The 288,358-nt window shown below is 43.3% G+C and overlaps 2 protein-coding genes and 1 long non-coding RNA gene across 8 annotated transcripts; 2 read left to right on the top strand and 1 right to left on the bottom strand.

The window, feature by feature from the left end:
• Positions 1-110,842: 110,842 nt before the first annotated feature.
• Positions 110,843-217,306, top strand: CUL1 (cullin 1). 3 transcript variants are annotated; one of them, XM_067041936.1, is made up of 22 exons: positions 110,843-111,125; positions 149,496-149,797; positions 173,206-173,380; positions 175,513-175,680; positions 179,234-179,284; positions 179,541-179,631; positions 180,323-180,486; positions 186,774-186,936; positions 187,833-187,963; positions 201,183-201,290; positions 201,370-201,476; positions 203,781-203,829; positions 204,606-204,737; positions 205,995-206,112; positions 207,298-207,374; positions 207,869-208,000; positions 210,436-210,528; positions 214,608-214,655; positions 214,735-214,817; positions 215,352-215,457; positions 215,971-216,084; positions 216,787-217,306. In XM_067041936.1, the coding sequence occupies exons 2-22, from the start codon at positions 149,658-149,660 to the stop codon at positions 216,865-216,867; spliced, it is 2,331 nt and encodes a 776-aa protein (XP_066898037.1). In that variant the 5' UTR covers positions 110,843-111,125; positions 149,496-149,657; the 3' UTR covers positions 216,868-217,306. The 3 variants fall into 3 exon arrangements, with proteins under 3 accessions (XP_066898037.1, XP_058930257.1, XP_058930256.1); XM_059074274.2 differs by having other exon boundaries at positions 111,109-111,333; XM_059074273.2 differs by lacking the exon at positions 110,843-111,125 and adding an exon at positions 111,395-111,600.
• Positions 217,307-217,617: 311 nt separating this feature from the next.
• LOC136794819 (uncharacterized) lies at positions 217,618-224,002 on the top strand. Its single transcript, XR_010842039.1, has 6 exons — positions 217,618-218,010; positions 218,109-218,323; positions 218,422-218,488; positions 219,332-219,416; positions 220,485-220,614; positions 222,035-224,002. It is a non-coding gene; the product is annotated as an uncharacterized lncRNA (long non-coding RNA).
• EZH2 (enhancer of zeste 2 polycomb repressive complex 2 subunit) lies at positions 221,833-260,982 on the bottom strand. Of its 4 annotated transcripts, none has more exons than XM_067041934.1 (20): positions 260,863-260,951; positions 260,146-260,274; positions 252,247-252,425; positions 248,752-248,868; positions 244,661-244,781; positions 242,883-243,023; positions 241,841-241,943; positions 241,137-241,300; positions 232,719-232,810; positions 230,857-231,097; positions 230,116-230,285; positions 229,502-229,596; positions 228,535-228,575; positions 227,994-228,119; positions 227,041-227,219; positions 224,993-225,088; positions 224,302-224,383; positions 223,341-223,421; positions 223,138-223,222; positions 221,833-222,156 (listed from the first exon to the last, which is right to left on the bottom strand). In XM_067041934.1, the coding sequence occupies exons 2-20, from the start codon at positions 260,213-260,215 to the stop codon at positions 222,096-222,098; spliced, it is 2,244 nt and encodes a 747-aa protein (XP_066898035.1). In that variant the 5' UTR covers positions 260,216-260,274; positions 260,863-260,951; the 3' UTR covers positions 221,833-222,095. The 4 variants fall into 4 exon arrangements, with proteins under 4 accessions (XP_066898035.1, XP_066898036.1, XP_058930261.1 ...); XM_067041935.1 differs by having other exon boundaries at positions 252,247-252,383; XM_059074278.2 differs by lacking the exon at positions 252,247-252,425 and having other exon boundaries at positions 260,863-260,982.
• Between the last annotated feature and the right edge of the window lie 27,376 nt (positions 260,983-288,358).

Raw genomic sequence — 288,358 nt, 5'->3', positions numbered from 1 at the left:
GTGGCTTCTCTTGTTGCGGAGCACGGGCTCTAGGCGCGCAGGCTTCAGTAGTTGTGGCTCGCGGGCTCTAGAGCCTGGGCTCAGTAGTTGTGGCTTGCGGGCTCTACAGCGCGGGCTCAGTAGTTGTGGCTCGCGGGCTCAGTAGTTGTGGCTCGCGGGCTTAGTTGCTCGGGTGCATGTGGCATCTTCCCGAACCCATGTGCGCTGCATTGGCAGGCGGATTCTTAGCCACTGCGCCACCGGGGATGTCCCTAAATAGTGTCTTTAAAGCACCTTCCACACAATTGTCCCATGAGGAGGAGGAGCTGTGTGGTCGTGGGCAGGTCACTGGGCCTCCCAGAGCCTCGGAATCTCCTGTGGGGCAGAGGTGAAGCTGGATGCTTTCCCCAAGGCCCTCCTCTCTCACCGCTCCCCCTCTCGGCCTGTCCTCAGTGAGGCCTTCCCTGACCAAACTATTTAAACTCTAACTCCCTGCGTCTCTGCCCCCACCGTCCCAGCGTTCCCTTCTCCCTTCCCTGATTGATTTTTCTCAACAGCTCTGCACACCAGACGTAATATTTGACTCTGTCATTCGTTTCCTGTCTGTGTCAGCATGTAGAATGCAAGCGCTGTGAGGGAAGGATCACAGGCTGTCGTGGTCACAGCTGTATCCCCAGGATCTAGGACAGTACCCGGCATATGGCGGGCACTCTACAAAAATGTGTTAATGAACAAATGGTACAGACAGTTGCTAGAGATGTAAGTGAGGGCACATTTGCAAAGTTCAGTGCCATGTCCGGCACACAGCAGGTGCTCAGTGAATGATAGTGTTATTACTGTGTGTCCTTGGGGAAGCGACTCCATCTCTCGAAACCTTAGTCACCGTAGTTCTAAGTGGTCCTAATAACCAGGTCACAGGTTTGCTACAGGGATTCAGTTAAAAGACACAGCTCCATGCCTGGCACAAGTCCATCTATCCAGGCTCTCACAGCAGAGTCTAGGCTGTAGGAGGTGGCAGGCCTTGGTTTGACCATGAAAAGAAATAACGCAAGAAAACTGTATGAGGAGCTCATGAAGCAGTTCCTGGGTCTGCAAATTACCGCAAACATGGTGACTTAAAAGCAACAGAAATTCATTCCCTCTCCGTTCTGGAACCGAGAAGTCTGAAAGCAAGGTGTTGGCAGGGCCACATTTCCCACAGGAGATCTAGGGGAGAATCCTGCCTTGCCCCTTCCAGTGTCTCATGGCGCCTTGCATCTCTTGACCTGTGACAGCATCACCCCAGTGTCTGCCCTCACCTTCACATGACCACCTCTTCTCTCAGTGCATCCCTTCTCTTTGTGTCTCTTATGACACTTCTCACTGGATATTAAGCACACCCCGCCCGCCCGCCCCAGAACCAAGGATCATCTCATCTCAGGATCCTGTACTTCATTACATCTGCAAAGACCCTATTTTCCAATAAGGTCACACTCACAGCTCCAGGGTTTGGACTCGGACGTGTATTTGGGGGGCTACTATTCAACCTGCTATACATATTCATGAATACCTGTTACTTGCAAAAATCTGGGAAACAAAGCATTGGAAAGCTTGAGGCCTCTACGCCTGCTATTCGTGATGTCTCAGAGACAGAGTCACAGACAGCGGCTTCAGGACCCACCCCCACCAAGGCCTTTGGACTACAAAGTGGCCTGAATTCCAAAGGAATCTTTGGGATCACGTGTGTTTTCCCAAAGAAACAATGTCATAAATGGAGGTTAAGCCCTCAGACAAAAGCTTCTATGATTTGTAACTCAGGGGGAGTCGCATACAGTTGAATTTCAAAATTGTATTAAATATCATCACAATTCTAATAATTAAAGATTTAAAATGGCAAAATTAAATAGGAAATAATTTTGAATCTTAAATAGTCCACATTTACTTAGAGGAGGATGAGGAGGTAGTTTGAATTTTTAATGTTGATCCTAAGGGGCTTTGAGGAGTGAGGTCATGATTCTTTGTCTAATTTAATTACCTATTTTATGAGTTTTCTTTTCCTAATGTTGCTGTGTACTGAGTGGTACTCTTACACCTTGACTATGAATCAAGTTGGCAGAAGGAAGAAACAAGGGTAGATTTTCCTGATACAACTCATTAACTACCTTCTTCAAAACAATTATCTATAGATGTTCTTAACTTTATGTACACACAATAATATCACTTGATCATAACAACAGTTTTGTTTCTTCTTTTATGATTCTTACATGTTTTATTTCTTTTTCCTCTTTTACTGGTCTTGATAGGCCCTCCAGTACAATGTTGAACAGAAGTGACAATAGCGAATATCCTTATTTTGATTCTCTTTTTAAAGGAGGTACTTTTAATATTATGCCAGTAATGTTAATAATATTTAATTATTACAAATATTACTAACATTCATAATTAGTAATGTTAGTAATAATTAGTAATATTAGTAATTAGTAATATTAGGTTTACTGTAGAGTATTTTGGTCACTACCCTTTATAAAATAAAGAAGTTTGCTTAGAAGCCAAGAAGGCTAAGAATTTTTTGGTTTTGTTTTCCAATCATAAGATGTTGAACTTTTAAAACTTTTTCAGACAGTTATAAATTCACATACGGTTTTAAGATATAATAGAAGTTCTGTAAACCCTTCACTGCCTTTCCCTCAATAGCAACATCTTGCATAACTGTAGTACAACATCACAACCAGGAAACTGACATTGGTACAATCCAGTGATCTTGACTCACCATCTTTCTTTATGAGGCCAGCATAACTCTCATATGAAAACTTGACAAAGAAATTATAAGACAGGAGAAATATAGGCCAATATCCCTTATGAACATAGATGCAAAAATCTGCATATCATTTGATCCAGCAATTCTACTTGAAGGGGTTTATCCTAAGGAAGCCCTCTTAGAGCTGTACAAAGATTTAGATACAAGGATACTCATCATGGTATTGTTATTTTTGTTATTTGTTTGAACTATTTTTTCTTGTCTAATTAATTCTTTTTAAAATTTATTTTATTCAAGTATAGTTGATTTACAATGTGTTAACTTCTGCTGTACAGCAAAGTGATTCAGTTCTACATATATATACATTCTTTTTTGTACTGTTTTTTCCATTATGGTTTATCACAGGATATTGAATATAGTTCCCTGTGCTATACAGTAGGACCCCCTTGTTGTTTATCCATTCTATATGTAATAGTTTGCATCTGCTAATCCCAAACTCCCAAACCATCCCTCCCCATCCCTCCTTCCCCTTGGCAACCACAAGTCTGTTCTCTATGTCTATGAGTCTGTTTCATTGATAAATTCATTTGTGTCATATTTTAGATTCCACATATAAGTGATATAATATGGTATTTGTCTTTCTCTTTCTGACTTACTTCACTTAGTATGATAATCTCTAGGTCCATCCATTTTGCTGCAGATGGCATTATTTCATTCTCTTTTTATGGCTGAGTAGTATTCTATTGTATATTTGTACCACATCTTTATCCATTCATCTGTTGATGGACATTTAGGTTGTTTCCATGTCTTGGCTATTGTGAATAGTGCTGCTATGAATATAGGGGAGCATATATCTTTTTGAATTATAGTTTTGTCTGGATATATGCCCAGGAGTGGGATTGCTGGATCTCATGGCAACTCTATTTTTAGCCTTTTGAGGAACCTCCATACTGTTTTCCATAGGGCTGCACCAACTTACATTCCTACCAACATTGTAGAAGGGTTCCCTTTTCTCCACACCCTCTCCAGCATTTGTTATTTGTAGACTTTTTGCTGTTGGCCATTCTGACCCGTGTGAGGTGATACCTAATTGTAGTTTTAATTTTTATTTCTCTAATAATTAGAAATATTGAGCATCTTTTCATGCGCCTGTTGGCCATCTATATGTCTTCTTTGGAGAAATGTCTATTTAGGTCTTGTGCCCATTTTTCAATTGGGTTGTTTGTTTTTTGGTTGTTGAGTTGTATGAGCTGTTTGTATATTTTGGAAATTAAGCCCCTGTTGGTTGATCATTTGCAAATATTTCCTTCCATTCTGTAGGCTGACTTTTATTTATGGTTTCCTTTGCTGTACAAAAGCTTGTAAGTTTGATTAGGTCCCACTTTTTAAAATTTTGCTTTTATTTCTTTTATCCTGGGAAACTGACCTAAGAAAACATTGGTACGATTTATGTTAGAGAATATTTTGCCTATGCTCTCTTCTAGGAGTTTTATGGTATCATGTCTTATGTTTAAGTCTTTGAGCTATTTCGAGTGTATTTTTGTGTAAGGTGTGAGGGAGTGTTCTAACTTCATTGATTTACATGCAGCTGTCCAGCTTTCCCAGCACCACTTGCTAAAGAGACTGTTTTTTCTCCGTTGTGTATTCTTTCCTCTTTTATCAAAGATAAAATGACTGTAGGTGTGTGGGTTTATTTCTGGGCTCTCTATTCTGTTCCATTGATCCATATGTCTGTTTTTATGCCAGTACCAGGCTGTTTTGATTACTGTAGCTTTGTAGTATTGTCTGAAGTCTGAGAGGGTTATGCCGCCTGTTTTCTTCTTTTTCCTCAGGATTGCTTTGACAATCTGGGTCTTTTGTGGTTTCATACAAATTTTAGGATTATTTGTTCTAGTTCTGTGAAAAATGTCATGGGTATTTTGATAGGGATTCCATTAAATCTGTAGATTACTTTGGGTAGTATGGCTATTTTAACAATATTAATTCTTCCAATCCAAGTGCATAGGATATCTTTCCATTTCTTTGAATCATCTTTAATTTCCTTTATTAATGTTTTATAGTTCTCAGCATGTAAGTCTTTCACCTCTTTGGTCAGGTTTATTCCTAAGTATTTTATTTTATTTTATGTGATTTTTTTTCCCACACCACGTGGCTTGCAGGATCTTAGTTCCTGGACAGTGGGTTGAACCCAGGCCCTTGGCTGTGAGAGCTTGGAGTCCTAACCACTGGACCACCAGGGAAGTCCCTGATGTGATTTTAAAAGATTTTTTTTTTACATTCCCTTTCTGATATTTCATTGTTAGTGTAAAGAAATGCAACCAATTTCTGTATGTTAATCTTGTATCCTGCTACCTTGCTGAATTCATTTATCAGTTCTAGTAGTTTTTGTGTGGAATCTTTAGCGTTTTCTACATATAGTATCCTGTCATCTGCATATAATGACAATTTTACCACTTCCCTTCCTATTTGGATACCTTTTATTTCTTTTTCTTGTCTGATTGCTAAGACTTCCAATACTATGTTGAATAAAAGTGGTGAGAGTGAACATCTTTGTCTTGTTTCAGATTTTAAGGAGAAGGCTTTCAGCTTTGCACCGTTGAGTATTATATTGGCTGTAGGTTTGTCATAAATAGCGTTTATTATGTTGAGATATGTTTCCTTTATACCCATTTTGGTAAGAGTTTTTATCATGAATGGATGTGAACTTTTTTAATTAAACTTTTTTATTTTGAAATAATTGTAGGTTCACATGCAGTTGTAAGAAATAATGAGAGATCCCTTTACCCAGTTTCCCACAAAAGGAACATCTTGCAAAAAAACCCTGGCAGAACATCACAACCAGGAAATTGACATTGATACAGACAAAGTAGTTTTGGACATCCAGGTTGAAAAAGGATCCAGAAAATATGGAGAATTTTTTTCACTCAAAACTACTTTCTGTTCTGCATTAATGCTAGGTTAAGGAGCATCTCACCCTTAAAAGTTAGGAGGGAACAAAGGGTAAAGTTTTAACCTACTCTTTGATTGTATCAGCTCTGGAAAGTATTTCTTTTTGTTTTTTCAGCTTTGGGACATGCTATTTAAATATGCTTTATTACACATCATCAGTTTCTTTTTTTGACAAAGAGCTAAATTCCATCACCTATTCATTACACCACTCTTGCCTTTTAGACGAGCTGATGATATCTTAGCTCAGTGTTACAAAGAATAACATCTCAGTCCTAGAGTGATAGATTCAGGCTTTGCATTATGCAGAATATGTCTTTCAGATTCACCACCTGGGCTGACAACTTGAACCAAGAGGAACAGAATGTACTGATATGAGTATGTCATGCTTGAAGGACAGTTCTTCTCTTAGCCCTCATTTAAAAACCCACATAAGCATCTTCCCCCTTGAGAGACAGTAGACTTGAACATGGAAAAGCAGCAGTTGTCATCTGTGCCCATCTCTTCTCCCAGTTTGCTGAAAAGATATACACCGAGTAGCATACGTGGTCACATTGATTATACAGTCATATTTTTAAAAATTCCTTCCTTCAGTGCCCAAGACGAGAGGCCTATTTCTGACCTCCAGCTGTTTTCTATGGGGTGTCACTTCAGTACAGTCTTCCAACAGCACTGCCCCGATGGCATTGTCTAGTCTGTATCATTTGTTATTGAGAAAATAGTCAATAACACAGTTTTTAAAACCTCTTCTTCCACAGCATGAGTTTTCAATGATAAGCAGAACAAAGTATCATCATATTTTCTGTTCTACATCTTTTTCAAGAGCTGACTCATACATTATATGCAGCAAATTTGTCCAACAATAAAGCAAAACTCCTTCTGTACTTTCTCATATTTTATGCCACGTAAGTTTTGTGACATCCTACAGAGTCACCCAATACAGGACTTTAGCCAATAGCTGGTTCTGCTTTCTCCCTGCACAGTACTTCATGACATTCATTTTTGTGGCTGGTTCAACCAGCTCTTCCTTGATAGTGAGATTAACGATATCTAGCTATAAAGAGTGTGACTTTGAATGAAATCTATGCATTTTGGTCTCATCTCCACTTTTAGTGTAAAATTCATTTATTTCAAGTTGGAAGGCATTATGTGACCTTTAGGGGATGAAAATAAAAACTTGGTCTATCAGGTGGTCACTGTGTTTCATTAGAAAATGATATGAACAAATTAATATCTTTACACTGCCATCAGAAAAGTTTTGAAAGAAAATAAACTGGGAAGAGATTGCAAATGGTCCAATAAAATTAAGGGTTTTGATTTTTTTTTTTTTTTGTATTTCCCGTCTGCAATTCTTCTTAGGCTGATTTTGAGAATCATCGCACTCACAGGTACAGTTTTCCCAATTCACGCAGATCTGCATTCTGTATTTGCACGTTCACAATTCACATTTGTGTTGTTATTCTGAGTTATAATATTTACCTTGTTACTTAAATCCATTTTGAATTGTTGATCCATTTTTGTGCAGGGAGAATATGATGTAACCTAATAGTAATTTTGAAAAATACCAATTTAACAAATAACTATAAATTACATGGAAATATATTACAGACAAGCTGCCCCTGTTCAGTAATGCTGACATGAGCTAGCCAACAGATTCTTTGCACTGACAAGCTCTGCCCATAAATCCAGTCCATCCTCTGTGAAAAGACCAGGTTGTCATGAGAATTTTTATATTTTTATGATATAACAGATGTATTTTTTATTGAAGTGTAGTTGATTTACAATATTGTGTTAGTTTCAGGTGTATAGCTGAGTGATTCAGTTATATATATGTATATTTTTTGGATTATTTTCCATTATAGGTTATTACATGATATTGAATATAATTTTCTGTGCTATGCAGTAGGTCCTTGTTGTTTATCTATTTTATGTATAGTAGTTTGTTAATCCCATACTCCCCAGCCTTCCCCTTTGGTAACCAGACGTTTGTTTTCTATGTCTGTGTGTCTGTTACTGTTTTATATAGAGATTCATTTGTATTATTTTTTAGATTCCACATATGAGTGATATCATATTTGTCTTTTTCTGTCTGAGTTACTTCACTAAGTATAATATTCTCAATGCATCCATGGTTTTTTTTTGCGGTACGCGGGCCTCTCACTGTTGTGGCCTCTCCCGTTGCGGAGCACAGGCTCCGGACGCGCAGGCTCAGCGGCCACGGCTCACGGGCCCAGCCGCTCCGCGGCACGTGGGATCTTCCTGGACCGGGGCACGAACCCGCATCCCCTGCATCGGCAGGCGGACTCTCAACCACTGCGCCACCAGGGAAGCCCAAGAGGGTGTTTTAAAGATGCAGAGCGTGTTTCTGGCTGTTACAGGATGGAGTCGGGGTTGGGGGCTCGGTCCTGACTCCGTAGCAGTAGGTCACTGAGGGGTCCACACGCATCCAGAGGGCAGGGGCAAGGGAGAGAAGAGTTTGGACTTGAGGGGCACGCGCCAAAGTGCAGGACCTAGAACAAGGAGCAGCTCTGCTCTGCGCAGACCAGAGCATCCGTGGAAAACTGTGTGCAGCTTGGGTACCCAGCTTCCAAGAGGGGTGGAAGCAACTCGGAGCACTTTTTCAGGAGCGAAACCAGGAGGGTGGAATGAAGTGACATAAATTCATGTGGTGAAAGCCGAAGTGACTGAAAATGGGGGGCTTGAGGAGGGCAGCACGGAAGGCATTCGATTTGTTCTGTCTGCCTGCCAGGGAATAAGAGATAAGCAAGTTCAGAGGGATTTCTCATTTCATATAAGGAAGAACTGTGTGTTTCCTTTTAATATTGGTGTTTATAATTATGAAAGCAATGAATGTTTATTGTAGGAAATTTGGAAGTACAATAAGTTTAATAATAAAAAAGAATCATCCTGCCATTTTCCACCATCCTATCACCCAGAGGTCTAGTATTTCCTTCCAATGTGTTTTTCTGCACACGTGTGCACACGCACATATATGTACATATGTGATGTGTGTATTGCAAAGTTGGGATCATATGGTATATGTAGACATATACCCTGCTTTATTCACTTAGACAATATGTAATAAATATTTTTTATAACCTTAAATGTTCTTTAAAAATATCTTTTTAAATGGCTGCAAAATATTCCTTCTTATTAACGTGCCCATGTTCTATTATTGTTTTTAGGTTCTCCTTAGTACAGATAATTCTAGGATGAATATCCTTATTGGAGCATCACTGACAATATCCTTAAGACAAATTACTAGGAATAAAAATATTCCATCAAAGGATTAAACATTTTTAAGATTTTGCACACCAGTTGCCTTATTGAAAGGTCACACACCTTCAAGGGGAGAATGGTCCCACGTTACCTCATCTTCATCAGCCCTGGATGTTACTTTTTAAAAATTGATTTATCAGTTTTCTGGGACAGAATGGCATCTTGCTGTTTTAATTGGAATTTCTTTTTATTACTAATGAGGTTGGAGATGCTTTCATAAGGTTATTGACCACTGTATTTTTGGTAACCATTTGTTGTAACTTATTCAAGTTTTTATTCATTCTCCTACTGGAGCGTTTACTTATTATCAGTTTACATGAGCTTATTATACAATTGGGACTTAAGTCCTGCGTCATTTATGTTGGAAATGTTTTCCCTACTTCATTTACATTTAATATTGCTTAAGGTGCTTTTTGAGATACAGGAGTTTTTCATTTTAATGTAATCAAGTCCACTGGTCTTTCTCCTTATGGTAAAAAGCATATGTGCTTAGAACAGTCTTCCTCTTATCCAGATCTGATCAATATTTACACATATATTCTTCTGGCTCTTTAATAGTTTCATCATTTAGATTTACCTCTTTATGAAATTTGTTTTGGTATAGGGTTTAAGGTAGAGAGCCAGCTTAAATTTTTTAGTAAATATTTAATTATCTCACCACCTTTGTCGTTTTCTTTATATAGGTCCTGCATGTTTATGAAGACTGTTTCCACGTGTTTCATATTTTTGCTGCTATTGCAGGTAGGATTTTTTATTATATTTACTAATTGGCTTTTGTTAGAATATACGAAGCTATCATTTTTCAGATGTTAATTTTTTAATAAGCAACTTCACTAAACCTCCTAATGTTGAATTGTATATTCATTGTCTTGGATTTTCTAGATATAAAATTGTATCAGTTACAAATGATGAAAAGTTTTGTGTCCTCCTTTCTAATAATTATGAAATAGCTTTTTCCTGTTTTATGCGTTCACTAAAACGCTATTGCTGTACTAAATAACAGTTATAACAGGCCGTCTCATCTAGGATGTAAGAATGTCCTAGAAACTGTTCCAGTATCGGATGGTTGAGTTAGATGCCTTTAACAAGCATTATAAAGCATCTGTCATCTACTCGCTACAAGAGAATTAAATAGAACCTTCTCTCCCCTTCATGGCCTGAGTGTAGTGGGGGACACAGCCATACGAGAAAATAATTATAGCAATGTAAAATGTGGTACGTGAGTGCTTTAAATAGAGTTATCCACAAACATGGAAAAAAGAGATGAGTGTTTAGCTCTCCTCGTATGAGGATGGCATTCCAAGCATAGGGAACAGTATATAAAGGCCAGGTCATAATAGACCATGTTCACATTTAACTACAAATGCTTGCGAATGACTGGAAAACAACCTTGATGTTCCCTTGGAATCATGAGATTATATTATCCACTGTTAAGTTACACAAACGCACATAGGGTGTCACATTTCCAATTTCTCATTAAGCCTCTAGTCTCAGACTCTTTACTCTGCTAGTATGCATTGTGAATCTCTAATTATAAAATATTTACTTATAATATATCAGCTACTTGTCTTTAAGAGGAGTCAGAGGTAGCTAACAGAACCATAGAGCTATAAAAAGATAAAGTAAAACTTTCAAACCAAAACCACGTTCAAAGAGGCCAACACAAATATGTCCGTCAGCTGGCTATGTATGCCCCAAAGTGTATTTTATGGAAGTAGGATGGTGCCTGCCAGTGGCTGTGGGGAGGGGGAAATGGGTAGTTATTATTTAATGGGACGTCTAGGAAGATGAAAAAATGTTCTGGAGTTGGATGGCGGTGGTAGTTGCAGAGCAGTGTGAATGGACTTAATGCCACTGGACTGTACACTTAAAACATGGTTAAAAAGGTAAATTTTATGTTATATATATTTTACCACAATAAAAAGTATACATTTTATAGAACACTAATTCTAAGAAATGTTAATAGATGTTATACGGGGGCAAAAAATACTTCTCAAATAAACTGGGGAGGAGGGGGAAATGGGTTAGAGTATCACAGGTTTCTTTTCTACAGACTCCTCTGGGCCTTTAGAACATTACATGTATTATGAACACTGGTATCCAGTATTTCCCAATTATATTTAGGCACAGGGTACCTGGTGGGGCTCCTCTTCATGGAACGCACTCAAAGCAATGCTGAGGTAGGACATAGAATATCGACTGTGATTAATTGTTAAACCTACTGTCATTTTTTTCTGGATGATTAAAACAAAAAAGAAAAATAGTCAGTTGTAGCTCACAAAAGGAAAAAATAGGGCTTCCCTGGTGGCGCAGGGGTTGAGAGTCCGCCTGCCGATGCAGGGGACGCGGGTTCGTGCCCAGGTCCGGGAAGATCCCACGTGCTGCAGAGTGGCTGGGCCCCTGAGCCATGGCCGCTGAGCCTGCGTGTCCGGAGCCTGTGCTCCGCGACGGGAGAGGCCACAACAGTGAGAGGCCCGCATATCACACACACACACAAAAAAAAAAAAAAAGAAAGAAAGAAAAGGAAAAAATAGTGTTCTTTTTTCTTGTGCTAAATTCTTAAGTGATTCTGTGAATCTACGAAAACACAAAGATTTTATATATATATATATATATATATCTTCAAGAGTTTTACGAAGGTGCAGAAGTGGTCTTCCTATAGCTCTTTCTAATAATATTAACCCTCAATAAATGTTAAAACTAAAATATGAACCTATAACTTAGTAAAAGGTATCTAAGTTGATGTGGCATTTGAATATCTACAGGAGAACTTTGCAGAAGTTTCTGTTTAACTTATAAATTACAGAATGGTGCTTTAAAAAATGAACCTTAAATTCCTGGCAATAAAACACGTGGTCATAGTGCTAATAAATTGACCTCTCCTGTGATGTTTCCAGAAAGCCAGAGCCTTCGTATTTTGGACTTATGTCATTCATGTACTTTCCTTCATAGTTTTCAGCTGTTACTTCTTTGCAGTAAGGAACATAAAGACAATATTATGATGTTTTTTGTTACAATTTCTTCCAATACTGGGAGGACCACAGTCCAATATTTAAGCTGACTTTAAATATTCTCCTGCCGGAGACACATCCAGAGGCAATTTTTAATTGCCTCTGACAAACTTTGCCCATTATGACTTCCCAAAATTCTCTGACAAATTAGCTTGGAAACTCCCACTCTAAAACAATCGTTCTTGTTTCTGAGCCTTTGCAACAGACCAGGCTGGCCAATTGTGTCATAATGTATTGCTGTAATTAAGCATTTTGACAGGAAAGAGACTTGTTTACGTTTCTAGCCAATGTGCCCTGCTAGTTTTCACTCACACCCTGAGCTGAAGACTGAAACTGAACAGAGAAGCATGAAAGAAGCAGAAAAATCTATGGGACAATAAACTATACATTTCTGCCAGATCCCAGAGCCTGAAGCTTCAGTGTTGACCCTGCCTGTACTTGCTCTTGACATCAAATGTACGGATCCAGAAAGCAATGAACTAGCATTGTTTTACCAGACAGCCATGTTGGAAATTCTCCTGCATTTACAGTCTCGGTGAACAGCATAACCATCCATCTGGTCAACCAAGCTGGATACCTTGGCGCAACCTTAATTTCACCCTCTTTTTTTTTTTTTTTTTTTTTTTACCATCCATATTCAGTCCATCACATGTGATCTCATCCCATCTTAGAAGAGTGTCCGGACAAAATCTGTCTCTCTCCATCTCCGTGATCACTGACAATACTTTAGGCCCTCATTTTTCCTGGACTATTACAGTATTTTCTTGATTTGGGTTAGATCCTTTTGCCTGACTTGAGCCTGACTCTAACTCAACTTTTAATTGACTGCCTAAGTTATTTTTCTAAATCATCTATCTGATGATCCTACTTTTCCTAAAATACTCCACTGACCCTAATCACCTGCAACAATAGTTCCCAAAATGAAGTCCAGAATTTTAATAGGTATTACCTGAGGTAAGGATTTTATATGGCCAACTAACTTTGGGAATGCCAAGTTAAAAGATATGTTGACTCTTCTTTACTATAAAACTTCTTCCCAGAGCTTTAAAAGTGCTATAGGGCATTGTGAAGCTACAAGATGCAAGAATCTGGCGCGTGGGGCTTCCCGAACATGTCAATTCTGGAACTCTTTAAAGAATATCTTGTAGGAGTATGGTTCTATGGAGCACACTTCAGAAGACACTCACCTAAAGGATATATCTTCACTCCTTAGTATGTCATAAAGACCTTTAAGATCTGGCCCCAATCTTCCCTTTCTGGCCAAGAGGGCATGAATTAGGGTATAAATCACTAGTGATTGACCTCTCTCCCCTGTCCATCCCATTTTCAAACATGGTAATGGGGACCCTTTCTCATAAGCTCCTGTCTTCCAGGTGGAGGAGTGATTAGCAAGTGACTGCCTTCCGGTGAAATGAAAATGGTGTCAGCCTTCCATAGGAAAGCAACGTGACACTTACATTTGGGAAGCGTTAGAAAGTGGAAAACCTGAGCTTGCCAAACTGCTCTCTGAAGTGAGAGGGCAGCCACAGGGCAGCTGCTAACAGTGTGGACACCGGGTCCCCGGACTCAAATAAGCCACGAGGAACAAGAGGCTATTTTTGTTGTAGCGAGTCCAGAAAACCGGCCATGACTGGTATTTCTCTGAAGCTGTTTCAGCCTTTACTGCAAGCTGTCTTCTCCTCGGCTGCACGGTCGTCCTCTCCGCACTGCACTGGACTTCCCCCAGATGTGCAGACATCTTAGCACGGCTGATTCCAAGTGATCTTCACATCTGTCTTTGACATCCTGCCTGTGAGCACCTGAGCGAGGGGCAGCTCCACAGCTCACGCCTCAGTGGAGGAGAAGCAGGGTGTAGAGCAGCTCTAATTGTATCAGTCTCCATCCAGAACCTTCCATGGCTCTCAGTTGTCCAACCAAGATGACTCTTAGCCTGGCAGCAGGGATCTCCGTGAGGGCCCCATCCCCCCAACAATCCCTCCAATTTTCAGGCAGCACAGTGATTAAGAGGGACACTAGAGCCTGACTCTCTGTTTCAAACGCTGCCCCCAACACTTGTTACTAAATAACCTTAATCTCACGGAGATTTCCATGGTTTCCATGTCTGTAAATGGGAGAGGATGGTAGTGATAGATACTGTCCTGCTCCGTGAGGGTTTTGAAGACTGAGATAAAGCATATCAAATGTTTAACACAGAGCTCTTTCATCACATAGCAAGGATTCAGTAAATCAGGGGTTGGCAAACGCTGGCCAGTGGGCCAAATCCAGCCCACCGCCTGTTTTTGTGAATATTATTGGAACACACCCACACCCACGTGGTCTACGACCGTGTTTGTAGTACAACAGCAGAGTCGAGTAGTTGCGGTAGAGAACGTGCTGCCCACACGGCCTAAAGTACGAGTACGTGGCCCTTTACAGAAAAATTTTTGAACCCCTGAAATAAATGCTAACTTATTTAGTTTTATTCCACTCAAACGGCTCGCGTTCCTTGGATGAACCCTGTAATTTCCTCCTCTGGCCTTTGCTCAGGCAGCCCCTTCACGTAGAAAGCACTTTCCACCCACCTGGATCCATAAATCACCGCACACAATGCCTGACTCTAGCAATGCTCAATAACTGTTTCTTCCCTCTCTTCCCAGCTCTGAAATATGATGATTCTAAGGTTCTCCCGATTCTGTTACAACTGAAATCGATACCTTCTTTGCAACAATTTCTGTAATACTTCATTCATGCAAACTTACGACACTTTTCAGACATAGCTTTATGTGTCCCTGTTTCTTTATTTTTTTAAAAGAACCCCAACAAATATCTGTTGAACAAATGGCAGTCATACTACATCATAAAATAAGTCTCCACGCTCTTGGACACACTGTCCTTCACCCCTCAGGACCCAGCTCAAGCATCATCTTCTGCAGGAAGCCATCCCTGAGCCCACGGTTTGGAAAGGTGCGTCGATGCAATCCAGCACCACAAAGACCCAGTCTGATCAGAAATACACTCGGAGTCCAGAGCAGACCCTGAAGAAACTGTGCAGACATTTCTTTATTAGTCCCCTTGGATATCCACTCCCCCGGTGCTAAGTCCAGCTCACGTGGACCCCACACACCATTTGGTGTCCCTTCTCCCCCCACCCCTTCTCTTTTTTTTTTTTAAATTGTGAAATAATATCATAGAGCAATTATATATACACATACATGTATAGTTTAAATAATATATAGTTTAACATGTAGTTAAAATAATAATAAAGCAAACAGCTCTGCGGCCACTACCCAGCTTAGACAACGGAACTTTGTCAGTGACTTCAACACCCTCTGTGAGCCCGTCTCTGTCACCTACCCCCTCTCCACTTCCACCACGCAGGGCACCATCCTGATTTTCATATTACTTAGGTTCCAACTATTTTTTCAGTTCTAACCCATACATGCATGTCTCCGAACAATATATCATTCCCTGTTGCCTGTCCTTCAACTTACAATGAGATCTTGCTGGATGCATTCTTCTGTGACTTGCTTTTTTGTTTGTTTTCTAAATTTACTAATATTGATACATGGAACTGTAGTTTCTTCATTTGCATCGTGACATAGCGCTGTGTCGTATGAGTATAGTAAAACTGATTTATCCAATCTGCTGTTGATGGAAATATTGGTTGTTTTGAATTTTTATTATTATAAATAATGATACTAGATGTACTGCTGCACACTTCATCCCTTGAAGTGTAATTGCCGGGTTGCAGAAATCGCTAACTAATGCTGACTTGTTTTCTGGTGCAGTTGTGCCAATTTACACTCCTAACTGTGTTGTAGGAGAGTTCCCCTTGCCTCACGGCCTCACCAGCACTTGGTTTTGGTTTACTGTATTTTTTGCCAATGAAGTGGGTGTAAATTGATCTCTTGCGGTGGCTTTAAGACTTGCATTTCCCTGCTTCCTAATGAGGGTGACATTTTCCATAAGTTTATCGGTCGTTTATGTTTTCCCTTCTGTGAAATGCTCACTTGTGTCCTTCGCCCATCTTTCTTGGGTCTTTCTCTTAGTGACTTTTTTCATTGACATTCTATTATCTTCTTATTACCGATTTGTAGATGTTTTTATACTCTAGACGCTCACCTTTTATCTGTTATATGTGTTGCAAAGAACTTCTCTGGAACTCCTAGAGGGTCCCTATTTGGGGCTGAGCTGCCGGGGGATCCGCCCCGCAGAGATTCGTGCCCCTAGAGCCAAAGCCAGTGACTCCGCTCCGTGTCAGCTGCTGGTGAACTGAGGATGCTCCCGTCAGGTGAATGGCCAGTACGGGTCACAGAAGACCCCTGACAATTCCATCCACGATCCTGATCTTCAAGAACTAGAATTTTAGGGCTCCAGACAGTTTTCAGGATCTGTTAGCCTAACTGCATCCTCTGAGTCACATGCAAGTGTCTAGTTTTCCCTTCTTCAGTAACAGTTCTCAGCCTCCCAGGTGTGAGTTGTTTCCAAAACTGCCTGCCCCGGCTCTGCTCCAGAGTCAGTCGGTCCAGGGGTGCTGGGGAGCCCGGTGACCGTTTCCGTGCTGGTCAGAGTCCAGAAGCTCTCAGCTCAGCAACAGCCTTTGACTGATCGTGAACGGCCTGCCAGCAAGGTCTCGGCTGAGCCCTCCCGCACCCGGCCAGGCTCTCTCAACGCCCAGCCAGACAAAGAAACAGCTTAGAATCGTCCTGCTTCTCCGGGAGGAAGCAAGCCAGCCTCGCAATGTGCAATGAGGCCCCCCCCAGCTCCCTCGAGGCTGTCTTCTAATGGGCAGCAAGGGAGAACAGGGCAAGTTTCCTTGCCCCGCAAAAGAGGCTTCATCAAAATGCAGCAAAATAGAGGCCATCAACAGCTGAGTGGTGTGCAGGAAACAGAGGACTTGGAAATGGCCCTTTGTCAAGATATTTCCCTCCTTGAAAGAGAAAGACATGAAAATAAATAGTCTTAAGGTTGTGTTCTTCAAAAGGCAAATATGTAAAATTTATAAACTTCACGCTTGATTTTCAATAAGTTTTCCAGATCTGAGAAAGTTCCCCAAATTAAAAACCAAAAATTGATTCTGTTGGCACATTTGAAAACATGCTTCTTCTCTGGTTCAGCTATTTTAAAAGTCTACAGGTGAAGAATCTGGGCCTTTGGTACTCCAAAGGGGAGGCTCCCTTTCTGGAGAGGCATTTGTTATGTCTCTACTAGAGCTGACTTCAGTTACCTAAGTTAATTCCCACAGCTCCAAGGAAATAAATCTCTGAGCCCCACAAAAATGTATTTCAGTTATTGATTTAAACTTCCTTTCTTGGGAAAAATAGAAAAAAAGCGTCAGAGGCGACTTTATTTTTTTGAATCATCTAAACAGAAGGGTTTTTTGCCAATAAAATAACACGAAATGAGGAAGAAGGGGAGACAGTGTCTAGAAACTTAAGTAAACTCACCCTTCTATAGAGTTCATGAAACAGAACTTCTTGAAAAGAAATAATATTCTTTCAATAGCAGCAAAAACTAGAGCATAGGAACAAATAAAGTCTGAGTTAAATGCATGAGAATATATTTGCCCCCTTATTTCCTGCTTATCTGTACCAAAGACTTAAAGTGATACTGACATGTTAGAAAACCATCAGAACAATTAAGTTCCAAAGCAACAAATGTGAAGCTAAAAGAAGAGGCTGCATAGTTAATCCTCATTTTTCATCAGAGAAAACCAGAAAATGAAATGGGTACAAACCAAATGGAGCCTGAAAGAATGAGCATATAAAAGCTTTTCTGGCAGGTTAAGTTGTTAAACACATCATTTCAGGGATTCATAAGTCCTGGGAGGAGAAGAGAGAGCAAGAAAAAGGGAGGGAGGGAGGGAAACCACATCCTCTAGTTTCTAGACCAGACCTATTTCATACTAATGATTATTGATTACCTGAAAAATCATCTAAAGCTCAGCCAGTGCTGACAATGACATTTTCCGTCATGGTGGAAACAAAACCGTAATGTGCTTTTAGGTTTGTACCTGGCAAGCTACTTTTAGAAAAATTACTTACATTGCCGATATAATGATGACGATTTATTCTCCACTGTTTTCTTTTAAAATAATCAAAACCAGCTAAAAGTACAGATGTAAAATATTTCTCTGGCTGCTGTGCCATTTTGATGGAAGATGACAGATTAAAATTCTTAACAAATACACCCACTGTGGAATGCTAAACTACACTTTCGGGCAATTTTTCAGAGCAATGGATTCAATTTATTCTTGTCACCATAGCAACAAAAGGACTCACTCTATTATTTTCATCATAGCATTCCCAATTATTTTCTGTCACAGTTTAGGCCATAAACAAAACTAGAAAGAATGGTGTTGGCCACAAAACAAACCATAAACCCATAATTTCCTCCCAGGGGTAAAGGTTGCTCCCGGGTAGCTAATATTCTTTGGCCATTAAGAATCCCATACTAAAGTCTCCAGAGCTTTGAGAGGGAAAAAGGAAAAAAAGGGTTTGCTTAAAAACTTGTCCCTTTACCCCTTTTGAGTTGGGGGAAACAGAGGAGGAGACATTTTACCAATTATGTAAACTAAGAAATTTTAAATCTATTTAATTTTCAAAGAGCTTTTTTTTTTTTTTGGAAATAAAAACATAAATAAATGGGACCTAATGAAACCTAAAAGCTTTTGCACAGCAAAGGAAACCATAAATAAGACGAAAAGACAACCCTCAGAATGGGAGAAAATATTTGCAAATGAAGCAACTGACAAAGGACTAATCTCCAAAATATACAAGCAGCTCATGTAGCTCAATATCAAAAAAGCAAACAACCCAATCCAAAAATGGGCAGAGATCTAAATAGACATTTCTCCAAAGAAGACATACAGAACTACCATGTGACCCAGCAATCCCACTACTGGGCATATACCCTGAGAAAACCATAATTCAAAAGGAGAGCTTTTTTTGAGGAGTGAAAGTAGGTAACTTTAAAGCTCAATGATTATGACCCCCAGTGATGAAGCAACACTCTATTCTGTGCCTCTAAGTTGTCAAACGCAATATATTGGGGGTAAAATAACATGGCAGCAGTATATCCCCAAGATCAGAGCATCAGACATGATCCGCACAAGATCCAGGAAGAGGAACAAAATAACTGAGCAGCACTGGATTTTAGCAAAACATCAAACATTTGACCCCAAAGGAGAATGTACTTGCTGAGCAGCCAAAGGTAAATAAACTCCTCCTACAGAAATGAATGCAAATGGTTTTTCAATACATGTAACCAGCAAGCTCAGGACTTACAAATTTGTATATAAAATAATGCCACAGTTTTATTCCTACCCACTGGATTCCAGGAACCAAGCCACCTTCAGTCTCTGTCCCCTTCACACTCCTGCCACCTCCCAGATTATCTCAAGATGCAGCCTGGACCCAGCCCAGAGACCTGACCTCCTATTCTCCCTCCTCAGCCTCCTCATCAAGTCACTGATACATTTTCCTTCCTTAGTTTTGGCTTTTCCAGGATGTTCTATAGATGGTATCATATGGCCCTTTGGGTCTGGCTTTTTTTCTTCAGCTAAATGCATTTGAGATTCTTTCATGTTGTTGCATGAAAACAGCAATTTTATTTGTATTTAATAATGGGAGAGTCAGAAGGATAAAAAATATATATAAAATACAAGAAGGAATATTTCAAGAAATAATGAGTAGAGAAACCTGGTGGAACCACCTTAACCAAGTGATCAAACTTATCACCAGTAACGGAACAAACCAACATCACACATATATCCCCAGCTTCAACTGAAAGATAAGCTATGTTAGTTATTTTTAGGAGCCTGGGCACTTCCTAATTAACTGCCTGGGCTTGATTTCTGGGTCTGCCACACACACATTGTGTGTGATTTAACACAACATTGTAAATCAACTACACTTCAATTTAAAAAGAAAATTTTAATTTTAAAACAAAGCAACCATTTTAAAAAAGAAAATACACACAAAAAGAATTGTGATTTTCCAACCTATGAAATATAATTTGTTATTGCATTTATCACTGTAGTTATTAAGATGATAATCATGAAAAAACTGTGTGTGTTTTTGTTTTGTTAAGATGATAATCATGAAAAAACTATATGTTTTTGTTTTGTTTTTCTTTGTTTTTCGTGTGTGTGTGGTTTTTTTGTTTTGTTTTGCGGTACACAGGCCTCTCACTGTTGTGGCCTCTCCCGTTGCAGAGCACAGGCTCCGGACGCGCAGGCCCAGCGGCCATGGCTCACGGGCCCATCCGCTCCGTGGCACGTGGGATCTTCCCGGACGGGGCCATGAACCTGTGTCCCCCGCATCGGCAGGCGGACTCTCAACCACTGCGCCACCAGGGAAGCCCCTTTGATTTCCTTTTTGAGAGCTTAACTAATTGCCCAAGTTTTTTTGAGACGAGTATGCCCAAGTGTCCTAGTCTGTTCAGATTGCTATAACAGCATACCATAAATTGGATAGCTTATAAACAACAGAAATTTACTTTTCACAGTTCTGGAGGTTGGAAGTCCAAGATCAAGGTGCCAGCAGATTCAGTGTCTGGTGAGAATCCATTTCCTGGTTCATAGATGACCACCTTGTCACTGTGTCCTCACTTGGCAGAAAAGGAGAGCTTGCTGGGTCTGTTTTACAAGGGCACTAATCCCTTTCATGAGGGCTCCACCCTCATGACCTAATTACCTCCCAAAGGCCCCACCTCCCAGTACCCTTCATATTGGGGACTAGGTTTCAACATATGAATTTTGGGTGGACATAAACTTTCAGTCTACAGCACCAAGTTAGTGTGAGAAAAATGTCTCATAAAGGCCACTATATAGACTACACCACTCACATGTTTACACATTTAAAGTAAGGGCTGTGTTAGTGTTAGTTGCTGATACTATTGTTATCACCTGGTTCACATATGTAAAAACCAGAGGCAGAGGAAAATGTGCCAAGGTCACATGCTTACTTGCTGACAGAACTGACTGCACACCTCAGACCATCTTGCTCTGAATCTTTTTCTTCTCATGAATCTGACTCAGACCTCTCCTCTTAGCTCCTTTCTGAGGCTGTTTTCTTCCTGGCTTAGGAGATATTTCTTATGATTTTGATGATTGCCAACAAATTGAACAATGCTCCCTTTTGATGGACTTTGTGTTCTAAATTGTGAAGCTTTTTCTGAGGTCATAATTCCATTCACTCATACTTCTTATGAAATAAAATCAGTAGCCCAAAATTAACAGAAGGAAATTTTGCTTTACCAATAATAAACAACAATTATTTTAGAGAAAACTGTAAAGAAATATAAATACTTAAGTATATTCAGGTACCTTCTTAAAAATCTTTAACTATTACTAATCACAGATTAACCACAGATTATTATCACTCTGTGATTATTATTATTTTCCCTTACAGTTTTTAAGATAAGCCTTTATCTCTTAATTACTGGTGCTTCATGGTTTGAAAAATCTGAGTCTTGAAAATAGTTTCTAGAAGGCTTTCTTCAATTATATTTTTAATTAAGTATTTTTGTCATCAACACAATATTTTGTCATTGTATATGGGAAAGTAGGAAGAAGATTTAAATCATCCATTGCTGTTGACTTTGACGATCAGACATTCCCACTCAGGATGTGTACTTAGTTCTTGACTACTTCCTAGTTGGCTGCATTTTTCTGCAGGAGAGAAACTGGATTTCAGCTCCCCAAATCTGGCTTTCTTCTCCATGCAGCTTGGATTTCAGTTCCTCAAATCTGGCTTTCTTCTCCATGCAGCTTGGCTTATGCGGGAAAAGTCACAATGTACAATGCACGTCAGGACTGCCCTTTCTTATACAAAGGCATCAAAACTAATTTTCAAAAACTTAAAAACATGATTCATGCACAATTAGAGAATGGATGCATGACCAAGACTTATTCTGTTCTTAATGAGAGAACCAGCTGGATGGCAAAGTTTGGTTCAAGGAACATTTGAGGAAGTGACTATTTACAGGCATTGAAAAAAAAGAATGTCAGAATAAAAGTTCTGGGTTAGGGGCTTTCCTGGTGGCGCAGTGGTTGAGAGTCCGCCTGCCGATGCAGGGGACACGGATTCGTGCCCCGGTCCGGGAAGATCCCACATGCCGCGGAGCTGCTGGGCCCGTGAGCCATGGCCGCTGAGCCTGCGCATTGGGAGCCTGTGCTCCGCAATGAGAGAGGCCACAACAGTGAGAGGCCCGCGTACCAAAAAAAAAAAAAAAAAAAAAGTTCTGGGTTATACACAACTGGTTAATGTCCTACAAAGCAATAAAGTAATAACCTTTCAGTTATCTTTTCTAATACACTGAAATTACTTGCATGTTTTCCAGACAAATATATCAACATAACATGTAATTTTGTAGACTCTGGCCCTTTAATCATGAATAGATACCAAGACAAACAAGTACATTGCCTTAAATATTTAAATAATCCTCACCTAGACCTGTTAAACAATGCTCCAAGATGACATTGAAAGAACATGCTCCCCTCTTTTTGTCTTATTTCCAAGTTTTGAATACAAAATTAGTTTTTAAAAAATCTTTTAATAATTTCTGAATATATTTAAATATTCTAAAATAGCCAACAAATAGACTTTTTGACAGTAACTTACACAGTAAGTTTTTCTACATAGTGAAATCTTGCTGGTGCCTGGGAGAAGTCTTTATGGTAGGGTTGCCGGTTTAGCAAAGAAAAATACCAGACACTCAGTTAAATTGAATTTCAGATAAACACACAAAAAATCTTTAATGTAAGCATAATAAACACAAATGATGGATAATTTTTAGTATAAATAGGTCGCAAATATAGCATGGCTGCACATTATCGTTTCTGTGGGCCCTTCCAGTTCTAATATTCTATGAAAGCATCCCCTTAACAACAAATCTTGAATATAACAGACTCTTTTTCTAAATGCACTTTGAATCCATTCATATTTTCAGCATATCATGTTCTACAAATGCACGGTGTGTTTGAATACTGAACTCCACTTGGTGTGCTACAAAATGAGCAATTTGAAATGTCACAGAGAATCCCAGGGTTAGGTGATCCAGGAAGACAGTGAGATAGCTTTGTAGCCGTACAATACCTGGGGGTTGGCTGTTGGTGAGACAAACATAATCACAAATACTCACTTTGTTCATGACCTTCCTGAGGCAAGAACTTGAATAACCCCCTATTGTTTATACTGACCTAATTCAAAGTTCTTTGCAGCTTACCTCATGGTACTTACTGACAACTGGTCTCCAGCTGCTATTTGGCTTTCGTTGTTTCACCTCCTAATTCTACACAGTAGTGGGAAGAGTCCCTGATCCTTTTTGAGGAAATAAATTTTACTTCGATCTTTTTTTTCAGGCATAACTGGGCACCTAGTCCATTTTACCCTTTCACTCCTTAATAAGTGACCAAAACGATGGTAAACATTTTTTCCTATGCTAAAAAATAGAAGTTGAATATGTGACCCATTCTGCAAAATAAAAGCATATCTCAGAAACTAACCCATTAAGAGCAGTGAATTTTTACACTCTCATCTCACCTATAGAACCTTCTAAAGTTGAGCCAATGAGAATACAAGCTCAGTAGTCAGAGGAGCAGAAATACACACGTGACTTGTTCACCCCAGTGACTGACTATAGCTACGTCAAGATGCAAATCTGAGCTGCTGACCTGTTCACCAGCTATCCCAGGGCTGTCTCAGATTCTGGAAAAATGCAAACTGTAGAGACTGTCATTCCAGCATTGGGTGGAGTAAGAAATGGTGCATCATCTAGAATTCAGGGTCCTTATTCATTTCCCACATCTGGTGGTATATCCTAATTAATTCAACCATCAGGATTTGTCTTTCCTCAGACTCTCACAAAGTGAATTACTAAGGGGTATATTTCAGCAGAGGGAAAGGGATTCAAGACAGAGGGTCTGAAATGAAAGAAGAAATGAAGAACAAAGAAAGAGATAAACCTGCAGATTAACGTACATGAATATTGACTAAATAACTATGTAAATGAGTAATAACAATGACTAGTGAAGTTTTAAAAAGAACAGAAATACATGGCAATGTGTAAGTCAAGAAAATTAATGAACTTAAAGTGTTCTATATTGCTCACATTGTCCAAAACCAGGGTAAAAATACTGATTAATTTAGAATGTGATAAAATAAGTATGCAAGTAAAAATTTCTTAGGTAGCTAGTAAAAGAATAGAAATAGAAATAACAACTTCAAAGCTAGAATTAAGAAATAATTACTGTTGAAAAAACACTGTGTAATTCCAAAATAAAGCAAGAAAAAAAGGAATAAAGAAGAGAAAAAGAGGGCTTCCCTGGTGGCGCAGTGGTTGAGAATCCGCCTGCCGATGCAGGAGACACGGGTTCGTGCCCTGGTCCGGGAAGATCCCACATGCCGCGGAGCAACTAAGCCCGTGAGCCATGGCCGCCAGGCCTGCGCGTCCGAAGCCTGTGCTCCGCAATGGGAGAGGCCACAACAGTGAGAGGCCCGCATACCGCAAAAAAAAAAAAAAAAAAAAAAAAAAGAAGAGAAAAAGAAACAAAAAGCAAGACAAATGGAAAGCACAGAATAAAATGATATATTTAAACCTAAATATATCAGTAATTACATTAAATGGAAATAGATTAAATTCTCCAGATAAAAGAAAAATATTGTCAAACTGGACTTAAAAAATTAAATCCAACCCTATGCTGTTTATAAATGACACATCCAATAGGTAATAACACAGAAAACTTGAAAGTAAAAAGATTTTTAAAATATACCATGCAAATGCTAATGAAAAGAAAGATGGTGTCACTATAAACACAAAATAGATTAAGGCCAAAAGCAATACTGTAGAAAAAAGAGCCACATCATAACGACAAAAGATTCAACTCACTAAGAAGATAAAATAATTGAACTTATGTGCATCTATGATATAGCCGCAAAATATATAAGGCAAATATTGCAGAGCTATAAGGAGTAACAGAATGGGCTGCAACTAGCGTGACAGATCTTATTACACTTTTCTGAGTTATTAATACGGCAAAAGCAGAAAAAAGTCAGTAAGGATTTAAAAGATTTGAGCAACACGATTAAGAAACAACTAATGGCACATACAGAACATCACACCCAATTATGCATAATATGCGTTCTTTCCAAGAATACATGGAACATTTACAAAAATTGACCATATGTTTCATCATTAAGCACACCTCAATACGTTTTAATAATATGAATAAAATTTAGCAGGTTCGGGCTTCCCTGGTGGCGCAGTGGTTGAGAATCCGCCTGCCGATGCAGGGGACACGGGTTCGTGCCCTGGTCCGGGAAGATCCCACATGCCGCGGAGCAACTAAGCCCGTGAGCCATGGCCGCTAGGCCTGTGCGTCCGGAGCCTGTGCTCCGCAACGGGAGAGGCCACAACAGTGAGAGGCCCGCATACCGCAAAAAAAAAAAAAAAAAAAAAAAAAAAAAAAAAAAAAAAAAAAAATTTAGCAGGTTCAACGACCATAACTTAATCCTACTAAGAATCAAATATGAAAGATAACCAGGAAAATACGTATGTGTCTGTAAATTGAGAAACACATGTCTAAAATAATCAATGAGTGGAGGAATCATAGTGGGAAGGTGAAAGTAGTTCAAATTATGCAATAATGAAAATATCATATATCAAAACTTGTGTGATAAAGCCGAAGTAATTCTTAGAAATCTATACAGCCTTAAGTGCAGATACTCAAAATAAAAATAGCTAAACACTAATGCCTGACACATTTACCTCAGTACATTAGAAAAAGAATAGCAAAATGAGCCCAATGAATTAGAAGGGGGAAAAAGCAGAAATTAATGAAAAATTTAAAAAACAAACAGTAGAGGGTATCAGTAAGCCCAAAAGTGATTCTTCATAAAGACTAATAAAAGTAACCCATGTTGCACTGTTGGTGGGAATGTAAATTGATACAGTCACTATGGAGAACAGTATGGAGATTCCTTAAAAAGCTAAAAATGGAACTACCATATGACCTAGCAATCCCACTACTGGGCATATACTCTGAGAAAACCATAATTCAAAAAGAGGCATGTACCACAATGTTCACTGCAGCACTATTTACAATAGCCAGGACATGGAAGCAACCTAAGTGTCCATGGACAGATGAATGGATAAAGAAGATGTAGCACATATATACAATGGAATGTTACCCAGGCATAAAAAGAAACGAAATTGAGTTATTTGTAGCAAGGTGGATGGACCTAGAGTCTGTCATACAGAGTGAAGTCAGAAAGAGAAAAACAAATACCGTATGCTAACACATATATATGGAATCTAAAAAAAATGGTTCTGATGAACCTAGGGGCAGGACAGGAATAAAGACACAGACGTAGAGAATGGACTTGAGGACATGGGGAGGGGGAAGTGTAAGGTGGGACGAAGTGAGAGAGTAACATGGACATATATACACTACCAAACGTAAAATAGCTAGTGGGAAGCAGCTGCATCGCACAGGGAGATCAGCTCAGTGCTTTGCGACCACCTAGAGGGGTGGGATAAGGAGGGTGGGAGGAGACGCAAGACGGAGGGGATATGTGGATATATGTATGCATATAGCTGATTCACTTTGTTATACAGCAGAAACTAACACAACACTGTAAAGCAATTATACTCCAATAAAGATGTTTTTTTAAAAAAAGTAACGAATGAAGGAAAAAAAAAGTCCCAATAACCAAAATCAGGAATGAAAAAGGTTGCTGAAGATGCTTAAAAAGGAAGAAGGTAAAGACAAAACAGAGAAGAGATGCTATTATGAACATTTTATGCCAGTAAACTTTTCCAGAAATTAACATTTCCAGAAAAAAATATCATTTATCAAAACTCATTCACAAAGAAATTAAAATCTTAAAATATACCAACAGATGGTACTGGGGCAATTGGACCTCTGTTATAAAATCAAGTGCATTTATACACACAAATCAATTCCAAAGAAATTAAAGACCCAAATATGCATAGAAAAACTATAAAGCTTTAAAAATATAATAGAGAAGACTATCTTCGTGACTGCTAGGGGAAGTTAAGCCAGAAAACGAGAGCAAACACAAAACCAAAGCAAATGGGAAGATGTCTTCATCACATACACGTGTCTGAACCAGGAAGACAAGTCAAAGTTTGGAGAACAGCAGCCAGTTTAACCAGCATCCCAGGCACTGCAAAAGAGCATAAGAACATTTCTGAAAATGAAGTCGTGGTAGCTTCATATTATTGCTTTTTTATATTCACAAGGTCTGTTAAATAAATTTGGGAACTTCCTTCAGATTCCTTTCACTCCCTCTTGTGCATTCTCTATTTTGGGCTTCTCTTGGTGGAAGATTACTGTTTCACACTTAGCTTTTAGTTCTTTTTTCATTCTAGCCCACTCTGATTACTATCTATTTAACTCCTTTCTATCGGAAGTCTAGAAAATAAACTTCCTTAAAATAAGACCTATGTTTATTAAATTTTTAAAGCGTAATATATGCTCATAGAAATATTTTTTGAACTGAGAATTGGTTGCTGAAATATTTCAAATATAGCTTAATATATCTGATTACATTATGATTATGTAGTTATAATTTATGATTGTGTCTTTTGTTTACTGGGTCTATTTTTCCAATATTTATGAATGACTACATAAAAAAAAATTGAACACATACAACATGTGCGGTTTTGTGTGAAAAAAAGAACTCTTTACACACTTTACTTCAAGATTGATCTACTGAGGAAAAAATTTGAGTGTTTGAATTTGGGGGCGGGGGTTAATTATTGAATAATGTAACTATCAAATAATTTAATTAAAGTGATATTTGTACTTTCAGTGTTCCTTCTCTGTAGTTCATTCCCCTTTGCCTCCCCAGAGAAAGAGGTGGCTGTAAGAATATTCATATCCAGCTCCCACTTTGTAATAAAATCAAAGACCTGAGAAAATAGAGTAGTTCTTCCTTAAACTATGAGAAACTGTCATCATGATCAGACAGCAAAACTAATTTACCAACGATAAGCATTTAAGCACTAAATTCTTGTCCACAACCTATGTGTCTCTTAAAGTACTAAGTGTTTTATTCTGTGTTTCATACAGTTAGGAAAATGCAGACAAAATTTCTACTACCTGTCATTGTAATAAAATAAATACCACCTCTTTCCATTTTCTGAATTCTATCCTCATTTTCTTCTGCAAGACTGAACACTGCACTTCAAAAAACAGACACCTAAAGTATATTCAACTAGACTGTATTTATCCCATCTTTTAGTTTCAAGGTGAAATTTCAAATTTTAAAATTGTAGTTACCTCAGATGATTACCAAAATGGGGGCATGATGATATTCTGCATTTATTATTATTGATGCACCTTTTTATAGATTCATTTTTATGTGGAACTACTTATTTTGTACGCATTGTTGAGCATAATTGTAATTAGTTGTCTAGTCTGGTAAATGAGTATCTGTGATAATTTATGAGTGTTTCTCATTTTTAGCTCGGAGTTGACATTTTGATATTGACTTGAGAATTTTACATACCCTGCTGGATACATTTGATAACTCACATTTACAATGAAGAATATGGCTACAGATATTTATAAACATAAAGGTAAGCCTTGTGTTTATTCATTCAATATTTATTTTCTTCAAAATCTAGTGAGCGTCTACTGCCCAAAAAGGACTCTCCAGCCTGGAAAGGAATTCCTGAAAATATTTTGTTCTCCTCAAGTTAAATTTATTAAAGTTGTGAGTTAGAAACCTGACTTCTTTGAAAGCTTTAAGCTCAATTTATCAATCTTGCTATTTTATTTCTAAATCTAACACATTTTGTGTAAAAAATAACAATCATTTCGATTTGTTCCCTTATTAGTATTTCAGTGAACGCAACTGACCAAATCCTCCTTAAGCATTTCACCTTACTTGGAAAAATTAAATTCCTTGAGACATTTCAAACTCTAATTATAAATGTAATGCATCTGGTTCTCTCAAATACGTCAAACACCTAAGAAAACGTCTTAGGTTGGGTTCACCTGTAGCACACTCTGAGACAAGAATTCATGTAAAAGTGTTTTATTAGGAAACAAAAATTGGTAGGGGAATGAAGAATTAGGTAGAGAAAGAAGAAGGCCACGTAAGGGTGCCGACCACCGGGTACAGGGGCTTTGACTCAGACCCACACAGGAGCTCTGGAGGACACACTTGAGAGTTGTCCGAATTAGTGGAGTATTTATGTGGAGTATTTATGCCAGCTGCACCCAGAGGAATGGAAATTCTCAGCCACCCCAGCTTTGGCAGCCTGAGAACTGCCCTCCGACAGAGATGCGGGTCCTGACCGTTGAGAGGGAAAGTCCATTAGGATCAAGATGGTAGCGGGATCCGAGGGCACCTGGGTGGACCTCCGCCCACCCCTCGCGCCGCTCAGATCCATGCGTGCCTCTCACTAGTGGAGGGTTAGTGCACCCACTAATGCTTCGGGTCGGGGCCGGTCACCATTTCTGGAAGAAAAGACTTTCAAGAGAAGGGTGAATGGAGCAAGTGACTGCTGGCTGGCCCTCAGGCCGTAGCTGATGACTTGTCTCTCGACTCCTCTACTCTCTGATATTCCCCTCATGCTAAGCCACTCTTTGTCCTTTGGGGTGCCCGAGACCATCCTCTCTGAGGAGCCTGAACCCCTGGTGACCAAGCCCTTGTCACACCACAGCTGCTAGGATCGCCTAGTCACAGTTAGAAATCTAGAACACGAAGAGATGCCCTAGCGGGTTCCAGACAGACTCACCTCTGCCCCCAGTATGTAGCAATGAGCACGCAGACCGATAACCTGAACGTATGTTAACCCCTTCATGCCTGCTCCACTGGCAGGAAGAGACCAAACTGACCTGACCAGGTGGCACTCCTAGCTTCAGGTAGAGTGGAAATGTAATTGCATCCCCTGGGGAAAGTGTCACAAAAGCCAACCCATCAGATGCAACGTTGCAAGTACAGGAAGCACAAATTCCCCAAGTGGGTCACTGAGAGTGACGTCGAGAAGGACGGCTCTTACTTCCGTCCCTTGGTTCCCAGGCTTACGATGCTGCCTTCCAGGGACAGCGTGCGCATAATAGCTGTTTGTCCCAAGGTATATCTAATACTTCATCTTGAAGCTCTCCAACCACACGCGGTGTCCTCTCAAAGCAGATGCCTTAGCTGTGTTTTAAGAGGACAATCGAATGTTCTTTTGGGTCGGGAGCTGGACCTGGTTCGTGGATGAGTTAGCTGACGATGGACTGCTGCTGCCCTACACCCCAACTCAGGAGTGACATTGAAAATTAGCGGCAAGGGACTTCCCTGGCGGTCCAGTGGTTAGGACTCCACGCTTCCACTGAGGGGGGCACAGGTTCGATCCCTGGTCGGGGACCTAAGATCCCCCCATGCCGCACAGTGCAGCCAAAAGAATTTTTTTAAAAAAGAAAGAAAGAAAATTAGTGGTGAGGGGAAATCCTCCCAGTGGACAGGGCTTTCCTTCTGGGGGGAGAGAAAAGTGCCCTGAGAGGAGGGTGACTGTCCAAGGACTCGGCTGGATGGTCAGGACCGTGGAAGGACCAAGACTGGATGTCTGGGGACAAGAGGTTGGAGAAAGAGGCTTGTGACCCGGTGGAGTAAACCAGAGGGGCCCTTGTGTCCACTGTTGCACCGCCTTAGCTGTAAAGTAGGCCCCTTGGTGCGGGACAGTGTTTCACAGTAAATTAGGCATTGTGTGCGCCCTCAAATAGTAGTGTTGACTGAGTCACCGTAGGCAGGAAGTGTAAAGCCATACCTGGTAGAGATGCCAGTCCTGGTCACAGAAAAATCACTGCCACATATTTCCAGGGTGGAGAGCACCCGATGTAATCCACTCACCACCAAGTGGCTGGTTGGTCTCAAGGGGCTGTACGTACTTGCAGCCCGGTATTAGGCTCTGCGGCTACCAGGCAGAGCAGCAGCTACATTCGCCTCGGTGAGAGAGGATCTAATTCTGTGCTGGGCACACACACAGCCTCCATCTCTGCCACCAAAGCTATTCCATCCTTCAGTCCACTGTGTGAACCCTGGGGCCAAGGTCTGAGGCTGGCTGACAGCTACAAGATGTCATATTGTTTACCTGGCTGTTTGCGCCTTCTCTGTGGTGCACGGTCTCTGGTGGGTGTCGGCGTACAAGATCTCTCCCGGAGGTCCACCCACATGCCTCTTCCCCAAGCCTCTTTGCAGATAAACTTCTTCCAGGGCCCCGACAAACCAGACATGCTTCAGCCACTACTCAGGAATCCATGTATACCCTTACCTGTCTTTGCTCATGAAGCGAAGGCTCTTTGTGGAGAGGATTTCCACTTCCCACTCATTTCAGGGCCACTTCTTAGTGCGGTTTCACCGGGGCAAGAGTCCACCCCCCACCCCAAGTTATTAAGACAACCTTCCATGAACCAGGCCCAGATTGTTTCCTCCATCAGTTGGTCATGGGGAGCCCCATATGGGGCCATAGGTATAGACTTGGGAGAAGAATGGACTCAAGAGTGGTAAGTGACACGGTCTGGACCACATTTTGTGTAATTTACTTGTGCTACCTGGACACGCTCAGGCTCGGTCCTGGGTACCACTTTCACTTCATCATCGGCTGCTGTTGTGCTCATTCAACTTGATAACTTGGTGGGTCTGGCAGCACCCCAGCACCCAATTCACAGTAGGCAGCTCGGATCACATATCAGTTGATATCTCATTGTCAGACGCTCAGTGCCCGACAGCATAAGAGGAGATTTTTCCAATGGTGTATAGTTTTCTTCGGCAGGGGGCATGGCATCGCTTCAGTATCCCAGGGGTCTACGCTAAGACTCACTGGGGCTTTACCTGCGCCAGTGTCTTCATCAAGCATCACAGGATCTGCCAAGCCATATGGCTCCAGTAGCATGGCCACGTGTTCCACAGCGTGGACCACTGCACAGCCCTCTCTTGCTCTGGAACCCACTCAGATCTGACAGCTTGACGGCAGCCCTCCAATATGCAGGTCCTGGCTGTTGGAGTGAAAATCAAGGGGACCCACGTGCCTGAAAATGGTAAAGAGATCTGAGAGGAGGTCTCAGGGTGCAGCACTGACAGCGTCTCGCACCGAAGGCAAAAGCTCCTTAAGCTCTTAAGTAATTTTTGTAATTCTCACAAATCATAACTATAAATTTAGCAGATCAAATTTTCTTAAAAGTTTCAATCATCTTAAAATCAGAGAATACTCGGGGCTTCCCTGGTGGCGCAGTGGTTGAGAATCTGCCTGCCAACGCAGGGGACACGGGTTTGAGCCCTGGTCCAGGAAGGTCTCACATACCGTGGAGCAACTAAGCCCGTGCGCCACAACTACTGAGCCTGCGCTCTAGAGCCCGCACGCCTAGAGTCCGTGCTCCACAACTACTGAAGCCCGCGCACCTAGAGCCCGAGAAGCCACCGCAATGAGAAGCCCGTGCACCACAAAGAAGCGCAGCCCCCGCTCGCCACAACTAGAGAAAGCCCGTGCACAGCAACAAAGATCCAATGCAACCAAAAATAAATAATAAACAAATAAATAAATTTTAAAAATTTGTTTTAAAAATACATAAAAATCAGAATACTCAAAAAATTCAGACTGTTACCATGCTTGTATACACGTATCTTTAAAATGTGAAGATTTTCTTCATCTTTCTAATTTTTTATTGAATATAGTTTATTTACAATATTGTGTTAGTTTCAGGTGTACAGCAAAGTGATTCAGTTATATTTTCAGGTTATGTTCCACTATAGGTTATTACAGGATATTGAATGTAGTTCCCTGTGTTATACAGTAAATCTTTGTTGCTTATCTATTTTTTTTTTTTTTTTTTTTTTTGGTTTTTGGTTTTTGTGGTACGCGGGCCTCTCACTGCTGTGGCCTCTCCCGTTGCGGAGCACAGGCTCCGGACGCACAGGCCCAGCGGCCATGGCTCACGGGCCCAGCCGCTCCGCGGCACGTGGGATCTTCCCGGACCGGGGCACGAACCCGGGTCCCCCGCATCGGCAGGCGGACTCTCAACCACTGCACCACCAGGGAAGCCCTCTATTTTATATATAGTAGTTTGTATCTGTTAATCCCAAAGTCCTACTTTATCCCTCCCACCGCTTTTCCCCTTTGTTAACCCTAAGTTTGTTTTCTATGTCTGTGAGTCTGTTTCTGTTATGTATATAGATTCATTTGTATCATTTTTTTAGATTCCACATATAAGCGATATCATACGGTGTTTGTCTTTCTCTTTCTGACTTCACTTAGTATGGTCATCTCCAGGTCCATCCATGTGGCTGCAAATGGCATTATTTCATTCTTTGTATGGCTGAGTAATATTCCATTATATATATGTATATGTGTGTGTGTACGTATGTGTATATATGTATATACACACACACCACATCTTCTCTAGTTGTTTTTTTTTCATACCTTCCCAGAGGACTGATAATTTTGAGCAGCTATGGTAACTGGTTGAAAACTCAGGACCAAAGAAGCTGCAGACCATTAGGGGCGTAGCTCATAAGAGTGCCTAACGAAATACACCAGAAACTACGGCCACGGAACCCACTAAAGGGCGTCATGTACTTGCCGGGTCAACAGAGTTTTCTAAATTCGCTCTTCAGCTGGGTTTTATGCAGTCACATAAGTTTCAATTGCTTGAAACTCTATTCCTTTCCCCAAATGACCCGTTTGCTAAGATAACAGGGACTTTCTAAAATCCTTTGGGTTTCACTTCATCTTGTTGATAAAACCTTATTGTGTAACCTCCTGCATGAAGTCCTCGTGTGTGCTAAGAAGATTTGAACTTACTCCCTATTCTAACCTTTTTCTCTTTTATTCTTTTTATGCATCTCACTGGCCACCGTTTTTTGAGTTTGCTAATACAGAGAAATAAGAAATATAAATTTAATTCTGCTGTTATGCCTCATACCATCTGAAGGAGCACATGTATTACACAGACTCTCGTACCTGGAACACAGCCGGTCACAATCCCCCTGGAGAAGCGTACAAAATATAACATTTACAGTTCCTGTTAGGAAGACTTCAAGGATGTAAAAAGCCTACCTCCCTTGGATAGGCAGCTGCAAGCCCCCACCACCTATCTTCCATCCTCTTTTTCTCCCTAGGGTACCATGTCCTCTTGCTGAAATCCCTGGGGCCTAGGCTGGTAAATGCCATCTTCACTTTATGCAGAAATCTTCACCTTGGCCTTGACATGCTGCCTCCTGTGCTCCAGGCCAGCAAGGTTCATTCATCTGGATCCCCTATCTTTCAAAAGGAAACTTAAAAAATATTTTTTTTTATTGTGGTACACGGGCCTCTCACTGTTGTGGCCTCTCCCGTTGCGGAGCACAGGCTCCAGATGCACAGGCTCATTGGCCATGGCTCACGGGCCCAGCCGCTCCGTGGCACGTGGGATCTTCCCGGACCGGGGCACGAACCCATGTCCCCTGCACCGGCAGGAAGATTCTCAACCACTGCGCCACCAGGGAAGGCCAAAAGGAAACATTTTTAAAACAATGTTCAATGCAATTTTTATGCAGGGAAGAAATGATGCTTTGACCAAAGATGGGAAGAGATAAAGAGTGTAAAAGACTAAGAAGCCCCCATGTCTTTACCCAAATCTGTCCCTCTAGCAGGGACCTCATCACTCCCAAAGCATCCTGACTCATACTGCTGTGACGTAGAGGCTCGCCAGGACCTTCTGCCTTTCACCCATGACCATTCCGAGGTGGTCACGTTTCACAAGGTAAGAGTAAGAAATGAAAATGAAGAGCTGTAGCTCCCACATGGCTGGATCTCAACTCTAAGTATTTTAACTGATCTAGCCCTCTTAGGTAGTTTGAATCTATGGAGTGTTCCTACAGTATTTTTTGGATTCAGGACCTGTCTCCAATCTGAAACCCCAGGGGAAACTTGGGACTTTTATTTACCCGTCTCTCCCCAGCCAACAGTGTTTTATCCCTAGCAAAATGTAAAACACTTAGCTGTGTACTCCAAACGTGGCCTGGCCTCACTGCCTGGATATGTACAATGGGAATGAGATAACGTGAGTTTTTAATGCCTAAGTTATTATAATGCCTAAGTTGTTATAACACCTAGGGCCTTGTACTAGGTTTCTGTTCCCAGGTATTTCTAAGCATCTACAGAGAATAATGACGTGTTCCACGAACCTGTCCAGTTTGAAGCTTGCTGGCTTCACCCGTGATCTGGCTCTGGAGCACTGTTGTCTACTTCCTTCCCTGGGGATCATTTCCTGTCAAATCTGTATCCACTTCCTTAAGCTGTTACTGTTCTCCCATAGTGCACTTTACTCCAAGCCCAGGCATCCACCCCTCCTGAATTTCCCACGGCGATAGCTGAGACACGACTTGGACATTTAACAAGATATCTTTAGGAGCAAATGTCAGAAACCCTAATTAAAACTGACAAGCCAGAAAGGGAGTTATCGCTTACCATAACTGAAAAAGTTCAGGCATATTTTTAGTTTGGGTATGGCTGGATTTAGAGACTCAAAGAATGTCCTTAGGAATCAAAATCCCTTTCTTGGCTCTGTTTTGCTCTGTGTACTTTAACCTCCACACGGAGGCTCCCAGCAGTTCCAGGATTGTTCCTCCCAGTTATAAGAGTAAGACTCTTTCTCAATAGTCCTGGTGAGTCCAAGGGCTGGTTCTGATTGGCCCAGCCTAGGTCATATGCTCATCCATGAGCCAATCACTATGGCCAGGGGTGTCCAGTACTTTCATTGGTTGGGTCTGTGTCACATGCACACCCACAAAGCCATGGGATAGGCCAGCCCTGTCTGAAACCCAAGGAATACGTGAGGAATCCAATTGCCTGAAGGAAATGGAAGGTGCTATTAACAGAATATTGGAAAGGCAAAAACAACAGACGACCTCTACCTTTGAGGATAATAGAAAGGAACTGCAATACAGAAATCCTTTAAAACTGTGTCTACAAATGGCTTCTTTCAGAATGTAGAGGCCCTCAAGGATGCAAGAAAGACGGAGTGCAGCAGCTGCCTAGCTGCTCCTTGGAGGGCCCCCCCTCAGAGCCCCAAGGCAGCTGTTGTCAGCCCCCAGGAGGTCCCCGAGGCCAAACCCAGAATAGAAACAGAGCTGCCTGGGGCAGTCTGATCCACTGAGGGCTTTTACCCTAATGCTGCAGAACCAGCGCACCTTTCCACAATGCTGCTGCCCTCCTACAGCCATCAATTCCATAAGGAAAGGGTCAAAAATACCCCTTGAGGCTTGGGGTTATATTGGGGGGTTTCTAAATCAGGGGTCTGTGTCTCAGGGACTGCTGAAAACTTGCTTCTGAAATCATTTCTAGACTCTTTGACTCCATCAGTAGAAACATAGTGACGAAAAACATTTCTATAGTAAACTTTCACACAAGACAAAGATCAAAGGTGTATATAATCAGTGAGAAAAGGAAGCGTTTCAAGTGATAAAAAGTAAAAGTTGTTCCTAAATGTATTTTGGTCTTGATTTTACTTGAAATAGCTCAGCTGTGATACTCTGACTTCGTCTCTGCAGATTCTGAAACAGCAAAGCCCTGGAAAGTACCAGAGACGCTTCACAGTCGCGGCTCTTCATCACCGTCTGTGCCACGCCTGGGCGCTCTCCCGGCTGCCCCGTCCCTGCTCCGTGAAGGTTGAGGTTTGCAGGAGTCCTGGGAGTTCTCAGCACTGTGCTTATTATTTGGATTGGAACACCAGGTGGACTCTGGCACCTGCTTATGCGGAGAACTGTAAGTACCCGCCAACGGGAACAATGGCGTCTCTCTTTCACAGCGCGCCATACCAGACAATGGCGGTTTCTCTGTGAAAATAACTGCTTTTATTTATTTTTTTTAATAACTGCTTTTAATAAATGTATTATTAACTATTACTAATGTAGGCAAAAAAAAAAAAAAAAATTTAGAGTAAAGGTGCCAGAGAGTCATTAACTTGTTGACAGATAACACATAACAACAGCCTGGTTTTCCCTCTTCTCCTTTAAAGGGAAAACTCATCCTCTCCCTTTAATAAGCAAAACTTCGTAATTTGAAAGAGTCCTGGATTTTCCAATAATAGCATTCCTTAAAATGAAAGTGCAGTTTCGCCTTTCTTCGCGTATAAAGCTTTCAAAACTTTCTGAGAGAAAAAGCCTTGACTTCCCTTCTCAGAGCCTCCGACGAGCTGCCTAGTCGTCGCTGCTCCTTCGGCTTTTTGCCCCGTGAAGCATCTTGTTTTCTGCGGGAAGAGTTACTCCCAACCCTGGCCCCGCCCACCTCCAGTTCCACGCATGCTCACGGCTCTGGGACCGGGGAGCCCAGGCTTCGCAGCGCATAAGGTCGTTGACTGCCCAGTCCCTACCAGGAAGGACTGCTGAGATCTGATGAGTTCTTGGGATTGAGGGTGCACCTCTCACTGGCACATCAGTCATGATTCAGATATTTAAATTCCACAAGTGGAATCAATGGGTGGTGAGGGCATTGTGGCTTACAGGAGAGCTGGGCCCTCTGTCACATCACGGAAATTTCCAGGCATTGACAGGGCAGGATCTCTTTGTGGATTTCAGGATGAAGTCCTCCAACAGGACTTCGTGACTGAACCAGGTTTTGAGTTCTTTATAATGTCCCCAGATGGGGCCCGGCTGATGAGACTGCATGTCACAGCAATTAGAAGATCATCTAAGTATACACACCGTCCAGAGAGCGAGGGCCAGAGCCCACTTACGGCAATGGAAGAGACATCCAGATATCCGTTCTACCAGAAGAGATTCTGATTTTCCCCTAAAGGGTCGCCACTCCCCTCTCAGTTACGGCATGAGGAAATCTTAATGTCGATGGATGTACTAATCACAGAAGTGTACAGATATTCCCTGAATCCAACTTGGGTCATTAAAACAACAATTAGCCTCGCACGTTGGCTCTGTTCATGCCTGGGATGACCGCTGTCTCACTCCTCAGCCCAAATCCAGGAGAAGGAACTCTATCCAGGAGGAACTTTTGCCACCCTGGGAATTCTCTGATTTACTTTCATCTAGGTCCATGGGCCTTGACCAAACGTTAGGTGTGCTCAACTTAAGGTGATTACCTTTTTAGTAGTAGTTTAAGAAAGAATACTCTGAGGTTTGTCCGTTTCTCTGTTGGCCAAAGAAGCAAAACAGCAAAATTGAAGTCGGCGTTGAGAGTTGCAGGTCCAAGCATCCACGCAAAATTCTTGGAACTCCAGCACTACCAGCCCTGCTGCATATCATCATTATTCTCCCCACCCATGGAAGTATTTGCAGAAAAAAAATTCCCCCCCCACCCTCCCTCAAGGTAGTGTTGAGCCCATTAAACTTTCTCCCAGCAGTATACCAAGTAATCTAAGGGTTTCTGGCAGAAAAAAAAAAAACAAACAAACACAACTCCTGCTTCTTTTCGTTTCCCCAGATGGCCCCAGGGCACATATGCTAATCAAAAGCCAGGAACAGCCCTAGGTAACCCCAAATTCCCCAAGGTGCACCTATAAACTCCTTTTCATAGCAACGCTGTCTTCTAAACGGGGCTGCATCTTTCGGGGCATCTCTTGTCATGCTAACCTGCTTGGCACTGCCCAGAAATTCTAACATTTCCACCATTTTAACTGATCCTAAGGGATTAAATCACAATGCATGATCTTGCTGCCGACAAACAGCATTTCAACCAGTAACTTCTGAACAAAGATATTCGGTCAATGGGCTGAGCCCATCCCTGGTGATTTATGAAACTATCAGTCTAGGTGGAGATTCTTCCATTAATTCCCCATAATTATAAGAGGTAAAATCATTCAGTTAACTAACAACTCCAATCTGTAAATCTTATAATATTTCTGCATTTGCGATATGGTTCTACACTGAAAACATAACTCACCTAATCTAAAAAAGATTTTTCAGAAAAACGGTTTCCCCAATATTTTCTTCTTGCCTCTGGGTTTAGTAAACTCCCAATCATGTCTTCTTTCAAAAAATTTTTTTTTTCTCATTGTGATCTGAGACATGAATTCTGATTTTAGGGGTTTTAGATAATTTCCTCTAGGTATTAATCAGTTCTAGCCATATGGTGAGGGCGAAGTGATTCATTATTACTATACAATGAATGCCCTTAATTACATTTTCAATAGTAATATTAGTCCTGTTTCTCTGAGTTCCTAGGAGCTGCAGGCAACGTGGTCTGAATTACATGGAGGACGAGCTCCAGCTGACTTTCTGCAAACTCGCATTAGGATTCTCATCGGAGAGGACGCAGCAGGTGGGGAGAACGAGCGAGCGAGGAGGGGCTGTCCATTATATCGCGAGAACGGCCCCGCTTTCACCTCCAGTTTGCTGCGGGCATTTTATACTCAGCTGTGACCTCACCCGTGGTCATGCCACCTGGCGGTCAGGAGCGAGGGGCCCGTCCTACTTCTGAACCCTCCAGCTGCCTCTGGGGAAAGGTATGACTCGATTTCAGTTATTGGTGGGGAATTGCCTCCTTGAGAGCATCCGGGAAGGTCGTTACTTTTCCAAACTACGAGCGGGAGGTCACAAGCCTCGGCCTTTGGAGTTCTGCCGGGCATTTCCAGGCCCTCGTTGCGAATGTGAAGAGCTCTTGCCCAGGGGTGGGAAAGGCACTGACGGGGTCTCCGCCTGGGCGAGAGGGCAGTCGCTGTCAGGGTCCAGTCCAGGGAGGAGTAAAGGTCAGTGTAATGTTGCCGCCGGGAGATGGAAGGTGAGTTTGTGATTCTACGATGATCCACGGCCGCTTCCGTCAACAGTGTCCTCTCTCGCGAATCCACTGATTTTCTCATCCCGCAGAGGCGGGTGGTGTCTATTGTGTGTCTGGGCACTCGGGTAAAGGACATTTAAGAGAGAGACTGGTTCGCTACCATAAGGGGGCCGGGAATCTCCTTCGGGAAAACAGCCCTCACGAAGCAGCCCCCTGAGTAGTCTTTTGTTTAACCCCTGAGTCATGCTGACTTGAAATTTTCTAGCATGAAAGTCGTGTGTTTCTGCCCACTAAGGTAGGAGGAGTAGTCGTGTTCTGTGCACTTCTTTGCTGGGGAGACTGGGCTTGACTCCCAGGTGGGGTCCTGCCCTGGAGAGACATCGGTAGGAAGCCTCCATCTTGGTGGCCCTTTGGCGCCGCACCGAGCACCGTCCTTGGGAACGTCTTGCACCTGTTCCCAATCTCGCTGCCTGGGTTCTTTCTTTAGTCCCTCTCGGGAAAGACCCGGACCTTTGACTCGTTGCTTGCCTTTGACCTCTGACACCTCGTCACCCTCAGCCTTTGCTGCATCTGACTCCCCAGACCTCTCCCTCTTGCTCCGTGTGCGTTTTTGGTAGAAGGATGTGCCCCCTCTTTGGATTCGACTCGATCTTAGGTGTCCAGGTCCACTGGGACCACAGGCTTTCTCCTGTAGCTCCCTGACACCCATCTGCTCTCTTCTCGTTCTCTGGGTACAGGCTCCTTCCGAGTGCCCACACTCTGATTGCGGGATAGATAGGGCCCCAAACTGGCACATGCCTCAGGCTGTCTTCTGGGCCAGTCGTTAGAAGGCAGAACGGGGCTTAAAGACGTTTCCCTGGGAACAGCTGCATGAACCGAAGGGTCGGCAGGCGGGTATAGGCTCAGCTGCAGTGGCCGTGATGTGTCTCCTCCCAAATCAGGGGGAGCCTATTTAGCATCAGAAGGCAAAAAAAAAAGAAAAAAAAAAGGAAGATGAAAACGCCTCCAAGCCAGGGTTATCTTGATGTGAACCAATGAAAGTAGTCTTTGAACTATGAGTATGAATAATCATTAAATGACATATATGTGTTTGAAAGAAGATGAGAAAAGATTATCACTGCCCAATCCCGTCTTTTGAAGGAGGCTACAGGTGGCAGGGTGGAGCCTATGGGGTAGAACTGATTTAAATCACCAGAACAGACATTCACGTCTTCACAAGGAGGGGGCTTGTCTCTAGTTGTCTCTGGATGGCACTGTGCGTTCCATGTGATTTTTCTAAAGTTCAGAATATTCTGCATTTTTAAAGGAAGAGAATATAAATATATTTATATATTATAAATCTATATTTATAAGCATACGTATAAGTAAATATATATATACATACATATAAATATGTGTAATAAATATATATTTATATACATATAAGTATATATGAATATATGTAAATATAATATATATGTTGTTTTATAGTAAGATTCTTTAATATATTTTATTTAAAATGTTCATTTAAAGTCAAGATAACTCAAAGTGCTTTTCCTCCAACTTGGCGTCTGTTACTTTTGGAGAAGACTGTGCGTGAAGCCAACGTCAGGGGCGGAGCCTACTTGGAGGAGAAATAAGGGAAAATCCAAGCTGGGACTGAATGGAAAGGGACAGAGCCAGGGGAGGTGTCCATTGGAAAGGAAGTAGGAGGAAAGACTGTGCCAGCTTCCCGACAAGGGTGTGTTGAGATGATGCTTAAGTCAAAGCAGCACAGTCGTGGCTAGATTTGCTCTGCAGAAGGTGGGTACGAATTTGTAGGGAGACATGCTTATAATCCATCCTCGCAGATTAGGGAAAATGTGATGGAATTGTTTGGGTCAGATATATCCTTGGAGATTAAGATTTGGTGCGATCGCCGTGGATCCTTTGTCTTCTGTTCAAAAAATGGATGACATCTGTGTCAACGCTGTGGTTCAGGAACCTCGTTGGCAAGTGCAGCCTGTGTGTGTCACCACTCCGTGCATGTGCGACCACAGGGCAGACCGGGGCGCATCCCGGTGCAGACCTGCTTGGCCCTGGGAGTCAGTGGGGACTGTAGCACGAGGCCGTCAGGAAATCCCAGTCCCATAACGATGAGTACCAGTTTTCCAAACTTGGGAGTCTGTGAACATTCGCCAGGTCACGTGTGTCTGGTTGGTTGGCTGGTTGGCTGGTTGGTCGATTGGTTGGGTTTTTTTTAACCCACAGCCTTCCTGATTACTTTGCATTAGCCTTAAAGCTGATTAGACTTGGTATCATGCAGTGATGCTTGGGCTTAATCAGGTCGTGACCTTTGAAATTTCATCTTATCACAAATTACTGAGAATACTGGCAAGAATTCACAACTGCAAAATTACAGTAGGTCAGGTGCAACTTGAAATGTTTTCTCAAATAAATTTTACATTAACATTAAATATTCCAGAGTTGCAAATCTCTATTCTGTGGTCAGTGTAACTGGGTTTGAAAAAAGAATTCACCTCTTCACAGGAATGTGCATTTTTTTAATATATTTTTTTTAATTAACAAACTTTATTTGTTAGAGCAGTTTTAGGTTCACAGCAAACCTGAGCAGAAAGTGTAGAGTCCCCCCACCGCACACACACAGCCTCCTTTACTGTCAACATCCCCACCAGAGAAGCAACGTTTGTTACAATCTGTGAACCTACATTGAAACATCATTATCACCCAGAGTCCACAGTTTGCGTTAGGGTTCACTCTTGAGTTGTACATTCTGTGGTTTGGACAAATGTATATCGTGACACGTTACCATCATAACAACACGGAATAGTTTCACTGCCCAAAAATCCTCGGTGCTCTGCGTATCACACCAACCACTGGCAACTGCTGACCTTTTTACTGTCTCCATAGTTTTGCCTTTTCCAGGATGTCAGATAGTTGGAATTACACAGTATGTATAGCCTTTTCAGATTGACTTTTTTCACTTCGTAATAGTCATTTAAGTTTCCTTGTCTTTTTTATTTATTTATTTATTTATTTATTTATCTTTGGCTGTGTTGGGTCTTCGTTTCCGTGCAAGGGCTTTCTCCAGTTGTGGCAAGCGGGGGCCACTCACTGTCGTGGCCTCTCTTGTTGCAGAGCACAAGCTCCAGATGCGCAGGCTCAGTAGTTGTGGCATGTGGGCTCAGTAGTTGTGGCATGTGGGCTCAGTAGTTGTGGCTCGCGGGCTCTAGAGCGCAGGCTCGGCAGTTGTGTCGCACGGGCTTAGTTGCTCCGTGGCATGTGGGATCTTCCCGGACCAGGGCACGAACCCGTGTCCCCTGCATTGGCAGGCAGATTCTCAACCACTGCGCCACCAGGGAAGCCCCCTCCTTGTCTTTTCTTGTCTTGATAGCTCATTTCTTTTCAGTGCTGAGTAATATCCCATTGTCCCATGTACCACAGTACCTACTGAAGGACTTTCTTGGTTGCTTCCAAGTTTTGGCAATTATGCCCATGGGAGGAGGTGAGTTCAGGGTCTTCCTACTCTGCCATCTTGGCCACCCGCCTCTAGAAGTTTTTGTGGGTTTTTTTGTTTTATTTTTCTTCCTCTGGAAGTTTTGGCAGTTGTGAATAAATCTGCTATGAACATCTGTATGCAGGTTTTTGTGTGGACATAATTTTTCCATTCCTTTGGATAAATACCAAAGAGCTTAATTGCTGGATTATGTGATGATAATAAAATAATTTTTTTTCAAAGAATGTTTAACCAAAATTAAAACTAAAATCTTTCCTAAATGTATTTTAAAATATTTCAGACAGGGAATTAATTCCCTGGCAGTCCAGTGATTAGGACTCTGTGCTCTCACTGCCGAGGGCCCAGGTTCAATCCCTGGCTGGAGAACTAAGATCCCACGTGGCACAGCCAAAAAACTAAATAAATAAAAATTTTTAAAAATTAAAACAAATAGTTCAGACAAAAAGCCATAAAATAACAAACAAGAGCGTTCATACCCACTACCCAGCAGGCTTACCTTGTCCTTCCCAATCTCCTTTCCTCCCCAAGAAATAGCCATCATCCTGAATTTGTTGTTAATCCTTCCCTGGAATTTCCTATACTTTTACTGCTTATATATGTATTCCTGAGCAACAGATGGTATGTTCTGCATGCTTTGAACTTTATGTAAGTGGTATTATGCTTGTATTCTTTCACAACCCGTCTTCCTCCTTTCCCTCCAAGTCTCACCAGTACTAGGCCTATAAAACTCATTCATATTGAAATGCTTAATTCTGATTCAATGACTTTCATTGCTATGCTGTGTTCCAAACACACCACAATCGGGTTTTCTGTCGTCTTGTTGATGAACATTAAGGTTGCTCCCACATTTTTCCTATTACGAACAATGCTGTTATAAACATTCTGGTACATGTCTCTTGGGCACATAGGCAAGAATTTCTCTGGGGCAGTGCTGCTCAAAATATGGTCCTAGAACTGGTAGGTCAATGCCTTGCTTCCTTCATCAAGAAAGTTTCTCTGTAAAACAAATTGGAGCTACAGTAAATAGTGTGCTTGGTGATAAAGTTGATTTTTGTCATCCTGGTACAAGCTTTTCTTTCTTCTGCTATTCTCTAAATAGCACTGCTCTTGGGTATATATCTAGGAATGGAATTATTGGCTCAGCTGTTGAACGGTCTACTTTCTAAATAATGGCATACTGCTCCCCAGAGCTTAACACCTAACATGAGAGTATGAATTCCCATAAATCTAAAATACTGAAATACCGGTCTGCCTCAAACACTGCAGGGCCTGGGGCAAAAATGCAAATGGAAAACCACATACCATATGTCTAAATATTTAAAGTTATAAGTCAGGCTAACAAACTTAAATATGTTCTGTCATCCTATCATGACTGTACCTCTGTAGCAACCTAGAAGATCAAGTTCAAATTTAGAATTCTCAAACTCCTTGAGGTTCACTTTGCAGTACGGGTAGCTGAGGAGAGCTGTCCCCTGGCCCCTGACCTGCAGCCCACCCCTCCTCCCTTCCTATCCCCTGCCCTGTCTTGCACCTCAAAGGTCCTCCTATGCACGTGTATGGACGCCCAGCTACACATCCAAACTGCATCTACACTGTCACAAACAGCCATCCCTTGTCCACTTGGGGAGACCAGGCCTGTGTGCAGTAAAGAGCCTACCCAGTTTCTGGCAGTGAACCCAGACTTGCTTGGACAGAGAATTCCGCACCTGCTCCTTGATCTGGTGGAGGGGACAGGCGCCAATGGGCACACCCTCTTGGCTCTGGGTACCCCTGGCCATATGGGGAGGGAGGGCCAGAGGAGGGTCAGATTTGGGCCCGCTAAGGCAGGCCTAGGGCAGGAACCCCTCTTGCCAGGATAAGAGGGCAGTACTGGGAATTTATTACTTTCAGTGAGGTTTTCAAATTTTTAGGGTTTTGTTGTTCATAATATTCATTAAGAAAACAATTTCTCATATGCTTATGTTCCTTTTTTAAAGGAACATTTCCTTTTGTAAATTCTTTATTCTATTTTCATCTTCTTTTGTGTTTTCTTGCTTGCTGTTGCCAGAATTGGGTCTCATTAATCTTTTCAAAGGACTAGTTTGGGACTTTGTTAATCTCCCTTGTGTTGCTGTTTTCCCCATTTCTTTGACTTCTTTAAGGTCACTTTTTGGGTTCACTTTATTTAACCTTCCTTATTGCCCGAAAAATTATTTTGAGCTAAAAAATTTCCTCTTAATTCTGTTTTGACAGTTTCCCACAAATTTTGTCAAGTAGTGTTTTCATTATTGCTAATTCTACATATTTCTTTTTTTTTTCTTTCTTTTTTTTTTTTTTTGCGGTACGCGGGCCTCTCACTGTTGTGGCCTCTCCCGTTGCGGAGCACAGGCTCCGGACGCGCAGGCCCAGCGGCCATGGCTCACGGGCCCAGCCGCTCCGCGGCACGTGGGATCCTCCCGCACCGGGGCACGAACCCGCGTCCCCTGCATCGGCAGGCGTATTCTCAACCACTGCGCCACTTGGGAAGCCCTCTACGTATTTCTTACTTTTTATAACATCCAAATCCTTTTCAAGTCCATGATTTTTTAGCAGCATGTTATTTATTTTCCAAATAGGTGGGCTTCTTTAAGCAATCCACTTGTTACTACTTTTTAATTTTATTGCAATATGGTTAGAAAACATCAAGTTTCATATTTATCCTTTGAAATGTATCATGACATCCTTTATGGTTTATCATATGACCTAGACAAATTCCTAAAAAAAAGTTAAGTTCCCAAAATTGGCTTAAGAAGAAGTAGAAAGCCTGAAGAGTTCTCTAAAGGTTAAATAAATTGAATCCATTGTTAAACATTTTTATCTCTTAAAATACCAAGTCAAGATGCTGCCATGTTGCCTAACTCCATACCCAGATGATTTTATATGTAAATTCTGCAAAAGTTTCAAGGAACAAAAAAATTCCATTTTACATAAACTCCTCTGGAGAGTAGAAAGAGAGAACTCATTCTTTGAACCCTAATAACCTTGATGCCAAAAGCAAACAAGAACAGTACAAGAAATAAAAATTATTGGCAAGTCTTCTTTTAAAATATAGATGTAAACATTCTAAACAAAATATTACCAAAACAAGCCCCAAATGTATTTTTTTTCTTTTGGCTGCGCTGGGTCTTGATTGCTGCACGCAGGCTTCCTCTAGTTGCAGCGAGCAGGGGCTACTCTTTGTTGTGGTGCACAGGCTTCTCATTGGGGTGGCTTCTCTTCTTGCCGAGCACAGGCTCTAGGTGTGTGGGCTCAGTGGTTGTGGTGCACGGGCTCTAGAGCACAGGCTCAATAGTTGTGGCGCACGGGCTTAGTTGCTCCACGACATGTGGGATCTTCCCGGACCAGGGCTCGAACCCATGTCCCCTGCATTGGCAGGCAGATTCTTAACCACTGCGCCACCAGGGAAGTCCCCAAAGATGTATTTTAAAAAAATAATACATCCTGACTAAGTTGGGTTTGGTCCTGGAACGATAGGGTGGTTTAACATTAGAAAATCTATATTTTTCTCTCTTTGGAATGTTATTTGACTAAGAGATTAAAATCATATGATTTTCTCAGTTGATGTAGAAAAGGGTTTATAAAATTCAACACTCTTGGGCTTCCCTGGTGGCACAGTGGTTGAGAGTCCGCCTGCCGAGGCAGGGGACACGGGTTCGTGTCCCGGTCCGGGAAGATCCCACAAGCCGCGGAGCGGCTGGGCCTGTGAGCCATGGCTGCTGAGCCTGCCATCCGGAGCCTGTGCTCCACAACAGTGAGAGGCCCGCGTACCGCAAAAAATAAATAAATAAATCAACACTCTTTCACCATTAAATTCCCTTTTAAAATGAGAAGATAGAAATTCCTTTGATATACTGTATCTGCAAAACAGTTTCAGCAACCATTATATTTAATGGCAAAGAACCCTAATAATTGACAATAAGACAAGGATGCCTGCTATCAACACTTCTATTTACAGTTGTGCAGAAGATTCAGCCGATGCAGTAAGACCCGAAAGGGAAGTAAGAGTTACAAGAGGTTAAAAAGGAAAGAACAGGGCTTCCCTGGGGGCGCAGTGGTTGAGAGTCCGCCTGCCGATGCAGGGGAACACAGGTTCGTGCCCCGGTCTGGGAGGATCCCACATGCCGCGGAGCGGCTGGGCCGTGAGCCGTGGCCGCTGAGCCTGCGCGTCCGGAGCCTGTGCTCCGCAACGGGAGGAGCAGCAACAGTGAGAGGCCTGCATTCCGCAAAAAAAAAAAAAAAAAAAGGAAAGAACAAAACTGTCCTGACCCACTAATATGCTTGTCTACCTGAAAATTCTAAAATAATCTAAACCATTGTATTAATTCCAACATTTAGCAAGGCTGTGGGATATAAAATAAATACGTGAACTCAATTACAAGTCTATTTACCAGCTATGGTTAGAAAAGAAAAAAATTTTAAGGAGTCATCCCTTCCAGATTCCTATAGGATGATAGCTACTCCCTAAATATGAAATTCTCCATACATTCTTCAAAAGGCATAAAGATCAATAAAAGAGTTAATCCTAAGAGTGCTCATCATAAGGAGAAAATTATTTTTCTTTTTTCTGTTTTCTTTCTTTTTGTTTTATCTATTGGGTTGGTCAGCAAATTAGTTCAGATTTTTGTAAGATGCTATAGAAAAACCTGAACGAACTTTTTCGCCAACCCAGTATATGAGAAGATGGATGTTAGGTAAACCTAATGTGCTAATCATTTCACAAAATATGTAAATCAAACCATCATGCTGTATACCTTCAACTGATACAGTGATGTATGTCAGTTAATAAAACTGGGAGGGAAATGTGGAGTCAAAAATAAATACAATAAAAAGGTCAACAAGAAGAGCAAGTGAAATGGTCCAAAAAGGCACGTCTACATCATAACTAGAACACTACAAACGTCAATTTACACGTCAGGGAGGAAATACACATACAGAACCAGCAGACCAGCTGGTTAACCAGGGTGCTGGTTAAAAGTACCCTTCCTGGACTTCCCTGGTGGCGCAGTGGTTGAGAGCCTGCCTGCCGATGCAGGGGACACGGGTTTGTGCCCCAGTCCGGGAAGATCCCACATGCCGCGGAGCGGCTGGGCCCGTGAGCCATAGCCTCTGGGCCTGTGCATCCGGAGCCTGTGCTCCGCAACGGGAGAGGCCACAGCAGTGAGAGGCCCTCATACCACAAAAGAAAAAAAAAAAGGTACCCTTCCCCCAAAGATTCTGGGTCATTCAGGCTGGTGTGGAGCCTCATAATACATACTTTAGTTATCGAACAAAGTTTGTGTGCCTGATGCAGTGAGGCCAAATAAGCCAAAACGTTGGAGTTTGGAGCAGAGAAAGGTTTATTGCAGGGTCAAGCAAGGAGAACAGGTGGCTTGTGTTCAAAAGCCCTAAACTCCCCAATGATTTGGCCGGGGGGAGTTTTTATAGGCAAAATTTGGTGTGAGGGCTGCAGGGTGTGTGACTTTCTTCTGATTGGTTGGTAGTGAGGTAACAGGGTGGTGCTCCAGGAATCTTGTGCTCAGCCTGAAGTTACCATCCTCTGCCTTAGTTCTGCAGAACTCCAAGATATAGTTATGTATGTCCCTTGAGGAGGAGCCAGGACCCTGCCCCAAGGCTGCACTATTGTTTCTTGACTACTCTTCCCTTGTTTCTGCATCCCCTCCCGTTCCTGATTAGCAACTGTTTGAACCTGCCCTTTGGAACTCAGGGAAGGTCAAGGAGGCTGAATGAAGCCTATTTCCTACAAACAAGAAATGGGGGACATGGAAATATTGAAACCAAGCAGGACCCTGTGGGGCTCCCGGGTACAAATCCTTTCCCCTTGCCTACTGAATGTCTCCAGTAATCACTCTACCTGGACTTAAAGTTACACAAGCGTGGGTTTTGACTTTTCATCTAAATTGCAAGGAAAGGCAAAATAAATCTCACTGTGAAGTTGACCTGTCAGTTTACAACATAAGTAGCCCCCAATCCTGCCTATTATGAAGCATCAAGTCCTGCTAGGAGTCCTGGGTAGAAAGCCCCTGGGGTAAGCAAGGCTTTGCTTTTGCAAATGCTGTTGTTGATCTATCCTGGGTTCAGAGCTTAAGGGCTTAAGGCTCATTCTTACCTTGAAGAAGCAAAGAGTTTTTTGTGTTCATGGAAAAGAAAATACCTTTAACATTTTGGAGAAACTTAAAAAAAAAAAAATCCAGGTCCAATGTAATAGGCAAGAGACAGCACATTAAGGGGATCCTAGGACGAATACAGAACAAACTCCCAGCCTCCAGAGCACCAGCTACTATGAAATGATATATGATGTTCAGGCTTGACAGGGTCTCTCTGGTATAAACCATTCTTACATTCCTGGGTACAGAGCAAGTCTAAACATTCAGAGGGCCATTCAATTATATTTTGGCTCCTGTAATAGAAGGATTGACGAGGAAAACAATGGCAGAGTGTATATTCCTGCTTTCAGATACAGAGTAACAGAAAACCCAGCTCAGAGGTCTTTCCAAACAAGGAGACATATTTAATCACAGAAGGAGAAGTTGAAGATAGAGCAGGCTTCAGGTTACCCTTGATGTCAGCAAGGGCCCAGTTCTTTTCAGATCCCTGCCTTGCACTCTACACTGACATCATCTCAAAGCTGGTTCTTCTGGTTGTAAATTGGCTCACAGCAGTGACTGGAGCTTCTCTCTCAAGAGGAGCAAGGGCTTTCCTGGACAGCACAAGCAACTTCCCTTCAAGGCTCTGTAGCCAGAACTTGGTCACGTGTCCCTCCCTAAACTAATTCCTGGCAAGAGGGAATGCAGTATCCTTAAATTATCTAGCCCTGGTGGTGGTTGTGGGGAGACTTGAACAAAATCAGGGCTGTGTTAGAGGAAGAAGGGAGAAATGCTGAGTTGGCCACCAACAGTGTCCCCACCTTGAGGCAGAGTCTTTGCTGAGCAGGACCGTGAAGTGGCCGCATTAGAAACAGAAGGACGTCAAGGACTCTTCCACCTAGCAGACTTCAAGAGACCTAGATAATTCCTCATCCTCAGTCTGTTCATTCATCAAATATTAGCTGAGGTGCTGTGTATGTGCAGAGGTGCAGAGGTGCAAAGGTGCATGAAAATGGTTCTGCCCCAACAGCTCATTGATCAGTGAAAGCCATAGGACGTGTCTCTAAGTAACAATGAAAGTTAGAACCACTGTTTGGACAGTTCAGCCTCCTTCAGGGACTTCCAAGGAGGGAGATCACATCTGAGAAAATTGAGGAACAGCAGCAAAAAGGAGGTGGCTTCTTGTGAGAGGTCAAACTTTATACCTGCAAAGGTGTGGGGGACACATGTGCCTGGGTGAATGAGGGAAAACAGGGGAAGAAAGTTAAAAGGCACGATGAGGGAATGACCTGCCCCCTTTTTTTTTTCTTCTTTTAGTGTAAATTGCTCCCTCACCAAAGAGGGAAAATGCCCAACTCGCCATCCCAGTGACTGAAGGGACATTCTCCTTCAGACCCACTCTCCACCCTCCACTCTTCTCCTTCTTGTTCTGTGACCCCGAGACTGGCTTTTAGGGACCATGTCCACCAAGTCCCCTTGCTCCTGGCTTTTACTTGGGTTTGCCTAAGAAGGCACAGGCAGGAGATTACGGAGTTGGAGGACAGAGAGCTGAGGTACTGTTCCTGCAGCTTCCTCCTTGCCTCACTGTAGGTCAGCAGCGGCTGCATCCCTTCACTAAAAGTCATGGCTTCCCTTGAGCACCCCTTCCCTATAACTCGTTTCCAGTAACTCCCTGTTCACCAAGTTGTGACGGCAGCTTCCCAGCATTACTAGCCCCGGGTGCTTCACCATCATTTGTTGGTTTCCCTTAGCCCTGTCGACAAAGTCCCTTCGTTAACCTCTCCCCAGGATCCCACCTGCTTCCTGCCGGGACCATGACCAACTGAAGTTAGCCAGTGACTTTTAAAAATCTCCTTTGTCTGCTGTTTTCTCACTTCTTGGTTCTAAGTGTCTTATTTCCTCATCTTCGACATGTCTCATTACTAATAAATTTCCCATCAGACCTATAAGTTGTGATTAATTCTTTTACCTCTACCCTGAGGAACTAGTTTATCTTTTAAAATGTTGGAACTGCACAAGTGACAAAAGAAAAAACAGATAAATATTGGATTTCCTCGAAGTTAAAATATTCTGCGCTGCAAAGAGAATCATCAAGAGAGTGAAAAGACAACCCACAGAATGGGAGAAAATATTTGTGAATTATATACCTAATAAGAGACTTGGATCTAGAATATGTAAAGAATTCTTACAACTCCCTAAGAAAAGATAGTAACCCAATTTTAAATTGGGCAAAGCATATGAATAGACATCTCTCTGAAAGACAGACACAAATAGCTAAGAAGCACATGAAGAAATACTCAGATCATTAGCCTTTGGGATCTGCAAATCAGAGCCACAGTGAGATACCACTTTATACCCACTAGGATGGTGGTAACAAAAGAGACAGATAACAGCAAGGGTTGGGGAGGATGTGGAGAAACTTGAACCCTCACGCACTGCTGGGGGAATGCAGAATGGCGCCAGCTACCTTGATACTTCCTCAGAACATTAGACACAGAGTTACCATATGACCCAGAAATTCCACTTCCTGGTGTATAGTCAAGAGAAATGAAAATAGTGTCCACACAAAAAGTTGCACATGAATGTTCATAGCAGCATTATTCATAATAGTCAAAAAGCGGAAACAACCCAAATGTCCACCAAATAATAAATGAATGGACAAAATCTGATATGTCCATATGATGGACTATTATTGAACATAAAAAGGAATGGAGTGCTGGTACATGCTGCAACATGGATGAACCTTGAAAACTTTACGTTAAGTAAAAGAATTCAGTCCCAAAAGGTCACATACTGTATGATTTCATTTATGTGAAATGTCCAGAATAGGCAAATCCATAGAGATAAAATGTAGATTAGTGGTTGTCTAGGGCGACTTGGGAGGAGAGAGGGAGTGACTGCTGATGAGGACAGGGCTTCTTTTAGGGGAGATGAAAAAGTTCTAAAATTGACTGTGGTGCTAGCTGCACGTGTCTGTGAATATAACGTATTCTGTCCACCAATTACCCAGCTCTTCTAAGTGTCTCTTGGAAGCGTGGGAAGAAAGCGAATAATTCATACCTGAACATAAATTCTGAAGGGTCTTAGAACTTACAAGCTTAAGAAAACCCTCATGGATGCTCTGAAACTTTCCCCAAAATTAAAACTTGGAGGGCTTGCTTCTTTCTGGCATGCCTGATATTTTATAATTCTCGAATATCCAGCATGAACTTGATCACAAGCTTTTTTTTTCTTTATTTTTTTTTCCTGAAGTATAATTGATTCACAGTGTTGTTTTAATTGCTGCTGTACCGCAAAGTGACTCAGTTATACACAGATACACATTCTTTTTTATATTCTTTTCCATTATAGTTTATCCCAGCATATTGAATATAGTTCCCTGTGCTATACAGTAGGACCTCGCCGCTTATACATGCTATATGTAATAGTTTGCATCTGCTAATCCCAAACTCCTAATCCAACCCTCCCCCATCCCCGTCCCCCTTGGCAAACCACAAGTCTGTTCTCTATGTCTGTGAGTCCGTTTCTGTTTCATAGTTTCCTTTGGATCACAAGCTTTTTTGCCAGAGTGTTTTATGTTAGGATAAAAGAAAATACCTTTTACCAACCTCCCAGAGCACCTCATTAACGCGCTTCCCTTCTTCTCCGTTATATTTATGACAACTAATGTTATTAAAAGAGTGTATGGCAACTTTAACAAAAGATTAGCTCCGTAATGGGGATTATATATCTAAACTTGTTTATGCAAATGCCGTTCCTCAGCTAACTTTGTGCTGTAGAAAGAGGACACTACAGGAAGCCAGGGGCCTCGTTCAGTGACCCTGGGGAAATCGCTCAGCACATATAGCTGCCTCCATCAAATTAGAGCTTCCAACTAGAATATCTCTGGGGAACTCCGACTCAGAAGGATAATCTATCGACTTGAGCATTCATATCATCTACCTTAACTTAAAAATTTAAAATACTAGTAGTGGTAATAAAGCAATGAGATTGCTCTAAAATCATTGTTGCCTACATCACTCTAAATCTTTGAGATGAAAGGTATCCATGAAATCTTTTTATGGGAAATTCTAGAGTTCTAAGCAAATAGGCTGAATGTTAATGAACATTTAGATGAAGTAAGTGAAATTGATTTTCTTTGCTTCTAATGGGAGCTGGTAGAGATGGTGTTTTAAACTGTGTTGTTGATGTTCAGGGAAAAAGCTAAATCAGTCTGAGACGACCTGAGTCCTTGTAACCCACACGCAGTTAAATGGATATGAAGTATGTGAGCTGCAGATCCCTGCTGAGGCCTCAACCGTTCGTAGGAATTTTGCAAAATTGAAGAGTCACATCTCTAAATGAGTGTGGACTGTGGAATATCCTCTTGCAGGAAGAAAGAGTAATAGCTGGAATTAGGGAAATTAACAGTTGATGAAAATTTGGCAGCCTGAAGTCTGACTTGGAACAATAGCAGAGAAGCCGAGAATTCTCTAGAGATTCCACAGGAATCAGTGGGTGTGCACCGGTGTGAGGCTCAGGAGAGCACCACAGAATGACAAGGGACCGGGCGTTAAGGGAGAGGAGGTCCCACAGGACCAGGGCAGGGATGTCTCCCTGACCGTCGTTTGCTAAGTGTGCTCCCCCGCACGCGGTAAAGCCAGTCTACTGACACCGGGGTGTGGTGAAGGAAAGCGCAGCGTTTATTGTAAGGCGCCAGACAAGGAGGCCGGGGCAGCTAACGCTCAAAAACCCAGAACTCCCCGATGGGTTTCAGGGAGGCATTTTTAAAGGCCAGGTGAAGGAGGTGAGTGTCAGGGTGTGTGATCAACTTGTGCACGATTCTCTAACCGGTTGATGGTGAGGTAACGGGGCAGTGTCACCGGGGTTCGCGTTATCAGTCCTTAGATGCCAGTAGGTCTGGGGCTGCGTACCTGCTCGTGGTCAGCACGCCGTTAACTGCTTCCATTTGGTGTGGTGGGTTTTCTTGGGGTTTTTTGTTTGTTTGTTTTTAAAAACATTTATTTTATTTATTTATTTTTGGCTGCATTGGGTCTCCGTTGCTGTGCGCGGGCTTTCTCTAGTTGCGGCAAGCAGGGGCTACTCTTCGTTGTGGCGCACAGGCTTCTCATTGTGGTGGCTTCTCTTGTTGCAGAGCACGGGCTCTAGTTGCACGGGCTTCAGTAGTTGTGACTCGCAGGCTGTAGAGAGCAGGCTCAGTAGTTGTGGCGCACGGGCTTAGTTGCTCCACGGCATGTGGGATCTTCCCAGACCAGGGCTTGAACCCGTGTCCCCTGCATTGGCCACTTAACCACTGCACCACCAGGGAACCCCTGGTATGGTGGTTTTACCTTCTGTAAAACACCTCAGGAAATGTGTACTAGATACTGTTATATAGGTACTTCAGGGAGGAACTAAAGATTCTGTGACCGCCACATGGCTGATTGACCATTTAAATTCTTACCAGTTCTCCTGGCCCAACTGCTGTTTTTGTCACCACATGTTCACATCCTTTCAGTCATGAATTCTTGAGCCAGGTTTTTGTGACTCAGGGGAGGCCTGGGAGGTTTTCTACAAACAAGAGGCAGGCAAAGGACAAGGGGGGACGGGTCTGTCCCAGGAAGGTCCCATAGGGTCCTCCTTGGTTATAATAGGAGCCGAGGGTTTACACCTGACCCACACTGTAATTCACTTGCATATAGTTCACAATACCTGGTATGTCTATGCTAACTGTTCAGTGAAACACACTATGTAGCCATCCTGCCGTGATGAGAGCCATGGGATCATTTAAGGTTGGGGGTTTAGATTTATTAGAGTTTTAGGATGGCCTAAACTAGATTAAAGCAAAACGAGAGGCAAGAAGAGACTTTTCTAGAAATTTGTTCACAGTCAAAAGAAAAAAAAAAAAGATATTATCACGGACCAGGGCTGGGGCAATAGTGAGGGGAAAATGGACAAAGTCAAGGACCTTGAAGATGTTCAGTAGGAGTTGCTTGGTGACCCCAATGGGATATGGGGGTGAGAGCAGAAGAATCTAGGATATCTCTAAGATATTGTGAGGATGTTGATACCCTTAACCAAAGAGGAAAATAAAGGTGCAGGACCAGTTTTCCGGAGGGAGAAAGTTAATTCCATGTTGAACCTGTTGATGAACAAGATGCTTTGGTCTGTGGGTTTCTCCCACTCAATTCGTGTCACGTTATGATATACGACTTCAGCCATTGTTCTGAACAAAGATATCCTGATATTTAACCTGCGAACTGTGGCTGTCACTGTTCTGCACCCCAGCTGTTCCGCGATTGCTCGTCAATATTAGACCACGTGGGCCTTTATATCTTAAAATGAAATGTGTCCTTTTGAGGTTCTTTGTACTCAAAGGAAAACTCACTTCAGTCATACAGCAGACACGTGCCGACCACCTGTTATATTTCAAGGTATGATCCAGGAGATGTGGAGATCACACACCTGAATCCGACAGAGCCCTGCCCTCAAAGAGGTAACAAGCTGATAGACGTTTGGGTAAACTCCTTGAGACTCTTGGGGAAAGGCAGCTTTTCTAACTATGCACCACCTCCCTCATTTACTCAGTGGCCCGTCAGCTACAAAGTAGGCCAAACGCGCACAGTGTGTTTGGTGACATTAATGAACATTGTGCTTCTCGGGTCCTGGCGTTGCAGAGCCGGATTACTCTTCCGAGCCTGCTGCTACGCGCCCCGAGGGCGGAAAGGAGGGCCAGGCAGCGCTGTGCTCAGGCAGAGCCAGCCGCATCGAGCCCAGCCTAAGAAACAGATGAAGAGAGGGTTGGGAGAAGAGACTGACTCAGCAGCAGCAGCCCAGCTTCGCCGCCGTTTGGGGGTTCGCTCGTCCGAGCTGCAGACCACCCATGGGTGAAGCGGCGCCCAAAAGGAGAGCAGACTGCGCCGCGGACACCACCGTTGCTCCCATTTGCGTAAAACAGGGAAGGGTGGATATATCTGTGCGCGCGTAGAAAATGCACGGGGGGGATGCGCAGGAGACGCTTAACCCCTGGGAACCAGAGATTATCCCTGAGCAGAGAGGCTGCCGTCAGAGTGGGAGAGAGACTTCCTTTCCCTGGATCCCCTTTGGTTCTGTTTGAATTCTTAACCTGATTAAGTGTCACTTCTTCAATGAAAAAGAAAATGAACCAGCATTCAAAAAATTGTTTAATGAGTAAATTCATAGAATTGCCATAGGGGTCCAGCAATTCCACTCCGAGGATCTACCTGGAAGAGTTGAAAGCAAGGACTCAAATACTTGTACGCACGTGTTCACAGCAGCACTCGTCCCAAGAGCTGAAAAGTGAAAACGGCCCAAATGCCCATCAACAGAGAAACGATAAACAAAGTGCGGTCTATCCATCCAATGGAATGTTACTCAGACGTGAAGAGGAAGGAACTCTGGCACACACTGCAGTGCAGATGCACCTCGAAAGCATTGTATGAATCCATCTACGGGAAGTATGCAGAAGAGGTAAATCCTTAGAGACAGAAGCAGATTGGTGGTTGCCGGCGGCTGGGGAGGAGGACAGCGGAGCAACTGCTGAATGGGTACGGGTTGCCTTTTGGGGGTGACGAAGATGTTTTGGAACTAGAGGCGGTGGCTGTGCGTGTACTGAATGCTGCCGAATTGGTCCTTTAAAAATGGGGTGACGTGAATGTCACCTCAGTATAAAGATAAATTTTTTTTAAAATAAAGGAAAGTGGGAAGGAGGAGGGGGTAGCGGGAAGGTCACAGATCACCCAGGCGACAGCAACGGGAACGTCGGTGGGTACAGGGTAGGGAGCCGGAAACACTAGCTTGCCAGCCGCCGGCCCTGTGCACCCTTTAAAAATAGTTCGTTGGAAATAGAGCATCAAGAGGTTAAATCCAAATTCAAAATAATGATCACAGGGCTTCCCCACAGCCCCATCACACTAAGAGCCAATTGCATGGTCTTGACAGTACGTTCCTTGGAAACACTGAATGAACAGACCCTTTCCCCAGCGCCCCTTTTGCTCCTGGGAGCGCACTGCCTCCTCATGAAATTCTTGCTGTCAAACTGGGCACACGTCCAGCTTGGAAAAGAGAAGCTCTCAACTGTGGTCGAAAATGCCAGGGACCTGCCCCTTTGAGGTCCTGCTGTCAGCCAGGTGGGATGTCTCAACAGGAGCAGTGGCCTGCATGTCCCCTCCAAGTCCTGGCATTGTCACTCAGGTGTCCTGCTGCCATGTCCACTTCACCTCATGGCTTGTGTGCTCCTTTCTGATGCAGCCCCTTTGAACTGACCTGTAGTGACCCCGTGGTGACCCTCCACTGACTTGGGCCTGGGGTCCTTTCTCATAAATATCCTATGAGAAGCCCAGGTCCATCCTCTACCTGGCCTTTGACCCCAGATAAATGAGATGTCACATAGGTTTCTCCAGTGTCACCTAAAAAACATTTGGAAACCATTATATTGGGCATAAAGGAGGGGAAAATCCTTACCGGGGTGAAACGGAGAAGTCTGACCACAGCTTTACTCTGTAATAGTATAATTAGGCAGGCCAGGCTGCCCTAACCGAGTACCGCAGACGGGGTGGCTTTAAACAGCAGAAACTCATCTTCACACATTTCTAGAGGCTGGAGGCTGAGATCCAGGTGTCAGCAGGCTTAGTTTCTTCTGAGGAGGGGACTAGAGCATTAGCGAGGAAAAGGCACGCTTCTCCCATTTAACCACGTGTAAATGCAGATTTGTTTAGAGTCCCTGCTAGCACCTGTTTTCCCTACGAAGTAGGGGGCCAAGGCATCTTTGCAAAAGGGGAGAGTGGTGAGGCCGGAGGCTTCAGGGGGTCGTCTACAGGAATATTATGGGAGCACTGAGGGCACCTCCTCCTGTCTTCAACGGCATTCTCTCCTGATGGATGTTTATCTGAGCTCTGAAAACCAGCGCCTTTTTGTTGAAGAGACCCATCCTCTCGGGGAGCCCCGGGCCTTGGACGCCTACCAATTCTACTCCTTCTGCGTTATGGACTCGAGAGCCCTTGTCCATTCGGTCTTCTGGAGCATCGGGAGGCAGGTGCATCCACCTCCTTGAACCCCTTCCTGACTCTCCTGCATCCTCCAAACCGACTCCAGAGGCAGCTCCTAGTCTACCCCCTGAGCCCAGTGAAAGCTTCTGTTTCTCAGAAGCCTGCCGTTAATGACTTTCCCGAGTCTGAATGCATACTAGGTATCTGGTGATGGGTCTATAGGAGTTTATTGTACTATTCTGGAAATTCTCTGTAGGTTTGCAGTTTTCCAAATTAAAACATAGTACACGAATCATCTAAGAATCTGCCCAGATCCTTTTCCAAACCGAATCAGCTTGGGGTCCTGTTCCCCCCTCCATCCCCTCTTGAAGAGCACTGACACTTCTCAAGGAGAGGGTGACTCTCCTCGGAACTGTCAGTGGCCCCACAGGAACAAAGCCAAGCTGACTGAGTCCTAGAACCTCCTGCACAGAAACACACAAGACGATACCAGGGAAGAGCAGGCCACGTGAGGATGGCGTGGGCTCACCAGCTGTCCGTCGTGTTGCCCTTTACTCAAGCTGTCCATCTACTGGCCGTTGCCCCTGAATGCCCCGCTGCTGCCCGTGCCGTATAACTGGCTCCTACTCTAGCAGAACGCATCAGCTGGCGCTTCTGGGTTGGGGTAGTGAAGCACCAATTTAGCTTTCAGTTTGGCGTTGCCCAGTCTCCCCGTCCTAGTTCTCGCTTCTGTTGTGCAGGCTGTGGTCCAGTCTGCTAGGTCTCACTCACCTTCCTGCTGACGTCTTGTCTTGCCTCCTCGGGACTTGACCTTTGACTCCAGGAGAGTTCCTGGCTCCTGACTGGCTCTGAGATTTTTGACCTGCAGTCCCTCTTGATTAACCCTCAAATGTGAACCTGCCCGATGTCAACCACTCCCTTGAACAGCGTACAAACCCCTGATGTTACTTAAACCACTGACCGCAACACAGGGTCCTCTCAGCAGCCTCTGAGTTGTCTGCATCCAGCCTCCCTCCAGTTTTTCTAGACTTGGCATTCACAGATCGTCCAGCCCTGGAGAGCCCACTGAAGCTCTCGTGTATGCTTACAATATGCACTACTAGGCTTTTGAACAAACACAGCACTCACAGATTGGGTTCTGAATCACTCCCCTTGACCTTTGACTTGCATCTGATTGTGCTTACATCTTTTGCAGCTGCTACTTCTTCCATTTTTGTCCTCACCCCAATGATTAGACTTAGTGGTTTCTATTATTTCCCTAGTGATGATCTCCAAGCTTCACGACTGTGATTCTGGTTCCCAACTTGGCCAAACACCTACTCTGGATTTAACTTATTCCTGGGACCCTGTTTGGTAGAGGGAGAAAAAGAGGAGAGAAAAGAGAGGGGAAAAAAGAAAGGAAGGAAGGGAGGAAGGAAGGAAAAGATAAAAAAAAAAAAGAAATAAAGAGTGAAAACTTAGGAGCAGTTTTTCGTAACTTTGGATTAGGGGGAAGCCTTTTAACTATGACACAAAATCCAGACATTATTAAATAAAATATTTATAAATTCATCATAAAAAACATTTTAACATAAAAAATTAACAAAGTCAAAACACAAACAAGAAATGGAGGAAAAAACATTTACTACTCTATCACAGACTAAGGTCTAAGCTTACTAATATAGAAAGAGTTACTACAAAATAATTTTTTAAAGTCAACAACTCAGTAAAAGAATTGGAAAAGTGTAGGAATGCAACCAAGCAGGACGCTATGGGTCCTTCCTGGGACAGACCCCTCCCTCGTATCCTCTGCTGTAGCATCTCTCTGAAGTACCTAGATGACAGTATCTGATGCACATTTCCTGAGTTGTTTTACGGATGCTAAAACCACCACCAAATAGAAGAAATTAACTCCTTGATGACCATGAGTGTGTAGCCCCCAGACCTACTGGTGCCTAAGGATTGATAACGTGAACCCCTGAGACAACACCCTGTTACCTCACCGTCAACCAATCAGAGAATTGTGCACGAGCTGATCGCATACCCTGCGACTCCCCTCCCTCACCTGGCCTTTAAAAATGCTTTGCTGAAACCCATTGGGGAGTTCGGGCTTTTTGAGCGTTAGCTGCCCTGGACTTCTTGCTTGGCGTCTGCAATAAATGCTGCACTTTCCTTCACCACAACCTTGGGTCAACAGATTGCACTCGGGCGAAAAGATCCAAGTTTGGCTAGGTAACAGGAATGGACAGTTTACAAAAAGCAAAATACAATGGCTTTAAAACATATCAAACATATTCAGCCTTACTGAAGATACAAATGCCATTCAAAACTACACTGAAACATCACTTTCATGTGTCAGTTTGGCAAAGATCAAAGAGTTTGGTAACACACTTTGTTACTAAGGCCATCAGGAAATAGGCCGTCTCCTACCTTTCTGGTGGAAAAGTAAATTGGTAATACCCCTATGGAGGGCAATTTAGTGGTATCTATCAAAATTTAAAATATATGTACATTTTATTCAAGAAATTCCATTTCTAAGAATTTATTTTATGAATATTCTCACATTAGTGTGAAATGATTAGGAATAAGGTTATATATTCCAGTACTGTTTGTCTTAGAATATTAAAATTTTATTAAAGATTTAATTAAAATAATAAAGTTTTTAAGTAATTTAATAAAATATTTTAAAAGACTTAAAAATTGAAGTATAGCTGATTTGCAATGTTGTGTTAATTTCTGCTATACAGGAAAGTGATTCTGTTATACATATATATATACATTATTTTTTATATTCTTTTCCATTATGGTTTATCACAGGATATTGAATATAGTTCCCTGTGCTCTACAGTAGGACCTTGCTGTTCATCCATTCTATATATAATAGTTTTCATCTCTAATCCCAAACTCCCAGTCCATCCCTTCACCACTCCCCCTCCCCATTGGCAACCACAAGTCTATTCTCTATATCTGTGAGTCTGTTTCATAGATAAGTTCATTTGTGTCATAGTTTCGGTTCCATGTATAAGTGATATCATATGGTATTTGTCTTACTCTTTCTGACTTGCTTCACTTAGTATGATAATTTCTAGGTCCATCCGTGTTGCTGCAGATGGCATTATTTTATTCTTTTTTATGGCCGCGTAGTATTCCACCGTATATATGTACCACATCTTCTTTCTCCATTCATCTGTTGATGGACATTTAGGTTGCTTCCATGTCTTGGCTATTGTGAATAGTGCTGCAGTGAACACAGGGGTGCATGTACCATTTTGAGTTATAGTTTTGTCTGGATGTATGACCAGGAGTGAAATTGCTGGATCATATGGCAACTCTATTTTTAGTTTTTTGAGGAGCCCCCATACTATTTTCCAAAGTGGCTGCACCAACTTACACTAATAAAATATTTTGAAAGACTTTTTTTTTACCTTATTGTGGTAAGAACACTTGACATGAGATCTACCCAAATAACAAATTTTTAAGTGCACAATACATTACTGTTGAGTATAGGAAGACACTGTGTTTTAAATAACAGGTGAAATAAATCCTTAGAAAGACTCAGGAAAAAGAATGAAGAGTCAAACCTCCAAATTTGGTGATTTTGTAACTCTGGCCCTGCATCTGGGTCTGCACATTTTTTAAATGCATCCCTGGAAAAAGCCTGGGGGTTATCTGCATTGAGACGCTCCATCTCCAAAACCTGCATCCTTTGAAAAACAAGCTCGCTCTGGTGCATGCACAGCTCTCTGGTTTTTACTACTCCTGTGGAGCTGTTGGTTTACTGACAGATGGTGTAGCAGTGAACATACAGCCACATGGGAAAGAAGTAAAATCAATGAAAAAGAAGAACAAAACTCTCTCTCCAAAGAGATTTCCTTTTTACACTAATAAATGTGATTCAGGATTTTTAAATAAAAACCACATAAAACAAAATATTTACAACAGGTGTGCTACATATGAGGGTTTTAGGAAAATAGCAAACCTGGCCATGGCTAGAATGAAAAACGTTTTAAAGGCTTTTTGTAGAAGCTGGTCTTCTCCATCTTCATAGCGATGAAGGAAAAAGACAACACATTTTTAACAGCTTTCGTCTTCCTAAATAGCTTTTTTTTTTGTATGCAATTAATTAGAAAGCTTTATTTAAATGGAAATTGAGTGGATCTGTGTGGAGAGGTAAATCGATACCCATCAGATTAAAGATAAGGAAAAGAAATGGAGTGACCTATATATTCAGAACATTTTAAAAGAATGATCGTTTGTCTTTTATGCTCAGTTCTAGAGACATTGGCTGGAAGTTGGCAAAATAACCACTGGGAAACTGTAAAACTGCCTGTCTGAAATCTGTTCTCTTTTGTGGTTATTTGGGCCAGGCCAACAGCCCTGCTACTCCCATCAGCAGGCTGTAAGCCACAAACCTGCACAGCCCATCACAGGCTGAGGGCACCACACATGCTCCAGCAGGTAACTTCTTCACCTGGTCTGGATCCAATGGGAGCACAGTTGTGGACTGATTGGGTGTGACAGTTCCTATAATGTTTCACCTAGAGACTGGAAAAAACATCTGGTATTTGAAAAGAGCCACTTTATTTTAAAAGTTGTGAACAAGCATGAAGAGGCTTTCATGTGTAGTTAGCTGATTTCATTTTGCAAAATGCATTCTCTGTAGGGTTCTTTTTAACAAACAACTATGGAAAATACCATTGTTACCAAACCAAACGTAGGCTGCTAACCTGCGTGCAGTAACGTAGGCTGCTAACCTGCGTGCAGTAAAGCCCATCTACTGACACTGGGTTGTCGTGAACAAAAGTGCAGCATTTATTGCAGGCACCAATACAAGGAGAACGGGTGGCTCATGCTCTAAAACCCCAAACTCCCTGATGGGTTTCAGCAAAACATTTTTAAAGGCCAGGTGAGGGAGGGCATTCCAGGGTATGTGATCAGCTCGTGCACAATTCTCTGATTGGTTGATGGTGAGGTAACAGGGGAGTGTCACAGGGGTTCACATTATCAATCCTTAGGCACCAGCAGGTCTGGGGGCCGTGGGCTCATGGTCATCAGGTAGTTAATTTCTCCTATTTGGTGGTGGTTTTAGCATCTGTAAAACAACTTGGGAAATGTGCATCAGATACTATTACCTAGGTACTTCAGAGAGGAGCTACAGCAGAAGATATAGTGTCTTCCGTATCTTCTATATAGAAGGTCTATAGAGAAGACCTTCCCAGTCTATCCTGGGAGGGCCCTATAGGGTCTGCTCGGTCATACCATGTTAATAAGAAGCTAGAAATGAGCTTTAATAGTTGTAAAATAGCCATTTTCCAAACATCTAAAGGCAGGGTTGCTATAATTCCTGAAAATATTTTTATCAAGTATTTGTTAAAATATTGTGGAGTCACACACCGAAAGAGCATATATAGTCAACAGAATGAAGCATGGAAGTACCGTTCAGCAGACGAGGTCTAAATTTTTCCAAACTGTAAAATTTTCCCGTCTTGGTACAGGAAGTTGGAAAAGAAACTAAAGATAAAGCAGAGTTTTACTTTAATTACTGACAGGGAACCAGGGTTTTATTTTTTTCTTACTTCTGGAATATTCCATTCTGTATTGGCAAAACATATTTCATAACAAAAGCAGAAACAGAAGAGACCTACCACAAAAACAAGCCTACATTAAGTTCAAACGCTCCCCTCTGACTCACTAGGTGCCTGTTTGTTCCCTCCATAATGCAAGCTTTATTTCAGGTAAACCACTCAGCTCCATCACACTCCTTGCAGAAGGGCCGGGTTCCTTCCAGCTGTCGGTGTCAGGCAGGAGAAACAAGGCCAGAGGCAGGTTGAGCCGAGGTCAGGTCCTTGGAGATGCCAAAGCCTGGTACCGAGGAGCAGAAGTGGGGATGGGTGGAGGTCAGAACATGAGTCAATAGCCAGAGACACCAAGTTCAAACAAGGACAAGCCAAACCCAGCATCTTGGGGGCAAATCGAAGGACAAATCAAACAGGGATAGTTGACTAGGCAAGTTAAAGGAGACTAAGGAACATATACAATAGGGAAGGCTAGATCAGCACAGACATTTTGTTTAGTGTCGGGACCTCTTCTCTACAAGCAGGCTTCTGCCGGTCTTAAAGGAGCACATAATATTTTCTACCCGTCTGAAAATATTAGGGAAGGAAACAAAGGCAATGAATAGAAGATGGAGTCTTGGTTATGCACAGGCAGACACACCAGCACCACCACAATCCCCAAAAGGAAGATTTACAGATTTACGAGAAATACACAAGCTAAAGATTTATGAGAAATACACAAGCTAAAGGCAAGAGAAATACACAAGCTAAGTCACTGTTGTTAGAACAGTAAGTTACATACAAGCGGGCTGTAGATCCCTTGAAATACAAAGTAAGACAGATGTAATATTCATCCCATAATCTATTCGTTAAAATATTTATTGAGAACCTACAGCCAGGCACTAGGCTGAAAGCTGGGGATAAAAAGTTAAACAAAATACAGTCTGTGCTCCCAAGGAATTCAAGAAAGAGACAGACAAAGAAATAAGCAATTCCAATACAGTGTGATGGATACTTTGCAAGAGGAAAGTATGGAGTGTTAAAATAAGATAGAAGGACGATGGAAAGTTTCCAAAGGAGATGAAATCTAGACCGAGGACTGAAGGAGTGATGTGAGAGCATTTCTCTCCTTACTGAGTATTGTGTTTAATTACTCCCAGGCCCACAGAAAATTTAGAGACAACTCAAAAGAAGGCAAACAAATGAAGGCCCACAAAGTATGACCCATCTACAAGGAGTGACTGTCAAAAGTATGATTCTCAAAATGCTGAAAACACACATGTAGAGAGCTTATGTCGAAGTTTTATTGAGCTCATTCATGAAGGAACCATCAGAATGACAAAATGATTCCAAGGCGGAGTCAAGAAACGGATATACATGTAGTCTATTAAAGAAAACAAGACTAGAATAAAATTATCAAATTAGACACAAAACTCGGTACCTACAGGGCAATAAATGTCATCTTTTGGGTTATTTTCTCTGGTAAGCAGACATTGTTTGCATTGCTCTTAGACAAAAATTATTTTTAACTTATTCGTTTTTTTACATATTAACTTCTAATTTTTGTTGTAAAATGCCTGGGTCCTATTCATTAGTAAATAGCTAAATAAAGTTATATTTGCCTAGAGTCAGATAATCCTGAGATTGGTTTGTTAAGTGATGCTCTGGCATAAAAATAAAAATCACACAACCATGTTTTGGAGAACCTTTTTTTTTTGCAGTACGCGGGCCTCTCACTGTCGTGGCCTCTCCCGTTGCGGAGCACAGGCTCCGGACGCGCAGGCGCAGCGGCCATGGCTCACGGGCCCGGCAGCTCCGCGGCACGTGGGATCTTCCTGGACCGGGGCACGAACCCGTGTCCCCTGCATCGGCAGGCGGACTCTCAACCGCTGCGCCACCAGGGAAGCCCCGGAGAACCGTTTTTATAGTAACTCCCCCACGCAAAATTTTAGTCTCTGAAATTTGCCAAATAAGAAGATACCCCACAAGGAGAATTGTGACGGTCCTCCATCACCATGAATAATGAAACTAAAGTTCACAGTAAAATCGATTTTTTTTTAAACCTGGTCCTAAGGCATAAAGTCGATGACAACCTCCTACATTCCCAGCGCTCTTCTTACGTTTGTTTTCTCATTGAATCACTTCACCAGTCCCACGTGGTAGGTTTTACTATATTTAATATCTATAGTTGAGGAAACAAAGGAGCACAGAAATTAAATAACTTGCCCAAAGTATAAATTAGGAAAGCTCCTTGGGAGGGCATTTGGCAGTATCAATCCGAATTTTAAATATATGTGCATATCTTTTGACCCAGTTAATTCTCCTTTACAATCTCTCCTAAAGACATGTTTGCTATTCAGTATAGCAATGTTTATATTAGCAAAGAAGCATGAAAGAAGTAAGGGGAGGGAGGGAGAGAAGGGGAAAAGGAAAACAAATCTATGAGTCATCAAAGAGAAATGGTTAAATAAATTAGGAAATATCCATATTTGGGGATAGTAAGCAACCTTAAAAATGAATGGGATAAACCCATTCCTTTTTTTTTATTGAAGTACAGTTGATTTACAATATTGTGTTACTTTCAGGTGTACAACAAAGTGATTCTGTGTTTTATATATATATATATATATATATTTTTTTTTAAGATCTCTTTTTATTTATTTATTTATTTTTGGCTGTGTTGGGTCTTCGTTGCTGCGCACAGGCTTTCTCTAGTTGTGGCGAGCAGGGGCTACTCTTCGTTGCAGTGTGCGGGCTTCTCATTGCGGTGGCTTCTCTTGTTGAGGAGAACAGGCTCTAGGCACGTGGGCTTCAGTAGTTGTGGCTCACGGGCTTCAGTAGTTGTGGCGCACGGGCTCTAGAGCACAGGGTCAGTAGTTGTGGTGCATGGGCTTAGTTGCTCTGCAGCATGTGGGATCTTCCTGGACCAGGGCTTGAACCCGTGTCCCCTGCATTGGCAGGCGGATTCTTAACCACTGCACCACCAGGGAAACCCTATATATATTTTTTAAGATTCTTTTCCATTACAGGTTATTATAAGATACTGAATATAATTCCCTGTGCTATACAGTAAATCCTTGTTGCTTATTTATTTTATATATAGTGGTATGTATTTGTTAATCCCATACTCCTAATATATCCCTCTCCCACCTTTCTCTTTGGTAACCTTAAGTTTGCTTTCTATGTCTGTGTGTCTGTTTCTGTTTTGTAAACAAATTCATTTGTATTATTTTTTAGACTCCACATATAAGTGATATCGTATGATATTTGACTTTCTCTATCAGTCTTATTTCAGTTGGTATATTCGCTAGATCCATCCATGTTGCTGCAAATCACAGTATTTCATTCCTTTTATGGATGAGTAATATTCCATTGTATATATGTGCCTAGCTTCTTTATCCGTTCATCTGTTGATGGACACTTAGGTTGCTTCCATGTCTTGGTTATTGTAAATTGTGCTGCTGTGAACATTAGGGTGCAACGTATCTTTGTGAATTAGAGTTTTCATCTTCTGCAGATATATTCCCACAAGTGGGATTGCTGGATCATATGGTGACTTTATTTTTAGTTTTTTAAGGAACCTCTATACTGTTCTCCATAGTGGCTGCACCAATCTACATTCCCACCAAGAGTGTAGGAGGGTTCCCTTTTCTCCACACCCTCTCCAGCATTTGTTATTTGTAGACTTTTTGCTGTTGGCCATTCTGACCCATGTGAGGTGATACCTCATTGTAGTTTTGATTTGCATTTCTCTAATGATTTGAGATGTTGAGCATCTTCTCATGCTCCTGTTGGCCCTCTGTATGTCTTCTTCGGAGAAATGTCTATTTAAGTTTTCTGCCCATGTTTTTGATCGGGTTGTTTGGTTTTTTTGATATTGAGTTGTATGAGCTGTTTGTGTATTTTGGAACTTAATCCCTTGTTGGTCGCATCTTTGAAAATAGGTTGTCTTTTCATTTTGTTTATGGTGAGGTAACCCCATTCTTACCTCCAATATGTATTATTCAGTGAAAAAAGCAATTTGCAGAACAGTGCACTCATGTAAAGTAAAATGTGTTTATAAGAGGCTGGACAGGACCTACATCATACATGCTGATGGTGGTCACCTCTGACGGGGAGTAGAGTGGGGGAAGTGGGGGAAGATACCAGTGGGAAGAGGGAGATTTTTCCATTTCATTCTACACTTATACATTCCTAGAATCCTTTATAATGGAGATTGATTAGTTACACATTTTCAAAACAATAATAAATGGTCAGGGTTCAAGAAGGATAATTTGCTGGAGTTTTTTACAATTTGAACTCAGGTTGGCTGACTTCAAAGCTGTAGGCTTTGTCAATTATTATTCATTCAGCTGATCACCTATGACTGCATCTACTCAGGGATGTTATTGAGGACTTGTCCACCACGTCAGTCAGGGAGAAAATTCCTTTAGAGTAAGGGTTGGGACCTGCTTTCCTTCTCCCAAGATACTGGTGTCATTTGTTTTCTTCCAGAACAGTGAGAATTCTGTAACAGAACATGACTGCTTTTTATGTGATCACCAAGGAACTCAGCATCAAATCCAGCACCTAAATCCCATATTCTACCTTCGAGGTGGACACTCAGTTTCAGGCACAGATTAGAAGTTAGTAAAATTGGGATACAGATCCGCATCAAAATGTGGCCGCTGAGTCCGACTCCCCAGCCCAGGGTACATCTCCTTCAGCTGTCTCAGGAAAAAGTCAGAATTCATCCTAACAGGTGGATTATCAAACTTTAGTGTGCCTCAGCATCACCTGGGGTTACTCATTAAAAATACAGATTCCCGGGCTTCCCTGGTGGCGCAGCGGTTGAGAGTCCGCCTGCCGAGGCAGGAGACGCGGGTTCGTGCCCCGGTCCGGGAAGACCCCACGTGCCGCGGAGCGGCTGGGCCCGTGAGCCGTGGCCGCTGCGCCTGCGTGTCCGGAGCCTGTGCTCCGCAACGGGAGAGGCCACAGCGGTGAGAAGCCCGCGTACCGCAAAAAAAAAAAAAAAAAAAACAGATTCCCAAACCTCATTTTTACAAAAAGACTTATATACAGAGATGTTCATAATAACCCCCAAAATGGAAACAACCTAAATGTCCATCAACAGATGAACAAACAAACCAATGTATTTATAGAATGGAGTACTGCATTAAACAGGAATAATAAACAATAGAAAGGAGCAAACTGCAGATACTCCGGACAGCTTTGTCACTAAGCCAACTCTTATGTGAAGGTCAAGGAACCAGTGTAAGTGCTGCATATGCATGGGCCCCACCCACCAAGGCTGAGTTAGCTACTGCCACGGCTGGATGTCCAAACTGCCAGCCCCAGTGTGGCACTAGCCTTTGGAGAGACCAACCACTTAGGGGACCCCTTCCAACCTGGGAAAGACAGAAATTCGTCTTGCCTGGGATCACACGTGTGGATGTTCCTCTCCAGCCCTCAGTGCCTCAGGGTAGCACTACTGTTCAAGGATATAGAGGGTCTGATACACTGAAATAAAATACCTCCTCACAGAATGGAACCAAGGAACCCACTTTACAGTAAAGGAGAGGAAAATGACCATGAGATCCAGTGAGACCGTCACACCACCAAGAAGCCACTGGCCTAGTGAAGCAGTGGAACGGCCTCTTAGAGATGGGGCCGGGGCGCCAGCCTGCATGTTGTGTTACATGCCCTAAATCAACAGCCATTATAACGTTGCTGTGTTCTCAATAGGTAGAACACACGGTTCTAGGAACTAAGGGGGTATGTGTGTGGCGCTCAGATGACTGACTGGGACGTGTCTTCATTCTCCGTGTTGGGTTTTAAAGGTTCAGACAAGTACAGTTGACACAGCCTGGGAAGAGCAGGGTAACCAGAGACTTGCATTTTTCTGGGATGAGGGTCAGAGTCACTTAACTGGACCTACAACGGCAGAGTGCCAACCCAGTGGGGAGAGAAATCTAGCGCGGATAGAGGAGGAGAGACGACGAGCGTCAGCTACAGCCTTGAGATCATCTGTAACATCAGGGGCTGTAGCTCAGCCTTCTGTCTCTTCCCTTATAAGCTCCTCAGGAAGCAAACCCAACCAGAATTCTAGAAGAGCTGTCCCCAGAAAGGACAGACGTGCTATAAGAAGTAAATGGAGCTGGACGGCTCAAGGGGTGGACCGGAATGGGTTCTGTGGCCTTCACTCAGTTCCCCCTTCAGAACCAGTGCTGCTGGAAAGACCAGCTGCTGAAGGCTTACAGCTGTGTCCTTCACTGGGCCTCGCTCTCAGCCACAGGCGGCCCTCTCTTCCTGGGTTGCAGCCCGTGTCAGCAACGTGACCGACTCATAGCCGTCAGTCTTTTAAAAACTGAAAACTTCTCTTTAAAAAAAATAATAATAATGAATTAAAGGAGCCCCTTTTCAAATCGATTTCTGGATAGACATTCTCGGGGTTTAGCAAGGAAGTGGGCTAACTAAGGATGGTGGAGTGTAGCAGGGGAAGTGGTTATCTCTGAACCCAAGCTTGACTTGAAAGGCCACGGGGGCAGGTGTTTCCAGCTTTTTTAGATTCTCTCAATCCACCTGTGCAGCTGCACACCCTCCACCCCAGTGCGGGAGCCTTGCTAGTTTGGGTTCTCAAAACAAGACGCTCTGCCCTCTTCCCCTTCCTCCCCTCATACCCAGATCCTGGCTCTGCGGGGTTTTGATCCTGACCCCATCTATCTGATCTTCCTCCTTATCTTAAATCTTACAATTTCTTCAGTCTGCAAAGTTAGAATCTCTGTTTGCTTGCTCTGTCTTCTGAAGGCTTTCTTCTGAGGAGTTAAATGTCACGTGGCTCCTAGGTATACCTGGCGTGAGGAGTCCACCCTCTCTTTGGTTTTAGATGACAAGGATAAGGGTAGGGCATAGCTTCCAGCTGTGGCTGGGCCTCTTTTCAAAGCACATGTGTGGTCCAGGTCCCACATGTGCCTGCCCCTGGGTCTTAAAGTCAACAGTGCCCTTTACCGTGTCTGAAGAGGAGGACCCACTGCATTAGAACTGTTTAAATGCCTTTTTTTCTTTTTTCTGTAAATGACTCTTAAGATTCAATCTACTGGCATAACATAGGAAACTGAAGAGCCACAACCTCAGAGAGATAATTATTTAAAAGCTAGAGCTCATGCCATCTCTAGTGTATGTTATGATTCCCTTATCTTTGAGTGAAGTAACTTAATTAGTAACTCAATGAGCTTAATTGGTGTATTAGAAACAAAAAAATAATCAGTAATATGATTGCTTAGAGCTTGAATTGAAAGCCTGGCTCTGCTCCTTTGAGCTATAATTAATTTGTGTTTGTTGTGAAATATGAGTACGTTTTGAGTGCATCAAAATACATGAGGGATCTGAAGGTGCGTAACTGCACTTGTAGTCAGGTGTGCCAGGGGGTGCTATGGCCCAAGATTTACATTTTACTCTTAAATCTTCTGGTTTGGGGTAAAGCAGTTTTACATCAGATTAGCCCAGAAAGTTTTTGTTGGTTTTTTTCCAAACATAAAATGTTGTCTTTTAAGGGCTTTCTCTTTTCTTTGCACACATCCCATTTTTTTTCTATCTTCTAGTCACGATTGTCCCATCTTTTCCCTCTCTTTCATTCTACATTATCTCTTTTATAAAAAATTAGGTTTATGTCCCTCTTATTTTAGTAGTTTGTCCCTTCATTTAACCTTTCTGTAAATCCAGTACCCAGGGCTGAAACTTTACCTCTTTGAAATAACATATATGCTAATTATATGCTAATTATCAACAGGCAGAGACTGCTCAAAAGAGAACACATGCTGAAAATGGTATCAGTCAACACGCCCAGGGAACGCAGCTTCTGACCCAAAAGTTGAAATATGTGTTCTGATAAGTATACGAGTATATTTGAGAGCAGCCAGATAAAGTTTTTGGAATTGAGACTGTACGATAAAATTCAGGTCGCACAGTCTGTATAGTATGAAGAGGATCTCAAATGACCAGCCTCATGTGCTCATAGAGGCTGACATGGTGTCGCCTCACTTCTTGGACCTGCATCTCCTCACTCTGGATTATATGATGAAAATGAGTGCATCACATCCACAACGCCTGTGTTAAATTGCAAATTTTACCTGGGCAAGAAAGGACCTCTTTTGGTTTCTTCATTGGTTCACTGGCATAACTTAGCCTACAACGCCATCTCAAAAGGTACACTGAGCTTCTCTGGCGCACGGAACGTATATATATTAATGGGGGAACAGAGAAGATGGGGGCATCCAGCAGGAGAGGAAAAAGCTAAGCCAGGTGGGGTCTAACCCCAAAACCATGAGTAAGGAAAGAAACCTAACTACGGGATGCGACTGTCCTGGTCCCAGGGAACGCGTCACTGTTTTCCTGGCCAAGAAGCAGGAAAGAAGTTTATTTTTCTCTTTTTCCTTCTCCATCTCTACCCTAACATCCACATCTTCTCCCCTCCTTTTCTCTTGGCTCTCTGCCCTATTTGTGGCTTCGAAAAAGAGGTCATCGATTCACAGAACAGTAGATCGGGAAATGCGACTTCAGAGTCACCTCTTCCAACCCCTTGAATAAAGGATCGATGAGCCCGGAGCCCAGAAAGGTAGTGACTTGCTGTGCTAAGTAGTGGCAGGGGCGTATCTTGAATGTAGCCCAAGAATAAGGGCTTTTTCATCAACGTTATGCCGCCTCCCTCTGGAAGAATTTTTAGGACAATGAAAAAATGGTAATGAAATACTCTACCCTATCAGGAGAGACAAGAGGCGAGAGAACAAGAGGAGAGAGACAAGAGGTAGAAGAAGGTAATCAGGAGAATAGGAAGAAGGAAGTGGAGAAAAGGAGAGAAAATCAGATGGACAGAAGGGTAGAGATATGGGATGTGCTGAGCTATAGTGATTTCACCACCTAGTGGTAAACTAAACCATTTAAAATTATGCTGGGGATTCTATTCCTATTTACCCCAGAGAAATGAAAGCATGTCCATTAAAAAGACTTGCATAAGAATGTCCATAGCAGATTTATATATAATATTCAAAAGCTGCAAACAGACCAGATGTCCATTAATAGGAGAAGGAATAAACAAACTATGATAGAGGCATTCAATGGGATGCTGATATTCACATGAACAAGGATGAATCTTGCAGGTATTATACAGAGCAGAGGAAACTAGACCCCAAAGAATGTGTACTCTATGATTCCACTTATATGAAGCTCTAGAACAGACAAAACTAATCAATAGTGGAAAAAAATCAGCACAGTAATTGCCTGCCAGGGAGGGTGGGAAAATGACAGGGGTGGGGTTTAATAGGAAGAGGCATGAGAAACTTTTTGATGTGATATACTGCTCTGTGTGTTGCTAAGGGATTGGGTTACATGGGTGTATTTATTTGTCAAAACTCATGGAAAAATATACTTAAGCTCTGTGCATTCTATCTCAAGAGGGGAAAAAACATAATAAATACTAAAGTCTAGTTAATGATATGCAAGCTCAAGTGTTTAGGGGGAAGGGATATGGCAATTTACTTGGAAATGCATGAAAAAGTAAGATGGACTGATGGATGGAGAGACGAAAGATATGTGATAAAGCAAGTGTATAGCAAAATGTTCATTATGCAGTCTAACTCTTTTTTTTTTTTCTGCATTGGGTCTTCATTGCTGAATGCGGGCTTCCTCTAGCTGCGGCGAGTGGGGGCTACTCTTCATTGCGGTGCACGGGCTCCTCATTGCGGTGGCTTCTCTTGCTGTGGAGCATGGGCTATAGGCACACGGACTTCAGTAGTTCCAGCATACAGGCTCAGTAGTTGTGGCACGCGGGCCCTAGAGCACACGGGCTTCAGTAGTTGTGGCACATGGGCTCAGTAGTTGTGGCACACGGGCTCAATAGTTGCGGCTCGCGGGCTCTAGAACGCGGGTTCAGAAATTGTGACTCGTGGGATTAGTTGCTCCGCGTCATGTGGGATCTTCTCAGACCAGAGACTGAACCTGTATCACTGCACTGGCAGGCGGATTCTTAACCGCTGCACTACCACGGAAGACCCCATTGTGCAGTCTAGGTGATGGGTGTATGGGTGTTCACAGTAAAGTTCTTGCAACTTTTCTGTATGTCTGAAATTTTTCATTAAAAAATGGTGAGGAAGGGCTTCCCTGGTGGCGCAGTGGTTGAGAGTCCGCCTGCCGATGCAGGGGACGCGGGTTCGTGCCCCGGTCCAGGAAAATCCCACATGCCGCGGAGCGGCTGGGCCCGTGAGCCGTGGCCGCTGAGCCTGCGCGTCCGGGGCCTGCGCTCCGCAATGGGAGAGGCCACAACAGTGAGAGGCCCGTGTACCGCAAAAAAAAAAAAAAAAAAAAAAATGGTGAGGAAAACTCACTTAAAGACATAGTACATTAAAGAATAAAAACGATTAAAATGCTGCACATGAGGATTTTTAACTGGATTTTCCCTAAACACAGGTGTGTGCAGGGGCAGTGAAGAGAGAAACAATGTTCCTTGATAAGTATTTCCGGGAGAAGTTTTGAGCTAGTGAGCTAAACATTTTTTAACTTTCTCTCCAGCCTTTTGGCACTCCTTTCTTCCTGCCTATATTTTCTGTCTTTCTCATATTCCCCGCCACTCCTGGTCAGGTTTGTGACTGATACAACCTTATTATTTATCGTTTGTTACAACCCTGGGTCATTCACTTTTCAAGCAATCCAAGTGTCACCATCCAACTCTGCTCCAGCCAGATCCTGAGTCCTCAGAGCTGGTGTAAGAACAGGACCCACTGTGCAGATCTGCACCTGAGCTGGGCAGTGCTGGGTTCCAGTGGGCAGAATCATCTCACTGTGTGGAGCCCTGGGACATAGGATCTTCAGTGCTATGACCAAGACAAGCTGGTCACTCTGGCCCTGGCAGTTGCCAACTCACACTCACAAGAGTTCAAGTTTATTTTCTAAAACTATGATAGTGAATTCAATAGATTTTACATTCTACTTAGTACATAATTGTCTTTATTTGTAAATATCTGGTAATGTTTAAATCAAATTCCACAGATAAAATGCTCTGAAACACTGTGTCTCAACAAAAATTGGCTGAAAACCCACATATATTTATTATATAGTTCATGGGAACTACGTATGTATAAATGAAGCAAAAATCATTTGGGCTGACCTCCAGCCTGTGACCTTCACTGATGGGAGGTCCCAGGCACTCACCAGGATACCTCAGGGTGTGGACCAAGACACTCCCCTTGGATTGTTACACTGTCTTTCTGAATGTCTCCGATGAGAAAGGAACTGCACCTTTCCTTTGATTGGTATTTTTCTTTTTCACTGTGAATTAAGGTAGTGATACTGATCTGTACAAACCAAATACAAAAGCATTCTCTTGTCTTTACAAACTCAGATAGCTACCTACGTGTATTGTAAATACTTAATAGTCACCTGGATGACAAAATTCAGTGTAAGTAGATAATGGATCTTACCATTAAATTCCCATTTAAACCATAACCCTGCCATCTAAGGAAAAAGAATCACTAATTCCACAATAATATAGGGCAATTTTTCTGTAGATTATGGTAACAAGTATTGCTCATTTTAAAATATATGGTCTCCTGACTTTAAATAACAGAAGTGAAATAAATACTTTGAAGTAATTTGTAGGGGCTACTATACTTCCCAAGCCCGGATGACACAAATGTTTTTTTTCCAGTAGAAATTCCAGTAAAATTCTCATGTGTAGAGGATGTAAGGCAAGTCCCCAAATACTTGAATGTCTGGCATGCCCAAGACATTCCCCTGCCCTGACTCATTTTACACAGAACAATAGAGTCATGATGTAAATGAGAATCGCAAACACTTTGCTTGTAGTTCTCCTAAGGAACCTGCCACATCTGATTTCTCACTCATCACACCCTAAGCATGTGATATTCCTTTGTGCCCAAGTTTTGCACATGCTGTGCCCTCTGCCTAGAAAGCCTGTCCACCCTTAATCTGTTTTGCAAATCCTCAGTCATCCTTACAGAAAACATGAATGTCACCTCCTCTCTGAAGCCTACCCTGGCTCATACAAACAGAATTAGGTCATTCTCCTCTGTTCCTCTATACTTTCTTGATCATACTGCTATTATAACACGTACACAACACTGTAATTATTTGTTTATATCTCTCTCTACAGTAAACTCTGTGTCCACAAACATGTCCTATTTAATATTTTGTCCCCGATAATAATGTGGTACAAGGAACCACAGTTGGGAGATGGTTGGGAGACTGTAGGAACCAATGATACTATGATTCCACAATTATAAACTTTAAGAGCATGGGCACAGCTTATTCTTACTCATTTCTTACATCGTCTGAGGTAGAACTCATTTTCTTGCACATAGTAGGCAAAAAAAAAAAAAAAAAGAGTTGAAGGAAAGAGATGTCGTAGCATTAACTATGACTGCAAAATTGGCAAAATCTTTTTTTCAACTTCTCCTACACTATTTTAATCCAAATTATATAGTATTTTCACACCAAAAACAAAGAAAGGTCATCACTAAAAAATTTTCCAGATTTGTATAAAAGATAAGAGGAGACTAAACTCCAGACCACTGACAGCTTTAGAAGTCCCACACTCTGTCCCGTCATATTAGAGGTACACAGATTTTCAGGACCACAGAAGCCATTTTCCCACCAACATCTCTGGAGAATGTGAGCTGGAGGTAAAGGCTGTTTATTTATATCATCTCTTCTCCACATCTTGACCTCTTTTTTTTCTTTTTTTTTTTTTTTCCTATCCCCAAGGTGTAGAGCCAAGGTCATAAACTGGCAGTCCACCCACAAACCTGTTTTGCTCACATGGTATTTTTGTGTTTTTAAGTTAGCTGCCAGCATGAAAATTCACATTACCAGCCTCTCTTGGAAAATCCCATCTGGACGATTCTTTTTTTTTTTTTTTTTTAATTTTTTTTAACATCTTTATTGGAGTATAATTGCTTTACAATGGTGTGTTAGTTTCTGCTGTATAACAAAGTGAATCAGTTATACATATACATATGTTCCCATATCTCTTCCCTCTTGCATCTCCCTCCCTCCCACCCCTCTAGGTGGTCACAAAGCACAGAGGTGATCTCCCTGTGCTATGCGGCAGCTTCCCACTAGCTATCTAATTTACATTTGATAGTGTATATATGTCCCTGCCACTCTCTCACTTCGTCACAGCTTACCCTTCCCCCTCCCCATGTCCTCAAGTCTATTCTCTACGTCTGCATCGTTATTCCTGTCCTGCCCCTAGGTTCTTCTGGACGATTCTTGACCTCTCATTCCCACGTGGCAGTGATCAACTGTGCTGAGTAATAGGGGTCCCCATTAATGGGAACCTTCCAGAAGCATCAGAGCATGTGTCTCCTGGTGTAGAGGAAACCGCAGGCCAACACCATACAGCAAACCTAGGGTTGAATACCAACCCAGAGTCAAGGCTTTGCTTGGTCATCCTTGTTCCTCTCCCAGACCCCATGCAGAACTTGTACAAGCCATGGCCCTCCTGGGGCCCCAATTTCCTCATAAACCACCTGAGGGTACATCCCACTGGACTTTAAGATTATAACGGCTACTAAATTCCATTTTCCCTTAAGCTTATTTGAATTAGATTTTCTGTCACTCATCATCAGGAGTCCTCTTTTATGACCCATTCTCCCAGTGAACAGGTTAGAAAGATCTAAGACATCTTTAACTCTCCGTTTTCCTCTCTAACATTCGATTCATGACCAAACCTAGTGAATCCCATTTCCATAATAGTCACCATACCCCTCATCTCTTCATGCTCCAAGCTAATATCCTCATCTGCCTTTTGAAAGGCTATTGCAATAGCCTTCTAACTGGTGTCCCAGCCTGCAGACTCTACCCACTCCGCTCACTTATATACCACTGTTAGACCTATTTTCCTGCAGAATAAGTCTCATTATGTAATTTCCCTCTTTACAGTTTCCATGGGTACCCATTGCTTCCAAAATAAGAAACAAAAATCCTGTATTCGTTTGGTAGGGCTGCCATGACAAAGTACTACAGACTGAGTGGCTTAAACCAAAGAAATTTATTTTCTCACATTTCTGGAGCTTGGAAATACAAGATCAGAGTGCCTGCAGGGTCGGTTTCTTCTGTGGCCTCTTTTCTTGTCTTGTAAATGGCCATCTTCTCCCTGTATTTTGATATGGTCCTCTCTCTGTGGATGTCTGTGTCCTAATCTCCTCTTCTTACTTCCTGAGGTAAGATTGTATTGCTATAAATTTTCCTCTTAGAACTGCTTTTGCTGCTTCCCATAGGTTTTGGATCGTCATTTTTCTTTTTCATTTGTCTCTAGGTATTTTTTTGATTTCCTCAGTGATCCATTGGTTGTTTAGTAACATATGTTTAGCCTCCACATGTTTGTGTTTTTTTCTTGTAGTTGATTTCTAATGTCAGTGTTGTGGTCAGAAAAGACGCTTGATATGAATTGAATTTTCTTAAATTTACCGAGGCTTCCTTTGTGGTCCAGCATGTGATCTATCCTGGAGAATGTTCCATGTGCACTTGAAAAGAATGTGTATTCTGCTGCTTTCAGATGGAATACTCTATAAATATCAATTAAGGCCATCTGGTCTAATGTGTCATTTAAGACCTGTGTTTCCTTACTGATTTTCTGTCTGGATGATCTGTCCATTGATGTAAGTGGGGTATTAAAGTTCCCCACTAGTATTATTGTTACTGGTGATTTCTCTTTTTATGGCTGTTAGCATTTGCCTTATATATTGAGGTGCTCCTCTTCTTACAAGGACACCAGTCATATTGGATTAGGGCCCACCCTAGTGACCTCATGTTAACTTAATTACCTCTTTAAAAATTCTATCCCCAAACACAGTCACATTCTGAGCTATTGAGAACTAGGTCTTCAATATATGGATTTTGGGGGGGACACAATTCAGCCCATAATAATTCCTCATTCAGATTTCTTTATATGGCTCCAGATCAACATTTTTAACACTATGAACCTTGTTTCCTACCCCTATTCAGGTACTAAGCTCTACAAAACTGTTCTTAGTCCCTGAGAGAGTCTCAAATTTCCTGTCTCTGGGCCATTGCTCATTCTACCCCACCTCTTATCTCTGTCCATCAGAACCCTTCCTGTCCTCCCAAGTCATGTACAACTGCCATCTCTTCTAAGTGTTCCTGTTTTCTGACAGGGAGGCGGTCTCTCACTCCTCTTGAGCAAGCACCAGTTGTTTAGTCCACATCCGTACATTCCTTTACCTCCCCCTTGTCTTAGGAGTACAGCTTCTCTCCCACTCATTAGGTCTGGCAAAGCTTCCAAGTAGAGAACCCCTGGCAACAGGTGTGGTCATGTGACCCAAGCTCAACCAATCAGATTCTACCTCCCATAGGATTTTCTCCCCAGTGGAAACACACAGACAGAAGGTAGTTGGAGCTGAGTCACTTGATCATGGCATACTCAATAGTTCTTGAGTTCCTCCTGTTGCATTCACCACTTCAACCCCAGTTCCTGTCATTCTCAAAGCATCTATTGAGCTCTTTTTTTCTATGCAGTGAGGTACCCAGAATCCTTCTAATAAAACCATTATTTTTCTCTCTTAAGTTAGCCAGTGTTCATTTCTTTCATGTTCAACCAAACATCCCTATTGATATAGTTGAATCCCTAGAGCACAAAGCTTATACATCTCATAATACACCCTATTTCTGCCTTGCATGATATAGCTTCCATGTTTTCCCCCACATTTCTTTCCCCTTTTCTCTTCTCCACATTCAAGCAGATAATCCATTCTGTGTTCATTGACTTAAAGGGATGTGAGAAAGCAGAAAAGGGAGAGAAAAAGAAGTTTCTCAGTGTAACAGAAATGGCTGACAGCAAAGACAAAAGGTTTGAAAGCAAACATTACCTGTCATAGTAGGATTCCCCACCCCGCCTACCCCGTCTTCCCAGATCAGAGGGTTCACCCTCAGGGCTGGAAGTAAAAAGGAAAGATAGAAGGGGGAGCAAATGAGGAGAATCAAAATGTCATTTGGTTCTAGAGAGAAGGGGCACTTTGTCCTGTGTCCCACATAGATCCTTGGGGACACATAGTAAGACCCCCATAAAGAAAATGAATGAATGGTGTGTGTCTTAAGTCTATTGAGGCGCTATAACGAAATGTCATAGACTGGGTGGCTTATAAACAATAGAAATTTATTGCTGACAGTTCTGGAAGCTGGTATGTCCAAGTTTAAAGTGCTGATAGGTTTAACATCTGGTGAGAGCCCAACCTCCTGTGTCCTCACGTGGCAGAAGGGGCAAGGGACCTCTCAGGGGTCTCTTTTATAAGGGCAATAATCCCGTTCATGAGGGCTCTTCCCTCATGACCTAATCACCTCCCAAAGGCCCTACCTCCTAATACCATCACCTCGGGGGTTAGGATTTCAACATATGAAATTGAGGGGGGGCACAAACAGTCAGACCGTAGCAGTGTGTTTAAGCATGCTGGGAGGAGGCGCACTGATTACCGTGCAACCCAGAAAGACCTAGAGGTGGAAGAGAGAATCAAATGTCCTGAAGGGACCACGCAGAGCAATTGAGTATGTCCCTGTGGCTGCCTGCATGAACTGATAACACAGAACCACGGGGCTTGTGGTGGTTTTTATCTGCTGACAAATGACATTTAGGACCATAACAGCACTCCCTCCTGGTGCCTTAGGATTATGTAAACCCTGAGCATTAGTTGTGACCCAAAAAATGGTGGGACTCCCACTGAGTTTATTCCAACTTGGTAAAAAGTAGGCTCAAAACAGAAATTAAGTTAAGGAGAAATATAGAAAGAAATTGTCCTTTCTTCCCTGGGCTAAATGCAAAGATTTATACCCCTGACACACTTTTTTCTGTACCAGTCTGATCCTTCCTGCTAGACTCTAACAGAACAAGCACTGCAGCTCTCTTACCTTTGTATCCCCTGCAACTGCTGTCTCAGTAACTTACCCAAAGTAGATGCTCAATAAGTATGTTTTTAAGCTGAATAGAACTGAATCAAGTACAGGTTCGGAAGTGTACAGCAGGGTTGAATTGCCAATGGCAACAAGACAGTTATTCTTGATTTATGGGAAGGGCCCTGAACGTTTTTCATATTTTCATGAGAAAATGAAAGCGTTGCATCAGTGGTCTGGAAACATCGATGGAATTTGCTTCTCTGGCACAGAGAAGGTTGTTTGACCCCAGTGATTAGAAGGAGTTGGCGGGGTCTCTCACTCATGGTCAAAGAGTACTTGCATTTTTGCAAAATTGAACCACAGAATTTTAGAACTGGAAGGGATATGAACCGAGTGAGCCAACACCCTCTCTTTTAAGTGGAGAAAAAACTGAAGCCCAGAGATATGTGGCATTTGACCCAAAGTAACAGAGTCAACGTGAGAGCCAGAGCAGGAATCCGCCCCCTCCTTCTCCCCATTTCCCATCCAGCTGAGACTCCATAACCTGCCCCTTCACCCAGGCTCTTGCAGACCCTCAACTCTCGTGCTCCAGTGTCTCCGTAGTTCACTCTCCCCAACTCCCTGGAAACACCTCAACTGGGATCAAGCCAAGGTTCTCGAGCTCTTTGTATACCTGGGCTGCCAAGCTCTGCTTGAGAACATCAGACAACCTCACAGGTTGGGGCCACCATAAATTCATGACTGCCAGACCCTATCGGGCCCTAAGTGCTGCCAGCAACCTGTGAGTCCTTCCCTGACCCCCTCTCACAGTCTCCACTCTAGTTATTTCGCAATGTTTGGACTCTCCTCAAACTTCTGACCCCACTACATCTCCCCTTTACACTCAATCCTACCGAAATGAATTCCTCTACTGGGAAAGCCCTTGATCCCTGTATGGTTAGGTCATTTAAGATGGCTGTTCTTGGGCTTCCCTGGTGGCGCAGCGGTTGAGAGTCCGCCTGCCGATGCAGGGGACGCGGGTTCGTGCCCCGGTCCGGGAAGATCCCACGTGCTGCGGAGCGGCTGTGCCCGTGAGCCGTGGCCGCTGAGCCTGCGCGTCCGGAGCCTGTGCTCCGCAACGGGAGAGGCCACAACAGTGAGAGGCCCGCGTACCGAAAGAAAAAAAAAAAAAAAAAAAAAAAAAGATGGCTGTTCTCTTGCTCTGTGTACATCCCCTGATCAACCAGTCCCAGCTTCACTCACATGACTACCCAGTCCTCTTAATTATAGGGCTTAATTAGTCTTTGGTAACTGGTGAGCCCACCTGACGTCGTTAACCCCCAATAAACAGTAGCCTCCTGCTCCCCTGAATGTCCCGCCCACCGCCTGCTGCACACGGCGGGGTGTCGCTCCAGGACCCTTTGTGTAAGATCCCCTGTGCAGTAAACCACGGATGTCTCTGTCACTGTCTCCAGGCTCTTTCTTCGGTCTCGAGTCTGGGCGACCACAAGGCTTGCAGCACTGCGGGGTGCAGCCCCACAATCTCCCACCGCCAAACCCACATGAACACCAGCATGCACACACCCCCTTCCCCCCCCCGCCCCCCACGGCGGTCTGAAGTCCACTCCTCCGCCCACTTCCACTCAAAGAATGCATTCCTTGCTTTGTCCTGTCTCTGCTCCATCTCTCACTTCTTTTTCTGAACGGCTTCCTTATCGTCGGCACGTGAGGAGATGCACGCAGGTGGTTCCTTTATTTGCAACTCAAACAGACTCCCCAGTCCCTGTTCCCCGTGTTCTCTTCCCCAAGCCGGCTCCCTTCTCCCTTCCGACTTATCCTCACTTATCGCCTCATTTGCCAGCACCGTCTGGCTATTACTCCTCCACTGTGGCTGTTCTCAGCAGGGACGTCCTCGGTGGCAAGTCCACCAGAGCTTCCCAGCCCTCCCCGTCCCCGACGGCATGGTGCTGCCCGGCCGGCCCCCTCCGCCCGCTGGAAGAGCCTCTTGATGCCTGGGACGGCCCATCCCTCTGCTTTTCACACGTCTCGAGCCACATCTCGTCAGTCTCTTTTTCAAGTTATGTTTTCTGTGTCCGTTCCTCGGGGGTGCTAGGCTCTCTTCTCCAGACATCCTTAACATCATACTAAGGCAATCTGATCTACTTCCTTGACTCCAGGTATAATCTGTGTCTGTCAGACCAGACCTGGCTTCTGAGCACTGGATCCACGATTCACCCAGACATCTCCACATGGTATCTCCAAGTCAGCGTGCCTAGAGCTAGACTCCTTGGGCTTCCCCGGGGGCGCAGTGGTTGAGAGCCCGCCTGCCGATGCGGGGGACGCGGGTTCGTGCCCCGGTCCGGGAGGATCCCACGTGCCGCGGAGCGGCTGGGCCCGTGAGCCGTGGCCGCTGAGCCTGCGCGTCCGGAGCCTGTGCTCCGCAACCGGACAGGCCACAACAGCGAGAGGCCCGCGTACCGCAAAAAAAAAAAAGCTAGACTCCTTGTATTCATTCTCCCCTCGCCCCTCAACCAAAACCTCCCTTGTCCTCCTGGTGAAAGGCAGTACCATGCACCCAGCCATCACCCCGAGCTCCTCCTGCTGCCCCTTGACTTCCAAATTCAATCACTGAATGCTCTCAAGCCCACTCTCTCGATATTCCTCAAATCAGCCACCTCTGGAGAGAAAACCGTAAGGAAGTGGTTACCCTTGCAGCCAGAGGAAGTAGGTTCAAACCCCACATCTAGCAGCTAGTTGTGAAACTAACTTAGCCTCCCTGTAAGCCTCTTAGTTTCTTCATTTAGCAGATGTGGGTGTTAACAATGGACCTTCCTCGCGGGGATGCGCTGAGGGTTAAACGAGACGGTAGGGGTGGCACTCATCACAGCCCTCGCCGCCACACTCCAGAGCCGGCCACGCCCCATGCCTCTTCCCTGGCTTATCCTGACATTCTTCCTGTCTAGGATATGATCCCTCCTCCAACTATTGTAAAAGGATCGTAAGAAACAAAATGTGATCTGGTCACTTTCCTACTAACGACTTCAGGGTGGCTTCCCATGGCTCTTAAATTTCACATTTCTGAGCACGGCTTCCAAGGTCCTGGCCGGGAACACGCCTCCCTTCCCTCCGCCTCAGACCCTCAGCTGCACTGGCTGTGCCGGCTCCTCCTCAGCCTTCAGTTCTCAGCTTCGCATCCCTTGCTCCAGGAGGACAGGCTTTGTCCTCCGGGTTTGAGAATTCCCCACCCTGTCCTCACCCCCAAAGCTCCCCAGCTGAGTTTGTCATTGCATATTTTTCGTTGCAGATTATGAGTTCTGCTGTCTTTTACATTTATGGCATTTTTTGGTTTTTATTGCCTCCACACCAGCGTAGGAGGTCTTTGGGAGCAGGGACCTCGTTTGATTCACTGCGGGATCCCAAGAACCTAGAAGAGTGCCTGGCATATAGGACTATCTCCAGAAGTGTTTGTTGAATGAACTAAATGATGCCAAGGCTATCATTTTCTCACCACAGATGTCAGCTTTTTAGGTAGCAGAAAACATTACAATTCATTTTGGAAATTGGACACCCAGCAAATCTTCTTAAAATAACATAATCTGTTCTTGTTCAGAGACCTCTCACCTTGAGAAACCTGTATAATCTTCCTAGATGACTTCTATATGCTCCATCGTCTCTGCTGTAATACATCTTCATGGAAAAGGCTCCGGAGGCCCTTAATCTTGAAGAAAACTTAGTTCTTTTTATGGAAAGATTTCTTATTTGAGAAAAGCCTGTGGGCTCCTTTAACACAAAATAATGACCTTAATTACATTTGACAACCCTTTCTACTTAAAATTATGTATGAGATTCAACTGAGTAGTTGGTAAATTAATGACAGATTTAATTTGAAATGGTCCTTCCTTCCTAATGCTTTTGATGAAATGGCTTGGTATAGGACATAGCCTTCGTTGGTTTTAGAAAGAAGAGAGTTTCTTCCATTTTAAAATGTTCTTTTAAAATGTCTTTCCTTAGGCTAGAACAGATGAGAGTCCAAAAGGGCATGTGTCACTAATTTATTATGATTAAGGATTTATTTTTTTCATCTTAATGTTTGGGCATCTCTTTGTCACCCAATTCTGTTTTCTTTTATTCTCCCCCTCTTTTCTCTTCCTTCCCACTTCTGAAGGGAAAATAAAAGGGCAGAATAAGAAAGACATAAGTATACAATATATACATATATATAGATGTGGAGGGAGAGGGAATCTCACAATATATTCATATATGGAGAAAAAAAGGTTTGCATATATATGTATGTAATCTATTAATAAATATATGTATATTTGTGTGTTTATATGTATATGTGTGTATATATAAATACTTAGTGTGTCCCAACATGTTTATTAATTAAGTTCCAAGGTCATCTTCAAAACTGTGTAAAAGGGCTTCCCTGGTGGCGCAGTGGTTGAGAATCCACCTGCCGATGCAGGGGACACGGGTTCGTGCCCCGGTCTGGGAGGATCCCACGTGCCGCGGAGCGGCTGGGCCCGTGAGCCGTGGCCGCTGCGCCTGCGCGTCCGGAGCCTGTGCTCCGCAACGGGAGAGGCCATAACAGGGAGAGGCCCGCATACCGCAAAAAAAAAAAAAAAAACACCTGTGTAAAATTTCTGTAGATGAATATGAATATATGGATGTATATGTATACACGTATATGCATATTATGTATATTACATAATATATACATGCAGTACATACAATATATGTAAATTAATATACATATTAAAATATACATCCTGTCTGTGTGAATGCATATATATATACATATATTTTATATGTATGTACATATAAATATGTGTATATTGTGTGTAAATACATAATGCATGTGTATATTACATATGTATATTATGTACACATAATATGAATATATATATCCATATGTTCATATGGATCTAAGAAAATGTTACCCATTTGTGAAGGTGACCCTGGAAATTAATAAGCATGTTAGGAAGTACTAAGTATTTATGTCCCTTATAAAACTACACCACCACACATATTAGTTTGAATTTTCAGTGCTTAGTAATCTCCAGTCTTTTGGGAAATGTTGGTAACCCTTTTGTTTGGTCTAAATTTGATACATTTCCTTTCTCCCCAAAACTGTCCTGTTGAGCCAAAGTTAAATTCAGTTCGCTCTAGATTTGAGGCTAATTCTTTGAGACCACCTGAAAAACCTTGAGGCCCCTGAGAATGTTACGCAGACAGGCCCAGACATCCTAGTGAGGGGCTGTCTTGTCCTCCTTGCCCTGTACACTCTCCACTTGTCCCAGATGGATCTCCATGCAGCCACCACTCTGCGTCCTTGTCCCAGAGAACAGATGACCTTTCCAGAAGAAGCTGAGGCCCTCCTTATTTACCACTGTTGCAAGAAGAAATGGAGGGACTTCCCTGCTGGTCCAGTGGTTAAGACTCCAAGCTCCCAATGCAGGGGGCACAGGTGCCATCCCTGGTTGGGGAACTAAGATCCTGCGTGCCACATGGTGCAGCCAAAATAAAGAAATGGAGGTGCAGACATCTTATCTTCCCACTTGCCAGTGCGTGACAGTGTCCCCCTGTTCCCCATCTGCTGGAAGGGCTACCCTCCCACTGAGACTTCAGCCCACCAGCAAGGAGGGTGGAATTTCGAAGTGTTTCTGTGAACCAAAAGACCTGAATTTCTGCTGAATTTCATTAATTAGCTGTGCAGTCCAGGGCACATCACTTTCCTTCTCTGAACCTCCGTTCCGCTCAGTCAACTAAGGGATTTGGACTAAATTATCTTTAAGGTTCTTTTTAACTCTACTGTTCTGTTCTGAGTTGCTGTTCATAAACGTGGAAATATAAGGCTACTGTCCTTCTAGTTTCTAATCGACGTAGTAAAAATGTTTGACCAGTTTAATTAAAGTTAAGTAACTTTTGAACTGAATACAAAATTAGGAGTATTCAAAATACAAAATACAAAATTGGGAGATGCTAAATTAGCTTCAGCAGTAGTTGGCGCTATGAAAAGGGAGGATCTTGAAGCTTAATATTCCTCTACTAATGAGATCTTAAGTGGAGGAAAAGGAAACCAGGAGTGCGGTTTGGAAAACAGCTTTCCTCACTTTAGGAGTTCTGGAAGCAACAGAAATCACTATAACCTCGCATTCCTGGCACGCTGTCTGATTGTTAGGACAGGCATATAAAAAAGTCCAGGGGAGACTCGGCGGTGGCGGAGGGGGTATTACGGAAGACTCTCAAGTTGGTATTTATAGATGTATATTTGACTTTATTAAAACCATGTGCTATCTTTGAATTCAGGGAAAAAAGATAAAATTATGAAATAACAAGTAAAAATTACTGATAAAATTAATTACCATAGTCAATTTTGATCACATGCCTACAGGGTTTATTTTGCTCAAGTGAGAGCTACCTAGCATAATCCCACATCTCTTCTCCCCTGTCCACCAGGAAGGAAAAAAAGATCTAAGAGTGAGACATAATTAAATGAAATCACAGGCCTTAAAGCTACATATTCCTCTCCTAATGAGGAATCTGCCACGAAGAGGGGAAAGGCATCATCATTTTCTCAGTGTCTCCTTTGCATTCCCTTCCCAGCGCTCGTTTCATGGAATCTTGCATCTCCCAAGCACTGGGTTGAGAAAACCATTCTCTTACCAAGGTAGGGAACAGGAGTTGCTGCCTAAGCAAAAGAAGGGTCAGCATGACAAACAAAAGCATAACCGAAATTCACTAACTAGTCTTTCAAAGAGAACCTTAAACAAATTTGCCCTCTACTACATCATTTTTGCTGATTTTAATGAATAATTGGCAATTTTGCTTGCCACTAACTATATTGAAATCGGTGGGGGGCGATGCAGAAGGACCATACCAAAGTTAATGTGCCTAATATCTCTATTACCTGGTGTAAGAGAAGTACTAGTTATCCCCAGCATCTGTTTTACCCACCTGTTATAACAGGGATCAGCTTGAGGGCCAAATCCAGCCAACCACCTGTTCTTGTAAATAAAGTTTTATTGGAACACAGCCATAAACATATGTGTATTGTCTGTGGCTGCTTTCACACTGCAACATCAGAGTTAAATAGTTGAGACAGAGATCATGTAGCTCAGGAAGCCTGAAATATTTACAATCTGGCCCTTTACAGAAAAAGAATTTTGCCAACCCTTGTTCTGTAATACTAGAACGTGCAGCTTTAAGCTCGCTTCGTGGCTGCCTGGAATAGAGACTTCATTTTTCTACCTCACTGCAGTTGTGTCATGTGTCTAAGGATTGCAATAAGATGTAAGCACGAGCTGGGCACAATTGTGTCTTGAACCATGAGAAAAGCTTGAACACAGAGACCCTGCACGGCCGGGCAACAGGATGGGAAGGACCTGGTTCTGACACCATGGAACAGTATTCCAGGCTTGGACGTTCTGCCCAGATTTCTAGATGAGAGGGAGATAAATTCTTATTCTGGGTTTTTGTCTCAACTAAATCTAATCCTAATATACGGGGGTATGACTGTTTTTAACATAAAATGTAGCTAAAGCTAAAAAGATTTTTATTTTTTATTGAAGTATAGTTGATTTACAATGTCATGTTAGTTTCTGGTGTATAACAGAGTGATTCAGTTATACATATAGACATATTCTTTTTTATATTCTTTTCCATTATGGTTTGTTACAGGACAGTGACTATGGTTCCCTGTGCTATATAGTCAGGCCTTGTTGTTTATCCATCTTAGATATAGTAGCTTGCATCTGCTAATCCCAAACTCCTAATTTATCCCTCCCCCACCCCCTGACCCCTTGGTTACCATTAAGTTTGTTTTCTATGTCTGTGAGTGAGTCTGGGGTTTTTTTTAACTTATTTTATTTTTTAATTGAAGTATAGTTGATTTACAGTGTTGTGTTAGTTTCTGGTGTACAGAAAAGTGATTCAGTTATACATGTGTATACATATTCGTTTTCATATTAAAAAGATTTTAAAAATTTATCTTCCTCTAACAGATACACATGGATCTGCATTCAAGCCAAGAGAGATGATACTAGAGCGTCTTAAAATAATTTCGAATAAATGACCTGTAGACAATTCAGTAAGAGCATCATTACAGAGAGATAGAGGTGCCCATTGCTGGTGTCTAAAGTTTTATTTTTATAAGCTATAATTTCTCAGTTTATCATTCTTGTCCTTAATTGGATAAGGACCGGATGTTACTTCTTGTCATTAGAATAACTATTAAACAAAGTTGTCACAGCCTAAGTAATTGAGAATGTCAGATTCAAAAATGTGTGCTTTTGAATCTATGTCACCACAAATTAACAAGCACTGTGGTGGGAAATCAAGGACATATTGTCTACAATTCGACTTTTCCCTCTTGCTCTTTTTTTCCTTTGCATCTTTGTCGTTTAGCGGTAAAACTGTTCCATCACAACAGGCAAGAAGCCTGTGGCTGATGACACAGCAGGTGTGTGGCCCGTGTTTTTAAAAAATGCCTTTTTATTAATTTAATTAGCACCTATGATCACAGGCTGGTGATGCAAGAGCTAGAAGCTGGAGCATGAACTCTACAGCATCACCCCCACTGCCACGGTAAATGTCTCTCTGGGACTCATTCACTTCCATCTTCTTACAGTGAAAACTCACTTGTCATTTATTCCTGTTGTCACCTCTTGGCCTTACTACTCTCTCTCATGGATTAAAAAAATGAAAATAAGAGCCTTTCTAAAATGGGGCAATTTATCTACATTTTTTTTATTCGATGAGAAAATGAGAATTAGAGAATACTCAGGAACAAATTGGCGTATAGTTGCTTTACAATATTGTGTTAGTTTATACTACAGCAAAGTCAATCATCTATACGTATACATATCACCTCTTTTTTGGATTACCTTCTCATTTAGGTCACCACAGAGCATTGAATAGAGTTCCCTGTACTATACAGTATGTTCTCATTAGCTATGAACATAAAGGCTTAAAGTAGAACCATAGGAATTGGGACCATGGAAATACCACTACAATTGCCTTCTTTTTTTTTTTTAGGGTGATTTTGTTTTTCATAGTGATGCAATATATTAGACAAAGGATGTGTATGTTTGATATAGCAATTGTCTACAGATACCTAGTATCACCATCTACCTACAGCACACACTGTAAGAAGGTAACGGATGACCCAGAGACACCCTGTGACAGAGCATCCCAAGGGGATCATGTTGAATAGTCTCTTACAGTAAATCAAAGCAAGAATCATGAAGCCAAACTTGATGAAGCTTCCCAAGCTCATGAAAGGGATCCCAACAGTACAAAAGGAACTGTCCAGGAATAAAGTACTAAATGATCCATATATTATAGGTGAAGAGCTTATCTGTGACAGAACCCATCCGAGATTTGGGTGGGACCATTGTAACAGCCCCTCACTGTCTGGAAGAGGAAACTGAGGCCCAGAGAAGTAAAGCGTTTTGTCCAAAATTGTGGGAAAATCTGGATTAGTTCGAAAGCAAGTCCTTGACTTCTGATACAGAGCTCTTCCCACAAACTGGGCATAGTCTTCTAGCCTCAAGTCTTGTAACAGTTTGACGAAATACGACCCTGAGCTTGACTAGGGTTGTGTGATGGGTTTTCACACCATGGAGAATGTTTCCAGAGAACATGGACCGCCTCCTTTCATGGCACGTGGACAGAGTTAGGATAGCCACAGCCAAAGTGTGGGCATCGACGAAGTGGGCTTGGGGAGTCACCAATTTGCCGTTCAAAGATTCAGCCATCCAAGGGCAACCAGAAAGGTCTATACATTTAGTGTTTGCGAATACAGGGTTTTGAATCAAGTGCTCTGCCAGGAAGATCTCTTGGAGTGAGTCTGCGTTCACTTCAAGTGTCAGCCCATCATCACACATGACTCGGTTACTCTCTTACTGTGCATGAGAGCTCAGGCACAGTCCTTGAGTGATTTTTAGAAATTATTATGTTTTATAAATTTATTTATTTTATTTATTTATTTTTGGCTCTGTTGGGTCTTCATTGCTGCATGCAGGCTTTCCCTAGTTGCAGAGAGCAGGGGCTACTCTTCGTTGCAGTGCATGGGCTTCTCATTGCGGTGGCTTCTCTTGTTGCAGAGCATGGGCTCTAGGCATGTGGGCTTCAGTAGTTGTGGCACGAGGGCTCAGTAGTTGTGGCTCGCAGGCTCTAGAGCACAGGCTCAGTAGTTGTGGTGTGCGGGCTTAGTTGCTCTGCAGCATGTGGGATCTTCCTGGACCGGGGATCAAACCCTGCATGGTCCCCTGCGTTGGCAGGCGGATTCTTAAGCACCGCGCCACCAGGGAAATGCAGACATTATTTTCATTGTGGAAACTTGCTCTTTAGAGTGAAAGAAAGTCAGTTCAAAATGACTCAGGCTGAAAAACGAGAGAAAGGATGGATCCTCATAACTGAAAATCTAGGATATAATAGCTTCGGACAGAGCTAGATTTTGATGTTGAAAGATGTCATTAGGAATCTGTTTCCATCCTTCCACTTTGCTTTCTTCTGTAGTGGCCTCCTTCCCCAGCCGTCTCTGTGTTTGTAATGATGAAGAGGCTATCACCAGCTACTAACTTACATCCTGCCAACTTAGGGACCCCAGAGGAGTTACTGTCCCTCGCTCTGTGGGGCATGCGTCCACTCCTGGCGTTGGAGCATGTGGTCAGACTGCTTGAGCCTTGTGAACCAGGATCAGTAGACATGGGTATGGTGGGGAAAACCCAGTGGGACTCTGGAAGATGTTTAATGATGAGCGCTGGGGGTAGGAGGTGGGGTCTTCACGTGTAACGTTTGCCAATTTCCATGGTGTAAACGCTCTCGCCAGGGCAGATTTCAAGCTACCAGTGTGGTCCCTGAACACAGAGTCAAGGAAGAGAGATGCGAGAGCGCCCAGCCCATAATATTTCTACCACAGAGGTAAAATAAACATAAGTAACCTCAAGACCATCAATAATTTAAAAAATGTCATAAGATAGTTAGGAAGTGATGAGTTTTGAGCCTGCATGACCTTTGTTTTTAATAGAGTTTATTTAATCGTAAGGTTATAGAATTTAATGTTAAATAGTGATGGCGTATGACAACGGACTAGCCAAATGCCTGAAATTTTAACAACATTGGTGTGCCAGCTCTAGCACACCAATGCAAATGCGCCAAAAGGAGAAGCTTTCTGTTAGCAGAATAAGGGAGAACGGACGCTAGGTGGGTAAGAAGGACGCGTGTCTCTTATAAATGAGAGGTAAGATTTCAAGTGAAAGTTGAAAATTGGCTCTACTGGAGCTTGAGGATATGCAAAAGAGAAATTTTAATTCTTGCCAGAAACACGTTTTGAGAGAAAATCTTGGAGAATTAGGGAGACACAGAGATCTCGTGTCTGTTTTCCCTCGTAATATCGGGAGGTAATAGGTCTTGAGTCCTTCTGCAACCTCAGTCCTAAGGGTTGGTGGTTTGGTACAGGACAGCACCAGGGGCCAGACCTAAGACCCTGAAGAGTTGCAGAGATGGGGTTGGCTGGGCGGGAAGGCACAGCTGGAAAAAGAGCTTCTCAGTATAATGCTGCCACCTATATCCTCCATAAAAGTTGATAATAATAGCTGAATAATGCAGGAAAGTCCTCTGTAGATTGAGGAGAGTCTGGATCATAATTTTTTGGAAAGAACCGAGTTACTTTTCCATCCATATGACAAACATCCTCTATAAAGCCGGTCCTTGCTAACCCAGAATGCATTGATCTCACCTCTCTGAACTTCTGTAATACTTAACTATGATACAGTCTACACTGTGATTATATACTCTCTCGTTTTGTTATAAAAATCATTGTGGGAGAAATCTTAATCCTGCCAAGCGTATTATTGCCTCCTTAATATTTATTTTTATCACCAGCAATGCTAAGCATAGTATTAAAAACATAGAATGTGTTTAATAAGTGTAGTGATGCGAAAACTGGACTGTCTACTAAATTGCTATTTATTAAAAGAACTTGTTTTATGAAAAGGCAACGGTGACTTTGGTAAACAGGATAGTAAGTTATGTGTAAGTGGTGCTTCTAAACGCTCGAGTGTGCCTGACAAATTATTTATTCATTTTGAAATTTTATCAAAAATGCTAACTTGGTTTTCAGACGTTTTTTACAAAGATGGTGTCGTGGTAAAATACAAATTGGGCCCTGTCCAGAGTAACTCAAATTTTAGACCTGATTAGGTCCAGGATATGATGTTACACTGTAAATAAGAATTCACAGTTAACAATTCTCTCTTAGCCGGTCTCTTGGGCTTACTGTCCACAGTGTGAAAGCTGATCAAACTTGATAAATTCACAGAATTACACAGAGGTCCCTTCAAATGAGGTGGCATCAAACATTGGTTTCTGGAAAAGAGATCACTCTTTTTTGGGCAGAGCTTAAGGTGGACATTAATTCCAAATGGAATTTCCAAGTTGAATATGGCCATCAGCACAGAAACAGTTGACACCATTTTACATACCTTCAGAGGCAAAGTCATTTTTTCTGTTAAGAAAACTGAGACAGTTATCACTTAGTCATCTTAACTGTTCATACTACCTATTAGAAAAAGTCGTAGAGTCTCAAATGCTATAATTATGGTGTCTTATTCAGCCTTCTGACTACAGGTGCTCCCCAGCACTCCCCCACCCCTCACTAAAATTGCTTCTTAAAACTATGCTGCTCAGGCTTCCCTGGTGGTGCAGTGGTTGAGAGTCCGCCTGCCAATGCAGGGGACACGGGTTCGTGCCCCGGTCCGGGAGGATCCCACATGCCGAGGAGCAACTGAGCCCACGAGCCACAGCTGCTGAAGCCTGCGCACCCTAGAGCCCGTGCTCCGCAACAAGAGAAGCCACCGTGATGAGAAGCCAGTGCATCACAACGAAGAGTAGCCCCCGTTCCCCGCAACTAGAGAAACCCACGGGCAGCAACAAAGACCCGACGCAACCAAAAATAAATAATAAATAAATAAATTTATAAAAAGAAAAAATTATGCTGCTCGGCTTCTGGTTGGAGTTTCCTAGTTCAAATTCGGTTTTTTTCCACATATCCGAATCCCTCTCCTTTGGATTTTTATTTCTCGGTCTTGGTGGGCCAGCTGTCTTTAACAGATGGAAATTTTGTCCCTTAAAAAGGCTGCATCTGTTATGCTACCTGCTGGTATCATTTCTTCCCATATCCTGTTGAATCACACGCGTTCTTGCCTATGGACTGCTCAAGCCACACTTTATACCTAAGTTTAATTTTAATTCCAAGCACAGTGTCTCAGAGCAGCAAATAAAAACAAGTAATTAGAAGTTTGCAAGTTTCTGATATGACAGTAATTTGAAGGAACGGGAAAAAATGGTGCAAATATGGAATTTAAGAAAGTATATGTCAAACTCACAGGTGTTGCTAAACCCCGCACATCCCAACCCACCCCCAGGGAAACAAAATATTATTATTATTAATTTATTTATTTATTTTTGCGGTACGCGGGCCTCTCATTGCTGTGGCCTCTCCCGCTGCGGAGCACAGGCTCCGGACGCGCAGGCGCGGCGGCCATGGCGCACGGGCCCAGCCGCTCCGCGGCATGTGGGATCTTCCCGGACCGGGGCACGAACCTGCGTCTCCTGCATCGGCAGGCGGGCTCTCATCAACCACTGCGCCACCGGGGAAGCCCAATATTATTAATCATAGTCAAATTTCCCTGATATCCCAAGGACTGAGTGTGGTTTTGCATAGCTGACTTTCCAAAACAGTTGAACAATTACACCTTTAAATCAGAACTTTTAAAATCATAATCGTTCTCATCTGACTGCTTTGCAAGAGGTAGCATATTAAGTTTATAAATATAATTTAATCCATTTAATGACTTGGTGGCATCCTACAGTGAACCGTCTTCACTGTGCTGTACTATTGTGGTTGATAGCACACCAGGACAAAAATAAGTCTTGTTCATTTCCAGTCGGTACCACAAACATTTGTGTATTTCCCTCTCCAAGCCAGACACGATGCTGAGTTCTAAAAATAGAGCCAATGAAGCGTGGGCCCTGTACCCAGGGTTACTTATTCTCACTAGAGGGACCCGAGAGCGTGGAAGATGTACAGCGAATGGTCACAGACAATTGGCCTTGGAAATGAGCAGGAACCAGATCAGGAGGGAATTTGAACTTGACCCTGAAGTATTTTACACAGGGGGCTAACTTGGTCAGGTTCAAAGGATCATCCTAAGAGCAGTGTGAAGAATGGACAAAGTAAATGCAAAACTGGAGATGAGACAAGTATGGAGAAATCTGCTCTAGTCCAAATAAGTAATGAGCTAAGGTAGAAACAGATTCAGAAGGTAGAACCGGGCTTCCCTGGCGGCGCAGTGGTTGAGAGTCCGCCTGCCGATGCGGGGGACACGGGTTCGTGCCCCGGTCCGGGAAGATCCCACGTGCCGCGGAGCGGCTGGGCCCGTGAGCCGTGGCCGCTGAGCCTGCGCGTCCGGAGCCTGTGCTCCGCAACGGGAGAGGCCACAGCGGTGAGAGGCCCGCGTACCAGAAAAAAAAAAAAAAAAAAAGGTAGAACCAACAGGATCTGGTGTCTATCTTAACAGTGGAATAAAGAAGAAAGAGGAAGGAATCTCGGATGATTTCTAAGTCCCTTGCTATGGCAACTAGGTAGATATGCCATTAGCCAAAATGGGAAATTCAGAAAGAAGAGGTTAGAGAGCAAATGAACTGAGTTTGGTTTTTCTTTTTATTATTATTATTATTTTATTGAAGTATAGTTGATTTATAATGACTCAGGTGTACAGCAAAGTGGTTCCGTTTTTTACACATATATGTATATATATTCTTTTCCATATCCTTTTTCATTATAGGTTATTACAAGATATTGAATATAGTTCCCTGTGCTATACAGTAGGTCCTTGTTGTTTATCTGTTTTATATGGAGTAGTGTATACCTGTTAATCCCAAATTCCCCATTTATCCCTCCCCACCTTTCCCCTTTGGTAACCAGTTTTTCTATGTCTGTGAGTCTGTTTCTGTTTTGTAAATAAGTTCATTTGTATCCGTTTTTTAGATTCCACATATAAGTGATATCATATGACATTTATCTTTCTCTAAGCTTGGTTTTTCATACATTCATTCGACAAATATCTGTTGGCCACCCAGTACATGCCAGGCACCAGGTTAGCACCGTGGACACGATGGTAAACAAAAGAAGACATAACCTCTGTCCTCTTGGAGCTTATGAGAGGGGATTGACTGAGTCATCACGTGAAGATATTTATAACTACAAGTGTGATGAATGCAAGAAAGGAGAAGCACATATGTTGCTACGAGGGATGATTGGGAGTCTCACCTCTTCAGGGAGGTCAGAGCAGCCTTCCGAGGAATCCTGGTTAGAGGCAAGATAGGCAGGATGGGTAGGAGTTTGCTAAGGGAAAGAAGGAAGAAGGATGTTCCCAGAGGAAGCAATGCCCAGGGGCTCTGGAGTGGGAGGGTGGTATTTTCAAGGAACTCAAAGACCAGTGTGACTGAAGCAGGGAGGGCAGGAGATAAAGCCAGAGAAGTGGATGGATGCCAGACCGCGGAAGGCCTTGGAAGCAGGCCTGGTGGTCAGCCAATCTGCTCCAATATGGCTGCTCTGTCATTAAGGCAGTAACACACTTCTGGACCCGACGATAAATAAATAGCTCCTGCACTGAGCCACCCGCATCCACCCCAAACCCAGTGCAGCTGCCCTGGCCCTCTTCTGGGCTTTGCCATGATCTAGCAACCAAGAGAGTGACATCTAGCAGAGAAGGGCAAGGAGGGCAGAGTTTTTAGATGCTGCTCCAAGATTCTGGCATCTGTTCTGATGGTCAGTGCCTGTGCAATATGGATTGTTAAATACTTAGGCTATTTTGAGTATGATCCCTGCTTTTAGGCCATGTGAGAGGTTAGCGTTTCTTTCAAGAATAACGGGATACCCTTGAAGATGGTAACGTGATCAGATACATGTTTGGAAAATACCACTCCAATGACAGTGTGAATAACAGATTGGTAGAGGCCAAAGGGAAGGCAGATGGACCAGTTAGTAGATTCTTTCTTTTTTCTTTTTTAATTGAAGTATAGTTGATTTAGAATGTTGTGTTAGTTTCAGGTGTACAGCAAAGTGATTCAGTTATACATACATATATATCTATTTTTTTCAGATTTTTTTCCCTTATAGCCTATTATGAAATGTTGAGTAGAGTTCCCTGTGCTATACGGTAGGTCCTTATAGGTTATCTATTTTATATATAGTAGTGTGTATATGTTAATCCCAAACTCCTGATTTATCCCTCCCCCTAGCTAATAGACTCTTGTTCATCCTGCCTTCTGTTAGGGTGGTAATTAGGGTTGGGAGGGAGAGAAACAAACAGATTCAGGAGATAGAGAAGATATCCCAATCAAAATCCCAGCAGGCTTTCTTATAGAAATCCACCAGCTGATTCTAAAATCTGTAAGGAAACATAAAAGGTCTAAAATAGCCAGAATGATTTTTAGAAAGAACAAAGTTGAAGGATTTACACTACCTGATTGCAAGTCTTCCTGTAAAGGCACGTCAATTAATTCGGTGTGTATTGGCGGAAGGATCAACATGGTTTTATAAATTGAAATGTTTTTTGAATTTCCTTTTTGGATTGTTCACTGCTGGTAGAGAGAAATACAACTGACTTTTGCATGTTGATTTTATACCCATAAAACTTGTCAAATTCATTTATTAGCTCTAAAACTTTTTTTGTGGATTCCTTAGGGTTTCTACATATAACATCATGCCATCTTTGAAGGGAGATAGCTTTACTTCTTTATTTCCAATTTGAAGGAACTTTATTTCTTTTTATTGCCTGACTTCTCCAGCTAAAAGTTCCAGCGCTATGTTGAATAGAAGTGGTGCGAGTGGGCATTCTTGTCTTGTTCCTGATCTTGGGAGACAAGCTTTCAGTTTTTCACCATTCAGTATGTTAGCTGTGGGCTTTTAATATCTGGGCTTCATCCTGTTTATTTCTAGTTTATGGAGTGCATTTTTTTTTTTTTATCATGAAAGCATACTGGAATTTGTCAAATGCTTTTTCCACATCTTCTGTGCATGATGTGCTGCTGTACATGAGATGATCGTGTGTTTTTTCCTTCATTCTATTAATGTGGTGTATTACATTGATTGATGTCCTTATGTTGAAATACTCTGGCATTCCTGGGATAAATCTGACTGACGAACTGATTTTTGACAAAGGCTCCAGGTAATTCAATGGGGAAAGGATAACTGTTCCATAAAGGGTGCTCACAAAGTTGGATATGCTTGTGGAATAAAAAGAAACCTTGATCCTAACCTCACACCATAATAAAAAAAAAATTGTCCTATTTTCTGTGGGGAAGGAATTTGGAGGTGGCTTTGCTGAATAGCCCTGGTTCAGGGTCTCTTGTGTGGTTTCAGTCAGGAGGTCAACTGAGGCTGCAGGTCATCTGAAGGCTTCGTTGGGGCTGGAGGATGCCCTTCTGAGATTGTGAACTCCCACGGCTGTTGGCAGGAGCTCTCAGTTTCTCACACATGGGGATTTCCTTTGCAACATGGCAGCGAACTCCCTGCAGAGCAAGTAGTCCAAGAGAGGGAGCGAGGAAGAACACAGCGCCTTTCACGACCAGATCTTCCAAGCCTCACATTATCACTTCCACTTTCTTCTGTTTATTAGAAGCGAGTCACTAAGTTCAGCACACGTTCCAGGGGGAGAGGAATTTGGCTCCACCTCTTAAAGGGAGGAGCATAAAAACCTCCGTGGACATAAATTAAAGCCACAGTACAGAACATTAACTTCAAGGACTGCTGCAATTCAGAGGCTGAGATCTCTTTGGGTGGAGAGAAGTGAGGTGCAGCACATAAAATACTGTACAATTTTTACCTACATGAATAATGTGTTTTAAAAGATGACAGCTGATTTTGGTGGAACCCATATCATTGCTGACTTTAAAATTAGACAAAGAAGCAACACTCTTTACATCTTATTATTTTCTTTGAGCATACCAGTCAGGATGAAAATACTGAGAAAATTCATCTCTCAACCAAGTGCTATTTTCAGATAATCCCATTGAAAATTTTAATATTCCTTATGTAATGATCAGCACCCTAACATACTGAGTACCTATTATAGTTGCAATTTAGAGTCTTCTTTTTACATTTTTCATTAGCATATTGGACTCCCTGCCTATTAAGTGTGCATATAAAATAGAAGTTTTGAGAACTATAAACCCAGGCTAAAGAAATTCTTGAGGAATCCTTTCTGTAACTTTTTTTTTTTTTTTTCTGGCTGCGTCACATGGCTTGCGGGATCTTAGTTCCCCAACAGGGGATCGAACTTTTGCCCGGTGCAGTGGAAGCGCGAGTTGTAACCACTGGACCGCCAGGGAAGTCTCCTGTAACAATTTTTTGGCATCCTTTTTTTTTTTTTTTTTTTTTTGCGGTATGCTATGCGGGCCTCTCACTGTTGTGGCCTCTCCCATTGCGGAGCACAGGCTCCGGACGCGCAGGCCTGGCGGCCACGGCTCGCGGGCTTAGTTGCTCCACGGCATGTGGGATCTTCCCGGACCGGGGCACGAACCCGTGTCTCCTGCATCGGCAGGCGGATTCTCAACCACTGCGCCACCAGGGAAGCCCCTTGGCATCCTTTTTGACATCTACTTCAGTCACCAGTTTCTAAAAATTACTTGTTGAGATCTGATTTGACATCATGCTTTTCTTATAATAACTAGTCCATACTCAAATGTTTTGGCTAAAAAAACACAATGTGTCCCTGTTTCTTCACATGCACATATCCTTAACCATTTCATCTTTCTAAACAGCAAGAAATCCTAATTAAATAATGTGACCATAACAATTTTTCTTCTACAGCATTTCCATTGTTTTTAACTTCCTTTCCCCTCTCTTTACAATAAAATCAAGAATCTTTATTATACCATCGGAGAAAATCTTCAGGATCTGGGCCTAGGTAAAAGAGTTCTTCGACTTGACACCAAAAGCATAAGAGGAAATTTGATAAATGGGACATCATCAAAATGAAAACCTTTTGGGCTTCCCTGGTGGCACGGTGGTTGAGAGTCCGCCTGCCGAAGCAGAGGACGCGGGTTCGTGCCCCGGTCCGGGAAGATCCCACGTGCCGCGGAGCGGCTGGGCCCGTGAGCCATGACCGCCGAGCCTGCGCGTCCAGAGCCTGTGCTCCGCAACGGGAGAGGCCACAACAGTGAGAGGCCCGCGTACCGCAAAAAAGAAAACCTTTTGCTTGGTGAAAGACGAGAATAAGAGGGTGAAAAGACAAGAAGCCTAGAATCTAGTGCAGCAGAAATAGAAACCACAAGGATCTGTGTCTATCGTAGAGGTCCAAACAAAGAACAATGAGAATACAAAGAAGAATGAGATTAATATCAGCCAAGGAAATCTGGGAAGTCTGACGAGGTGAGAGCCAAGCTAGGAATCAAAAGACAAGTAGAATTGCAACAGATGGACCCAAGAGTGAGAAGAGTACCAAGGCAGAATCAGCAAAAGCTGGAAGGAAGGAAAGTGCAAGAATGTTTATACCGCAAGTTGCCCAGTGCAGATTCCGGTGTATGGGAGGAGAGCCCATAGGAAGTGAGCCTGGAAAGGTGGGTTGGGGACGAATTGTGGAATCAAGTGCAGTGGCGACACAGCCCTGCTCCCAAATCGCTTACAGCTAGAAAATGCTAATTCCGGTAAGAGGTGCAGAGAACACCTGCCAGCGTTGTGAACTCTGGACGTCCTGAAGAATGGAGTTATTTGGCCAGGCGTCATCGTGAAAGATGGTCATCTGCTCCCACTTGAGGGGAGCTGGAGGAAGTTGCCGTGTGACCCCTCCTGTGTGCTTTCCCTCTTCTGTCTGCTGTCTTAGGCACAGGCTGGGGTACCTGAGTCTGTCTTTTTCCCACGGGAGTCTCTTCCTTGCTTCTTCCCACCGTCGTTCTTAGACTGAGGGTGGAGCTGGAAATGCTACCCTGCGGCAGCTATGGTGGGATTGACCCCACTCAGTGCAGGGTAAGAGCCACCCAGTTTCCCATTTGTAAGTTACAGCGGAGCATTTTGGCTGCAGGGGGGAAAAAGTAGGTCAGTTAGTAAAGGGTTTATGAAGTGCTCGCTCAAGAAACACATCACAGTCAATGCTTTATTTTTCAAAACTCTAGATACCCTGAGCTTTTAAAAAATCACTTTATTTTCACCACTGGAGTTTTAGACCTGCTCTTCACATCTACTCACCTAATTCTATCAGGAAAACTTAAGTGTCTGTGGTTCAAAGTAAATTTTATTCCATTGCCCATTTCTTCCAGGTGGCCTTGCTGTTAAGAGTATAAATTTTTTTTGCATGGTCCAAGTAGCATTGTCTAATTTAAAGGCAAGTAAGTCAGCAATCTTGCAATAATTATTTGCTGGAACCAGATTGCTGGATATTTACCTAGTTCTAATCTTTTAGTAAAAGGTTAGGGTTGTTGGAAGGAAGGAAGAAGGGAGAAATAAAAGAAAATATCATTGACAAAAGGATGGGAAAGATGGCCTGGCTTCCCCAAAGGGATGAAAGTTTGAGTGTTTATTTTGGATATTTAGGAGGTGATTTCCCATCTATCTTGTATCTCTTGCTCCCCTACCAAGTTTTTGAGGGGGAGGGGTTGTAATTCTTGCTCTCATCATGGTATTTCCCTCTTGATGAACTGCTTAAACTCACAGAAGCAGACTTGAATGCTGATGGCATCAGTAGAAAAGCCAAACGCCTGCCAATGGCCTTGTCGCTGCTGGGATGGAACAGTGGCTGATGACATTGACCTCAGTTTCTGGGATATTATCAGCAAAAATAAAATGTACCTCTCACTGTACAAAAAGCCTTTGGTTTCTGAACTTACTCTGCCACGGAGCTAGCCAGGAACCGCTTATCCAGATTCCAAGTCTGGATTAAACACACGTTCTTAAAAAAAAAATAGAGAAATTATGCAAATTTGAGAGAGGTCTCTTCAGTTGCCCTTCCACAGAAAAAAATTAATGGAGGGGGAAGTAAAATAATTTCTCCCACAAAATGGTAAATGGTAGTATAATATCTTTTTTTTGGGGGGGGCTGCATTGGGTCTTTGCTGCTGCGCGTGGGCTTCCTCTAGTTGCAGTGAGCAGGGGCTACTCTTCGTTGTGGTGCGCAGGCTTCTCATTGTGGTGGCTTCTCTTGTTGCGGAGCACGGGCTCTAGGCGCACAGGCTTCGGTAGTTGTGGCACGCGGGCCCAAAAGCGCAGGCTCAGTAGTTGTGGCACGCGGGCCCAAAAGCGCAGGCTCAGTAGTTGTGGCGCGCGGGCCCAAAAGCGCAGGCTCAGTAGTTGTGGCGCGCGGGCTCAAAAGCGCAGGCTCAGTAGTTGTGGCGCGCGGGCTCAAAAGCGCAGGCTCAGTAGTTGTGGCGCGCGGGCTCAAAAGCGCAGGCTCAGTAGTTGTGGCGCGCGGGCTCAAAAGCGCAGGCTCAGTAGTTGTGGCGCGCGGGCTCAAAAGCGCAGGCTCAGTAGTTGTGGCGCGCGGGCTCAGTAGTTGTGGCGCGCGGGCTCAAAAGCGCAGGCTCAGTAGTTGTGGTGCGCCGGCTTAGTTGCTCCGCGGCATGTGGGATCTTCCCGGACCAGGGCTCGAACCCGTGTCCCCTGCACTGGCAGATGGATTCTTAACCACTGTGCCACCACATAGGGAAGCCCTATAATATCTTTTTTGATTATTCTCTGTTCATTTAGAGCGCCAGCGTGCAGTCTTCTTTAATGTTCATGTTTTTCATCCCCAAAGTGAATAGTGAGTCATAAAGCAAAGGACCTTTCAGACCAAGAACACCTAGCTCTAAGGTCACTGGCATTTCTTCACTTCTCTGTACACATCCTCAAAATACTATTGCTCTTCTTTAAAATATATCATATAAAGAAATAGTACTGAAAGGCTATAAAGTTTTTCCTGGCACTTCATCATTCATGACTAGAATGTTCTCTCCAATTTATGCCAACAAAAACTTGGAATAATCCAAGATATACTTTACATGTATTACATTACATACAAGAATAGTGCCTCAAAAATGGAAACCCCATTTTTGGCAATTTAAAAAGAAAGTTCAGGGTGAGAGGGAATTTCTCAGAGGAATTTTAGCCACTGTTTATGCAAAAATATAAGGATACAGTAAGGATGAGAAGAGACTGGGGAAACTTTGTAGAGAAGGTGACATGGGATTAGCGAATCTGGAGAATGATTCAGGGAAAGAAAAAGGAAGGAGGACATGCCCAACAAAGGTCTCTACCAGGAGTCCCCACGCTTCGTGGAGAGATCCCTGGGGTTGTCAAGTGTGGCTACAGCACAAGGTCCAAGAGGAGACGTGGCTGGAATGGAAACTGGGAAGCGAGACAGAGGTCATGCTGTGAAGATTATTTTGAATGTCTACCTATGGGGTGTGAAGCCATTGAAAGTTTTTTGTAGGAGAGCTAGCTGATAATGACAGTAATATGCCAAATGCTTTCTGTATGTCAGACATCCTACACCATGACATGCTGTGACTCCCTTCTTAAGGCCATCCTATACAGTGTGTACTATTCCCATTTTACAGGTGAAGAAATTGAGGCAAAGACTGATGAAATAACTTTTGCAAGTTCCAACAGCTGGTAAGTGGTGGGGTCAAGATTTAAATCTAGATAGTCTAGCTCCAGAGCCCATGCTCTCCTGCTTCTTGAGGAAGTCACTGCCGTACTCTAGAGAAAAACACCATGGCTGTGTGGAGGATGAATTAGAAGAGAGACTGGAGGCAGGGAGACCAGCTAGGAGGCCATTGCAGCAGTGCAAATGAAAGCTAATACAGGTCTAAACTGGATAGGACTTAATGAACCAATGAACACAGAGGTGGAAAAGAGGGCAGAATAAATATACCTGAGGCATCTAACTTGAATGAATGGGTGGATGGTGCCGCCATTACCAGAGACAGAAAACAAAGGAGAAGATATAGGATGGGTCAGGGGAGAAGAAAGAATGGAGGCCAAGTGATTTGAAACATGGGGGACGTGCAAGTAGAGGGAGCTGCAAGCAATAGAAAATCAGACCTAAGGTGTGGGAGAGGTGGAGGCTGAAGACAGAGGTGGAGGCGTACACTCCGGAAGGTCGTGAAGCTTTACTTTCAGGGCTCATCCCATGAATGAGCCCTTCCAAGCCTGTTGGGGGCAGGGGGCAGCTATATGTTCATGTAGTCCTATTTTTGTAAAAAAAAAATAGGACTGTTTCCTCAGTCCCTTCTTTTGTGTTTGTAAAAATGTCAAAAGTGGGTTCTTCTGGCTGCATCGATTGGCTATAATTATTACCTCTTTCCACCCCAACTCCTCTCACTTTTCCCTCAGAGCCAGTGGCACTGGAGTGTTCCAGGCATTTGGGGGAACCTGTTTAAGGAGAAACTGAGTTAGAAATACAATAGAGTGTGGGATTGATGGGATACATCTGTGTGTTTTCTGTGTATAGTTAAGCTATTGCTAGCCATCCTGGCATAGAACTTTCTTAAAACACACCCTCCCCCCAAATCGTATAAACATCACGTGCCATAAAACCTAGATGCGTCCCTGGATTGAGTTAGAGGTGCTAATTTGATATGGTTGTCAATTGAAGCCATGGAAATGACAAGATTACATAAAAAAAGAGGATGTAGCAAGAAAAGATCGACAAGAATAGAACCTTCAGGAACCCACATGTAAGTGGTGGGTGGGGGAGAGCCAGATGAAGAAAAAGTTACCAGACAGCCTAGACGATCCAGGAGAGTTTTAGAGTTTGGAATCCCAAGGATGACTGGTTTCAAGGTGGAAGGGTAGGCAGTAGAAGTACCAAAGGCAGGAGAGAAACTGTTGAACTTAATAGGTGGGTAGAAATGGGCTGAGGAGTCCGTAGGAGGCAAGAAACTTGAGGTAGTGAGTGTAAGATACTCTTTAAGAAATGCAGGGCTTCCCTGGTGGCGCAGTGGTTTCAAGTCTGCCTGCCGATGCAGGGGACACGGGTTCGTGCCCCGGTCCGGGAGGATCCCACGTGCCGCGGAGCGGCTGGGCCCGTGAGCCATGGCCGCTGGGCCTGCGCGTCCGGAGCCTGTGCTCCGCAACGGGAGAGGCCACAGCAGTGAGAGGCCCGCGTACCACAAAAAAAGAAAAGAAATGCAGTGCCCTTTGCTATGTCCAGGGTGTCCTGCTCAGTGCATGCGAACATTAATTTTATGTATCAACTTGGCTAGGCCGAGGTGCTCTGATGTTTGTCAAACATTATTCTGAGTGTTTCTGTGAGGGTGCTTTTTGGATGAAATTAACACTTAAATCAGTGGGCTATGAGTCAAGCAGATTGCCCTCCATACTGTGGGTGGGCCTCATCCAATCAGTTGAAGGCCTGACTAGAACCAAGACTGACTTGCCCTGAGCAAGAGGCAGTTCAGCCAGCAGAGGCCTTCAGGTTTGGACTGCAATGTTGGCTCTTCCCTGGGCCTCCAGCCTGCTGGCCCACCCTGCAGACTTTGGTCCTGCCGGCCTCCCTTAATCACATGAGCCAATCCCTTATAATTAATCAGTCTGTCTCTCTTGATATATACATGTGTGTGTATGTATATATATATATATATATATATATATATATATATATATCTACTATTGATTCAGTTTCTATATATCTATATGTCTATATCTCTATCTATCTAGATATATCTCCTATTGGTTCTGTTTCTCTGGAGAACCTTGACTAATACAGTCCTGTATTATGCACTTGTTTAAGAATGTCCTCAGGAAGCTTACCCCGTGTGAGGGGAGGGGTGGATTTCACATCAGGCAGAGGAGCAAGAAAGGTTTCACTGAAGAGATTGCATTTAAGGTGGGCCCAGAGGGATGGACTATATTTGGGGGAGAAGTGATTGGGGAAGAATAATTGATACGGAATGTGTAGTTAGATGAGGAAATGCACACAGCAAGTTCAGGCATTCACAGGGGTCCAGTCTGGATCTACTTTGGTATGTATAAAAAACCAGAGGGAGACAAGTATGAAGAGATCCATTGAAGCTGAGGTGTAGAGAGTGTTTTAATATTAGGAATGAGGTGTTTATCATTCTTTGGGTAGGAAATAGGAAATTATTAAAGGCCTTTGAGCAGGAAAGTGCCATCACTGGGTTTAATAGTATAAACAATCCCAACTAATCCATGAGTCGGGTTCTAACTGTCCATTCAGTGTACTGTGTGCCAGGTACTATGATAAATATTGTAGATACAGTAATAAAAGACACCGTCTTTGAATTCAAGCTCATCGCCTGTGAGAGAGGGGGAAATAGAGAAGGGAAAATTATAAAGCAATATTGATAAACTCTTTAGTAAGAGTAAGTACATAGTATGAAAAGAATCACAGAAGAAAGGCACCTAATCCACATGTGGGTGTGGGGCTGGGTTGAGGTGTATAAGGTTAGAGAAAGCTTCCTGGAAGAAGAGATTTTAGGACAGTTTTCTGGAACTCAGTAATTTTCTCATAGAGACAAGGTTGAATCATTTGAAAGTGAGTTGCAATTTCGTATGGCCGAACCTAACTGAATGTTCCGATGGTGTTCAGTTCCCCAGGTCAGACCTCAAAAGCTTAATTCATGACTAACTTACAACAGTGCTTCCTGTCTTATGGGTCCTCAAGACAAGAGGCCTAGGACTTCTCAACATGCAACATCTGGAACTGGACAGATTAGATTTTTTTTTTAAGATGTATTTACTTTAACTTTTATTTTATTTTATTTTTAAATTTATTTAATTTATTTATTTTGGGGTCTTAGTTGCGGCACGCGGGATCTTCGTTGAGGCATGCAGGATCTTTTGTTGTGGCGTGTGGACTTCTCTCTAGTTGTGGCGTGTGGGCTCCAGAGCACATGGACTCTGTAGTTTGTGGCACACAGGCTCTCTAGTTGAGGTGCACGAGAGCAGGAGTTGTGGCGCGCAGGCTTAGCTGCCCCCGCGGCATGTGGGATCTTAGTTCCTTGACCAGGGATCGAACCTGCATCCCCTGCATTGTAAGGTGGATTCTTTACCACTCGACCACCAGGGATGTCCCCAGATTAGATTTTTTTTAATGTACTTCCATCTTGTTTCCTCAGTCCCTTCTTTTGTTTATGGCTCTTCTCACCAGAACCTCTGACCCCAAGGCCTTCAGCCTGCCCTGAAGCACTCAGTGTTTCTCCCAAACTTCATCTGCCCCAAACTTTCTTTAGGTGGTACCCTATGTGGGCTAGAAAGAAGGCAACCTGATTGAACTAATTAATGCTGAAGTGTGAATGACTCTCGAGCCCTGTTACCTCCCAGAGCTATCTGACTCTTTAAGAGTGGATACTAGGAATCATTGGTGGAATTCCAGGCAATAAAAATACGGTCTTTGTGTATTTGTTTGTAAAGTGTATTTCATTATTTGGATTAAATAAACTAATTTAATAGAAAAATCTGTTTACTTAGCTCCTCTTCCTTGAAGTACACTATTTCAAAACAAATGAGACTTATGTAATACGTCATAATGCTAATACCAGAAGCTTTAAGACCATAACATTTGAAACTTGGAGAGGAAAGAGTAGTTCATTAACTCAGTGGCTCCCAAACTCAGGTCACCAGATTGGCCCTGGATGATTATATCATCACCACCATCATCAGTAATGTTAAGTATTTAATTTATAACAACCTCATATGAGATATTCTTATCATCTCCATTTCATAGGGGAAGGCCCAGAGAAGTTAAGTAGCTTGTTCAAAGTTACTCAGATAATACATAGCAAAGCCAGGATATAAACTCTGGCAGTTTGAAATTTCCTCCCTTCCTCTTCCTACCCAATTTTGATTCAGTAGGCCTGGAATGGGCCCTGGAATCAGTATTCAAATCCTCAGGTGATTCTGAAGCAAAGACAGGTTTGGGAACTCTCTCATTAAATGAATTAACTTTGCACTGGATAAGCTAGTTCCTTACTCGGGTCTTAGAAACAATAGCTCATATGGCTGGTCAAGAGACACAGTATCCTTTCAAATTTGATTAGTAAACAATTTTGAACCTCTTCAGTGTTCTTCAGGCTCAATGCTGAGGGGCCTGCTGAACGTCAGGAAATAGTGCCTGACCAAGGCACAGACCACGTAGTTTAAAGGCACACCTGAGGTTGGCAGTCAGGGAGAGATCACCAGAGCCTGCGTAGAAGGTGCAAAGTAGGCTTCCTGACACTGCCTGTGAGCTGGATATGAAAAAGGGAGGACGATTTGCAGATGTAGGAAAGGAGGAGGGACCATTTCTGTTTGTTCAGGGAACAAACAAGCAAGCATTCCTAAATGGTGATTCAAGGCTGGTATTTGTGGGCCAACAGTAGACTTAGCAGGATGGGATGAAGTTGACAGTTCCTTTTGGGAAATGGCTGCAGATAAATTTGGAAGAGCAAGTTAGGACAAGATTAGGGTCAACCTTAGGTGCCAGGTCAGAGTTTGGATTGAACCCTATGAACAATGAAGAGCCACTGAAAAGTTTGAAAGGACAAAGATTCAGTGATGTCGGTATCAGTTTGGAGAAACCGTCGGCGGTCAGTTACTACACAGGCTGGAAGGATAGAGCAGAGACGAGAACCAGGAAAACCATTCAGAAGGTTAAAGGGCCAATACAGGTGTGGGAAAACATCATAGCAAAGGAGTGGATGTGCCCGGACTTGGGAGTCACTGGCTCAGGTTATGATCAAGCCGAGAGATCTGGAGCAAATTGCCTAGTATCTCTGAGCCTTGGGTTTTTCTTTGGAAAGCGGGTGTGATGATGGTCACGAATGCCCCCACAGATTGAGCCAAAAGAGACAAAGGAGTTCTCTGGGACGGTGCCTCGCTCTGAGATGCAGGGTCCATGGGTCAGTATTTTGAGTTTTCAGGCCCATATGGCTTAGAAACTGTCAGTGTTGTCCACAGCTAAATAGGGCAGTCACTGGATTTCCCCTGTATGCAAGATGAGGAAAGAAAGGGAGCTGACACTTGCTGTGTCAGGAAGTGTGCTGGAATCACAGAGGAATCACCCTTCACGACAGCCTTATGAGGCAGGTATTTTAATCCCCACATAACAGTTGGCTTAACCAGAGCAAAAGATGGCGGTCGGAGTTTGAACATAAACCAAGTGCTACCTAAATCTGAAACGTGGGCGTTTTGAGCTTCGTCGTATTGTTTCAGAGTTTGTAAAGTTCTATTTTATTTCATTGGTTTTGGCCTAATATTCTAGCCTGAGACTATGCTGAATTTTTTTTTTTTCTTAATTTTGATTCTAACATCTATCAAGTTAATTACCCCTCCAAACTTTTGGGTCATCTGAAAGGGGGACCGTATCAATTTTGCTGAGATGGGGGAGAAAGATGGAGGAAGAATGTTTTGATGTGGAAAGAGAATAGATGGCCTTGGTTCATTCGGTTGGAGGCAGGCTTATCTGCCCAGAGTAGAAGTGGTATAGATGCAACTGGTTGTGAAGTGGACATACAAGTCAATGGCGTAGGGGACTTCCCTGGGGCGCAGTGGTTAAGAATCCACCTGCCGCTGCAGGGGACACGGGTTCGAGCCCTGGCCCAGGAAGATCCCACGTGCCATGGAGCAACTAAGCCCCTGCGCCACAACTACTGAGCCTGCGCTCTAGAGCCCATGAACTACAACTACTGAGCCCGCGTGCCACAACTACTGAAGCCCGCACGCCTAGCGCCCATGCTCCGCAACAAGACAAGCCACCGCAATGAGAAGCCTGCACACTGCAACGAAGAGCAGCACCCTGCTCACTGCAACTAGAGAGAGCCTGTGCGCAGCAACGAAGACCCAACACAGCCAAAAATAAATAAATTTATTTTTTTAAAAAGTCAATGTCATAGTCTAAGAGCTAAGAATAATAGTGCAGAGCAAAGGCTAGAAGGAAGTTAAGAACCAGGAATTGAGATAATGAGAAGTGAGGAGGATGGTATAGGTGGACTAAATCCTTCTGTTACGGAAAAAGAGAGGTTGGAAGAAAAAAAACAGTAAAGAGAAAGCTGACCCACTCAGCTCATGTATTAGCTCTGGGAAGTCACAGGCAAGGAGACCATATTGAATGATGAGATGGGAGAGGGCAGATTAAGGGAAATTGGAGATGAGATACCTTGTCAGAGGAAAGCACGGGGAAGAAGTAAGGATCTAAGAGAAGCCATATACCTACAGTGGAAAGCACTGTCTGCAGGGACAAGCCTCCCATTTGTACTTTCAATCTTACCATGTGCCCACAAAAAAGTTAAATGCACCAAGTTTCTTTTGAATATTTAGAAGTATAGGGTATAAACCAAGAATTTAAAAATCCTCACACAGATTGAGATCACATACTTCGGTGACAAGTATAGACAAATGCCATATTTTTAAAGATACTTAACAGATGCTGACGAAAGACCACTTTTTAATAGGAGGAACCACATCTACTAGTGGGATATTTCTTCTAAGAGAAACCCATATTCCTCAGGAAAGAGAGGACTATGTGGGTAGCCCTCTGCTCTGGGCCTAGGATTTCCACCCCAAGGTGATACTTAATGTTTTAGTTTGGAGCAAAACAGGAAGTTAACATTCATCAAGTCTGTTGCCCAGATAATCTGAAATCCTTCCACTTTTGTTCATGGACCACGGGTATGAAAGCAGAAGCCCCTCCAAGTCCACGCTTCTCACCTGTGTGGCTGTAGGAACCCACGTGGCTATTTGCGCTGCCAAAATTTGGATTTCAAGTACCCAATTGTGCGTTAATTTCACTTGAATGCGGTGAACTACTCCAGACCCCACGTGAAAACAATCCTATAGTCACACCTCATCCCATCCATATAGGTAAAATCTTCAGTTCCATTCTTGATTTGTTTTTACAGAGATTAATGGTAAAAGGAATCTTTGTCAACATTCGCCTAAAAAGAGCCGGTTAAAGAGTTTGAAGAGGGAAGCTAGTTTTGGTTTGATTTCAAAGAAACAGAAGGAGAGAGGCGCCGAAGAGCTCGGGCTTTCAGGTGCGGATCGCCGAGGCCCGCAGGTGTCCTGGGGCTCGAGAATGGACGACACGTTTCTCTCTAGTCTGTACCTGCTTTTCAGGGCCACTCGCCCATCTCAGACCTTATCAGCCGGTCGGGACATGGCTTTTGGTTATTCTCCCAGCCAGGGAGGCAGATCCACCGGGTGCAGTTGTGATCCGTGTCGGTTCAGGGCGTGTGTGTGCGCGCAGGAGGGGGGCAGGAGGGAGTGCGTAAGACCCCCTCCTCAGGGGTGTCTTGGGGCAGTTTCTCCCCAGGCTGCTGCCCCGACCTAAGAAGGTGACCCCTCCTCGTTCGGCCCGAAGTGGCGGGAAGCCGGGTCCTTAGAGGCGGCCTCTAGGAGAGGGAGGTTGTAAAACCTGGAGGAGGATCCGCTGCGCCCGGCCAGGGAGGGCGCCGGGGTTCGGGGCCAGGGGCCGCGGGCTTTCAGGTAGAGAACAGCCTCGCGAGCGGGTCCTCGGTGGCGCTGGGGGACCGGGAGCGGGGCCGCGGCGGGCGGGAGGTTTCCGGGCCCCTCCCGCGCCGCGGGCTGGTGGGGAGATGGCGGCGACGGTTTCCCGGTTCCCCCGCCCCGGACGCCGATGGCGGTGCGTTCCGGCCCTCCCCCACCAGCTTCTCCCCCACGGGAGCCGTAGCCGGTGAGGCCGGGAGGGCGGGGAGCGGCGGAGGAAAGGCTAGAGGGCGGAGGTTGCGTGGTGCAGGCGGCGGCGGCGGGAGGAGGAGGGCCGGCGGGCGGGCAGGGAGGAGGAGGAGGCGGGAGCCGTATCGCACGCAGCTCCAGGCGGGGCAGCCCCGGCGGCTGAGGGACGCGGCGAGACCTTGGCGGGACGGGGATTTAACCGGGGCCGGGCCCAGCGACCAGGTGGAGACGTCGCCGGAGCCATTTAGGCACCCGGAAAATGCGGGTGAGTGTCGACGGCGCCGGGGCCGAGGAGAGTCGGCGGCGCAGGCCCGGCCCGGAGCCGCGGTGTCGCAGTGACTGGGGCCGCGGCGGCCGAGCCCAGGCGCCCGGCGAGGCCTGAGCCGCCGAGCCGCGGCTGGGCGGAATGGCGGCTGGGCCGGGGGACTCGTGGGCGGAGGGCGCCGGGGGCGGGAGGGGAGCGCGCGGCCCGGCCCTGAGTCACCCCGGCCGGCTGGGGCCTGGCCGGGCCGCGGCCCCGGACGCGGGCACGGGGCGGCCAGGCCCGGACTACGCACTGGGAAAAAGCCCGATTCATGGCGCCCGCCCCTTTCCCAGCGCAACCGGGCTCGGGCCGCCGGGCGTGCGAACCTCGCCTCTCCTCGGGCGGCGACCCCCGCGGGGCGCCCGGACCCGTGCCCTCTTTCCCTCGCCCCCTCGGGATCACTTCTCCTCCGAGCGTCGCTTGCCCCGGACTCGTGCTCTCAAGTAAAGTACTGGGGCTCGTGCGCTGAAGGAGCCGCGGAGCCGGGCTCTCTGCTTTCCGGTTCCCTGCCCGCGGCTCCCGGGTTCCTCGCCCGCATTGTTGCGACTGTTCGGGGCGCTGTTATTGGGTAATAGTCGCCCCTTTGCCCAGTTCTCTTGGGGGAGCGGGCCGGGGAGGCGCGCAGGGATGCGGGTGCGGCGGCCGAACGGGACGGAGCCCCCAGTCGCCGGCCGAGCGCCCGCGAGTCGGGCCCGGCCTGCTCCGCCGCCTTGGCGCGCCCCCGGCCCCGCGCCCGGCGGGAGCGCGCGCTGACCCCGCAGGTAACCCGGGCGCCGGCCTCCGCCCGCGTGCAGGGGTCGTCCCGCGCACCCCTGCCTCCGCCCGGGTGTGCTGTAGGCCGAGTGCTGGTTCGGGGAGAAACGCTTGGTGAGCATTCCTTGAGACTAATCCCCCAAAGTTCGGGGTTTTCTCCCTTTAACGAGCTCTCTGCCAAAAATAGGATCCTCTTTTCCGATTGGATCCCTGTTGTTGCCCAGAGTTCGCAGTTGGGGTTAGTGGTGAGGGTGCAAATGGGGGAGTTGTAGTTAACTCAAGTATTTATTTGCTCTGTGTAACTGCCCTTCCCCGTAGGGGCATTAAAACAGTCCAAGTTTGGAGTGGAGTAGTCACGCAGTTTTGGAAATACACTCGTCGGAGTCACAGAAGGGAACTAAATTCACTTTACGACCCCAGCTTCTAGGACCTCGGCATATCTTAACACGCTGCAAAAGCATGTGCAGTTGTAAGGTTAACACTTCATTTTGTGGCCACTCTGTCTACCCGATTTTCCGAAATCCTGGAGCGTTTGTGGGTTGTGCAGCAAAATAGGGAATGTTGTTTTAAAAGCAGCAATATTTTGTCAAAAAAAAAAAAAATTGGTATGACGTTTTCTTGATCTCAAAGTGTTCTTGGATATTAGAAAAAATTTACTTGAACGTTCTATTTGTTGCTTTCCATGGTAAGTCGAAGTAGTTGCATCGCATTTCGAATTCCGAAGCATGCAAACAGGAGACTGGCTTGCTATTAACTCTATTATGACCATTTTTGGAGGTTTCGAGACAGTGCTCATTAAGCTGGAGAGGGGTGGCTGAAATACTGGCTTAAAATATTTAACTTTTTTTGTCATTGGAGTCATCTTTTGAAAACTTATGTTACAAAAAACCCCACAAAAACCAAAAAACACCTTGAGCTGTAGTAGTAGAGTTTCTCACCGATTTGTAGTGTCCTCTGTGTCTTAGGGCCACCGGTTCAAGGTCCTTGCTGGTACACCCCCTTTCCTACCGTCCACCACCTCGGGGAACTAACAGCCCAGTGAATGCCTGGGCTGATTTCTGCAGTTTGCTTAGATACTACAGCCCCGTCGACTCCTTTGCCTGTTGCTGAATATTACCTTCTAGAGATAATTAACTTAGTCTGCGTTGCCGGTGCAGCCTTACTTCCCATACTTTTCTGACTGAATTGCTTGAAGGCAGGAGGCATTCCTTCTGTGTTTTTGCATCCCCAAAGTAAATAGCATAGAACTTTGTCATGGGTACCTCAGTTGTTTTTTGAGTGAATAAATCTGGTATAGTTCTAACTTAACACCGAGTGTTGGACCACCTCCGATTTTGGCTACAGAAGCAGTCACTGCACTTCCACTGCGTAAGAATGCAAGTTTAATTATAATTGTTATTACAGCACCCCAGGGACTAGCACAGTGCCCCGACAGAAAAAATGCTCAGGTTTTCTTCAGCTATGGCAATCCAGGAAAGTGCCAAGAAAACAAGTTGTGAAACTTTAATTTGCTTTTTTTGTTTGTTTCAAAGCTAGTTTTAAGGTACAGATTTCTAAAATGTGTGTGTGTGAGTGTGTGTTTTAAAACAAGATTGAGGTCTTTCCCCTCAGGTTAAATGTTGCAGCCTTACCTTTGAAGTGAAGTCCTTTGGTGAGTTAAGGCTCTTCCCTCTTGGAAAGAAGATGCCAACGCAGCGGTGGTACTAGAGCCCGAGTGACCTTTCTCACAGGAGAGACCTTTCTTGGGTCCTTGAGGGCCTTTTATCAGAAGTTCACGCCCAGTTTGCCCAGCAGGCGTAGTATGCCTTCCTTTCAGCCAGGAAAGGTCAAAGGAATGTGGTTTAGATTGAGGAGTAGTTACTTGCCATCCTTCAAGTTGAAAATTAGGGCCCCCCAAAAAACATAGGAGTGTGTTTGTGTTTTATTCCTCGCTGTTTCGGGCCCTGCATAGGTTCCGAGGCCATGGGCTTTCTACCTCAGCAATTGAGTCTGGAATAAAATGTCTTTTGGGGACCATTGGCTGAATTTTGAGCTTGTCTTTCAGGTATGCCTGGAGAAAAGAATGTACCATTTTTAAGGACCAATTAAAAGTTGACCTTGTTTTTTTTTGTTTGTTTCTTTAGGGGGAGGGATATCAGGTAGTTTCTCAACAAATTCTCTTCCTTCGTTTGCCTTTCAAAACTGAGAAGTGAACGTGAAATGAGGAATAAAATTTAAATAAAACCTTAGGTTTATTACTAAGGATTTAAGCTCTTTGTTTATAATGTGTCCATTTAATAATGCACACTATAAATAGAATTATTATATTTGATGGCTTTAAAATTTTTTACTCACAGGGATATAGCTTCTGAAAGAGACGTGTGTGTAAGTTATTCATGTATTTTTGCTTAGGTATAGAAGATGTTGCTTGGGAGAGAAGACATGGGATCTGGTTTGCACTTAACTTTGCTGAGCCTCTATTTCCTCATTTATAAAGTGAGATGGTTTTTCATTGACTCTTCAGTTTTCCTCAGGCCCTCCAAGTCTGGGTTCCATGCGAATGCCATAGCTCCTAACGTTAACAGCATTTGAGGAGCCATCCTGTAAAGCGTAATCTTATTCGTGCTTGAGAAACAGGGTTGTGAAGCCTAGGCTTGGCGGTCATTTAAATGTTCTCCCTTGGGACTCTGGGATCAAGTGAGCAGAGTCTCCTGGCAGCTTCCCCTTCACTGCAGCACCCGTTCCCAGAATTGGCCTTGCTGCCCTTTCGTCCTGCTCTCCCTCGGTCTCGAGTATCCTGTCCCCTTCCTGTCACCCGACAGCCTCCTGCTGCTTTGGAAAGGCTCCTCTCAGGTCCTGATGCTCCATCCGGGGTGGGAGCCTTCCCTGGGGTCCCGCGAGGCCCCACCCGGGTCACTGTCCTAGCAGTTAACCTTGGACTAGACTTGTGGTTCCTGTGGAATAGACAGACCTCCTGGAGGGCCGGGACCTTGTGACGGGCAGGTGTCCCTGTGCCAGTGCGCTGCCTGCTGCAACTCATGTAACTCACACTTTGTTCTTGATCGGCGACCCACTTAAAATCTTGATCAGGCCCCGCAGAGTGTGGCGCTGTTGTTCAGTCCTCTGACGGCGTCGAGGAAGCAGCTGAGGCTTCTTTGGGTGGTTAAGATCGGCCTAGTGAGTGGTGAGGCCTGGGTTAAAACATGACAGGGAGACTCCAGGGCTCCAGCTTTTAACCGGATGCTCCCGAAGTGTCTTATTTATTTGAAGGTGGAAGAGGAGAAGAGAGCAAAATTGAAATGCTTTCAAGATTGGTATCTTATCATTGATAATTAGGACCGAATTCATTATGCAGAACTGGGTTGCCTACCAAGAATGAGCTTATTCTTCTTGGTCTTTTAGTAACTGGGGGGCATTGAAGGGGAGTAATGGGCATTGATGGGACAGAAGGGAACAGTTCTGGAACTTTGGGACTATTGTTAAGTTGGTGTGATGTGACTCACTGGCCTTAAATTTATGAAACCATTTAAGCCTGTTCATATCTAACGAGCTATGATTTTTTTAAAAGGCCTGTGTCAGAAAATAGTTTGGAAAACAGATTGTATGAAATGTGTGCTTAAAATGTGTATGTACTCATGAAAATATTTATAAAGTAGTAAAGATGGTTGTAATTTTAGGATGGTGAACTTGTGTGTTTTTAAAATATTCCCCCCCACCCAAGTTTTTATCTTATTTATTTAATTTACTTACTTATGGCTGTGTTGGGTCTTCATTGCGGTGTGCGGGCTTCTCATTGTTGTGGCTTTTCTTGTTGCAGAGCACGGCTCTAGGCGCGTGGGCTCAGTAGTTGTGGCTCACGGGCTCTAGAGCACAGGCTCAGAAGTTGTGGTGCATGGGTTTAGTTGCTCCGCGGCATGTGGGATCTTCCCGGACCAGGGCTTGAACCTGTGTCCCCTGCATTGGCAGGCAGATTCTTAACCACTGCGCCACCAGGGAAGCCCCCCACTGAAGTTTTTAAGAACCGAAAGATAATACAAATGATCTCAGGGTAGAGGAAACCTCTCGGCATAACACCAAAAGTAGGAACTGTAAAAGAAAAGGCTCTTTTCATTACTTTAGAATAATTAAACTTCTGCAGGTTAAAATGCCATAAACAGAATTAAAAAGCAAATGACAAACTGAAATATTGTAACTTACAAGTAAATTTACTTTGTGTACTATAAAAAGAGGGCTTATAAAACTAAGGTAAAGACGATGCCCTCCTCTCCTTGGGGAAAAAAAATGAGCAAACTAGTAATTTTTAAAAGAAGGATCAAGAAACAAGACAAAAATTTCAGCTTTACTAGCAATACTCTTAGAAAAGTAAATCAGTGAGATAGTGTTTTTAAAAACTTGGGCATAGATTGAAAAATAAGCCAGTTCTGGTGAGGGTATGGAGAAATGAGCCCATTCATTCATTGCCTGAAAAAGAATGATTTTTCTGAGAGAACTGTGTAAAAAAAAAAAATATATATATATATATAGTGTGTGTGTGTGTGTGTATTTATACACTTTGAAATAGCTAATCTACTTTTAAGGATTTAGTCTAAGAACATATAAAAAATGATTACTATTCTGTCATGGGTACACTATTATTTAATGCTTTCTTATTGAGCATTTGTTTTCAGGTTTTGCTGTTAAGGATTATGATCTCAGCATTTTTAGATAAATCTTTGCATTTCTGTAATTCTGTATTCAGTGAGACAAAAACATGCTGTAAAGCAGTATATGTAATGCTTAAATTTTTCTTTTGTTTTTAGTGTGTATGTATGCGTTTTAAAGGATAATAAGCCAAAATGTTTTTAGTGATTATCTCTGAATAGTGGAATTATGGGTTATTTTTAGTTTATTCTTTTGGTGTTTATTTTTTCGTCCAACTTCCTACAGCACACATGTATTTATAATGCAGTGGGTTAGCTTATGAAGACAAAAGACAATAGAAGCAGCGAGGCTGCTTCTGAGCAAGGTGTTTCTGCTCACTCAGTTCAGTGCTGGAATCACTCTGGTGTTTGCTTTATTTGCAGGTCCCTTGCCAGGTGTGTTGACGCATAGGGTAAATCTCTGACTCTCAGCCCTCAGGTTCTCCTAGCAGCTCATCTTCCCATCCCCCCCAGCTGAATCCTTCAGCTGCTTTAGGTCCCTGCAAGTTTCACACCCTCCATGAAACTGTCTTAATCTCATGAACCTCATTTATGTTTTGTTATTTTGTTGAATCACAGCAGTGCATTATGTACTAGTGAACTGTCTTGGGTGTGGAAGTTTCCTTTTCTTAGAGATGCTGTGAACTTCCTGTCCTTTTTTGCTGACTTTACAACTCCTGGCAGTAGTAGATGGATGTTTAAACCTGTCGTCATCATGCCTAAGAATGTAAATTTGCTAAAAATTAGAAAAAATAAATTCTTTTGACACATTTTGTGCTCTAGCCTGGAACGTTGAAACGTTACTATTGATTTAAGAGACGTATTCTAAATGACCCAAATTAGGGATGCTTTTGGCCATCTGAGAAAACAGGTGCACAGAACGTGTCCCCTGTTAGCTAACATAGTTCAGTGTACCTGGGCAGCTTCTGGAAGTCAGGACGAGAGAGAAAAGCCAGGGAGCGCAGAGCCCCCTTCCTGCAGTGGGGAGGGAGGCCTGCTCTGGTCAGACTGGAAGGAAAGGTTTGAAATCGTGGATGAGGAAGCTGAGAAACCGGAGACTGCGGACTTCACTCCCAGCTGGAGGCCCAGGCGTGAGGGCTGGAGGCCTTTCCCCTCCCCGAGCCCTAAGTTTGTCTTTGGGAACTAGGGGACTTCAGTTTGGGGGAGGGTGGAGAAGAAAAAAGTCCAAGAGTGATTTCTTCTGACTTCTCCAGTCTTACAGAATCATCTTGCCTTTGGTAATAACCACTATTCCTCAGCACTTAGAATGTTCCAGAGACTGGGCTGAATCCACTTTGGTGGCTTTGGAGCTGTTCCCCCTCAGCTTTCTGCTTCTTGCAAATAAATGCCTCATTTTGGACAGAAGTCTTTCCTTCACTTCCCGGGGTGAAGGTAGCCTTGGACACTCAGTGCAGGAATGGTTCACTAGTCAGTCATCACATGGAGACTCCTGAAACCAGAGGGTGACTAACGTCTACCCACAGGGGACCCAGAAGTCAGAAGGGAGGGCTCAGGGGTACCGAAGGTGCTTGGCCTGATCAGCAGTTTTGTTCCTCCTCATTGGTACCTTTGCAAGTGTCCTGTGTGTCCGTGCCTTTGTCCTCTGCCGGATGGTGTGTGTTTTGTTTTTGAATGTCTGCAGTTTAACGGGGGCATTTATGGTGAAGCCTGTCACGCCTGTCATCACTTGACATGATGAAGCTTTTAGTCACCATGATTTTTATAATAAGGGAGCCCAGCTTTACCACTCCCTGCATTTTCAGTAATTTTTAATTTGCCTAGAACAGTATTTGCCCACCTGTGTTCTGTGACATGTAAGACATTGGAGTGGAAGGGAAGATCTGTGAGTAAATGCATTGAGGAAATGCTAGGTTCCATATTGAGGGACTTTTAATATGTTAATGTGCATTGAGAGTCTTATAGGGAGACGTCTATTTTACAGAGAATGTGTATCTTACAGGATATGTGTGTGTGTATGTATGTAAGGTGTACCCTTAGTTTAATCATAGCCTTTGGGGGAAGAAAACCCTACTATCATGTTAAAGAGTGTGTTTTGTTTTGTAGAGCACATACTGATTTTAGAATCAGAAACGTGAAAGATGGCGTGCCATGCAGTAGAGGCGTGGTCTGGAGTAAACGGCTGTGTTCGCTTCTTCCCTCTTCAGTGGAGCGTTGATGAGCATCTGGAAGCACCAGGTTCTCGGGAGCAGTGAGGGAAGGGCCGCGGAGATCGGGGTCCTCACGAGTACGGAGTTAGACGTGTAGTTGTCTAGAAATGGTGCCTGCTTCAGTTTATTCCTGGTCTAAATAGAAATCCTAAATGCTATCACAGGAAGTCTCTAAGAAATTTCTTTAAGCACGTGGACCAGCCTTAATCCGTCCTCACTACCGAGGACCGACAGCAGGATCAAAGCGCACGTGGCTCACATTTTCTTGGACGTGTCAGATGTTGAAAGTACTTTTTAAACCTGGTAAATGCTGGTTGGTAACATTAACTACAGAGATGTTTCAAAAATTTTAAAGTCTAAACTGCCAGAGTTTTCAAAGTACTTCAGTCCGTTGAAACTCAGACTTGGCTTCTCCTCGTTCAGGTTCTGTTAGATTCTTTCCTGTTATTTTAAAGGGGTTCCCCTGCATGTCTCGGGCTCCGTGATTTCCAGAGTGTGAACACCGTTCACATGATACGTTTGGAAAGTGTAAGCAGGTCTGTTTGCTAGAGCGTTTTGGCCCCTTTAAGGAGGGGATGTAACATGCAGTGTGTTCCAAGCTTCTGGACCAGGTTCGCATCCTTTTTTCTTGAGTCATCTCTTGGCCTTAGCTTCTGTGGAGAATACTTTTTGCTCTTCTGGTTATGTCTTCTTCTCTGAATGGACGCGCAGGAAGTGCCTCTGGGACCTGATTCTCTGTTCTAGCCCACTTTGCTGTGGGGTTTTTCCGTTCTGTTTCGGCCGGAGCGGTTCCGACAGCTCTCGCTGGTAGCTGGTTGCCTCCCAGCTCAGCCGCAGTGGCCTCTCTGCCTGCGCGCAGGGCTTCCCCGCGGCCCACCTGCCCTCCCCACCGTCACAGCCTCCCCAGACTGATCTCATTTGCTCCCAAGGCACATCCAGCTTCTCGTTTGGAGCCTTCTCTCCGAGACTCTGACGTTAGTGACTACCGAGTATTATTCGTTCTTCCTTCAAAATGCCCAGCCTTCACCCCTCCCTTGTTTGGTTCTGTCACCAGCTCCTGTGGCCTTGTGTTCAGGATTTGTCACGGCTCCCTGACTGCAGGGTCTGTCCCCAACGGGTGTTGGCATCACCACGACAGGCAGGAGTGGGCTCCGCCCTCCGTCCCGCCAGCGCTTCACTACAACGTCCCATCTCATCCCCTTAAGCTCGGAAAATACTGAAGGTCGGGCGGGCCGTGTGCGTGTGCGCGGCGCTCGTCTGCGGCGCTTGTCACGTGAAAGTGGCTGGTGTGGGTGCCGGCTCTTTGTCGTGTCCTCGTTCTTCCAGCCTTCTACCCGTAAAAGTGAGAGTTCAGGAAAGCAAACCAACTTGGGGAAGTTCTGTTCATTTTGAGATTTAACCTATAATAAATTATACATGAGAAATTTTCTTGTGATAGGCTGATTTATGGAAACAGTCTATGATTAAAGAATTCAGAGGTTCTAACCAACAAACCAGTTGGTTCTAACCAACTGTTTCATTCTGAAAGTGTGGATGTGGTCTAAGATGAATATCCACTGTTGCTTTTTATGGTAGATTTATAGGTGAGTGAGTGTGTGTCCACCTAGGACAGTGGATTCCCTTAATAGTTGTAAAAAATGACTTTAAAACATATTCAGATGACTCCCTTGGCAGCAGTTTTACATTAAAAAGAGGGTTTTTCCCCCCAAAATGCAGAGGCAGATGTGTGTGTTTTGTTGGCAGTCTGGTATAGATGAAGTGAGTGTAAGTGCATACTCCGGGTGTGTGATCTGAAAAAAATTAGTCCTAAATGAGCTTCTTTCTATAGTTTGTTGCATTTATACAGTACTTTGCAGAAGTTGGTTTATTTGCCAAGTTTTGATGTCTAAATTTTATTGTAAAAATTGGATCATGTTTGTGAATCTCAAGTCTTCTAAAGTGCCCATTTTTTATATACGTGAGTTCTTGTTAAAAGCTGTGGAGGAAATCTGCATTTTGTGATTTTTGATGTTCTTTTAAAAAATACTAACTATATTTTCAACTGGGAGCATGATTTGATGGTTTTCAAAATAAGCTGTTTGAAGCATAAGCTTGAAACCCTTGCTTGAGAAAATATACACAAGTTAATGAAGTAAATTATGTGAAATCAAGAATTTTGACAGACATTTCTCTGAGGCTTCTCCCTCCAAACTTGAGCTTGACTGTAAAGATGATGGTAGTGCCCCAGTCGCAAGTAGTATATTGATAGAAATCTGTACCAGTCTCAGTATGTAGGATGTTCTTTATTCTTATTTAAAATATGAGGTTTAATTATCGTAGAAGTGAAATGCGCTGCTTTTGTCTCTTCTGCCCCTAAACAGTAACCTAAAAAGCCCCCCTACTTTATAGTGACCATAAAGACAAGTTGTGCAGATTATGAAGGAAATTCACTACAAGTTTTTGCAACTAAAAAGAAACATCATTACTGGGACCAGTTCAGCTGAAAAAAAACACAAGTGAAAAATGCTAGAAGCTTCCATCAGTTTCAGAATCATTTTCTTAGGTGAGGCTGTTACAGGTTTTACTAGACTGTTTCCCTTGTTACAGGTATGGCCAGATTGTTCTCAGTCAGAGCGGGGAGCAAGATTTTTTAACCACCACTGCCCCCCGCCCCCCAAAAAGAAAAAAACCTCCCTTATTGGAGGTTATCAAATGGTGCGTTTTCATGAACTCAGAAGACACACTCAGATAATTGAGAGACTGAATTTAATCTATTTATCCTTGATAGGTGCTAAAGCCCAGGTTTAAACACACTTTTGTGTGTTATGCACCTCCTCATAACCTTTCCCGGATATTTGTCTTTTGACTACTTGCTGTTGTCGTAGCTAGTAAGGACATTTTCGACAGGATGTTTTTTATCAAGTCCACACTGCACGTGTGCACAGGGTGGGGCTGGGTGCAGACCCCCAGCGGCGGCGGTAGGTGCCTCTGGCTCTTCACGACCCCGCGTGGCCAGAAGCACTATCCAGGCGCCTAAAAGAGGGTGCCACCGGATTGCTCTCGTACCTTCAGTAAGGTGAATAAATTGGTAATTGTATTCAAAACATGAAAGCTCCAAATCACATGGAGTGTAGAAGTGGGACTTTATTCTTTTTGAACCAATTTGTAGTGAAGTAGGAAGTGTCTTGAAAATTCACTTAGCTAAAGGGAGCTGCTGGTCAGAATTTTTTGTTAAATTTTATTTGGTTTGGGCTGCATCGGGTCTTCGTCGCTGCGCGCGGGCTTTATCTAGTTGCGGCGAGCGGCGGCTGCTCTATGATGCGGAGCACGGGCTGTACTTGTGCGGGCTTCAGTAGTCGTGGCTCACGGACTCTAGAGCGCAGGCTCAGTAGTTGTGGTGCACGTGCTTAGTTGCTCCGCGGCTTGTGGGATCTTCCCGGACCAGGGCTCGAACCTGTGTCCCCTGAATTGGCAGGCGGATTCTTAACCACTGTGCCACCAGGGAAGTCCCCTGGTCAGAATTTTTGAACTTAGGATAATTTATTTGTATTAGTGGGAAAAAAAGTAATGAAAAGCCTTGAAAACCCGGATTAGGTGAATGATCTTGTTCACTTAGTGATGTGGTAACTTTCAAAATCTGCTGACTTAGCAGATATTATTTCAAGGTCTAGCACTCACCCACTACAGGGCAAACCGTGGCCACACAGGAGGGAAATGTGCACATTAGTCGAACAGAATTGTGGGAACTGTGAATTGAAACATTTCATTGAAACGAAAGTGACAGCGTGTGTGGTGGAACAGTGCATCCTTTACCGAAGCAGCATCCTCATCAGGAGTGGGAGAGACCTGTCATCTGCGTGTGACATGTCCTTCTGTCTCCCCGGCTGAAGGTCCGTGTCTAGATTTCCACCCTCGGTGGCCTGAAGGTGTTTCCTGTACCACCAGCATGCTGGTCATCTCAGGAGTGAAAACGACTTGCTGTCTGTATCTGCCTGTCTGCTGTCAGGCCGGGTCCTGAGGATGCTGCGGCACCGAGACAGGAGAGAGATGCTGGGATGCTGGTGTGCAGGGAGAGCTCCGCCGCGGCAGCCTTCCAACCTCAGTGGAGTCGATAAAACAGCAGCTCACCCTCTAACTAGGGTGAGAAACGGTTTTCAAGCTGTATTTTAGAGCATTCTACTATGTGTATTTGGTGGTGGAATGAAAGATCCAGGTGAACTTTAAGAACAAATGAAATTTCAAAGAAAATCTGACCTTTTACAACTGCTTCTGTCTGGATCCGCAGGTCCGTCAGAATACAAGGTTCCCCGTCTTCTGATGATGGGTCCACTTTGGTGGGAATTTGGGAAGTACCCCTGGTGTTGTGTTATCCAAGGGTATTGTGCATTTGTCAGGCAACATTACTTTACTTCATTTTGACTTACACGCTAGGTTTGACATTTCCCCCTGAGAAGTTTTTTGTTGTTTTATTTAAGTACCGTGTTAGGAATTTCGAGGACATCTGCTAACCTTTGTTGAAGTGTTAATATGAGTAGTAGCACATACTTACTCTGTGTCTGGTACCCTTCTAAACAGTTTATTTACGTAACTCATCTATACCTCCCAACAGCCCTATAAGATAGGTGCTCTTACTGTCCCTGTTACATATATATGTCTACCTGTGTTATAATTGCAGATAATTATAGGCACAGAAGTTAAGGGATGTGCCCAGGCTCACACAGGCTGTGAGTTGTGGAACCAGAACTTGGGAGTCCCTTCACCCATCCACATGCACTTATAGATTAACTATTTGCAATGGTCATGTCACTGTGTAATGTCACTCTGTGCTTCTTGAATTGTTCCTGCAGTAAGAAATGCATTTTGTAGGTTAACTCTGTACGTACGCAGACATAACTGAATTAAAGATGCACTGAGCAGTACTTACGTTCTATGAGCTCTTCTCTTTCTCGCTCTTCCCAAAAGTTCTGGTTACCATTTACTAAGGTGATTTCATGGCCTACGTACACGTTAATGGATTGCAGTCCTCAATTTGAAAAATATGCGTGGGGTAGATAATGATCAAATGTAATACTGTTTTTCCTTGTTTTAAAGTGAACGAAAATGCTTGGAAATGAAATACATGCAAGCACCAAGCCAGATCATTGAATAACTGTCCCTATAAAAGCATCGTGCTGAAACTGAGAGCTGAAATTCGGTCCTTAACAGTTCAAGCTAGTTTCTATGGACGAACCAGTCAGTCTGCATAGCGCCTGTTAAGTATTAAGGTGGTTATGGTCACCTTCACGTTTCCTAAAGCGGTTTATGCCAGTGATGCTTGTGTCATCCCACTGGAAGTCACGTGGTGATTAAAATAGGAAGAATCTATATTCTCACGGAATTAAGATTCAGTTATAACTTGAACACTACTTAAAGCTTTGAGTGCTTGTATGTGGATTTTTAGGGTTTAAAAAGACTTATTAATTAGTAGTTCAAGTACCAAGAATAAAAATTGTATCCTAATTCCTAAGATGCTCATAGGAGAAAATTCCATACTTAATGGCATCCAAAATTTCTCATGATTATAAAATTGTATGTGTGTTTGGGGAATTAGTTGAATTAACATATTTCTATATTTATATAATTAGAAGGACAAAGATTGATCTCAAGGAGAAAGCAGCTATGTTCCCTCATTTAGTATAAGTTTGAGGGCCTACTAATTTCAAAGCCCTGCGGGTTATTAGAAGTGGGAGGACTCATAAAACACACCGTGAAGATTTAAATACAGTTGCTCACATCCTACTGCAGTTTGGTGGCTCCTTGCTTCTTCACTTTCCAAGCCATCAGTTTTACAGTTTTTATCGCCTGTTTGAATAATTTCCCTTAAATTTTATACATAATGTAAATGGTGTGCCTCCCCCTCCCCATTTTTCTCAGAACTGTTAACTGTGCTGGGAGAAAATGAAATTACACATAATTACCATGTTCTAGCATGTTCTTTGTAGTTCTGTATGCTTACAGGATGGGTGGGTTTGGGTTCTTTTTAAAAATAAATCTATTTATTTATTTATTTTTGGCAGCGCAGGGCTCTCTCTAGATGCAGTGAGCGGGAGCTGCTCTTTGTTGCGACGCGCAGGCTTCTCATTTCGGTGGCTTCTTGTAGAGCACAGCCTTCAGGCACGCAGGCTTCAGTAGTTGTGGCACACGGGCTCGGTAGTTGTGGTGCATGGGCTTAGTTGCTCTGCGGCATGTGGGATCTTCCCGGACCAGGGCTCGAACCCGTGTCCCCTGCATTGGCAGGTGGATTCTTAACCACTGCGCCACCAGGGAAGTCCTGGGTTGGGGTTTTTTTTATGTATCATCAGTGATTCAGACGTGTCCCCAAAATATTTGGAATCATCATTTCCCGTCTTTCTGGAGCCCTGCAGTGTGCAGGGGCCCTGTGTTTGGTGCTGAGGATTTAGCTGTGAATTAGGCCCTTGCTTTCCAACCACAGAGCAGAGCCCAAGAATCAGAAGTATTACTTCTATTAAAGTCTGAAAGTCTGGGGCCAGATATTTGGTTTACGAAGAAGAACCAGTTATTGATATACTTTCCCTTTTTACAGTAATAGGTATAAATGTAAAATCGACTTATTGACATATCCATTATTCAGATAACAATAATTATCAAAATAGCCTAATTTTCAATTAAGTAAGCAAATATAGTATTTAATATTCAGTACTAGCTTTTTGTTTACTCATGTTTTCTAGACTATAAAATGCAAGTTATTTCATGAGCAAAATATAAAGATCCAAAGTGAGCCTCTACTTTCATTTTTTTGTTTTGATTTTTTTAAGACTTTTTAAAAAATTATTATTGAAGCAGTTGTAGGTTCACAGCAAAAAAAATGGAGAGGAAGGTATGGAGATTCCTATATACTCCCTGCTCCAGCACATGCACAGACTCCCCCGTTATCAATACCCCACCAGCACAGCACCGTTGTTGCAGCCAGATCTCCATTAACACATCGTAATCGCCAAAGTCCATAGTTGACATGAGGGTTCACTCTTGGTGGTGTACATCTTATGGGTTTGGACAAGTGTATGATAACGTATATCCATCAGTGCAGTACCTTGCATTTAAATGCAAGTGTCCTTGCATTTAATGGGTTAATCATTTTCTGACCAAGATCAGGTGAGTTAGATGGTTTTCATCTCCTACTACACTATTGTTTTTTGAGAAGGAAGGGAGAAAAAGGGCTGTTGGTTGGGGATTTCCTACTAGGTACCAGCCATAGAACTAGGCCTTTTTACAGACGGTGTCTCATTTAAAACTCTGTAACAGCTCTGGGAAGTTGTTTGGGTCTTTAATTTCAAATGAGTTAACAGAATTAGAGCTGGCACTGAAGGAACCAAGTGTGTCCTTCTAAGTGAATCTGACTAGCACTGCTCCCCGCTTTTGGGTTGTCTGGATTTGTCTGTTCTCTGTAGTAATCGGTGTATAGTATTTTCTCAGTCCCATGTGGGCGTGATTGGAGTTGGGGGTCATCTTGCGATCACCAAGGGGACCCCTGTGAGAGGGTGGTGTGGAGCATGAGCTTCAGATCAGATTTTGAATTCAGGGCTTCATACGTTCAACTGTGAGACGTTGCGCAGGCGTTTTATTATGAGACAGCTCTTGTAATGATCACTGGTTGCATGTTGTTTTTGAATAAGATGTGTGATTTGTCTTCGAAGTTGAAACATGACCGTTGTCAAGTAAAAGTTGATAACAGTTATGCTTGTGTACGGGCCTTAGGATTTAAAAGGAACACACGCTCAAGTCTCTCAGCTGCATTGTGTAGCGGCGGACGGGGTAATAAGTCATCGCGTTGTCACCGCCCGAGCTAGTCCTGGGCCCTCCTGTGAGAGCAGGTGTCAGGAGAGGCAGGTTTCCAGGGGCCCCATCAGCAGCAGAGCCGGCGCCTTCTCCCGGCCGTTAGGGGGCGTCTCCACGTGGCCGCAGCCGGCCCCTACTCTGGAGCTGCGTTCTCAGAGGTACCTTCTCCTGGCACCTGCCACAGTCAGCGACTTTCATGCTAGACCTTCTCCCTGATTGATCCAGCCTTTGACCCTGTCGAGGACTAGAGGTTCCGTCCGGCTCTCCTCCCCGAGCTTCTGTTCTCCGGCCTCTGGTTCTCACACCCGTGTCCCCCGGGCTCGCAGCACTCCTCTCTCCTGGGGGGCCAGGGGGAGGGAGGCTCCCCCTGGTCGTTTAAATACAGATTTTAGTTCTCATTGCTGTTACGTTCTTCGCTTATGCTGTGAAGATTTTATCCACGTTAATGCCGACGGTTTTACCTTTTTGCAGATTACCAAATTTTTTTCTGCAGGTGTGAATTCCTTTGGGCTACAGTTCTGTATTTTCAAACTGCCTGATTGAGCATTTTCATTTTGGTATTTTTTTTAAATTGCTTCACATTAATCTAAAATTAAGTTTCTCATCTTCCCTTGAGATTCAGACTTCTTCACGTAACTTATCAGTTTCTCTCAATAATATGACCTTTTGCTTTTGGATAGTTTCTCTTTAACCCTTTTACCCCTGGGTTTTTTCCAGCATGGGAATTTTTTTTAAATGAGTGTTCAATTTAGTGACATAAGGAATTTTATAATAACAGATTTATGAATGTCTAGATGATCATCACTTAACCCAGAACTTCCATGAGACTTCGTGCTTGTGAATTCCTATTTATTTACAATTATATTGTTGCCAGTTATTACCTAAAGCAGAGAGCACAATTGGTTGATACTCTATAGGCCAACTATGGCTCACAGATAGATGTTTTTTATAACTTTTACAGTGTAACTTTTTGCTTTTCTCAGTCATGAAAGATGTCCAACAAAGAACAGCAAACTTCACCCGAGAATTACACGTTAACGTATTTTAAATATTTCCTGTTTTTAAAATTTATTTATTCGTTTTCGGCTGCGTTGGGTCTTCGTTGCTGCGCCCGGGCTTTCTCTAGTTGCGGTGATTGGGGGCTACTCTTCGATACTGTGCATGGGCTTCTCATAGCGGTGGCTTCTCTTGTCGCGGAACATGGGCTCTAGGCACGTGGGCTCAGTAGTGGTGGCGCACGGGCTTAGTTGCTCCGCGGCACGTGGGATCTTCCAGGACCTGGGCTCGAAACTGTGTCGCCTGCATTGGCAGATGGATTCTTAATCACTGTGCCACTGCGGGGGTCCAATATTTCCTATTTGAGGTATAAAAATTTTTATGCCGCGGTACTGTAATTCCACAGTATTGATGAGCAGAAATGATACTGACAATAACTGTCATGGAGTAATGAAAATACCTGTGATTTCCTGGTGGCAAAGCCAGAGGTCCTGCTAAAACTGTTGTGGACTGCTGCCTACATTCATGATTGGAGGAGTGGTCGGGTTTCAGTTAGAGGTGAGTGGGAAATAAGATGTACATTTTTCCCCACCCGCGTTTGCAACCCTGAGTTCTATCCACGGACCCCCACTGAATCTCACCTGCACCCCTCTCCCCCGCCCATGGGTAACAACCATTTGTATTTGTGTTTGGTTTATCCTCCCCTTGTTTCTCTTCAAAAAGAAAAATAGACATCTATCCCTGTGTGTTCGTATTTACTCCCCTCCCCTCACACACACAGGGTACCTTGCTTTGTTCAGCTACTGTGTCCGCTAGGAAGTCACTGTATCGTCAGTGAGTAGGGCTTGCCCTCCTTCCTTTTGATAGCTGTACGATGCTTTGTGATGTGGGTGTGCCATAATTTAGTGCTCCATCCCCTCTTGGTGGATTTTAGGTTGATTTTCAGTCTTGTGTGTGACTAAACTTGAGGAGTTTACAACTTCTTGTAGTTTTTGGCCAGTTTATCTTGGGGATAGATTCCTAGAAGTGAGATTGTTGTGTGGAAGGGTCAGTGCACCTGCAGTGTCCCGAGATGTGGCCAGTCACCATCTGTCTCAGTGAACATCTGCACCAGCAATAGTTAAGTCATTTTGACTTTGTAGTGCAGCGTCTGTCAGATTCTGGAATCCAGAGGTAAGTTTTCGGAGATGTGAAAGTCCAGGTTTGAGAGACGCCCTCTTCCTCCTCAGTCGTTCCTCACCAGCGCCACCCATTCTGGTCCACGTTCCCGTCATCCCTGCTTGGTTTGGTTTTACGCATCTGGCCTCTTCTTCTTCCATTGCTGTTCCTCTGAGTTAGTTAGTGTCCCTGACCTTAGGTCCCCTCTCACCCCCGCTCCAGCTCCAGAGAGCTGTCGGATGAGTGTTTGTAGAATCACGGCAGTCGTGTCACTTCCCTGCCCTGGAACCTTGCAGGCCTCTGTTGCCCACTCAGAATAAAGGCCTCCTCCAAGGGGGGAAAGCCGAGGGGGGGTGGGGATGGTGATGCGGTGAACTGGGCGATTGGGATTGACACGTATACACTGATGTGTATAAAATTGATGACTAATAAGAACCTGCTGTATAAAAAAATAAAATTAAATTTAAAATTTAAAAAAAAAATAAAGAATAAAGGCCTTGCGGGAGTTCCGTGATGGTCCAGTGGTTAGGACTCTGCACGCTCACTGCCAGGGGCCCGGGTTCCATCCCTGGTCGGGGAACTAAGATCCCTCAAGCTGCGCAGCCAAAAAAAGGAAGAAGGAGGGCCTCACGTCCTCTTCCTGAAAACCTCCCCTCCTGCCCCTGACGCTTCCAGCCTGAATCCCACGCTCAGCGTCCTGTGTTTCGGTTTCTGGCCTCCTGCTCTTCCCTTGCCAGACGCCCTCCCTGTTCCTCTGCTGCTCTTCACGTCCTTCCGCAGAAGCGCTCAGAGCACACGCTTGTAGAGACGTCTTGTCATGGTAGCCGGGAGTGACTTCTTCCAGACCCTCTGAACTCTATTGCAGTTCTGTCTTTATCTTTACTGTGGCAGTAAAAACGCCTCTGCCATGTGGCAGCTCCTCTGGTGCTTCCAGCTGTCTTTTAAATGATTTGTGTGGCAGGAGAATAAGAGCCCCTCTGTTGGTAACATATTAAATAGCAGTTCTTAAATAAAGCTTTCTTTCCAGTAGAACACCCAATAATACTGTTTTTCATGCTAAGGCTCCTGTATATGCAGAATCTGGTCATTTTGCAAAGATACATTCCTTTCCGTGAATGACCTGAATTTGACCCAGAATGATTTATAGCTAGCACGCTTTAAAGCTGTCTCTTTTTTCTTTAACAGTTTTATTGAGGTATAATTCACATACCATAAAATTCACTTGTATAATTCAGTGATTTTTAGTAAAGTTAGAGTTGTGCGGCCATCACCACAATCCAGTTTTAAAACATTTTCATCACCCGAAATATCCCATGTGGCTGTCTGCACTCTCCAACCCCGCCACCCCAGGCAAGCAGGAGGCTGCTTCCTGCCTCTGCAGTTTGCCTCTTCTGTACATTTCATGTAGTAAATGGGATCATGTACCATGTGGCCTTTTTCTTCTGGCTTTCACGTAGCGTACTGTATTTGAGGTTCCGTCCATGCTGTGGTGTGTATCAGTACTTCACTTTTTATTGCCTGAGGGTATTCTTTTATATGACTTCAGGGTATTTTGCTTATGCATTCACCTGTTAGTGGACATTTGGATTGTTCCACTTTCTGGCTTTTATAAGTAATGTGCTGTGAACATTCTTGTACAGGTCTTTGGATGGACATATGTTGTCTTGTTTTTTGGGTAAATACCTCGTAGCGGAATTGATGGGTCACGTGGTAAATTTATGTTAACCAAACTCGGTGTTTAAATGGCCCAAATGTTTACTCACTAGCTTTGAGTAAAGACATAAACAAGGCAGAACCAAACTCGGTGTTTAAATGGCCCAAATGTTTACTCACTAGCTTTGAGTAAAGACATAAACAAGGCAGTTCGAGCACTTACGATACATTCAGGTCTTGGGAACTTGGCTGTGAATTGGTTGCTTGAGAAAAAGCAGAACGCGCTTCCAGTCTGGGTGAGTGTTTTTGCTTCTCTTTCTAGCCGTGGATTTACAGGTTTTGAATGACTAAATGGAGACAAAAACTCAGTTAATGTCTCTAGAAAAAGCCGTCTATTAAGATGTCAATTGGAACTTTTTTATGCTTTTGTCAACTGTAATTGTTTGAACTTAATTGTAATTGTTCCCTTAGTTCTGTATAGAAATGGAAGAATATATTTAAATTTTATAATATAAGTGAGTGTAAGTTTTGCAAGCTTTGTGTTTCAGTAGTGAAATCAGGTAGGCTTATCCGAGGTAGTAAATGCCCTTCCTGGTGATGTACGAGTAGATCCCGAATTATTGAATGGGTGCATTCCTGGTCTGCATTTACAAGATATTAGCCCCTGTTCTTTAAGATTCCTTAGATTTAAAAAGTGAAAGTTTTAAAGAATTAACATTCGAATACTAATGAATGAATATGCAAATGAAGTAAGTGAGTGTGAATAAACCTCCAGTTCCCGAGGTGGCCAGCTCTTCCGTGACCTGTGGGTGTGCTGTCCTTTGGGCTCGTCATGACACACTTACGACATGAAGCTTTCAGTTGCCTTTTTGCGTGGTTCCTGTGGTTCGTGTTGTAATTTCAAATTGGAGAGTAAGCCTTCATAGCACACTTTCTAAGGAAGTGGAATAAGAAGTCTCCACCTTCCTGTGGAAACAACATGGAGGAGCGGGTGACAGAAAGAACGTGGCTTTGGAATCCAGATAGTTGGGTGTGAATACTGGCCACTTATTAGCAGAGTGGCTGTGGGCAAATGATTGAACATCTTCAAGCCTGATTATCCTCATTTGTAAGAAATTGATAGTACCATGCAGAGAATATGGTTATTGTAAGGATTCGGTGAGAAAACGTATCCCAGCTGCTATTGCCACAGGGTCTAGCACTGAGACCTGCAGAAAATACTGGGTCCTTTCTTGACACGGCGAGTAAACCGACATGCAGTCCCACTTGATGGACACTGTCCTGGGTGGTTATCGGTAAAGTGGTCATGTGGTAAAGTGTAGATGGGGGTTGTGGGGTTAATTCATTTAACAGAATGAAAGGCTGCTTGTACATGTTAGAAATTAACCCGGGCCCCATTGTGGAGGGTGAACTGGGCAGGATGAGAGCAGTGAGGAGACTTGTTAGTGACCCCAGTGAGAGACAGTGATACCTCTTGGACTCTAGGAGTTGTGTGGATATCAAGAGATGTGGATGATTCAAGAGAAGAAGAAGGGGCTTTCCTGGTGGTGCACTGGTTAAGAATCCGCAGGGGACACGTGTTCAAGCCCTGGTCCGGGAAGATCCCACATGCTGCGGAACAACTAAGCCCGTGCGCCACAACTACTGAGCCCACATGCCACAACCCGTGCGCCTAGAGCCCGTGCTCCACAACAAGAGAAGCCACCGCGGTGAGAAACCCGTGCACCGCAACATAGAGCAGCCCCCGCTCGCCACAACTAGAGAAAGCCCGCACACAGCAACAAAGACCCAACACAGGCCCCAAAAATAAATAAACAAATTTTTAAAAGAAGAAGAGGGAGTTGACGGAACTGACTTTACATCAGGGGTAAGAACAGAGAGGAGTCAAAGCTGACCTCTTACCAAGATGGGAAATACAGAAGGAGGGTTAGTTAGAGGCTAAGCATGACCCTTAATTTACAGTGTCGGTAGAGGGGCTGCGTGGGGTGCTGTGTGAATGGAGATGTGTCTGCAGGTGGTGCTCTCATCACCCCCAGGAGTTTGAATCGGGCAACTGAGGCTTCTGTTGACTAAGGTGGAGGAAAGGCGGAGAGGGAGGCGTTCCGTTTTATTCATGTGAGCTTGTGGCCTCTGGAAGGTCCGGGAAAGGAGAGTAGGAGGGAGAGCTGGATTTAGGAGCAGCTTGGAGTGGCAGGTGCACAGAGGGTGGTGCCACCGGAATTACCCAAGTGAGAGTGTAGAAGTCTAGTAAAATCCTGACCAGAACTGTCTGCACAATTTACAGCCCGAAGCTTCCGTGTTACCTGATCCCAGGTGTGCCCGTCAGACCCAGGTTGTCTGGATCTGCCTCTCAGGTGTTACATTCATTTAAAACTCTAATGGAATTTAAGACTTTCTAATAGAATTTAAGAATTTCTCAGGTTGGGAGCTTTCCAGTCTCAGTTCCTAGTGGCACTGAGATTTCTTTGTATGTATCAACTAGATCATGATTAAACATCACAGTAGTTCCAGGGGTACAAGTGGGAAGCTACTGCTGTAGGGAACCCACCCCCCGGCCCTGTGGAATAGGATGTGTCCAGTGCGGGCTTGCTCCCTGGGTCTGTGCTACGTTCCGGTCCCATCTCCACCCACATCCGTGTCCTAAAGTTCACGTCGTGCCCCCCAATCCTCTTGCTCTTTCTCTTTGTACTTCATATGTTGTGTAGGTTTGCAGAGCTTTTAATTATGGAAAATAGAAACTACAGTGTAACTATCACTCAGCTTTATTTTCTGCAGTATTTTAAAGTGTATATCCAGCCATCATATCATTTCACCCACAAGAGTATCTGTCTGACGAGGATGGTGGGGGGTGTTGTTTGTTTGGTTTTAAACATGAGCCAGTAAACGTGGGTGCCAGTGCCTCACCCAGCCCTGAGCTGAACCTTCCAGGCCGTCCTCCCATTCTCTCAGGGGAGTGCGAGCCTTCTCTCCTGTGTTTTCTTTGTTTGTTTGTTTTGAGGGGATTTTTTTTTTTATTCAAACACAAAGTCACAAAAATTATAATCATCCTCATCAGTTCACTCAGTCCCATGTAATTAATTTTTTTTCATCTTGATCTTTTGTTAGCACTTTTATGAATTCATCAGTTTTCCCTTAGAGTTCTGAAAATGCTTATTCATTCAGTTCAGCAGTATGGTCAGTTACCAGAAACCTGTACTTGTCAGTCTTTTCCATGAATTCCTTGAAGATGAAACCCTTTTATAGGAACATTTTTGCGAAAGCATCATAGTACACCCAGAACTGTCTGTAAATGTCAAAAGACTTAAAAATGACCATGGTTAAAGATTTGATGAAAGTTCATAATAATGCAGTTGACAAGGAAATTCAGTTGTTTCTGAGATATACATTTTAAAGTAATAACTAGAATTATGACTTATAACATTATACCAGAACATATAAGATTTTTAGAAATTTCATGTAATGTCTGAAACATTTATATTAACATATTTCCATATAAATAACCCAAAGAAAGTTTAGTATTAGTTGTTTTTTTGTTTGTTTATACTGCAGGCTCTTATTAGTCATCAGTTTTATACACATCAGTGTATACACGTCAATCCCAATCGTCCAGTTCAGCACACCACCATCCCCACCTCACCGCGGCTTTCCCCCCTTGGTGGCCATACGTTTGTTCTCTACATGTGTGTCTCAACTTCTGCCCTGCAAACCGGTTCATCTGTACCATTTTTCTAGGTTCCACATACATGCGTTAATATATGATATTTGTTTTTCTCTTTCTGACTTACTTCACTCTGTATGACAGTCTCTGGATCCATCCACGTCTCAACAAACGACTCCATTTCATTCCTTTTTATGGCTGAGTAATATTCCATTGTATATATGTACCACATCTGCTTTATCCATTCGTCCGTCGATGGGCAGCTAGGTTGCTTCCATGACTTGGCTATTGTAAGTAGTGCTGCAGTGAACATTGGGATGCATGTGTCTTTTTGAATTATGGTTTTCTCTAGGCATATGCCCAGTAGTGGGATTGCTGGATCATATGGTAATTCTATTTTTAGTTTGTTAAGGAACCTCCATACTGTTCTCCATAGTGGCTACATCAATTTAGATGCACCAGCAGTGCAAGAGGGTTCCCTTTTCTCCACACCTTCTCCAGCATTTGTTGTTTGTAGATTTTCTGATGATGCCCATTCTAACTGGTGTGAGGTGATACCTCATTGTAGTTTTGACTTTCATTTCTCTAATAATTAGTGATGTTGAGCAGCTTTTCATGTGCTTCTTGGCCATCTGTATGTCTTCTTTGGAGAAGTATCTATTTAGGTCTTCTGCCCATTTTTTGTATTGGGTTGTTTGTTTCTTTAATATTGAGCTGCATGGGCTGTTTATATATTTTGGAGATTAATCCTTTGTCCGTTGATTCATTTGCGAATATTTTCTCCCATTCTGAGGGTTGTCTTTTCATCTTGTTTATGGTTTCCTGTGCTGTGCAAAAGCTTTGAAGTTTCATTAAGTCCCATTTGGTTATTTTTGTTTTCATTTCCATTACTCTAGGAGGTGGATCAAAAAAAGATCTTGCTGTGATTTATGTCAACGAGTGTGCTTCCTATGTTTTCCTCTGAGTATTTTATAGTGTCCGGTCTTACACTTAGGTCTCTAAGCCATTTTGAGTTTATTTTTGTGTATGGTGTTAGGGAGTGTTCTAGTTTCATTTTTTTACATGTAGTTGTCCAGTTTTCCCAGCACCACTTATTGAAGAGACTCTCTTTTCTCCATTGTATATCTTTGCCTCCTTTGTCATAGATTAGTTGACCATAGGTGCGTGGGTTAATCTCTGGGCTTTCTATCTTGTTCCATTGATCTATGTTTCTGTTTTTGTGCCAGTACCATATTGTCTTGATTACTGTAGCTTTGTAGTATAATCTGAAGTCAGGGAGTCTGATTCCTCCAGCTCCGTTTTTTTCCCTCCAGACTGCTTGGGCTATTCGGGGTCTTTTGTGTCTCCATACAAATTTTGAGATGAATTGTTCCCGTTCCGTACATAATGCCATTGGTAATTTGATAGGGATTGCATTGAATCTGTAGATTGCTTTGGGTAGTATAGTCATTTTCACAGTATTGATTCTTCCCAGCCGAGAACATGGTATATCTCTCCATCTGTTGGTATCATCTTTAATTTCTTTCATCAGTGTCTTATAATTTTCTTCATACAGGTCTTTTGTTTCCCTAGGTAGGTTTATTTCTAGGTATTTTATTCTTTTTGTTGCAATGGTAAATGGGAGTGTTTCCATAATTTCTCTTTCAGATTTTTCATCATTAGTGTATAGGAATGCAAGATATTTCTATGCATTAATTTTGTATCCTGCAACGTTACCAGATTCATTGATTAGCTCTAGTAGTTTTCTGGTGGCATCTTTAGGATTCTCGATGTATAGTGTCATGTCATCTGCAAACAGTGACAGTTTTACTTCTTCTTTTCCAATTTGTATTTCTTTTTCTTCTCTGATTGCCATGGCTAGGACTTCCAAAACTATGTTGAATAATAGTGTTGAGAGTGGACATCCTTGTCTCGTTCCTGATCTTAGAGGAAATGCTTTCAGTTTTTCACCATTGAGAATGATGTTTGCTGTGGGTTTGTCATATACGGCCTTTATTATGTTGAGGTAGGTTCCCTCTGTGCCCACTTTCTGGAGAGTTATCATCAATGGGTATTGAATTTTGTCAAAAGCTTTCTCTGCATCTATTGAGACGATCATATGGTTTTTATTCTTCAGTTTGTTAATATGGTATATCACATTGATTGATTTGTGCATATTGAAGAATCCTTGCATCCCTGAGATAAATCTCACTTGATCATGGTGTGTGATCCTTTTAATGTGTTGTTGGATTCTGTTTGCTAGTATTTTGTTGAGGATTTTTGCATCCGTATTCATCAGTGATATTGGTGTGTAATTTTCTTTTTTTGTAGTATGTTTGTCTGGTTTTGGTATCAAGGTGATGGTGGCCTCATAGAATGAGTTTGGGAGTGTTCCTTCCTCTGCTATATTTTGGAAGAGTTTGAGAAGGATGGGTGTTAGCTCTTCTCTAAATGTTTGATAGAATTCACCTGTGAAGCCATCTGGTCCTGGACTTTTGTTTGTTGGAAGATTCTTAATCACAGTTTCAATTTCATTACTTGTGATTGGTGTGTTCTTATTTTCTGTTTCTTCCTGGTTCGGTGTTGGAAGGTTCTACCTTTCTAAGAATTTGTCCATTTCTTCCAGGTTGTCCATTTTATTGGCATAGAGTTGCTTGTAGTAGTCTCTTAGGATGCTTTGTATTTCTGCAGTGTCTGTTGTAACTTCTCCTTTTCATTTCTAATTTTATTGTTTTGAGTCTTCTCCCTCTTTTTCTTGATGAGTTTGGCTAATGGTTTATCAATTTTATCTTCTCAAAGAACCAGCTTTTAGTTTTATTGATCTTTGCTATTGTTTTCTTTCTTTCTATTGCATTTATTTCTGCTCTGATCTTTATGATTTCTTTCCTTCTGCTAACTTTGGGTTTTGTTTGTTCTTCTTTCTCTAGTTCCTTTAGGTCTAAGGTTAGATTGTTTACTTGAGATTTTTCTTGTTTCTTGAGGTAGGCTTGTATAGCTATAAACTTCCCTCTTAGAACTGCTTTTGCTGCATCCCATAGGTTTTGGATCGTCGTGTTTTCATTGTCATTTGTCTCTAGGTATTTTTTGATTTCCTCTTTGATTTCTTCAGTGACCTCTTGGTTATTTAATAACGCATTGTTTAGCCTCCATGTGTTTGTGTTTTTTATGTTTTTTCCCCCTGTAATTCATTTCTAATCTCATAGCATTTTGGTCAGAAAAGATAGTTGATATGATTTCAATTTCCTTAAATTTACTGAGGCTTGATTTGTGACCCAAGATGTGATCTATCCTGGAGAATGTTGCGTGCGCACTTGAGAAGAAAGTGTAATCTGTTTTTGGATGGAATGTCCTATAAATATCAATTAAATCTATCTGGTCTGTTGTGTCATTTAAAGCTTCTGTTTCCTTATTTATTTTCATTTTGTATAATCTGTCCATTGGTGTAAGTGAGGTGTTAAAGTCCTCCACTATTATTGTGTTACTGTCGATTTTCTCTTTTACAGCTGTCAGCAGTTGCCTTATGTATTGAGGTGCTTCTGTGTTGGGTGCATATATATTTATAATTGTTATATCTTCTTGGATTGATCCCTTGATCATTATGTAGTGTCCTTCTTTGTCTCTTGTAACATTCTTTATTTTAAAGTCTATTTTATCAGATATGAGTATAGCTACTCCAGCTTTGTTTTGATTTCCATTTGCATGGAGTATCTTTTTCCATCCCCTCATTTTCAGTCTGTATGTGTCCTTAGGTCTGAAGTGGGTCTCTTGTAGACAGCATATATATGGATCTTGTTTTTGTATCCATTCAGCGAGCCTGTGTCTTTTGGTTGGAGCATTTAATCCATTAATTTAATCCATTCACGTTTAAGGTAATTATCGATATGTATGTTCCTATGACCATTTTCTTAATTGTTTTGGGTTTGTTTTTGTAGGTCCTTTCCTTCTCTTGTGTTTCCCACTTAGAGAATTCCTTTAGCATTTGTTGTAGAGCTGGTTTGGTGGTGCTGAATTCTCTTAGCCTTTGCTTGTCTGTAAAGCTTTTGATTTCTCCATCAAATCTGAATGAGATCCTTGCTGGGTAGAGTAATCTTGGTTGTAGATTCTTCCCTTTCATCATTTTAAGTATATCATGCTACTCCCTTCTGGCCTGTAGAGTTTCTGCTGAGAAATCAGCTGTTAACCTTATGGGAGTTCCCTTGTATGTTGTTTGTCGTTTTTCCCTTGCCGCTTTCAAGAGTTTTACTTTGTCTTTAATTTTTGCCAGTTTGATTACTACGTGTTTCCCCTTGGGTTTATCCTGTATGGGACTCGCTGTGCTTCCTGGACTTGGGTGGCTATTTCCTTTCCCATGTTAGGGAAGTTTTTGACTGTAATCTCTTCAGATATTTTCTCGGGTCCTTTCTCTGTCTCTTCTCCTTCTGGGACCCCTATTATGTGAACGTTGTTGCGTTTAATGTTGTCCCAGAGGTCTCTTAGGCTGTCTTCATTTCTTTTCATTCTTTTTTCTTTATTCTGTTCCATGTCAGTGAATTCCACCATTCTGTCTTCCAGGTCACTTATCCGTTCTTCTGCCTCAGTTATTCTGCTATTGATTCCTTCTAGTGTAGTTTTCATTTCAGTTAATTGTATTGTTCATCTCTGTTTGTTCTTTAATTCTTCTGGGTCTTTGTTAAACATTTCTTGCATCTTCTTGATCTTTGCCTCCATTCTTTTTCTGAGGTCCTGGATCATCTTCACTATCATAATTCTGAGGTTTTTTTCTGGAAGGTTGCCTATCCCCACTTCATTTAGTTGTTTTTCTGGGGTTTTATCTTGTTCCTTCATCTGGTACATAGCCCTCAGCCTTTTCATCTTGTCTATCTTTCTGCGAATGTGGTTTTTGTTCCACAGGCTGCAGGATTGTAGTTCTTCTTGCTTCTGCTGTCTGCCCTCTGGTGGATGCAGCTATCTAAGAGGCTTGTGCAGGCTTCCTGATGGGAGGGACTGGTGGTGGGTAGAGCTGACTGTTGCTCTGGTGGGCAGAGCTCAGTAAAACTTTAATCCCCTTGACTGCTGATGGGTGGGGCTGTGTTCCCTCCCTGTTGGTTGTTTGGCCTGAGGCCACCCAACACTGGAGCCTACGTGGGCTCTTTGGTGGGGCTCATGGCGGGCTCTGGGAGGGCTCACGCCAAGGAGTACTTCCCACAACTTCTGCTGCCAGTGTCCTTGTCCCCATGGTGAGCCACAGCCACCCCCCTGCCTCTGCAGGAGACCCTCCAGCACTATCAGGTAGGTCTGGTTCAGTCTCTATGCTGTCACTGCTCCTTCCCCTGGGTCCTGATGCACACGCTACTTTGTGTGTGCCCTCCAAGAGTGGAGACTCTGTTTCCTCCAGTCCTGTCGAAGTCCTGCAGTCAAATCCCGCTAGCCTTCAAAGCCTGATTCTCTAGGAATTCCTCCTCCTGTTGCCGAACCCCCAGGTTGGGAAGCCTGATGTGGGGCTCAGAACCTTCACTCCAGTGGGTGGACTTCTGTGGTATAAGTGTTCTCCAGTGTGTGGGTCACCCACCCAGCAGTTATGGGATTTGATTTTACTGTGATTGCGCCCCTCCTCCCGTCTCATTGTGGCTTCTCCTTTGTCTTTGGACGTGGGGTATCTTTTTTGGTGAGTTCCAGTGTCCTCCTGTCACTGACTGTCCAGCAGTTAGTTGTGATCCTGGTGTTCTCGCAAGAGGGAGTGAGAGCACGTCCTTCCACTCCGCCATCTTGGTTCCTCCCATTAATATGGTTTTAAGACCATGCATTCATGACCTGAATAGTTCTGTAAACTGTAGTCCAGAGTCAGGGTTTCGGCAGGGCCATGCTCCCTCCAGGCCATCAGGGGAGGATCTTTCCTTGCCTTCCAGCTTCTGGCAGCCCCAGGAGTTCCTTGGCTTTTCTCTCCTGTGTTTTTTTTTGTTGTTGTTGTTTTAACTCTCATATATAAAAATAGTATCGTACAATATGAATTCCTCTGTCACTTTTTTCGCTCTAGACTCTTTCTAAAATTTATCTGTGTTGAAGTAGCCAAAGTTGATTTGTGTGTGGTCTATTGTGTGACTGTCCTGCAGTTTATTTGTGAATTCTCCTGTCGGTGAACTTGTGGGTTGTTTGTAGGTTTGCATTTTTCTTCTTGTTCTTACAAACGTATGGCAAATGCATGTTTGCATATTTCTTGGTGTGCATGGGCAAATGTTCCTCTAGGTCTAAATCACTGCTTTATCATACATTTCATATCTTACGTGCCACACTGCTGGTGAAAGCCAGGGGTTCTGCATACTTTTAACCAAGTGTTAGAAAATAAGTAATTACTGAGAAATACCCAGGATCATTCACATTTTAATCGGATTTAGAATGTTACTAAACTAGAAAAGCTACATTTCGCCTTGTTTTATTTTTTTTATTTTTTAACAGTGACTTTTAACTATTTTCATTTACTCTAATGCTTTATTTTTAGAAGGTACTATAACAGTTTAAGTCCATGCTTTGTTTTTTTCTTTTTACATTTTTTCAAAAGCAGTCACCTAACTGAAGCAGCTGTGGCCTTTTTGAAGAACCGTGTTTCATGTATTCCTGTTACAACTCTGATTTGAGTGATTTTGCTTTGTTTATTTTACACTATTCAACATTGGCTTGTGCAAAAGCATCTGCTAAAGTGTGTTTGGTCTTAATTTATAGGAACAGGCAACTATCAGGACTGCATTAATAGACAAAAGTGGTATCTGGATTTTTTTTTGAGTTTGGAAGGCGAAACTGAGCAGGGGACACAATTCTTTTATTATTTTTAAATTTGCGGGTTTCTCCCCTAGAGTAGAAATGTAGTTACGTTAATTGAAGTCTTAACTTATATTCCTGTCTGTTCTGCATTTAGGACTTGTTGGGGGAATTATATAACACATGAGGAGCATGCCTGAGCTTAGCTGGTGAGACGTGGTCCTGGCCGAGGGCCGTGCCCCGTCCCGTAAATTGGAAGCCACCCTTCTGCTGAAACCAGAGGCCTCAGTCCCCTTGTGTCTCCCCAGGTTCTCCCCATCTCTGAACTAACCCCCGTAGCTGCATCGTCTGTCCCCAGCGACCCAGATTCCTACCCTGGTCCTCCCCGCCCTCCCTTCTTTCCCCACCTGGTGCTTCATGGAACCTTCTGGAGCCCAATTCTGGGGACGGAAGCCTCTCTCCACACGCCTTTGGCCTCCTTGCTCTTCCTCAGAGACTAAGGCCCCCGAAGCCGAGGTGTGGCCGTCGCTCTCCCTCCACACCCCACGGGCTCCCGTCGAAGGCGGTCTGGGGGCTCCGCTCGTCCCCCGGTGCTGCCCGACTGCTCAGCCCACCTGCGGCGGCCAGCGTGCTGTCGCAGGGGCCTGGCCGCCCAGCTGCGCCCCTCCCAGCCACAGCCCCCTGCCCTCCCGCCCCTCGCTCCTTCTCTGGAGGGAGGATGAGGACATGCGGGCCTTCCCTGGTTGTCGCATCCCCTTCCAGCCTCTTCACGCCTTCATGGCCAGAATTCCTAAAGATAGTCTGCATTTCTGTCCTTCCCAGCCCACTCCAGTTTGATTCCTCCTCTTAAAACCAGTGAAACCTGCCTTGCTCAGGTCCCCAGTGACGTACATAGAGCTAAAGACAGAAGCTACATTTCGGATACTGTCATGATGATGGAAATAACAGCTAGCATTTATCAAACACTACGTTGCCGCATTCAACCCGGACCCTCATAGATATGAAGTGATTTACCCAAGACCACACAGGACGTAAATGGCAGCGACCTCCTTGGGCCCAGCCAGCCGTGGCCTGCTCTGGCCTCCAGGCTAGGTCTCGTTGCTTTTGGCTGTAACTTTGCAGGTACAGGCTCTGCGGGTTCCCCAGCATCTAGTCAGTTTCTAAATGCTCCTCGGGATTCAGTTTGGGCCTGTCTTTTTCTGTAATTTCTCTGATTGACTCTGCTTCCCAGACTCAAGTAGCGCCCATCAGAGACGAGCCCTCAAGCACCTCAGGTCCACCAGGTCCGAAAGTGAGCCCTCCCCCCCCCCCCCCCCCCGCCTGTCTTCCCTCTGATGTGTCCTGTCCTGGTAATGGTTCCATGGTCCGTTTGTCCTGTAGGTACTCGTGGGCGTTTATCATACATGCTCAAAGTACGCTCAGAGAAGAGAAATGCATGGGAGGCTGCCTGTTGCAGGGTTACTTACAACTGTTAAGAAGTCAACACCTAGAAGCTCTCTAGCAGGGTGCTGGTGTGGTGAACAGTAGAACAGCATATGCTCACAAATCCAGTGAGGCGTATTCCGTTAAGTGAAGTGAGGTTTATCTCCTTGTTAAATGGCAGAGTTGCAGAACATTGTCTGGTTGATCCCGAGAGAGTTAGGACCTTGTAGGGATCAGCACAGATTTACCCCCCCGCCCTTTTTTTTAAAGTTATGTTGTTCCTTGAAACATTAGTGTTTTCTTGAAAATCCAGTCCTGAGATATGTTCAGGAAAAAATATGCTCTGGCCAAGTCAGTTTGAGTAGGAGACGCTTTCTACTGTTTTTCTGACGGAAATTCATAAGACATTCACTTATCAAGGCCTCTGAAGTCTTGCAGCAAACAAAATATTTAGCTTCAGGAAAGCTAGCATTTCCCCAGATTCCCTCAATGATCGGTTCCGTTGACGTAGCAGTCAGTGTCTGTAGACGGCTGTGGTAAGTGCTCTCTTAAGAAAGCCCTTTCCTTACTAATGAAACTGAGTTACTGATATCAAAGAGGATGTATTTTGCTGGATTCTTGGAGGTCATTTGGTTGGTTCACACTTGTACTCAACGAAGGAATCTTAGTTAGGCACCATTAATCTTGAGAAGCAGGCTGATTCGCTCACAATTTGAATTGTTAGAAAACTTGTTTAACATCGACTCTGTTGGCTTTCATACCCCTTTGGAACAACAGTGTTCCATGGGGCAAAGCCTTAAATAGACAACCTCCCTTCTGTTAGATGGCTTTGTTTGTTTTGGCTCCTGGGTTCCGCCCTGTTATCTTACTTTCTGGGAGAGGGGAAGGTGAAGGGAGGGCGGGCGGGTGAGCAGCGCTGGCGCTCCTGCAGGCTTCTGAGCCGGGCTCCGGGGCGGGGCGCCGCAGCCTGCTCTGCCGCCGGTTCCTGCCCTTGCTTGGCTGCATTTTGTGCCTTGGTTTCCTGTGCTCGGGCCTGTGCTTCCGAACGGTGAAGTGGCAGATCTGCAGATTCCACCTCCGAAAACTTGAGTGTTCCTCCTGGATGTTCATCCCTGCAGTTGGTAAACCCTGTGACGCCAGGGACGTGCTGTAGCAGGAGTACTTTTGGAAACCGCCCGATTTCCTAAGTGTATATTTCGTTTCATTTGGTTGTGAATATCTCTCGGCTTCTTGGACATCCTAAGTTTTTTGGCTCTATGATGTGAATTATTGGGAAAATATTTTTAGCCCTTACCCCAAAGCCATTTACGCCTCTGACTTTTCAGGAGGTCGGATTAAAATTATTGATAGTTTTTGATGGCCTGGTTATGAGATGGAGGGTATATGGTTTGTAAAGTGGTTTATTCCTGAAAATTCAACATTGACAGTTAAGCCAGGCTGGTTTTTTGGCGGGGGCGGCGGGGGGGTGCTGCGTTGGGTCTTCGTTGCTGCGTGAGGGCTTTCTCTAGTTGCGGCGAGCGGGGCCTGCTCTTCGTTGTGGTGCGTGGGCTTCTCACTGCGGTGGCTTCCCTGCTTGCAGAGCACGGGCTCTAGGCACGCGGGCTCAGTAGTTGTGGCGCACGGGCTTAGTTGCTCCGCGGCCTGTGGGATCTTCCCAGACCGGGGCTCGAACCCGTGTCCCCGGCGTCGGCAGGAGGATTCTTCACCACTGCGCCACCAGGGAAGCCCCTAAGCCAGTCTTTTATGGGCACCTCTATTATTGTACTTTATTACTCCAGACAGTTTTATAGTCAGACACTGAGTGCTGCGTAAACAGGTGAAATCCAGACACACAAACCCGCACACACCCCAAGGTGGAAACCTCCATGAGCAAAGCATCTTGGGTCCGTTTGGGCCCCACCCAGGTGCCCCATCAGGGAAAGACTGGACTCCTGTGCATGGTCGCATGGTCGGCAGGGGGCCTCCAGTTAGCGCCGCCCTGCCCGGCCCATTGCGGGGACTGAGCTGGCAGGAGCAGAAGGGCTGCCTCTGCAGCCCTGCGTGCCGTGTCCGGGCAGTGCTAGGCACCCAGCTGCCTGCCAGGTGGGGACCACCTCACAGTTCCCTTCCTCCTCTGCCCGGTCCTGCTGCCCCGCTGCGTCTCACAGGTGTCGGCCCTAAACTCTGTCCCAGCATCTGCTCCAGGGAGCCCAGCCTGAGACCAGCAGGTCAGCTGCTACCACCGTGTGACCTGATTTTTAGGACCTTTTTCTGATGTACTTACTTTTAACGTTTCCCTTTAGATTTAGTTTGTAGTATAAGTGGTAAATGTTAAATATATAAATGGTGAGGCTCACTGGGGGATATTAAAACTCTAAGATAAGGTTATCGTCTTCAGACTTCTCAGTTAAGTCAATAAGGGCATGTGAATTGTTGTGAACCTTGGATCGACTCTATATGAATTTTGGAGTCTCAGTGGGGACAGCTAGAAAAAGGGAATGAGCAGTTTAAAAGGGAAAACAGTAAAGTACCTGAAAGCCGGAGTAGAATACTTTGCTGGTTTTTCGGCCTAGTCTCCATGTAAGCTGAGATTTGCTGTGGCACCAGACTTCCACGTGTAGACCTAGACACAGAACGTGCGTAATAAAGTAGACTTGACATTTTAACGTGAAAAGGTTGTTTTTGATCTTAAAATACCAGTGACTCTTGATAGAGTAAGCTTATAACTGGAATCAGATGTACAATACGAGGAAGAAAGAACACATTTGGGTGCTGATGCTCAGCGAGGACAAGGAGGTATTGTGGGGGAAATCACTGACCGTTTTCTTTGGTGTGTCTTCACCTTGCCTCTGGGGCAGGGTTCGGGGTGACTTTGGTATGACAGTTGCTACCCTGACTTCATACTGCTCTGATATTTGCAGTGTTCTTAGTTTAAAAAGTCAGGCTTTTTTTTTTTTTTTCTCCAATCCAGCTTTCTTAAATTTCAAAATATTTAAATAGATTTAATATTGATACGATTAGGACTGGTTTGTTCTTTCAGACAGTCAACTCTTTTCATTGGAGCTGTTTGGGTTTGTAACATTAATAGGTACCTGGTGAATCTGTTTGTTTCTTTGTTTTTCTTATGGCTCTGTTAGTGTTTTCCCTGTTTATTGACACCTAAAAGTCGAAGAATCTGAAGTTCAGACTGGAGTGCCGGGGAGCACTGGCTTGAGAACCCAGAGCTCTGGCCTGGGGTCCTGCCACCTCCTAGCGCTGTGACCTTGATCAGCTCTGATTGCTGCTTTGAGTCCGTTTCTTCATCTGTAGAAGGAAGGGCCAGAACCATCTTTTAAGGTTAGCCTCTAATCGCCTGTGACTGTAATCGGCTCTCATGAGCAAACACTTTGGGCACAAATGCCTGGTACGTAAAGTTTCCAGTTTACAGGTGGGTTATACACCAAAGATGTGTATGGTAACCTCTTAGATGTTTTATCCCGTGGAAGTGGACCCCGTCTGCTTTGCTTTACTATTAACAGTACCTCACCAGGGCAGAGGACAGGGCTTGGCACAGGGCCGCTTCTACTAAATATTTGTTAAATACTAATGGTCACTAAATTTCTGTAACTCTCTTGAGTCTGTTTAAAAACTGTGTTAAAATATGTACACATTTGCCGTGACCAGGATAATATAAAACATGACTAAATGAAACAGCAAGAAATAAATTTTAGCCTAAAATCTAGTGTTTGAAGGAAAAAGTTGAAAGGGAACAAGGTAGAATTTGTGGAGATGCTACAGGGAGATTTGGAGCGAGTTTAGATGCTCGATGATGCTGGTATTTCCTTATTTCTCAGTCCTTTCAAAACATTCCTTAATTTTCTCTCTGGTTTATCCATGCAAGACACTGATGGAGCTCTGTGCCTGCTCTGAAGTGGGCTCAGGGGCACTGTGGTGAGTGAAGGAGGCGGCCTCTGTGCCCGGGGGGTCCTTCTCACCGCCACGGGGAGAGAGGGTCCCAGGAAAGACACAGCCGTGGAGTGTCGACTCTGAGTGAGAGTTAAGACGGGAGAGGCCTGGAAATGGGCGAACCTGAACCTCGCCTGGGAGTTCCCTAGTGTGTCTTCTGTGGCTGGAAAAGAACTTGACGAAGAGGAGCTTTCCGGGAAGAAGCAGCAGCAAGTGCACAGATGCTCAGGAGTGGAGAGGGGACTGGCGTGTCCAAGAAAGGAGGACAGAGTCTGTGTGGCTGTCCCCCAGCGGGTGAAGGGGGAGTTTTGTAAGAGGCAAACGAGGAGAGAGATGTGATTCTGCCGTAGTAAGGATTTCTCTGCTTCGGCTGCCTTTGCTCTCAGGATGACAGCCTAGTCAGAGTGACAGTTTCAGACTCCACTGCTATGTGAAGAATAGATGGGGAATGACATAAATATTGGGAGGTATGGGAGTCCAGTTTAGACTATGAAAATAGTGGTCCAGGTAGGAGAGGATGGTGATGATTACTGGAAGAGGAAATAGAGGTGAGTGAGTGGATTTGAAATGACCTTGAGAGTTAAAATCTATAGCAGCTGAATGTGAAAGATGAGGGATAAGGCGATAGGATTATTCCCAGGTTTCTGGTGTGTGGGAACGTGGAGTTGCCACGTACCAAGGTGGGCAGCACTGGCGGGGAATGGAGGTTGGAGGAAGGTCCTGAGTCCAGTAGTGGGTCTGCTGGGATCGAGACATAGAAGAAGATGTGAACTGGCTACAGAGACAGGCCTGGAGTTCAGAGAAGTCTGGGCTGGAGATGAACGTTGTGAGTGACTGGCCTGTGGAGGTTTGAAGAAAGAAGGGTTGATACATCCCCATCCTATGCGTATGTGTCATAATTGAATTTACTTTTTTAAGGTACCCAGTTGAAATGATAAGGTGAGGTAAAGATAGAAATGGGGAAAGTCGAGGGACTTCCCTGGTGGTGCAGTGGTTAAAGCTCTGCGCTCCCAATGCAGGGGGCTCGGGTTCCATCCCTGGTCGGGGAACTAGATCCCACGTGTATGCCACAACTAGGGAGCCCGCGTGCCGCACCTAAGACCCAGCACAACCAAATAAATAAATAAATAAAATTTTTTAATGAGTTTAAAAAAATGGGGAAAGTTGAACATTTTTTTCATTGCTAGTAGAAATTACAGAAGGAAAGGAAGTAAATAGAGCATCTAGATGGGTCTGAGAAAGCTTACGATCTAAGGTGGAATTAACTGAATTGTGAGTCTGGGAAATTAAAGTGATAATTTCCCTTTAGAGAAAAACTAAGTAAGTGACAGGGGATGGAGTGTAGGTTTAAGCAGGGATGCTGTCGGGTGGCCGTGCCAGTCCACAGTACCCCGATTCCTGTCAAGCGGGGCGTTAGTATGTACCATGCAAGGCAGAGGAAAGGCAGATTGACATTATATGAGGAAACATCTGCAAAGCGGTTGCTGAGTTGTTAGTTTCTTAAAACTTGGGGATTCGTTCTTATTAGACATCATTATATTTCACATTTGGACATACCTATTTGAATGTATGTCATAAAATATTTTCAGGATCAGGAATGATGTCGTGGTTTCATAAAATATTAAGTCCCATAGCTTAGGTTATAAATACTAGAGATGATTTATGCTTCCGAAGTTCAGACTTAATCCATATGCGTGACCTACATTGTCCTTAAATGTGTCTTAGCCTGCAGAGAGCTCTATAATGCCCTTGAAGTTGCAGGATGCCCTGAATCCCTTGCAGACTTTGACGACCCATTCTTCCTGTTCCAGGTACCATTTGCGTCCCAACAACATTTATTTTTTGGAGCCATTAAAATAATTCAGTGTTTCCTAGTTTTGCACCAGAAATACTTGTTTTAAAGCCTCCACATTTTGATGTGTTGTATATAGACAATCCTTAAAGTGTGTCTGTAGTGTTTTGTATTGGGAAGTACTGACTTAATACAATATTGGATAGCTGAAGTTCTTTATCTGTGGATCCATAATCCTGAGGCATTATAAATTGTATTTTGCAGTAGCTTCATTCACTTAGAAATTATAGCCATTACCACTTGTCACGTGTTTACTATGTGTTAAATAGATTTACCCCCATTTTGCAGGCTGGGAAATTGAGGCTTAGAGCAGTGAGAAGTAACTTGCCAAGACCACATATTTGTAGGTATGGAGCTGAGCTTCAAGCCCAGGTCTCCCTAAATTGAGGGAACGTTTTAAATTTTGGTAATGCTTGCCCAATTCTCTTCTGAAAAGGGAGTGACCAGGAATTCACCGGCAGTCCAGCGGTTAGGACTCGGCACTTCCACTGCCGGGGCCCAGGTTCAATCCCTGATTGCAGGGAACTGAGAGCTGGGCCACCAGAAGCCGGGGGTGGGGGAGAGTGGAGGCCGAGTGACCATCTCCCTCACCTTCAGCGTCAACAACATTTGCATCCTGCCAGATGCTAAGTGAGAAGTGTTTTAAATTCACAGGTAACTAGCGAGATTGAATGTTTGGCTTTTTGTTGTAGCTATTTTTGTTTCTCTTTCTGGAAATTTCCTTTGCCTTTTTCCCTTTGAGTTTGTCTAACTGTTCCGTAGGTCAAGTAATATAGTTTAAGCTTCGATACCTTTCGGAGGCCTGCAAAGTAACGTGTTGGCTGTGCTTGTGTCGGTTTTACCCAGCTTTTCTTGTGAGCGCTAGTAGTCATAATGATTTTGAACTAAACGTCTCCGTAAGCACACACAGCCCCTGTCATAGGAGTGTGTTGCCACACAGAAAGAGGAACACTCTCTGTATTAGAGTGTACCTCCTGAGGCCTGCAGACTGTTTCTGCCATGTGGCAGGCCTCCTGTCCCACCCCCGCTCCCTCCCCAACGCAGGATGTTGAAAAAGGATTCATTAGTTCCCTTTATTTCTTCTTCAGGTTTGCCTGCAATGAGATTTCATCCTCTGCCTTTAAAGGACGTCCTTTCTGAACTGCTGTGAATAAATTTGGAATGATACTGTATATTTTCATCTAATGGAGAAGTAGCTGTACCTTGAATAAGGATTGCTGCACTGGACGACTTCAGAATATTGCTCAACGATGTCATCCAACAGGAGTCAGAATCCCCATGGACTGAAGCAGATTGGCCTTGACCAGATCTGGGACGACCTCAGAGCCGGAATCCAGCAAGTGTATACCAGGCAAAGTATGGCGAAGTCCAGATACATGGAACTCTACACGTATCCTCCTGCTGGAGCTGTGATGGATTTGCTTAGGATTTTGATTATTTACTAGTCTGATCTGTGAGTTGTTAGAAATTTTACGTCACGTGTTCTCTTCCAGTTTATCCTGTAATATAAGACTCGTCTTTTGCTTTAAAAGTTAACTCATTTACTCTTCTTTGTTTTGAGCGGAGGTGAAATTGGCTACTTGGTAGTCTGAAGCAGTGCTGTTCAGGACAGCAGCCTGTAGCCGCACGTGGCTGTTTACATTTGAAATCATTAGTCGTGGTAGCCGTGTTCTCAAGTGCTCAGTAGGTAATAGGCTACTTTTATCATCGCAGGAAGTTCTGAGGGACAACGCTGGTTAAAGGTGGGGAGCGTTGGTTTCTATATTGTGCCGGGCCGCCTTCATGCTGTGAGGGCAGAGTGGGATAGCTTGGATGAGACACGGTCTGATCCACAAAGCTGTGTATTTACTGTCTGGTCCTTTATGGGACAGGTTTGCAGACTCCCGCCTAAAGGGTCACTACATAGAGCAAAACTTGTACTGTTATGGCCTTGTTTTTACAAATAATGTGTTCAAGTGTTTCACTCACTGTTATGTGGTCCACAATGGGTGCAGGGGACCCCCTGTGTGCTACGAAGGATACGTTGTCTGTTGTATACAGTTGGCCCTCCTGAGCTGCAGATGCGAAGCTCCAACTGTGCTAGTCATTTTACGTAAGGAACTTGAGCATCCACGGGTTTTGGTATTGTTGGCGGGGAGGGTTCCTGGAACCTGTCCCCCACAGGTATCGAGGGACGCCTGTACTCCAAGACTCCAAGACAACTCTACAAACTTGTAGAGTTTCTTGATTCCATTCAAATACAAGAAGTTGCAATTTAAGCTAACTCACCAAAGAGCAGATTGCTGGTTCTAGGAGTTTAAAGTTGCCAGTTCATTGGAGATTTAAGTAAATCTTTAATATGTATCAGTGATTGTCAAACTTGGTTATGCGATATTCCAGTATGCCCTCAACTATGCTAATGTTTTATAATCTGAAAAAATTAACATTAATTTAAGTAGATATGAAACTATATATCTATCTCTAAATTTAAACCTTACTGTAGGTATGTACAGATATTCATAAATGTGTATATACTTACACTGTAGAATACTTTTTAACAAAAAAACAGATTTAGTGAAATATAATTCACATACCCAAAAAACTCACCCCTTTTTAAGTGTACAATGCAGCAGTTTTTAGTATAGTCCCATGTTGTGCAAGCGTAACCGCTGTCTAAATTTAGAGTATTTTCATCACCGTCCTGTGCCCCACCCCCCCAAAGAAATTCTGTACCCATATTAGCAGTCATTTCCCATTCTGTCCTCCCCCAGGTCCTGGCAGCTGCTAACCTACTTTCTGTCTCTGTGAATTTGCCTCTTCTGGACATTTCACATAAATGGACTCACACAGCGTCTGGCCTTTGTGATTGGCTTCTTGCGCTCAGCATAATGTCTTCAGGCTTCATCCTTTTACGTCTGAGTTGAATGCATATTCCATATTTTGCGTATCCATCAGTAATGGATATCTGGGTTGTTTATACGTTTTGGCTATTATGAATATTGTATATGAGTTTCTGTGTGGACATGTGTTTTTAATTCTCTTAGATACATATGCAGGAGTGGAACTGCTGGGTCGTGATATGTAGAACACTTCTAAGGACAGTAGAATCTTTGCAAATGAGAGGATATTGACCCACTCAAGAGGGTTGTGGTTTGCTAGGTATGATGGGTTGTTGCTGTTGTTGTTTTTTAAATTCTTGTAAGTAATTGATGTAAAGATGGTGATTCCAGTTGTGAGAAGATAAGGCACTTAGTTGGATTCCCGGTGTGCAAACAACAGGGGAGCAGTAGTGTAGACATCATGGAAACTCAGCTGCTAGTTTGTCTCTGGGGGATTTATTAGTTGTAATTTTTGATCAGCTCACATTGGTCCTTAGCCCAATCAAATGTTTTGCTCTTAGAACTCTGAGAAAGTAGACTTGTCTGCTTGCTGCAATTACTAAATTCTTTTATTCTACAAATAATTATAATTTGTAGTTCTGACACCTTCAATTTTAATTTTTTTTAGGGATACTACTCTTAAATTGAGTATTTTTCTTCCAGTTTTGTCTGAGAAAATAATAACTGCATATATTTAATAAGAGTGGAGAATCTGAACTGAGTCTAGAGCATCTGACTTTAATTCTTTAGATATTATGAAATAATATCTATGAAATCATAGCTACCATTTGAGTCCTGTGTGTCAGACATTGTGCTAAGAACCGTCTACATGTTATTTAAGGCTTATATCACCCACGGGGGTTGGTGGTAGCAGCCCTCCTTTAGTGCTGTCAGAAACCTGATCTCCAAAACGCAAGTAACTTGCCTAGTTGTTATAGCAACCATTGGGCAGTGATGGTGCCTGTCTAAAATTCTTAGTAGCCTGAATCTAGAAACTGCCTTTATCCACTCACTATATGGCCTTCGGATTTTGTATGTGAATGAATCACTGTTCCCAAAGTATTTTCTATATTTTTCTTATGAAGTTCCAAAGAAGAGGGTTTGATCAACTCTTAATGATTAACTTTTAGAATACAGATGAAACAGAATGTCTGTTTGTATTTATTAATTTAATTACTGAAAATCATAAAATTTTATTCCCCCCTTTACCTGCATTTTTAACATCAGTGTTATTTTCCTAAATAGACGACCTTGAGTCATCTGACACAGTTTTCTAGAACACATCTACACTTCCATTTCAGTTATTTAACATACAGTATTTTTGGAAACTGTGTGTCGCCATGCCGCAGTTTTATCCCAGCCTCAGTTTACATAACAGTATTTATAAAAGTTTTCTCTTTCAGGTGTATGTTCAGCCTCCCATGTAACCGCTTAACTGCATCTCCCTTTAAAATAATCTCCCCCAGGCTGGTCTCCAGTGACAGGTGATTTAACACTTTGGATTGTGAGCTGGTGTTTCAGGCCGGGAGGCACTTTCAGTCCCAGGAAGAAGGAGCAAACTGTGCATCCCCCTGCTGCAGTGTCACCCTTCAAAGTCCTGGCCTTATCAGGACTCGTGCGGGAGAGTGGGTCAGAAAGGGAGCAGAGGAAGACTGCCTGAGAGAAAAATGAGGGATCCTGGCCCCATAATTGTAGCCAGTAGCTAATAGCTAGATTTTTAACCCTTCGTTCATCCTGGAGGACCATGTGACATGTTTTCTAGAGAAAAGTGACCTACTTCTGGATGTGAAACAGATATTCTTCGAGCTTTTAGGAACCCTGGCATTTATTGGTGCTATAACAAGAAGGTGGGTTATTATACAGCATAAACATTTTTCTCGATTTTTCAACTCAAAGTGGCAAAGGAAAGAGAAGGGAACTTGGGGAAAGGAAAAAAAAAAAAAAAAAAGGTCCCAGAGCATCTACAGTCAGAAAGATCTAGTTCAATTAACTCTGTTTCCAGCCATTTCACACACGTTTCCTTTTTCTTCTAAAGTTTAGCCTGAAGCTCTTGCTCCTCACTGTGTGTCTGCTCAGCACTTACGTTCAGTTCTGATTTTCTCTGATGTCTTAGGTATGTGGAGTTAACATGCAGCAACTTTTTTTTTTTTTTTTTTTCTGCAGTAAAATGTAGGGGTACATTCTCTGCCGGTGGGTAAATAATAGTAGGTTTCCTTTCTCTCGAACTTGAAATAGGTAATGAAGTTTCCTGACACCAGTATGTTCCCGGTGCTGTGCCCAGCTCAGAGAGCAGGCCTGGGTCCCGACTCGCAGGCAGATGTTGGTGAAGGGAGTGCGGTGTGATGAGGGGACCCCTGTGGCATAACCGAGAGCAGCCGGTCTGGTCTGGTCTAGTCTAGACATCGGGCCATCTGGTTAAGTTTGTTGGTTTTGCTAGGCCCCAGGTCTACCTGCCTCTCACTTCCAGGTCAAAATTCTTTTGTTCTGAAGTCATTATTCATCTCAGATCATAACTTGAGCTTCCCTTGGAGTCAGTTTAAACTTCCCTGTTGATGTCCTTCTCTTTTTCTCTCTCTGCCTGCGTTAGTTCTCAGAAACTGAAAAGTGGCTGGTTTTCCCACCCTGTAGTGCTGTGAGCTGAATTAGTTTATTCTGTTTCCTTAGCCTGCTTTTTCAAAGTTCTTTTTCCCGCACCGGTACACGAAGGATCACAGTTCTGTTTCCTAGCCTTGACTGCGCCTCTCAGTCAGTTATAACACAAGGGCATTCAGAATTCAGTTAACCTCTGTCCCGGAACTCTGTGACTAAGTTCACCATCCGTGCGGCTGGGGCACTTTTTCACCCAGGCGAGTCTGCCGGGCCCCCGGCAGCCTGCGGCGTAGGCCTTGCAGGCCGCCGCGCCAGGATGTGCTGGTCCTGCTGCAGCTCATCACCCGCCAGCCGGGCCGTCGTGTCACTGTCGCTGTCACTATGCTCAGGTCGCCGCCGGCTCCTCTGCAGGAGCCGTGGAGGCAGGGCCAGTAGTCCAGGTGGCGGCCTTTCTTCTTGGCCGGCCTGCTCCAGAGTTCTCTTTCCTTCGTAGGAGCTCAGTCTTGTAGAAAATCGGATCAAACAGAAAGAGTCACAGACTATTTTCACCGTAGGTTAATGATGATCCGTGTCTGCTGTGAAGGTATTTGGACATCTTTCATCGTGTGTCTACTTTCTATTCAGGGGTCGAACATCCATCCGATTCTGCCCACCTAATGAGCATGGCTCACAGCAGATAAACGTAAACGTACAGAAGTGTTTTCTCCAAGTGTGTGCTACTGTTCACACATATGTACATATATGTTCATATGTTCATACATATATATATATGTCCATACTTTGAGAGTATGGTTCTGAAGGATGTAACTGGTTCACAGAAAGAAGAAATGCAAATGGTCAGTAAGCATATAGGAAAATTTTCAACCTCTTAATTATTAAAGAAATGAAGAATTAAAAATTTTTTAAACTTACCTTGTTGAAAACATTTTTAAAGAAATGGTCGTAGCCAGTGTTGGCCAGAGCGAAGGGAGCTGGAGCCCCTGCAGTTGGGTGGGAGTGTTAGTTTGCTATGATCTTTCTGGAGAAATTTAGAAGTATAAAGACATAAAAATGTAGTTTGGTCTGGTGATTTTTTAACTTGTAACTCTGTCCTAAGGAAATAGTCGTGTCCTAATTGCATGTGCAAGGTTGTTCGGAATACTTTAATAATAGGAAACAACAGAAAACAACCTCAACCTTCAACATGAAGGACTTGGTATAAAATAGCCATAAACAGCCATTAAAAATTCATTGAAGACTGTTCATTGACTATTGATGTATTAATGTTCGTAGTAACGGGGAGAGCAGGGTAGGAAGTGGTCTGTGTGCTGTGATCCCTCACGGCGTCCTCTCTGCTTTTGAAAAGCGTTCCGTAGTATTGAAAGTGGCTATCCGCATGTATTCGGCTTATAGATGATTTAAAACAAAAAAAAAAACTGATCTGTGCTTTCTAGATTTTCAGTACAGAACATGCATTTTAAAATACAGTTATTTAGGGCTTCCCTGGTGGCGCAGTGGTTGAGAATCCGCCTGCCGATGCAGGAGACACGGGTTCGTGCCCTGGTCCGGGAAGATCCCACATGCCGCGGAGCAACTAAGCCCGTGAGCCATGGCCGCTGAGCCTGTGCGTCCGGAGCCTGTGCTCCGCAACGGGAGAGGCCACAACAGTGAGAGGCCCGCATACCGAAAAAAAAAAAAAAAAAAAAAAAAAAAAAAATACAGTTATTTAGCTTTTGCTGGTTTTCCTTATGCAAATATAGGTCCTAGTTATTATACTCACTTGCAAAATTCTCTCTACCTTTCATTACTGACATCGAACTATTATTAAAATAGTTTATGGGATTGAGAAATTGTATCTATCTTTGAGAGAGAACCCACAGAAATGATAGTTATATTGCATAGTTGTCTCTAGAAGCAGCATTTTTGGTTTATTAGTGTAAATATGATATGTTCAGCTTTTTTCTTCTAAATCTGTTTCATAGTGTCTATACTTAGAGCACTGTGAGCGTTGTTAAAACAAATTTTATAGTTAATCACAGTCCATTGCATGGAGTCTCTGCCTTTGAAATAAATGTGAACTTTGCTTTGTCTGGGATTTTCCTTTTCAAAGCTGTACCTGCCGCCGCCTAGAGAGAACTTGATTCTTTTATAACTTTACAGACGACAGTGCAGGATGGAAGGCAGGCCAGGCCTGCTGCTCCTGCCAGTGGGTACAGGTGGAACGTTTGTTGACACGAAGATAGGAAGTATTTTCAACACAGCTTTCAGTGCAGAGCCTTTCCAAATGATTTTAATACAGGCAATTGCTTAAATTTCCACTAAGTTCAGTTGGATAAGAGGTGGTGGTAGAAAGTGGTTCCGTTCTGTTTAGTTTTGCTTCTTTAATTGATTTTTCTTTTAGAAAATGAAAATGGCTGAGTTTGGTAGTAACTGAAAGTCACAGATGGATTCCCCGGATGTGTTGGCTTTATGTCGACGGCCTGGTGCTGTGTGGTACCAGACAGTGGGGGCATCTGCCTTAGCCTAAAGCGTTCACGGGCCCCCGCGGCCTCACAGCTGGGACAGCGTGTCGTCACACGCAGCCCCTGGTACGGCAGCTGCGGGGCGGGCACCCAGGAGACGGCTGCACGGCACCTGACGCCTTTCGCGGTGACTCGTCCCAACCAGTCACGCAAAAAGTGCGTTTTGGCAACTGACGGAGCAGTTCTAGGATACGGAAGAGTCGTAGGCCCGTTCCGGAGGCAGAGCCAGGCTCGGCTCTTGGACGCCACGGGTCGCCACGCCGCAGCGCCGTCCTAGCCGCCTGCAGACAGAGGCCCCGGGTGCCCGCCTCGGGCCCCACTCACTGCCCGCCTCTGGCCGTGTTGCCGAAGGAGCTCTCCCGGGGAACCTTTTGAAAACAAGCTCAAAGTTTTAAAAGTCAGATACGTGGGTTTGTCAGGCTCTCGCTGACTTCGTGTAAAACAGCCAACCCACTGACTACTGAAGGAAACTTCTATTTCATTGCCTGCTAGATTTTTAGTTTACTTTTACCTCTCGAGGGTGTTTTCCCCTTATTTCCTCTTAATTCCTGTATTTAACTGTTCTTCATATGCTATTTTGTTTTTGCTTTAAAAATAATTTTAGACCTGACCATTTTACGTTTAAGTCTGAGTCATGTTTACTGAGTTTTTACAGTCATCACGTAGAGTCAACGCCTTGTTGACGTGGCAGCTTCCCGTGTCGGAAGGGCGGGTGGTACAGGTGGGCTTGGGGCGGGGGGGGCTGCAGGAGGAGCCCCCACTCTTCGGCCAGAAGCCTGAGGTCAGTGGTTTCCCCCAGCAATCACGGGCCACGCCCCTTCCAGAGCCCCCTCAGGGCTGGCTGGTCCTCCAGTCCAGGTGACACATGGGACGTACCAGTGACGTGTGTGGAGGGCCGGTGCCCTGCACAGACGACTTCTCCCTGCAGCTTCTTTCTTTTTTAATTAAAAAAATTTTTTTTAATTTATTTTTTTTTGGCTGCATTGGGTCTTCGTTGCTGCACGCCGGCTTTCTCTAGTTGCGGCGAGCGGGGGCTACTCTTCATTGCGGTGCACGGGCTTCTCATCACGGTGGCTTCTCTTGTCGCGGAGCACGGGCTCTCAGCATGTGGGCTCAGTAGTTGTGGCTCGCGGGCTCTAGAGCGCAGGCTCAGTAGTTGCGGCGCACGGGCTTAGTTGTTCCATGGCATGTGGGATCTTCCTGCACCAGGGCTCGATCCCGTGTCCCCTGCATTGGCAGGCGGGTTCTTCACCACTGCGCCACCAGGGAAGTCCTGTATCCTATCTTATTTTTGTGTTCTGTAAATATTATTTGGGCTTGTATTTTTTATTTTCCTATTACGTTTCAGGTCTTCTCATAAGCTATCTCAAATCCCTAATTAAGTGGAGGGGGATATGTGTGTGTGTGTGTGTGTGTGTGTGTGTGATGGAATATTTAATGGTCTCGTTTCATGAATTAGGAAGTATATTATGGTGGGTAGTACAGAGGGGTTGCTCAGAGGAGGAGGGAGAAGGATTTTGACACTTCCAAGGTTGGAAAGTTTCAAGAACAAGTAGAGGTTAAGTGAGTCTCAAAGGATGAGTATAGATAAGGAGAAACAAAGGGGTGAAAGTCTTGCAGTTTTGCTGGAGGGAGAAAGATGAATGTGAAAGTGGGAAGTAGCACGTTGAGAGAACACGATGCTGGTCAGCTTGAATAGATGCTGTAAGAATGGCTACACAAGTTAGTTTAACTGGCTTTGATAAACAATGACTCCAGATTATGGTGAACCTTGAAAACCAGGTAAATGAGTTTGTTTGTTTGTTTGTTTGTTTTAAAGTGTTGTAGGTCCATAGAGATGGATTATGACTTGATAACTAATGACTTTAGGAGGATGAATCTGGAGACCAAATGGGATTCAAACAGGAAAGAGATCAAAGGCACAGAAAGACCAACTTGGTTTTAGTAATCCAAGTGTGATGTAGTGTAAGTTCTGAGCTAGGGTGGAAACCGGGGGGAAAAAAAAAATGGAGCAAATTTCTGGGCTTCTGGTTAAAGATGAAATTTATGTTTTGACTTTCTCATTTGTGACATCACTAAAATGATAGTAAAATAATTTTTAAATCAATGAAGACAAAGAATGGAAGAAAACCAACATCATAGATGAGAATTTAACAGGTTTTTTTTGGAGGATGAAAAGCAGATAGAGTCACAGTACTGATCACCAGGGTATAGGAAGCCTCACTTTAGAGGGTGCGTGCCCAGAGGAGGATGCTGGCGAGAGCGCCCCTGGCCCTGCAGGACTGGAGGAGCTTGGGACCTGGAGGCTCCGGTTTGGCAGAAGGTGGAGGCGTGAGACTGGGCAGTGCTTGCGAGGTGAGGGATGGGTTCAAAGTCCGTGAAATTAAAAGCCTGTCATTTCCCTCTGCTCAGGTATAGAACACGTGGTAGTCAAGAGTCTGCATCCCAAGCAGAAGATTTGTTGCTTCTATTTAGAACACATTGAATGGGACCGCTGCAGAAACTTGGGAACAGGAGGCCTAGCAGAAGTTGTCATGAATAGGAAGCAACAGCAGTGGCTATGATAGAAAGTTGGCCTTTAGAGTGATTGGTCCCTAATTCCATATATTCAGAATACTGGTGGTGATGCTAGAGACAGAACAGTGCTCTGGAAAAACTGAACAGCCCTGAAAAGTAAATGCATCTATTGACATGAAAGGTGAGCCATTTAGAACTGTGGCCCACCAGCCTCACTCAGGCCAGTGGTGTTTCCAGTTCGTTTTTTAGTACCTTATCGTTACGAGTACTAAGGATTCATAGTTGTGTGAAAGAGCAGAATACACACACAAAGAATAGAAGGGAACAGGACGAAACTGATAATACAGGGAAGAGAAGAGTATGTTTTAAAAAGTAACATTGTCTGATATGAGAAGCTTCTCATTATGACAGCAAGTTAGGAACAGGATGCTGTGAGAAAACTCACATTTGAAATGGTAAATGAGATTTTAAAAAGAAGAACAATCGAAGACCTAGAAGGACAGTAAAAAGTAAAATAAAAGGACAAGTAGCTCTGGAGACAGAAGTCACCCAGGAGGCCTAATATCTGACTGTAGGAATTCTAGAGAAAAACAGGGGAAGGAGGTTTTTTTGAATTTATAATACCTTTAATAGAGAGTGAAAAGTAACTTCCGAGAACTGAAGGTGCTATATCTCTAGTGCCCAAGATAATAAAGGAAGAAAAGATTGATCCCACGATTTCTGTGCACAGAGAAATAAGAGATATCCAACAACCTGTGGACTGAATTTGAGAACGGGATGCAGTTCCTGGGTTAGTGTTGCCCGGTGGTCCAGAGAGCAGTCTGTCTCAGCTGAAGCCAGAAGACTGGGGAGCTGTTGCAATTGCTGCCGGAATTAAGACCATGAGTGTGTTGAGTGAAACCCAGCCTTCAGTTACCAAGGGTAGCACGTAAGGCATATCAGAAGCCCTAAGCCTGTCGTTCTGAAGAGGCACAGTTAAGGAAAGTGAACATAATTCAGCAGCCTCAAATATTGAAATAGTTGGAGTCTGACCACCTGTCTTAAGTGATTAGCCTATCACAATGGAATTAGCTGGGAGCACCGTTATCACAGTAAGTTTTAAAAAAAGGAGCAAAGTGGTACACAGGCATTTGTTCAGCAGTTTTACGAATGACTGGTTTTGTATCTTTGCTTTTGATTTTAGGTAATAAAGCATGTCTAATTGTCTTTAGCAAATGACATCAGAGGCTCAAGTGTTCTTTATGTTTTGTTTTGAAGGTGGTTATATGTTATTTTCTGTCTTGGAGTTTTCAACCTTTTTTAAATTTTTGATAAATTTATTTATTTATTATTTTTTGGCTGCGTTGGGTCTTCGTTGCTGCGCGTGGGCTTTCTCTAGTTGCGGCCAGCGGGGGCTACTCTTCGTTGCGGTGCGCGGGCTTCTCATTGCGGTGGCTTCTCTTGTTGCGGAGCACGGGCTCTAGGCGCGTGGGCTTCAGCAGTTGTGGCACGTGGGCTCAGTAGTTGTGGCTCGCGGGGTCTAGAGCGCAGGCTCAGTAGCCGTGGTGCACGGGCCCAGCGGCTCCGCGGCATGTGGGATCCTCCCGGACCGGGGCACGAACCCGCGTCCCCTGCATTGGCAGGCGGATTCTTAACCACTGCACCACCGGGGAAGTCCCTCAACCTTTTTATTATCAAAAATTTCAAACATACGAAGAAGTCAAAAGAATTTTAGAGTGAAGACCCATTTAACTGAACTTGCTTAATTACATATCCGTCTATCCTGAATCCCCGTCTCCATCCATCCGTTTTGTTTCATACATTTCAGAGTAAGCTCTAGAATCAATACGCTTCTCGCTAAACGCTTAGGCATGTACATCATGAGAGTGTGATATCTGCTTGTAGTTTTCCAGGAGGTAAGTTTTGACTAACACGTTTGCCCAAGTAGCCCAAAGCCCCACCAAGATGCGGGCACAGTCATCCCCACAGAGAGTTCCTTAATGCTTCCCAGTTAACCCTGGCCTCCCCCAAGGCAGCCACCACAGGGGAGTTTGGCCTGTCGTCCTAGAGGTTCATCTAAAGGAAAGTACGTACCAAGCGGTGCAGAGGAAGTGCGTACCGCTTCACGTAAGGCTGCTTTCACTCGATACTTTTGAGATCTATCCATGTTATCGTAAGTAGCACTAGTTTCCCTACCCCTCCCTTCTTTTTGCTGAGTAATATTCCATTGTATGAATATGACAGTGTCTTAATTCATTCTTGTAATGACAGATACCTGGGCTGTTTCCAGTTTTGGGCTGTAATGAATAAAACTACTATGAACATCTAAGTGGAGATCTTTTATATCTCTTGGGTAAACACGTAGCGGTGGGATTGCTGGAATGTCTGGTAATAGTATGTTTAACTTTATAAGAGGCCAGCCAACTCTTTTTGCAAAGTGGCTGTATCATTTTGAATTCATGTGAGCAGTGTTTCTGAGTTCTAGTTGTCCCACAGTTTTGCCAACATCTGCTCGGAATGTCATTCTCTTTAATTTCAGCCATTCTTGTGGGAGTGTTGTGGTATCTCCTGGTTTTAATTTGCATTTCCCTGGTGATTAATGATGTTGAGTCCTTCTCATATGCTAGTTGACTGTTTGTATGTCGTCTTTTGTAAAGTATCTGAGTCTTTTACTTTTCTTTTTTTTTTTTAACCTTAGGATTAATATCCTTTTTATTATTGAGTTGTAGGAGTTCTTTATATATTTAGGAGGCCAGCATTTTATCATATCATCAAGATACGTCTTGCTACTGTTTTCTCCCAGTTTGAGGCTTGCTATTCCTGTTTTTAATGGTGTCTTTGAGTGAGCAGGTTGTTTTTATTTTGAGGAAACCTAATTTGTTTTATTTCTTTTACAGTTATCATCTTCTGTGACCTATAAGAAACCTTTGCCTAGATGACAAAGATACTGTTTTCAGGCTTTATGGTTTGGGCTTTTACATTTAGGTCTGTGATCCATCTTGAGTTAACTTTTGTGTGTGGTGTGAGGTAGGGCTTGAGGTTAATCTTTCCCCCACGTGGTTCTCCAGTTATTCCAGCGTCACTTGTTTCCCCCAGTGTGTTGCTTTGGTGCGTTTGTTAAAACTAAGTCACAATATAAGTAGGTTGTGTTTCTAGAATTCTGTTTCATTGATATGTATCCATCCTAAAGGAATGACATACTACTGATTTGATTTGTTTCTATTTTGTGCAGTGTGTTTACATCTATATTCATGTGGGATTATTGGTTGGTGTTTTCATTTTTTGTAATTTCTTAATTATTGTATGTATGAAAACCCTTGAAGTCAGGTAGTAGTATAGGTCTTCCAACTTTGTTCTCCTACTCCAAGATTTTTGACTATTCTAGGTCCTTTGCATTTCTCTATAAATTTGATTGTCAGCTTGTCAATTTCTACCCTATAAGTTTCTGGATTACAATTGGGATTACATTGAATATTTTTTAATAGCAGTTTTATTGAAATACAGTTCACATGCCATACAGTTCATCCATTTAAAATGTACGTTGCAGTGGTTTTCAGTATATTCACAGATATGTTCAGTCATCACATTTTAGAACATTTTCATCATCTCAGAAAGAAACCTTGTGCCCTTGAGCTATTACTCCCTTAGTCCCCCGCCTCCCTGCTGATCTGCTTTCGGTCTATAGATTTGTCTGTTCTGAACGTTTTATCTAATGTTATCATATAATATGTGGAGTGAAGTGTATGCCCCCCCCGAAATTCATATGTTGAAGCTCTAACTCCAGTTTTATAGTATTTAGATGGGACCTTTAGGGAAATAAGATTAAATGAGGTCATAAGGTAGGGCCCTGATCCTATAGGATTGGTGTCCTTATAAGAAAAAGAAAAAATACCAGAGAGCTCTCTCTCCAAGGACACAGGGAGAAGGCAGCCATCTGCAAGCCAGGAAGAGAGGCCTCACCAGAAACCAACCCTGGCACCTTGATCTTGCACATCTAGCCTCCAGAACTCTGAGAAAAATTAAACTTCTGTTGTTTACGCCACCCAATCTGTGGTGTTGTGTCATAGTAAACTGAGTAGACTAGTTTTGTGTCTGGCATCTTCCACTTTACCATGTTTTCAAGCCTCATCGTGTGGTGGCATACATAACTACTTCATTTGCTTTTATGGCCAAGTAATATTCCACTGTATAGATATATTACATTTTGTTTATCCATTCATCAATTAGTGGACATTTGTGTTATTTCCACTTTATAGCTATCATGAATAGTGCTGCTATAAACATTTGTGTACAGGTTTCTGTATGGATATGCTTTTATTTCTCTTGGTTAGATACCTAGGAGTGGAATTTCTAGGTCAGATGGTAGGTCTATGTTTAACCATTTGCAAAACTGCCAGAATGTTTTCCAAAATGGATGATAAAACCGTTTTACTTTCCCACCAGCAGTGTGAGGGTTCCAGTTTCTCCACATCCTGACTAGCACTTGTTATCATCTGAGTTTTTTGATTCTAGCCATCCTATTGGGTATGAAGTGGTGTCTTATTATGGTTTTGGTTTGCATTTCCCTGATGACTAATGATGTATCTATTGGCAATTTTTATACATTCTTCAGAGAAATGTCTGTTAAGAGCCTTTGCCCATTTTTTAATTGGGTTGTCTTTTTATTATTGAGTTGTAGGAGTTTTTTACCTATTCAAATAGTTTATCAGATAAATGATTGATGAACTGTTTTCTCCCAGTCTGTGGATTATCGTTTCGTTTTCTTGATTGTGTTCTTTGACACAAAAAACTTTTAAATTTTGATAAAATCCAGTTCATTTTTTTTTCTTTGGTTGCTCATGCTTTTGATGTCATATATGAGTCCCTTGCCAAGTACAAAGTCATGAAGATTTATTTTTATGTTTTCTTCTAAGAGTTTTATAGTTTTGGCTCTTAATTCTAGGTCTTTGATCCATTTTCAGTTAATTTTTATATACGGTGTGAAGTAAAGGTCCCCCTTCATATATTTTTGCATGTCACTATATAGTTGTCCCAGCACCATTTGTTGAAAGACCATTTTTCCCTCATTAAATGGTCTTGGCACCCTTGTCAAAAATTAGTTGTCCACAGAGACATGGGTTTATATCTAGAGTCTCAGTTCTGTTCCATTGATATATGTGTCTATCCTATGCCAGTACCTCACTGTCTTGATTACTGTAATTTTGTAGTGAGTTTTGAAATTGTGAAGTGTAAGGGCTTCAACTTTGCTCTTTTTCAAGATTGTTTTGGGTCCCTTGCAATTCCATATGAATTGTAGAGTCAACTTGTCACTTCCTACAAAGAAGTCAGCTGGGATTCTGATAGGGATTGTGTTGAATCTGTAGATCAATTTGTCATCTTAATAATAAGAAGTATTGTCATCTTAATAATGTCATCTTCACCTATTCTGGTGTATTTGAAGGTACAAATTTCTTTGTGAGGATTTTTAGCTTCATTCCACAAATTTTGATTTGTTGTATTTTCATTATCATTTAGTTCAAAACAACTTACGTCTTGTTTGTTCTTTGACCCTTGGGTTTTATAGAAGTGTGTTGTTTAGTTAGAAATATTAGAGGTTTTCCAGGGTAGCTTATTGTTGCAGATTTCTAATTCCATTTTGGTCAGAGAATAAACTCTATATGAGTTCAGTCGTTTAAAATGTATTGAGGGCCATCATGGCCCAGAAAACGGCCTATTTGGTGAGCATACAATGTACTGTTGAAAAGAACGTGAATCTGTTGGGTATAGACTGGAGCAGGATCCTGTTGGCTTGTGGGAGATGATTATGCATATCTCTCCCCAACTCCCTGTCAGTAACGTCATGTTGGTAGCTTGAAGTCTGCCATGGAGGGAGTCTTAGCCCCACAGATAGCTGCTAAGGCTACAGGCAGGGTTTTTTTCTTTTTTTCTTTCAGAGAGACAGTTTACTAGCATCCACTGGGTATAGAATTAGGTGAAGGTGATTGATAGTGTCAGGTCGTCTGTGTCATGACTACTTTCGCCCCTTCCCCGCCTTTGGTCTAGTTGCTGAGAGAGGGATTTTAAACCTTATCCTATGATTGTGGAATTGTCTTTTTCTCCCTTTAATTCTGTCAGATTTTGCTTTATGTATTTTTTTTTTTTTTTTTTTTTTTTTGCCAAGTCCTCTTTATGTATTTTGAAGCTCTGCTATTAGGAGAACATACATTTATGATTATGTCTTTTTAGTAAACTGATCCTTTTATTATTATGAAATGTCCCTCTTATCTCTGGTAATATTTGGTTCGTTGAAATCTGTTTTGTCTGATATTGTTAGAGCGTCTTCAGCCTTCTTATGCTTAGTGTTTGCATGATAATCTTTTTCCATCTATTTACTTTCAATTTGTCTGTGTCTGTATATCTAAATTGTGTCTCTTCTAACAGCATATTGAAAGGCCTTGCTCTTTTGTCCCTTCTGATCTTTTCTGCCTTTTGATTGTAGGTTTTAGTCTACTGACATTTATTATAAGTATTAATAGGTTGGTTTTTAGGCCTACCATTTTATTATTTTTTCTGCCCTGTAAAAAAAATTTCTCTGTTCCTGCTTTCCTCTCTTCTTTTGGATTATTTGAAATTTTTCAGAATTGCGTTTTAATATATCTTCTGGCTTTTTTAGCTATTCCTCTGCTCTGTGTGTGTGTGTGTGTGTGTGTGTGTGTGTGTGTGTGTGTGATTGCTCTAGGGAGTACAATATGTATCCTTTTATTTCTTTTTTAATATGTTACTTAGAGTTGATATTGAATGACATCACAGAAAACACAGAAACCTTATAACTGCAGTGTTCCATTTACTATCCCAAGCTCATCCTTTATATTACATCTAAAGTTTTAAGACCCACAAGACAATATTACAAATTTTAGTTTTAAATCAGTCTTTGTATTTTAAAGAATTAAGAAAAATAGTCTTTTATATTTGCCCAAATATCTACTATTTCTAATGCTCTTCATTCTTTCTGAAGATCCAAGATTCAACCTGATATCAGTTCCTCTCTACCTAGAATTTAAGTCTGTACTATGTGAAGTCCCTAAGTTTCATTTTATCTGAAATTACCTTTATTTTGCCTTCCTTTTTAAGGAATATTTTCACTGGATAAAGAATTTTGGGGTTGATAGGTTTCTTTTTTTCTTTCAACACTTAAAGATGTTATTCCACTGTCATTTGGCCTTTGTAGTGGTGATATTCTTTTGCTGTATGTTACAAGTCTACTTTTAATATTTTTTTCTCCCCTTTAGTTTTCAGCAGTTTTTTTTCTTTTTTTCCTCTTTCTTCTTCAGAATTGATCATTTTTGTTGGTCTGTCTTCATGAGTCTTATTTCGTTTCCACTCTGCTCTCAAGCCCATCCACTAAATAACTTATTCTAGGTAATATGTATTTCAGTTCTGGAATTTTTATTTGGGTTTTTTTTTCCATAGTTCGTTTTTTTACTGCAATTAATTTTCATTTGTTATGAGCCTGTTTTTCTTTGTTTCCTTGAGTATAGCTATAATAGTTGCTTTAAAATCCTTGTCTCCTAATTTGGACACAGTTCACCTCCAGGTTGGTCTCTGTTGCTTTTCTCTTGAGAGTGGGTCTCATTTTCCTGTTTCTTAGGTCTATAGGCTTGGGTTGTGCTTTTCCCTTCTTCCAGGACTAGGATACTCTGCAGTATACGCCACCTTTGGGTTGCTCTCTGGTGCCTTCAGACAGTTCTTTTTACACTTTTTCAGGTTTATAGTTACTATCCCACAGAAACGTGGTTAGATACGTCGGTACTGATAGCAGAACCAAAGTTTAAGTAGAACCTGAAGTTTCAGTGGCAGGTCCCGCAGGCTCCACAGTGACCTGGGCGCTGCCGGGGGCAGGATTGGGTTGGGGGTGGCCACGAGAGAGGTTTTCTGTTGGCAGGAATTCAGTAACTTACGCAAAGATTAATTAGTCAAAAGACAATACAGGCGTATGATTTGAGGATGTGTATATTTGCCTGAAAAACAAGAACTAAATCAAGAAACAGTAAAAGCGGTTGCTGCTGTGGGTTGGGAGGGGTGGATCATAACACGCTTGCTTTTTATTATAAGTTCTTCATTATTTCATCTAATTTAGATGTAAGTTGATAGAAGGAAACCTAAGTTTTATAAAGCAGGACGGCTCCTAACCACTACTATCTCTAGTCAGCACTGTCTCATGTTTTCCGTACCTGGATGGATAATGGTGAGGGTGATGCTAATTTGGGAATGAACGTTAAACTCTGGGTAGACATTGTAAAAGAGCTCTTAAGGGCTTTTTTTTTTTTTTTTTTTTGGTCCCCCATTAAAATTTTGCCTTTTAGTCTGTTCTGTGAGGCCCAGGGTTCCTTGCATTGTTTCCAGGTCCTCTTTGAGGAGGTGAGGCTGAGAGGAAGTAATGGTGGGGTGAGAGTGTGTTCTGGGCACAAAGAATACTTTGTGAAGAAGAAAGAATTCTGTCGTTAAAAGTTTAAAAAACCCTTGCTAGCCCTGCTCTCCCAAAGTAATGACCCTTAGTGTCTGGACAGATACATAAACTTTATCTACATGTCCAAAGGCACCATACTAAAATGCTCATTTCTGAGTTGTGCTTTTCACTTAACTGTTATCTTTTTAACATCTTTTTGTATCGATCTCTGCGTGGCCCACGTTCACTGACCCCAGGGCTGAGTGCACCCTTAGTGGGCGGCATGGCTCCGTGGTTGGTCAGCTGCTCCTCGTTACCTGCACCTGTGCCGAGTCTCCTGCCCCCCCCCCCCCCACCCCGCCCCCTTGTTCTTAGCCTGCAAACCATTAAGGACCATTCCAAGAGTATGGCCGGAAAGAGCAAAACCTTTTTTTTTTTTTTTAATTTATTTATTTACTTTTGGCTGTGTTGGGTCTTCGTTTCTGTGCCAGGGCTTTCTCCAGTTGCGGCGAGCGGGGGCCGCTCTTCATCGCGGTGCGCGGGCCTCTCACTGTCACGGCCTCTCCCTTTGTGGAGCACAGGCTCCAGACGCGCAGGCTCAGTAGTTGTGGCTCACGGACTTAGTTGCTCCGCGGCATGTGGGATCTTCCCAGACCAGGGCTCGAACCCATGTCCCCTGCGTTGGCAGGCAGATTCTTAACCACTGCGCCACCAGGGAAGCCCACAAAACCTTTTAATATCAAGCAGGCTCAGGATGGGAGCGGATTAGAAAGAAACCCCACCGTGGGCTATGGGCTGTGGCCTGCTCTCAGCTTTTCTTTATTTGTTCACAAGAACGTTGTGATAAATCTTTTTAAGTGTAAACCACTAATCTTTTAGTCAGTCAATATAAAAATTCCATCTAAACGCACTGTGTCAGATTTTAGCTGGCAGCGTTTTCGTAGTGTTACTTAAAGTAATGATACATATTATGACCAGAGTCTTGGATTAGATGAAATTTGGTAAATATATTGCAGTTTTTATAACCACTCTGTATTCTATGACAGTGTTAAAAGCTCCGTATTGTATCCTCAGGTGAATGCAACAGTGTGTTTAACTAATTATGTTTGACAAGTAGGTTGTTAGAATTCTTTTTATCATCTTCAGCAACGCTGTGATAGTTTGATAGCTAAATTAAAGTATTTGTGTGCTTCCATGATAATTTCACTATGATAAATGCTTGTGAGTATAATTACTCTATCAACTAGAATGCACTTGAATTTTGAATATTTCCAAATTTTATTCCAGAAAAAAATATAACCGTGTGTGCTCTGACCCCCAGTGGATAGATGCTCCCATGTTCCTGCACTTTGGCTATCACTGGGTTTGACTGTTTTGTTTTTTTAAAAAAACCTTTGTTAATTTAGTGGCTAGAGATTAATATTGCTGAGAAATAAAGGTCAGGCTGAACTAGATAACCTAAAAAATTCCCTAGAACCAAACACCTCGAACTGGGTGCTAGATACAAAGTGGGACTCTGTGCTGCCCAAGGATCTGGGTGAGAGGGGGGTAGGCTGGAAGCAGTGGTCACACAGAACAGGAGCAAAGCCTGTGCCCGGGCAAGAAGCTGAGGTTTCCATGGAAATCTTTAGTGAAAAGGTGAACTGGAAAACAAAATAATCGACCCACTCTCCCAGGTCGGCCCCTAGGAAAGTAGTTTGAGCCAAGGTCTGCATGTGAGGGGACTGGAGGGGAATCCGTCCTGAGAATTTGTCACCTCTGGTGTCTTTGGGATTTGAGTTTGTATTGCCAGCTTGCTGGGGGATTTCCCCAAGCTGGGACATTAACGTGAAAGCCCCTCTGAAAATGAGTCTTTTAAAAACCCCAAAGTTACGAAGTGAGGAGAGTCTCGGTCCATGTGAACAAGTCAGCGTATAGAACAAACAGCAGAACTAGAGCCTCAAGAACTTCAAATAGAAAGGTCTTTAGAGAACACTTCTAAGTGTATTAAAAACAGTTAGTGATGTAAAAGAGTCAAGAATATAAAGGAACAAAACACTATGGACAGTAAGACATCTTTTTAAAGAAATAGGGAAAATCTGCAAATGTAAAATAAAATTATTAAAAATAGCAAATTTGACACAGCTGGTAGAGAATCACTTGATGTGGTAGGTAGATCAAGAAAAATTAGAAAGTCCGAACAAAGATAAAGTGATGGAAGTAATTGAAGTTATAAATTGAGATAAGGAGGTGACATGAAAATGTAGCAGAGAAGCTAGGAGAAAATAGAAAGGGGACCAGAAGTGTTTGAAGAGGAAATAACCCAAGAATTTACCAGAATTGGTGAAAGCAAAATATGCATGCCACATTTTAAGGTAGCCAATACAAGAATTTGAATAAGATGTGTAACTCCAGCATAACAAAAGTACTACAGTAGAATAAGGAAACTATCAATCCAATATAAGGGAAGGGGGGAGAAAACAAGAAGCACAGAGAAAAAAAATTAAAATAGAAAATGCAAAATAAGGTGGTAGAAATTAATCGAGATAGCAGTAGAAACAGTATAATCTTAAAACCAAACCTGCCCATAAGAGACTGTCTGACTCCATTTCTATTTTAAAAGTGAATTTTACTGTGGTGATTCACCGTAGTCAAACCAAAACATAGAGATAGAAAAGTTGAAGGTAAAGAGGTGGAGTACAGGTGTTTGAGATGAACTCTAACCAAAATATAGGAAAAACCATATTAACATCAGATATGATAGATTTCTAAGGCCCTGTTGTTAAGAATAAACATGGTTACTTTCTAATGATAAAAAAGAACAAGTCACCAGGAATATAATTCTAAATTTGTACACTTATTAACAGGGCCTCAAGATATATGGCAGATGTTTTAGAGAATTATAAGACTAATTGACAAACCTATAACTGGATAGGGAGATTTTAATAATTTCTCAGTAGTTAATAAACAGACAAATCACTGACAATACAGAAGATCTGAAAAGCAAAAGTGACCAGCTTGCTTTAACAAACCATGTGTCCAGCAGTTAGAGAGTGGACATTTTTTCAAGCATGTGTAAAGAAAATCACTACATCTTCAGCTACAAGTCTCATCATATTTTAAAGAAACTATCCAAAAGATAACACTATCTGATTAATTTTTAAAAGAAATTAAAGGATTTTTTAAAAGGTTAAAAAAAATACAGTTTGGAAATCTAAAAAATTCTAAACTCTTAATCAAGATAACTAGCAATGGAAAAAAGAAAATATAACTGAATAAGGAAAATACATATCAGACTTAGATGATGTAGCCACAGAGGTGTAGAGCAGAAAGTCTGTAGGATTTTTTTGTTTTTTTTTTTAAATAAATTTATTTATTTTATTTTTATTTTTGGCTGTGTTGGGTCTTTGTTGCTGCACGTGGGCTTTCACTAGTTGTGGCGAGTGGGGGCTACTTTTCGTTGCGGTGCACGGCTCCTCATTGTGGTGGCTTCTCTTGTTGCGGAGCCACAGGCTCTAGGCGCGTGGGCTTCAGTAGTTGTGGCACGAGGGCTCAGTAGTTGTGGCTCGCGGGCTCTAGGTGCGCGGGCTTCAGTAGTTGTGGCACAAGGGCTCAGTAGTTGTGGCTCGCGGGCTCTTAGAGCACAGGCTCAGTAGTTGTGGCACACGGGCTTAGTTGCTACGTGGCATGTGGGATCTTCCCCGACCAGGGCTCGAACCCACATACTCTGCATTGGCAGGCGGATTCTTAACCACTGCACCACCAGGGAAGCCCAGAAAGTCTGTAGTTTTTAATGCTTATATTAAAAAGAACAAAGAGGACAAAGCTAAGCAACCAAATGAAGATTTATAGAAAGAGCAAATGTAAAGAAAGAAGTAAATTTAAAACAATAGAGATACAGGTACAGTGATGAAAATGGATAAATCTCACACTGGCTCCTTAAAAAGACTAATAGACAAGCCTCTGGCAAAATTAATAATAAAAATATTTTAAAAGGGGGACAATAAAATTAGCAGGCATTTTTTAAAAGAAGACTGAACTGGGCAGTGTACTTGAAAAGTTTATTGAAATGGACAGTTATCTAGAAGTAGCAATACATATAGTCAGGAAAAGATAGACCATTTAATGCGTGGTTTGTGAACCGTTGGTTTTCTATGCAGAGAAATGTAAAATCACTTTTCTTCTTCATGTTATATACAGTTTTAATCAAGGTGGATTAGAAATGTCAGATGTAAAAGAAAATACAGTAAAATCATGCCAAAATTTGGAACCTGCCAAAAGATCGTTAGCAGGGTCTAGCAACGAGCGAATGGATAAATTATAAATCTGTACTGTACAGTACATTACATACAGCTGTAACTATCTCAAATGTCAGAAACAAACTGGCAGAAGCAAATGTACATCGTGTTTGTGTAATCTAAAATTTGAAAACATGCAAAATAATTTCATATATTGTTCCACAGTAAAATATAAAACATTCATAGGAATGTTAGACACCAAATCACGGGGACATTTGCCCCTAGGGAAAGGGGGAGGAAGAGTGGGATTAGGGAGGAGTTGGTAGTGTGTCAGGTATACGCTGTATCATTTCATTTCCTAAAAAGTTGAGGGGGATTTGGATGGAATGAGACGGGCATGGGGATGTAATAAGATTTGTCCAAACTAGGTCATGAGTTTGCGAGAGTTCGTTGTGTATTATAGTCTGTGATTCTGTCTATATTTGAAATATTTAATAAAATGAGTCAGCATTTTATGGCATAGTTCTTTGATTACCACTGATTTTGAGGGGTTTCTTAGGTTTTTGGCTACGAATACGTATTTCTTTTAGCTTTTGGATTTTCTGTTGGAATCCTTGTTTCTTTAGAGACTAATTTTTTTCGCTTTGTTTTAAATTACCTTTACTTATTAAAGATAGTAACTTTAAGATATTTCTTAAAAAATAGTTTCAAAATTTCACATGAAGTGATTATATGACTTTGCTTAGAAAGGCCTTCTCCAGCCTCAGATCAAGAAAGTATTTGTGTGTATATTCTTTGTTTTATGGTTTCAGTTTGTATATTTTAATTCTTAATCTGTTTGTAATATATTTTGGAATATGAAGTTGTTTTGAAATCACCCTATAATGCCATTTATTCAATGATCTTTATCTGCTGACTTGAAGTAGTTTTTATATAACAAGTTCTTAAATACACCAGAATATTCTTTCATGATTTTTCTTTCTCTCTGAATCAGTATTGGTATCTTTCTGTTAATTTTATCCAAGTAAAGTACATGCAGGTAAACTGAAATAATATTAAAGGTTATAAAAAAAAATAGAGACCACATCTCCATCTCTCTCCGTAGTGCCTGGGTCCTGCTCTTTTCTGATTGGCCAGCTTTAGGCATCCATGACTTTCAGTTGTGATAGAGGACTCCGTCTCTTTCACTGCCGTGTCTTCTGCTTTTCAGTTTTCATTCTCAGAGGGTAGCTTTGGTTAAATCCACTTACAGATAATTTTAAAGTAAAGTTTTGGTTCTTTTTATATTTATGACATGCTTTTGGAAATATTCATAGCTGAGCATTATAATAGACTACGGTCATAGCTTGTTGTTTTCCTTAAAGTAGATAATTGCTTTTTTTCTTTTCATTTGCAACCTCTTCTTTGTACATTTGCCAGTTCTTTTCTTACCTTCTCATATACTCTCAGGACAGTTTTCCACAAGGTAATGGCATTAGATGATCTTGAAGGTCCAGAGTTTTCTTGGTGACCTTCCTCTAGGATGTTGCATCCTCCTCGGCTGGCTGACTCTTAGCTTTATTGGTGTGTGAATGGGATGTTTTTTCCACTCTAACAGGTTTTGGTTGATACATGGGAAACATTGATACTGAAGTATCTTATAAGAAAATATGTTCATATTAATCACTGTTGACATTGATGATGCATGTTGATTTCCTTGACTTTTCTCCAAGTCACGTTTATAACTACTGCACAAGTGTTCACCAGTCAAACCAAGCTCGTGGGGCTGGTGTCCCTCCTTCTAAATCAAAAAAGGGGCAGACGCCGGGGGGAGCTCAGTTTGTTGGCTTGGAATTGTACAAACGGCTTAAAGAATTTTTGAAGAATTACTTGACAAATCTTCTTAAGGTAAGATGTTTTATATGTATACTGAGCATTTATAGTAGAATGTTTTAAAAAAAAAAAAGGTAGTGAAATAATGATTCTGTTGATAAGTTAACTCTTTCACTGTCATTTTTTCATTGTTTTTGTCATTGATATGTGCCTGAAGAATTGATATGTACCTGAAGATGTTTTGCTCTTGCTTAGTCATTTACCTGTTGTGAAGGTGAAATCTTCAGAAGCCCATATTCTGTTCTTTGATTTGTTAAATTAGAAGTTTTTGATAGCCTTTCACCGTAGTAGTACTTTCCTTAAATTACTAACCATTTGATATTTGGTTGTTAGAGACTGATGAACCTTTTTAAAAGCACATGAGTATGAAGGCAAATTACCTATATTACATTTTGAACCCAATGTGCTATTCTGGATCAAAATGTATAGAAGACTGTAAGGTTATCCCGCCTTCGGTAATCACATTTTCCGACGTGTTCTCGCCTTTTCTACATGGCCGTGTGGTATATTTCAGAACTATAATGAAATTGTGCCCTTGGCTGGGTGGGTTTCACCACGGACATACATTCCTCCTGCCCTGAGCCTTTTGCTTGGACAGTGATGTGGTTTTTCCCCTTCATCGTCTGCCTTTTTCTTCCTCAGTCTCCATCCTGTGTAGCAAAGGCAGTGTGATGCCTTCCATCCAGCCACAGGATGGCCAAGTGGCTTCTTCATCTGGAGCTGCGCACGTGATGTAGGGTGTGTACGCTGGGAAGGCGGCGCGCTCTGTGTATATACTTGAGAGATTTTTTATTTACACAGATAACAGGCAGAAAACTTCAGCATGCTCCACCTTTGATTTTCTTAATATATTTTACAAGGTAATTGGAAGCCTAACATCATTTCAACAGACCATAATGGACTGACCACAAGTCGTGACTAAGGTGGTATTATTTTCCACGTTCCTAAGCAGTCTTGCTGAAGCCACTGTGTCCTCCTTGCTTTTATTCACAACACTTTGTAAAGTGAACACTGGAATTAATTATTCTTTAGTACTGAAGTGAGGAACAGTGTACTGTGTTTTGAAAGGTGCTGACAGCCATGCCATCAGCGATATTATTTTTTGCATTTGAAAAAAGGTCATCTACTATAATCCAGAATAGCTTAGCTTTACATGTTCGGGTTCATTTCTTGTTATTTAAATGAACACAGATTTGGTTGTATCCAGATACGGTCAGGTTTTCACGTGGCTTGTCGGATCCCTTGTGCAGCGTGTTATTTACGGAGCTTCCATCCTGTGGAGCTTTTTATTCTGCCAGTTGAAGGGCCCCAGGCTGAGAAGTTCAGGGCTGGCCCCAGGCCCTTAGTTCATGGAGGGGCTGCCCTCTCCCAGCTCCCCCTGAAGTGCTGCTACAGCACGTTTTAATTATACTGCAATTTAATGCCCCATTTTTAAAGGGTAAGACTTAACTTTGTAGATGTCATTAATACCTAAGAAAAAATTTCAAGTTACTTTCCTTCAAATAAAAATTTGCGGTTTAAGTTGTAGACATTTCAGTAAAAATAATTTGGTAAATGAACATTGTCCTCGTGAGGCCTTGTTAAAGAAGAAATATTGCACCATTGTACTGTATGCTTTATTTTTTACAAAAATGCAGCAGATTACCACAAAGAGCTATAGATTTTTATAAGTTTTAAGTAAATTTAATGAAGGAAGAAGATGCAGTAAAAAATGGAATAGTATCAGCCCCGTGGTCTAAATTGTTAATTGGACATTTTGATTAATTTTTTAACGGAAAATACCAAAAATAGGGGTAAGTTGAGGTAAATTCTTCATTTGTTAATATAAAGGAATTACCCTCATATTCTAAAAAGTTCAGTCTTTTTGTGAATGTTATATGCATATTAATACCATGAAGAAAGTTCTAGTTTGAGATCAAAGCATTTTCATTAAAATTCTCTTTAGTAGTGGAATCCTCATGAGCTGCTTTCTTGGGAGAATTTGTAGTAAATGAGCGTGTTTTGTGTACAGAATAACTCAGAGAACCCGTCTAAAACCGGACACCTCAGTGTATCTGAATGCGGTAGATGTGTTTCAGTTAACTTTTATCTCTAATTGATCGGGTGACAAATTCGTCATCCGAAAGCCTTGGTGGACTTGCGTTTAGGACGGAGAAGATTTGATGGACGAGAGTGTTCTGAAGTTCTACACCCAGCAGTGGGAGGACTACCGGTTCTCCAGCAAAGTGCTGAACGGGATCTGCGCCTACCTCAACAGACACTGGGTCCGCCGCGAATGTGACGAAGGCCGGAAAGGAATCTACGAAATTTACTCCGTAAGCTTTTTCTTACACACCTTTCAGATGTGTGTTTTCTTAGGGACACATCTTCCTTCCCAGTAGGAGATCTAGGCAAATAGTAAGCAACGTTCAGACTGGTGAGCCAAAACGTCCCTTGTTTTCATTTATCAGTGAATGGCCCTTAGATATTTTGTGGCGAGAAAAGAGAAAGCTGAGTAATTGGAGTTCTAGACGCCCCTGCGTTTACTTGTTAAAAGTTTCTTCTTCAGTTATCTGACCGGCCATCAGGCTGATCCCGGAGCTGTGTCCCCGTTTTAGCACAGCCCAAGTCCTGCACCCTGGACACGGCAGGCAAAGCGGGTCCCTTGCTTGGGACTCAAGCCTCGGTGATCAGCCATCCACGGTCTTTTGGGGTCTGGGAAACTGCTTCAGGGGAGGGGACTGTGATGTGAAATTCCATTCTACCCACACAATATACAAAGTAATATGAGTCATGACACTTAACAGAATTCAAAATTGAGGGTTTTTTTTTTTTTTTTAAGACTGCATGGAAATAAATTTTGAAGAGGCAAAATTTGAATTGTTACATCACCTTCATTAGTATGTTTCTTCAGTCAAGGGAGCTTTTCCAGGCTCACTGGTTTTCAAAGTGTGGTCCCCAGACTTGCGGCATCAGTGTTACCTGGGAACTTGTTAGAAATGCAAGTAATTGGGCCTCAGCCTACACTGACTTCACTAGAGACTCTGGAGCTGGGGCCCAGCAGTGTGTTTTTAGCAAGCCCTCCAGGTGATTCTGTTGCACTGTCGAGTTTGAGAACCAGTCAAGGGAGGACTCAGAACAACAGAACAGTCTATCTGTTCATAGTAGGCTCTCAGATACACAGACAGTACCTTTTTTGAATGAGTGGTGTTAAAATGTCAAGTTCTGCATAATGAGATTATCTCCATATCCAAGAATGTTGCTGTAATAGCAATGCTTTGTTGCTTTGCTTTTGGCAAATTTAATTAAAAGAAATGTGCCATAGATGCATGACAAGTTTTTATTATCTTACTATTTGTGTAGCTCAGTTTCTATACCAAACGGTTATTGCTTCATAATGGTACTTTGTTATATAATTTTAACAGAACTTTCTAGGTTTAGTGTTTTGATTTGAGTCTTTCTTTTGTAGTTCACCTTGTCTTTTCCACTTACAAATGCTCTCTTGAGACTGAAAGTTGTCAATGTAGGAATCAGCATTATTTTCGTTGATTTCCTCTTGGCTGCATGACCTAAAACACCACCATATATATGCGCTATAATAACATCACATGCTCCTAGAAATTATTACAGTCTTTAAACTTTTTTGTGTACTGTTTTCAAGATTTGACTGCTTTTTTTTTTTTCCTTTTCTTTCTTACTTTTTTTTTTTACTTTCAAAATTCGTAGTTTCTACATCCCTAAATGCTGTAGTGAGTTTGGAAATGCAATATGCAGCCATAACTCATAGCAAAGGCCAGTTAACACCCCTCTCCAGAAACAGTATTTCCTTTGCCTGCTCTTGCAGGGAGCCTGTTGAATTCATTTAAAGTTCGAATATCAGTTGACACATGGAACAGTTCTTGTACAGTGATACCTCATTGCATTTTCCAGACTCTCCAGAAGACGGGGATGCTTTGTCATGAACTATAAAGATTTACTGGGGCTTCCCTGGTGGCGCAGTGGTTGAGAGTCCGCCTGCCCATGCAGGGGACACGGGTTCGTGCCCCGGTCCGGGAAGATCCCACGTGCCGCGGAGCGGCTGGGCCCGTGAGCCATGGCCGCTGAGCCTGCGCGTCCGGAGCCCGTGCTCCGCAGCGGGAGAGGCCACAACAGTGAGAGGCCCGCGTACCACAAAAAAAAAAAAAAAAAAAAAAAGATTTACTTTTTTCCCTGATAATTTTGTCTTTCCCTTCAATTATAGAAAGTTGTGGGCTTCCTTTCCAGTAACCAGAGCGCATAAACTAATTTCATTATTAACACGTTAAAGTGATTCAGCAAGACTTTTTCCCAAAATCTGTCCTTCTGAACTTTCTCTGGTTTACCTTCGGTGCTGCTTTCTTATCTTGCCTTTTCTTCCTTCAAAGTGACAGATTATCCCAAGTCAAATTAGGTCTGCCTAGTGCTGTCTTAACTTAACAAAAATGTTTGGGAAGAGTTATTTTTAAAGGTGCAATATCTTTACTGGAAGTTCGTGGCCACACGTTGCGTTTGCCTTGCCTCCCCCTGCACTGACGGGGTCTGAGGAGCGACGGCGAGTCTGCACAGGGAGAGTTTCCTTCAAAACCGTGCCCCACAGGGTGCATTTTTCCTGAAAAATAAGACTCTTTCTTCCCAGAGTCTTTTTGGGTAGCATAATTCCTAATTCTGAAACAACCTTTTTATTCTAATAGTACTTGAGTATATATTGTTCATGCTTTACTGAAAATATTTTTCTATTAAATAGTGCTTTCAAGTTGCCCTTTCTTTGGTAGAACTTTTTTCATTTTGTAAATTAAATTTACACATAATCTTTTCAGAACTGTATTATCTTACATAAACCCAGTTTTATCTATGGTTAAATTTGGGGGAAAATAAGACTGATAGTATTTACATTTAAATTAATTTCTCAGCAGTTTGTATTTGAGTGTTAAGTTGTATAAATTTGAGTTTTAACTTAACTGAATAATACCTTTCTCAACAATTTAAAAACCATATATGAATTGTAACATTTCTCTTTGGGGGAACATTTTACAGTAACTTTCTGACATAACCTCTATTGAGAAGTTACAAGACTTTTAAAAATGCATCATACGCACACATACTAGTAAAATGGGAAATTTGAATAATTTATGTATAATAAACTGCATTCATTTAAGATGCAGTTTGATGCATTTACAGTTGTATGCATCCATGTAACATAAAACACCATGATAAAGATACAGAACTTATTAGATATTTAAGGTTTATTATTTATTTTACTGAGTATTAGGAAACTATGATAAATGGAATTATCTTTATTAAATGTGTTAGGTCAAAACATACATTTGAGTCAGAGAACAATTTTATACATTGAGTCCACCGTTGCCCTTTAGGCTAATATGTATGTTCTCCTAAAATCCAGATTTTCTTTTTACCTCAACTATTAAAATGTGAGCTGATAGGGCTTCCCTGGTGGCGCAGTGGTTGAGAGTCCGCCTGCCGATGCAGGGGACACAGGTTCGTGCCCCGGTCCGGGAAGATCCCACATGCCGCGGAGCGGCTGGGCCCGTGAGCCGTGGCTGCTGAGCCTGCGCGTCCGGAGCCTGTGCTCCGCAACGGGAGAGGCCACAACAGTGAGAGGCCCGCGTACCGCCAAAAAAAAAAAAAAAAAAAAAAAAAATGTGAGCTGATAAACGTCTGTACTTTGATACCTTTTGAAGTTGTTAAGAGAATGGCTCTCTGATTTCATCATGATGATTTTTACCAAGTTTATAATCTAGAAATATTGATACATGTAATCTAGGATTCAGTCTATTTCCTATGACTTCAGCTTTGGAAAAAGCATAGTAAAAGTATAGTCATTTAATACTGTTCCTTTTTCTTTTCACCCAGCTTGCATTGGTGACTTGGAGAGATTGTCTTTTCAGGCCATTGAATAAACAGGTACCTACTTGTGTGAGTGTGTGCATGTTTTCTTATTAAAACCCCTTCCAGATTTCATTTCTTAGCCATTGTCTTCCTCACTCCTTTGGAATGTCCTAGGAGTGCCTCTCATCTTGCATTTAATGGATTCTAATGTTTAAGAGCTGTGTAGTAACATAATGTTGGGTTGGCTAAAAACCCGAACGAACTTTTTGGCCAGCCCAGTACATACTGTAGTCTGTAATCTACATGTTTTCTTCCTATATCCTTTCTAAAGGTAACAAATGCTGTTTTAAAACTGATTGAAAAGGAAAGAAATGGTGAAACCATCAATACAAGACTGATAAGCGGAGTTGTACAGTCTTACGGTAAACAATGTCCCTTTAATTTATTCAAAGTTGTATATCGGGTGACAGTTACATAACAGTGCTCCAGTAGATTTATTTTCAGGTAGTTTAGTATTATCAAGAATATTGTTAGCATTCACAAAGGTACTCAGAATTCTCTTTGTGTCAGTGTGATGCGGTTTGATTTTACCCATTATAAAAATTGTTTGATCTTTGTGCCCTAAGGAAATTTTGATGGACTAGACATTTGACATTTGAATTATTTTCTTTTCTGGTCTCATACTGAATTACTGGATATATATGCTAGAGTGTCATTAATGGAGCCGAATGATAACAGATTGAGAAACCTAAAAAGTAATACAGTATTTTAAAAGCTTAGGGAGCATTGTATTTCTTTGAAAGTTTAGAATTAGGCATTCTTACTTCTTGTAAGCTTTTAGAAATATAAACGTTCTCTGAATGAACTTCATGATATCTTGAAACATGCCTGGCCATCCGTCAGAATTACTTGCTTTTGTGTGTCTTGGATTTTTTTCTTTTTTCTTTTATTGAAAGTATACTTTACTACCAGTGAATAACAGATCTGCCTTATGCCCTGTTATCTTATTCTTACCTTTTAAGCATAACTTAAACTGAATGCTACACCTAAGTATATTCCTTAAAATATAACCAAAAATAGGGCAGTTGAAATGTAGTTCCTATTTACTTCCAGTGGAACTGGGACTGAATGAAGATGATGCCTTTGCGAAGGGCCCAACGCTAACAGTGTACAAAGAATCCTTTGAGTCTCAGTTTTTGGCTGACACAGAGAGATTTTATACCAGAGAGAGTACCGAATTCTTGCAGCAGAACCCGGTTACTGAATACATGAAAAAGGTAAGCTTAAACATGGTACTTAAAGGAGGCTTAAGTTGCAAGTTACTGCTGCTCAAATGAATTATTCTTTTTAATATATGCAACTTTCTTCAAAGTCATTTCTTAGGCACTGTTATCCTGTAGTGTCTGTAAGCCAGGTGCAGATGGTTTCTCCCGGTTCGCCAAGGAGCTTTTATAAATTAATTTGATAATCATGCCTCAGTGTTCCCCTTACTGATCGGAGGGGAGATAACCGTAATAGTTGTGTGACTTTCGTGTTTTGAACTGTCTCTACTACAATAGAATACAATGTATACATTCTATCCTGTGTATTCTATCCTGTGTATCTAACAGGAGCCACGGTCTTACGTCAATGAGAAACTAGTTTTTGAGAAACAAATATCTTCAAACTTTAAGCTTTTGCTTTTTTGCTTCTGAAATATCCCCTAAAAATCTATATATCACAGTCTTCAAGTTTGCATTAGAGGAGAAGTCCTTCTGAGAGAACAGGATAGAAGTCTTAGATAAGAAAAAATCCAAGGTCGGTGTCTGTATCATAAATCTTTTTCTGCATTAAGTGATGTTACAGTGAAGTTCTAGTGGGGTTATTCTTCTTTCTCCTTCTCGGGAATACAGGTGTCCCAGACTTACGCTCTGAGGACTGACCTAAGTCAGGAGGCAGCGAACTTTCTATGAAGGGCCAGATGGTAAATATTTCAGACCTTGTGCACATGTGGTCTCTCTTGCAACTGTTCAGCTCTGCCGTTGTAGCGCAGAAGCAGCCATGGCAACTTCTAAACAGTGAGTGCAGTGGTGTTCCAATAAGAGTTTACTTACAGGCAGGATTTTGCCCACAGGCTATGGCTGCTGACTGAGACTTCAGGGCAAGGAGACTTCCAGGGAGTCAGGGGCTGACTGTGTCTGACACCTGCTTTTTTCCCTTTATTCTCAGTTCGCTTGGAGAGCAAATGCACTGCAGAATCACTTTCTCCATGTGCTGAGATCGGAAGTTAGTAAGTCAGAAAGAGCAACAAACAGCTCCCCCTTCTAACCATGTAGAGAAGGTCCTCCCCAATTTGTCTGTGACATGCCTAGTGCATTTTCCCATAAGAGATAGTGATTATAAGTTGCCCTTACAAGTTTGAAGCTGAAAGTCCTTGACAAATTTCTGATACCTCAAAACCTAACAAAAGTGGAACTCTTCAGAAGTATTATACTTGGAGTAGTGATAGTTCCTTGTGTATATTTATGGATTAAATTAGCTTTTGTTTGCCAGTCTAGAACCTAACCAGCTTACAGAGAGTTTCTAACAGCTGCCTGACAAATCTGTTTTAAATCTAAGCGTTGCCTGTTACTTCATTTTTTTATTTTGGCAGTGTAGTTTTTCATAAAGACATATTTTATTGAACTCTACTATATATGGTGATCCTTTTAAAACTGTATGTTTTTAGAAGTGGGGCCTTTTATCGGGGTACACGTCCACAAGCGTGGTTCAGGCCTTTTCATTTTACAGACTACTTAGTGAATTGCAGTTACCTGCTATCCACAACAAGGAAGGTAGTAGTGCTTTGGTACAAGGAAATCCGCTTTGTAGGCCAGGGCTATGTCAGCACTCCCAAAGCAGGGAAATCGGCTTTTAAAATCGGACCTGGAAAAAAAAAAAAAAATCGGACCTGGGACCAAAGGCAGCTTGAGGAGCGAAGATTTCCAGTGGCCTGGATGTTTGCAGCCCGGTGTGAGCTCTGCCTTCAGCAGAGAGCGTGCTTCCAGCGTCCTTGCTCTCTGAGAGGGGATTTCTTCCTAGAGGCGTTAAAGGTTTGGCCCACATCTGGTTGGATCTTACCCAAACATGACATCCATCCATTCTGAAAGTCCATAATGCAGAGACTCTGTGAGCATGAAATTGGAATTTCACCGTGTGAACAATTCTACCCTTACCTATAGCTGTGGCCTTGCCTCTCAAACTGAGCTATGGGTCTAATTTAAAATCCCTGCTCCACCATTTACTAGGGGGTTGACCTTAACCTTTCTGTTCCTCAGCTTCCTCATCTATAAAATGGGGATAATTTATTATTATTATTATTATTATATATTATTTGATGCTTGGCAAAGAGCAAGCATGATATAAGTGTTTGGTATTACACACATACATTGTTTAGAACCTTCAGTATATGCCTGAGAATGCGCAAAACCATGGGATAAATTGTGGCACATTTTATTCAATAACTTAAGAAATTACATTTATATTAAAACATTCTATCAGGAAGTAGAATACAAAACTCATGAACAATATTGAGATAAAGCATGAACTTTCAAGAAATACTCTGCTTTTAGCAGCCAGTTTGGGCTAGATGTGCAAATTCCCTGGTGTGGCAGGGGGTCTATGTTCCCATTTCTTTTTTTGCTGTACGCAGGCCTCTCACTGTCGTGGCCTCTCCCGTTGCGGAGCACAGGCTCCGGACGCGCAGGCTCAGCGGCCACGGCTCACGGGCCCAGCCGCTCCGCGGCCTGTGGGATCTTCCCGGACCGGGGCACGAACCCGCGTCCCCTGCATCGGCAGGCGGACTCTCAACCACTGCGCCACCAGGGAAGCCCAAGGGTTTTTTTTTTTTTTTTTTTTTTTTTTAATGTTTCCATTTCTGTGTTGTTAGGAATCTTTTAGTGGAAACAGTTGGGAATCTTTGGCTTTCCTTCTCCTGATGACTTCGATGAGTGAATACCCCTGAGCCATATTAGTGTTTTAGCATATCTTACTGTCTCATCTGAGCTACGGAAAAAACTTGTGACTCTTCTAGGTTTCTAATGTCATTTTTTAAAACTTTAAAAATAAAGGATACCTTATTTCATTAATTTGCTTACTTTTTTGGTCTTTTTTTTTCATTTTGTTTTTCCTGCATACTGATCCTAATAGAATTAATAGGAACAGTCTCTAATTGCTTAACTTTATTTAGTCTTTCTGAATTTGATCTGGGTGTTCTGATAAGTACAATGCTGATCAAGAGCTTATTTGCCTTCAAATCAACAAAGAACGTAAATGACTGTCCTTCCTAAAACCTAATGACATAACTAACACCCAGGACCTTGGGCGTTTCACCAACCTCAGAGACACTGCGGGCTCAGGTTCAGACCACTGCGAGAAAGCAAGTCACTCGGATTTCCTGGTTTCCCAGGGCATAACGCCATACTGTAGTCTGAAATGTGGAGAATAGCATTATGTCAAAAACACCAATTTACATACCTTAATTTTAAAAAACTTTATTGCTAAATGATGCCAAATCAATTATAATAGCAACATCAAAGATCACTGATCACAGATCAGCATAACAAATAATAATAATGGAAAAGTTTAAATATTTTGAGAATTACCAAAATGTGGCACAGAGACCCAAAGTGAGCAAATGCTATTGAAAAAACGGTGCTGATAGACTTGCTCAACCCACAGTCCTTCAGTCTCTATTCTGTTTTTTAAAAAGCAGTATCTGTGAATCGCAATAAAAGGAAGTAGGCCTGTGGACAGTAGTCCCACCTTGTTCACAGTTTTCAGTTACCCACAGTCAACCTCAGTCCAAAAAATATTGAATGGAAAGTTCCAGAAATAAACAGTCCATAAGCTTTAAATTGTATGTATTGAAATACGTCGTTCTGAGTAGCATGATGGGATCTTGCCCTTGAATCATACCTTTGTCCAGAGCATCTCCCCTGTTAGTCTCTTCACCGAACAGGTGATCAGATCGACTGTCGTCTGCAGTGCTTGAGATCACGTGGCCCTTATTTTACTTAAAAGTGGCCCCAAAGCACAAGGGTAGCAATTCAGATATGCCAAAGAGAAGCCATAAAGTACTTCTAAGTAAAAAGGAGAAAGTTCTCAACTTAATAAGGAAAAGGTTGCTAAGACCTGTGGTGAGGATAAATTGTCTCTCCATGAAATTGTGAAGAAGGAAAATTTGTGCTAGTTTTGCTGTCACACCTCAAGTTGACGTTATGGCCACAGTGCATGACACATGCCCAGTTAAGATGGCAAAGGCATGAAACATAACTTTTATTACATTATATTGTTATAATTGTTCTACTTTATTGTTGTTGCTAATCTCTTGCTATACCTAATTTGTAAATTAAACTTTCTCATATGTATGTATGTATAGGAAAAAACATAGTACCTATAGGGTTCACAGTTTCAGGCATCCACTGGGGGTCTTGGAAGGTATCCCCCATAGATAAGGGGGGACTGCTGTGTAAACAACTACTGAGCCCCTCTGGCTTTTAATGCTTTTGTGATTACTTAGGGACCAGTTTGCTCTTCCCTCTCAGCCCTACAGGAAGAGTGTGTAGAGTGCTACTGTTTTTTTTGTAGTGCAGCGGATGGAAAGCCATTGTCCCCCAGAGAGTGAATCCGCAGCGATACCAAAGCTTTACCTTTCATTTTGGGGGAGAGAAAAGTTTTTAAGAGATGACGTTTTACTGCCAGGGTATTATGTTCTTCCAGGAAACAGGTATAACCTCGAGAAAAAGCGGTGCTTTTTGGTTTGCATGTCCTGTATTTCACCAGCTTTAGTTCTTGAGGTGTCAGGCTTAATGAAATACTAGATATGAAGCAGCAGAGGCTTGGAACTTCAGAGTTAAAGTACAGAAAGATCTTTTATTGTTTTTTAAAATAGGTTGGTAATCAGGAAAAAAAACACAACTGTAGACTTGCGGGGAAATACAAATAACATACACCTGCACAAACTTGGGACACTGTTACTTAAGTATGCACATAAACACCAAATTGGAATAATGCTATAGGGTTTTGTTTTGTTTTGTTTTTATTTATTTTTGGCTGTGTTGGGTCTTTGCTGATGCTGGGCGTGGGCTTTCTCTAGTTGCAGAGAGCCGGGGCTACTCTTCGTTGCGGTGCGCGGGCTTCTCATTGCAGTGGCTTCTCTTGTTGCGGAGCACAGGCTCCTGGTGCGCGGGCTCAGTAGTTGTGGCTCGCAGGCTCTAGAGCGCAGGCTCAGTAGTTGTGGCATGCAGGCTTAGTTACTCTGCGGCATGTGGGATCTTCCTGGACCAGGGCTCGAACCCATGTCTCCTGCATTGGCCATAGGATTCTTAACCACTGCGTCACCAGGGAAGCCCTACGGGGTTTTTTAATAACTTTTTTTCCCCACTAATTTATTACATTAATGTATTTTATATTTACTGGATAGTGGTATTCCATTAACTAAATAATATAACAAATTATATCTTATCAGAATCTTCAAGTATTTCTTAACTTGCAAATTGTTCCTTGTCCTTTCCCATGTTTTTATTTGCACATACTTACTGATTTTTCAGAGATTATTATATATTAAGAATATTGACCTTTTAATATATACTACAGATATTTTCCAAGTTTATTTTGTTTTTCACATTTAACTCTATTTAGAACGTGCAGTAAGGTGTAAATTTCTGCAGTTGAAACTATTGTCCTATTAGTAATTCTTGACAGTGCAAGGCCTGCCCAGTCATTTTTTCATTTTGTGTTTTTTTGGCTCTTGGATGTTTATTCTTCCACTTCAATTTTTCTAGATCCAAAATTGTGCCAAATTTAAAAATCATTTTGGGAAGTATTGGCATTTTTACAATACAAAATATAGTTTTTCACTCTTTGTTCAGATTACCTGAATAATGCGAGATCATTGAAATTTCTTCCTTGCTTTGATAATTTAGTGGTTCCTAGGTGATACTTTACACCACACATTTCTGGTAATATGTTGTAAAACATATTATGGAGATGGAAGAAATTGAGATGCATAAATAATCCAGTAGATTTCAGAGATGCGTATTCAGTTGATTGGCAAGAGAAGGCCATAATATTTAAATTTTTTAAAAGTCTAATTGCTTCTGATTCTTTCCATATGGTCATTTCAGGGAATGTGTTTATGTGACTTGACCTCAAATAGCTCTCAGTCAGCGGGCGTGGTTCTTCCGTCCCCGTCTGTGTGCAGTGGAGAATCCACAGGTTTCTGAGAGTGTCGCCAGGGGTATTACCCCCAAAAGGTGTGAAACACCACGTATCTGTGGGAAGAAAATTGATGTAAATACATTTGGACTGTTAATCATGATAACCTCATTAAAGTCATTTAAAGAGGACTTGGAAGCAGAAATATGGGTCACAGAGAAGACACATCAGTGACCGGTTAGTTATAGTTGGCATTCATCCTAAAATCAGAGAACCCCTCCCCTCCCTTTTCTTCTTCAGGCAGGTTTGCGAGTTTAATTTGCTGTTATTTTTGTTAGCAGTTTTTAAAAAGCACACCCAAGCCTCTGACTTGAATTAATTCCCACAGGCGGAGGCTCGTTTGCTGGAGGAGCAGCGGAGAGTCCAGGTCTACCTTCACGAAAGCACCCAGGACGAGCTAGCCAGGAAGTGCGAGCAGGTGCTCATCGAGAAGCACTTGGAGATTTTCCACACAGAGTTTCAGAATTTATTGGATGCCGACAAAAATGAAGGTGAGCCGCTGAGACTCAAAACACACGGTATTTATTTTGATCTGTGATTTTGAAATTGCATGAAGTTCTAGACTCAGAGTTAGCATTACCAACACCAGTCACTCTTTAAGAGATTCACGTGTGAGATTGTGTGTGTGCGCGCGTGTGTACCTTGTCGTGTGTTGATTTCAGACCTCTGCAGTGTGTTTGGGGTGTGAGTCTGGGGGAAGAGCATCTTTTCAGTTTGGTTTGGAGTCTAACTTGTTCCATACACCTTAGCATTAAATGATGCTACCACTGTGTTTTTTTTTCTTGCATGTTTCTTCTGGACAATTATTTAAGATGAGAAGGCTATAATTGTGCAGACCCCTCCCTTGTTTTACTGGGACATGTTAGGAGCTCAGTAAAAGATTGGTGTTTGGATTCAGGATTTTTCTTTGGTGTTCATATATCAACCATGTGCCGTACATATATTAAGTGAAGAATATGGGGACCCTTTTGTGACTTATTTGTTTGTATAGTTGAGACGGATATTCATAAATACTCCTTAAATTTATTCATTCTTTTAAAGAATATTTGAGTGCCTATTATGTGTCAGGCATAAATCCTATCTCAATCTCAAATTTTTGGAGGCATCAGATGTAGTTCCTGATCATCTTCTTTCTCTATTAGTAGTTTCTCCTAGCAAGGGGGAGAATATGCTTTTATAATAGCATGACTTCATTGTTACTTTCAGCTAAATATACATATGCTAAATATAAAGTATTTGATTTCAGTTAAGTGCATTTGATTATTAAGGTGTAAAAACACAGTGGTTTTATTTCAGTGTACCTTTCACCTCTCTAAGCACTTACTTAGTGAAATGGACATGCAGAGTTTGTTTCTGTGCATAAAGGTGCGGTGTCTTCTTCTTTCAGATTTGGGTCGCATGTATAATCTTGTATCTAGAATCCAGGATGGCCTGGGAGAATTGAAAAAACTCCTGGAGACACACATTCATAATCAGGGTCTTGCAGCGATTGAAAAGTGTGGAGAAGCTGCTTTAAATGTAAGTACTGTTTAACTGAAAACCAGTCGGGCCTAACCATTCCCACGCACGCACTGCAGGTGTGTCTCGTGTCTCCACTTACAAATCCAAGGGGTAAGATTTTCACTAGACTCTCGTAGAGAACCTTGTTTTGGCTTTCTAAAATAGAAGGTTCACAAGCATCTTTATTTAGTAAACATCTCCATAAACACTTCTCTGGCACTTTTTAGGCGTTAAGGATTTAATTTCTTGATATTCTTTTTTCCTTTATGTCTTCTCAAAATTACATTCCTTGCACTAGAAGAGAGCAGATTATTCCATAGAAAGAACAGGCTAAAGCCTCCTAGAGACTTGGCTCTGGCACCTGCAGGCCACAGGCTGCCCCTTGCAGGAACTTTGTTCGGTCTGTGTACTGCCCTCCCGTTGAAGCTCACAGGGCTATTTACCCTGGAAAGGCCCTGAAATATATGGCATTTCTCATACACACCCCCATCCCCACTGCGGGAGGCACGAGAATATTCTGCTGGGTTATCTGTAATTCACTTGGTAGTTTTATGTAGGAAGTATCATGTGTTTCTAAGAGACAGCTAAGTTGTTTTCAGTGTTGTCCCTCTTGTGAACTTCAATTTTGATAGTGTTTGGGACAACTATTGGAGAAGAAAAGCTTCTAGAACACACAGTTGGTTCTTAGGTCTGAATCAGAAAACTTTTTATCTCTGATTTCATTGTGTTTGGTGTTAATTATTTCAACAATACTATCTTTAATATGTTTTTTTAAGTCTTTATTTTCCTGTTATCTTTAGGGGGATCCCTTTTCCACTTTTAATTATGGGGGTTGCTGCCTCACTTGTTATCGCAGCTATGACATATTAGAGGGAAGAATGTAAACACACCTTTAAAGGGCCTGACACGCACAGGCATATGTACATGAGATTCAAAAGGGGTGACCTGATGAAGATATCTTTTCAATAACGTAAGGTTTTCACAGATGTCGATTCAAAACCCAGTTTGGCTGTGTGGGCAGCAGAGCCCAGTTAAATGACTTTCCTTCAAATGAGTTAAGGTGTCGAGTCTTATTTCATCAGATGTGGATTAGGGTAGCAGATAAATGAAGCAGGTTTCGCTTTTTCATGTAAACTGTTAAATGTTAGCTATGAGATTGGCCTTAGGGACTCATGTTCTAGGTGAATATAGTTAGATTAAAAATCAGTAGGATAACTTGCTTGTCTGTTTTCGTAGGAATGATGGGATATTCCTTCTAATGTCAATCTTTTCCAAACCCAAGTAATGTTCTAGATGGAGAAATAATCACGTTGTAATTTTCAAGTACCGTTTTCTCTTTCTTTTGGATACAGTCAGCTGCCTGATTGACTTGGTCATTGAGTCTTGAATCTGAAGTTGACCTTTTCATGGCAGTTAAAGCACAAGTTCAGCTTCTAAGTAAAATCATTTCTCTATTAGTAGAGACTTCATCTGTCAGCAATAGACAGCAAAAATAAACTGTATTTACCAGCAGTTATATTTTATTGGAAATTAAGCTTTTAAACAATATTTTTATCTATTATCTATTCATTTATTTAGTTTATGTTTGGCTGCATCGGGTCTTCTTTGCGGCGCACAGGTTTCTCTCTAGTTGTGGCATGCGGGTTTTCTCTTCTCTAGTGGAGGTGCGCGGGCTCAGTAGTTGTGGTGTGTGGGCTTTGGTGCCCTGCGGCATGTGGGATCTTAGTTCCCTGACCAGGGATTGAACCCTCATCCCCTGCATTGTAAGGCGGATTCTTTACCACTGGACCACCAGGGAAGTCCCCTAAACAATATTTTTATTACTTAGATGTAAGCCACTGATACACATGTATTTAAACATCAAAATAAGATTTTCCCCCATGAAGAAGTATATATAACTTGGTACATTTATATTGCATCTGCCTTAACTTTCAAAAGTCAAACATTTAAAAAATAACATTATTCATTATTATTTCCATAGGAACTGTTTTTATACTGAACTCATGAAACTGGTTTTTTAAATTGTTCTTGTGAGGAAAAGTTTCTTTAAGAAAACAAATACTTCTGTTTTCTGCAAAAGGAGTTTTCCCTGGATTTCCATTTTATTGGCTCACCTCTGAAGTTTCAGTTGACTCATAAGCTCGTGGTGCCGTGTGGCGCGTGGCTCTCTTTACGACCTTCCTCGGGCTGGGTCGGACCTGCTACCTTTACTCACCCATGATGTAAAAGCCCAGGAAACTTGAAGAAGCTCCAGAGAGAGCACATGTAGCCAGTCTTAGCCTGACTCACAGCAGCTGCTTATTGTAAGACAGAATAAATACAGCTGCTAAAACATAAATAATTTTAAGTAGGTATTCATTATTATCGCATGTGTAGTAAACACAAAAGATGTATTGTAACCCAAACCATGATGGTTTTCCAAAACCCATTAATGTTGAAAAAAAAAAGCGGCAGAAAAAGGAGATTGATTGAATTAGTAAAAAAATGACAATTATTGTACCTGATTTTAAGTGGGGTTTAATTACTTTGAAAACAATTTTTAAAGTTTTTCACCTAACTGAGTTGAATCATAGTATATGAGAATCATTTAAATTCATCTATTAAATTCCATAGAAGGCACTGCTTAAATGATTTTTTTTTTAAGGGCTGAAAAGTTATCTAGTCCTGTGATTCCATTTATCCCATCAGTTTGGCTAGAAAACAAGTTTTACTGCTAATCAGTGTGGCCTAGGCTGAAATTATTACAGATTTCACATTTGTAATGTGATTCGAATAATATTTTTGTGTTAGAAACTTCAAAATCTACTTAAGAATTTTCTGAAAGCCTTTTTTTTTTTTCCAGTTAAAGCAGATTTGAGAATAGTGGCTGTTCCTGGGTAACCAGTGTCCAGGAAATCCCCTCATGGTGTCCCCCCTCTTTACCCAAAGAGGAACTCGCAGTCTGCCCCCGTGAGGTGTGGCTGAAACCCTGCACACATGTGCTGTGTTTAGACACACTGCTTCTCGTACCTGCCCCGCACCCGGGCCGGGGAGCCCCAGGGAACGCAGCTCGGGATCAGGGCTCCTCTCAGGGTTCAGGGGCTTCAGGCTGAAGCAGGTCAGTGTGGGTCCATCCCACCCACCATGACGTGAGATTCCAGCATGAGGAGGAGTTCTCTCCAGCCTTCAAGAGACGCTGGCCACTGAGGACACTCATGGCCAGCCGTGCTGCAGGCAGCGTTAGCATGTCATGCGTCGGGGCAGCAGCAGAACTTTGGAAACACAAAGAAATCGTCAGGGATGGGTTTTAAACAGGTTTAGAGCTGAACAAAGGATCAGATAATTTTTTTCATAGGCAAGTTTATTTCATAGGCAGGTTACGCTGCGCGTGGCCTCTGGACTGAAAGGAGACGGTGGGGCGGCAGCAGGGCAAATGAGCACGTCTCACGTTGCCTTCAGGCTGTCAGGAGTCGAACGTCGAGGGGCCTCGCGTGCTTATGTAGACGGGCCGCGGTACTACAAGTGTGCTCAGTTGTTGGCAACGTGGTAACGGAAGAAAAATCATCCGTATTAAAATATAGGAGGAGGTTGGGCCCGTCCACTTAGGTCCTGAGGGGAGCATCTTGAAAGCAGAGCCCACACCTTCAGGTGTTCATTTAAAAGGATTGAAGCCCGCGGTGGGGCGGCCCCGTGCTGGCTTCTCAGCTGTTGCGTCCACCAAAGCAGCCAGCTGCTGGTGCTGGCTGGTGGTAAAACTCAGGGGACCAACGCATGTCGCAGAGAACATGACGTCATTTCCGCTCACCCAGCAAGCATCACAGGCTTCCCGCGCTGGCTATGCTGGCGAGGATTCCAGCGCGAGGCGCCCTCCACGCTTCTGTCTCCTCGTCGGATCTCACGTTGTCTTCTCAGATCTCTCAGATCATTTTGAAGCTCACATCTTCCTTCCTTGGTTCCTCAGCACGGCGGCAGCAGCTGTGGAGTATGTGCCACGCGGCCGCACCATCTGCCCCTGGCAACCTGAGTCTTCTAAGGTTGAGTCATTTCCTACTGACTGTGGGCCTGGCCCTGGGGTCCTCTGAGACCGGCGGGCGGGCAGCCCGCCCGTCAGCCCCCAGCAGCGCAGTGCCACCACCCAGTCCTCTCTGCTGAGCCAGTGGAGTGGGGACTTGCTGCCTTCCTTGGCTCTCCAGGCTTTTCCTGTCTAGTCCCAAAGCTACCCGTGTCATCTAGGCCCCGTCCCTTCATTTCTGGACGGTCTTACATCTGTCCCATTCCTGTTCATCCCTCATCTTGCTTAGCAGTTTCGTGTTCCAAAAATACCCCTTAATGCATGAACAGTTTTACTCCATGTTCTGCGTCCATTGCTTTAAATAAAGCACAAAAAACCCCTCTTCCCTAAAATAATATATTAAATCTTCCATATCATATTAAATCAAAATCCTCTTCATCGTGATATGCTCCCATTTTCATGAACCTCATCTTCCAGTGAAACCGTTCTGTCCTCATTCCCCCCAGAACACGTCCTTGTTGGTACGCATGCTGCCTTCCCTGCCTGTAACACGGTCCTTCCTTCCTTCTCGTTTTATCCTGCTTTTGAAGGGCAGCTCCAATCCCACTTTCTAAAACAGAGGCTCTCCACTAACCATTCCCGCCCAAGTGGTTGTGCCCTCATCCTAAACCATTAGGGCACTTAGAAAAATCGCCCAAATGCCACTTTATATTTGTGTATAACTTCTGTGTTTCTTGTCTCTCCATCTATGATAAATCCCTTGAGAGCAAAGCTGACACCTTACTACGGTTTGATACTCTTTATAATTTTAGAGCTAGCGTCTGAAACAGCCAGTAGTTATTGTTGACGATGACGGTGACCGTGGTGGCAAAGAGGGAGGGCCACCTGCTGCCGCCCCAGCTCCTTTCCAGTTGCAGCCTCCTCACTCTTCATTCTCATTATGTCCATCATCGACACGGGTTTATTTACTTATTTATTTATTTTTTCCGTTACGCGGGTCTCTCACTGTTGTGGTCTCTCCCGTCGCGGAGCGCAGGCTCCGGACGCACAGGCCTAGCGGCCATGGCTCACGGGCCCAGCCGCTCCGCGGCACGTGGGATCCTCCCGGACCAGGGCACGAACTCGTGTCCCCTGCATCGGCAGGCGGACTCTCAACCGCTGCGCCACCAGGGAAGCCCGACATGTTTTTAAACACTCCCAGTTCCATACGTGTGCCGTGCTGTACCCTCCTGGTTATTCTCTCTGCTTAGACATATTCCTTCTCTTTTCCCTATGTGTTAAACACCTTTATCTTTCAATACCCTCAAGTGCCATTTCTTCCACGAAGGCTTTCTCGATCACCCCTTTGAAATAACAGCATGTTGGACTATTTACGTGACATTCACACTCTGTGTATCTTAGATGTCTGTGTAAATGTCTTCTACAGGGACGGCTTTATCCATCTTCATGGCCTCAGCTCAGCACCTTGTCTCATACAGAATAGAGTCTGAGTCTCCTTATGTCTTAGTTATACTCCTCACTGTTGCCAGCAGGATTCAGGGCGGCTTACACAACACATAAAAGACAATAGGATAAATGAAACAGAGTAGCAAAATAAGGGCTGGAAACGCAAACGAAGCTAAGTGTAGGATAGCACTCAGAGTGCATGCAGTGAAGGCTGGTTTCTCATTAGAGGTGGGTTACAAATTTGCCTCTGACGTTTTGCCTCAGTACCGAGAGCTTCCTGGAAGGGACAGTTGGTAGTACTGTGAAGTGCAGTCAACTCCTTGGTTGGTAGTGATCTTAGGGAACGAGCCCGTAGCGCAGAGGAACGACTTGATCGGCACTCAGAACTGACAGTGCCTTTCCTTACGGCGGCCCATCCTAAAGAGAACACCAGCTATGTGGAAAGTCATCCGTTTAAGTACAGAGTAAATACTATATCAAGTCATTGGATGGCTTTATAAGTTCTCCTAATGCCACAATTTTATAGCAAAATAAAGTTCAGGAAAAGAGTCAATACAGACTTGTAATTCTTGCTAGTGAATGCTTGACGATACAGTTGGTTCCATGTTGAATTTTTAATTAACACACGATTCTACAGCAGTCTGGGTGCCATTGTTCTTCCCTACAAAGAAAGCTTCATAAATCAGGTATAGAGAATGTTTCATTACTCTGTCTTCAGGGCAAAAGTGGCAACAGATAAGCACAAAGTCCTCTTTGAAGCCGGATCTTGATTTAGTGACCTCAGTCTAACTGGAACTGAAACATAATCCAACAAGAATGGGCTTGTAGGTGCTTCGACGTCCAGCAGGGCTGTTGGTCTGACAGGGGGAGGTTGGGCTGCAGAGCCAGACTGGGGCACGAAGTTGTGAATGTTTACTTGCAGCTTTGGAGGCCGTGGTGTACTGAGACGGAGAGGCGTTTCAGGAGCGGCCCAGGGCTGCCAGGGCGAGAGTGCTTGTTAGAGGGAGCAGTTAAAGCGGAGAGTTTTAAAAGCAGAAGTAAAATCGGGGAGCTCTGACGAGCATATTTTTCAGTATAAGACAAAGGGGTGAGTCTGGGACCCCTTACGAAAAAGACTTACAAGAAAGTTCCGTGGTTGGGCTCACTTGTGTGTGAACTTACACCGGAACGAACAGAGTAGCACAGTGCTGGGTGCTTCTGGCAGATTTGGGTTTCATTTATACAACCAAGATTCCCTTTCTCTTCTGGAGTAAAATGCTTAAATAACTTAGTCCTGACTCAACCTTTCTGTGGGTGGTAGTAGAAGAAAATTATCCACGCAGAGCTAAACTTGAGCTCGGGAACCTTACATTTGGAGTGTGACCCGGCTTTGTGTGGTCAAGGGAGACGAAAAACACATCCATCGTATCTTTAAAGAGTGTGGAGAGGGTAGGATGAGAAAATCCTGGACTGTTACAGCTATAGGCTGTCCCTTAAAGCTGGGTGATGGATTATGGCAGCTCATTGTACTATTTCTTATTTTGAATATGTTGACATTTTTCCATAATAAAACTTTAAAAAAAGCAAAACGAAAGAAATGTACTAGTTTTGGTGCAGTCAGTGTGGGAAAGGAGAAAGAGGAGGGAGCACGTTACAATTTTAATTACATAAAGGACTGATAGTTGGTGACGGTGCAGATTGGTTCAGAAAGCACGCAGCTACATTTGTGAATTCGTCTTCTGTCTTGCCGTGAGATGAAGAGGATAACCATTTTCTCTGGAGGAAAAAATACACAAATGTCCATTTTTAGTCTGTGATTACCAGGCTCTGAAAAGACTCACTGTATCCTTTCTGTATCCAGGAAACACCCTTCTCTCCTTCAGCTGTAGGGAGAACTCCAGTCCTTTCACAAGCAGACCCATCTTGGAAGCCTCTTCCTGCCCAAATCTGACTTCATACCCCACGTTAAGCTGAATTTTGGCTTCGTCTTGCTGTGTTATCTGTACATCCTGAAGTGGCCCCTGCCCGGTTCAAGACCAGTCAGATGCGATCCGTGAATTTCTCTGGCCACCCACCCACCCCGCTTCCCTTCTGTGTATATGCTGCTTCTGCTTCTGAACTAATGCATTTATTACTTTCTGAAACATCTTTCTTTCACTTAGAGAAGTTTTTCTTGGCAAATCTAACTTAGTTCCGCTTTCAAGATTTAATATTTTCGCCTTTGATTACCCAGCCCCTAAATCCAGTCAGTTAGAGCCTCAGCATTTATAGGGTAACCAACACCAACAACACCTGCTGACTGCAGGCCCACCTGGGGTCCAGGGCAGGGTAGAGGGTGAGCGGGCACGAGGGGCCAGGGTCAAAAACGGGGGCCCGCACGGTCACGTAACTCAGGTCAGGGATTTGTAAACGTTTATGAGAGGCCGAAGGTCATGATCAGATTAAAGATGTGTTCATGACGCTCTGAGGCTCATAAGATAAGTTAAAACGACTGAAGCAGAAAGTAGCAGGTGGACGGAGCTTAAAATGGTGGGACTGGAGAGCACTGGTTCAATTGCTAAGTCTGTCTGTCTTGATACTTTAAACTTTAAACCATTCTCAGTCAGAAGAACTAGTGATTTCTGCTTATCTAAACAAAAGAGTTGAGGTGATGGAGTAAGAAGAGCCCATTAAAGGACTTCCCTGGTGGCTCAGGAATCCACCTGCCAGTGCAGGGGACACGGGTTTGAGCCCTGGTCCGGGAGGATCCCACGTGCCGCGGAGCAACTAAGCCCGTGCGCCACAACTACTGAGCCTGCGCTCTAGAGCCCACGAGCCACAACTACTGAAGCCTGCACACCTAGAGCCCATGCTTCACGACAAGAGAAGCCACTGCAATGAGAAGCAGCCGGCGCACCGCAGCAAAGAGTAGCCCCCGCTCGCCGCAACTAGAGAAAGCCTGCTCACAGCAACGAAGACCCAACGCAGCCGAAAATTAGTTAATTAATTAATTAATTTAAGCCCATTAAGAAAATGTGGGGCTTAGAATACTGAATGGTATTTGAGGCCTCCCATTTCTCTCCCAGTTTCAGGAGGGGGGCTGTTTGGGGTTTTTTTGGTTTGGGTTTTTTTGGGTTTGGGGGGGGGGTTTGCTCATTAGTTAGTATCAAAATCACTTTTCAACCCTGAGTGCACGTAGGCTGGCAGTGGCGGCGGGGGGCGCCTCGGAAAGTGCTGAGTGGTGGGAAGCCGGGCTGGGGCTAAAGCCCCCACACGTACTCCGCAGAGTGTAGCCGGTGGTTTGGGATCGTTCTTTTTCTGAACCTCTGGCTTCTCTGTGTTTTGCTTGGAGACGACGCGACTCCGAAGGGGAGGTGCTAGTGCTTATGGGGAGGAAGAGTTCCACGGGCCCCGAGTGGTGGCGTGGCGTGTCCTCGTCAGTTGAGACACATTTCTTTCCCTTTCCTTCCTGAGGAGAAACAGCCCCGAGGTGGGGACGTCGGCCTCGTGGGACAAGGCCCCGGGCGGCCTGTGCTGCCTCCGCCTGTCCCCTGCGAGGACAGGAGGCCGGGGGCCGCCCAGGGCCCTGGGGGCTGCACGGGCCGAGAGCGCGATGCACGTGCGTGAGGTGGAGGCCCCAGGCCCGTGGCCCGCGCGTCCTCGTGAGACAGAATCACAGTATCCCTTGGGGTCGGAAGTGACCCCGAGAAACGTCGTGTGACGTGCAGCAGCTCCCCGTGCGGCACTGGCCTCCGTCCTCCTCGCCCGCCTCCCTGCTGTAACTGAGGCTGAGGAGGGAGGACGCCAGGCCCCCGAGGTGCGTTTCCTCTCCGTGAGACGGGCTTTTAGAATCTTCCTGTTCGTGGAAGCGTGTGGGATAAAAGGTAGTAATTCAGTTACGATTATGGTGGTTCCTGATTAGGCCATGTCGGAGTGGCAAGGCGGGCGCAGCCTGGTGAGCCCTTGCGCTCAGGCCCGGCCGGGGGGGCTGCCCCTGGGGACGGGGAGCTCGGGTGGCAGGGAAGCCCGGCCTGGCCTGGGAGCTCCGGGAGGTTCCCTGAAAATGTTGGAGACCAGTACAAGAGCTGGAGCTGCCGGGGCCAGGTAGGGGTCCTAGACGGAGCAGAGACCTGTCCTGGCCACCGAGACGTCTGCTACGACAGTAGGAGGGAACAGGGCACAAGGTCAACCTGCAAGGGTGGGCCCAGGCTGGCCAGACCGTGGGAGACCTTGAAGGCCAGGGTGATGATATACCTGAACCCTAAGAGCAAGACGAAACCAGGAGAAGGGCTGTAATAAAACCGGACACTGACAAGGGCAGATTTTTTTTTTTTTTTTTTAACAAAATCGCTCCCATGCAGAAAATGGATTAAAAGGAAGAAGAGTCGCTGGTATACCAGCTGGGTTTGTTTGAGTGGTTCAGACGGAAACGGCACGGCTGGTGATGGGGGGACACGGAAGGAATTAAGTGATTAGACTCTGTACTGGACGGCATTTGTGTTGGATGGTTGTTGACGCGGGCTGATGAATCCGTGGGGTGGGTTTTCCTGTTCTTTGTGATTCTGAATAGGTTTGACTCTTTTCTGCAATAACACATAACACATTGAAACAAAAGAAACGGAAAGAGAGTGGTCCCGGGAGCAGCAGGGCCAGGGAGGAGACGGGGCCGGCCCCGGCACACAGAGTCTGGGGACCCCTCCAGGCGTCCGCGGCAGGTCGTGTGAACCGAGTGCGGACGACGTCTGGCCTGGTCTGGAGAGGACTGTGACAGCCGTTGGCAGTAAAGACACCGGTCACGTAGGAGCTGGGAGAGACCCCTCCGGGAGCAGCCCGAGAGGTGTCCTGTTTCTTTCGTGCCGAGAGCGCTCATGTACTGTTGAGTAATTGCGCCAGTTACTGGCGACGTGGTTTTTTAATTGGAGGATAATTGCTTTACGACGGTGTGTTAGTCTCTGCTGTACAGTGAGGTGAATCCGCTCTGTGTACACCTGTATCTCCTCCCGCTTGGACCTCCCTCTCCCCCCGCCCCCCACCCCTCTAGGTCTTCACAGAGCACCGAGCTGAGCTTTCCTTTTTTTTTTTTTTTTTTTTTTTAATGTCAGAAATTCACATCTTCTTGTTCTTGAAAAAACATGCATTTCATCCAGCTGATCTTTCCTCTCTCCTGACCTCTGTTGCTTGTCTAACCCTGCGATCTGGTGCCCTCTGCAGAGACCATCCTTTACCTCCTGGTTGCTAAATCACTCACCTTTTGAACGTCTTTTCTCTGTTTGGCGCTGCTGACTGCTCCTTCCTTAAATTCTCTCCTCCGTGTTATTCCTGTGGGTTCCCGTCTCCATCTGCCCTTGCCAGGTTCCAAGGTGGCTTCTCTCTGGATCTCAGATGCTACATTCACGTCTCCAGGGCTCAGTACCTTACTTAGCACGCTCTTCCCTCAGTGGGTTCCGTCCACACCCTCACTTCTCACCAGCCAGGCTCCTGGCTGGGTCTTCTCGTATCGCAGAAAGAATCTGGAATTGGAGTCTGAAGACTTCTGTTCCCTTAGGGAAGAGCTGTCTCCATGGGGAATTCTGCTGGGCATTTTTGGGGACATTTATGTTTTTCCAAATCCTAAATCCGAGCAAAATGGGTCAAGAAATCAAGAAAACAGGGAGAAGCGTTGTCGTTCTCCCGCAAACGTAATGGTCACCGTGGAGACTTTCCTGATTCAGAGGAGTCCACTGATGGTGGTCCAGGGCAAGGAGAGGGGTGCTGATGGGGGGAGGCCAAGTTTCAGTTCGTCTCTGGGAGCCAGGATGAGGCAGAGGCACAGTGCCGTCCAGTGGGTCCGTCTTCCTTGTCGGTGATGCCCAGTCATAAATGTGTATGTGTCCCTCTGCTGCTAAGGGCGAGTCATTCTTGCAAATAAAATAAAAACTAACCTGTTGATGTACATAATATGCTTTACATCAGTCCTGTGAGTGGTGTTCCAAGAAATAGCAAGTTTGGGAAGCAAATAAAGTCCTTAACTTGGCAGTTTTGGTATGCGATATTCTTTGTAATGCTCTTAACCGTTAATGTTCCTTTATTCAGCTACTACACGATAATGTTTGCTGGCATTTTCCGGTGTGTAGATACTTGCTGGAGATTAAAGTTCTTTGTAAATACTTTAAAAGAACAAATGCAGAGAGAAAAATAGTTTGAATGATGTGAAATAATTTGACATGAACTAAGAAAGCGATCTGAATTAGCAAAAGCAATATCAATTTCAATGGCAAAACCAAAATTAAGCCAAGCGGACAGTATTTTCATTGTTAGAAAAAAGAAATGAGCTTATATGAAGTACGCTGTGTGCCAACTGAGAGATGCTTTTGGGTGCGGTCTTGTGAATAAGCCCATTAATAGAGAATGCGAGAAATTCTTCTACACCCAGAATACTTGCCATGAAACCGAGAGCCGGATTATCTGATGGAGCAGATAATGCTGTGTGTGTTCCAAGTTTTAAGATAGGCAATTTTTAAACATTAAATATATGTGGCATCGGCTTTCAATAATTTAAGTGATTTTTATTTGGCAATTATTTTGTGTTAAGTTCCCTTTTAATGTTTTATCGAATGTCTGTCAGGTAGAGGCCACTTTACATTTCATAGAAATGATAATCTTGTTATCATTTGTTCGTAATAATAATAATCCTGGCATGTTCATTACATCTTTAACAGAAAACCTCTGAAACTCTTAGTATAACCCTGTCTGTCTATCACAGAAAAATGGTTTACTCTTAACGGTCACTCATTATTATTTCAAAACAAGTCAAGTGTCAGAAAAACGCAGATTAACTGGGATTGGGGGAGTTCCGGTCTCTCGTTCCTGAATCCCGAGGAGAAACACGCGTCAGGAATTTGGAAACTCTGGCAAACCATTCACGCCCCCGCACCAGGCCTTGCGTCTGTGACGTCCGGCCGCCGCCTCCTCGCCGCGCGCCACGCGGGCCCAGCCTGCCCTCCCGACCTCGCCTGCGCGCTCTCCTTCCCGAAGGCTCTCGGGAGTCGCCGCTTAGGCCCGTGGCCGGATGGTCGCCTGTGGCTTTGTTTCTTCCGTCTGCGAGAAGGGGATGCGAGCCGCACTGCCGCGCGGCAGGGCAGTGAGAGCCCTCGGCGGGCCCGGCGCCGTCCGGAGCGCGGCAGGCGCCTCCCCCTGCATCGCTCCGCAAGCCTCTCCGGTGGCCGACTTGCGCGTTTCATTTCCATCCTGCCGCTCCTTTGTGCAGAGACTCCCGCCGGGCTACCCGGCCTGTCTCCCAGGCCCCGGCCTTCCCCACCTCAGGTCTCCCTGTTCGTCCACGTGGCTCTTCTGAGTTTCCTGGACGTACCAGTCTCACCCTTGCTGCCACGTGGGAGGCACCCCGGCCCCTCAGCCACACTTCCTAGGACCTGAAAGCGGTGTTATCCTCGCGTTGCCTGCCCAGCTAAGTTATAAATAACCGATAGACCGGTTTCCCCGGCCAAAACAAAGTCTAGAAGTTGCATTGTTAACAACAAAAATTGGCAAAGTAAAGCTATCGCCTTGAAAGTTTGTTTTCTGTCATCCCTTTGAGTTTGCAAATAATTTGAAAAATCACTGTCTTTCATATAGCTTGAAGTCAATATTTGATTTTGAGTGCAGAGAATATATTTTCTTTTATTATGTCTGTAAACGCCACGTCCTCCGTGTTTGCATGGTGGCATGAAAACTATTTCTTGATCTTACTCGTAAACATCTTTGAAGAAGTATCCAGACCTTTTGGAATGTGTTCTAGTAGCACGTTAGCGTGCAGTTTAGTCCCCAGAAACCAACTCGTGTGTCTGTTTTTTCCCTCTACCCAAGGACCCCAAAATGTATGTACAGACAGTGTTGGATGTTCATAAAAAATACAACGCCCTAGTGATGTCAGCGTTCAACAACGATGCTGGGTTCGTGGCCGCACTGGACAAGGTGGGTGTGCTGGCCCGTGGCTCTCCTGGGGACAGTGGCAGGCACACCGGCCTCTGACTGTGTTTTCTGTGATCTGCAGGCTTGCGGTCGCTTCATAAACAACAACGCAGTTACCAAAATGGCTCAGTCGTCCAGTAAATCCCCGGAGTTGCTGGCTCGATACTGTGACTCCTTGTTGAAGAAGAGGTACTAGCGACTTTGTGTTTTTTCTTAGTAAACCTGTTTAAAATCTCAGCCTCTAGATGAGTTAAAATTTATATTACATTTTACGTAAGTTAAATTGTAATTTTTGTACCTTTTGAGAAAATACTGTAAACCTAATACACCTTGTGTGTCTTCCGAAAAGGCACTTCATGTTACGTGTACTGTGCCCAGTTCATGTTTTTCTTACATCGCTAATGTCTATAATGGCAGGCGGTGTGTGCATGACCCTTTAGCTAAATAGACTCCACTGGGCAGGTCCAGCTGGTGGTGACGAGGGTGGAGGTTACAGCAGAAAGTCACCATTTCTCTTCACTCCCTACTTGCTCTTTTCTACTGGCCTTGATTAATTTTTTTCCAGTTAAAAATCTGCAGTAGCTCCCACTGGCTGCTTTTTAAAACAGAAGACTCTCCACATACTATAGTGTTTTCATCAGTCTGCATACTTTTAACATTTATTTTCACTTAATGAGTTCATTTTATTGCTGTTTCATAGTCTTTATATGTAAACTATCTTTATTTCTCAACTGGTATTTTTCCTAATCAATGTATGTGTATTAAGCACTAGAGGCAACATAATCCCATATGATGTTCTTCTCTGTGTTGTGTTTTTGAAGTTCTCACTTAATATTTTGTGTGTTTTGATTTTCATCAGCATCTCTTGTGCTGAGAGGTAGCTTTTTTCAGTTTAGAAATGCTCAAGGCTTATTTTCCTATTCCAAATATCACACCAACAGATTTTGCAGTAGTTTTCCGTGCCCCCCAATTATATTGGTTTAATATTAATAAATTGTATTTTAAGCAGCTCTCAAAGGCTCGCATAATCCCATTACAAAAAAGACTGAGAACACCTATGCTACCAAGAAAAAGACTACAAACAAGTCTCACTTAGAAGAGAGTTGTGGGAATCTTAAGTAAAATGTTAGCAAACTAAATTTATCAGCGAACTAAAGAATAACTGTCCAGAACATAGAATAGCTTTCTAGGAATGAATGCAAGGATGGCTCAACAGTAGCAAATCTAATGTAGTTGACTTTATTAACCAAGAACTGTATGAACAACTATGTGGTCTTCTTGATTGACATGAGAAAACATTTGATAAGGTCAGTACCTATCTCTTTTAACTTTGCCAGAAAGTGATTTGCCCAAGGCCCAGTGCAAATTGAGTGTTTGATTTTTTTCCCCCTACTTATCACAATGCTTGTCTAGTGTATAATTTAGCAATTCTAGTCAAATCCACTAATGTATTCATTTCAGGAGGGAAAATGGACTTTAAATTGGGATGCCTCCTCTGACCTGATTTCATTTTTTAGGCTCTATAAAATGAAAGTTTTCAATATTTTAAATATGTAGGTACTCTCCTAGAACTCCAGTTTGTCTGGCAGAGTACATAGCTTCTTTTTTAGCCATTGTCTTTTTAGAAATTGTCTCATCGAGTCTCTTGATAGATTATTCTTTAGTTAAGGCTGCTGAAGCAGACAGAATGGCGGATAGTTCCAAAAGTGCTGCTTTAATGAGCGCGTGTCAGTGACTAGACTCCAGTGGGCATTAAATTAACCTCTTTCAGGAGGGGCACAGCCCTGACCTTTCAGTGAGAAAAAGAGAGAGAATGGACCTTCGGAGCCAAGTGTTCTTAAATAGGAGCCTGTCTGGTGGTTGGATCATTTTATATGAATTTATAGGGGTCTTGTTTATAAAGGACTCTTGGGATAAAAGCTTAAAATTTTTATTTACCCTGAAATCACCTTTCAGTTAATATTTGCTCATAGAATAGAGTGAATGAATCAGTTGTTAAAGGACAAGCATCTATTGTGTAGACCTAGTGACAAACAGAAGGCAACACCTGAGAAGTGGTTTAAAAACCCCTTTCAGTGTCTTTAATTATTAGGCCATTAAAAGGCTTTTTTTTTTCAAAGTTAAAGCATATTGTAGAATGCAATTAGAAAAGTGAAGCTTATTTACTTACATTTAAATGGATTATCTTAAAGGAAAACTTGGTTCAGAACATTTTGGGAAACTTTTAACAAGTATATTCCGTTCGGTTTCATTGTGGATATTCTAAATGATTATATGGGAGAATAGATTATGAAATAGAGACAAAGTATAAGATTGCCAAGTTGCCACAGGTAAGGAAAGCTGACTTTCCCTCTTCCACCTGTTAATCTGAAAAGAACTGAGCATTTGAATGTCCAGAACCACAATCTGTTATGGTAGTTTGGCTAAGTGGTGCTTGTTTAGTAAATGTTTGCTGATTTGTTTTAAAACACTGTGCCTTTTTAAAATTTTCAGCTCCAAGAACCCAGAAGAAGCAGAACTAGAAGACACGCTCAACCAAGTGGTAAGGTGCTGGATAGTTATGTCGTTGTGTTGTAACCTTTTCTCTGACAAGTGGCTTTAAAGTTATTTATATGAGCCGTCTGGAATGTGGAAAGTAGTAGAATCATTTATTTTATTTTGAATCTATGATTTTACTCCCTACGTTGAGTCATTAATTTTAGTATTTGTACTTTCTTCATTAGTACTAAGTGCAGACCAACTTAATGTGATTTTTAGGGGTTGATGAAAATATTTAAAGATTACAGGACAGTATTTTTTTTTTTTTAACATTTTTTTTTTAATTTATTAACTTATTTTTGGCTGCGTTGGGTCTTCGTTGCTGCACACGCGCTTTCTCTTGTTGCGGTGATCGGGGGCTACTCTTCCTTGTGGCGCGTGGGCTTCCTCTAGTTGCGGCGAGCGGACGCTACTCTTCGTTGGGGTGTGCGGGCTTCTCATTGCAATGGCTTCTCTTGTTGTGGAGCACGGGCTCCAGGCGCACGGGCTCAGTAGTTGTGGCTCGCGGGCTCTAGAGCGCAGGCTCAATAGTTGTGGCGCACGGGCTTAGTTGCTCCGCGCCATGTGGGATCTTCCTGGACCAGAGCTCAAACCCGTGTCTCCTGCATTGGCAGGCAGGTTCTTAACCACTGCACCACCAAGGAAGCAGGACAGTATTTTTTGTCATTATAAATGTTGGCATACAGGGCCGGACAAGACAAAGCACACGTGTTGGTTTCTGGCCTGTGTTTGGTGACAGATTGTAAGTGCATTAAGTGTGCTCTCGTGGTGGCTTTCTAGATGGTGGTCTTCAAGTACATAGAGGACAAAGACGTGTTTCAGAAGTTCTATGCGAAGATGCTGGCCAAGAGGCTCGTCCATCAGAACAGTGCAAGTGATGATGCTGAAGCAAGCATGATCTCTAAGTTAAAGGTGAAGGTCATCTCGTCCTGAGAACTTCCAGTTCTAAGTCGTTGAAGTTCGTAGTCTCTCCCGGTTATCAGTTGGGCAAAGCCGTCCATCAGTGACAACACGGAGTCTCTGCAGCGTGAGCTCCGCTGCTCCGCTGCCGAGAACCCACCGCAGTTGTGATGAGCCCAGGTCTCGCCGCGTCAGGCCTCACGTGCTCTCCCGACCACCCCCGCCTGCCCAGCACACACACCAGGGGCCCTTCTGCTTCAGCTGAGCCCTGCTCGATGCCCAGCACCCGCTCCTGCACCTGCGGCCTCAGCTTGGCCCCCCGCCACCAGGAATTGCTCCACGTGGCGTGGCCCGTACTCATGTGCCGTTGGCCTTGAGCGGGCGGGGTGTTTTGTTTTTTTCTGGGCTTGGTTAACAATTAGTAACCCCACGTCTGCAGGAGGACAGAAAGCATCAGTGTCAGTTTGCTCTCGAGTATTTATTTCTTTATTCAGCTGCCTCTGCACTTAGCCTGCATTTGTGTCAGTGCTTGCTAGCCTGTCAAATGCTGCTGTATGTTTTGCAGCGTATTTCACTTTGACCCGAAGTTACAGTTCCACGGGTATCTGGTTCAGCTCGGGCTGCCGTACCAAAATACCATAGACTGAGTGGCTTGAACAAGAGAAATTTATTCTTGGAGTTCTGGAGGGTGCCGGGAAGTCCAAGACCAAGGTCCCCGCCAGTTCAGTTTCTGGTGAGGGCTCTCTTCCCAGCTTGCCTGGGGCCGCCCGGCCATGTCCTCACACGACAGGGAGCGGGGTCGGGGGCAGCTTCTCCGTCCCTTCTCACGACCACTCCAATCCCAACGTGGAGGAGGCCCGCCCTCATGACCTTTTCTAAACTTACATTTATCTCTCTGTGGCCCGACTTCCAAATGCCATCAGCACAGGACTGGGGTAGGGGCACCATTCGGTCTGTGGTAGTGGATGAGAGACACAGCAAACTGTGTCATCTTGGTGTCCGCCCGCGGTGTCGGAAATCCTTGCTCTTGGGGCCTGCGTGATAGTTACTGTGTGTATAAAGACGTAACCGTTCCATTTATAACTGTATAATTTTCGATAGTGTATGAATTTTAATCAGTGCACGTTTATACCCTGAGATACAGTTAAACGTTACCAGCTTTAGTAATACAGTTAAGCATCTGTCATGTACTGTGATCCCCATCGGATTCCCTGTATACGTTTATATTTCTGTAGAAATTAATAAGGCAGTTATCTGGGTTCATTTCAGCAAGCTTGTGGTTTCGAGTATACCTCTAAACTTCAGCGGATGTTTCAAGACATTGGTGTAAGCAAAGATTTGAATGAGCAGTTCAAAAAGCACCTGACGAATTCAGAGCCTCTGGACTGTGAGTATCCCCGGGTTTCCGGGCTTCCTTCACATAAAGGCAGGGTTCTCGGAGGGGGTGGCGCTCTTTGTAGCTGGTGAGAGAGATGGTGGATGCTTTATCAGAAATTCAGGGACAGGCAAACGGGAAGTCCTTCCCACAGGCACAGCCCACCTCATGACTTGTGTGGTGACAGGAGGTGACGACAGCCTTGGAAGCGTGTTGGCCTTTCCCGGGGGGCCGAGCCAGGCGGGTGGCTTGCGTCCGGGTCCTGAGCCTCTTCTACTGGCTGACGTGGCTGCCCCAGCCCAGGCGTTTGCCATCTCGGGGCTCCACGCACAGTTTACGTTTCAATGCATGTTTTTTAACCTGAGTTTAATTCTCTTCTAGCCGTCTTTTTAATTATAAGAAACTGAATTGGCTGCATAGATATCAGAGTCAAACATGGCTTCGATTGCCGTTGGGGGTTGGGACAGGCGGGTGCCCGGCCTCATTCGTGGAGGCCAGCTGGGCTCCTGCTGTGAGGTCTGCCTGCAGCAGGAGGTGGCAGGTGATGCTGACGTCATCATGCGGTGATTTTATCGTTTTAAATGAAAAGCGAGGTTTGTACTTTTCCCAGATTGAAAGCACTGTTTCATTGGTAAACTTGACAGCTGTGCCAGCGGACTTGTCAGCCATCCGCGATGATGACATTACTGTTACAGACAATGTGTAGATTATGTGTGTGTTAGATATATATAGTCCGTGTGCTATACACAGAGTAATCTGTGGTACACAAAACAATGAAGTCGGTTTACTTTGGGGTTCTCGGGGGTTCTCGTCGTCTTGAGTTTGGGGCTCTCGTGCCATCCATGCCTGGTGGCCTCAGGTGTGCCTCAGGGGGACTGAGGTTATTCATGGCAGAAAACTAAAGCAGGTGCAGCCAGACAGGCACACGATGTTGTAATTCTGCGTTAGAAGAGAAATGAAAAACTCACTCCTTGGAGGAGGGAATTTCTGGCTCTTCTTCCCTTTACTAAATTTAATTGAATAAAACAATTTAATTGAAATTAAATGTGTTCAATCCTTAGTTTTATATTAAAGCAGGATTTTTCATTCAGTATGCTTTCTTTTAATAAAAAGCAATCCATGTTTATCTGAAATGGTGGCACTTTTCAGTTTATAAGGCTAATTAAATGTATTCCTGAATTTTTCCCACTCCCCCAGTGGATTTCAGTATTCAAGTTCTGAGTTCTGGATCGTGGCCCTTTCAGCAGTCTTGTACGTTTGCCTTGCCGTCGGAGGTAAGGATGACTGTATCGTCTGTTCGTTCCCTTAGTGTTGAGCAAAGGTGAAAAGGGGCAGCCTCCACCATTATACACGTGCTGTCTGCAGAAGGCCTTCCTGCTAGTCGGCCATGTGGCATTAAACTGGGTGGTGCTGAGGCAGCCGCGAGCCCTGGGCAAGGCAGGAGATCCAGAGGAGGGCCACCTCTGTTCCAGCTGAGCAGCGTGTTCGTTTACATGGTCATTTACTCTCGAAAGTAGAACCTAACGGTTCTGTGATGAACATCGTGATGATACCTACTTGTCTGGAGCTAAAAGCTTTTTGATTGTGTCTTCAAATGCTTAAATCAACGTGCTTTTGCAAGAGAGTAAACACTTGATATTTTTGTATTTTACTGTTATGTAAGGAGTTTGCCCTGTAAACTTGGACCAGTGTTTTTTATTTAGAGATGTTGACTGTAGAATATGGTGAGATACATATTCCACAGATGCTCTTCCCCCTCTGTCTCCAGCTGGAACGGAGTTACCAGCGATTCACGGCGTTTTACGCCAGCCGACACAGTGGCAGGAAATTGACATGGTTGTATCAGCTGTCAAAAGGAGAATTGGTAACAAACTGCTTCAAAAACAGATACACTTTGCAGGTAAGATCACCTTTTTATTTTGGATTTTTTTTTTTAAGTATAAATGAAGACAAGTTACAGAAATTTCGTGATTCACGCAACAAAATCTGAAGTGAAGCTTCTGGCAAAATAATATCGTGGTTAAACAGCTTGGATATTAAGAGTCAGAGGAGCTGAGTTCTTACTCTCTGTGGCTAAAGGAGAAGTTACTTAATGACACTGAGCCTCACTTTCCTCCTCCACAAAAGGGCCGGCGGGTGTCAGTGCTTCGACTCTGTGTGTGGTGTGAAAAATAAATGACATCATGTATTTAATAAGCGTTGGGTAACAGCTCCTGCCTGACGCACACTAAGCGGTCAGATAGTAGCTTAAAAAGCTGGAGTTTCGTGAATTTAATCACGATACTAGCTCTTTCCCTTTGACAGGGCAGTTTCACATCAACAGCAACCCTCGCACTCACTGCGGTGCCGAGTGCTGTGTGATAGTAACTGTAACTTAAGTGTCCGTTTTATGTCTGGGAAACTGAGGATCAGGCAAATTTAAGTGACTTCCTCTGGCTCCTGGCTGATAGGCAGCAGAGACGAAATTGCAGTTAAGGTCTTTTCCCTTAAAGAATCCATCTTGAAGAGGGTTTCACTAGTGTGCTTATAAAAACAATTCTAAACCCATTGTTAAGCGTTAAGAAACTTCTGACTGCGTTCTGCAGACTCGGCCTGCTCATTAACTGAAACTTCTAATAGTTCTTCCCTGATAAAATTAAATGTTTGATTTTCTGTTACACCAGGGCCAGAGGTCTTCGTCCACTCGAATGTGGATTTCTCTACGGCTGACCCTTGAGCAATGCGGGGGTTAGGGGCACCCGTCCTCCACGCAGTTGAAAATCCGCACATAACTTAGAGTTGGCACCCTGCGTCCACGGTACCCTGTATCCACGGTTCCCTTGCCTTTGGATTCAGCCAACCTCGGATCTGTAGCACTGTCCTGTTTACTACTGAAAAACAAAATCCACGTGTAAGTGGACCCACACAGTTCAAACCTGTGTGTCAAGGGTCAATTGTACGATTGGAAATTTTTCTTAATTTATTCCCAAGTATTCTTCTTCCCACAGAAGAATCTGTGAGTTCATACCTCACTACCTAAAATCTCAGTGCCCCTGTTTTGATCAGTGGACATTCTGTAAACTTTACTGAGATAATGTACGTAAAAAGACACCCATCGAAGTGTACAGTTGGAGTTATGAGAAATGCGGACACCTGTGGGGCTGCCACCAAGCTGTGGGTCATTTATTAGAGACTCGTTTTGATTTGGGCCACTGCCATCGGAGATGAGAGGCCCCTGCTCACCTCGGGAGAGACCTCAGAGCTGTCATTCGGGCCCTTGCCCCCCACCCCCGCCCAATGCCCCCCGGGTCATTTTTCTGGTGGCATCTGGAAGTCAGAGGCACTCACCCAGGCCACACTGTCACTGCTGTCTCCCCTCTCGTGACCAAGGTTTTGCCTGGACGAGCGGTGCTGCCCATGACCCTGTAGTTGTTGCCGTGGGTTGTGGAAGAGGGGAAGGGAGAAGGGGCTCCCGTGGGGGGTGTGGGACGGTGCCCAGGGCTCCCCCAGGAAAGGAGCACCCTCCCTCGGTGGGCGTCACCCGTGCACAGCCGGAGGAACTAAAACCAGCGCGCGACGCCCGGCACATGGCCGGCTAACAATACCTCAGAGCGGTTGTGGTTTGCTCTAAACCGTTTCAACTTTACATAGTGAAGCACTTAGGGTAAAAAAAACCCAAACACCCAAGTATCGGCTCAGCGTGCAGGTTCCTCCGTCGGTGGCGTGCCGGACACCGTGTTCTTTAGTATTTGTGGAAAAGCGAATTTAAAGATTGATGCTCAGTGCTTCTGTCTACACTGGCTGAGTGTCTCTGTGTTTATCTATATAAAATGCGTGTGGCTGCATATGTGGTGTGTACACTTAACCCCTGAACCACACGAGCTTGAACCTCACAGGTTGACTCTTAGGCAGGTTTTTTCCGTAGTAAATACTACACAGCCCGGATGCACGGTTGGTTGAATCTGTACGTGAAACCTCAGATGGGGAGGAAGCTCATATACACAGGGCCACTCTTAAGTTATACTTGGACGCTCAGCTGCTCAGGGCCGGCACCCCTAACCCAGCCCCGCTCCGAGTCATTCAAGGCTCAGCTGTATTTATATAGACAAAGCATTTGGAAGAAAGTTCAAAATCACTTGAATGTTTGGAAAAGGTGGAGAATGACGTCTTTCCGGAAAACGTGGCATCGTGGTGGAACTATGACACTTTGTGTTCCCTTTTAGATCTGCCTTGGTTTTTCACATCTGTTTGGAGAATTGGTTCCATAAGCAGGTTCTTCACGCGGAGGCTGTGTATTCTGGGAGTTGTCCACGCGTTTAGACTTTGCCTCTCTTTCTTTCATGTGGGGACCCGAAGGCATCTACATTCCAGATGGCCATCCTGCTCCAGTACAACACAGAAGACGCTTACGCCGTGCAGCAGCTGACAGACAGCACCCAGATCAAAATGGTATTCCTACCGTCAGCCTCTTTGTTGTGGGAAGGTGTGGCAGGAGGAGATGGGGGTCGTCTTTGATTTGAAATGGATATCTGTCTTATGAATATGAATATGCTCTTATTCCAGGGCTCAGTGCATGATTTTTTTTAAATACTAATTTTTAAACTCAACATATACCTACACACACACGCCCGCGCGCACACACGTACACGTGATATGCTTTTCTCTCATTCATTTAGCTTGTTCTTAACGCTCTTTCCAGCTAAGCTTTTTCTTACTGAACTTAAATTTTCTCTTAATGTTACTCTTTCTATTAATCATTTTTTATTGAGCTATATTTCGCATAACGTAAAATTCACCATTTTAAAGTATACAGTTCAGTGGTTTTTCACAGTGTTGTATAACCACCGCCACTATCCAATTCCAGAACATTTCCATCACCTTCAGAAGAAGCCCAGTACCCACTAGCAACAGCTACCCTTCACCTGTCCTCTCCCCAGCCCCCATGACTGTTAATCTACTCTTCTCCACCCCACCCCACCCCCTCTCTCTCGATTTGCCTGCTCCGGACATGTCATATAAATGGAATCGTATGACATGTGGCTTTTTGTATCTGCCTTCTTTCACTCAGCATAATGTTTTCAGGGCTTATCCATGTGGGAGCACGTATCTGTATTTCATCCTCTCTTTATGGCTGAAATATGTTCCAGTGTATGGATGGACCACCTTATGTCTATCCATTCATCAGTTGATGGACATTTGGGTCGTTTCCACCTTTCAAGTCTTCGTATGAACATATTATCAATTCTCAGCGGAATTGCTGAGTCGTGATAACTTGCATTTATCTCTTGAAGGAACTGCCAGACTGTCCCGCAGTGGCCACACCAGCTTGTGTCCTCACCAGTAATGTACGAGGGTCCGCTTTCTCCACATCCTTGTCAACATTTGTTGTTATCCATTTTTTTAAAAATTAGACGCATCCTAGTGGATGTGAAGTAGTGCCACGTTGTGATTATTTGCATTTCCCTAACAACTAATGATGTTTATGCCCATTTTTAATTGGGTTATTTGTCTTTTGTGTTGAGTTGTAAGAATTCTTCATATATTCTGCATAGTAGACCCTTTTCAGATACATGATTTACAAATATTTTCTCTCGTTCTCTGGGTTTTCATTTTCTTCATCACACACATTGTTTTAATTTTGATGAAAGTCCACTTTATTTTCCTTCTATTGATTGTGCTTTTGGTGTCATATCTATGGAACCATTACCTAATCCAAGGTCAGAGATTATTCTTTCCGTTTTTTTCTTTTTATTGAAGTATAGTTGACTTTATTTATATATATATATATATATATATATATATATATATTTATTTATTTATTTATTCATTTTTGGCTGCGTTGGCTCTTTGTTGCTGTGTGCGGGCTTTTCTCTCGTTGCGGCAAGCGTGGGCTACTCTTCATTGCGGTGCACGGGCTTCTCATCGCAGTGGCTTCTCTTGTTGCGGAGCACGGGCTCTAGGCGCGTGGGCTTCAGTAGTTGTGGCACACGGGCTCAGTAGTTGTGGCTCGCGGGCTCTAGAGCGCAGGCTCAGTAGTTGTGGCGCACAGGCTTAGTTGCTCCGCGGTACGTGGGATCTTCCTGGACCACAGATTGAACCCATGTCCCCTGCATTGGCAGACGGGTTCTCAACCACTGCGCCACCAGGGAAGCCCTGACTTTTTACTGAAGTATAATTGAAGTATAAAGTAATATATTAGCTTCAGGTGTACAACATAGTGATTGGATATTTTTGTACATGTTTCTTCCCTATTGGTTTGTACTACCAACCTGTCAAAATCAACTGGCCATAGACGTATGGGTTTCTTTCTGGATTCTCAGTTCTTTTCCACTGATCTAAATGTCTGTTCTTATGCCACTACCACATTGTCTTGGTTCCTGTTGTTTTGTAGTAAGTTTTGGAATTGAGACATCCAGCTTCGTTCTTTTTCAAGATTGTGTTGGCTATTCTGAGTCCATATGAGTTTCAGAATCAGCTTGTCCGTTTCTGCAAAAAAGGCAGATGGAATTGTGAAGGGGATTGTATTAAATCTGTAGATTGCTTTGGAAGGAGAATTGCCATCCTAACAATGTGAAGTCTTCTGTGAACATGGATATCTTTCCATTTATTCAGATTGTCTTTTATTCTTTTTAAACTGTGTCTCATATTGATAGTTTTCATTATGCAAGCCTTTGCACTGCTTTGGTTGAATTTATTCCTAAGTATTAAGTTTGATGCTATTGTTAATGGAATTGTTTGTTCATTGCTGGTGTGTAGAAGTACAATTACGTATTGAACTTGTATCCTACAACCTTGCTGAACTCATTTATTCTAATACTTTTTGTGTGGATTCTTTAGGGCTTTTTTAATGTGTGATCACGTCATCTGCAGATGCAGATAGTTTTACTACTTACTTTTCCTATTTGAATGCCTTTTATTTATTTTTTTGCCTGATTGCTCTGGATAGAATTCGCAGTACATTGTTGAATAGAAGTGGTAAGAACGGGCATCCATGTCTTGTTCCTGATCTTGGGGGAAGCCTTACAGTCACTAAGTTTTTCGTAGATGCTGTTTACTAGACTGAAGAAATTCCCTTCTGTTCCTAGTTTTTTGTTTTGTTTCATTTCGTTTTGGTTTTAGTGTTTTTATTATGAAAGAGTGTTGGATTCTGTTTAAATGCTTTTTCTACTCCATTGAGATAACTGTGCTTTTTGTCTATTAATATGGTGCATTATGTTGATTTTTTTTTTTTTTTTAATGTTAAATCACCCTTGCATTCTTGGGATAAATACCACTTGGTCATGGTATATAATGCTTTTTATATGCTGCTGGAATTTATATGTTTGCTGGAATTTTCTTGAGGATTTTTCCATCTGTATTCATAGGAAATCGGTCTGCCATTTTCTTTGGACGACTTTGTCTGGTCTTGGTGTCGGGCTAGTACTGGCCTCAGAGAATGTGAATGAGGAAAGTCATTTATTTTTGAGTCCAGCTTCAAGCTGGTCCAGAATACATTCTCAGTTGCTAATAACAACACTAGTCTGCTTCTCTGCACGTAGGAGCGTTCTTCATCCCTCCCTCCCCGCCGGAAGGAGGCGGCTTCGGTCAGGGTGGAGGCCTAGGTTGCGCCCAGACCGTGGTGTGGGCTCCGCCCTCGCTCGGGAGCCGCTTTTGTGAGCTGAGCGGTCCCTCGCCTCGCTGTGTGCCCCGTCTCCCCGCCAGCCCCTCAGTCGGCGTTCAGCGCAGGGCCAGCCGGCTCCCCACGGGGGCCGCCCCCCCCCCCCCGCCTCCACGGCGGGGGTCGGTCCGGCCCCGGAAGGCAGCCTCTGCAGCCGTGCCCCAGCCGCGGCCGGCAGCGCCCTCGCGCCGCTCCGGACTCTGGGCCAGTCACCGCACTAGAGGCCCCTCCAGCTCTCCTTGGCCGGCGTGGGCTCCCCTGATGCGGCGCGCGGCCCGCTCCGTCCGTCCGGGGGAGGGGAGGGGCTGCGCATGTGAGCGGCCTGGCGACTGTCCGATTCCATGGGACCGGGACGCTGTGGAGCTAAAGGAGAGCCGAGAAGAGGTTGACCACCCGCTCTCGGGGCGGGGGGGGAAGCGGCCCAGAGGCCACACGACGGGCTTCGAGTTCACCGGAGGTGGGTCAGCAGCAGGGCGGCCTGCACCACCCCCGTCCTGCTTGTGAGCAGACGGTGTCGTTCGCCACGTCCAGGCCCGTGACGCTCCCTGCTCATCCTCTTGCGGTGGTCGGTGTCCGAGATGCACTGCCAGGCATCTGAGAAGATTTAGTCAAAGAAACCAGTTATGCACGGTTTCTAATATTGGTAGTAGAATTGTCCGTTTTAATACTGGGTGATCAAGAGCAGAACGGGGTTGATTTCACTTTTAGGAGTAGGTTTGGGGGACCCTCGAAGAGGCACCACCCCTCTTTTTCCTCGGGCATATTCTACTTCCGTGACTGTTATTTTTCCATAGAAGAATGGACTGTGGGACTGGGGCTGTGGTTCTTATTGCAAAGAAAACTGCACTTTCTCTTTTCTCTTCAATTGCAGGACATCTTGGCACAAGTCCTACAGATTTTATTGAAGTCGAAGTTATTGGTATGTTTGTGTACTTTTTATGTTAAGCTCGAAGAAAGCCTTTTCCTGAGATTACATAGTAACAGTTGTTTTCTTATAGGTCTTGGAAGACGAAAATGCAAATGTTGATGAGGTGGAATTGAAGCCAGATACCTTAATAAAATTATATCTTGGTTATAAAAAGTAAGGAAAATCTAACAAGTAGACGGTCCTAGGCTGTGGACTTATCCCCTGACCCCCAGTGCACTTAGCGGTGTCACCTCAGGTGGGGGCTGTGAGCACGGTGCCAGGCCCGGCAGGCCTTTGACAGGGGCCTCTGACCCATCCTGGGTGGGTCTCCGTTTGACTCTGTTTCGGTTTTGGAGTTCTTCTTCCATTGGCAAATAAGTCTCCTTGAATGGCTTGCCTAGAAAGTTTGGACCTCTGTGTCCCAGTGTTTTGATTTTATTTCACTTGACAGAGTTTGGGGGAGCAGGTTAAGGAACTGAGTTTCCTGCAGCACAGACGTCGTGCTGCTGGCGGAGCAGGAGCCCGCCCTGCGGAGACCCGGGGGCCTTTCCGGGACATGGCCGAGGCAGGGAGGCGGGAGGTGGCCCGTCACACGATCCGCCTGCTGTCCGGGGGGCAGAGCACCCCTTAAAGATTGAAATCAGAAAGAAGCCTTTGCCGCGTGCCTTTTAGAACAGTAGTGATGGGTTTCCTCGATTTTCTTGACAGTAAGAAATTAAGGGTTAACATCAACGTGCCAATGAAGACGGAACAGAAGCAGGAACAAGAAACCACACACAAAAACATCGAGGAAGATCGCAAGCTGCTGATCCAGGTGACACTGGGCGCCTGTCCCCTCTCGTGGGAGGTGGGGGGGCGCTTCCTCTGGGCCATGTTCCCTGTGACTTGGGAATGGTGGCCAGGGTGATGGATGGTTCTGGATGGAGTACATGGAATAATCGATGAAATAGATGAGTGAGAGCAAATACATGTGGTGAGTTACTAAGTTGGGAGGGAGGGAAAGTTGTTTAGTGCAGGGTCAGGCGGCTTCTGTGGCTTCGAAGACGGAACTCTTTCTCATTTTAAAAGTGTTTTCTGCTTTGGTTAAATTGCTAAAGTTGCGGCTCGTAAGACCAAAACATTTTAATGTCTGTTGTGTTAGCACTGAAACTTAAGTACATAGAGTTGGCCCCCTGCCCACTCTGACCTGCGGTGTGTCTGTTACCTGTTAGGAGGTCGTAGTCCTCTGCATATTTGGCAGCCTTGTTGCTAGTTCTTCTTAATTACTACGGGTAAGTTCTTATAACTCTGGTTAAACACATTTGTTTTTCTTTCCTTGGTCACATAGGCGGCTATTGTGAGAATTATGAAAATGAGGAAGGTTCTAAAGCACCAGCAGTTACTTGGAGAAGTACTGACCCAGCTGTCCTCAAGATTCAAGCCTCGGGTCCCAGTAATTAAGGTACAAGAATTAAATAGCAGAAGCATTCACATTACATTTCAGAAGCCTAAACAGGTAACCAAACTAGGTTGATTGCTGTGTCGCGAAGAAGGAACTTGGCTTAGTCATGTGTAATAGGTTTCTGCAAAAGAAAGTAGATGAATTTTTCAACTTTTTATCGAAGCATATACACAGAGAAAGGCAAAATCCTCAGCACGCAGCTTGCTGATCTTGGCAAAGCGAACAGCCGCCCCAGCCGAGAGCGAGCCCCGCGCCCCGGGAGCCTCCCGCTCCTTCCCGGCCTGTGGCCACGCCCTGGTGTCACCACCATTGCGTGTGTCCTACTCGCACTTTGCCGCCTTGAACTCCGCCCGAGGGCCTGGAGAGTCCCGCCCTCCCGCGTCTGCCGTGCCGACCTGCCGAGCCCGCCGGGGAGGCGGTCTCCGTGGATGTGGCTCGTTGCTCCGGGTCCCCTGGGTGGCCCGCGGCCCCTGGACGCTGACTCGCGGCTCGTTTCTGGTTGCGGTCGTTTCAGAAACTGGGCGGCACGTACCGCGGGGCGGGTGCGGCTGGAGGGACGGGAGCCGCGGGGCGGCGTCTCAGCTGCTCGGAAGGAAGACTCGGTGCCCAAGCGATGGGGGCGGGGGTCCGTCTCTGTTCCGACCCTGAACGTGTTTTTCTTTCCCTTTCACTACCTCTTCCTCTTCTAACAATGGCGCCCAGAAATGCATTGACATTCTGATCGAGAAAGAATATTTGGAGCGAGTGGATGGTGAAAAGGACACCTACAGTTACCTGGCCTGACCCTCCTGGAGGGGTCTGACCGCGGCGCAGCCCCTCGTCCCGCGGGAAGGATGGAGACGAGGCGGCGGCGGCGGCGGTAGCGGCGCCGCCGCCACGCGGACCTCCTGCTCGGCCCGAGGCCCAGGCTCCCATCGCGGGCTCCGGGCAATGAGAACTGCTCAGGATCGCCACACTTCACGTCTGTAAATACGGACACCGACGCCATTTAAGCTAATTTAAGACCAGAGGGGATGGAACCTTCCTCGCTGAGGGCTGCATGCTTCTGCATCCGAATCAACCCATTGGCCACGTGAATGACAGCGGCCGGCCGGGCGGCCCTTCGGAGGCCGGCAGCGCCTGGAGAGCAGGTCTGAATGGACCCACGTGTAATCCGCTATGAAAAACCATTTGTATAGTGTGTTTCATTTTTTAATGTGTGAAAATAAAGAAAATTACAGGATTTCTGTACAAGTCGCATTTGGTTTTGTTCTAAGTTTTACTAATTTCTATATGTAAATAAAAGACATAATGATTGTGCAAACGGGTATTCCGAGTGTCTTCCTGAGGCCCCAGGGGCCGCCCTCCTGAGACTGGCCTTTGTAACCTCTTACCGTCTTGAGCCCTTTGTCGTCTGTTTCTCCTCGACGCTTGTGCTCAGCCCCGCGATTTCCTCCGGCGACTGAACGGCAGCTCCAGGCCTCAGCGCCTCCCACGGCGTCTCTGTGGACACTTGCGAGGCCGGACGGCGTCACCCCGCGGGAAGAGCGGCCCCTGTTCCCAGGCGCTGGTCACGAGTGCGGCTCGGGGACCGTGTCTGCCACCAGCGCCTCCCTCCTGCTTCCGACCGGTTGTTCAAAGGACGGTCACTCCTCGTCCGCGGTCCTGCGGCTGGCGGTGTACCACTGTCACTCAGCCCCGGCGGTCCCTTCCCGGCCCGAGGACAGAGGAACGGGCGGCGGGAGCAGAGGCCCCGGGGAAGGCTCAGTCTCGGGGCTCCGTGGTCCCCATAAACCACAGGCGGCTCCCGTGACCTGAGACGTGAACATGCTTGTCAACACCTGTTGGGTCCCTACCTGCCCGGAGGCCAGGTTCCAAGAGCAGGGCCAGAGGAAGATGCCGAAGCTAAGTCCTTACAGTTTCTTGGACCAATCTGGCAGCTAACAGGTTAGTTTTAAAAAATTAAAAGTTAAAGAGGTCATTAAAAGAAGTAGTAATAGACTAAGCACTTGTGTAATGGTGTCCACTCTATTTTTTTTTTCTAGTACACTCTTCTTTTTCAAACAATCTTATAAAAGATTCCCAATGTATGAGCGAGGCAAAGAGCAGCGCCACCACCCCAGGGGACCGTCCCTCCCCCCAGATCCTGCGGTGCCCTGGGGCTCCGAGGACGACCTAACTGCCCGCGAATCCTGGCCGGCTGGGACCACAGCTCTGCTTCGCTTGTCAACAGTCCATCCGCCTCCGCAACTAACGTGCTGTAAGTAACCACCACGGAGCCAGTTGCCGAGCTTGTGTCTGAGTCTCATCGAGAGTGGGAAGGTAAATTTTAATGAGATTTTGCTGCTGTCTCTTGAGTTCCTCCAGGATGAAGAGTGCCTTTGCTGTGAGACCTAGGACATCTGTGAGCAAAGGCGGACGGACGGTAGGTGATCGGGTGTTTCCCTCCCATCCTCAGATTCAGTACCTGGACCTGCCCCCCACACACACACACACTTGGTAGCTGTCCTGGTTAATGGGTGTGGAATAAAAAGCAGCTCAAGACTTGGTGCCTCTATTCCCTAAACCATATCCTAGCCTAACAAGGATGGCCGGGGCCTCCAAATACAAGCCCCAGGAATTGAGTTTCCTGCGTTTTTCAGGATAACTGCAATAGTAAGTATCTTCCGAGTCTTCTCAGGGAGCAAATGCCCAGGCCTTCTGAAAGCCGTCTGGTGCACAGTTGCTGCAGGAAGTCCACGCCCTAGGGGAGGGATGGTGGACGGCAGCCCTAGCAGAACCCACAGTAGTTGGTCGGTTGAAGGAAAACCACGTTCCAGGCTATCACTGTGGTACCGCGGTCTGAGGGAACCATTTCCTCTCGCTTGGGGGCGGGGAGCAGGCAAGGCGGGGGGGGGGGGGGCACCGCCAGGAGCCTCTCTCTCCTGGGCTGGGCTCTTGGACCTCACGTCTGCGTTAATGCAAAGTGCCAGGCGGTTACCCGTCGGTGCCTTTGTGAGAAGCAGCCAGGGACACCAAAGTACAGGCCTAAGTAACAGGTGCAGGGAGAACGGGAGATGCAGGACCAAAAGGCACCTGAACTTAAAATATTTTTCCTGACTGAGCATTTTTAGCTGGCCTACCTGTTTGTTGAGGTATCCAATTTTCCTTTGAAAGAAATTAAAGATTTTACCACACCCAGATGAAAGAAATCCAACATGCTGACCCATTTGAACTGAATCCCCCTTCTAATGAAGACTATTTATTGATTGATTGATTGATTTATTAGGAATGGCAATAACTTGTCTGCGTGATGTGATTTTATGTACACGAATTTCATCTCCAGTGGCAGCACAGTGACTTGGTCATAATAGGTGAGTGTGGATGGTTTTTTAAAACCTCTTTACGGAGGTGCGGTTCACATACAAAAGGCTGTGCGGCTTTGATGTATTGGGCCATTTCTAATACCAGGTGCTACATACACCCGTCACTGGAAGTGTCTGTAACGGGTTGGAGGAACCAGCAAGCATTTATTTGAGCTTATTCCAAAAAGAGCCCGAAGCTCATACAAGTCGCCGCAGAATACTTAGGTTCTTCGAAACGTCCACATGTGAAATCCCTCTTGACGACCCATCTACAAATCGAAATTACACGATGTTAGTTGACTTTTGGCAGGTGCGGGGGCAGAGGTGGAAATCGGGACTTTTGAGTCACTGACTGGCTTCAGTGAAGGCTGGAGGGTGAATGATTCAGATAGTATCAAAAAGTAATTAGCGGGACTTCCCCGGCGGTCCAGGGGTTAGGACTCCACGCAGGGCCACGGGTTCGATCCCTGGCCGGGGGAACTAAGATCCCGCATGTCACCCAGCACGGCCAAAAAAAAAAAAAAAAAAAAAAAAGGAAGCAGTTTCCAGGTAGATAATTATAATTTTTTTAATAAATTACAAAATATTGATCGAAGAGGATTTTGACACGCTGAACGGTGTTGTCATGGCGCCTTCAAATTTGCCTAAGGCAGTTTGCTCTGAGGCTGAGGAGCTGCCTGTGTTTGGACACCAGGACGGCGGTCAGACACGTGGGTCCTCCTGACCGTCGGGAAAAGCTTCGGGACCACAGACACCAAGCGGCGGGGCAGCCTGTTGTCGGGCTCTTTATCCCCAGTGAACAACGTGTGGTATTCCTAAACCATGGAAACTACTTGAAGCGCAGCATCCGTATCTTGTGATAACTCGTTAACACTCACCTCATCCTACTTAGGCTCTGTTTTCCCTGGTAGGGAACTAACCAACAGGCTTACCCACATACCAAGTCAATTTCCACCTCGGTGCGGGGAGCAAGGGGAAGGGAGAAAAGTACTTAAACTTAGCTTTTGCCCAAATTTTCTGTTAACTGGGTATTTGAATACATTGTGTCAAGCTCTGTGCTTTTTCCCCCCATTACAGATAAAGGAAAATCTAAAGCTGCCGGGACCTAAGGGTGCTCTTGATCACATGGGATGTAGCCGTGGCTGCGTGTCAAGTGATTCTGGCCAGAATCTCCGTGTCCATGAGGTCAGCGGGTAGGTTACTGGAGGTGCGTTGCAAACCAGGGTACAAAGCCTGCTGTGCGCCAAGAATACACGCCAGCTTGTGCTCACAAGGACTGCCGTCCGTCAGTACAACTGCTGTCTTTCTGCTGCATTTGGGTTTCTGGTGTGTTAAATGAGCAGGACCTCCCTGGACGCACGGGCCCCCCTCCTGGCGTTGGCGTCTGGGGACAGGTTGGGGGCTACACACAGTGGGAGAGTTGTGGCTGGAACGAGCTCTGTCAGTAGCTGCTGTTGGGGGTAAGTCACCCCTGGGGCGTCCTGAACAGGCCCACGTGCAGCAGGAACAGACGGGCTCCGCTGGGGCTGAGCGCCAAGGGCAGGATGCGGTGATCGGGCAAGCGCGCGGTGACCCTCCGCGATCAGGTCAGTGGCAGGTGGCCGAGTGCAGGTCCCGCTTCCTGGGTGGGGCATGGGGACAGGACATCCCAGCAGGGTGTTAGAGACGACACGGATGACACAGGAGACTAGCCCCCAAGGCCGGGTCTCTTCGCTGCCAAAGCCAAGGGGCACATGAACCGTATGCCGGGACTCGGGTGGCTATGGCTTGTGCGCGGACGCAGTGGAAACCAGTCTTGTCAGCGTTTGTGTGACTGCAGAGGAAGGTGAGTTTTGACTTAGGTTATAAATCAATGAACATTTGCCAAACTCTAGAAGAGGCAGCTACACGCCCGGGCCGATGACAGCCGTCTGGGCTCTCCCACCACAACGGCGTCTCTGCGCCGCCGCCGCCTGGCCCGAGGAACAGCGCCCGCCTCCTTGGGACGTAAGAGGGTGTTCTTATTCCTTCTTCGAGGAGGTATGAACCTAGTCGGGCTGTATCTAGACTCGTGGAATTTAGAGCTAGATCGGTTCTCAGAAGTCGCTTCGTCCAGTCGTGTTGTTTCACGTGGAGAACGCAGCTTAGAGGGGACATTGGCTGCAGGCCTCTCGGCAGCCGGGGGCGCGCCCCGCCCTGGTCTCAGATGCCAGCAGTGAGTCACTTTTATTAACTTGTAACGTGTATCATTGGTAGTATGTTTATATGTAGGCATATATTTGTCATGTTTAGTATTAACTTGCCTAATTGGCAGTGTTAGTGAAACCGAGGTTTCAGTAGGATGGCTGCTGGAAAACCCAAGGAGTTAAATTTGTTTTTCCCATTAGACTCAGTCTTTTTCTAAAATCAGCTGGGGAAGCGGTGTGACAGATGACAATGACCAGGAGAAGTTCAAGTATTCTTTATTCAAAGTTGAAAAATGTACCACACTGCATTATTGCAAAAATTCACTGGTACAAAACACTTTTTGCAGCTGGTGAGAAGGCAATAAAAAGTTGATTTTAAAACTCATTACTATAAATTATTCTTACAGTACTTAGCAAATTCAGCATTTCAAACTGCATTTTCTTTCTCTAAATCGCCCACAGTACTCGAGGTTCCTGAAGCTAAGGCAGCTGTTCCAAGAGGAGGAGGGGGAGGTAGCAGACGTCAAGGGATTTCCATTTCTCTTTCGATGCCCACGTACTTGAGGGCGTCAGCCTGGCTGTATCTGAAACAAAGAGCAGGAAAAAGGGGTGAGCGCCCTCCAGCCCGGGGTGAGATTCAACGCAACCAAGTCTGCTTAGTTGAGCGTGTCGCGCTCACGCGTCCATGAGGAAAAAGCACACACGCATCCCGTTACACGGCTACGTCACGGCCTGTTCCAGTTGCAAAGTGGACAGAACTGTCTCCCCAGCCGGCCCTGTGCCCTGAAACCAGCCGCCGGCGAAGGCAGGCCCGCACCACGGTAGCCAGGCCTAACACGGGGAAGGCAAAGTAACTGCGACGCAGCAGAGCCCCGACTTGGGCCCTTAGCAGGGCCCAGGGGCAGCCAGAGCTGCTCACACCCCACCCACCGCCCCCCTTGAAGAAAGAACAGGACAGAGGCCAGGAGAGGCACCTGCGACTCCACCGCCGGCTGGAACCTACAGCGCACCCAAAGGAAGATGGACCAGCGGCTCCTTGCTCAGAACTAGGGGCTTCGGCTTCGTAACCTCCCACTAAAGATCTGGGTGGATCTCGCCTTCAGCTGTGCCGCGGTTTGCCATTGAAAGGGGCTACATACGGGCGCTAGTTAACAACAACTCAGCGCTCGAACAGCTTCTGGAGGGGATGTACGTTCAGCCACAGGATTCGTTTACAACTAGACAGTCATCTGAGTGCATTTAAATAAAAATTATAGAACTTGTCCGTTTATCCCCCAGGGCTCGACAGGATAAACTGCCAGCCGAGTGCCTCGGCTCAGCACCCTGGCGGCTGGCATGCCTTTTCCCGCAGAAAGGACCCCAAAGGTAAGAATGGAGCTTTCTACATTTTTTGGACTTACGTTAAAGCATTCCTTGTCTAACGGAAGCTACGTTACCAAACTCCCACCACTGCCCATGACAAATAACGACCAGAAAGAACTCTGTCCCAGCGACAGAAGCCCCAGCCCGGAGCTGGACCAGGGAGAAAAAGCCCTTGATGACTCTAGAAATGCACTGTTACCAACCTGTAATCAAAAAACAGCTCTTCACCAGTCTGGATGGCTCGCTTAGCAAAAATCCCTATCCTGTGATCGCCGTTAACCATCATCACTGCAGAGAGAGACGCCGGGGTCAGTGAAGTGGGCCCAGGAGGGTTGCTGACCCTTCAGGTAACAACCCAGAACCACTCAGGTCAACCTGCAGCAGCTCCACCTCCGGGGACACCTACCTTTTGCATAGCAGTTTGGATTTACTGAGTGATTTGCAAAACGGATTTTGTTACCCTTACGGGTTGCATCCACCACAAAATCTAAAGAGAAAAAATAAGCACAATCCAGTAAACAATTTCAGCTATAGATCAATAAACACAAAGTTATTGTGATTCTGGAAATACAACTGGTTATACTTCTTCAGGGTTTGCCTTCAAAAGCAAATCATTCAATCAACTTTACCTACTAAGGAATGACATTTGGAAGAGAACGTTCTCTGGGTAAAAATCATCAGTGATTCAAGACAGTTATTATATCAGCTACAAATATGTATTACTGACCAAAGCATGGCAAACAATAAAATCGGATTCAATTCTTCCCTTCACATTTTTTTTCATTATTACCGTTTATGGCGCACATTCATGAAAGAACCCGCTCTACTTGCTTCGGCTGAGAGGGCCCCGGAATAGCTTGGGTGTGAAGTGCACACTCCCAGCAGTGACCCGACTCCACTGGAAGTTTCCCACCCAGGATCAGCATCTGCACACGCAGCGCCCTTCACCCTCACGGTCCTCTGAGGACCCCCAGGGACGTTGCGGAGACGCTTCGCAAGGCCGTGCTCCACACCCTTCCCAGGTCAGAGGCGCTAACTGGCGGAGGTGGGCCCAGCCGACTGGGACCTGTGGCGAGAGGGGCACGAGAGGAGAGCCAGGCGGTGAAGCCGAGGAACGGCCGGGGCCGGGGCCGCGATCCCTCACTGCACACACAACCCCCTACGGCTGAGGGAGCCTCCACCTCCACCCCAAGTTACACTCATCCAGCCTGGCTGGCTTCCCAGCAAACAGCCCATTCCTTAGCCCAGGCCGGCGCTCCTTCCAACACAGCAGACACTGGGGGCCCCTAGCGTCGTTTCTGATACTCAGGCCGCCAGAAGGGCCCGTGCAACCCGGGAACCAAATGCGCTCAAATTCATCAACATACCATTGTTCAAGTTGAAGAGAAAGCTGCACATGTACTTATCATATACTTTCCCTCTTCTGTCTGCTTCATCTTGAGAAATGATCTAAAAGGAAGAGCACGGGGGGAGGTTGTTTGGCAGCAGGTGAGCCTGGTAGGAGGACACACACGAGCTCATCAGGAACAGCCGGGACCTCGAGGATGCGCAACAGAGGGTCACTGGGGCCAGTTTCTCTCCTTGTCAGAAGCAGTGATACTTCAAGGACTAACTCAGGAGTGCTGAGTACTTCCGCATGTAAAGTAACTATGCTTGGAGGAGTGATTAACACCAAGGCCTTTTGCTCTCTGTACAAAATACAACCCGGGTGGCTTAACCGCACAGTGAAGCCAGCCCCAGGGTTTTTCCTAACTTACGTCCTTATCAACTAGGCTACGGATTAAGTAGGACACACTCCTCGTTTTAAAGCTCTTGTTCTCCCCCTCATCCCCAGGTGATAAAAGCTAACTGTGACGAGGACTGAAGCCCTGTGGCTTAACTTCCAAACAAACCAAACCCAGAAGCCCAAGCTGAAAAGGCATTTTAAATTCACTTCCAGCCAAACCCAATGGACTTGCCCAATGAAAATCAGTCCAAAGCAAAGTGAGTACAGATGACGCCACGTGAACACGCGACGGTGGGCATCCCTGTGTCTATAACTGGACGGCTCCGCCTTACCTCTCCACAGTATTCCGAGATGAATTCATTTTTCTGTACAGGATCTTTGATGAAAATCCCCCAGCCTGCCACATCAGACGGCGCCAGCAGCAAATGCTAGAGAATGATAAACACAATCGTATAATCAGAGGAGAGTGAAAGGGGCAAACCGGACCGTGGGCTGAACCAGGGCAGTTCAACCACAGGCGGGGAAGGGGTCAGCTCCCCCGTGCTACCAAAGGGCTTGACAAACTGCAAGATCCACGTTTTGGTTTTTGCAACTCAAGCACAGAGCCTGAGCATCCTCCGTCTGTCTCAGAAACACGACGTCACCTACGCTGGCGCGGGTCCCTCCGAGCGCGGTCCCGGCCCGAGGCGTCCCGACACGCTGTGCGCCACGTGCTTCCCTGTCCGTCCTTCAGCCCTGGACTTCCCGGACTTCCCGTGCAACGTGCCTGTCACATGGGAGCCCTTGCTCCCCCTCGGTCCGGGCCCCCTGCACCCCCCCAAGGCGGCCTCTAGCACCAGCTCCTCCAGGTCCAGTCCCAGCCCCCACGGGGCCCTCTCCTGGCCCTTCACCAGCTTTTCTTCCTCCCGAAGCGCTGCCCTTCCTTCAGGGTGCTTTTCTCTCGGGCACATCCTTCCCCAGCCCTTCCTCACGACAGCACGACCCCCGGGGGCCAGCGTTCGGTTCGCAGCTGACGCCAAGCTGACTGGTCACCGCTGTCGCGTCTACCGTTAGAGTCTGCTTGGGAATGAATCCCTAACTCTTCATCGTGGCTCGTTACTGTGCTTTCATTCCAAGTATCCTCGTGGCCTTGAAAAAGACTCCCGGACCCCCAAGTTACCGACCTAGCTTGTTCTGACTCGGCCTGCACTCCTTGTCGGGGAAGAGTTAACCAAATACCTTCCCGACCAGCTAAATGCTGTTCAGCAAATGAAACCCCGTTGGTAAAAAGTATCTACACAGTTTTCTGTTGTAGGAGGTAAAAGATGTGTAGAAAGACATGTCGCCATTAGGATTATCCACTTTCTGAACAAACTGAAGGAGGGGTTTTTATACAACGGCAGAGTACGGGACTGAGGGAGAAATGGGAGTTCTCCGGGCTGAACGGGTGTCCCCGGGAAACCACGCCAGCACCACTGTGACGTGAGGACTAGAGTAAAACCGTCTGAACGCCTGATAACAAACGCCACAGCCGAAAAAATAAAGCCACTGCCCTAAACAGAACTTCCAGCAGAGTAGGACTGACAGTAGTGCGACCTCAGTTATGTTACACACTAGTTCAAGACCCTAAGAGATGAATGTGCCACGTGCACACGGGGGGGTCACTCAGAGCACAGGGTCTGGGGCCAGAACGCCTGGCTGAGTTCCTGCCCCGTTCCTGACAGGTCTTAGAACGTGGGGTTTAACGATTATTCCTAACTCATGGAGTTAGGAAGACTTATGAGTCGTAGACCAGGGCCTGCTCTATATTAAGTAATAAATGTCAGCGATTATTATAAAAATGATTAATTGAAGAAGAAATCTGTCGTCTACCCTAAAAAACAAGATACTGATACTACCCTAAAAACTAAGTTTCTTTTGGTCAACAATTAACTCCCTGGTTGCAACAAGTCCAGTCCATGCAATGCCCAGGCTTCAGTTATGTAATTCCTGCCTGTGTTACTTTCAAGGTTATTACAGAAACTACCACGGGAGGTCCCATCTTTTACTCTGTGCAAAAAGGAACCCAGAATACTATTTGATAAGAATGGGTCTCTCTGTTCTGACATAAGGAGACTAGATAAACCACTTGTTCTATTAACTAAACTTAAAAAGAAAATCGAATCATCTATTAAACAACTAGAAAAATACCTCTTATTCAAATCTGATACCATTAACAGCTGCTTCTCAGAGTTTACTGGTTCATCCTATATCAAACTTAAAGTATTCTACAGAAAAATCAACCATTTTCCTTCTATCAGCTGTACCATCCAATAATCACTTTTTTGCCCCAGCTAAATGGTCTGAGACTATCCTGACTTTGACATCTCTCCGAAGCCCACCAACAATGATCACGCCCTACCTTCTTGGAGCCCCGCTGAATGCTACAGTTCTTGCAGGACACATTTTTACTGTCCCAGTGGTCGGCAGCTCCACAAGTAAGACAGAGGTCGGGGTCACACTCTCGGACAGCCAGGTAGCACGGGCACTGCTTGGTGTTGCACTGGGCTTTGCAGCGGCATCCCGGAAAGCGGTTCTGACCTTCAGAGAGATGTTCTTCGTCACACGAAAACCGTGCCTAATGGTGCAGCTCAAGTCTGGCGCTAAGGCCCTGATTAACGCACGGAGGCCTCACAACAACTGTGTTACCCCATCGTACACATGAGGAAAGGGAAGCAACAGGGAAGTTAAAGCTGTCCATACTGAAAAAGATCACTGAGTTCCTGTTTCCCCTTTTTCGTTTGTTAGATGGCATGTGTACTTACGGTTCTTTGATTTATAAAACAGGTGCAAAGGAAGGACTTGGACTACATATAATATCCATGGATCTCAACCATTCCGACAGAGTTCTAGGTACTTCCTTGGTATCCAAGCTTCAGTGCGGTTTCATTAAATCATTACAATCACTACCCTGATGCTACACTTTCCTTTATTCTGAAGACTAAACCCACCTAACTCTTAACAGTTTCTGGTGTCCAAAAAAGTATTTGGGTAGCTATTTCTAGAGTCCCCTTCCATTCTGTGTCAACTCTACTATGATTTAAGTTAAATGATCAAGGGGGAAAAAATAAAAGCTCCTTTAACCCACATTCGCCTAACCCCGCCCGTATACCCGCGTCAGCCAGGAGGCTGGCTGGATACAGGCCCAGCGCCACTCCTGGGCGCCGTGCACGCTCGCGGCATAAGTGAATTTCCCCAAGGGAACGGCACGCAGGAGCTGCCGTGTCCTTGTGCCGATTGAGGTTACAGTTTTAAATTGCTGACCAGCAGCCTATTGAATTCTCATGTAATCACATCAAGACAACAAATACTTACACTCTGAACTACATTGACAAAACTTTTCACAAAAATTCTGTGCTATCACACAAGGGCACGAGCTGTCGCAAGGCTGCCGCGGGTGGTCACAGGGCTGGTAGTTGTAAACATGGTTGGAGGAGCCGTCTGCACAGAGACAACAGCACCACGTCAGTCCAGAGGGCAGCGAGGGGAGCACGTGCCCGACAGGCACACGCTCTCCCCGTGGCCCTCCGAGCTTAGCGGGTTGTCTTTCCAGGTCCGCTACGTCACACACACACTGTTTCCAAGAGGTCAGCAGAAATTAGGCCCCCCCGCCAAGAGCTCGGGCACCCGGGGCGCTGTCACACACACCTCAGTCACGTTCCCAGTCGTTCTCCTCTAACCGAACCGACCGGAAATTAATCAACAGGCGGCCTCCATTTCATGCACTCTGTGCATTAAACTAAAGTGCACCAAAGTCGGTTACATCAGAACATCCCAAACCCTAATCCAATTACTATGCTAAGACCCAAGAAGTAGACCCTGAGTTACTAATGAAGCTGAACGGAAAGATGCCAACCCTTCTTCAGCTGTATCTTTCTGCAGTGTGCAGCCCACAACCTGCAAAACACAAAGAAAGAAAACATCATCCTCATGACCCTGGGGCGCAGAGTCAGTCACGTGTCAACAAACGCAACTTAAGCGGGTCAACCTGTGCCGTGAATGCAGCGGGGCTCTTAATCCAAGTAACTATGGAAGAGGAGTCACGCGCCACCCAGCTCACACCTGGCGCAGGTGTGGGACAACACGGGAACAGCTTAAGGGCTGTGGCCTCAGAGGGCCAACCTGGCCACCTGGGGCACGTTTATTCTAGTGTGGATGATACTGACACAGCAAACCTGCTCTAATTTCTGGAATCTTGCATCATTTCAACTGAGCTATACGGTCAGAAATAATCCAAACAAAAAATGCAGAAGCATCTACTAAAGCCTGAATTTAGCTGTAGACAATTTTTGAAGCATAATTTAGATGTTCCCTTACCCAACACCCAACTATGTTTCTCTCTAAAAAGAAAAACAGGAGCGGGGGGTGGGTACAGCAAGCAGCCCATCCAGCCTCCACGCACCCGCGTCAGCCTGACACCTTCGCTGCCCCCGGCACTCGCTCACCCAGGCCGATGGCAGGGTGGGCGCGGAAACCTCCGGCTCCTAGAGTGAAAACCGGCCCGGAGCTCACAGGCTCCTAAGATCCACACACGAGTGCCAAGTAAGGGTTTAATGCAGCCTTCGCTGCAGAAGCTACTCAATAGTTCTTTGTAACCAAAATGTAGCTTAGTAATCATAAAATTTTTATGACTCAACACACCAAATCTCCTGACAGCCACCGTGTCCTTTCAGAAACGTGCCAGCAAATGCCCATGGAAACAAGACCCCACAGGTCTATTTCTGAGGCCACTTAAGCTTCTTTCCTAATCGACGGAGTGGAGTCCCCACTGCCCTCATGAGCGCCTGGCCCGCAGTGGCCTCCCCATCGCACGGCAGACTCACCGGTGTTTCCTCTTCTTCTTCCTGGGAGGGGTGTCAACGTCCTCGGCGGGGGCCGGCGCTATGACACTGGATTCTTTGACTCGAAACTCATACACCTGACAAGAGGCAAGGCCACGGGGCTGTGAGGACCGTCTATTGAATACGCAAACCAGTCTCCTGCTCATTCCCACCCGAAACTCTTTGTCTGTCCTCTGACGCTGCTGCGATTACACTTTTATCGAGAGTCATGAGGCTAAATCTAAATTGTTCCTGGGTTTTAAAACCCATTGCCAGAATGCCCTGGCGGTCCGGTGGTTAGGACTCTGCACGTACACTGCAAGGGACATAGGTTTGATCCCTGTTCGGGAAACTAAGATGCCATGTGCCGCGCAGCGTGGCCAAAAAACAAATAAATGAATGAATAATAAAATAAGATAGAACCCACTGCCGCCTAACCTGAAACATCTAAAGTTGAATGAGTAATTTCCTTTCAGTTCCCTCTCAGTGAAAAAAAAATTTTTTATACTTCTTTTCGGAGGAACAGGAGTTGAGTAACCACGAATGTTCATATGTTTGGACAGTGACCACATATTTCTCCATTTGAAGCTGACGGTATTTCTATCAGCCACGCTCACCTGTCGACATGTTTTGGTCCCGATCAACCTGGCGATGGCACAGAAATTGTCGTAGTACGTGCCGATGAGGACCCTGAACATGGAGGCCTCAGCGCCACTCCACTCCACGTTCTCGGGGGGCTCGGCGTTGGGCTTCATCTTTATTGGTGTTTGACACCGAGAATTCGCTTCTACAAAACCCAAAGTTAAGCAACGGTCAAGAAATAGCAATGGGAGGAAGGAAAGGGAAAGGGAAGGAAATATCAGTAAGCTTTTCCCCCATGGAAACCATGAGAGCGGGCTCCCTTTAACTCAGCCTTCTAAAATGAAAGCAAATGCGGTTACCCTCCTCTTATTTATGGTGTAATCGTAGGGCTGAAAGGACAATCCAGAACATATTAGTCAGTGGGTCTAATTCTCTCTCCTAACCAAAACTACCCACAGAGCGTCAAGAATATTCAACTGAATGATGAGAATTTCATCATGCCCTTGTGAAAGCTGGAAAAAGGAAAGTGACCCAAAGAGTGAAACTACTGGATCATCAAGTTGCAAGTGACCCAGACAGGTCAACAGCACAGGCAAGGGCTGGGTGTGGGCCAGAAGAGAGCAGTAAGAGTCACAGCCACACAGCTCTGCTCCTGGGTTTCTCGCCATGCCTATAACTAACCAACTGAGGGAAGTAACCAACACCTTACGCGACCCGAACCTTGACAACATGAACCCCCGAGCGGCTGGAAGACTCCGTCACTCGGCGCGTCTCACCCGAGGAACTGGAGGTCTCGTCCTTCTTCTCCTCCTCTTCCTTGTCGTTGCCCTCCCCTCCGGTCTCGGTCCCCGCCTCCCGGTCGCTGTCCGTGTCCTTCGACTCGAGCACGTTGGCGGTGGGGGTGCCGGGCCTGCTGCTGTTGTTGGGGAGCCGCCCTCTCCTGCGGCCTCCTGGGCGCTTCGGGGGCGTCTTTATCCGCTCGGCAGTGAGGGCGGCGGCAAACTCCTTCGCGCCCTCCTACGAAGGGGGAAAAGCGCAGACATCAGGGTAAAGCTCTGCAGCTCATTTTGGCGGAGGAGGGGAAAAAAAGGATGGCGTTAGCACGTTAGTCAAATGTATCACAGTACCCGGCTTTTACAAACAGTCGCACATCTACATACAACTGTTTTCTATCTGCTTTTGAGGGTTTGAAGATTTGCAAAAGATAAATATGGCTTCCGTACAGTGCCAGAGCAGCACAAAATCAGGCAAGGCGGCTCTATATTAACTGATTGAGTTAAAATACAAACATACTTTAGGTAAAGTGAATTTTAAGAGGAATCACACATCTAATGTGCATCTAAAGTCACACTTTCCTATTTCAGGGTTTCTTAAGCCAACACGTCCCTTTCTAAGGTAATATTTAAAGTATACTGTAGAAGAAAACAAAACATGTACACATACTCCACTGTCACTTTCTACCTTACAAGTAAAACATCCCATTTTTTTTCCCCTGTGAGGGATGCACAGCCCCAGGAAGACATGAAAGCAACTCAACGAACAAGGCAGTGAGGGTTACATTCTGCGTTACCAGGTGTAATAATCCAGTCTCGGAAAGTATACAACAGCGGGAAGGGCGTGGATTATAGAGATACCACAGACACATTTTAGATGAGCCAAATAAAATTCTGCCTTGTAAGGAATATTATAAAACAGTGCTCAAGAATTCCATTTTTAGTGGCAATAGAAGGGAGAAGTCTGAGAGCAGCCAACAGTTTTATACTTCATTCTACAAAAACCAAATTGCTTAAAAATAGGATACCTTCTGCAGGTGCCATTCAATGAATCTTCTGTCCAAAATCCAACAGGCAATATATACCCATTTAGTTCCTAGGTAGGAGTGGCTTGGTTCAAAGAGGGGAAATGGTAAAAATAAGATAGTACCCGTAAAAAACAACTTTTCTATCTCATATTTTCCTAAACCCTTACCTTTTCTCCATCATTTAAAAAAAAAAAAAAAACCATACAAAACCTCTCTGGGACCTATAGATAATACAGCTCAACTACAGTGGGTCTACAACTCAAAGAAGGGCTATGGCTCTGAGCAAGGCTCGGGAACTACTGCACTTCCGGGGTTTAAAAGGGTTCTCTGTGTTTCCCATTCTCGTAAGCTCTGTGGAGGTGCAGGAGGTCTGGATCCTAAAGACCTCCATACGCTGCTGAAGAGACTAACAGAGAGAAAGAATAACACCAGGGCTTCCCTGGTGGCGCAGTGGCTGAGAGCCCGCCTGCCGATGCGGGGGACACGGGTTCGTGCCCCGGTCCGGGAGGATCCCACGTGCCGCGGAGCGGCTGGGCCCGTGAGCCGTGGCCGCTGAGCCTGCGCGTCCGGAGCCTGTGCTCCGCAACGGGAGAGGCCACAGCAGTGAGAGGCCCGCGTACCGCAAAAAAAAAAAAAAAAAAAAAGAACGCGAGATAACGAAAGACTAGAATGTGCAGTACGTAAGCACTACCAAGAAACGTGACTGAGAAACCTCTGCTATCGTATGGCCAACGGAAGTATGGGAACAGTGAGCTCACTGCTGACTTCACAGACCTCACCGAAGTTCAAAATTAAGACTTCTCCAGTTCCCTCTGGAGCCCTGCTGCGCACACTTACCAAGTGCTGGTAACACTGGGGGCCGCAAGGCTTGTTGTCCAGAGCCGTCTCCGTGTTCTTCCGCTTATAAGTGTTGGGGGTCGCATGAAAAGCTGCAAAATAAACATAAAATATCCAAACATAACTAACATTACTTTTACACATAAACGTAACATTACTTTTTCATGTCTCCGGTTCCAAAGGAGAAAGTCAATTACTACATTACACTTTTGCTAATAATGTTTACATTATGGAACTTTCCTTCAAGCTCTTATTGAATTTCCATAATGTACTCTCCTCAGGTCTCCCCCAGAACACCTGAGCTCTAATTATAAACATTTATTCGAGTCTTTAATGTCTCCATAGAAACAACTGATATATCCTCTACATAGAAATCAGATTTCCTCTTTACAAAAGAATTCTGACATCTACAATTTATCGATTTCCAAAGAAAGGTCAGCAATCAGCTTGTCAAATGGGGGAGAAGAATGGGACACCAGTTGTTAAAAGCCACTTTTAAAAGATAATGAGGACAGCCTCGGAACACTACATGTCAATTTCTTTGAATCACCCACAATTCAACCTGCACAGTCAGCACCCTTTCTGCAGGAAAATACAATGGTCAGATAAAACAGGTTTTAGAAAGATAGAGTGTTTGAAACTAAAGATTCCCAAATAATATAACAGAAAAATTCCAACTCCAGCACACTGGTATACGAACAAGGTATGAAAGCACAGCAGTGAGAACTTCAGACAACTTGGGGAGGCTTGCTTACAGGTTATAACAAGGGCAAATACTAGAAATGCCCTATCCAGAATTACACAACATGAAAATTAATCTGGATAAAAACAAGTGACAGATTCATGAAATAAATAATGTTTAAAATATTTGTAAAAAGCCAAACTTCTATCCATAGAACTTATATGGGAAATGAAGCCAGTGATGAGAGGGAAGGAAGAAAAAGTTATGTTTTTAAAATAGAAATTCAAGGCTCAGATTCTGTTTCAGGTATGTGAGTTGGTTTTTCCCAGGACACGAGCCTGATACCATATGACTGATTTAGCACTGAATCACACTCTGCACAGGTGACGACCCCTAACCTACAAAGCGCGAGCACCAGAAGGTTAAGGTCACACAAGCAGAAGGAACCACATCCACCCAAAAGCAGAATCGTCGTGAGCCAGAGGCACGACCTGACGGACGTGTTTGTGGTGAAACTTGGTTTTAGTTTGGGTGTCTCCTCTCGTACATACTACAGTGAGACATTGATATTTTTGCCCCAGTTCACTGAAGACACACATGTATCTGTACACACACACGTACACAAATGAGGACAGCAGCCTCTGCTGGTCATGAGACGGAAGAAGCCTCTAAGTCTAGGACTAGGTAACAGTATCAGCCCCATAAGCCACAATTCTACAGTCTCCAAGGTAAGAACAAATTCAGGCCATAAAGGAAAAATTAGCATGCTAATGATAAAAGTACTTTTAAATTTTTTAAAGTACCATTCTTCATCTCACATTGCATTTAGCTAAAGAAAGAGAACTATTCTTACAACTAGATTTCCTTCAGCAGTATTTCCAACTTCAATTCCTTAGGAAAACTAAGTATATAAAGAATTCCCTCTTCTAGAAATGTCTTGACTATTTTCTTTTTAACATCTTTATTGGAGTATAACTGCTTTACAGTGGTGTGTCAGTTTCTGCTTTATAACAAAGTGAATCAGTTATACATATACATATGTCCCCATGTCTCTTCCCTCTTGCATCTCCCTCCCTCCCACCCTCCCTATCCCACGCCTCTAGGTGGTCACAAAGCACCGAGCTGATCTCCCTGTGCTGTGCGGCTGCTTCCCACTAGCTATCTATTTTACACTTGGTAGTGTATATATGTCCCTGCCACTCTCTCACTTTGTCACAGCTTACCCTTCCCCCTCCCCGTGTCCTCAAGTCCATTCTCTAGTAGGTCTGCATCTTTATTCCCATCTTACCCCTAGGTTCTTCATGACTTTTTTTTTTAGATTACATATATGTGTTAGCATATGGTATTTGTTTTTCTCTTTCTGACTTACTTCACTCTATGACAGACTCTGGGTCCATCCACCTCACTACAAATAACTCAATTTCATTTATTTTTATGGCTGAGTAATACTCCATTGTATATATGTGCCACATCTTTATCCACTCACCTGTTGATGCACACGTAGGTTGCTTCCATGTGCTGGCTATTGTAAATAGAGCTGCAATGAACATTGTGGTACATGTCTCTTTTTGAATTATGGTTTTCTCAGGGTATATGCCCAGTAGTGGGATTGCTGGGTCGTATGGTAGTTCTATTTTTAGTTTTTTAAGGCACCTCCATACTGTTCTCCATAGTGGCTGTATCAATTTACATTCCCAGTAACAGTGCAAGAGGGTTCCCTTTTCTCCACACCCTCTCCAGCATTTACTGTTTGTAGATTTTTTGACGACGGCCATTCTGACTGGTGTTGAGATGATATCTCATTGTAGTTTTGATTTGCATTTCTCTAATTAATGATGTTGAGCATTCTTTCATGTGTTTGTTGGCAATCTATATATCTTCTTTGGAGAAATGTCTATTTAGGTCTTCTGCCCATTTTTGGATTGGGTTGTTTGTTATTTTGATATTGAGCTGCATGAGCTGCTTGTAAATTTAGGAGATTAATCCTTTGTCAGTTGCTTCATTTGCAAATATTTTCTCCCATTCTGAGGGTTGTCTTTTGGTCTTGTTTATGGTTTCCTTTGCTGTGCAAAAGCTTTTAAGTTTCATTAGGTCCCATTTGTTTATTTTTGTTTTGATTTCCATTTCTCTAGGAGGTGGGTCAAAAAGGATCTTGCTGTGATTTATGTCATAGAGTGTTCTGCCTATGTTTTCCTCTAAGAGTCTTGACTATTTTAGACTTCCAGAATACTGAACATAATCTTTTCAAATAGACATCTTTAAATACTAGTATTTGAAACACATTATTAAAATATATTTCAAACTAATATGGGCGGGTTGGGGAGAAGATTAGATAAAATTCCCTGATCAGGAAAATTATCAGATGGAAAATTGAAGCAAGATACTCAAAAGTTTCACAAAAAGACAAGAACATGGATATTAAGGGCTTTTTTTTTCTTTAATTTCAAAAGCAACTTAAAAAATCTTGGTGAAGAATCTTATCTAAAGGTTTTCAAGCAAAGGTAAAAGACTTATAAATTATAATATACAATTCTAGCTATGCTCTAAGCCTGTATTGGAGATTAAAGTCCCTCTAATAGAAAAGATCCATGATCAGATACCAAGCTTCTGGCCCAGATGAACTGCCAATCTCCTGTCATCAGAATATTTTCTGGGACCTCCTTGGTGGCACAGTAGTTAAGAATCCGCCTGCCAATGCAGGAGACACGGTTTCGAGCCCTGGTCTGGGAAGATCCCACATGCCGCGGAGCAACTGAGCCCATGCGCCACAACTACTGAGCCTGCGCTCTGGAGCCCATGAGCCACAACTCCTGAGCCCACATGCCACAACTACTGAGCCTATGTGCCACAACTACTGAAGCCCACGCATCTAGAGCCAGTGCTCCACAGCAATGAAAAGCCCACGCACCACAAAGAAGAGTAGCCCCCGCTCACCGCAACTAGAGAAAGCCTGCATGCAGCACCGAAGACCCAACGCAGCCAAAAATAAATAAATTTATTAAAAAAAAAAAAAATCTTCCTTAGAGATAAAAATGGCTGATACCCCTAACATCTAAATAACAAGTAAGGCCAAACATCAGCGAGGCTGCCAGCACAGAAATAATAAAAACAGTTAACATCCAAAAAAGGCCTCTTTCACAATGAAGTTTTAAAAAGTCTCCCTTGAACAATGAGTTAAAGGAAATACAAAACATTCCCTCAAATTCCTTTAAAAAAATAGTAATAATACCCAGTATTGGGACCTAAAAGAGAAGTTGAAACAGTGCTCTAGAGACAACTTCACTGTGTTAAAATACATACATCCAAAAAAAGGAAAGAATGAAAATGACGCAAACATCAGATTCACAAACAGAAAGACAGTAAAAACTAATACAGTAGCTGATTCTGAGGGAAAAATATACAAAACAGATTTTCTAAATAAAATATATAAACCACTTCTTAATCTCATCAAGAAGAAAAAAAACAGAAGAACAATCAAAGAAATTAAAAGAATTATTAGAACATGCAGATCAAGTTATACAAATAAATTTCAAAATCGGAATGAAATGGGTAATTTCCCAAAACTGATCCAGGAGCAGTAGGAAATGTATCTCCCAGCACCACTATTATTTAACATGGCACTGAAGATATAGTTAGACAGGAGAAAGTAGTTAAAGTTACAAAGATTGGAAAGAAAGCAAAACCATTCATAACTATAGATAATTACAGCTGGAAAACTCAAAAGAATCTATGCAGAAACTGTCACAAACAAGGACAGCTCAGTAAAGTAGCAGGTATGAAACATACATGATACAAGGGGAAAAGCCCAACACATTTAATGCCTAGAAATCATCTTACCAAAGAAGGTAAATCCACGAGCTACGGGAAGAAAATCAGAAAGCTTATTTTTTTTAATTTTTTTGCTGTACGTGGGCCTCTCACTGTTGTGGCCTCTCCCGTTGCGGAGCACAGGCTCCGGACACGCATGCTCAGCGGCCACGGCTCCCGGGCCCAGCGGCTCCGCGGCACGTGGGATCCTCCCGGACCGGGGCACGAACCCGTGTCCCCTGCGCATCAGCAGGCGGACTCTCAACCACTGCGCCACCAGGGAAGCCCCAGAAAGCTTATTTTAAAGGACAAAAGGAGACTTATCACATAGTTAGACATACCCTTATTTTAAATTGTCAATTTCCCCTTAGATAATTTATAAATTTAATGAGATTCCAATAAACATTATCACCTAGACTTTTTTTTTTTAATTAGACAAACTGGTTCTAAAATTTATATAGAAAAACAAGAATGGCCAGGAGATCTCTGAATAAAGCCCCCCTGGACAGACAGACTCAAGGAACGGAACCCAAAGACCAGAAACAGACCCCAGCACCTGTGGTGACAGGGATGAAGGCAGCGGCTCAGGGCAGCCCCAGAGGAACTTTCAATAGATGGTGTGCGGCTTCCCTGGTGGCGCAGTGGTTGGGAGTCCGCCTGCCGATGCAGGGGACGCGGGTTCGTGCCCCGGTCCGGGAAGATCCCACATGCCGCGGAGCGGCTGGGCCCGTGAGCCGTGGCCGCTGAGCCTGCGCGTCCGGAGCCGGTGCTCCGCAACGGGAGAGGCCACAACAGAGAGAGGCCCGCATACCAAAAAAAAAAAAAAATGGTGTGGAGGGAAGAGATATGGGAACATACGTATAGCTGATTCACTTTGTTATAAAGCAGAAACTAACACACCATTGTAAAGCAATTATACTCCAATAAAGATGTTAAAAAAAAATTAGATGGTGTGGAAACAGTAGCCCTGGCAATACAGAGGAGAGTTGGATCCAAAATTCTAACAGAATAAATCCAAACGGATCAAAGAGTTAGATGTTATTCCCCCAAAAAAGAAAATAGCACCAAAAGCCTAAAACGTACTAGAAAAAAAGTAAGACGCCCTTTAAAACCCTGGAGTAGTAGGGAAAGCCAACTGATAAATTCAACTACCTTAAAGGTTTTGTTTTAACTTTGCTATGGGATTTTTTTCCAAACAACAAACTGGAAAAAAGAAAACACTGCAACTCATCTCAAAAAAACTAATTTCCTAAAAAAAAAAAAAAACTAATTTCCTGACTATATAAAGAGCTTCAAGATATCAAAAAGACCAACGAAGCCAAAAGGATAAAAATAGTTCAGAGAAAATAAAATACAAATCTCTTAATCATACAGGAAGAAAAAATACAAATTAAATTATGCTAAAAAACCATGTTACTAATTCAATCAATAAAATCAAAGTTTGTTTTTTAACACACACTCTATTGGCTGGGCTCTGGGAAACAGGCGTTCTTACTTTGCTGCTAGTTCTTTAAATTGGCAGGTCCCCGTATGGCAGGCAGTTTGGCACTGTCTGCACAGACTGGACCAGGTTAACCTGCACTTGTGGGAAAGGACGCACAGGTCCACCACGCAAGGTTATTCACCGTGGCGCCATTACCATAAATGGTGACCTTCAGGGGATGCGCTCAGTAAGTTATAGGGCCTCCTACAGCAGAAGACTATGCAGCTGTCCAGACAGGAGTAATATCTACAATATTAAGTCCAATAGGGAAAAGGCCTAGAGAGTATGGCACCATTTGAATAGGGTGGTTGGGAAAGAGAGGAATGTATTTGTATTTGCCAGAAGAAACTACAGAAAGACACAGAAGAACAGCTGAAGTGGTTTACCTACAGGGGAGTGAGGATGCGGACAGGAGGGGTGGGGGATTTCGCTGGGCACCTTTTAATGCTTTTTTGAAATGTAAGTCATGTGAATGATGATTTATTTAAAAAATAACAATAGCTAAACACACGCCAAGTGCTATTTTAAGTATTTTGCATGTAGTAATAAATTTAAACTCATGACAGTTTATATTATTCCCATTAGACAAAGAACAAAAAGCACAAAATGCTATATTTAACAGGTATGTTTAATAATGTATTTAATGACTTCTTTTACCTAAGAAAAATATATAGTGTGTGATATTTTGTCAAAGTCAGTGTAAAGCAATTAGATGCCTGTAGAATGTGTTAGGGCTACATTATGAAGAGCCTGGCTCTAGTGGAACAAGCGGGAAGCACAGAGGTGTAGCACAGCAGTGCTAGACCCGTGTCTCCCACACGCTGCAGTGAGCAGCCCACCGGGTCAGTCCCAGAGAGCCAGCTTCCTCAAGCACAGCACCTTTCTGCTCCTCTCCCCAGCATGAGCAATGAGACGACGAGCAGCTTCAGGGTTCATCCAAATCACTCAGACTGGAACAGCACGGTGAAATAACTCTTGTAACAATGTTTACAAGTAGTATCCTCCTGCCTTGGCTCATTTGTACAAAAAAGGTCCATCAAATGCTACATGTATAAACAACAAATTGGAGGGACCACTGCATTGACTCCAATGAAAGAGCTCCCACCAACTTTTCTGCTATAGTGTTATCTGAATGCAATTTACAGTATTCTTAAGAACTGGACGTTATTTTATAAAATGATCATGTGTAAAGGGGAATTAAATGCAATTCAAAACAACTACTTCAAGGCCTGTGTAAAGACAATGCTGCCAAGCCCAGGTAAGTAATCCTACAGTGGCTGGAGTAACAAATGGCTGGCTTCTACGGATTATTACAACTACCAAGACATCAATTTAAACTAGATTAGGAGCATGGACAACAACTGCAAGGAAGATACAATGATAATTCAGAAAGTCTACTTCAAGTTTGTCTAATTTAAGATAACTAAACCACTAATACTTCACACACACACACACACACACACACACACACACACACACATGACCATTTCCAGACCTAGATACATACCACGTAACAAATTATGTGCTGCAGCAAACATTAAGTAGATAGAGCAAAAATTCAAAATAAGGCAAGATATAGCTGCTTAGGCAGTCTAGTTAACATTAAGAGGTGCCAGCGGAAAAAGAGGGAAAAAATGGTAAAAGGTGGGCACATGCACTCTACAAGGGCAAAGCAGCATGAACCCATTTAGCACAGAGACAAAGGTGTTAGGCCACAGATGGTCACACAAAACTCTAATGTGGAAAAAGCTAACCTACATTAAGCAAACTCTGCTTAGGAACCAGGAGGTATGAAATTAATTTCAAAAAACATGCCTCAAAAGTAGCTGGTACTTTCTAAATTGTACTTAAGTTCCAGTTAGTTACCTGGAAATTTTACTAAGAAACTTCATTCCCCAGCAATGTCAGAAAAAGAAAGTAATATCATATGTACCATATGTAAATCTCATTAAGAACATGTTATGCTTTACCTGTATTCAAATGTAGGTGTTTTTAAAAGCAACGTATTCAGAGGACACCCTCCCCCCCAAAAAAAAAACCCAGATTTGGCACTAGACAAGAATATATATCAACACCTTTTTAAGCCAATTTCTTATTCAACAAGTTATTCATCAGTATTGGCAATGTTGCTCTGGGCCATCAGCTAGTTCACAGTAAGTTTTATTATAAAACAATTGTTTGGTTAGCATTTATTGAAAAATCACTGATCTGTATTCCAAGTTAGTGGGAGACAGCAGTACCAGCTTAACATGTGCAAAAGACTTCAGATCAACCCTTAAGCAACAAATTAAAAAATAACAATACTCTGATCCTAACGTATTTTTCAGTCATAAATGCAAGATTAAATGACAAATTCTAGTGGTAATAGATGACACTTCCCAAGTTGCTTTAACACATAATTCCACGACAAAGATAGAAAATGAAAACGTACAGTAACTGCACTTACGATGTAGGAAGCAGTCATATTTAAAACATCGCCTACAGAAAAGCGTGTGAAATGAGTGCAAGCTCTGCTCCCTCTGAACGGACTTGGCGTTTGGTCCATCTATGTTGGGGGTACATTCGGGGGGAAGTGCACCTGGGAGCTGCTGCTCAGTGAGTTCTTTGTACCTAACATTAACCAAGAAAAATGGAAGTAAAGGTAAAACAAGAATTACATTTTTGAAAATGAAGTTTCTACAAGATTTCTGTGTATTGTTTTTGATGTTTATCTTGCCTAAAACACACAAAGAGGTTTAGCCTACAACAATCTTTATTTAAATGAAGAGCCAATTAAATATTATGCATGGTATATCAAGAAGCGAATTCACTGATGTGATTCAGATCTGTCATGAAAAACGTTACTATATTCATTAAAATGAAACATCTGCTGCACTAAAATTTCTACAGGTGTCCCGAGAAATTTCCTCTTACACGCATTCCTGTAAATTGTGTGTGTACGTGTGCATGTGTGCACGCGAACTTATCCCATCTACCATGGATGGAGTACAGGGTACCAGATACATACGCATATTAGTTCAAGTATCTTGCAGATGTTGGGAACACACGAAGTGGGGAGCTCAATGGCTACATTAGTTCCATTTCTAAAGAACCAAAATGGCGAGTTAAATACCATACGAGGCAAAACCATGGCCAAAGAACAAATCTTACTTTTCCTTTAGCTCTTCTGCTGTGCCCTTATCTGGAAACATTGAGGAAATAGCTTCAAAAATTTTGTCAGAAGGAAATTTCCGAGGTGGGCGACTTTCTTTATCTAAACAGGGAAATGTGAAAGGAAAAAAGAATGAAAGTGAACAAGCTTGCCAGTCTTTCATTTCCTTCATGCCTAACAAAGCTGATTTTCCAGGAAATTGCCAGCTCTATGTTTCACTTACTTCCAACATATCTCACAAGGATCTGGGAGGCTGGTGGGCCAGACAAAATTCAAACTCAAGCGTGGAAAGGTGCAAGTGCGCTGGGAGGCAGAGAACCAAGGCTGTGTTCCCGGCTCAGCCCCTAACTGACGCCGTGGCCCTGTCTGGCCACTGACCCACCTTGGCTGTAAAATGAGGAGCCAGGTGATCACTAAGGCGCCTGTTATAAATACTGTACACTTCTTTGAAACTGCAATTTTTCCCATATTCTTTTATGCTGTCTTAATAACGAGCTTTGTCTGGTCTTCACCAACTGCCAAGCTCTAAGTTGGGACCCTCTAATTTTCTGGCAAACCGTAATTAGTGTAGCAGTTAAAACATATGCTCTGGGGTCAGTTAGAGCTGGTTCCGAACACAGCATTTTCTGGGTGCTGTTTCCTCCCAATACTGTGATCTTAAGTTACTTCACCTCACTAAACCTATCTCCTCAACTATGAGGTGGATCTGATGATAAAAGCCACCTCGTGGAACATTATGAGAAGTAAATGTCTATACACATATAAAGCGACACGCACACAGCTTGTTCATAGTCAATGATGCGTATGCTACATATATGTTATATAACGATTATGATGACTGCCCAGGGAAACAAAAACACGTTCTTTTGCTAGCCAAGGGAAATAAAGACAAGTGCAGGATGAAATGTTATAAATAATATTCTATTGATTATACTACCACTGATACAATATTTAACAAAAGAAAAAGGAAGATTTACCTGTACTCTGTTGTTTTCGAAAAATGCTGTAATGGCTACACGCAAATGTAACAGACAGGCGTACCTTCTCGGTTCTCCTCTAGATCTTTCTGTTTTTCTTCTCTTTCATCAGGATCATCTCCATCATCATCATCATCGTCGTCATTATATTGACCAAGAGCATTCACCAACTCCACAAAAATTTCATCATTTATAAACCCACATTCTGAAATTCATCAAGTCAAATGTCAGAAATACACAAAAGTTCACGTATGCGTTTTGTAATTTGTAAGAAACAGCTGGAGCCTATCAGTCAGTACCATAACACTATTACTAAAATGCTGCGAGGAAAGATCGTTCTCAGGACTGGCCTGAGGCAAAGCCGGAAGCAGTACTTATCCTCAACACCTGTCACCTTCACAAGTTTCCAGGGCCTGCTACCATAGCCTAATTCTCTAGAGACTAACTGTGGCCTTCGCCTCCTTCCAAACAACGCATCTGCCAGACCTTGCTGTCCACTCCTGACGGGAACATATGAGGATATTACACGTTACCCTCCTGCCAGGAACTGTAACAGGGTCTCCTGTTAAATCACCGAAGCTGTGATTCTAACGACAGGATTTCAGGTCCTGTGGTTGCCTAGTGGGGAAGCTATTTTTTAACATAGGGTCTTCTGGAGCGCATGTCACATAAGCAGAAGCCCTATTCCTAACTGATTTTATTGCTAAAGAATCTTAAAATCTACATACACTCAAACAATTCTATTTAATATACATGTTATTGACATCACACTTTGTTATGACCAACTATGCATAATTTTCAACTGGCAAGCATGATCCTTCAGTTTAAAAACCGTTAGGGTGCTAACACACACATACATATGGAATCTAAAAAAAAAATGGTCATGAAGACTTAGGGGCAAGACGGGAATAAAGACGCAGACCTACCAGAGAATGGACTTGAGGACACGGGGAAGGGGAAGGGTGAGCTGGGACAAAGTGAGAGAATGGTAGTGTACATGTGGACATATAAGCACTACCAAATGTAAAATAGATAGCTAGTGGGAAGCAGCCGCATAGCACAGGGAGATCAGCTCTGTGCTTTGTGACCACCTAGAGGGGTGGGATAGGGAGGGTGTGAGGAAGATGCAAGAGGGAAGAGATATGGGAACATATGTATACGTATAGCTGATTCACTTTGTTATAAAGCAGAAACTAACACACCATTGTAAAGCAATTATACTCCAATAAATATGTTTAAAATAATAATAAAATAAAAATAGTTAGGGAGGGCTTCCCTGGTGGCGCAGTGGTTGAGAGTCCGCCCGCCGATGCAGGGCACACGGGTTCATGCCCCGGTCTGGGAAGATCCCACGTGCCGCAGAGCGGCTGGGCCCGTGAGCTGTGGCCGCTGAGCCTGTGCATCCAGAGACTGTGCCCCGCAACGGGAGAGGCCACAGCAGTGAGAGGCCCTCATACGGCAAAAAAAAAAAAAAAAAAAAGTTAGAGAGAACACTGGGCTTATGAGCCCAGGCCAGTCCAGCAATTTTAATTTAAAAAAAAAAAATCTCTTTCATACCTATGTTTTTTGTTTGTTTGTTTGTTTGTTTTGTGGCACGCGGGCCTCTCACTGTTGTGGCCTCTCCCGTTGCGGAGCACAGGCTCAGTGGCCATGGCTCACGGGCCCTGCTGCTCCACGGCATATGGGATCTTCCCAGACCGGGGCACGAAACCGTGTCCCCTGCATCGGCAGGCGGACTCCCAACCATTGCGCCACCAGGGAAGCCCCATACCTATGTTTTAAAAAAATAATAAAATATCAATTCTCTGGCCGCTTTTCCAAGAGAATAAACACATTACTCACCTCTATCCCCATGTACTTTTCCATCATAATTTTTTATTAGTTCTTCAATGAAAGTCCCATCCTGGTCTAAAACTTCATCCCCCATGTAAGGAATGTTATGTAAAACAGTTTCATCTTCCACCTAAAAGTAAAAAATATTTAAAAAGCAGGCTTATCCTAAGTATCAAATTTTTTAAGAGTAAATGTAATGTAACTGAAATACAACAATATTTTTTCATAAGTAGATGTCTGTACCCAGTTCTCCAGATCTAAAATAATAGACATCAAATTCTAAAAGCCACAAAGAAGTAAAAAAACACTTCTCCATCAATAAGCATACCTGAGAAAACAAACTGTTGACAGGGAAATAATTTAAGAAAAAACTGTATTACCTAATCTAATATGTCATCAATCATTAAAACTTACCGTTATTTTATGTACTTCTAAGAAAGGAAAAAATGCTGCAAATTGACTCATCATCAATTTTAAGACATGCCTATTTCAGACATTTCAAAGTTTTCTTAGGATCGATGAAATATGGTTTATCAAAACCAGCGAGGGCTTCCCTGGTGGCGCAGTGGTTAAGAATCCGCCTGTGAATGCAGAGGCCACGGGTTCGAGCCCTGGTCCAGGAAGATCCCACATGCCACAGAGCAATTTAGCCCATGAGCCACAACTACTGAGGCCTGTGCCCTAGAGCCCATGCGCCACAACTACTGAGGCTGCGTACTGCAACTACTGAAGCCCGCGCGCCTAGAGCCCATGCTCCGCAATAAGAGAAGCCACTGCGATGAGAAGCCCGCGAACTGCAACGAAGAGTAGACCCCACTCGTAGCAATGAGAGAAAGCCCGCGCGCAGCAATGAAGACCCAACGCAAAGACAAAATAAATAAACTGATTTAAAAAAGGATATTCCACAAAGAAAGAACCCATAAATAACCATACCCCAAAAAAAGGAAAAGGAAATAAAAACTAATGTAAGGATTTCCAAACTTCACTTGATGATCTAATTATTAAGAGCCACTGAACATAATAAAATTGTAGGCATATAAAATATCGATGGTTCATTAAAGTTTATGCCAAAAGGATTGACTTTTTTTTTTTTTTTTTTTTTTTTTTTTTTTGCAGTACATGGGCCTCTCACTGTTGTGGCCTCTCCCGTTGCGGAGCTCAGGCTCCGGACGCGCCCGCTCAGCGGCCATGGCTCACGGGCCCAGCCGCTCGGCAGCATGTGGGATCTTCCCAGACTGGGGCACGAACCGTGTCCCCTGCATCGGCAGGCGGACTCGCAACCACTGCGCCACCAGGGAAGCCCTAGGATTTACTCTTATTCATAAAATAGAATTGTTACTCTACATGACAACAAAGTTCACTACTAAGATGAACAAGATGCATATCAAAATTGACAGTGCTAATAAAGATGACAGATGAGTTTACATCACCTCATCATCTCATGTATTATACTAGAAGACAACAGGGAAGAAAGAAGGTGCTAACTTAGCAGCAAAGAGCCAATCAAAGAAAAGTTCAGAGAGAACAGAGTACTTAAGAAACAAGGCAGGGCTTCCCTTGTGGTGCAGTGGTTAAGAATCCACCTGCCAGGGCTTCCCTGGTGGCGCAGTGGTTGAGAGTCCGCCTGCCGATGCAGGGGACGCGGGTTCGTGCCCCAGTCCGGGAAGATCGCACATGCCGCGGAGCGGCTGGGCCCGTGAGCCATGGCCACTGAGCCTGCGCGTCCGGAGCCTGTGCTCCGCAATGGGAGAGGCCACAACAGTGAGAGGCCCGCGTATCGCAAAAAAAAAAAAAAAAAAAAAAAAAAAGAATCCACCTGCCAGTGCAGGGGACATGGGTTCAAGCCCTGGTCCGGGAAGATCCCACATGCCGCGGAGCATCTAAACCCGTGCGCCACAACTTCAAGCCTGTGCTCTAGAGCCCGTGAGCTGCAACTACTGAAGCCCACGCGCCTAGAGCCCGTGCTCCACAACAAGAGAAGCCACCGCAATGAGAAGCCCGCGCACCACAACGAAGAGTAGCCTCCACTCACCACAACTAGAGAAAGCCTGCGTGCAGCAATGAAGACCTAACGCAGCCAAAAATAAAATAAATAAATAAATCTATTTTTGAAAAAAAGAAACAAGGGAAAGGAAGCTGACATTCATGGGGGAAGAGAATTTTCAATAAAAAAATTTTTAAGATAGTAATTATAAAGACATGAAGTTTCTGAAGTCTATATCTAAATATGGAGACTAATTTAAAACAAGGATAGGTCTAAGTCTTAAGGGGCCTTTGAACAAGGTATTGGTTAAAAATAGAATTTCAGAAAGATAATTCTGATAAACAGAATGGACTGGCTAAGGCTGACGGGAGGACACGGCAACTACATCACGTGTGAGGTGCCTACCGCTTCTCAGCCTTTTGGCTAAGATCAAATGTCAAGTGTGAGGTGCCTTAGGCTGGCCCATGATCCACAGGGAGGAATACGCCTGCAAAAGGCCGTGACACACACACGGAACTGTCAAGTAGGAACAGGCAGGAAACAGGAAGAAAAGGGAAATTTTTCAAATTATTCCTACATAACAAATTTAGGATAACTGCAGAGCTCTTAAAGATAATAGTACCTTAGACAAACAAGGAAAAGGGAAACTGAGAGAAAAAGTGCATATGGGTTATAAAATGAAAATTTAGATGTTAATGTATTTATTGCTCTATTCAGGGTCAAGCTTATATACACCTAATGAGTCTAGCTGCCATCACACCTCACCTGCACTAATCCCATTTAAACTGGGAGAGTTAATTATTTTGGACACAAGCCAAAATTAAATTGCAACTGGCTATTCTGTCTTCCCAATTATAGCCATATAACCTTTGCACCTCAAAATATATCCTAGCCATAATAAAGACAGCTTGCCTGACCTAGCTTTCGTCACCAGCAAAACCCACGGATGATTCATAATATTTACTGACACCTTTGGAGGGGGAGATAAATAAGGAGTTTGGGGTTAACATATACACATTACTATATACAAAATAAACAACAAGGACCTACTGTATAGCACAAGGAACTATAGTCAATATCTTGTAATAACCTATAATGGAAAAGAATCTGAAACAATCACTTTGCTGTACACCTGAAACTAACACAACAGTATAAATTGACTATACTTCAATTTTTTAAAATGGTTTAAAAAAAAGAAGTAAAATCTATTGACAACTTTAAACACTATATGCTTTCAGAATTTCAGTCTGTGAAAATATGAACCCTCCCAGAAGCTCCTGCAACATGATTCTCAAACAAAATGTTTTTGAATAAAACCTTAAATGCACAAAAATACAATGGCAAAAGAGAACCTGAAGTTTGCCTTTAAGCCTCCACTGCAAAATTTTTAAGGGCAAAGTTACTGAAGACATTAGAAACATCTATTTATTTAAAAATCTAGCAGGTAATTCTCTAAAGTAGGCTCACCAAGGACTTCCATCAACACTGTAATAGCCCTATTATTTTATATACCAACTAAGTAATAAAACTATGTATGTTTAATTTAACAACACAAATCAAGAATGCATACTCAAATTTCTCTTTTGTTCCATCCTCCTTCATCCTACTTCTATAAAGAATTAAATACTAGCATTTCATTATAAAAGCTATTGTGCCAGTGTTATCTGTGGAAAAATGCTTAACCTTGCCCTGAGAGTATTTCACAGTGTACATTATCATTTAATAACATGCTGCCTAAAATTGTTTTAAATAATACATTCTCAATTAACAAAACCTCGAAGTCAGACCGAGATTACAGGATACTGACTAACATCTTCAAGGATAAGAACTATAAGCTTCATCGTTGAAATATATTTTTAATCCCAGGTATGGCTTTCGCTTAATACTTTTCCTTTGGAGAATATTTTAACTAGAAAGGACTAAGAAAAGAGCAACATCAACACTGAAAAGGCTTAAAAATACATATATTAATTGGTTTAAAAAATTACTCTAAGTACTCCCATTTCGATAGCTATTTTTACTTATACTATCTTAACTCACCTTGACAAGAAAATTATCTATGCTTTTTTATTTAAAAGAAGTGATTACCAAATAAGAAGACACATTATTTACATACCATGAAATTCTGCTGTAGAGGAGACCAAGAATACATTATGGGTACTGAAGCAACTGCATTCAGAGTCTTTAACGGGATGACTTGTGTTGGAAAATCCAAGTCACTGGTCACCGAACACTAGAACAGAAAAAATAAAATTGACTCTTAAGAATAAAAGGACAACCTGAAGCTGTAGGCATCATATTATAAAGAGATGCTGCCTACTTACAGCATTTTGAAAAAGAAATTTCTTTACTGAGACGATAAGTTCATAAAAACCAAAAAGGATTCTCTCCTCTCTTTTACTTAGTGATAGAAAAAGCTTCAGATTTTGCAAATTTTCAAAACCTTCCAACCCTTTCCATACTTACCAGTATCAATAAGAATCAAATATTATATTTAGGTTGGCCTCAGATTAACTGCTCCTTGCTTTCACTATAAATTTTCTACCTCACTGCTTAATTTCATTTATATCTCATCCACATGGAATAATAATTTTATATATATATATATATGTACACACACCAAATATGCCACTTAAGTCTTACTTAATAAGAATATAGAAACTTGTTAGGTTAACCTTTCTTACCTTTACCTTCCCTTTTTAAAAACCCAAGTGTCATTTGCTGATATTATCAGATGATACACAAATATTAAAGGTAACAGACCTGAATTTCAATCACAACGAAATGGATTCAAATCAATTCTGCAAAAGTGTAATCTCTAAATTATTAACAATAATAGCTAATGTTATTAAGCACTTTCTATGTGCTAGGCACTATTTTAAACACTTACATGTCTTATATTTAGTCCTCATTACAGCGCTGTATGATGGGGACTATTCTTAGCGCTCATTTTACAGGTGAGAAAACTAAGATAGAGAAAGGATACATAACTGGCCCAAAGTCATATACACTGTTAGGGCTAGAATTTAAACCCAGAAAGTCTGACTCTGGAGCCCCTGCTCTTACCCACTACACATATTGTCACGATACCACATTTCTATACATTTCTAATACCGGTTAAGTCAATATATTTCCCTCAAATACCATATTTCATCCAATCTACGATGACATCAATTTCAAAGCACACCATTATCTTCTGTATCATTAAGAAAATAATGTTGCCAATTAAACTATAACACAATGCTTTCTTATCATAGTGATTCTAAGATGCATGCCAGTTTCAGATGTTAAAATGTTAAAAAGTTAGCATCTTTGACTTGATGAAATACGGTAAAGATCTGTGCTCAAATACCACAGCACTTTCCATCCTGTCTAGGAATCCAGCTTTTCTTAAAAGAGTACCATTACCCAATTATCAGGTCTCCAGAGCCTTCTCAAAAATACCCTGGACACATAATCCATGAAAATAGAGCAAAAAGAAGTAGAATTGAAGTAGTAAAATGAAACCCAAAAAAGTCATGTCTATACAACACACATAATTATTAAATGTTTCATTTTTATTTAAGAGGACTTAAAAATCGCGGGTCTAGATTTGGTGAAATCAGAGTGGAAGTCTTTGGCATCCAGGCCCACCTGGCCCTCAGCGTTTCCTCAGGCCAGGGGGATAATCTTCCAATAGTCACAGTCACCGCAGAACAAAAATCGTTCCTTCCTCAGTGGAAGTGAAGGTTTAAAGATAGAGTAGTTAGGAAGAACTGTGACAGTGATTAATCCATTAATTTGCTTTCCAAAAGGGCAAAGATTAAAGATAATACTAGAAAGCTCATAGCTCAAGTAAATAAGAAGGTGTGAACAGTTTACTAAAACTCCAGAACCCGCAATCTTCCCCTGTTTCCTTCTTTGGCCTCTGATGCAATTCCTCATCCATCCGTCCCATAATAACAGCAGTTAACATTTATTGAGCACGTACTATGTTGCAGGCACTGTGCTAAGTGCTTTATATACATTTTCTTAACCACTTCTCATCTTAGCCTTTGTCATCACGATTTCACAAAATGAGGAGGAGACTGAGGTTCAGAGGGGTTACATAACTTGCCTAGTCAGAAAGGTAGTAAATTACCAAGCCAGGACGGAAGCCTAGGTCTGATTCCAACACCCACAAGCTTCATGCCGATGCTCTATTCTCACCCCGAGATGCCCGTGCAGTGGGTGCTGTGCAAGAGGGACACCCAACGGCGTCACAGGGCATCTCCTCCCCCAGCATCTGCCTCCTGTCCTATTCCTACCACATCTTCATTCCTTCTTCTTAAGTTACTTAACCAGGTCGCTCTGGGGCAAGGGGTGGTTATAACTACGGAATAAATGCTATACACTACCCAGTGATTTTAAATACAAAATAATTTCATTTCTTGCAAAACAATTAAATTGGAGTTTTTGATTTTTGTTTTACACATGGTGGAGGTAAATTAATTCTGTGATTTTAATTCTGAAGACTGGCCCCCTTTAAAGCCTGGGGGACGAGGGGGAGCGGCTGCTTCTCCAACTCTGACTTATTCACCTGCTTTAATATCTAAATCCAAGGTCACACTTACGGGAGGACTGCTGAATATCCTATTCAACTGCCAGACAGGAGGAACGCTGGCTCTGCCCCACCTGTTTGCTCTAGTGACAGAGAAAATGCTCTGAGTCTACTGAACGAGGTCAGCTGACTTTTCCGTTAACAGAAAGAACTTAGAGAAGCACAGAAGTAAATAAGACAGCAAGGCCTGCAGCGCTAAGTACTATCTCCAACACCACACCTGCCATACCCCCATGACCCATCACCTCAATTCTGAGTCATAAAAGTGTCACCAAGGGGCTTGGAAATAAGCTCTCAAAGCGGCTGTGGCAGAGTGTGATTTTACCTCTGTCTCGCAACAATACTCAGCACAGTGTCTCAAAAAAGAGTAGGCACTCAAAAAATGTTTCTGGAGTGAACCGACTGCATTTGCTGATTCTTCCCTAATGGAGACTTCTACTTCAATTTCTTTTTAAAGCTAAGAGAACACCTATTTAGCAAATTGAAGGTCTATACCCACCTCATTATCTAGGTAGTATCTCTGGAAACCTACCCCATTCTTTAACTATTAACCTTAACTAATAACCATATCCCTTTCACTTATGAAATAATATTCAAATGCAAAAGCATTTGCTGGTAAAACAAGTTTGGGAGTTCTTATTTATTGACTTACAGGAAAATTACTCAAAAACCCCAGTTACTTACCAGTAACTTTTTTTCTTTGAAAATGTATCATCCTTGACACTTTATATTATTGTCTCATATCACTCAGAGCACTGAATTGGATTTTGACCTCATGGGTCTCCACAGCATTTTACCTGATCAGAGTCACATGTCTTGGACTCAGGAACTCACTAGGAGACCAATATCAACAAATTAAATTCTCTAATTCTAGTTCCAACTTGAGGTTCACACAAGGAAGTTGTTGTAGGCAATCCATCATTGATGGTAAAGAAAGAAAACAACTATATTAGTTACCAAGGATGCTACATTTTCAGAGAAACACAGCTTACGGGTAAGTAACCAGGTTCCTCTGAGGATGGATAGACTTACATCAACCAGCTGGTACAATAGGCGACTGTGTGGCTGGACCACTGGGAGCTGGAGAGGGAAGTCAAGCCAACAATAGTAGTTGGAGGAGTACACAACCAAACTGAGACTCTTGGCAGAAGGCTGGTTCCAAGTAAAAACTGTGTTATGGAAAATCGTAGAGGGAAGAGCAGGTGAATGGCCTGCAGGGAAGGGAAAGAAATTAACACACCCTACTATGTGCCAAGCACTGTGCTAGAGACTTTACCAAAGTTAACTTCTTTAAAATGCACCACTACCCTAGGAGCTAGGTATGGCTCCCCATCTTACAGTGGGACATCCCATAGGGCAACAGTCATAGCCATCCGGTCTCTCAACAATCTTCAACATTAGAAGGGTTAAGTCCAACTTCCATATAGTAGGGGGAAAAAATACACTCAGTTAGCCAAATTAAAAATATTCTTAGATCCTGGTTGGTCCATTTAATTCAAGCCAGAGACACAATGAACTGGTGATGTTGTCTAATATCCTTTAGTTTTTCCGAGTAAAAACAATAAGGAACTGTCTCACATCTAAGGTGTATGCAAGAAAGCATTAGCTGCCACCCAACTCTAGGGAAAAGCTGAGGATGATTTCTGAAACTACCCATATTCTTCAAGATTTGAGTAGAGAAAAGATGACACACCAAGTTTTAAATTAGCTAGACCTTCTGGTGAAAATGATAGTGTACATAACTTAATTTCAGCCTGCTTTTATGTGACGTTAGGTACTGAAGAAAAAACTGGAGTGAGGTTAAGTATCAGGTCTGGGTCAAGAAAAGCTCATAGTAGAAGTGAGTTCCTAACAAGGTTTACAAGGATGATTAGAAGGGTGGTTAAAGGAGATGGTCAGAAATAAAACATCCTGATCAGATCTTGACAGACACATTTAATTAAAGCAGCTAATCAAGGGCGCTGGAGCTAAGGAATACAAGAGTGTTTCATGCCAGACTGTAAATTATTTCCATTTCTGCTGCTGGATATGTATGTTGCAGAGCTGTCCGGACTGAGGGGAACCTCCATCAGCAACACGAGGCTCCTGCCCTGAGGTCACTTAAGAACAACAGAAAGATGCCACCCTATAAGCATCAGTCTGGCACTTCTTCCGGGGTGGGGCAGGGGTGGGGGGCATATACAGCATTTCACACAGAACAGGTAACATATGAAGGTGAAGTACAATTTCAGGAAGTTTGGACCCTTAAAGCTCTTCCCTGCATCCTAGCTTCAGAAGCCTGAGCCCGAGTAAAGAGGTCATAAACCTATAAACCTAGTTAATAGAGTAACTATTAAAAACCCAATGCAGTCTGGGTCTGAAGGGGGGTGTTAGGGTAAATCATCTCCTCATAATCTGCAGTTTTGCTAAAATACTGGAGATCAGAAACAGAACAGTAGTCACAGGACATAAGTTGGCAAAAGTACAAAAACACCCAACACAGCATGTAAAGCACGTAACCAGAGCCACGTTTGTCCATGACATGCCAACTCAAGAACCTAATGCAATAATAGTCTTGCGAATGGCAAATAAGACCATTTCTATCATTGAAAAACAAAAAAAGTAAACAAAAACTAAGAAGCAGAACAAAGAATAAAGTCATGGTTTCCATCAGCTGTGGAAGCACAGCCGTTGTGAAGCCTCGCTCCCGTGAGTGGGCGTGGGGCTGAAGGCCACAGAGCAGCAGAGCCATCGGCTAAGGTAAAAAGGCAGGATGGCCACCGGACCGTAGTCTCAGAAGCGTGAAGCCCTTGCTCAGGTGCTAAACCTGCTCCACGACCACCAATCAGACAGGCCAATTCTGCTGATCTTTGCAAAACAGATTTATAACCGCTCCCCAATTGCTCACAGATTGATCATTTAGTGAATTGTGCTGAAACAACAAAGCCAAATAGAAAAAAAATTGAAAACGAAATTCCCCACTCACTCTTTACACCAAAGGAAATTCCGAATAGGTTAAATGATGTTAAAATATAAAAATGAAAACTGGAAGGAAAGATGGATAATTTATAATCTTGAAGTGTAGAAGGGCTTTGTAAGCCTTAAAGAAACACAGAAATCAAAAGAAGAAATCCTAATTTGACTACATAAACATTTACAACTTCTGTATAACCAAAACATACCAGAAATAACATGAAAATGGGGGTGGGGGGAATCTGCAGAACAGATGATTAAAAACTAGTATTTATAATATACAAAAAGTCCTTAAAATCATAAGAAAAAGTTCAACCCAATTTTAAAAGACCCAAGACCATAGCAGCCAACTCATAAAAGAAATATAAACAAACAATAGGTACTTAAAATTAACTTCACTGATTAACGAAAGGAGAGCAAATTACAATAATGTTTTACCTATCACACTGACAAAGATTAACATTTTATGTTGCGAATATAGATAAACAGACACCACTATAAACAGTTGGTGAGAGTGTAAATGTAAAACTTTTGGGGGGCAATCTGGTAACAGCTATTAAAAATTTAAATATGCATATCCTCTTGACCTAGCAATACTGTTTCTAGAAACTTTTCCTACAAAACTACTCAAAAGATGCAAAGATGTGTATGAAGGATATTCACTGAAATGCTAACTGCAAAGGGAAAAAATAAAAACCGAAATGTTCATCAATTATGAATAAGGCAATTAATTATGGTAAATCCACAGGACCAAGCACTGTGCATTGCTGAAGATACTAAAGACCTGGACAGATGTAAAGCGATGGCCCCAAAAGGCAGGCATGTTTTATCTGGGAATAACTTTAAAAAATAAAATATATATTATCATTATAATTAACATGTTATAGAAAAAGAAATCTGAGAGGATAAAAGTCACAGGGCTTGGATGACAGGGCCTTTTGCTCCTGGTTTCATATATTTCTGTTTTATTTGAATTTTTACAGTTAATATTTTACAATGACCTTTTAATTGAAGAAAAAGATACAAAACAACAGTTTCATTAACCCAGCAGATATTCACGTTAGCTATGATTAAAAGTGCCTCATCGGTTGCCAAGGTAGCTCATGAAATCTGCCCGACACTCTCAAAATGGTACTCAAATAATATTCTTTTACAAAATCCAGTAAGAGAAGATAAAACAGAATCCTAAGCAGTGGATATAAGTCAATCCAAATTATCAAGCTAAATTGTGATCGTAGTTCTAGGTCTAATAAAATTTTCTTATTTCTTCAGAGCAATGAACAATTTTTAACATTGCAGACTAGATAAGCATTTCTTTGGGTTTGGGTTCATTCTGTTTGTTTTCAAAACAGCCGTCAAAATTTGGTTTTGCATTTTGAGGACAGACTTGATCTTTGTAATGGTCAATTTAACAATGAATTTTAAAACACAAACTGTATACACAGTGTTCTTGGAGAAAAACAGCAAATTAAACACAACTTCTGGTTTATTTAGTAGCGCAAAATAAACGTGACATTTTTGAAAAGTTCAGTTTTTAAACTTAAGATATATAATCTTAAAGTTAAAATATAAACTCAAACATCATAAGTGTATGATATATCTTTAATACATGATAATAATATATAAACTCAAACAACAGAAGTGATCTTTCTTTTCTTTAAATGGCCTTTTTGGAAAAGCATAAAATGCTTACATTAGCTTCCTTTCAAAAGCAAAGGAACACCTCCTTATGGTCATTTAAGTAATATTCCACCTATTTCGGCCGAAAGAAAGCCAGAAAGGAAGCAAAGGCTGCCGTGACGTGAAAAAGCGACACGCGCAGGAAGGACTGGCAGAGTCAACACAAGATTCACCGACAGGTGGTTCAGAGAGACAAAGGGCAGCAGAAAGCAACTAAGCCACCAGCTTCCTGAGGAGCCAGGAAAGGATGGATATGCTCAGACTGAGAGAGAAGACACACCCTTGGGAGAACCACTCATCTATGTCTAAGACATGAGAAAAATGACCCAGCTCCCTGCCACATCTGCTCAAACGCTGCGCAGGACGCATTGGTCCTATAATCCTGAAGTTCACAAAGAAAAGAAAGCACGTTACTGTGTTGAAAGTTGGGAGTATATTTAAGTAAAGAGCACTCACTACACGTTGGGTGCACCAGCATGTTATTTTTTCTTTGTGTATAGTAACTAAATTTCTATTTACAATTAACTGAGGAAAGTGCAGTACCACATCAATAAATAATGCAATCAAGTGTTTACAGGTAAACAAGACAATGTTTTTCTTCTCCTTCAACAAAAATAAGCCCGAAAGAACTTACCCATTCTGCGTCATGAAAGAAGCCTCCCACCCGGCCCCCGAAAAAAATTCATTGGCAAATATCAAATGATAGATGATGAACTTAAAATTTTAAGACATCAATAGGAAGAGCAAACCTGTACGTACTGGAAAGTCCAAAAGACTTTTAATTCTTCATGAATGTGAGGACTAGGAGGTCCTTCTGATGCTGCTTTTTGTATGCTAAACATTCTGAAGGAGCCCCACTTTTCTTACCCTTTTCATTAGTAAACAAGACACAGAATTCTTACAAGAACATTACATTCTCCTGGGAATCTAAAAATGCATATTGACAGGATATTTTTAAATTATTAAACCAATCACACCATTTGCCCAGAAGACAGACATCATTTGAGCAAGCCTCCCTTTCACAGTCATAATACATACAAGTAATAAAAATCTTAATATGAAGAATCAATGAAAGGGAAAAGTGCCTTGTCGTTTTCAGCAAGAAATGGAAAACGTACAAAAAGAAATGCACTAGTAAGAACTGCAAGAGTAACTCCTAAACCAGCTTCTTCATCAAAACTGGAAAAACAGACACATTAAAGAACATGATTACCAATGTGCAGACTTACAGAAGATAAAGTTCTTTACTGACTGATGAGACAAAGTAACGAATGTCACCTAGAAATAATTTTCTGACAAACAGCCACATATTACGGCAATACGGCATACATCCCTTGGCCTGTATGTATCGTTTCATAACATTTTTAAGCTGAATGCTCCTTAAAAAGATAAACTGAAGAGCAAAGGAAATATATGCAACATATATTACAGTCACTGTCTTCAAGAAGTCAGAAGTATTTTTAAAAAGAGAAAATAGACACACACTCTGTATTAAGATCCTATGGGCAACACGGCTTAGGTTCTGTAACCTCAACACCAAAAAATAAGTACCCACAAGTCTCCTCAAAGCATGCATTAAGGAAACAACAGACTAAAGATGTGGTCTCCAGGTCGACTGCAGGGCTCCTTGATCTCAAGTCAGAATCTACAGCAGTCACTTCATTAGATCAGAAAGTAAACTTGTCAGACTTTCTTTACTAAAATAACCTAGATAAAATTGGTCATTTAAAAACTGAGCTTATCCCCTTCTACAAGTACAGAAGGGAATAAAGTAAAAGACTTGAGTGAATGACTGAAAATTGTCATTGAATTGTCGTCATGCTCAAAGGATTTAAACTGAAGACAGCACTTATAAAGGATCAGCTTATAAAAATAAAGACTTAATTAAAACAGTGTTACAACAGCACTTCCAAATGTTGAAAGCCATGGACTTTCTAGGTGTTCGGGTCAGCAGCGCAGTCCCAAATTCTGCCAAGCCTACAAGCCCATTACTAGGAAAGTCGTTGCAAAACAGGCCAACTTATTTATCCTCCTGCTTCTGACCTAGTTGACTCCAACTTTTAAAGCATATAAAAGAAACTGATATATTGCTGGAAATGCTCAAACTGAAGAAAAAATAACAGGGATATAGTCTCATCTTTTTAAAGTAAGGAGACTAGACAGAGATCATTAAAGTCCTTTCCAGTCCTAAAATTCTATTATTTATTGTGATAACACCAAAAAGCTTATCACAAACTGTATAAACCTTCAGCTTCCCAAAGTCAGTGATGATGGTTTTAAAGGGGCTGGGGGCTAGGAGGAGTAAAAGACCAATCACAGAATCAGTAATTAAGAGTGGCTCAAAAACAAACAGTGCTTTGACCAGAGTTCCATGCAACAAAACCTAAATTCCTGACGCGAGGGGTTACTTTCCTCCTTTTCCCCTCCTGTTTTGTGAAAATGTTTTTTCTCAACCTGCATAGGGTACTGAGTTTAGAAAAACACTTGTTTCATTAAAATGCTAATTTCTTCTTACAATTTCTCTCATGAACTCAATAAAAAGTTAGGTATCTTTACATTCAATGACTTTTATCTCTACTTGACACAATTAAAAGCAAAAGTCAATTAGTAAATACTCATGTGAATAAACTGTACTCTTAAATTTAACACCAAAAATGGTATCATGAGCAATTCAGGTTGTACATAAATAATGAACTTTAATAATTTCTTAATGTGTCTGAGCAAAGTGTACTCTTCCAGGCCCACATCAGATCATTAGAGCAAGGAAACTGACTTTAATTCTTCTAAGGCTCAGTTTCCTCACCTGGGAATAAAAAAGTGGTAATACAACCATCACGAAGACAAAATGAGGTGGAGTAGTACCCAGTGCAGTGCCAGAAATCATTACTGATGTTAACTTTTATTATAAATGTAGGTTGGGCTTTCAACAGCATTTTGAGATTTGAAATGGGCGGCAAAATTAAGTATTCCATGTGTTCCTACTTTATTTTTCCAAATTTCTAAAATGTATCCCTCTGGAGAGGAAAAAACAAGGTTTCTTTTTCCTTCACTTCAAAACTTCCAAAAGGTCACTTTCAAAAGAATTAGAGGCTCCATCCTGATCCCTTCTGAGAACACTGTGACTGGCATAGAAAAGAACCCCTTTCACCCTTAGCATATTAATTAGTCATTTACCTCTAATGTGTAGGTCCTGACCTGTTGCAGATGACTGGAAGGTGTTAATAACATATAATACATATTTATACAACTGTAAGTCAGAGCTTAAAGAGCTATCAACTGACAAAATGCATAAATAACTAAGAATCATCCCAAGCCATATGTGTCACCATCAAGACCTCCACACCATCACTGAAATCACCTCTAGGACCATGTCTGTAGCACAGACTGAGCTACTATATAATAGCACTGACCAGTCTCTGAAGCCAGTGCGTCACACAATCTCAACAGGTCTCATAAGACAGCAAATTAGTGCTTGATTATTACAATATCGTATAAAAAATGACTGCTCATTGAAAACATTACTTTAGAACAAATTCCATTGTTTAGATGCCTTCCATGTTTAGACACCCAGGTCAACAATCATCTATTACATGGTATAATCTAAATTTCAAATCACTTTCTTCCCTCTTTTTGCGTCCATGCCCGTTCAAATAGCATTCCGTATCATATGCCATGTCTTCCTGCATAAAACAGGTACTTAAACAGAAATGCTTTAACCAAAATCCTACTGATTGGTTCTATACTGTGTAAGTTTCTGCCATTTTTCTTTTCATCTTGTGCCACTATGATTTAATGTGTTATCTCATTATAAAATCTACCATAGATTTATTGCCTTCCTTTGAAAACAGTATTTTTTGGAGTGATTAAGATCTACCTCATTCGTTCAAAAAATTCTATCAAAAAAGGAAATTCTGACCTCTCAACCCCAAATTTAAAAATTCTTATAGAGAGAGCCTTAGAATTTGGACAAAATGTATAATAAGAAGCTTGTTTACTCCAAGTATGGATGAAAAAGAACCATTTCTTACAGCATGGCTAATTCATAGGAAGGGGGAGGAAAAAAGAACTGTGCATCAGAAAGCCTTGCTCTAACTTGTGATCTGATGAGGACATTCGAGAGTATTTAAAGTTCTTTTTTAATGAACAGTCTTATAAAAATCTAGGAATCAGTTGCACATTAAAGAGAAATAACAATAAAACAAGGGACATCCGAGGTCAATGGCCTCCTCGCGATAACCAACCAACAAAAGCAAAAACCAAAATGCACTGATAACTCATACAGCGCGTGAGTTCACCAACCTCCCTGGTCCCGCGCAATGAGCTCACAGAAGTCAGGATGTGCACAGGCTGGATCCTTCGCTGTTTCCATTCTTGGTTTAAGATTTCTGTTCTTTCCAAAATTTTCTGACGATTGGAACTAAACATACTCTTTAAAAAAATGAAGGAGAGGAGAAAAGAAATTGTTCATTGTTAGAAAATTTGTAACATCTCTAATGAAGGTTAAAATTGAGTGATTCCTCAAAAGTATCAGGGACATTCCTTCAAAAGCATATGGATTTTACACTAAACTGTGGTTTCCCACGTTCAAATAATACAAAAACACCACATCTGTTATTTTACTGAGTAGAAGGGGAATAGGAAATTATTTCCATCTTTTCTTTGTTAACTTTGTATATATCTATATTTTTTTTTAAATCACAATGACTTTACGAACACAGTACCATGAAACACGTTCCTTTATATTTGGGTCCTGGGTCTCCACATACAGTACAAAGCTACACCGAAAAGATGGTGATTTCCAAGTAGACTGAACAACCATTAGATTAAAATCTTTCCACTTCACTAATGTGCATGGTACAATTTTTATGTTAATTAAGACAGACCAAGGACCTTAACTTCCAAGTTTTCATTTATCTTACAGTAAATAAGACCATTTACCCTTTCAAATTAAAACTTATCTTTAGGGGGTAAACCATCCTTAACTGTACCCGCATTTTCACAGAAGACGGAGGATACCTTGACTTCGTCAGCTCGCCTGAACCTCTTGAGCTGCCGCAGGCGCATGTACTCTGACTTTACACGCTTCCGCCAACACACTGGTCCCTTCTCAGATTTCTTCCCAGTCTGGCCCATGATTATTCTAAAAGCAATGGTTTCATATTAAAATCACTAATCTAACCAGCCTGAATATGACCACTTGTGTTTTAATCCCCAGCAAACTAACAATCAACAAAAGAAATGACACATAATTACGCTGTTGATATTTGCAAGAAGGGTCCTCATTTGTTCTGCATGGTGAAGTCCTTAAAAGCATATCATTCCAAGTATAAATTTTTATTTAATACAACTTTTAAAAGACATTTTTATTTACAAAGATACTCCACTCCTAAACTGCAGTCATCCTACAGAAATGTGACCCATTACAGGACTTAAGTATATACAGTAACGAGCTGTGAGATCCACACTTGTGGAGTGAAAAAAAAAATGTAGATATATTCTAAGTTTTTTCATCATTAAATTAGTTGCTACAGGCATAAATGAATGACTGAAAAAGATAAATCTGAAAAAGTAAAATCTACATACAGCACCAAAGGTAGAAAATAGAGAGTACAATATGTGATAACTGTACAAATTAAAGGATCCCCCTGCACGCACTTTCAACCATGCTTCTCACCTCCAACACTGTGATGAAAGTCTGTGTTTCTGCCTTGTGCCACCTTTCCTCCCCTGGAGGCTCCTCTGCTAGCCAGAGGAAGAGGAAGGCAGGGACCCCTCCCGCCCCATCTGTGGCTGCAGAGGCTCTGGAAGCTGGTTATGTGCAGCGTGGGCTCGGCCTGTAGTCCACCAGGCGTCCAATTCACACCACACAGTCTAAACGAGTGTCTTCTTCCAGAACATTTGTTCATCAAAGTGTTAAAATTGTACTTGTATCTTCAAAAGATTAGAAGGACATTCCTCTATTGGATGGTGCAAAGGTGCCACATTAGGGATTTGTGCTTTAATTTATTTAAGCGCAGTAGAAAGTCATAGAGTGTTTTAAGTAAAGGGGCAAGGGAAGATTTACACTCAGGAAAGCCCAGCTGACCGCAGTGCGGCGGCAGGAGGGGCTGGAAGAGAGTAAAAGGCAAAGGTGAGGCCAGGTGAGACTGGAAGGCGGGACTGTCCCTAGACAAGAGACAAGGCAGCTTCTTCAACGACACCGACACCCGTGATGATGAGAGAAAGTAAATGATTTCAAGAGTCACTTGAGAGCAAACATGGCAAGGATTTCAATATGGGGAAGATGGCTTTCTGGCTTGAATAACTGAGTAGGGTTTCATGTACCTGCTTACATACAGCCCTCGGGCACAGAGAAAATTGCCTAAGGAGAGAAATTAGAGAAAGAAAAGGAACCCAGAGGTCAGTGGTAACTTTCTGTAGGAATATTCCACCACCAAACCACGAAAGAGAACACAAATGGTGGCTTATTCAAGCTGAGAGAGGGGCAAAGAAAGCACGTAATTAATGAATAGTAAGAATCAGGCAATGAAGATACAAAGATGAATGAAACACAGAACTTGCCCTTGCGGCGCTTATAACTGACCTAAGAAGGCCTAAAAGAACGGACTTTATAATATGAGATAAATGTGCCAAAGTACTGGGGCTGAGGGTGAGGGACACAAGTAAGGAGCTGCAGAAGGATGGCAGCAAAGTGACCACTCAACCTTAAAAGTTGAGTCGGGTTTCAAAAGGCAAAGAGAGAACGGAAGGGGCTCAGGTAAGAGCAGGAGCCAGCTGGGTTCGGGGCTGGAAGGGTGGAGAGGGGCCGCCAGCAGACCCTGCAAACAAAGGTGGACCCCAAATTAGATAAAGAGCCCAAATTACAAGAATTGAGGGAATGAGAAGAATGAAGAGATTTCGGAACTTAAGATAAAGACAGTTGAATGAGATCACAGAGATAGGACTGAGTCCCATAAAAGCTTCAAAGTGTGACCTTGCCTGGGGTGCTGAGTGGAACAAAGACGACAGTCCTCAGAGCTCAGAAGACCAAACCCCACAGCCCATCCCAGCTTGGCGGAAACACAGCAAGTGGGGAAGAAGTTGGGAAGACGGTGAGGCCGAGCCAAAAACGCCAAAGTGAGGGAGAGGCTGGAGCTTTATTCTAAAAATGACTTTGTGGCAATTTTTTGCTTTCACATCTGCTGCTTCGTTAACAGATGAGCTGCTCAGGTAATTCTATGCAAATTATGTTCAGACACTTAGTACTTCAAAGGTCTAGCTAGAAAGGAGAGGAATCAGATCAAAAGGGATGATCTGTTGCATTAGCTCAGAAACTCATCACAACTAGTCCCATCTGCCTCTTCCACAAATGCTCGGTCCTGGGAGGCGGCCCCACCACGCCTGATAAAAACCCGCACTGGGAACACAGCTTTCGTTTTCACTGATGTGCAACACGGGTATCACTACAATGCATTTTTTTAAGGTGCATTTTTTATGTCGTGGTGAAGAGGTATCATTTCATTAGTTAGCACTTCATGTTTTCCACTGGAACCCTCCGTGTCTAACACGCTGTAATACTTTCTATGTGTTTCTACCATTAGTAACAACACCTCTGGAAAAGTATGTCAGGACAAAACCAAAGCTGTTACACTAAACTAACAAGTTACTCCATCAATGATAAAACACTTCAAAGTTGATTTGGAACTAACCTCTCCTCCGTAAGAGGGCACGAAGGGATAATTTTCCACGTTTATAAACTTCACAAAGCTCTTCCAAATAAAGAAGTAAGTAAGTGAAGGTTTTAAGCTATAGAATGATCTGGTAAATATACACAATAGAGAGGAAAAGAAAAAAGGACAGTGATTCATTTAGGGGAAACTATCAAAATATAAGAATCATGACCTCTGAATTAGGATAAGAAATGAAAGTGTACAGACTGTTCTTTAAAAGTATAGGGATAAACAGGCGGATCCATGAAAAAAATAACAAAATTTAAGGCACCATTAGAAGGATGTTTTACATAAAACAAACTGCCTCCGACTATCACAGCATTTACAACGTATTAAAATCACATTTTCACATTCTTCACCCCACTTCACCCCCACTGGAAGTTCCTCAGTCTCAAGAACAATTTTTCTCCATTTGTAAAATCGCAGGCTGTGTGCCTGGCAAACAGATTTAAAAACAAACAAAAAGCAGGTCTATTAACATGCGCTGATCATGAGTCGCTGTGCCACAAGGTATGAAAGGAAGGGTGGCTGCCGTACTGAGTGCGGGAAGGGAGGGGGAGTCACCCCACCACCGAGAAACCTGGGAGGAGATGAGTCTCAGGGGCAGTCAGGACCCTGTGGTCCAGCCGCCTTACAAATCAAGAGATCCTGAGCACAAAACCTGGAGCCTCTGGGTCTTCCTTAGGGAAGCTGATCTTGCCTGAGAGACTTTATCCAAACAATCGGAATAACATCACCTACCCCACAGCTGGGTGCAAACACCAGACGCAGGCAGGCTCACCTACCTCTTAGGCATGCAGAGACTTCAAGCCTTCAAACGTGATCTCCCCCTGCTCCTCTTCCCCCCCACCCCCCGTGAAGGCAGACAAATCAGCTCTTCTGACTATTTCCCACTATATCACAGCCCAGTTAAGTATTAAAACACAGCTTGGAATACTCGTACATTAGCAGAAAGAAACTTTTATTAAAATGACTTGCTATTAAATGGATGGGGATTCGTGAAAAATCCAACTTTTAAATTTCTCACTCCAAAGATTTGTTTAGTTTCATAGATGGAATGGCACGAGTATGATTTTTATCCAGGACAAAAACAGCTTCTCTTATTCAAAACAAATTATAGCTCAAGTCTACCTGTATACAGTGAAACCAAAACAACAGTTATGCTTTAATTCAAAAGACAAACCAGATTATGGCAGGGAACCATCCAAACCTTAATACAATGTAGTAAAGCTTTACAGGATCACAAACATATAAATAAAATAAAGGAAAATTATACAGTCCAGAGTCTAATTTATGAATCAACCAAACTCAAATTGTTTTTGCCGCCCTGCATCAGTTCACCTTCTCTGGGAACTCTGCACCCACTCTTCTCTAAGGACTGCCACCTCCATGGGAGGGAGCCCAAGGCCTCGGCCCACAGGCCCCTGTAGTTACCAGTGCAGGGATGAATACACAACCAGATGTGAAAGTCTCAGGAGGTTCCCTGCAAGGTCAAGAATGCTCACCCTCCTTTCCACTTAGGTTTGAATCTGGAAACATGCTGCCTGAAGAAACACTGGAAGCCAACTGCAACCACGAGAGGAGAGCCTGCAAAGAACAGTCAACAAGAGAAAAAGAAAAAACACCCAAAGCCAAGAAATGGACTCTAGTCCCATCACTGAGCCCTGACCAGGCGTGCTTTGCCAAACCAACTCCACAACTGTTCAGTTATGTGAGCCAAGGAATTCCCTCTCTTTTGCTTAAACCAGTTTGGATTAGATTTTCCACCACATGAGACACAGAGGGGTCTGAGGTATCGTTTTAGTATTGAAATTATATACACAACAACGCCTGAGTGAACAGAAGACAGGTTCTCGAGCCCTATCTCCTCATGGTCAACAGTATCAGCTCCACTCCCATGTGGTGAGGAGTTCCGCCCCTGCCCTGGGTTTGGACGGCCCTGGCGACACCAAGACACACCTCTCTACCTCCAGTGACTGGGCCACACAGCACAGGAATCAGCACTCTTCTCCGCCAAGTCCAACTCTAGTCTACTTGTGAGGGGTCTTTTCTGAAATAAGGTAACATCCCTGCCCCTCCTTACTCAGTTGCCAATGACTGAGGAATTAAAATTAAAAACGCCCTAGGCATTTTCAGTGCACTTTATGCCCCTCTTTAAAGGTTTTTCATTCCTAAAGGATTTGCCAAATCAAGGCACTCGCCATATACTAGTCTTACTGAGTTCTGCTTCTACTTGCCTGAAGAAAACTAAAAAATAAATTACATGTACCACTTATCCTTCTCAACTAAGTCAATAGCATCAACTTTGACTCTAAACTGAAGACCAGACTAAGGAAGGTAAAACCCAAATTTAACAACGTTTAAGTAATAATGATTGCAATATTCTCGATGTCCCTCCCTAACTGAAATTGCCAATTTTGAAAAATCACCAATCTTCAATAGTGCTTTTATATTTAAAATGCTTTGAGGGCAGCTGTTAGTCACATTTATCAATTTCATTTACTTTTTTAAGTTAAGATCCATTGCTTTAATAAACTCAAAAGGAAATTAATGGTAAATAAGATTCTGCGGGTAAGGCTAAGGGTTAGGGCTAGGAGAACTTAGAGAGACCTACAGATGTAACTCTTGGTAAGAGATAAAAATTAATAACCTAAGAGAAGTAGGTCTTACGCCTGAGGGGCTTTATGGAAAACACCCCCATGAGAAGGAGGCTAGGAGTGAGGGGCCCAAGGAGGCGAGCGCACAGCGTGCTGCCTGCGTCCTCCATTCGGGATTCGCAAGGACAAGCAGACTCCACTGCATGTCACCACTCTGAACCCTGCAGCGACCCACTCCAGGCTGGCCATGCTGTGGCGATTAACAACGCCTGTTATGGACATGGGGCAGAGAATGTGGGCAGCCGCACTCTCCACTCCAAACTAAGTCCCAACAGTAAACCAACAAGACGGCATCTGGTCCTATTAAATCCTAAGTCCTATCCACAACTTAAACAAAGGCAAGAGCACAGCCTGCGAAGCCAGCCTCCCTGGGTTGGACTCCAGTTCTCCCAGGACCAGCTGTGTGTGAACCTGGTCAAGTTCCCAAACCTTTTTGTTCCTCCCTCTCCGCATGCTGTGAGGAGCGTCCTCGTCACAGAGTTGCCCGGAGAAGCCCACTTGTGTGAGGACGTAAGGCCGCAGGACAGCAGCTGTCAGAGCAGGCGCTACACGGTGTAGGTAGGCCCTGGCTACCATCACCCAGCAGCAGGTGAGGGAGATCAGGATACGATATTCATATAAAAAAGTGAAGTTAGACAACAAATCCATGTAAAAAGTCATTTTCTTAAATGACAGTCTGTATGCAAGTAAATAAAACCAAAACAGGATGTCAGGGGATCTCAGGAAGGAATACAGACCACACAATGAGTTGAGGTATATTAAAACCACATGAGATAAGCCCATGGAAACGGGTGGGGAGAAAAAGAGCCAAACTAGGAAACTTTGGAAATCTGTGTTTTGACTGGACAGAGGAAGGCTAAAGACAAAAAGAACTAACTGTCCTCTAGTTAAGTTTTCTCATGGGTACCAGGGCCAAATAAGCAAGAGGTGGTGATGGACTAGAGTCAGAGACAGCAGCGTGAGCTCTTCTACTTTCATACACACGCGGACAGGCGCAGAGACTCGCGTGCATCCCCGGGTGAGCAGACACGTGGGGGCTTCCAGGCACCGCCCACAGAGCCCAGGAGCGGGACCCCCAGCAGGACCCCCAGCAGAGCCCACATCCTCCTCTCCAGAATCCCATTACCCAGCACAAGGAAGCCGGGCTCTGGATTAACGGCCGGTTCATGGGTTCATGGGCTGGGACCGGGAAAATAGGAGAAAAGCCTGTAGCAGGAAGTAAGGGAATGCTGAGAGGATGAAAGGACGGGAACCAAACTGAAGGCACCCCCAGGGGCCAAAGCTGGAGCAATTTGAGCAGCAAACTAAATCACAACAGTATTACAACCGAACTAATAAAATAAGTATCCATGAGTCTATGAGAGAAAGGAGTGATTAAATAAACAAGTAAATGGGGGCAGAGGGGCAAGTCTTTCTTACACGGAATTCCAAAATCCACGTGCACACTTCCCGAGCCCACGCACGGAGCTCTAGTCCCTTCCCAGGTGAGTCGCTTTCAAAGCAGAATCCAGGGAGGGGAAGGGGACGTCCCAGCAGAGAAACCAGTGACACCCCTGCCATGGTTAGATCACCCGCCATCTGCACCCCGACGTGCGCTGAGACCAGCACCGCACCCCAGTCGTATTCCTTCCCCAAGCCTCACCTCTCACTTCAGTCATCGCTCGAAAACATCACATCAACCCAAACTGAAGGACATTTCGACCAAACACCTGACCAATAAATAAGGTCATGAAAACAAGGAAAGACTGAGAAACTGTCGCAGATTGGAAGAGACTAAGGAGACACCTAAATGCGACCTGGTGTCCTGGACTGGATCCTGGAGCAGAAAAAGGACTAAACAGAAAAACTGGTAAAAATCCAAATAGTCTCCAGTTTAGTGGTAACAGTAACATAATAATACTGGTTTCTTAACTTTGACAAATGTACCATGGTCACAGAAATCTAAAATTATTCCAAAATAAAGTTTCTTTTTTAAAGAAGGGAATTAATTTATACAACAACCTAATGTAAAGACATTCATTTTTAAAATAGGCATCGACTTTCTAAAATGATAAACAGAACAGAAATATTGATATATTAAAAATTAAAATGCTATGTAAAATGTTAAATACAAAAAAAACAAAAAATATACACAGATGGAATTTGAGGGGGAAATTCCCACATCTAATTCTACTATTTAAAAACTCAAACAGGGCTTCCCTGGTGGCACAGTGGTTGGGGGTCCGCCTGCTAATGCAAGCGACGAGGGTTCGTGCCCCGATCCGGGAGGATCCCATGTGCCGCGGAGCGGCTGGGCCCGTGAGCCGTGGCCGCTGAGCCTGCGCGTCCGGAGCCTGTGCTCCGCAGTGGGAGAGGCCACAGCAGTGAGAGGCCCGCGTACCGCAAAAAAAAAAAACAACTCAGACATGACTTGAACAATTTTAAAAGGGGGGAAAAGATCTCCATATGAGCTTATAAGATGGTGTTCACTTAAAAACATAATACACTTACAGGCTATATTAATAGAAATACAGACTCTGAACCAAGGAAAGTAATTGTGCCACTGACTATACGTATACTGATCAAAGAAATCAAACAATTCTATACAATTCAGGTCCAGTTTAGTTGTGTTTAGGATGGACAGAGAAACATGTCTTTGCCCCAGCTGGAAGACAGCACTAAACACATAACCTGGGCTTCCCTCGTGGCGCAGTGGTTGAGAGTCCGCCTGCTGATGCAGGGGACACGGGTTCGTGCCCCGGTCCGGGAAGATCCCACGTGCCGCGGAGCGGCTGGGCCCATGAGCCATGGCCACTGAGCCTGCGCTCCGCAACGGGAGAGGCCACAACAGTGAGAGGCCCACGTAACGCAAAAAAAAAAAAAAAAAAAAAAAAAAAAAACCTAAACACATAACCCAAGAGAAGAGCATTCGAGTTTGGGGTTTTAAAAGAGAAGTGTTAATATGCATCCACTCATTCATTCAATGCACACATGGCTAGGTACTCTCACAGAAACGGAAGGCTCAGCAATAAATAAAACAGACAAAAATCTTTGACCTCATAGAAATTAAAGTCTACTTAGATGGAAACAATCAAAAACAAAAAAAAATGTTTAGTATGTAACATGGCGCTGAGAGCTATGGGAAAAAAAAAAAACACAGGAAAGTAAGTTGAGGCAGATCTGGTAAGGTTGGCAAACAAAGGAACCGGTGCTGAAGCGCTCAGAACCCAGTGCGTGCTGCAAAGCCAGTGGGATGCGGAGAGGTCACCAACCTGCATTTTGTTCCCACCAACCAGCAAACCCAGTAGTACAATATGTAATAATATTTTCTAGTAGACTCCAAAAATAATTGATCCAGCATCTATCCAATGCAGGCTTCAGTAACTCCACAATGCTCCAGTGATCAACACAGCTTTACAGAATTTTCAACTGGCATTCAAGGATTGCTAGGTGTCACAGCGCAGGTTAACCACTAGGTCTAATTACCCTGAAAAAATAAAGACTAAAAATGTTAACAGCATTTTGTAAAACACATATGCAAACAGCCATTCTCTGTGTTAGTATTATTAAGCCAAATTAAAGAAACAGATTGACTATTCATGTTAACAAAATAGCACCATTAAATACATGTTGCTGCTTTGATTGTCCGTGTTTAATCTGTAACTTTGCTTTGGTTTTACGGTAAGAAGTTCATTTCTGTACATTTTTAGAAAGCATATAAATAAAATTAAAGTCAAGTCAACCCTGGGGTTGTATTCAACATTCAAGTTTGAAAACTATATTAGAAACAACTGGAATACTGAAGTAATGCAGGAATAAAGTGATAAGAGTTCTGACTGGGTTGACAGTAGTGTGAATGGAGAAAAAAGATGGCAAGAGACATTCTAAAATTTAAAAACCGGATGCACTCATGAGGAGAAAGAAGAAATGACCAAAAGAGGATAAGAAGCCCTAAGTGAGCCACTGCGACCACTAAGAATTTGAACTTAGATCCAGATTGAGACATTAACTACTCACATGGCAGTTACTAGCACAGACAAAGAGAGAGGGTAGAATGTTCAAAGAAAACACCAGACACCATTCTTAAGCATTTTGGTCTCAGGACCCCTTTAGTTTATATGGGGCGTATCTACTGAAATTTTGCATATTAGAAATTTTAAACTGAGAAAGTTTTAAAACATTAATTCATTTAAAAGTAACAGCAAGCCTGTTACACGTTAATATAATAACACATTTTATTTTTTTTAAACTATTTTTCTTTTAAAATTATCAGTGAAGGACACTGTTTTACATTTTTGCCAATTTCTTTAATATCTGTCTTAATAGAAGACAGCTGGATTCTCATATCTGCTTCTGCATTCAATCTGTTCCAACATGTTGTTTTGGTTGAAGAATATAAAGAAAATCCTTTCCCAAACAGATACTGAACTGGAAAAGGGAAAAGTATCTGGATAGCCTTCTGAGGTAACGGTGAATCTCATGCTCTGATATTACTCCAAAACTGTTTTAAGAAAAGAGCGGCGAGTGCAGCTTGTAATTCAACCTCATAGGTGCTTTTCCTCAAGACAACCACTACCCTTCAGTAAGCAGTGGCGGTTTCTTAAAAGATTCGTTGCAATGTGGAACCTGAAATTGTATCAATAAACTTTTCGTACTCTGCTACATTAAAATTCATTGGTCTGTCTCCTCTGAATGCATCTTTAACCCATGCGTGACTTTATAATATCATTTCCTCAATATGAAAAACACTGACTGGTCCACTGAGTTATGCAGGTTTTCCATAAGTTCATATATTTCAAAAAAATCATACTTGTTAAATCACTGATGTCATCAAAGATGTCTTTACGTATTTATTGGGAAAGTTGTCAACCTCACAGTGACAGATGCAAGTGTTCCAAAAATTCTAAATTTTGCTTGAAAACTCAAACACACGGGCAACAAATAACGGTCAGTTGTTTTCCTTGAAGTGACAGGCTCACTTCGTTGAAAAATGGCTGCCAAATACCCAAGTCGGAATAATCACAGTTTGTCTGTCAACCCCTCTTTCAAGTGAAAATGGTTCCCCATGAAAAAAGCAGCTGGTGCAGCCTGGAACTCCATCCATAAGTGCAGCTCCCAAAGAAGGTCACACTCGGGCGGCAATCGAAGCCCTTTATGCACCTTCCCATCCTGTGACACAGAACATTAAGATGTGTGCACAGGATCAAGAGTATATAAAAATTAACAACTTCTTTCACTTCATCAAGGACATTCTCAAAACTGGCTTTTTCTTTTTTACTCAGTGCTAAGGTGCCAACAGTCCTTACCTACCACTGCTTTTCCACCACTGGTGCAGATGTCAACACAGTAAAAAAGGCAAATAACATCTTAAAATTATTACAAAAATAATTTTAACCTCACGGATCCCCTGAGGCCCACAGAGCTCACTTGGAGAGCAAGTGCCATCAGCATATCCAGACACCGTATGAATCAGAAATCACAATACCCCACCTCTTCACTTGCCTAGCAGAGAGCCTGGAACTGGCATATATTCAAATTATATTTTCTAAAAGACAAGTCTGTAAGAATGAAAGCCTAGAAATCACCATTCTTGCAACTAAAAAAAAAAAGCAAACAAAAATCTATGTGAAGAATATTTAATGAGGGATACTTTGCTATCACTGTCAACTGTAGAATCCAAAAGAAAGTCTGCCATACATCTGTGCCAAATTAAGAGACTAACATTAACAAAATTTCTTTTAAACAAATTGCTTGTTTTCATCCATCTGTCCTACCCTTCATGCTCGTAAGAAGATAATCATCCCCCATCATGGTCACTCTGCTGACACCCCCCCCTTGCTTACCTAAAACAATCCCATACTCCCAACCAACTCCCCATATATTCAAACTTCACCCTACACACATAAAAGAAACATAAATATCTTGTTCCTTTTCACTTCCTAGCATGCCTCTATTTAAAAAGGAGAAAAAAGTGACAAAAATACACAAGCTCACTACTGTTGGACCCAAACAGTCCACCCAAATGACTTGCAAAAATTTAAGGAAAAGAAACTTCTGAAACTTCATTTTGAAGGATTTGGGAAAGCCAGGAATAGAGGTATTATCAACCGGTCAATATGAATTTATGAAACATTCTGAAAGTGCTAAATCCTGTGACAGACACAAGTTTGCAAGATACAACAGGCACCTTAGCGCCTAAACTTCAGTGGACACGACTACAGGTGAGAAAGCATTATAAACAGCAATTGTATTCAAGAAGTTTTTAAGAAACAGATGTGCCCCTGACTAGTGATAAGGGAAAATGAGGGGGAAAAAAATACATATCACATTTGTAGCCCTGGTTTAAGTAGTGCTAAAAAGGCATAGTCGTGTTAAAAGGCACAGGAAAATTACAGTAATGTGGCAATCTTAGGTGAATGAGAGAAAACATTAACTGGATTGTTTCAGCAAAAATGAGTAGACTCTGCAGTAATGTATTTTCTACAAAAATAAGATCATTTTCCTTCCAGCAGCAGAATAAACTAAACTCCTAAGTTCAATAGTTCAATACAGTCTACAGACCAGCATTCCTGTGTTTATTCGAAAGTTCTATCCATTCACAGACCTGTCCTAGAAAAGAAATGGCATATAAATTTACACCAAGTGGAAAACTGAACTATCATAAAGGTTATAAATAGTTTGCTTGGACAACAGATAAAACAGATTAACTAAATTGGCATCTAGAGGGTAAAGTTTTCTTTGAAAACTGTATGAAACCTATTTTATAAGCTAAATCCTCTCATTTTGTTGGGTACATACTCAGTTTACTGAGACACTGTTGGAAGGGAAATAGAACAAAGACTGATGTACCAGAAACTAAAACTATGATACACAACTCATTGTAATTCAAGGACGGGACATGGGATACATATTATTTCTTCAACACTCCTTTTGATATAGGCAAAAGGATGAAAAGGTGGTTAAGTCTGATGGCAGCCTTTCTTCCTTATAGGAAGTCTATTTTAAATCTTATACCTCAAATAAGCCAACCTAATACAAATTTAACAACATATTGATATATTGGCAAAATTTAAGAGAACCCACTTTAGGAAAATACAAGGGATCTACCCATCATTCCAAGCAACAAGTTACCTAAGTGAGCATAAATAGGTGACAGGGATCTGCTGTCCCCACAGCCTGCTCTGCACATCCTTGACCCTATTTAGCCGTGCAGAATGATTCCAGTGCTCAGCGCTCTCCATACAGCATTGGCCCCTAAGTGCAAACAAACAACTCTGTGCTCAACAGAAGAACAGTGATCTGTTCCCATACTAGAGGAAAGATAGGCTGCTTTTGGACCCAAGGAGAAGGTTTTTATGATATGGAATCTTCCTAGAAACTCTCCATGGCCAATTCTGCCAACATACTATTGCTGCCTGAGACACTGACCTTGTATCTTAACCCCCACACAAAACACAATTCCCTCGATATTCTGAAGACAGAATCGTAAAAAGGACTTGGTAGTTCAAACAAATAATCCCAAAGTATTTACAGAACCTCTCAGAATTTCCAGGCATCCTACAACCAAGTAACCCTTACCTGGTAGTTTCAGCACTGGAGTTTGGTGAGTTCGGTGTACACCACAAGGGGGTAAAAATGTTTGCAAGTGCCATTTATTTAGCCCATGGAGAACAGAACTCAGAGACCCTTCAGAAACTCCTTAGGCTCACCTCCACTCTGAAAGTCATTCTCTTGCTAAAAATAGTAGTGGTTTGGGGCCAACATGGAAGTATAGGAGGTAGGGGCAGTGATGGGCTATAAGTCTTTTCATGATTTTCCTATACTGAAGGTTCAGGACAAACATCAATATAAATACATTGCTGAGGTACTAGAAAATGTCCAACCCTTCAAGCACTATTTACAACCAATGATATTTTCAGTACGTGTTACCAAAGTATATTGTCTATTTTATTACTATAACATCACTTATCACAAATACTTAAGCCCTGAGAAAAAATATTTTTGAGTCTCCAAATAACTACGGAAATGCTATAAAGAATTCACCAACTACAGTGAAACCAGTTGTACAATCCTGCAGTTACCTCTCCGCAATTACCACACTAACACTAAGGTTTTTAGGCAGGAAAAAAAAACTTCAATCCCAGCACTTCCTATGGTAAAAGAAAAGGAGGAGCTAAAATGAGTGCCTAACATTTAGGAATTTTAGACTCTGGGCACAGAAAAGACATGACTTTTTGTTTGGTAATCTAGATTTAAAAGTTGTAATAGAATGTCTCTTTCTCAAGGGTAAGGAGGAGAGTATCTCACCCTTTATTTGGACAGCCCTAATGGGTGAAGACTGAGGCACCCAATAAACAGTGTGAAGAAATTTCTATTCTAGAAAACTGTATGGTACAGTAAGCCATTTAGTTATATGCTGTTAGGGGATAACAAATGACACCAGACAAACAGTAAAGAAAAACTATTTTCTTTCTTTCACTACAAGAGTAAATTCTATAGGAAAACGTGGGAAATAATAAGTATGAACTTGCCAGTGCAGATCTGTACAAAGAGTAATGCTATGATAGTTTTCATTTACATTGCACACAATATTCTCTGAATAGTACTTCATTTCTGACACTTCCCAGTCACCAAACATGTGGAGTTTTTCCCCTCACCAAGCAATTCTCTGCGACACCAGCTGGGTATCCTACAGTTCAACTCAAATCTGACACTATCTACCTGGAGATAGGTTTTCACTAATTAATTTGCTAGAGCTGCTCACAGAACTCAGGAAAACAGGTTACCAACTTATTAGAAAAGAATATAACTTGGGAAGAGCCAGACGGACGAGGTGCACAGGGCCAGGCATGTGGGAAGGGGCACGAGGCTTCCATGCTCTCTGGGCCTGCCACTCTTCCTGAATCTCCATGTGTCCACCAACCCAGCAGCTACCCGAACTCTGTCCCTTTGAGTTTTTATGGAGGCTTCATTACACAGGCAAGGTTGGTTGATTAAATAATTGGCCACTGGTGACTGAACTCCATCTCTAGCCCCTCTCCCCTCCCCAGAGGTTGGAGGGAAGGGTGGTGTCTGCAAGTTCCAACCCTCTAATCTCAAGGTTGGTTTCCTAGCAACCAGCCCCCATCCTTAGGTGTTTTCCAGAAGTCACCTCTTAGCATAAACTCAGGTGTGGCTGAAAGGGGTTGGTTACAAATAGCAAAAAACACCCTTATCACTCTTAACCGCTTAGAAAATTCCAAGGGTTTTAGGAGCTCTGTGCCAGAAACAGGACAAAGACCAAATATAAACTTATTATAAATCATAATATCCCAATTTGATTGTTTAGAACGCAAGTTTAGTCAGATATATCATAGTCCTAAAAGACTTTTAGGTGCTATTATGCCTATCGTGCAGAAGCAAAAAAGAGGAAAAAATAGCCTTATAATCAGCATTAGATGTTTTATGAATTGATGAATTGGTAAAGGAATTTGGGAGAAATGCATAGAACGCAATTAAATGCCAGCCAGGGAGCACGGCAATTACCTGCAATAGTAATGTGAACTCAAGTCCAGTATTTCTCAAACTCTCCAGAGAAATAGATCTAAGTGGCTAACAGAAGCCAAGCACCTAGCAAACATCTCAGTATTCGAGCTAAGCAGGACCCTAGAAGCAGCAAAAGCCTATTCTCAAAGGGATCTCGGTCCTCCTGGTTGCATGAATTTAAGCAAGTTACTTACCTTCACCAAGTCCCTATTTCTTTATCTGTGAAACAGACACACAGATATCCTCTGTGAAGGCACAAGGTAGATCCTCAATAACCACGAGTTGCTCAGTTTGTTCACCCGGGTCACTTACCAGTAGAGATCCACAAAAGCTACTTGCCAAGGAAATACAACTAGTTTAACGGCAGAGCCTAGCCTAGAGTCTGTGTTCTTTGCACAATATCCAGCTGCCAGTGGGAAGGCACCCTCTAAAATATCTTCTCCATAGCTAACTTGAACTCTGTATTTCAGGCAGATAAATATTCTCTGAAGAGGCAAAATTACTTACGGGGCAAGTAGAACAATTCATCCTCTCCTTCCTTCAAGCCTGTTCAAGGAACATTTCTGCCATTTAAAAGTCCTTACTGATTACTCTAGAAGGGCATTCCCCAACCTTTTCTGACCTATAAATCCTCTGCATGGTAATTTATCTCATGGTACCCATTAGAGATTTAAAAAATAATTTTGCAAATTTTGCTTACACTGTTAAATAATCTGAATATAGAAACATTTTAGATCAGAATTTTATGAATAAGGATACTCACACCATAGCTTTTGTCTACCTAATAATGATAGATCATTATACTGTTAAAAGATTATGAAGTTCAAAAAAAAAAGATTATGAAGTTCATCTTATAGAATCTTTTATAATATTCAAAGAACAGATAATTATTTTCTCATTTAGCAAATACTATACTTTTTTTTTTTTATACGGTTTTTTAAAGTAATTAAAATGCATGACTTTCAACAATTTCAAAAGTAAAATGTTTGGTTTACAGGCTGCATGTATATTAGGTAAAGGGCAAGTTCACAATAAATAGTAGTTAGTTCCATTATTTGTAAGCATACAGTAGGTATTCATGTACCTATGAATAGCATACAGTGAAATTTCACTATAGGCTATGGCATCAAAGACAAATAAAGGCCGCTTTAATGATGATTGGAATTCTTTCCCTGTTTAAAGGAAATCAACTAGTTTTCTTAAATTTTTGTGTTTTGCTTATAAAGCACTTCTCAGATGGTCTTTAGTAACAAAAACCAAAGCACTAAAACGGATAAAAGATTCATGACATTTTGTCTTTTTGACACTTTTTTAAAACTTACTAGAAACATCTTGACATGCTATGTACGACAGCATGCATTTAGCTCGCATAAATGCAAGAGGGATAAAGATCATCCTGAGATAAATTTGCAGAATCATTATTTTATGTTCTTTTTTCCATGATCAGAGTTTCTCAAGCTTTCTAACTTTAGTCAAGAGTATACTAGGGATATAAATTAAATTTGTATAAGAGTACCTGACAGCAGGTGCAAAGCTCACTGGGTGATACACAGAACAGCCGAAAAACTCACCTGAGACAAACTCTTGAAGGCTCTGCTTTAAAGGGTTGGGGTGCTATTTAAATCACTATTTACTGAGGTGCTGCTGAAGAAGAGAGCCTCAAGTTTTCAGGGCTCTGGTCCTAAATCAATTTCACAAAATTTTATTTCTATCTACTATGTATAGAACCCTTTTTTTTTTTTTTTGAGGAAGGTACTTTTTAAAAATTTTATTTATTTATTTACTTTTATTTTTGCTGTGTTGCATGTATGTTGCTGTGCATGGGCTTTCTCTAGTTGCAGTGAGCGAGAGCTACTCTTCGTTGCGGTGCGCGGGCTTCTCATGCGGTGGCTTCTCTTGTTGCGGAGCACGGGCTCTAGGTGCGCGGGCTTCAGTAGTTGTGGAACGCAGGCTCAGTAGTTGTGGCTCACGGGCTTAGTTACTCCGCGGCATGTGGGATCCTCCCGGACCACAGATCGAACCCGTGTCCCCTGCATTGGCAGGCAGACTCTTAACCACTGCACCACCAGGGAAGTCCCAGAACCCTTTTCTCCCCTGCGTTGGCAGGCAGACTCTTAACCACTGCGCCACCAGGGAAGTCCCAGAACCCTTTTCTAACCTCTACCATGCAGACGAGTAAATTAGAGCTTAAAGTCAAGGGGAGAGGGAAAGAGAAAAACACAGGAGAACTGCTGGGTACTTCCCTCGAAGCAGGTGAGAAGCTGTCTAGTTTGGTTGGGAGAGGGGGATGGGGTGTTCTGAGCCAAACAGGCTAAACAGCATCTTGAGATGCTAAAATGGTATGGAAGACACTGCAGAAACAGGACAGAGCACAGACTCTCCATGTGAGGCTTCCTGGAGACAAGTAAGAAGACCAGTTGAGCTCAACAGGGGAAAAGTATAAGAAAAATATCAGAGGTGAGACTAGCTGAAAGAGGTAGGGCTGTTCCATAGCCAGCCTGCAACACTAGCTTCAGGAGTTTCTCATGGAATCGACAGCCATGGAAGACTTGAGCTGGGCAAGGACAGGACCCCCCTGCAGAGGTGTACGACACCCAGCAGAAGCCCAAATGCTTGTTTTTTATTTCTCCTCCTTTATTTAACAGGGAAATGGAGGTATCGTGTATTACTTGTATAATGAAGAAAAACTAAAAATTATTATGGGAGTAAATTAGCTGTTGAGCAAAAGAACTGATACTCTTCAGAAATAAAACAGTACACAAATCAAGTATATATACTCTGAAAAGCCATCTGATTATATAGCGAAATATTTACTTAACTATCAAAATAGGTAAACAAAGCCTGGCAATCTTATCACTTCTACATTACCAGAGTCTAAGATCAAAGTCACTTTTAATATCCCCATTTATCCTCTGAAGAAAAAAAATGTAAGAAAACTATTAACTCACTAATAAATGAAAAGGTCCAAATTACCCAAGATGAAAATTTAAAGAATTACTAAATATTATCACTTTCAAAACTAGTTGGCTTAATTTTAAAATTCCTCATGCCACACACCTAATCCTACCATTATAAATAATATCCTTTTAATGTCCATGTTTCTGCAAACACAAGACATTTTGTTATACCAAGAACTAAATGATTTGTGGATTAAGAATGAATGTTTTCACACAATTTAACTGAATTTAAACAATTACACTTCTAGTACTATTACCTAACTTGATCTATATATTGTCAAAAACACACAAAATCAAAGTAGAAAATTAAGGAGAAAACATTTGCAACACATACATCTGACAGAGAATGTGTACCCAGAATACACAGAGACCTCTTACAACTCAATGAGGCAAACACCCGAATTTTTTAAATGGACAAAAGGCTTGACCGAAAAATGCATACAAATGGCCAATAAGCACGTGAAAAGATGTCCAACATCACTGATCACTTGGGAAATGCAAATTAAAACCACAATAAGTTACTCAGCACTCAGATGCCAGTGACTTAAATGACAGCAACACGGGACATGGGTGAAGACTCAGTGAAAATGTGGAGAAACCACAGCTCCCACACGGAAACAACTCACCCTAACTCCATGCAAAACGGGACAATCGCTTGGGGAAATGGTCTGGCAGTTTCTCATAAAATTAAATCAATATTTACCACATGACCCCACAGTCCAACTACAAGGTATTTACCCAAGAGAAAGTAGAAGATATGTCCACCAAAGGCTTGCCCAAAGGGTCACAGAGGCTTTACTAATAAGAGCCAAAACGGGACACAGACCCATCAACAGGTAAATGAAGAAAACATAGGATATTCACACAATGGAATATTACTGAGAAATAAAGAGAAACTACTGAAACAAGCAACAACATAGATAAATCTCAAAAACATGCTGGATCAAAGAAGCCAGTCACAAAAATGTATATTCTGCGTAATTCCATTCATGAGAAATTCTTAAACAGGAGAAATCGGATTGGCAGTTGGGAGCATAAAAGAACTCTGAAATGATAGCAAGGTTATATCTTGATTGAGATGACAGTTACACAGATGTTTACATTTGTCAAAACTCTTCAAACTGTACCCTTCAAATACGTGCATTTTCATGTATATAAACTACACTTCAATAAGGTTGATTTTGCACACTAAAAAATGGATACCTCTCTAGAAAGTGATTTGGCAACATCTATTAAAACTTGAAATGTGCATAATCTTGAACCAGCAATTCTCCCTATAGAAAGCCATCACACAAATGTTCAAAGCTACACACGGATGTTCCCTCCTTGCGGGGAGAGCACAACGTCCACACAGACGGCTGGTTCACTGCATGACAGCACAGAAGCCGGCATACTGCGTATTCCACATAACAAAACAGCCTGAGAGCTTAGAGCAGAGGGCAGCAAACTTCTGCAAACAGCCACATGGTTAAGTGCTTTGAGGCTTGGCAGGCCACATCCAGTCGCCTTGCATATTCTTTTGGGATATTTGTTGTTGTTTTACAACTCTTTTAAGAAATGCTAAAATCATGGGGCCTTACGGAAACAAAGAACACACAGACACACACACACACACACACAAACCAGGCTGAGAAATCAGGGCTTTGAAGCCCAAATGCCCAAATTCAAATCCGTACTCTACCACTAACTAGTTACCTCTCTTGTTATTACAGTGTCTGTGTAAAATAAATGAAAGTACATAAAACAGTGTTGACAACATAGCAAGCTTTAAAGAAATAGCAAGCTTTTTAAAATGAAACAGATCTCTGCATTGACCTAAAAAAATGTTTCATAACAAAATAACTTGATCCTGTTTTTGAAAAATACATGTATTAATATATATTCATATGAATACACTGGGATGTTTGGGAAGAATATACAGCAAACTGTTAAGGGTAGGGAATGGGGTTACAGGGATCAAGAAAGTTTTCACTTTATAAATGTCTAAATTGTTTTCAGTATTTTAAATTGAACACATATTACCTGTTTTTAATCAATACATAATTCGAAGTAAACAGAAATGAAAAGCGTACGTGGCGCCGTTTTCTTCACATACAGGTTCTAAGCACGAACTTAAGCTTGGGAAGTGTTTAGTTCCATGAATGAGAAAGTACATCAACTCTTATAAACAATACTAGTGCAATAGCTAAGAATCACTTATCAAACAATTTGTGCCAGCTGTAGTTCTAAGGGCTTCACATGTATTAACTCATTTAATCCTCTCAACAACCTTATGGAATGAGTAGTTATCAGTAGGACCACCAATTTACAGATAGGGAACTTAGACATCAAGGACAACATGAGTGACACAAACTGGCAGTTCGGGAACTGGAACCCAAGGAACGTGACTCCAAAGACCACACTCTCAAAACGTGTACTGCCCCCAGAGCGCACACTGGTACAACTCCGGCTGAAAAGAAATCCACAAAGACATCTTTTAGTTGTCTAGGGCATCAGATCCCATAAACCTACAATTATCTACTTTTAAATATAACTCTCTGATTGATTCAAATAAACTCACTCTTCTTGGAACCAATCTGTCTTCAATCATCCAGGAGACCAGCAGATAACACGAAGTAGATAAAACGGAGCCAAACAGAATCTAGGTTTGGATCCTGACTGCAAATTCCTAGCTGGATAATCCCGGGCAAATTCTTAACCCTCTACATCAAAGTTTCCTTATCTGTAAAGGTCTGCAGAGTGTGTTGTTGTCATTGCTAAAGTTTTTTATGGTAAAACATACATAGAATTTAACATTTTAACCATTTTTAAGCACACAATTCAGCGGCATTAGACACATGCACAATGTTGTGCAGCCGTTACCACCTTCCACGTCCAAAGCTTTTTCACCTTCCGAACAGCCACTCTGTCCCAATTAAACACTAACTTCCCATTCCCCTCTCCCCTCTGCCCCTGGTAACCTCTTATTCTACTTTGTCTCTGAATTTGCCTGTTCTAGGTACCTCTTATAAATGGAATCATACAATTGTTTCCTTCTGTGTCTGGCTTATTTTCCTTAGCATAACATTGTCAAGTTTCACCCATATTATAATATGTGTCAGTAAGTCATTCCTTCAATAGCTGAACATTCCATTGTATGTATACACCATGTTTTGTTTATCTAAACATCTGCTGATGAATGCAAGGTGGTTTTTACAAGAATTAAAAACAAAGCCTCTGATGTGAATGTTACCACAATAAAAACAAACGAATGAATGAATAAAGAATCTGGCAAATAGTAGGTTCTTTAATATTAATGTCTTTTTTTTCACTTCATTTTTGTCATATTTTTGCACCACATAGTGGTGCAGTGGCAAGATATAAAAATTTATCAGCTATACCTTTTGAGATATTATTGGATTTACAAATCTACATTTATCATATCATTTTAAAAGAATGATGGGGCTTCCCTGGTGGCGCAGTGGTTGAGGGTCCGCCTGCCGATGCAGGGGACACGGGTTCGTGCCCCGATCCGGGAAGATCCCACATGCTGCGGAGCGGCTGGGCCCGTGAGCCATGGCCGCTGAGCCTGCGCATCCCGAGCCTGTGCTCCGCGATGGGAAAGGCCACAACGGTGAGAGGCCCGCGTACCATTAAAAAAAAAAAAAAAAAAAAAAGATGAAGTACATCCCAATAAATAATCTGTAATTACACTGGCACTACTTCTTTCAGTTTTAGCTTCAAAACCTACCTCAAATTATTCCAATAAAGAACTCATTAATGGTAACTAGACACCTTTCGATTAAAAGATGTACTCGCCCCTTATATTTTTGTACAATTATCAATTTCAACACAAATTAAGCAGATACTATATGCTAGGTAGCCAGATGATCCATCAAGCTTCTCTCTAGCTGCCTGAAATACCAAACATGAAAACCAATAGTTGCACCTAAAGGATATCCAATTTTCAATACCCCAGAGTGTTAATAAGAGACACCTTGGGGCTTCCCGGATGGCGCAGTGGTTGAGAGTCCGCTTGCCGATGCAGGGAACAGGGGTTCGTGCCCCGGTCCGGGAAGATCCCACATACCGCGGAGCGGCTGGGCCCGTGAGCCACTGCCGCTGAGCCTGCGCGTCCGGAGCCTGTGCTCCGCAACGGGAGAGGTCACAACAGTGAGAGGCCCGCGTACCGCAAAAAAAAAAAAGCCTTGGCACTTGTACATCTTGACAATTATTTTTCTTTATAACGACTGCCTCTCAAAGAGGGAGATAAACACCTTCCAAAGTTCCTCACAACATAAATATGAATATATCCTGTTTCCTTTGCAAGTTTCTTTGTCAAATTATCTCCCTACATTTTTTGGATTTCCTTCACTCTTTCAACTATTAACACCTACTCTCTAGCAACCACCAGGTATACAAAGAAAATTAAGACAGAGCTTCTGACTCAAGGCACTTAAAGAGTTAGCGAAGGAGTCGAGGCACCAGCAAGTGACTACAATACAATTGGATACATGCTACAATAAAGGTATGAACAAAGACTTCGCAGACACCGGGAAGGCCTCTAGCAAGTGAAGCTTTCTCTGAACTTAATGAGCTGTTCCTCTCCTGCTCTCCTCCAAACTGAAGATTTCACCTGCCCATCTAGAATTCTTCACCATTCACAGAAAATGTTTTCTTCGTTTGTACAGACATAAAGACTTCAAGGCAAATCCAAAAATCATTTCTAATTGACCCCAAAAGACATTAGATCCGCTGAGAAGCAGATTTTTCCCTGCTGTTAGTTCTTTAAAAGCAGATCAACTTTCTTAATCACTTTTTAAGGCCAAGACAGAACCTGATTCAGACTCTTTGAGCATGCCAGCTACAAAGGATGGAGGATATCCTGGAAAACCTCAGGGTGAGCTGGGGAAATGTGCCTAAAAATTTAAGCGGCCAACACAAAGATAATCACTTGTATGTATGCATGCAAGGCAAAGCTGGTATAAAAGTATTAGAGCTTTTTTTTTTTGCCTAATTACACTAAATCAACAAGTGTGATTTTTAAATCACTGCTACTTAAACTAAACATTCTCAATCCAAATAGAAAAAACTTAAAACCAATTCCAAAAAAAAACTTAAAAAAAAAATCTTGTGGCAAGTACAAAGATAGTAATTATCAAATACAGTGTACACAAGAAGGGAAAAACTGGAATTTTATATCCTAAAAGATCCAAATTTCTGCCAAAATCTGCGTAACTAGTTCATCTCATAACAATGGGCAAGACTTTTTAATATATAATTACCAGCAACTAATATAAATGTAAACAATACTTAGGAACAGCACCTGGAATATCTGTTCAGTGGTGTCCAACACTGCAAAATATGTAATAAAGACTTTTACAATGCATTTCTTTGTCTCCATTTTTATGAAACCATAAGATAGTAGGTTGTACATTAGATCATCAGATAGAACAATGCAAATCAGAAGTGTCTGTGTTTCTAAATTCCTTTTCTTTGAATATGTTCACTTTCCACAAAAACTAGAATTTAAGATGCCATTTTCCTAAGTGCTTCCAGGACTTTAAACATTACATTCTCTAACACACCTCCAAAAAGAGAGAACGGGATTCTTTGTATCGAGGACTAGCATCCTATCTATTCCTATCTTTAGGGAATATGAAAAGGAAATTTAAATATATCTTAAATACTTTCATTTTCTTGCAAATAAAATGATCAATAAACTAGTTTGGATTATACGCTTGTTCTACATTTTATTCCCAAGCATAAAATAATTGCTAATGGTCATGTATGAAGAGTAATGGAAAACAAACTCCAAGACCCCCACCAGCTCCCTGATGGTCTAACGGTTAGGATCCCACCCAATCTCAAAACCCCCGAGAAGTATAGATTACAGTCAACTGTGTCAGCATTAGTGTTTTTTAAAGATTTTCTGAAAATATTGTTTTAAATGTTGTTTTATGTGACACTGAAACGCCATAAAACTAAGCTGATAATGACCTTTCAAACCCAGCAAGTAAACATTGTAGTAAAATATTTTTAAATACCAAAGACACATCTTTATTTCCAAATGAATTTAAATTTTACAGATCCTGTGTGACAAACAAAGGAAGTTTAACTTAACTGTGGACAGCACACATTCGATTTCTTAGGCAACAAACATTTCTGCAGCCAGCCTTTTCTGACTCAACAAAGCTATTGTTCACGGAAAACAAGACCAATTAATGAGAAATTGCTAACCGTACCACCTAAACACACGTTTGTCATAAACATTTTCTTGTGATCAACTCTTTCTACCATCTCATCCTCATTCATCCCCTAGGGATTTGGGGAATAATCGCTTACCAAATGACAGCTGATTTCGTTAGCACCTGTCGCCAGTCTCAGCTGTATCACACAAGTTGGCCGAAACAGCCTGTAATTTTTTTTTCAGATTATGATTCTTTAGAAAGTGGGGACTCACCAGGCGTGAGTTCACCAAGTTTTCCAAAATATCGTGCTTCTCATTCCTCCCATTTTTCAAAAAGTGACCCTGTGGCACTGACTTTTGGGTGGGCGGGGGGCGGGTGTCACAATGACGCGGGAACTCGACGGAAAGCCCTCCGAAACGAACAAAACCGGGAAGGGGGAGAACAGCGAGACCCTTCCCTCAAACTTAACAGAAAGCCCACCGAGAAGGCGAAGGCGGCCGGGACCGCCTGGTCTGAGCGGCTGGAGACGAGGAGCTCCGGGGCTGCTTTCCGGGGAAATGTCAGACGCGCGGCCGCTCGGAGTCCGGTCTCCGCGCGCCGTCCCGGCCCCCGCGGCCCCGGCCGAGCCTGCGCCCTCACGGGGAGGGGGCGTGGAGCCGAGCCCGCCCGCTGCACCGCGGCCGCCGCTCCTCACGCCACTCTCCCGCCCGCTGTCAGGCCCCGGTGTCACTGCCCCTTCCTCGCACCGAGCTCCCCCGAGACACAGTCCGTCCTTTGTCTGAGTGCGCACTCGGCGCCGAGGTCCCACCAACTTGTGTGCGTCCCGTCCCACCCGGGCGCTCCCGCCGCGGCGCTCCACACAAAGGAGACCGGGGCTCGGGCGGCCGGCCCGCCCCGGGCACCGGAGCGCCCCCAGCCCAGCCCCGGCGCCTCCGGAGGGGCGGGCACGCGAGAGGACCCCTTTGCTTGACCCCCGCGGCGCCCGCCCTGGCTCCCGCCTCGGGTCGCCGGGTCCGGCACTGCCCGCCCGTGGCGGTCCCGCGGGCCGGCCCGGACCCACGGCCCCTTCAGAGGGGTCTCCTCTCACCCCGCCAGCCAAAGCGGCGCCCCGGGAGAGCCCGCTCGGGGCGATACCCAGACAGGCGAGCGGCGGCAGGGATGGGTCCCACCACCGCCGCCGCCGCCCCTCGCCGGGCTCCGGAGCCCCGCCGGCCGGCCGGCCGGCCCGACAGCGGCGCGTTACCTGCGCCCCGCGCCCCAGCCCGCGCCGCTCCCGCGCGCCGCTCCCGCGCGCCGCCGCCGCCGCCGCCACCGCCGCCGCCGGGGCTCCACCGCCTTCTGCGTCCCAGTGGGTGTCGGACGCTCCCGGACCGAGCGCCAAACCCGGCAGCCCAATCGCCATCGCTTTTATTTGGCCCCCCCTGTCCAACCAAGCGCCGCCCCGATTGGCGGGACGCGAGGCGGGCTCCCATCCAATCACAGGGCCCGCCGGGCTCTGAGGCGCAGAGCCAGCCCCACGCCGAGGCGCCCGCGGGACTCGGCCGGGCCGGGCCGGCGGCGCGTGCGCGCGGGCGAGCGGGCGGGCGCTGGGGGACGCCGCCGCCGGTGGAAACGCTGCGCCGGCTCTTTGTTCTTTCACGGAACGCACGGCGCCTTTCAGGAAGGCGGTGGGCCGGCGCGCGGGGACTAAGGGCCTCTGGAGCCCGAATCCCGGGCCGCGGGCGGGAGGCGGACAGGGCGGGGTGGCGGGAACCGGCCGGAGGGCGGGACGGCGCGCTCGCGGCTCTTGGCGGGAACCGCCGCTTCGGAGTTCCCGGGCCGGAGGGGCGGGGCGGGGCCGAAAGCCAAGTTTGAACCAGTTCAAAACTCGGGGGTGGTAACGGTTTCAACCGCTGCGCTCTTTTCCCCGCGCGCAGAGCCGAGGCCCGGGCCGGCCGGCGAGCGCGCGGGAGGCGCCCGGACAGGAGGGCCCGCGGTGCCCCGTTTGCCGGCCAGATGCGCCCTGGGGCCCCGGCTCCAGCCCGGCTGGGCTCGGGCGAGGAGCCGCGAGCCTCCCGCGCTCCGGTGGGGCCAGCATGCCGCCCCCCAAGCCGAGCGGAGCGCCCTGCCCGGTACTTTTGTCTGCTGCCGCCCCTCGGCCGCTTGGCCCGCCTCGGATTCCCGGCCCGCTGGACTTTGGTTGGTCGAGCCCGCAGTGCCCTCGCCTTAGAAACCTGGCACAGAGCGGCGTCACAATTATTTCAAATTCCTCACTTCGAGCGCCTTGTTCAGACCTTTCCAGTGCTTGTAGTGCCAAGCACGTGTCAACGTTAAAAATCATTTATCAAGGATGAGTGCCGTTCACTTGCCTCGTGCGAACGCCTCTGGAAAGTATTAGGATGATTGCAACATTTTTCAAGTACTTAAAAAAAATGATCTTGGGGTAAGCCTGTTTCAACCCAGAAGAGTTAGGAATATTTTACTTCAGATACAATCTCCACTTTTGATTTTTCTGGCAATGAAGTTAAGGTTATTACGATTTTTTTTTTTAATAGGATGCAGCTATAGGGCAAAGTAACCACTCACCCATATAAACTGGGATTCCTTACTGAGTTCAGATGCGGTGCGGGGAGGATGGTCAACTATGAGCCGGAGTTAAAAGCCTAACGGAATCATGTTTTTAATATTTTTAGTTACATTTTTAAATGATTAAGATTTTTAATGATTAGTTCCTCATGTGGTGATTTAACCCATAGTTCTACCAACTTTCCTAAATCACCATCCCATTCCTCACGTATATTCTGGACCAACTCAATGTTAAAAGTTTAGGTGGAGGGAAACCAAAAGATACAGAGCAAATACAATCATGTGCCCAAATAAAAGCAGAGTTATGAGTAAATGATAAGAATATTGCAAAAGTAAGTAGGTTATGCATCTGAGATGTAACTATAAACTAATGTAACAATTCCATCTGTCATATACCAACAGTCACCAATACATTCGTAGTCCATGGTAAAAGGCTTCCCTCTAGACCATTAATTTACAATTACTTTTTAAACCAGCCATTTAAATCTCAAAAGTTAACTTTATCCCTAAGTCACTTATCAAATTACCGATTTTGCCTGTCCTTTATATTAAAACAATGTGGGCATTTTTTAAAGAAAGATCAAGGAAATTACATTAGAGATTATCAGCAAATCCAAACAATATAATAAACACATCCAGCATAGTGTGAAATGCCATATGAATTGCTAAGGCATTTAGAACCAAGGAATGACGTTGGATCAAGATGTTCCCCCAAAAAAAAACTCAGAAAAGGAAATTTTAGCTGGACCCTAAAGGAAGCATAAGATTTAGATTGATGGGGCAGTGAGGGCACTTGAGATGAGAATGAACAGGTACTCCGAGTGATTATGTGGACTCTAATGAGCTGAGAGCACCGGTTGTGAAAGAGTGAGAGCGGATTAGAAAGCCAATATTGTAATATTTATATTTACAATACACATTTATGTTAAATATAATATGAAGGCTGACTT

Source organism: Kogia breviceps, chromosome 9 (assembly GCF_026419965.1).
Source record: "Kogia breviceps isolate mKogBre1 chromosome 9, mKogBre1 haplotype 1, whole genome shotgun sequence".
Taxonomy (NCBI): Eukaryota; Metazoa; Chordata; class Mammalia; order Artiodactyla; family Physeteridae; genus Kogia; species Kogia breviceps.
This window is presented reverse-complemented; position numbering and strand designations above follow the sequence as displayed.

What these genes read in the sequence shown, in the direction of transcription:
- CUL1 (XM_067041936.1), top strand. Translation starts at nt 149,658, where the DNA reads ATGTCATCCAACAGGAGTCAGAATCCCCATGGACTGAAGCAGATTGGC. An exon ending in TATTGAAGTCGAAGTTATTG is followed by an intron (nt 214,656 to 214,734) that starts GTATGTTTGTGT and finishes GTTTTCTTATAG; the next exon opens with GTCTTGGAAGACGAAAATGC. An exon ending in TTATATCTTGGTTATAAAAA is followed by an intron (nt 214,818 to 215,351) that starts GTAAGGAAAATC and finishes TTTTCTTGACAG; the next exon opens with TAAGAAATTAAGGGTTAACA.
- EZH2 (XM_067041934.1), bottom strand. Translation starts at nt 260,215, where the DNA reads ATGGAAACAGCGAAGGATCCAGCCTGTGCACATCCTGACTTCTGTGAG. An exon ending in TCTAGAGGAGAACCGAGAAG is followed by an intron (nt 241,944 to 242,882) that starts GTACGCCTGTCT and finishes TTCCCTGTTTAG; the next exon opens with ATAAAGAAAGTCGCCCACCT. An exon ending in TCTCTTCAACTTGAACAATG is followed by an intron (nt 223,422 to 224,301) that starts GTATGTTGATGA and finishes TTTTCTCTTTAG; the next exon opens with ATTTTGTGGTGGATGCAACC.